The sequence below is a fragment of the Anser brachyrhynchus genome (genome assembly GCF_964034855.1).
Source record: "Anser brachyrhynchus genome assembly, chromosome: 8".
NCBI lineage: Eukaryota > Metazoa > Chordata > Aves > Anseriformes > Anatidae > Anser > Anser brachyrhynchus.
In genome coordinates, this window is record NC_137702.1 from 11,873,617 (window position 1) to 12,115,343 (window position 241,727).

General features: G+C 39.4%; 1 protein-coding gene across 10 annotated transcripts; it reads left to right on the forward strand.

Annotated features, from left to right (window-relative positions):
* The first annotated feature begins 2,659 nt into the window (after positions 1 to 2,659).
* Positions 2,660 to 240,943, forward strand: ST6GALNAC3 (ST6 N-acetylgalactosaminide alpha-2,6-sialyltransferase 3). 10 transcript variants are annotated; one of them, XM_080601525.1, is made up of 6 exons: positions 2,706 to 4,273; positions 42,009 to 42,150; positions 120,517 to 120,711; positions 164,323 to 164,732; positions 233,050 to 233,157; positions 234,742 to 240,943. In XM_080601525.1, exons 4-6 carry the CDS (start codon positions 164,374 to 164,376, stop codon positions 234,926 to 234,928), a joined length of 654 nt encoding a protein of 217 aa, XP_080457651.1. In that variant the 5' UTR covers positions 2,706 to 4,273; positions 42,009 to 42,150; positions 120,517 to 120,711; positions 164,323 to 164,373; the 3' UTR covers positions 234,929 to 240,943. The 10 variants fall into 10 exon arrangements, with proteins under 10 accessions (XP_080457646.1, XP_080457647.1, XP_080457648.1 ...); XM_080601524.1 differs by having other exon boundaries at positions 4,196 to 4,273; positions 42,006 to 42,150; XM_080601520.1 differs by lacking the exons at positions 42,009 to 42,150; positions 233,050 to 233,157; positions 234,742 to 240,943 and adding exons at positions 185,448 to 185,547; positions 187,155 to 197,011 and having other exon boundaries at positions 2,660 to 4,273.
* The last annotated feature ends 784 nt before the right edge of the window (positions 240,944 to 241,727 follow it).

A 241,727-nucleotide genomic window follows, 5' to 3' on the forward strand; every position in this document is an offset into this window, starting at 1 on the left:
TGGCTTGTAAGAGAAGAAGTATGTGTGTGACATGTTTTTAGTATTTAGTAGGTGTTTAGTATTTTAATACTGTATATGTTGCATAATGTCTATCACTTGGATCCTCTTCATGTAGCTGTCAGCGGAAGAGGCAATTACAAAGTGAGAGCATAGAAATCCACTTGAATCAAGGCTCTGCAATAAGATGACATATTTATAGGTACTAGAGAGAATATGTTTCATAGTAAAATGTAATTCATGATATTTATGCAGATTTGGAAATTGCTGAACAGCTGGGCATGCAAGCTACAGGGTTGTTTGTGTGGGTACCTGCTTGTGTTTTATCTTCTGCATTAGTAGAAGGATTTCTAACCATCCATTTGCAGAGATGGGTTTCATCAGTTGGAGAACATAATAGTCTTCCCTTAGGTACTCCCATCAAATATCTGTTCAGCAGTCACCCTGAAAACAGCTCTGAAACAGTACTGCACCACTTTTATCACTTTTTCCCTCTCCACAGACATTTCATCCCTGGATTCTTAAAGTACTCAGTTTTATACCTTTCTGAGGAGTCTGGCATAGAGGAGATTGTTTTTGCTGGCTTCCACTTGTTTTCCCAGAATGCTTGACTCTTACTGACAGTCATCTTCCTCCATTCTTTCATCCCACTAGTAGGCTTTCTGTGCCTCAGGATAGTCTTTAAACCAAGGAGCCTGATCTTCTGATGTGCTGATCTCCTACCATTCCACCTGGCTTCAGCTGGCATTGTGAGTGCTCAGCACTACTGAAAATTAGCTTCCAAATGTATATAGCTGGTAGCGTGTGTTCTTTGTTAGCACTGGCTCCGACCCACTTGTGCTGATTTGCTGTTTTAATAGCTTTGAACTTTCTTAGGTCACTGAGTCACAATTCATTTTCTATTGGAGTTTGTGATTGTATGGGAAAAGCTATGTCTGGTGGGAGACAAAGGGAAAGGTTATATTGGTTCTGAGTTCCAATTTGATTTACCCTTTCCTTCCCATCACTCTCTAAGTTAGTGATCTGAAAGAAAAAGGTAAACTACTATACATCAGAAGAAAAGTATTTTGCTTTAAACTCCATTTCCACAGTGTGGTGAGCTGATCACTGGGATTTGTACAGGTTTGTTACATTTGAATTCAGAGTACTAATTGGGGGTTGAAATTTTCATCCTGTGTTTCCCCTGACATAATTGTCTTAACATGTGTCCAGTCAGCCACATCACCACCGTGTATGACCTGTAATCTAAGGCTGACCAGGACACGTTCTGAATCATATTGGCTCGGCTGCGTAACTGCTTATGTGGCATTATTAATGCCATTCTGCAGTGGAGAGGCCTCGTGTATCAAGACCATCTCTGCAGTTCTCTGGTCACACAGTGAAGTTAAATAAGCTCAGAACTGTCTCTAGGTCTAAGCTGCCTGAGCCAGGTATGGAAGATTCAAAGGAAAGCTACCAGCTTGATTTGAGAAATCTCTTCTTGACCAGTTAGGACACTGAATGTCTGCCTCAAATCATACTGGTAACCAGAGGTAGCCGGCGGTGCTGGCTGCAGCTATCTGTGCTTGTTCGTGGAGGCCAGCTTACCTCAAAAAGTTGGAAATTTGATGCAGTGACAACTGCTGAGGGATAAAAAGAGATCCTACTGAACATCCAGAGATAATGCTGATGAGAGCAGAAGAGCACTCAGGTAGTATCATTTTATGAGGCTATTTGGAACACTGAATTCAGCACAAGGAGCAATTTTAATCCATATAGTTTACCACAGCAGCCTTCTGTGACACACAGGAGATGTCACTGAAGTCCTGAAATTGACCCAGGACAGATGAATTTTCTGGTCTCTGAACAGACCTTTTTAATAGAATACCAAATCTGTTGTCCAGCAGATTGTTTCCTTCAGAACAACCAGTACCCCCAGTCACAGAATTGGCATGGTAAAAATTGTCCCTCATCTGTGCTTTTAGATAATCATTAAGTTGACATTTAAGAGCACATATGACAAGAACATAGCAGCGCATTATTAGCCTTCCTAGGTTCTTGTCAGCAAAGGCTGCCCGTGAAGTATTCCTGCTCGCGTGTTTATCTGCCTGTCTCATCTATATTCCCTTGTAATCCAGCTCTACTGTTTCTGCAGGAGTTAGTTGTTTTACCGTGCTGTATAACTGCAGTATTTCAATCACGTAGCAGAGAGGAGATAAACTAATGGGATTTGATATTCTTTCAGTAAGGTGTTGCTGAAACTGGAAGAGTACAGCAAAATGGCAGTGGGCAACTGTTGGTAGCTATATAAATGAGAGGTCAGGATTACAGCACTGTAGCTGTAATGGTTGCCTCCTTAGTGTACATAAATATAATTAATTCTCACAACTTTGCCCTGTGATGAAGGCAGGTTAAATGATGGTGCAAACACTGCTGAGAAAGAGAGATGGCACTGTAGTCTTCTAGCTGTGAGTAGTGCCCGTAAGGACCAACTGTGTGTGTTGAAGATGGGGGGAAAAAACAACCTTTAATTACAATCTTTTCCTTTGTGTTTATCTATTTCAGCTGAGAGCAGTGCCTTCTAACTGAACCAAGATAATTTCAGAATGGAATGAAACCGGCATGGACTCAAGTGAATACCTAAAAGGTGGGTTGGGGTTCCTACACCATAGAAACATATTAGAAAAAAAATGCTCTGTTTCTGCCCACTGTTAATCTCCCCAAACATCCTTTATCTGCATCAGAAGAGCTTTCTGTTGTAGTATGGTGTGGACTGTGATTATCTATTGAAAGAAAAATCTACAGAACACTAAAGTTGGAATCTAAAATCAATGCATCAAGTGTATTGATCTGACTATTTCTTGTCCTCCATGATGGTTTGTGCTGGCAATTATAATAAAAATTTAGCTTTTCCAAACCAATTAATGTCATAATTGTGCTATAAAAACAATTAATTAAGCTTCCCCAGAAAAAACACATCCGTGTCTTTTGCCTCCTACATCTTTCCCTTTTGCAATCAAAGTATTCAGCCCTGCAGACCTGGGAAACAGTTTGCATGAAAGATGTGAGAAATTCTCTTACGTGAAAGGTTACAACAGGTTGGGAGGGCGAAAAAAATTCTTCGGTAATTTCCCACTCATATTTTCACTATCTAATGGACCAAAATAAGCTAAGCTGGGGGTTAGTTTGGTGTATGGCTCACTCCACAGCATTTTCCTCTGGTTGGCTTTGTGATTAAGAGCAGCATTCAGGACTATAAATGCAGACCCAGTTGTGCCAGCTCTGACCAGTACCTGTCCCTTCCTGCCTGTGGCAGGAACTGCTTAGGGTTGTTTTATCTGTCCTCACTGTCTCATTTATTAGGGACATTTCTTCCTTTGTGGATGAAGTCCCTCAGACATCCTGTTATCTTTCCAGAGTGGCATGTAAGGGAGTGAGTTGGCCTTGCTATGTACAACAAAGTTTTCTTTGTTAAACTGGGGCAATTTCTGGGCTTGAATTTGAATTTGGAGTTCCTCACAGTATCTGTAGGAAAGTGGTAAGCTAATGGCATTGTCAATAAAGTTTGGTTACCTAGATTAGATTCCAGTTGTCCATCTTGGTTTTCTACCATCTACTTTAAAATTAAATTCAAGGTGAAATGAGATACTGAGTAGAGTCCCAGCAGTCACTGCAGTAAATGGGGATGGATCTTTTTTATGCAAGTCTAACATGATGGAAAGAAGAAACCAAGTACCTAGAGCAAGAGCCAGGGAAGGAAAAGAGGTCCTTCATTTGAGGAAGTGACACAAATGAGCCCTTTGTGCCCCAATTCTCAGATTAACTCTAAGCAGAAGTGGGAAGATGATAGATTACACAGAATTAAGACACAGTGCCATAAAAATAGTTAGGTGTCTGAATCTGGTTGTAGTAACTGAGTTATATGCCTAAATACCTGTGAAAACCTGTTCCTTGAGAAGCTTAAATGTGTACAGGTGTTGTAGAATTGTAAACCTTCCATAGTTACTAAAGAAGTAAATGGGTAGAAGGTGCCAAACATTGGCTTTGGCAAGACAGCTGCAGAACAGAAGCTCTGGCCAAGCCAGTCACAGCTGCCTTCTGAGTATCTATCAAAGATGGGTAGAGTTTCTTTACCGCTTGATGAGCTCGTTGACCACCATGGCCAATATTGCTTTAGCCCAGGTGAAAGAACTGCTTTTTAAATGGGATAGCTTTTCATTCAGGGCTTGCATTAAGAAGAGAGTTGAGAGCTTGTAAATCAGGGGAAGCGTGGATGATGTACTATGTGCTTATCAAGGTTAGTTGATAAATGGAGCTGTATGGATGAGCTGTTATTAGTAGTGGTTCTGTTCTGAAAACATCGTGTGTGTAGTGCTGACTTTTTAATGCTGCCACATTTCAGAGTGTCCTTGCTTGAATGAACTTTGCTCTCTATGAAGCAGGTGTAACTCTTTATGATACCTCATTTCAGGGTAGTGAATGCATGATGTGTTTATTTCTTTTTTCAGAACTACTTTGTTCTTTGTTCCAGGTATAAATCATTCATTCATTTTAAATTAGTCAACTGATGTGGACTTTGAAGTGTTATGAGGATTAGTTTAAACATTTGTGTAGCGCATGCTTTAAAGATGAATATAAGATACTGTATAAGTGTCAAGATTCAAACATGGGCTGGGCAGAAAGTGCTGCTGACTGAATTTTCAGAGGCAATATGTTAGATAACCCTGAGTCTGTTATGTAAAGGTAACATGAAAGCCATGGAAAACTTTCGCAAAGCATGAACAATTGAGAAAACTTGTGAATGACTTTGCAGAAAATAATATGCCTTTGTTTGGTTGATGAATACTCAAAAACACTTAGGGCTTGATATAGACTAGTACACTTCGAGAATACTTAAGGTTTTGTGATATCATGGAAGCAGCATTTGAAGCACATCATTTAGCCTGGGACTGTTTCTTGTATTACTGTTGATGCCAGGAATAATTCACATTTAATCTTTATTATTGCTTTTAATTTTGAACAGTGTGTGCAAAACAATAGAAGAAACAAACAAAACCTTTGTTATGTGCGTTGCAACACAAAAGACAAGCAAATAGAGATGGGTAGGCCTTAAATGAAACGTTATATTTTTTTCTTTTAAACAAATACTGTTCTGTAGAACTCTATTGCTCAGTTATGAATGGGTTAAGGTGTTCTGCTAAACGCATTGCCAAGGATCCAAAAAAAAAATCACGGTTTAATTCAAGTATCCTTTGGAAAGGAATGCACGTATGTAGATTCTGGTGTTGGGTTCTATGCAGCAGATATAAAAGCTATGCTGCAAATTTTCCATCGCTAATAAATAATTCTAATAGAAACTTAGTATAGGTGCATAAGGCTTGAAGTGTTTCTAGTTTTTCTCTTTAAACAATGACTGTTTGCAAGCCTGCCTGGAGAGCAGTATTAATTACTCTTTTGCAAAAGGGGCAATAAACATTTAAAACTTTTTTCTTCTATTTGCTTCGTACACAGATGCATTTCAGAAGCTTAGAAACTTTGTGTGAAATTCTGTCTTCTAGATTGAAGGCTTTTTTTTTATCCCCAAGTACTAAGAATATTTCAGATTAAACTGAAATGAGGTTATTTGTGTTCACCAAGCAAACTGCAAAATCAATTATTTGTGTGGCTCTGGTGTTAATGTGTATCATCTGCTCTTGTATTCTCAGGAAGACAGTACTCCTCTCTGAGGTGCCAGCACTTTTTCAAATAGCTAAAGTGACAGCTTATATCAATTTGTTTCTGTGATTTACTATTTCAGCATAAAAACAGAAGCAAATCTATTTTTTTATCTGTTTCAGCAAAAAGCTTTGCTTCACATAGCTGTATTTTACTACACTTCATCTGACATAGAATAATCCTTGTAACACGTTCTGAGGAGGCTGCTGTAAAGATCTTTTAAAAGAAAGGAAAAATATGTCCTCAAAGGGACTGGCACTTCTGAAGAGAATGAAAGGCCAATGAATAGTTGGTTAGGATTTCTGCCTCCTTTTTGGTCTACCTTTCCTGAGAGATTTTACAAACTCATTTTGTTAGAATATAGTTATCAGCACTGTGAAACACAGAATACCCGTAGCTTGTTAAAAATGTGGTGGTGTAGTGCAAAAGCTGTCAATAACAAGGCATAGTTTCCATTTTGCAAGACTTCTTAAATCATGAAATGGAGTGAAAACTTAAATTTTTGATTCAATGGAGGCCTAGGCATGATTTAAACGCTAATTTGGCTGATTAGCCAGGGAAACAGATGTATCATGTGAGAGCATGCTGGATGCAGGGAACTTGTAACTGAGAAAAGAATATTGCTGCATGAAAACATCTAGAGATGGCCATTGCTGTGCAGAAAGCATTGTATTTGCCAACCAAGCCAGGTATCAAAATAAGAACTACATATAGCATGTATGTATTTGTAGGCTAATCTTTGATTTTTATGATATGATGGATATTTTTGGATCTGTAGAGATCAGGGGCTTGGACTCCCCCTTAGTTTCGCTGTTAAGGTTCCAGTTTGAAGTTGCCAGTAGAAACAAATGATCTCGCGTGCTGTGCTCTGTGTCTGGCAGGGAGGTGTACCCTTTATGAGGCTTTGGCAAGGGGCATCTGCAAAAGGTGGTCGGTGTTAGAAGTCCATTTTATGTACTGCCAAGCAACTCATTCAGAAACTGATTGAAACAGGCTGCTCCATGGCCTGAAGCAATGACAGCAGAGCACTGTTGTGGGGGAACACTGCAATTATTTGTTTTTCCAGGGTCTTGCCTGCATTGATAGCCTTAGTATTTGAGTGTTTCCCAAACATTAAGTGACTTGTATGCAGCACACATTGCTTTGCCAGCTGGAGCGAACAATAAAAGCTTCTACTGGAAGCGCTTGGAGGAGAAGAGCGCTGTCCAGGCTTTCCTGATGCACGTGGGTGACCTTTACACACATGTGAAATGTGAAGGGGAGCAGAGTGGGAGGCACTGATCTCTTGTCTCTGCTGACCAGTGACAGGACTAGAGGAAATGGCATAAAGCTTTGCTATGGCTTTTTTGTTTTGTTTTGTCAGGCTAGGTGTTAGGAAAAGGCTCTTCCACGGAAGGGTGGTCAGGCACTGGAACAGGCTCCCTGGGGAAGTGGTCATGGCACCGAGCCTGCCACAGTTCAAGAAGTGTTTGATCAGCACTCTCAGACATATGGTCTGGTTTTTGGGTGGTCCTGTGCAGAGCCAGGAGTTGGACTTGATCCTTGTGGGTCCCTTCCAACTCAGGATAGTACATGATTCTGTTTTATCTTAGCTTTTCCGTGTAAAGCATGTTATCTTTAAAGTTTTGTAGAAATATGTAACCACCTTAATATCTCACAAAGCAGCATAATAGATTTGAAGAGGGACTGAATTTTGATTTCTTCTGTTCATTTGCTTATTCCAATGCAATTCATTGCTGTTTACTTTCCAGCAGTGTTTTGCATGATGACCAGTGAACATCACTGCCACTAAACTGCTGCATGAGCTTTATCTATCTGTATTCCTATTAATGTTTAGGTGATGTTGAACTAGTTATCCCAGTATTTAGCCATATGAGTTTGTAGACTCACTTATGCAAATATTTATGCCCTGGTACATGTCAAACAAATAATGTGTTAAGATTTGTATAGTGAAGATCCTTGGAAGGTAAATATATGTTACAGAAGAGATGTTGTTTAATGGCAAGACTGAGAAAGTAGTTAGGATGATTTATTGTGAAATCCTAAGCTGCCTGGGGAAAAGGAAACTGATGAATAGTGACACCTAGGAGCCAGCATTGCTTTGGTTTGAAACTGAGAGACTTTAGTGTTAAAGAGAATGCTGCTAAGCTATGGGTGTACACCCATGTGGAATACAATGCAGCTGTTTGTAATCCTGGATATGAAGTACTCTATAAATTGCTTTAGTGATGAATGGCCTTAAGTCAAAAAAGAAAGTATGAAGGTAAATGTCAAATCAAGCTGGCAGTATCTTGTATAGACTAGCATTGGAACAGGCTGCCCAGGTCAGTGGTGGAATCCCCATCACTTGATTAGAGGAATACAAGTTCTATAAAGGTGGAGGCAGACGTCCTTCCTGTTGTGGTTTAACCCGGCTGGCAGCTAAACACCACACAGCCGTTCGCTCACCCTTCCCCCTCCCTCTCTGGGATGGGGGAGAGAAACGGGAAAGTGAAGCCGGTGAGTTGAGATAAAGACAGTTTATTAAGACAGGAATATAATAATAACAATAATAATAATAATAATAGTGATAATGATAACAGTATTAATAATAATAATGTGTAAGAAAACAAGTGATGCACAATGCAATTGCTCACCACCCGCTGACCGATGCCCAGCCTATCCCCGAGCAGCCGGCCCCCCACTCCGGCCAGCCACCCCTATATATTGTTTAGCATGACGTCAGATGGTATGGAATACTCCTTTGGCCAGTTTGGGTCAGCTGTCCTGGGTCTGTCCCCTCCCAGCTCCTGCTGCACCCCCAGCCTGCTCGCTGGCAGGACAGAGCGAGAAGCCGAAAAGTCCTTGGCCTGGTGTAAACACTGCTCTGCAACAATTAAAACATCAGCATGTTATCAGCGCTCTTCTCATCCTAATCCAAAACATAGCACCCTACCAGCTACTATGAGGAAAAATTAACTCTGTCCTAACTGGAACCCGGACACTTCCAAAGAAAAAACCTCTTAGGGAAGGGTGTGATAGAATGTGAGTGGTAAATTGAGGGGAGAAAGAATTCTGGAAGTAATTCAATAATTAAATATATAAGCATATGTTACTATTTATTCTTTTCCTGTAGGGAGTATGCTGTAAACGGTTATCCAGCATGGCTCACAAAGGTGTGTTTTCTTTTTTCTTGTTGGCTCTCTACTTCTTCCTCCCTAGATTGCAAGGGTCACTTGTGCTGGACGGGAACTGAGAGCTTCAGAGCAATTGCCTGGAGGTTGTCTTTGGCAAGTGATGATAAGACACAGCTCACAAATCCAAAAACACTCATCAAAAGTCTGTTTCCGATCTGTTCCTTGAAAGGGCAGGAATCACCAACTAATTTCAAGTTTCCCTCAGCAGAGTGTGTGAAGGAAGTCAGCGGGGGAAACAGACACAGAATTCCTCTCAAAGCTTTCTGGGGAAGATGACAAAAAGATAAATAATTTCTAAGAACAACAATTCCAGGGAAGTAATGAACTGTTTTCCAAGGGGTTATCTATGCGTACATTATGACTTGCTGTCACATCAGGAATGAGGGTGATAGTGGGGACAGGGCTCTGGGTCCATGTTCGGTGTGTTACTGATACTTGGTCTGTGACATCTGATAGCTGTCTGTGCTGTATTTTATCTCCTCTTGAGACTGATTTCTAAGTAAGACAAGACAAACCTGGGTGATCCTGCTCATCTTGGTGTGGCCCAGTTTTTCCTTTGTGGTCTAGCTATATACCATAACCCGGTCTGTACTGTTAAACTCTGTAATTCTTTTTAAATGGGTTGGGCCACAGGTAATGTAGGAATGCACATGCAATGTCTGACTTAATTATCGTCATTCTCTAGTTTTGTGTAATGGTTTCTAAATATGTTATATATAACGTTTGGATAAATCAGGTGGAGTTCACATGTGTGTTTTTGGAATGCTGCATTTGAGGCTAGGTTGGAAAGGAGAGCAGCGAGGTTACAAAGGGCAAGTTAGAAAGCTCTGACTCAGAAAAGTAATTCAATCTTCTCACCTGGGGAGCCTCGGTTAAGTACCAGCTATGAATTGGACTGTTGTCATTCTGAACGGTATTTAAATCTGCAGTGAGCTGTTATACCCAACCAAATACCATGAAGGGGAAGAGAGGTCAGTGTATTTGCATGGGTGCCTCTTAAATTTGTTCGCTTTAGAACTGTAGTTTCTCCAAATACTGCCACATGCATGCTCCTAAGAAAAAGTCTTTAGTGGGAATTGGAGGGTAGGATGCTAACAAGCTTATTCTCCAATGTCATTTTATGTTTCATTGCACTTTGCTGAATTTTTGACAAAATATACTTTTTCCATGGCAGTGGTTTGCCTTTGAATCCAAAGGAGGAATTTCTGTAGTTACTGGCTACATGAATTTGGGTTAGAGCACTCTGTCTAAAAGCACAGCACAACCCAGTCACAGTCTTCCTTGGAAATTATTAATTTGTTTCATTAACTGTTTAATTGCAAGTATTGTTTTCATGCTCTGCTATTGCTAGAGTGCTAGCTGACTACACATTCTGTGATACTTTTAGTGAGGTCTCTTCTCTCATGCTTTCCAATGCAAAATCTGTTTAGTATTTTACTTAATCAGCTACCTAAGCCATTAAAGTCTGTCAGACATACTGTAAAATGATTTTGAAAGCCAATGTGATGAAAAAGACATGCCAGAAAATAAGCTAGTAATGTACTAAGTGTTTTTAAACATATTGATGTACATGAATGCATGCACACATGTACCCACACTGGTGGTTAACTGTTATAAATCACTTATAAGTAAGCTCAACTCTTTTGGAATTTGCTCCAGTTTTGGATTTCACTGTCCGTAGAGCAATATCTGATGTGAAATTTGCCAATTCATGGTGGAGAAATGAACCCTTCCAGCTTGTCAATACATGCATATTTAGAATTACACAATCATAAATGGCAAATTTCAAGGCCTTTCTCATTAAGAAAAGGGAACAGAAGGTTTATATCTTTTTTTCCCCTTAGTTCTCTTATTGTCTGCAGAATAACACTGGTCGTGGTGTTGTGTAAATGCAGGTGTCGGGCTTACAGAGCAATGTTTAATGTACCTGCCACGTGCTGTGTTGCACCACGTAGCCATAGGAACCTGTTCAGTCGATGGTCAGGAGTCCCTGCACTGTGCCCCCAAGTAGTGCAAAAACCTATTACAGTGCCATTTTTTATTTTCCAGTTATTTTTCTGGTCCTTTTCAGCTGACAGAGAGTATTTTAACTGTGAGCATTATGGTTTGTTTCTTGTTTTCTTGAAATTTATACACCAGAACTTTCTTCTGTGTGATGTTGAGTCTTTGTGCAGATGAACATCTTGGTTGTATTGCTATGATCCTACTGTTAGCTTAATAGTAAAATGTGCTCTGCTTATTTTCAAAAGCAAACACGGAGATACCAATATTATCTGACAGTGTTGGCTGATATTCTCAGTTCTAGTAGATTTAAGTGAAATTTAGGCCAGCATAATTTTTCTTTGTAATTTGCATTGTCCCTGTGGTTTAACTATCATGCCAGCATTTATCTCGGATGGGTGACTGCTTCCTTCTCTTGCATAATGCTGATAAAGTCTTTGTAGTTATTATATCATATTCCCTGACATCTTCATGCCTATTTTCCATCCAATTTTCTGTCTGTCTATGAAGGTCATATCTTGGCCGTTATCTGTGCATTAAATGTATTTTGCTGGCTTGCACTGTGCATTTCTCTTACATACAGAACGCCATCTATTGAATTATTGTGAAACTCCTTTATACATCCTTCCTATCTGTCGCTCAGATGTCCCTGTACTCAGGACACTTTCCATTATTGTGGTTCTCTCCACAACTCCCATGAGTGCTACTTTGCATGTAGGTTTACCTCCTCTACTTTGTATTTGCTCTTCTTCATTGCATTTTGCCCTGTTGTATTTTTGTCTTCACTTTTTTTTACAGTTTGTCATATTTGATGAGTTCAATATCTGCTCTATTTATGCTATTTATTTGGAATGTGAGCTTTAAGCTTTGCATATTTCTTGATTAAACTTTTGTGGTCACTCTAAGGATTCATGACATCTTAAGCAAACCTAAATAGCCACTGCCCCTTCCTCACAGCCTTTACTCTGTGTTCCACCTTCCCCTTACACATGCACACGTGCACTTTTTCCCTCACTAGGCATATTGTTCATGCAACTAGGTGCAAGCTCCTAGGGTTGATTTAGTGAAAATTTAATCCAGCAGAACAAAGGATTTGAGATTAACTCAAGCTGTAGCAGAGTTGCGGTTTGACTGTCCCTATACAAAAAGGTAATGAAGTTGGTTCATCTTGTATGTACGGGTAGGCAGTTCTGTGCAGTTTGCCACTGTACTGTCTCTGTGAATGGAGAGAGCTATTTCCTGTAAATACAACTTCGGATTGAAAGCAAATTTTTCTTTTTTCCCTAAGATGGATTGTTCTGTCCTGTTCAAGTGTGCTGAACATGAAATGTGGTGCAACTGCTCTTTTTCGCACCTTCTCTGTCTGCAGTTCTGTGCCCTTTACATGGACCTCTAAGGGCTTTCTAGCATCTCTTTGGTGTTCACAGGCCTGGATCAGGACTCTAATCGATACCTACTGCTCTCTGTGTGAAGTGGCAGCTCTTCAGGGGTCATCTTATCCCAGGGTGTGCTTAGATCCCAGAGCAGGCCACGACTGCTTAATGATGTTGCAGATGAAAAGGATGAGCAGCGTGGTGTTTCTCTTTCACCATTTGTCTTTGCAGTTCTTGGTGTAATGACAAGTAGGGATGACTTGGATCAATAGGAGGCTTTCCCTGGTGCTCTTTACTTTTTTAAAATTTCCTTTGTGTTTTTTTTTTTTAAAGTAAATGGTTTGGTTTATAACTAATTGTTGGTAGCAGTATGTGCAAGAAACAGGAAAGAAGGATCCTGTTATGCCTGGGTATGAAGGATAATCCCAAAGAAGAACATTGCATGGAATGGAGTGTCTGAGGCTAAAGCAGAATAATCTCTTAATGAGGGTATTTGCTGTGGAAGGAAAGTGGCTCTCCTGGAGATAATCTAACTAAGAGGTTTTTGTAGTAACCAATACTGTCTACTTTAGACTTGGTAGAAGAACTGGTCCTTATACAAAGCATATTGCAGGACTGTGAAAGTACTTGCCACCTTTGCTTGAATTGCTTCAGGTGCTGTGCAGGTTTGCACCGTAAGCAGACTGCTTTTCAGCCATGCCGAGAATAATCTGTTTGGGATAGAAGAGGGATAAATAACTTCTTATTATGACAGAATTATGTTCTAGCAATACTAACAAAAAAATTCATTATTCCTATGTCACTTACCTCACTACAAATGGCATGCACTTGTGAAATGGATGACCACCTGATGCAGCTTATTTTTTCTTGCAGTTTGTAGATCTGAAACTTGTCTGTGCTTTTGGACTCTAATGTTCCAGTACAACCACAGTAGCCTTAAACAAGAGCTGAAAGAGCCGATATGAACCTGAGCTCCAGTAGGTCTTGTGTACTGGATGTGATGAAATCATAATTGGCTACTAATTATAATGTCCTGTGTTCCTAAATGCTTTGTGAACAAATCCTGACTTCTGTGAGAAGTCGCTTCACTTTACAGGGTGTGCTTAGCAGCTTGTTCTCCTGAGCCGTACTTGGTGTTTGCTCTGTTGGTGTATCAGATAGCATTTACGTGCTTTTCAGCCTCAGATAGGAAGCTTTCTGACTAATCCTGAAATGGATGAATTTACACGCTTCCTGTAAACAGCTTTATGTTTTGTTTGAGAATATTTTCCAGAGATTCTCACACATTATTGAAAATTCTTGCATGATTTTAGAAGCAAACTGCAAATATGTGCTAAACAGTTGAGCAAATACCTCCTGGAAAATGAAAATAATGAATGCAGGAAAGATTTCAAGCTTTAAATCTACGTCTGTGTTGTGATGAGATCTGGGTGTTAACAACCTTCCCTTTCATTCTGCTCTCTCTCAGGCTTGCAAAGTCCTGAGCTAGTTTTGTTTTGCCTCTTGAAAGTTGCTTCACTTTTTTGGTGAACTTTAGCATGCAGACAGTGAAGCAGAAATATTGTTTTGTAGATTATTTCAGCTGGAAAGCAAGTAATAATTCCTTTTGAGGCTCCATCTCCCCTTGCTTTAACAAAATTACTATTTTCATCACTTATTCACTTCACTATGTTAGTGCAATGCTACCTGGGCAATCTCCAATGCTATTCTAGCTTGCCTGAGGTCAGTTATCCTCGCTGCTGGTTTGGGGAGAAAAGCATGGGGGAAAGGGAGCAGAAGAGGCAGGAGGGGTCCTGCATCTCTGTGTCTCTGCAGCAGTTCTCAATGAGACACAAAATAGCATGATGCAATTCTAAAGGCTTTGTTCAAAGCAAAGGAGGGAGAACATCTGAAATGCATTCAAAGCTGAATTCTCGTGCCCCTTAAGTGAACTTGGTGTAACGGTATTTCTTTTTACTGTGTGTAAGGAAAGCTTCAAGCAATGCAAATGATGGCCACCTTCTGAAACCCAGCTAGAAAGAAACTGGGCACACAGTAGAAATGTAAACGTCACAGAAATCTCAAGTGGGTTTAAGATACTGCTTTGAAAATTCTTGGATAAGCTGTTTGGGCTTACTCTTTGAAGGCTATGTTAAAGAAAATGAATTTCACTGGAGAAAAACAGTTGCTACTTCTATTTGTAAAAACAGAATTAGACACAAATCTGTCAGCTCTTTATCTGCAGACCTAACCTAATGTCAATCTATTTAACTGGGATGTCAGTCAGTGGCCTGGTGCCTTTACCAAAGAGTACAAGGTAGACTAAATGTTAATTTTCAAAGCTAATTGTCCAAGAATGCAAATGATATGACAGAACTGACCAAAAAAGCTGTCCTTCTGAACCACTTGCCCTTCAGTTGTTCATGACCTCATCTTAAAGTCCTGCCTGTATTTTCCTTCTCATGGAAAAACCTCCAAGGGTTATGATTTTTGTCAAGGAGGACAAATACAGTCCTGGGCAAAGGCCGGTGGATCTGGCACTGTACTTGGCCAATTATCCTGTAACATTGACTTTCTGGAATGTCACTTCATTTGATAGGGTTAGCCTAATATAATCAAATCTCCATCTCTCTCTTCAGCTCCAAAGTTACATGCCTGTGCTTTAGGAGTTTTCTGTTTAAATCATGACTATTTATGCTCAACTTATTCCCTCCTTGCTGTACATACAATATCACTTTCACTTTTGTTGCAAGAGAATCGGGGTGTTATGTGATCTCCAAACATTAATGGAAAAACTATCAATAACAGGAACAGACAGAAAAATGATACGCTGATGATAATCTTGAAAAATACAAGGACGGGAAAGCTCTCTAATTGCTTTGCACATTAATGCTAAAAATCTGCGTTATGAACCCTTTAATATATCTCGCTTAGACGTTCTCAAATGGTTTTGGCTCCAAGTTCCAATTTCTTTGCTATTGAAAAGTAGGCTGTGATTACAGGGCAGTGTTAGTACGTATGTACTGAAATTGCTGAGCATATTTCTACAGGTGTCTTTAAATTGTAATGAGAGAGGTTAATATTCAGTGTAATATTAGGCATTTGAATAGTGGGAGGGATGAGAATTATCAAGGTTGTAGATGATTGTGATTGAAGATGTGGTAAATTTCTCATGGAGCCATACAATTTACTTCCAGTGAAAATTTTGCACGTTAAATTATCCTTGCTGAAACTGGTATTTTACACCAAAGACTGGTGAATCAATAAAGTCTCTCAGTGGCTTCAGAATGATGAATGGTAGGATTAAATTGCTTTCAAAATTAGCGTTTAAAAGTAGGCCACCCTATCTTTGTGTTTAATCACTATAATGGATGTGTGCATCTTCCATTTTCAGTCTGGAAAACTGTTAACAAAGGAGCTAATGCTCTCTTGAAAATTCTAAAATGACTTAAATCATCAGGATCATCAGAAGTCGTAAATCACCCAAATTAACAAAGATACCATTTTTACAATGGTACAGGGACCATTGTGTGGACTTTATATGGACCACTGAATGGGCTTACTCTAAAACTCCTTGTTCATTAAGATATTGGGATTCTTAAACACTTTAACACTTTCTTTTTAAAAGTTAGCATAAAAATGGAATACATTCTTTCTGTAGCTTTTCTTTTGAGAAAGTCATCTCAATATATCCTTAAGTCGCATCATAGTAAACGGTGGTGTTCATGGACCCAACAAGTGGTATTAATTGGGTTAGGGTTTGTCACAGGACAGCATCTTGCTATTTTTGCTGTTACCTGGAAGTAACCACTTCCACATGAGCTGCTCGTATGTGTCACATATAGCCTTGCAAGTCAGAAAACTTTATGGGCATCCCCACTGAATGTCACTGTAATGGCGGGAGATGGAATCTGTCTGATTTCTGGATATAATCATTTAAAAAAAACAACAAAAACACATTAAATAACAAACCTAAGCATTCAGAAGTTTAAAGTGCTGAGCTGATTATCTCTGCAGTCTTGACTTAGTCAAATTTTGTACTAAGCATCATACATACATTTAAGTCAAATGATCACAACCTGTTTTCAGTTCTAATGCTACCAACCTGCTTATGGGCATAGGTTGGCCAGATGCAGGTAGAGAGCAGCTATTTAATTGTTAGCTCCTCCTTGTCTAAATGTGGCCACCCTCTGCCATATGTTGCTTCATGACAATGAAAGGGTTGTCCTGTAGACAGGATGCCTAATTTCCTAATTAGATTCTCTAATTGGACACTCTTATTCAGTGTAATATCCACATTAGACAGCATATACATATTGCTGTTGTGTAGGAAAGAAGTTGAGTCAGGAAAAAAAATCAATGTCCATTTATGTTGGTGTCTGATACAGGGCGCCTGGGATTTTTTTCCCAAAATGTTAGCATTATGTGCTGATAAATCTGCTCAGAATAGAACTCCCATTACCTTCAATTGCAGCTGCAAGCACCCAGTGCATTTGTGAGTAAGACCTTAAGGTTTCAAACTGGGAACCCAGAAAAGGAGGGGCAAGCATACTAGTTCCTAGCTATTACTTCAGAAAGCACCGCAGAGGATTTGTTAGAGACAAGTACAGAATCCACCTCTTCACAGCTGCTTTCAATGATTTCTCATCAGAAAACTGATGCAGGCTTTCCTTATGACCTCTTTCTTATTCACTGTATAACTTTTAATTTTTCCAGTAAGTGAGGCAGTTATCTTGTAGGAAATAGTATTTCTGTGTGATGCTGATTCTCTCATCTTTTTCAAGTCCTTCTTTTGAACTATGAAAAGGAAGAAAAATGGGGGAAGAAAAAAACAGCTTCCTTTGGGGAAAGAATTGTGTGATCATATTAATTCTGGGGGACACACACACACAGGCTGAATTTAAGTTGCACATACGAACTGAATTCTTTTATTTCTTTATTCTTGCGTTTGATGGTACAGCTTTAATAGTGCTTTTAAAAGTATCATTTGTTTGTAATTGTTTTTGTTTGTAACCTTAAACCCTCAAAGTGAGGGTTGCTGATTATTCTAATAAAGGCAATATACAAAGATCTCTAACTCATTAGCCACCTTAAATCCCATTATAACTGCATCTTTTTATCTTTTAGCTCACTGTTACACAGCAGTGTAGAAAACTGTTAGAAGCAAGCTTGCTGGCAGTAATACACCGGTAACACTGTCTCTGTTAATTAAAAGGATTGTGTTAAATGTATTTTTATGAAAAGTCTGGTACAATAGCTACCGGATGTTACAGAAGACATAAAAGCTTTTGCCTTGAGAATGTATGTTTATAGTTTGAGATGGAATCTACAAGGTACAGCAGGGTTTTGCCACTGGCAGTTTTCATGGATGACAGTGGTTTTAATGAACAGGTAGACATTTTGTTCTCTTCCGATCCAGTAGAACAAACTCTGACCTTAGGATACAGCATGATGGCTAGTGCCTCTAAAGGCTTCAAGAATAGCATGAATTTAATAGGGGACTAGAGTATCATTTTGTTTGGATTCAGGGGAGGAAAGCTCATGATTGAATATCTGTAAGCAGCTTTTACTGCTTCTGTTTCTTGAGTTGTGGCTAAGAAAGATTTTGAATTTGTCAGGAATGAAATTTCATTGAGATAATCATGTTGGATTTCAGTATGATAATTTGATTGCTGTCATAACTCAGAAATCACTTATAGAATGAGGTTTAAAAATGGAAATATTTGGGTTCTAGTGAGTTTCTGACCTTCTCCGTAAATCTTTTCATATGACACCTATGTTAAGCAAGAAAATGTTGCTTAGTTTTCTTGTATATAAATCGTATTTCTGCACCCTATCTAAACATCGGAGCCGTAACTTCAAAACAAAACAAAAAAACCCACACAGAACTCCAAGCCAGACCACATATGCGAAATGCTTTTTTTTGTTCCTAAAATGACTGTCATTGTGTTACCGACCATTTATAGCATTCTGAAATAATCCTAATTCAACAAGGCCATGAGTTAAACACAGTGCTAGTTTACATCCTGCGCGTGCTTTGATAGAATTGGTGGAGGTGATAAACTGTTGCAGGGTTGGACCCATCCTTTATTACATCTGTCTATTTTCTGTTGAAAGTCTGTAACCATAGAGAGCTACAAAACCTAAGACTGAGATTAGAAAATATCCTCTTGATTGCTTTTGTCTTGCTGTTGTGCTGTTTTTAGAAATAGAAATTTCTTTCTATAGAGAGAAAATTCTGGCCTATGGCACAAATCTGGCTTCAGGATCTTATTTTTTTTTTTTTCTGGACCCAGGCCCTGAGCAGCCTCTGTCCTGCACTCTATTCTGGCTGTTATGCTGCCCTGTTTCTGAAGATGTGAGGCAGACGATCTGTTGTTCCTGGTGCCATGCAACTTTGCTCTGGCTTTCTGTGCATGGCGGAGCCTGTTGTGCAGTGGCTGCTGCTGTCTCCCCTTGGCCCCATTGCTGTCAGCCAGAGCGGGGGAAGACCTCCAGAAGTCCTCAGAGGATGCTGCTGCTGCTGGGCTTTCCACTGAACATACAATAATATTGTATGAGATGCTGGGTAGGCAAAGTGAGTGTCAGGGGCCCTTCCCCTGTTTTCCTACTATCCAGCCAGTGAAGTAGAGATGGGTTCCTGTTCTTCACAAGACCAACAACAAAAAAAAGGATTCTTAAGTTCCTGTCTCACCCCCAGAATTTATACATATGTGTATATATACATTTTTCAATTTTACTTTTCTTCCCTGGAGGATAGTTTCCCATTCAAACCCAAGATGGGGCTTTGGGATTCCCTGAGTTTTGTGATGCCATGATGCAAAGCAGGATGTCATTGAGCAAGGTGGCTCAGATCCGACTGTATTGGTGCCCTTCTTAGTATGTTACATTAGAGTGGTCAAAAGAAAACACTACTCTTCTTTGTCTTGAACCTAAATTCATTCATTCCTGCGTTTAAAAAAATAAATCTTTACTGATGTGTTTTCAAGTGCAGTGGAACATGAGATAAAGTGTCAGGAATGGATGGGGACAGAGTGTAGGGTTCCTTTTTTTTTTAAACATTTCTTCCTTTTCCCCTCAGCCCCCAAAAGAGAGGCAATTTGTCTAATAAAACTAGTATCTGCCTGGATCTTTGGAGGGAGCACGGCAGGGGAAGAGTCTTCATTTCTGCAGTTCAGGAGAAGGCATTCCCCTGAAATGCTGGATTTAAATTTTCTGTTCAAATTTTGGGCCTTCCGTACTGTAATTGAAGGAGTTGCTGGTTCTTCCCTAAGCTGCTTTTATGTGAACAGCTGTATTCTCAGAGATAAAATCTTCTTAGAGGGCAAATTCGCACGAGCCTATCTAAGTGTGAAATAGCTTTAATATTTTGTGATGTTAGAATTATATGTTATAAAAATACTGGGAGTGTAAGGCTTTGATAATATGAGCAAAGAATGTAAATCATTAACAGTGGAAAAACCAAATGTGTCCTTGGCTGAAGAACTTGCTAGAAAGGTCTATTAATCAACTGTATTCTGTAGTCAGCAACATTACCTTTAAATGACAGTACTTTTTTGAACAGATCATTTAGATTTTGAATGCCCTTTAGAATTTCATTGATGGCTTTTCTTCTTTGGGAGACTACAGTGAGTTATACATTTCGTTTATCCTTACTAATTTTTACACAGGCAAAACATCTGGTGGTATAGCTGAACACAGCACTCTTCACAGTTGGTTAGTCTGCTTTAGCTAGAGGTAAGCTACCTAGAAAGATGGGCAATTTCTTCTCTGAGCACATTTTTATCCATTTTAAATTCCATTTGTTCTGTTAAAACAAATCTTATTTATAAGATTACACAAGCTTTTCCATTTATTTTTTAAAAAAATCCCTAGTTCTGTGTAAACTGGTTGCTGCTAAATGAGCAACTTCAAAAACAGAAACCCAAAGCTCTCATCTGAGTTTGGATTGAAAATAAAAGAGCAATCACCTGAAAAGTTGCTACTGATTTGTAGGGTTTGCTTTTCCTTCTTCCAGTATTTCTATGGATGCTTGCATTTTGATCCCTGGAAGTTCATGCATTAAAATATATAAATTTTCTTTCTAAATAGTAAATATTTCCTGACAACACTGTGCTTTGTATGAAAGCCATATACTGTGTAAGATAGACTATAACATAGAATGGCTTGGGTTGGATAAAGGATATATATCCTTTATATCCTATAGATATAAAATACTGTAGCATTTACCTTATTCAAGGTTTATCTCATCTTGGAGAAGAAAGAAAAAGTTTTCCTAAAACTGTTAGGTCTGGACAACACTTGATTTTTTTTTTTTTAGAATTTCTTTGAAAGAAAGTTGGGAGGCGTGGATTTGAGTGTTTGTAAGTGTGCATTTGAAATAGAAGGGGAGAGACTCAAGAACATGTGAGGCTGTGTGGCCATGCTAAATTGTTACCATGACACTGAATAATAGCGAGGTGGTGAGCTGAATTTCTAACAGCGCTAATGGTGCCAAGCAATCATTGTCTCCTCCTGGTAAAATGTGCAGAAGTACTCCAAAACTCAACTTTTTTTTTTTAAATGCAGTATGGTTGTCTTGCAGCTGAGCAAGGTTTAGATGAATTGCACTGAGAAATAAGCTGGGTAGTGCAACATATACTTCCCATTGGGCTCTTTCACTTACAGCTTAAAACAAGCGTGCCATATGAGTAAGGTTTTCCTAAAAAGTAAAAGTAGAATTCAAACTGTGTCAAGCCTCATGTGTTCTCCTCAGTGGTGAGAGGGGCTGAGGAGCTTGCAGGACTTATGTTGAAGAAGAGAGGAGGAAAACAAAATAAACCTGTGGCAGTCTGGAGGGACAGTGCAAAGGCCAAACACAAATTGGCATTTTCTTTGGAAGTGCACAGGGATTGCAGCCAGGGAGCATGAGCTGCGGAAAGCCTCCACAGTCCCTTTCTGTTCTGCTCTTGGGGAGGACTTGCTTCTGTATGGAAATGAGGAGGGCTAATTCCTTTAGTTTCAATCTACCTGTTGTCTAAAGGGATTGTGCCTGGTTAGGAGCAGCTTGCCAGGTAGGAGCAGCATCAGTTACTAAATGGGTGGCACAGTACTAACCCCTTCTGGGTTCCACATACAGTGCAGAGAGGATGACTGCATCAATTTCAAGGAGTTTCGTGTGTATCAAAATTGCAGGAGTGAAGCAATATAACACACAAAGTATACAGAAATGTCAAGTGCAGAAAATGAGAAGAGTTACAAGATGTAGTACTGAGAAGTGCTGAGACAGCGTGAAAGTGGAAGAGACTGCAGGAGAAGCAACAAATAAAGAAGTAAGACCTTTATAATATACAGAGTGTGGTACAGAGAAGTTTGAGTATAGTGAGATGATGTAGAAAAATACAGGCAAAGACTTAACTGAAATTAGAATTCTTCAACAGCTGAATTAATTAATCTGCGTTAACCCTACTTCAGTGTAGTTAAATGCAGAGAAAGTTCAGAGCCTTTTTCAGACTTGCACCAAAAAGCTTTCCCTTCCATGTGACGTGTGGCAGCCCTTTGTAGGGCAAGGCACGCGCGGCACAACACAGGCACCTCTGGTGGGGTATTTGTGTCGCTTGCTGATAACGATGAGCTCACAAAAGGAAGCCGGCCGAACATAAAACAATACTTCATTCTCACAGGCGGTGTAAGGGTTTTTAGAGCCCAAATAACACAGAATGTGGACTTTTCTGACCAACTGGCAGCAACTGTCTCCTGAGAGCACTTAGAGAGTTGCACGGGGATTAATTATAAAGGTGCAGCTTGATTTTTGGAACATCACGGAACGCCTGCAAGCCGTAGATTGCCGTCTGTACGTACACTTGATGGTGAGCGCGTCCCGGGGCTCGCAAACACGCTGGAGCCATGAATCAAACGCGGTCATGTGATGGAGGGGAGGTACCGGGCTGGCGCCCAGCCAGTGGCAGGAGCTGATGGGTGGAACAAACGGGGCATAAAAAGACTAATATGACTAACGGATCCTGGCTGCGTGGTACCCTTATTTGGATCTACAGGAATGTGGGCTCTAGCAGTTCTGCGGCTCTACCAGCCTTTTGCCTGACACTGGAACTGCTGCTCACAAAGTAGAATCCTGCTGCTCTGTGGTAGGAAGGCTAGAGAAAGAACATGGCCTGCATTCTGAAGGTAAATCTCTATCTGTTGCTTGAATGCATTGTTAGAGAGCCCCTCGCTGCTCAGAGGCATGGATTCGGTATGGTCCTATTGCATCTTCGTTGTCTCTTTTGAATACTGGTTTTGTTTGCAAACGAATATGGAGAGATTCTGCAACGTACAGCTGTGCTCTGCTTCCCTCTGCCATTCTTTTCCTCTTTCCCTGCATTGTCAGAACGGCAAGCTATCAGCTAGTGGGAAGGGAACTGTGTGCCGAGTAATAGGAGGGGGGTGAGGGGCTCTGGTTTGTCTCAGTTGACTTTGTTGGAGCTGAATTCCTTCAGGAGCTATAGCATTTGGGCAACAGACTCCCAGTACAAAGGACAAAACAGGGAAGTTATTTTCTTTTCTGACTGTGCAGCATTCACTGCTTTTGAAGCAAAGGTTGCAGATGTACACAGCTGCCCCAGTTGCTCCTTAAGCACACACTCCCCTGCTGAATTTACCCAACACCCACATGCTCCACAAATTATATTTAGCATTTAATTGTGCTCCCTAATTAAGGGACATATTTGATGCAGGGTTTTTTTCCCCTTCATGCCAGCAAATACAAGTGCAAACTTACCGTGTGCTCATACGCTTTCTCCAGCCTGCTTTCCTCAGATAAAAGTACTTGCAAACAGCATGTCAGGGAGATGGAGGGAGCATCGCTAGCACCGAGTCCTGAATGAAAGGGGAGGAGGCGGAAGTGCAGTCAGTTGAGAACAAACAGCGTTTGTTCCCTTACGGCATTGTCACTTGCAGGCAGTCCCTCTCCTGTGCCTGGTTTGAAAGTGATTTGTTTGCGATTCATTGGTTATCTGCCTTGCTCCTTTCTGTGTATATTTTGAATAGGTTTGTGCTCTGTTCCTTTTAGTAAATAAAACCTATCTGGAAATACTTTATTTTCAGTCTGATCTCCTAATGAAGGGCTGATTATCCCAAACTTTGGGATGGCCTCTCACAGTAATTGCCTTCAGCGTATCAGCTGAACGGGTGAATTGCAAAGCTTCAAAACAGTCCCCAAATAATAAACATTTCTGTGTTTCCTTGAATCCACTTCTTATCACTTTCCTCGGTGTTCAACTCCAAAAACAACTGCTTATTTCACTGCACTGTTTTCCCCTTTCATTCTTTCCCTAATAGTAGGTCTGTGGTACATGGATTATTACTATTATTTTTTTTCTTTTGAGAGCATGGATCTTATGGCAGTTCTTATTAATAAATATGGTAAAGTCTACCTCAAGTGCGGAAACTTCCCTGAACTCAGAGGTTCTGCATGGAGATGGATGGTAACAGAATCCCTTAAGCAGACAGCACTGACGCAAATGAGAGTTAAGTTGCGACTTGGGATGAGGTGATAGGAGCTCTGTGAATGGAGCCTGGCTTCGCAAAGATAAGCATATGCAACCCTTTTTTAAACACTCTCTATTTAGACTTGGCTTGGATCTGCAGGTTCCGGAAGAAGGGAACCTTTTTTTGACCACGTTAAAAGATCGCATGCAAAATCTTCTTTCTGGCAGTTAAAAGAATATCCTTTTAGAAGAAAGCTGCAGTGTCTACCCCCAGCCTCCTTCAGCACAGTCTGGTGGCACAATGTCTCGCAGCCTGCCACCAGCATGACTTCTGCAGGGCCTGCCTTTAGAGTTTGAATTATAACACAATAAATGCCTTCCCTCTGCCCAGTCCTGAAGCTCCATTTGGTTGTAGTTCTGATGATTAAATCAATAGATAAATTGGAATTCCTTGACAGGGAACCCGCTGCCAGCCTGGTTCTTAATCTTGTTAACACAAGCAGGTGCAAGGATAAAAAGTGAAACAGATATGAGAAGATTAGCTTTGCCATAAGGCAGGCTGGACTTAGACAGACATCCCATAGGAGTAATCTAAATGTATAGAATAAGGTACATTAAAAACTCATACATAGTTAAGTAATACCTATACTTGTATTTAAATATGAGTAGCTGTGTAATTTCTGGATCTGACAGAAATGAAAGCAGCAGTTGCCCAAAGGGGATCACAAGTATTCCTCAAACTTACACCATAGCAAGGAAGTTCAGAATAATATGTATCTTTTAATATGACACTTAATTCCTCTCTGAAATTACAAACCTGTTACCCACATCCTCCTCCTTTCTCTTAGGTTTGTTCCAGCTCCCTAGTCTATTTGGTCAGTAGCCTGCGTGGAAACATACCTATAGCAAAGACTTTTATATAAAATATTTTAAATAGGTAGTGACACAGTGTATAGGGAGCCAGACAAACTGTGTTTCCCTGCCACTTTTGCTCTGAGTAGCTTTGTTGTGCTGCCTTGTGGCTCTACCTGCCTTAGTTCCTAGATTTAAATTTTTTTTCCTTCTCTCCCATTCCTTTCACAAAGATATTGAGTCTTGTTGAATATTGGAGTTCTGTATTTGTAAAAGCTTAATATAAATGATGTTTGGCGATGTATCTAACTATGAAGAACAGAGGTGAATGGCTATTAATTAACCAAAGTTAACTTGAAGTTTACTGAAATATATTGGAAAAAATGTATAACCTTTAGATAGCATGACACCCCCCTTTGCTATAATTACTGCAAGAAATCATCTGTGTGTGTAGCACTTGTAGGAGTGCTTGGGAAGGTGATTTTTTCCTAAAATGTGTGCTGTCTCTGGGGTGTTTCATTGTGTACTCTCTCTAGTTAAGATTGTCAGGACTGTTGCTTGTGATGGCACCAGAAAGTCGGTATCCCAATCACTGGTGGGACATCCTGAATTATAACTACTGAAACCCTCTTCTGAGGAATTCTCTCCTTTGTTGAGGAAATACAGAGAAAGAGGCAAGTTCTAATATGCAAGATTTTTTTTTTCTCACCATCATGTCTTTAAAAATCACAACAGAATAGCTGAGTGAAGTGTAGGCATTTCTTGGAAGAAAACAGTTGATCTTCTGCTTGTTACTATGGCAGCTACGTGCCACCTCGCTGATTACTAGATTAACATACTGATTACTACTTATGTAATCACGGTTAACTCTGCAGATGTTGAACTCCCTGATTTCTGCTGCATCAGCCACTGGCTTTTCAAAATATTATTAAATACATTATTTCAAAGGGACCCTGGTTTCTGATTAATTGAAAAATGACACTTCAGTGCACCTGTCTCCTTACAACAAACACATGAATGATGATGGTACTCTAAAATGTTAATATCCCCCACTGAGGATTGGGCAGTGATACTTTAAAACAAATAGACTGGGTAATGTTACTTCATAAATACTACACTTTGCAGTGAATTATGCCTTCTCATATTCACAGACTCTTCTTTTAAGTTGAGGTTTTGAAGGAGATGGAGGTGAATTATGCTGTCATCAAAGGACAGTTTACACTGTCTAGGTTTAGAGTGGTAGAGTTCAACAGAAAATATACATGATGAGCCTGTACAGAGAAGTGTGAAATCCAGAAGGAAGTTTATTTCTGTTTTGTATGTTGTGTATTTACTCTGAACAAAAGTGATTTCACGTGCCTATAGACTGGATGTAACCTATCTGCAGAGATCACAAATGAGAACTTCGGTGAAATTCTGTGTTGTAAGTAGTGTTATGCCCTATTCCTGGAAGTGTTCAAGGCCAGGTTGGATGGGGCCTTGGGCAGCCTGGTCTAGTGGGAGGTGTCCCTGCCATGGCAGGGGGTTGGAACTGGGTGGTCTTTGAGGTCCCTTCCAACCCAAACCATTGTAGAATTTGTACAACCTAAGGCAATACTGTTGCTACCCCAAATGACTTTGAGTTGTTCTTTCCAAGGTAAGCAGGTGGCTAGCTAAAATCCTTAGCTTCTTTAGTGTTTTCCTTATCTAATTATAAAACTGACAAAACAATTTCACAAACTGTAACTTGCAGGTTTTAACCAAACCCTTTAGCACTGCCAGTAGCAGTGTTTTGCAGGATGCTGTAAAAGACCTTGTGTCTCAGCATAAATCTATTTACTGCTAAGGGTTTGCAGAATGCAGGGCTGTCCGTGGAGATGATGTGTATATCCTGCTTGAATGAGGTCCAAGATAATTCACATACCCCTTGACTGCTAAATTGACTGCAGCAATTCTTATGCATGGGACCTATCCATTTTCCTGTGCAGAGAATTGTTCTTTGGTCTCATTTGATTCTCATGGTGTCCTCTTTCCTCTGACATGACAAGAAATAGAGATCCTAGGGAAAGGAACAAAGGCAACCCTCCTTGTGGGAGGATGCCCACCTGATGGGTCACTTCCTAGCAACTGCTGAACTTGCTGCAGGTTGACTGTAATCTGAGTGCCCAACTCAGCCTGTTGTGGTCTGCTGATCAACAGTTTTGTGGGCTGTGCTATTTTTATTGTGACTGGGATAATTTCCATGATCGTACCATTGTATCTTTAGGGATGGAAAGTGTTATGTAAATACCAGAGATCAGTCTTCTGAACTTCCGTTTCCTGCCATTTTTCACACTTTGTGGTTTCTGCAAGTTTTTTTATTATTTCTATTTTTAATTATAAAATGCTTGAGGGGGAGAAATTTTCTGAGGAAAATACAAGAGGAGTTGTACCCATTTCAAGAGTCCCGAAAATGTTTCATTGCAAATGCAGTTAATAGCAAAACGCACATAGTTTGCTGCAAGACTGCTTTGAAAAATCTCTTCCAAGAGTAGCAGGCTGCATAACATCAGTGCTCTGTTTTTGTATGGTACCTGTATACTGTGTTTTGGAAACTTTCATGCTTCTACAGTATGGGTCATGTGCCTTAAAGGCATTGTAATAGCAAGCAACCTTCAAGATCACAATTGCAGTGTAAGTGCATAAAGGTGCCCCTTATGAGGTATGCAAGTGAGCTGGAAAGTTAGCAGACAGATGCAATGAAGCGTTACAGAGTAGAATCAGCATTTTTGAGGCAGTAACCAGGTCTCTTGTTGAATCAGCCCATCCTTATTTGCTGTGGCTGATTTCCCCCACCCCTACTGCCTGCCAAAAAATAAAAATGCTTTTGTAGACAGTGAGAGACGTTCTAATGGATCCTTGCAAAACTCCACAGCTGATTTTCTGATTCTCCTTTTGTTGGTCATTTCTGTTTTAAATTCCTTACAGTTATTCTGTTACTAACTAGAAGACTTCATTTTTGTAGGTCTATATTGTTTGCCTCTAAATTGCTCCAAAGTGTATGAAGTTGCATTAATTAATCTGGCAATGTGTAGGGCTACGATTTGCTGTATCATGGTCCAGTGGTGTTAAATTACCATTTCAGATTTTTATGGAGTGTAGCACAAGAAATTTTGTAATGTGTTTTTTATGTTGGATTTTTGAAAAAATGAGGAAAATTAAATTATAATTATAAAACATTCTTGTTCTTATTTGCAATGACATTTAAGTAATTATACTTCAAAGATTATATATTAGTCCAATCCCAAGCACAGGGAGATAGAAGCGTAGTCGGGTTGTGTCCTACAGAAGGCTTTCCTTTGGTTGAATGCATTTGATTTTGATGCCCGTGTAGCTAAAAACAAGACAACCTCCAGTATAAGCATGCTTCAATTAGTTTAAAATTGGACTTTTGTTGTCCTAATTCAGCAGAGGTGTGAAAACCCAAACTGCAAAATCAGCACAAAATTAGGACCTGTCTCAGTTCTGCTTTTAAGTACTACATGATAAACTAGTAATGCGGCAAAAGGTTTTTGGTTTGCAGTTCATCTTTAAGCGATGAGGCATATGTCATCCAGATGTTCTGCCCCCTTCCCTCTCCCCCTTTAGGCTGTGTGTGTTTTATGCATAATGGTGGGTATGGACTATTAAATTCATATATCAAAGGTCAAGTAGTCTTCTCAAAATACAGCCTCTTTATAGACTTGTGCATGAGCTTCAGTGATTGTCTTATTGTTTTGTTTTTTAAATTCTCATTTTGGTATGTCGTGAATGCCAAATAATGGTATATTACAGTATTGCACACAATATCACAGGAAGCAGTAGGTTCTTATACTTAGTAATATATCAAAATGCTTGAAATAGAGGTCAGATGTGTTCTTCAATATTTGTAGTGAGATGGCAGGCAGAAGAAAGCAGATCATGTGAGAATAACTAAACATGCATGATCAATTAAAGGGGACCTGAAATGCAGCTTAAAAGATCGTTTAAAAAAATAATCTTAGGTTTTAGTCACAAATATCACAGCATCTGCGCATCTAATTTGAAAAGGCAGTTTTCAGCATTTTACGTTTCATTCCAGTAGTATCTGTGCACCTTCCAGAAGAGAACTACTGGACACCGATTTGTCCAGGGCTTGTTCTTCACTTTTTTCCAAAGAAGCAATATTTGTGCAGCACAGGTTGACTTCATTTAGAGGGATTTGTTTGTGTGAGGCTTTTATTTAAAAGAAAAAAAGAAAAATAAATAAATCCTTGTGTGTATTAGATGTGGAAAGGAAAGGTCAAATGCTCACATACCTAGAGCAGCTCTTACCATAAAATAGCTGTTTTGTGCAAGAGACTTGAAATTACTGGTTTTAAATTTATTTCAGAGTTTTAGTTTGATTTTTTCAGTTGTCATGGGCCTGGGTCATGCAGCCAATTGCAATTCAATGGCTGACACCTTGAACAGGATTGGGAATTTTGTGGGAAGGGTGGGAGGCCTTAGTCTGTGCGTTACTGTTTGATCCCTTAATTGCTGAAGATAGGTGCTGCTGTGGAAACTTAGTTGTACCCAAGAACAATTCCAGCCTATGAACTAAATAGATAATTTTTGTTGTTATTGTTGTCCATGACCTGTTCCCAATACTTTCTTGTGCCCAACAGCTGCTCTCCATCCATGGCCCGATTTGTAGCACAGAAGGTTGGAAGTGTGTGCAAATAGGACAGAGGTGGAGGTGTCTTAACTTGGTAGTGTTTGAATCTCAGACCTGTCCCAAGGAGTTAGGAAAAATTGATCTTTGTGGGGATCTGTGATCAAAGTGGGTAAAGGCAGTCCTATTTACAGGGTGCATTCCCAAGAAACAAGGCAAAATGCTGCCTTGAGCCCTATCATCTCTCAAAGCTAAGGGAGCAGTTGCCTCACGGTTGTGAGCAGCAAATACTAACATGGTTTGAGTTTGCTATTCCTGGTGGAGGAAGTCTGCATCTACTGCATTTTCTGTGGTTCTTCTTGCAAATAACACATGCATCACTTGAGCTGAGCTAAGTGAACCCGCACTTTTCCATTGGGTTCATGGGTTTCTGCATGCTGGCAGCTTAGAACAAAAAAGACAATGTGATTGTGTTGTGTATCATGTGTTCCTGAGTCTGAGGACAGAATAAGACGTGGCTAGGTGAGGTGTGAATTCCTGTATGTATGTCATCTCAGAAAATGTTTAATGTTAAGCTTAGGCTTCTCTGCATCCCCTGTACCACTTTGACAACACCCAACACTTATGTAAATAATTCCATTGCATTCCATTGTGCTCTTATAAATGCGATTCTGATAGTAGTGCCCCAAGTTTTATTGGGTAAAATACATCTATACTGGTACATTCACATGCTTTTTAGGAGCTGCATGGCTATATCATTTTTAACTTTTTAAATCAGTCAACCAACTGAAATTATCAGCACAAAATCTGTATAAGTGTGGTGTTGTATTTAAAATAATGACAGTTTCTTTGTTTCTGATCACTTTAGCAGAACCATCTGGAACATGATCATTCTTAGTTTTATATATTTGAAATTGGATAAAATACTATACAGGACATTCTATTTCTTCCTTACTATTGAGAAGAGCAAAGGTGAGGCAGGAACTGAAATGGAAGGGTTTAGGATATGAAATCTTGTAAGTGATGCTGTTCAGGAATAATGGATTATGTTGTCTAAAGGCAATCCTATTAAGTATTTCTTGTATACCTGTGCAGCGTGTGTGACGTTCTAAAATTGATGTGGGAGCACCACACTTGCTAGTAATTAAATGAAGTGTAGCTTCTCATGAAAGATGTATTTTGGAGCAATTTGCATTACCAATAGGCAGTGGAATACTAGCATAGGCTGGTAAGATCCAGGTGTGGAGCAGTTGGAAGTCGGCAGAAAAACATGTTTATTTCATGGGAATAGCAATCTGCGTAGAAGAAATGCAGAATGAATTATTTATAGATCCTGTTTCTCCTAATGAGGCATTGCTTGCATGCTGGCTTGCAGGATTAGGTATCTTCTCTCTTTCTAAAATTTTCTTCCTTAAAATACAAATAGTCTCACTTCTAGCAAAATTTTGCCAGGTCTTTAACAAAGGGAATGACCTCCTGAGCATGTAACAACATGAGACATCATTTCATGATACTTGGTGTTCTACTTGGTGTTCTAATTCTAGAAAAGCCAGAAACAAAATACCACATTAACCTCACTATCATTTTTTTTGCATGCTTCCCAACCTTTTGTTTATAATGAATTTTATTTTCTTCCAAATCTGTTGTTCACTCAGATTTAGACACTTCCTTCTGAAAATGATGGGATGATACGACATTTAACAAATAACAATGTATATTTACTAGCTGTTTAATATTCACATTAGTATTATTACAAACCCATTGAGGCCAGTATAGAGCACCACCTTGAGTATTTTGAGTAATCACTCTTCTATTGTTTTATACTAGACTGTGAAACTATGTGCCTGTAGTTTTTGTATGTGCTCCTCCAAATTCCTAAGATGTGTCCCCTTCTCATAGGTGGAACTTCATTTTTTTGGATTCATCCGTGGTAGAAGGTTTTGATGTTTTACTGTGTTGTGTTGTGCTGTGGGATGCAGATATTCTAGAATAAAGTTCCTTTACTATTATGTTTGTTCTGATTTGGCAGGTGAACAAAGGTTTCAAATCTCAGTTGATGTTTATTGGGGCTTATGAGACTATTGAAATTCACAATAGTTTTTTTTACTAAACTTTTCTACCTTAGTGCACTCAGCCCTGTGAGTGAGTTACTTACAAGTTACTTTGTCCGTTGATCTATGGTAGTTGTCCTGTGTTCGCATTTGTCTGTGGTAGTCTGGTCAGGTAATAAAGTATTAACAGAAGAGAAATTTTTCTTAGTGCTTTATATGTGGAGACAGAAAAAAGATCTTTGCATTTAAAAAAACAGAATGGAGAAGGAGACTGACTCACTGTCCTGTGGGATTGATCCTTGGAGCTCTGGAATGTGTAAGTAGGGGAAAAATGCTTGAAGATGTATCTTTTGGGGAATTTTTGTGGAAAGAGAAACTTTAGTAACTTTTTTCTGTATGGTTAATGAGGGAATTTCAGACAGCTGTCTCTGCAGGTCTCTTTATCTCTGTTTTGTCTCTTTTTATTTCCTTCCACAGGGCATAAAAATATTATCACAGAAAAAATAGATTTACCCTACTAAATGTTTTCCTTAAGCAGGGGAATGGGAAGAGAAGAGCCATTGAACTTTTCAGACAAGCTCCAAGAAATGGCAGTTTCAGGAATACTCTGTGAACAGACTCTGTACTACAGTGCATGTGTTCTCTCAGCTACCGCTAGCTGCTCTGCTGCATGCTCTTAAAGCCCGGCAGTCTGTCTCTGCAGCTTCTGCTACAAACTGCAGTTCATATGTATATATTTTTTTTCTTTGCATTCACCGCCACTTGTGCATTTGTATTTTTTTAAGGTATCTTAGTGGTTTTACCAGGTCACTTCAGATCAAGTAAAAGACCCGAAGACCTTAAGCGACATAGTTTCCCCCCATCTAACCACACTTCCTCCTGAGAATACTATATATAGTGTCCCAGGAACCCGCTGTCCTCTCGCCCTTTCCTTGGAGAAGTTCTGGCTTCCTAGGCTGCCCGTTGCTACTCACTTCCCTCCCCTCTCTTGTGGCAGCACAGCTGTATAACTGTGGTAACATAACCACAACTAGAATATTAGAATATCACCTTTTTTTTAAGCTTTCCGGGCTTGTGTTTAAGATTGTTTCTTGAATACTAGAGATTGCACTGTGCCCAGCTGAGGGCCAGCACACATGCAAAGGGGTGGCCTACATGGGGCCAGAAGATAGTTATGGAGGTGCTACTACCTAAAAAACTTCCAGCAGTGTTAATTGTTTGCACTTAAGTGAGGGGCTGGTTGCCAGTGTATAGACAATAACTGGATCTAGCCACCATTTAAATGGGGGAAGAATCTATATGGGAAGTTCCGTAGCAGAAATGTAGCTTCATCATGTGTGTGCCCCACTGCCCTGAGTTCGAGAGGCAGCAAATCCTCTTGTCCGCTGTGTTGAATTGGCGTCTCTGAGCACTGGAATCTGGTTTTAGTGTGCCTAGAATGGAGAAAAGGAGTGGTCCCGACTTCATCTAGTCATGACAGCAGTAAACATTTTTTCTGGATTTGTAGGTACCTCTGTGACCTTGTCCAGCTATGCTCAGCTGAGTAGGCTGTGTACTATCTAGCTTTGTTACCTTTGAACAATGCTCATAGATCACCTGTCTCCTTGTCTCTGTGCCACTACTCCTCCTCGTCTGTAATCCTGTGCAAACTCCAGGTACCACAAAATACCTGCATTGCTTAATTTCTACATTTTAACAGTGGATGAAAGGGGTAGGTAGCTGAATTATTTAGGTAGTACTGTATTCCAGTAGCACTAATGCTATAGTTTTATACAGTAAAGGTACATTGTGTGAAGCTCAGCTGTCATTTTAAGTTTTGTTTGTGTAGTTTTCTTTGCCTCTTCGTTTGTCTGGTATTTCATGTGGTGGTTGGAAAATAAATGTTTCTGAAAAGTCAGCTTTCAATATTTGCCAAAACCAATGTTAACCAGAAGTATTAGAAGAACCAGTTTGACTGTGCTTTTTTTACTACCGAGATCTTGCATGAGACCTTATTACTACTAGCCATTCATTGATTCCAGTGGGAGAGGCTGACTTTGGCGTGCTTGTTCTGAATGCTAATTGCAAGAGCTTTTAGAGCTACAGACTCTTATTTTACCTTTTACCTCTGATCATCAGTTTCAAATCTGCCGGAGGCCATTGCAATGAAGAACAATCACACAGTGAAAAGTGCATCTCCCAAAAGGTAGATATCACGCAGGTCACAGATATGTGGAAATGTATTGTAACTACCTTTCAGCTTCAAAGTCTGCAGCAAAACATTCAGTGACAGTGAAAAGAAAATGGAATTTAACAGATTTGCTGCTTTTTAGTTCTTCTGCCTGTTTGCCAAACCTTGCTCTCTAAGGGAAGTTCTCAGCCCCTTGTGAATAAGGCCTCAAGAACTGACTTGTGGGCCTCACAGCAAAGTACCATGTCTTGTCATGGTCTGCTAATGGCACCATTAAGTCAGTTGTTTTACTTGTAAAGTGTCTTGTGAAGCATTGCATGAAAGTGCTCTAAAGCAAATTATGGGAAAGAGTAATCCGTTTATGGAAATAAGCATCCTTGTAGGAAGGAAAATGGAAAACTCATCAGTAGTTTAGATAAAACTGCGGGAAGTCTACTTGGGGAGAAAAACAAAATAAAACCTGAACGTTGAATTGATAATAAAATTATTTACTGGGAGGAAACTTTTTGTACCAAATGAAAATGGGTTTTGAAATTGCTGTTGAGACCTTAAAAGGACTGTGGCTTTAACAGTCCTAGATATGTGACAGCTACTTGGCATGATTTTGGTTTTTTTCTCAGTAAAGACTTACATAAACAGCTGTACACTTTATTAATTGCTGGTTGTTTCTCACTGTTTTATTAGTAACAGAAAAATGGTTGTTTTGAAACAGGTTGTTTTGTTGCTTGGAACAGAAATGGTAGGATAACATTGTTCTACTCCTCTTTACTGGATGTAAGATTGTTTAAACCTTGGATCAAAATAGTCATTGCCAACTATATAAATGAACTATGCCTTTTTGAATAAAAATATCCTTGAGGCCTTCTCATCCAAAAGAAATAGGAAGAATTGTTATGCTTACATGCTAGTACTACCATTGCTTTACCTCATCTCATGCTCTGATTAAAACCCAGTTTCTTGTTTGCATGCTTCCTCGTACCTCTGAAGTTGGGGGGAAACCGAAGTGAGATTACAATATTCATATTGAATCGTGTGTGGTATTCCAGGTGACTGGAAAGGACAATTATTTTGCATGTTCCTGGGACTACTAGACAAACAGGATATAGAGGAATATAATTAGTAGCCAGCTTGCTGCCTAGATGCTATTTTTCAATATCCTATTATTGAGTAAAAAGTATAAAGTAACTGTTTTAATAGGCTTGTTTGCTTTCAGGAATTTAAAAACTCTATAAATTAGGTAAGAAAGGTATTAAAACTTCAAAGGATGAGCCTGGTTTTGCTGATCTTGTGTGAAAAGTTCCCTCTTACTGTTCCATTTGTGTGATTGCAGACTGACAATAACTTAATTAGTGTAATACATGTACACTATTGCTGTGTATATGTAATGTATTTGCTTAATAGTTTTTGTTTTTGTACTTCTATTAGTCATTTATTTGCCACGCAGTCTGTGAGAGAAATGAAATATAGTAAGAACTGTATCCAAAGCTATGGAAGGAAGTAATTAAGTTTAATTGAAGTCATTTCTTTGAAGTATAATAGCAGATGCAAAGGCCTAATTCAAAGCAGATTTAGGCAACACATGCTTTGAAATGCTAGTTTGCAAATAGATGAGTATTACCGTTTTTTAAATTTATGTGAAGCTGTCTCCTGAAACTTCAGTCTGGAGATCAGGTCTAATAATAGACACTTGGGTTAAGTTTTGATAAGGGTTGTTACTTCTGTTTCTTAATATATTACACTCTTAGGAAAAAAAAAAATCCCGGAAGTGCTGTCCACAACAAACTACTACGATAGAACTGGGAATTAGGTCAGGCTACTTCATCAGCTGTGTTAAGACATCCATTGGAAATTACAGGAAAAACTATATTAATAATTCTGAAATGTAACTACATTATATTTATCAAATGTTACTTGCAGGAAATTTTATATCTTCTCATCTTCGTATTCTAATGGACTTTAAAGGTTCAGTTATTTTTATATCAGGACCTTAAATTGAATGTTCTGCAATAAATAGGAAAATGTACAGGTTTTTGTTGTGTAAGGAACTTACTATGAAATCTGTATTTTAAAAAAAAAACAGGTAACTGTTAGTTTTTACAGCATACATCCTGTATTTCTTTGCAGAATTGATGCAAACAAGAGAACCTTAAACATAAAGATGAAACCTTTTCTTACTCTAGTGCTTCAGAATATCAAATGTTAACTTCCTTACACCTGCACAATGGTATTAAATAGCAAAGATTTCAAATATCTCAATTAACTGCTCTGTTAAACTCCAGAGAGGCTAGGTGTGAGTCCACCCTTTCCTTCCCAGACCCACAAAGGGGGAAAGACATAGGAGTAACAGCTGTGGAAGACAACTGGCCCTCTGAATTTGGCTGGTGGTGGAATTACTGATGGGCTGAGTCTGGTAGGAACGCAGAGGAAAGCAGGGTCTGTCTCTGGCCCCATGTGGACAGATTGGAAGATGCTGCATATTATTGCTTTTTTTCTGTCTACCATTAGGAAGAAGTAACAGATTAGTAGAGTAGGGTTTTCCTTATTTAGTACTTTAGTAGCAGCAATGAAATGTGGTAAGTAGAATAAGATTTACTGCAGAACTGTGAGAGGGACTGCATTTTAAATGTTTTCTTGGGTTTAATTTGCATCTTATACTGTTGGCAATTCATGCTGCGGGTGGGGATTTTATGGCAATGTATGCATAATACAGTAGGCTGCATCACCAGGTGTTCCTGATGTTTTCTTTGTGAGAGGATGGCAAAGCTTGTTTTTTTGTTATTGCACTAGATTTTTGTGTGTTGATAGACCCAAAAAAAAAAAAAAAAAGATCCAAACAATTGTTTGTTTCTTGTTCTGCTGAGAGAAACATTGTTCCTTGAAAGCCAGCTGCAGGAGAGCTGGATGGGTGACATAAAATGGCTGCCTCCCCAGCTAGGCGTGGTAGTGCTGGCTTCCTATGGGAGCGGGACCATGGGGGTACTGACATTTTTCTGAAAGCTAACAGTGGATCGCACCTGGCTTGACTGCAGAGGTGAGGTGCCTGAAGATGCTTCTTGTAATGACAGCCTGTCATCTGGGCTTAGTTGGGCCCTGTTCTCAAAAGAGACCTCTATGTGGATTTTTAAAGCTTTTCTCTGGTAAATATAGGCACCCAGTGGAGATTAGGCCTTGGTCCTATTTTTTCCCTGTTGCAGGCTAAGAGTTATTTTGAAGTGTGACAAATAAGACAGAAAAGGGTTGTTGGATGAACTCGTGAGCATGTTTACCCCTATGATCATTGCCTAGAACAAGAAGCAAATATGTCCGCATGTATGGGAAGCTGGTGTGCGTATGCATTCTCTCTACAGAAAGAATATAATTAAAGGCAAAAAATCCTGAAGTCTGGGGTTTCTCCTTTGCGAAGAACAGTGGAAGGCAGGTAACCATCCACTAATGCATGTGCTAGTTTTTAGAAAAGAAAAATGTTATGAGAAGAGTCTGAGGGAGCTGGATTTGCTAGGCCCAGAAAAGACTTGAGCAGTAGCTACTAGCGGTCTTCTGCTACCTCCAGTGTAGGGAAGATGGAGGTGGGCTCTTCTCAGAGGTGCACTGTGGAAAGAGTCAGCAGCCACAACTTGCAGCAAGGGCAGTTCCAAAGAAACATAAGGAGAAAAAAATCCCACTAAGACTGGAATAACACTGGTACAGAAGCCTGGCATATCCACCCTTGGAAACTTTCAAAACTGACCAGGCCGAGGCCTGAAGCAGTGTGAGGTAAGTGACTAAAGTTAGGCCTACTTTAGGCAGGAGTTGGACAAAGTTATCTCTAGAGGTCAGGTCTCCAAGTCTTAATTATTCTGTGATTTTAATGATTTCTACAATGCTGCTGCTATTCATAATGTTACATATAGTACACCATATGTATCAGGTTTATTGAAACATATCTAATAGCTGTGTCAACAGAATCATCCTCACCTATGTGCAGGTCAAACATTTTGCTTCTTTCTTTAATCTTGCTAAGTTGGCACACTGGAGGTGATACCTCGGGAAAGTGAAAAACATAGTTTGTTTCTGCACAGAGTACATTGAAGAGCTGGAAATGGCGGCCCTTCAGGTGAGGTGGAGGATTCCTTTACCAGTTGGCTGAGGGGATGAATAAATTGCTGTCTAGTAGTCCTAAATGTAGTGTTCGTGATCCTTTATTAAGGCCTCTGCAATTAAATGCAGGCTTTTATTGAAAGGAATTGCAGTTTGCAATACTTGTAAGAGAGCCTGAGGAATTGTATCTGGCAGCAAACTTTAATGTGGCAGATTTATTTAGTTGTCCTATAGCTTTTTTTTTTTTCCATGCAAAAGGCATTCAGTAAAAAATTTTCTGAAGTGGTAGAATGTAACAGCTTTTGCTGCATGTTTTCAACTAGACAGGAAAACCTGGATAAACCAATAAGGGGTTGGAACTAGATAATCTTTAAGGTCCCTTCTAACCCAAACTATTCAGATTCCTTAAGTCTGCTGTAATTTGATGGTATGTGAGAGTGCAAGTGCAAAATCAGTCCATCTTTCAGCTTTTTTCTGCGGTTTGCTGATTCATCTGGCCCTGGTTTTAAATAGGGCCTTTGGGAAAAACCATATTCAGGGTTATTATCTCTTTCACTAAGAGAATAAGCTTTATGTAATTATACAAGAGAGACTGATCTGGAATGAGGTTTATAGCTTGCTACTGGTATGAAAATTCTTTTTTACAAATTTATTTTTTTAATTAAAGATAAATGAAGGAATGTTTGATGCATACACCCTTATTACAGCTAAGTAAAGTGAACAGGAGTGATGTATTCCAGCTGTTTCTGCTGAAATCCTTTCTTGAGCGACAACCTTTTCTTGTTGCTCAAGGGCTGTAGTGTAGGCACAGAAAATGTTGAGTTGTGCCCAACCAAAGTGTGTATGGTTAGACTGCTACTTGAATTTCACACCATTATTTTTATTGGAATGTTAGAGCATACAATGTAGTTCATGGGCAGTATCTGCTAGATACACAAAAACCTAATCTTATAGGATTCAGAGGAGGTAAGGAAAATTGTTTTGCTTTGTTCTCACCTTATGTTTTTGTGAAGATAATGATGCTAATGTATTGTCAAACTATTCACAAGCTCCCTACTCCCCGGCCCGTTTTGCCACTTACTTGCCATAGCTTAAAATCAACTGCCTGCTAAAAGACTTGCTGGTAAGTGTTATTCAAGAATGCTTGTAGGGAACAAAGGTCAATCCACTGGTGCCAATACAGTGAATCCATTCTAACATTATGGTCACAGATCTTTACTTTAGTGTGACTTTGGTCCTCCTGCTAGCTGTGCTTGCTTGTCATCCAGGGAGATTCAAATGAGCTTATGTCTTAACACCCTGCCATGATCTTCACCTTGAATCTAAAAGCTGAAATAACTAAAAACAGTTGGGGTTCTCAGCCGAACTGTGTGTAAATGGTGGCTGTCACAAGCTTCGGATCTAGAAGACAGACTTCACCTAACAGTTTTATGATACTCTGACTCCTGAACTAAACTAGAGTTTTGTTCTGGTACAAAGATAGAAACAAAACATAGTTTACTGTAAGCATGCCACAGAGCAGATTTTGTATTACTAGGAATGTTATTGTAGGTCTGCGATCATTGGCAAATGTGCATAACTTTAAATAAATAGCTGCTTGCAAGACTGGATTGGAGTGTGTGTGTTTTTGTATGCGCATCCATGTTCAGGTGGACAGAGGATAAAGGCAAATATGACTGCTGATTTTGTATCTCATGTCCTCTGTCTTTCTGGATGTCTTTCTGGCTTTCAAGACTTCTTCCAGCTCCAAAATTTTCTTTCTTATACACTGTAAGATATGGATATAGTATTTCTAGTATATTGTGGGTTAGTTTGAGACAGACTGGAGGACATTAGTGGATTGTGCATGACTAGAGTAGTTTCATTTTCAGTTATTCAGACCTCCATATCCAATAGTAACAAAACATTGTGATGTTTCCAACTGAAATATATCTATTTCAGTTTAAGGAATCTGTAAATAAACAATCCTTTCTGTTAGCGTGTAGCTTTGGTTGATGTTACCAACCTTCGAAGATCAGAATTTTTCAGGTCAGGTTTAATGCAAAAATGTCTGTTGGTCTCTCTCTTCCAGACCTATAATCGGAGATTTTCATACTGGTTTTCCTCTCTCAAAAATCTTTTAATAGCTGCTTTTAATAAAGAATATAAACTAAGGCCAACTGTAACAACTCTGCATTTAATATACATCTGGATTGAACAATTACTGTTGTCTTTCAACACCCTCTGGTATTTTAAGGGAAAATAACTTAATAGAAGTCTGCCAAAATAATAAGAAGAGAATGAAAATAAGCCAGAATAATGTTCTGTCTTAAATCCAGTTTGTTTCTTGCTTGGTTTCATCTAAGCAAAACAGTGTGGTGTAATTTGCCAAGTGGTTGTATCAAGCGTATGTCTGCCTTGGCTATCTCAAAGGGGTCTTCCTGAATTATGTGCTGACTTCTCAGCCATCTAGTTAAATTTGGTATCTAAGAAAACAGGATGCTGCAGGTGTTTTATCTGTTTTTCTAATGAAACGAGGTATTTTTTTCATAGTAAATAGCTCAACAAGAATAAAGTTCTGAGCAGTTGCAAGAATTTGAATTTTTAGTTTCTTCTGTTAATTTGAATTTTTCTTGTTTAGGCTTTTGCATATTTCTATGAAACTTGTACAAGGTCAGCTCTGACTGTACTCAAATGGGATTAATTAGCCTGCTCTCTGTGAGGCTTGACCTGTAACTGCTGAAGAAAGGATCTCATTTCTTGCAGAATAAGCAATGTTTTTTACAGGAGTGTTGTAACAGAACAGTCGTTTTGTTTTTTGTTTCTTAATAAATATATTGTTATTCTGATTACTCTTACTCAAGAATTGCTGAGGCATTAGAATTGTCTTTTCCTGTAGCCACGGCTTTCCAGAACAAATATATGGATTGTATTAGTTTCAGTGGTGAGCCTGAAACTGTTCTGGTCCTGCTGTAGGGGACTGGTTTTGCTTTAACCATTTTACTAGCTGTACTGGAGTCTGAAGCCATTTTATGTTGTTGTGTTAGAAGTAAGCTGTGTTCTCCAGAAGACAGTTAAAAACTTTATTGAAATGGGAGGAAAAAAAGAGTGGTAGTGGGACAGAAGAGAACAGGGGAGGTATTCTAAGTAGTCACACATCACCCTGCAGAGGTGTTACAGTCTTGGGTGCTTCAGTAAACCAGAACACATTTTCCATATTATAAATGGTGCGGCACAAAATTCCTTAAAAATGTAGAAAAACTTGTGTTGCTTTACATATTTTATCTGCATACCTACCAATAATCAAATTCCTGGATGAAGTAGTACAACTTCATTAGTATCAGCAAGGGTTCACTGGAGTAAGAAAGAACAGAATCAAATCCCACAGAGCTCCTGTCATGTAAAGTAACAAGCTAATGCTTTGCAAGGTGTTGCAAAGAAAAAATGCATAGCGTAATTGAAATCAGATGTAGTGACAAAGCTATATCCCCAGGCCAAAGTGAGCAGTGGACAGTAGAATTCATGAATGTTCATGAAAAGAAGCAGGGATCTTGACCTTCTAACTGTAATGTAAGTGTCCTGTTTAAAGGAACTGCGCCAGCTGCCTTTCTCATACAGAGTCCAAAACTCCGTGCTCACTGCTAGGGCAGAAATACATGGTGTAAACAAGAAAGTAAGCTCTGAAAATTCTGTGATTCTGGAAGTCTTAGTGTTAGCTCAAAAATTCAAAGACATGTAATAACCAGCCCCTTTAGAGGATGTTTTAGAGGATCCTTCCAGGACCAAAGAAAGCAGGGATTTTTCTCTGCAAGTCCCCAGGGGCATGTTGCTCATGTATTGTTTCTGTGTTTCTCCTCTTCTATTCTGGTAGATAACAAATGCTTGTCCTCTAATGGTTTTCTGTCTTAACTCCAGATAGCCTATACACTATTAATATGTTCACCATAATCTATGAAGTAGTTACTGCATAGAAGATTAGTGCTATTTCAACAGCTGTGAAAATGTGTTCTGAGGGCTGTATAACTTGGAATAAATGTTTCACTAAACTTGTTATGAATGATGTATTTAACTACTAGAGCAAGTCAATAATATTTAGAATTAAATTTAGTGTTCTTTTTATTATTAAAGTTTGCTTGCTTCCATGGTGAATAGTTCAGTAAGCATGTGGTACTATAGAAATATGATGTGGTCTGAGTGCTTTATTAAATAGCTAGTCAATAACTGCATTTACCAAATGAACTTAATTTATTGCATTTATCTTTTTCTAAGGAGTTCACAGTTCATTACAAATGATTTATTGAACACACGTAAACCAGTTTAGTAAGCTATGTTTTGTCTTGAGTGAATGCATTGCTTGTAGTATTGCTAGCGTTTTATAAATTTTAAGCAGTGTTTATAAGTTTCTGAAACATCTGAAAATGGTTATGTATGCGTAGTTAGAAGTCGTCATAGATGATTTTTAAAACATTAGATTCCATCTGTAGCATATGGTGCTTCACACTTATTGGTAAAAGTAGTATGTGGGGATTTGTCCCATATCCTATGGTATTGTTTTCTTAAGCAGCAGCAGTGAATGCAACACTGCATGAGGAAGGGACACCTGTAAAGCCTACTTCAAAGGAGCCATCCACCTAGGAAGTCCTGACTTACGTTCTGTCCTAAGAGATGAATCATAGCATGGGGTGCTTGACTTACGGGATTTGGAGGTGGGTTGTTACCTCTCTCTGAGGATTGTTTCCTTTTTCATTTTTGTGAAGTTTGACTGTCAGCAAAGAAAAGTCTCTCTGCTTTAGTGGCTGGAGTGATCTGTAGTTAGAAAAAGAATAAGTAGGGCATATGCCTACATTAAAGCTGACTTTCATGGTTGTTGCAAATGTTTTTAGTATCTGCTCTGTGAATAACAGAGCTATTTTGTTTGGTAGAGTTTCAGTGGTGAAGAGAATGGGAACCTTTATCAGTGAAACTACCTCTAGACACTCAAACGTAGGGGGGAAAATGGGACTGGGAGCTGCCTGGGGACTGTTTTGAGCCAAAGTCCTTACTCATTTCTAGCACTCATGCTTTTTCACTTCCTTTTCCAACACTGTCATGAGCTCATGTTCAATTTTTACTTTTCTTGGCCACCCCTCAAACTATTTTGCTCTTCAGCCAGTTGTTCTCAGTACCGTGCCAGCGTGCCCTTATCTCTCTGTGGGTACTTAAATGGCTCTGATAAAGCTCCGTGAATAGGAATTTGTATGTGGGGCTGGCATCTCCAATAGAGCTTTTATGCATACCGTGGATGCAAAAACCATTTTTGTGGATGTCATAAAACCCAATGAAAGGCTTTGACTGATTCAAAGATAAGGGATTGCAGAGCTGAGAACGCTTTTTTAAGAAGCCTCTAAAAAACTGGGATATCTTTACCGTTTTGATTGTTTTTCTGCAAAATGGTGGTATATCATAAATATTAGTGTCAAAGTTTAGCTGAAAGTACCTTCAGAATGTGCAAGTGCATGTGTATTTGATTTTTAATCAAAGAATGATGAAAAATTCCTTCACGCTTGAAGTATGGAAACAAAAAATGATGTCAAAATATCTTCTCCAAGACTATATCTGGGGAGAGCACACAAAACAAGAAGTGTAACATTTCTTTTTTTAAAACTGCATTGAGAGAGGAGGGAGCCAGCAGGCAGTGATGGTTTTGGCAGCATCGTGTCATCGTGTTACTGAGAGAGCATGGAAGAGGTTGCTCCTCCTTTGCAGTCGGATAAAAGTGAAGATGAATGGAATAAAAGAGTTCAGCGTGAAGGCACTCTTTGAAGATCATGAAGTCCAACCGCCTGACCGCTTCAGGGCTAACCAAAAATTAAGCGTGTTAATGAGGGTACTATCCAAATGCCTCGATCGCTGACAGGCATGGGGCATCAACCACCTCACCAGGAAGCCTGTTCTGGTGTTTGACCACCCTCAGAGTATAGAAATTTTTCCTAACGTTCAGTCTGAACCTCCCCTGGTGTAGCTTTGTGCTGTTCCCGCCTGTTCTATGCTTGCCTTGGCAGTTTATGCTAGAACATGAAGTCCAGCTGGGCAGCAAGAGTCCATTTCTGAACAGTATTTGGTGTTCAAAAAGCAGTTTAAAATCCATAGGTTTAAGTTGAATAGTGAGGTATTTGAGACTTTTTGCCTTCATCCTACGGTTTCTAAAAAAAAGACTCAGAACTGTGTCAACTAAACGTTGTGTGTTTGTAGGAGCTTCTTCAGGAGCTTTTGCTTTCCTTTTTATTTTCTTCTGTTTTGCATTTCCCACTGCCCAGTTAGGCTATTGCTCTACAACACTGAGTTTTTTGCAGCCTTTGTTAAACTAATGATCTGGGCTGTGAAGCCCTGAAATCTAGGCACAGAAAACAAAAGGCTTGGGACTTGATTTTTTTTCCCCTCTAAGTTAATGAGTTAACACAAGCATGAAGGAGGAATACGTTACCTTGCGCACACCTCTGGATTGTGGTTTAGCTGCACTACAGCATGGCCTGCTCTCTTTGCAGCTTTTTAAGAACATGGGAAATTATTTGACCTGTTGCTGTCTTTATTAGTCATAATTTGAATTAATCTGTGACATCCTGTTCCACTCCTGGTACACTAAACAAATTGTACAGGCTTAAAGAGAATCTGATACCAAGTTTGGTTCTGTATATATATAAAGCTGGATTCTTCTGTCCTGAATCCTTTTCTCACGTCCCCCTCCCCACAACCTGGAGGCTGTGTGAGGTGACCTGGGTGCGTTCAGAGCCTTTAGGAACCCTTCCTAGATTCCAGCGTTTCAATTAGCAACTGAATAGCTCAGTAATTTGGCTTGTTAAGGTCCCAAATTAATTCTGCCTCTTCTCCTCCTAGCTATTTTCTACTGCTGTTAGCAAAATCTGCTTTCTCCCTGATTCAGCAAATGGATATGCAAAACACTGAAATAATTTTCTTTTTGGACAGTGACAAGACAAATACTGTGAAACATCCATTGGCCATGACAAGTATGGGCTTGAGCCAGAGCTCACAAAAATCAATGGAAAGAATCTCATTGACTGGACTGGATCTTAACTCAATCCTCCTGCTAGCAGAAAAGGGAATGAAATCAATGGGATAAGAAGTCATGCATGTCTGATATTGCATGAAAAAATATTTCTGCCTAATATATTAGGATATTTGTCAGTTTGTGTTATCAGCAGTGTCAATGCTACTGTGTGCGCACTATTCTTTCCAATGTGTTGATGTGATTTGTGATGCTTTAGGTTAGACTTAGCCGTGTGCATTAGATTAATTTTTTTGCATCCATCTCAGGAGCCTCTGATCCTTGTTTTATACTCCTGCCTTGCTTTCTCCCTCTGTTTATGACTGTGGTATTGACAAATGTAACAATAAGATTCCCATTTGCTACAGACCTATCTTTCTTGAAACTGTTCTCATTTTCCATTTGATTTTTCAGCCACCTTGCTCTTTTCACGGGATCTGGTTTGTGTATAGGTCAGCACACTTCTCCAAAAAAAAAAAAGGCAACAAAAGCCCCCCGCCCAAGAATTAAAAAAAAAAAAAAAAAAAAAAAAAAACAGAAAAAAACACAAACATAAACCTGTCAATCTTGCTTTTTACACCACGTGGGAATTAACCAGATTGGTGATGACTTGAAGAAAAGGCACCTTGATTCCTGATGACAGATGTGGTGACATCCAGCATGTGGAAGCTCCTGGGTCCCATTCCATATAGCGTAATGGTAAAATCTACGCTTTCCCCATCTGTCCAGTTTCTGGTAGACTTGTGCGCATGTCATGACAGCTTCCATTCTGCTATGGAATGGCCCAGAAGAAGGCTGGCAGTGGCATTGGTCTTTTGGGGCTATGTAGGACATGTCTCATAGCAACTACAGTCTCTAGTTCCTTTTTTTTTTTTTCCCTCATCCCAGTCATCTGTCAGCTGTTTTTGGCAGAGTGTCTTGGAGTCTTGATACCAGATAATGGATGGAAAGACTTGCAGGGACAGTGGGGGGAGCAGACTTATTTTTTTCCTTCTTTGTGAAACTGCTTCTGTCACTCATGCATCCATTGCTGTCAGTAGAACTGGAGTCCAGGTCCTGAATCTTACAAATGAAGAATATTGACCAAAAAGGCTAATCGGTTCCAGTGTCTGCTCTATGGATGTGTTTTTTGTGGCTTGCTGCTATCCTCCCCCTGGGCGTCGGGTTAGAGGCATAAGGAGGTGCCTGACTTAGTGGCGATCCCGACCCAGCGTGAGCTGTTAATCAGCAGCTGAAGAGGAGCCACATCCAGATTGCTGCCAGATGTTTGTCTCTGCACAGATTTTCAAGCTGTGAAGCCGGGCCCCTGCCAGCACTGATAATGCTAGGCATAAAATATTGGAGATGGCATCATGTGGCCCAAAGGGTAACATTTCAAAAGCTTGTCAGGCTCAGGATTTAAAGAATTCTTGCAGGATTGCTAGGGCTAAGTCTCTTTTTTGAAAAGGGATTTAAGCATTTGGGCACACAACAAGAAATATACTTGGTGCCTGGTTTCTGCTTCTTTGATATTAGTGAGAATTTAGGTCATAGGAGTGTTTGCATTATTTTATAAGGATCCCAAGGCTTCTGAGTTGCCTTTTAAGTATCTTACCTGATGTGGTGTTTATTTTGAATGAGATGGTTTAAACAGATACTCATAGATAAGACAGAACGTTTTACAGATGCTGTGTGGGGTGTTCTCTGCTGTGAGCCAGGAAAACATGAGCCCTCCCATTCCCACCTCTGTGCCGGTGCTTTAGGACTACCAGCACAGTATTAATCCTTTTCATTGTAAGCATTTCCAGTCCTGTGCTCCCTCAGCATGATGCTCTGATCCTAATGAGGACTTCTGAATATCATTGTAGTAATAAAGATGTAAATGATACTAATACAAACTGGAGACTGGCAGCGATAGGTGAGACCAAAGCCCACTTGGCAGAAGCAAAGGATCAGAGCAAGCATCGGATGATGCTCCCTTGTTGTCTTCCATCTCCTCTGCAGAGGAGAGAGAGGTCTACGGTTACGTGTAGTGAAGCTCTTTGACCAAAAAGACTGGGGAGCTCGGAAATGTGTATTCAGCTGGTTTTTGATTGTGGAAGGCACTGCTGCAGCATTCAGTATGAGTAAATACAGCATTCAAGTGGATATAATCTCTAAATGTTATATGGATCTCTTAGGTTTAAAGAGGTCATTGCTCTTTGAAGCTGCAAATATGACTATTAAAGACTTGAAGTTTGTTGCTGTCTTAATAAAACATGTTTTCATTATCAAGTATTACACTGGGAGGCAGAAATTCCTCCATTTCATCCTGTATTCAGGTTGTTTTCCCATATGTGAGTCGGTGTGCTTGTATTCACTTTCCTTGACTTTTAAAAAATGAAAATACCATTTAAAGAATATTATTCTTTGTGAGAATCAATCAGCCAGCCTTTTGTAAACATGGAAAAGCATGCCTTAAGTAATCTTGTTCTTACTATTTTTTTGTTTGCTTTTAAATGTTAGTGTTTTTAACAATGCTGTGTGTTTAAACTATGCACATGCATGCCCGCATTCAGGAGACCTTTTAGTAAATAGACCACTGCGAAGCTGCTGAGTTGCACTTCAGTACTGCCGAGCACTTTAGAAGTTATTTCTCAAAGTTACCCCTCTGTTGAACTCTTTAACAAGGAGTGCCCACAACCTTGAAGCGGTCTCTTAAAGTCCCTTTTTAGCTGGGAAGATGAAATTGTGATGTCTAACTGTTTAGATGCTTTAGTGCTGGACATAATAAATAGAGAAACATCAATATCTGTTGTCTGTTAGCAGTGGTTCATAGCCTCCTGTTGTCTAGAAAATATATTTATACTTTCTCATCCCTTAAAGTATGTCTTTGACCTCTTTCTAAGCATTCCAAAACTGTAAGGTTTATGGACAGCACATAGGCATTATTGGGTATATAAGGAAAATTAATCTGTTCTGCCATGAAATCAATCTATGGTACTATACCCACTAGTTTTGGGTCACGTCTATGGCAGAAAAGGTAGGTTTATTGATGCGAAATACAGTCCAGAAACAAGGATGGTGTGAGTGTCTGTGAAATAATGCAGAAGGGCTCTGGTTAACTGACCAGGTCAGTCTGTACATTTTTGAAGGTCCCTTGTCCATACCATGTGTTTTCTGTTCCATTTTCATTACCCTGTATAGCTGTGTATTTACTATAAAGCAATGGCAAATTTAGCTTAATTAAAACAGCTGGAGATGAAAGAGGTATCTTCCATTCCCATCTCTGTGGATGGGGTCAAGTGATTTCACCTTTCTTGGTCTCAAAATTTCTATTTTCCGTCCTTGCTAGAGGACAATGCTGAGCTGAAGAAAACAACCAAAAACCAAATGAACAAATATGCCCCCAAAAACTTTGAGAGAATAGGGCAAGATTAGTGCAAAGTAATAACTCTCCATCTTGCTTGTGAGGAGGCTGAAGATCCTTTTCACGGGAGTACATACAGACTGGGACGCTTCAAAAAAAAAAAGTATGAAACATATCAGAAACACATCACAGTCTTTCCTATCACTTATGTCTCTAAACATTGCATTGCAAGGCATGACCTAGATTTCTCCTTTCTTCCCTACTCCAAAGGGTTTCTCAGCTGAAAATAAAATAAGGATTCAAGAAAAGCTGCCCTCTAACCTGCCTGTGTGATGCTCCTCACTTTTGGAGTGGCTTTGAAGGTGTCACAGCTCTGATGAGGAACAGTTAGCATGACTCTGCTTCATACTATAAAGAAACACAAGGAGCACAACAAGAGTGTGCCCCCACCAAAAAAACCCAACCAACCAAAAAAACCCACCCACAAACAGTGAAGTATAACTTCTAGGTTTGGAGTGGGGGGGATGCCCATATGGTGCTTAAGAATTGTTAAAGGGCTGTGGGTCATAATTGGGATTTTCAGTTTCCTCATTCACCTCCTAGGACAGGGAACTTGTAGGTGCTCAGAGCATGAACAGAACTTGAGGAGTGATGCTCTGCCCGCAGTCCCAGGGGAAGCCCTGATTCACACAGCTGTGATCAGCGCAGGGCCTGTGCTGCCCATGGGGCAGCTGGAGCCTCGTGTGTAGAGAAGCTGAGCAGAGCCTGCTCGGAGTGGCTCCGCAGAGCGGCCTGCAATCCGTTCCGTGACACAGCTGGAAGGCTTTACATTCCTGCTGCAGCAGGAAGGAAAATGAAGTAATGCATATGCCTTTCACTTACGGTAGTGCGTCTTAACCAGGAGTACTGTTAGACTTGCAAGTTATTTTGTAAGGCTTGGGGAGACCTGTCTGTCACAGTAACCCTTTTCTGTTCTACTAGTAGAAATCTAACACTTGAAAATATTGGGTTCAATTGTATTAATCTTGAGATGATGTCAAAGAAGGCGTTGGTGAAGCCTGTGGTCACTGCAAAAAATACTTTTGGTTCCAAGACGGCTGCATTTGTTTATTTTCTTCTGCAAAGCCACATTTTTGTTGTTTCAAGACAAACTCTCCAAAATAGTTTGCTATGCTTAGGATTTGGAAGGGGGGGTTATTTTCCAGATAACTTGTTTTTCCACTTGACAGCTTTAATGTGACCTTTGTCCTAACCAGATCTGCAGCTTTTCCACAATTCCTTACAATTGAGTGTTTCATTCTTTGGAGCCCTCTGACTCCCATTCGGTTTTACTGACCTAGATTTTGCTGGGTGGGATTGATTGCTGGGATGATCTAAGCTGCTGTCTGCTAAAGCCTTAAATTCCCCGATTTGAATAAAGGGAAAATTATTATTTCTTAACTCCTTGTTTAAAGTGTTGTCAGGAGAGACAAATTCAGGTGACTTTTAACGTCAGTCTTCCTTTCTGGTGAAGTGATCCAGCTTGGATCTTGCTTAGAAAACAGACAAATAGAAGTGTAAATTGAATTTGCTGAGGCAGCAGACCTACAAGAGATGTGACAGCTCGGTGCCTTGTGCTGCGAGAGACCTGAGGCCAGGGAAATTGTTCTTCAGGCGACTGGGATGTTAACGGGTGACAGTGGCGCTGCAGGGCTTTAAAAATGTTAGAGGAAAACGCAGTGGGTGCTGGTTGCAGCGTGCTGTGTGTCAATCCCCTAAGTCCCGGAGGAATGTTTTGGGGGATTTGGAGATGTTCCAGAAGTGCTGTGTGTTGGAAAGTGATTCCCCCGCCCTCCTTTTGCTACAGCGGGAGCTGTGAGGGGAATGCAAACTCTCAGCAGCTGAAGCTAACAGCGACAAGCCGCTGTCTGCAGGAAACCATTGCTTTTCTTGCTTTGGGGGGGGATGTTGGTGGGTTTTGTTTTGTTTCCTGGTGTTTGTCCTTTGTCTCAAGCTGTAAGCAAAAGCGGGAAGCCATTTTCTGAGGCATGTTAAAATATTGCTATGACTCTCAGGTGACTAAATACCTCTGCAAATAAATGTGAAAGTTCTGGGGATGTGATTTACTGGTTTGTAAATGGATTGAATTTCTGCCTTGTGGAAGAAAGCAACAATAAACTATAAATTCACTAATAAAAAGTGAAGTTTCACTGTTTCTGTTAAAAATAATTTACATATACTATTGTCTCTGTGTTCACATAAGGAACACTAAATATAAATATTACCATGGTCTGGAGAAGAAGCATGTGGTAGAGGAGGAAGGATGTGTGTGTGAAGGAAATGTATTTAAGTCCATTGCCTGATCCCAGCCCACTTGTGGCCGACACACAGTGCTGAGGAAGGACCTGGGTAGGGAGAAAAGATCGTTCATGGGTTAAGTTAAACATGTGCTCATTAGGAACCATTCCTTTGCAGGATGAGGGGAATGTATTAGTGCCTCGGCTTATGGTCAGCATTGCCAGCACTTAGAAAACTTCATTAAATCTTTGTCTTATGAAAGAAGGACTCTGTTGGAAAGGCAATGAGTAAGCCTGGTATATGGAGACAGTTGTAAAATGGATAACACTTTTTGTTATAAATAGTTCTTAATGCATCTTGGTATTTACATGTAGCTTTATTCTCTGGGCACCCCACTGGTGAAAGACATGCCAGTATAACAACATATTCTGGGGAAGCTCTGCATTATTTTCATTAGATCCAGTCTGTGTGGTAATTCTGTTTCTTGGTCTGGCTTCGTTATCGTTTCACAAACACAAATGCCGACAATCACGGAATTTGCATTTTCTTTTAGCCTTTTGTAACCCTTTGCCAGTGTTCCACAGCATGAGAGCACGTTTTCCTCTGCCAAGGAGAATTAAAGTTAAAACTACTGATTTTCGTATTTAATTTTTTGTCTAGTTTTGCAATTTTTTAAAATTATCTCCTGTAGAAGCCACTTTATGCAGACAGCAAAAATAAAGCCAATTGCCATTCAGGAGGACAGGCTAGCTTTCTAGTTTCTATGTCTTAAGGTTCCTATGCCTTAAGAATTCTATTTAAGACACAAGGAATGATTGTCACAATGGACAGTAACGTTTCTCGTAACAGTAGATTCTCAATCGCATCAAGGTTTTTTAGTTGTTTTGTCAACATACATGCAGAACTAATCACATGAAGACTTGCTATATCTGAGAAAAGACAGAGACAAAAAGCCTAATTTTTTAAAATAAGTAAGTCTGCTGGAAAGATCCTAAGCTTACTTCGGGACCCCTTGACATGCGTCTATGTAGGGAAAGTGTTGTCAATGCCATGAAGTCTTTTCAATCAAACCTGGTCTCACGGTGCAATTTAGTCTGCTGTTAATAGCATCTGATGTAACAGCGTGGTGGCAGGTAAACTTTTGAATGACATCTGTTCCTAAGGATCCTGTGATTTTGAAGACTTAGACATTTGGATCCTAATTCTACTGTATTTTCAATTGTTTCTCCATTCATATGATAATCAGGCTGCTTAGTTGCTAATTATTATCACTGTTTAAAGAATGCAGAGAGCAAAAGCATGTGTATGGCCAGACGCTTTTAAAGATTTAAGTAGTAAGATGATAAAGCTAAAAATTCACAGCCCATCATGTGCTGCATAATGATTAGAATGCAGCTAAGCCCTTCTTGTCAACCTTTTAGCTAAAAGAAGAAAAAGTCTGTGTTTGTAAGCAACATGCTAGCATTTTAACCAAGAGATGAATGTCAGCATTTCCATAAATCTCCAATTTAGAAAATTAAAATACTATAGGGACCATAAAGCACTGAAGCTGATGTCTACTTTCAGTTCTGTGCTGCTGTAGAAGACAGACTGTCAAGGACCTTCAGTTTAATTGCTAGGGGAAGGCAAGCACGCAATTAAAAGAATGAATAATGTGAGTGGTAAGGGTTTCATGTTCTACGTGGAGTCGACTTGTAAACTCCTTCCCTCTCCCATTCCTCTTTCATCTTTCTACCTTTGCTTTAGGTGTTTCCATCTGTCTCTCTCCCTGCCTGCTCTTACCCACTCTTCCTCAGCAGCTCCGAGTCTGCTCTACTGCAGGTAATTATGGCAGCTGGGACAGGCAACGTGTGCATCTTCCCTGGTAAATCTGGCTTCACTCGGGCTGCTTGCATTTGTGCCTTTTAATGAGCACCTGTCGATTTGAAATCTGTGGCCTTAGTCAATATGTTACCTCAGGATGAGTGTCTGTGATGCCTTTCAGTTTTCATCTTCCCCTGTGCCAAACGATGCTTTCCTACTGACACCGCAGCGTAAATAGGCCATTATTTTCTGGAACTTTCCCATTACAAACTGTCTGATTTGAAGATGGACAATGACAAGCGAGCCGACTCCTCTGCCTGCTCACCTCTGTTCTAGTTATGTTTTTGCAGCTTTTTCCTATCAGCTTAAAAGTGTTGGTTCATACTTATTATTTTTGTTAGTCTGCTGTGTGCGAGTGTTTCAGCCTGGAGGAAGTATGATTCCCGCAGAGCTGAGCAAAGAAGCATTGGAGGAAACTGCATTTATGAGACAAGATAGGGAATAGATTATTCTGCCCCAATTTGACTTTGGCTTTCCCTGCTTGTGTGTCCATGAGAATAAAAATCCAGTGAAACAGGCTGGAAGAAAAAAATTAAATGTCAGAAACAGGCGAAGTTAAGAGGTGATAAGAAAGAATGTAATTATGTTGTTGCCGACTTCAAAACACGGTACGTGCCTCACCATCGCATAGAGTAGTAAGATCAGTTAGTTTTCACACAAGAGGGCGCTCTTGGAATTTTAAAAGATACTCGGCTCTGGTAGAGCTCTTTATTTTTTAAACATGCATGTATATTTTAATATGCCATTTTCAAAGCTCTCCTGATTTTCTAAGGCTCGGTCTGCTGCCTGGAGAAGTGCCCCTTTCCTTCTGTATTTACCTTCACAACGATTAGGACAGACACCTATTCGTGTTACACCTTCTACCCACTCAATCTGCTGGGTGGGAAAGGATGATTGGCAAGGAATCTGAGCAGCGCAACCAGGAAGATTTTGATAAGAGTTATGTAAATGGCAGGCGATCCCTTCTGTGTAAGATGTGGTATTTGCATGCTGTCAGTCAGTGGCGTGACCTAGTTGCAGGTTACTGACAAAGCAAATCCTCGTATTGGCAAAGTACTTATTACAATTTCAGTATCTGGAGAAAAGCATCTGCTTTTAGGGTAATGTAGAAAGGGGGAAAAACACAACTAAAAACCAGAATCTCTCCAGAAAATCGTAGAGCGTTGTTTTGTAAGGGATTTTTTATACAGAAAGCAGTGTCTTCAGTTGTGGTCACTATGTTGGGTACAGTCAAAACACAGCGTAGACGTGGCCGGTAGTTGAAGAACTTGCAATGCACTAATCGAGGATGGTGACAGCTGGGGAAGGTGGAAATGCCATTTCCTACTGAGTTCATCTCATCTGTCGTCACCTGGGTATGATGATTTTTGAATGCGCACTGGCCTGGTTACGATTCAGACTGGATGCCATAAAGCTCAGAGGCTGTGTAGGTCATTGGCACGGCCTGTTGATGCATTTCTTGCTACAGAAACTGGGTTTTACGTTGGTGAGAGAAGGCCCAGATTTCTGGGAAGATACATATATTAAATTTGGTTCTGGCTTTTTGGAGCTTATGGGATCAGGTTCTTCCACTGTCCTGAACTGCAACGCTTTTTTTCTGGAGTTTCTCATCTCCTACAGTTTGCAAAGGGAGAACACTTGCTATATGACATACAAACCAGATTAAACCATGTTAATGCATTTGTTTTGGCATGTAGTATTCTGGGCTCCTTGTGAGTGTTAGGCAGACAGTGATTTCTCCTAATGCCTCCACGTGCAGCTTGGTGCCCTCTCTTTCAGAACAGCAAACCGTGGAGGGCAGCCCTCTCCCATATCCCCACTTTACCTTCTGACTGAGTTATTCTTCCTGTTGCAGAATTACCACATAAATAGCCATAAATAATCACATTACTAGTGCTATAGCTGCATAGTTCTGGTAAGTTTGAGGATATTTTTCAGTGTCTATAAAAACGAATGATTGCTTTTAGTAAGGTATTTAACATTCAACCTCTATTTTTCCCTGGTAATGAATTCTGTGGCCCAGCAAGCTAATGTGTTAAAGAGTATTTGCTGTTAATTCGCTTGCTTTGCTTCTTATCTTCTGTCTTTCAGAATCAGTGACTACTCTTCTTCTATTCACACACTTACAGGTCTGGAAAGGACTTTTCATTGCCTCTGTGATCCTTGCCCTAGGGCAAGGTCAGCTGTATTGGTCATCTTGGACAGGTGATTGTCTAACTAGTTTTGGACACCTTCAATAAGGCAGGCTTTGCAGGCTAAACTATCGCACTTCATTACTCTTAGAAAATGCTGCCCTTGTCAGTCTTGCTGAAACTTAATCCCTTTACTGCTTGTGCTGTCCACCTGGCATGAAGAACAGTAGCCTTTTATGTATTTGAAGCATATCACCTTGTCATCTCTCCTTTGAATTAATTGACGTATTTACCCTAGCCTTCCTCATATTTCTTTAAGATTTCTGATCCGATCATTCTGATTGTTGTCTGGATTCCCTATTTAATTCCCATTTTTTTGATATGTGATGCTCAGAAGTGGGACTAATAGTTTAGCTGATACATTACAGTCTTGCAGTATAACAAAAGTATTTTGCAGCTGTTTCTTTATATAGATCCTATAAGATGTGTACTTTCCTTTAGAAGGCAAACAGAGGCATTTTTTTAATTCTAAAATAATCTTCAGATCTTTTCTAGACATGTATTTCAGTTTTGCTTTCTTGCTCTTCATCAAACAACCTATCTGATGAATCCAGTCTTAGCTTTCCTCAAACTCCTCATTTTTTTCTGTGCTTCAGCCATAAAAATCCAATTCTATTTGTTCTAAAATTGGAATATCATAACTGACTTTACCATTTGTCACTTTAATAGCATCTTAACACTTCCAATATTTGTCACTTTGCACAATGTAAATTGATCTCTTTATTTGATCATTAATCCACCTTGAATGTAAAATCTAGTGTTGTGTGGCTTTTTTTTTTTTCCCGATTTGATGCCCAGGCAAGAACAACAGATGAGAAGCAGTCAAAATGTTAATGTAATTTTAATTTACTTTGAGTTCAGCCCTAGTGAGATCTATTTCTAGAGAATGACCTTCGTTTTGGTCCCTGCTAGGAAGAAATCTTTTGTAGGCAACTATAGGCCATAATATACCAGTGTTTTTTAAGCAGAATTCCCCACTGATATCTTCAGGGAGTTTCTCTTAAAATGTGACATCACAGCAGAGCTCACTCTAGTTACGTATACCAAATGAGAGGATGCAGTTCACTTACATTTTTGAGTCTGTTGTCTAAGCTCCAGTGGCCACTAGAGGGAACGAGAGATCCCACGCTGTTTCCATTTCAAAAGAAACATTTTTTTTCCTCATTAGTTTCAGATTCATCTCTAAGAAATAACTGCTAATCTATATTAGCTCATCTTTTTTATGATAAGAACATTTAGCGTGTGCATAAATGTTTCAAAATCTCGGCTCCACTGTGTGTTTGCTAGCTCTTCAGCAGAAATCAGGTTGGTCCCACAAAAAACAACAACAATAAAAAACCTTACAGGAATTAAAAAAAAAAAAAAAAGAAAAAAGAGGGGTGTCTGATTAGAGAGGTGCATTTTTTTTTTTTCTCCCTCAGAGAACATCAGAGCTACTGGCAAAATATTGGATTAGTGTTGCAAACTGTCAGGGCCTTCATTTATAATACTGTCAGACTGTTTATGCCAGCCACTAATGACTACAGAAGAGTAGGCATTTTATGTTACTGAAAAATCTAAATTACATTCCAGACAGGTTGACACTGATGCTCCAAAGTGCAGGTTTGCAAGATGATAATTCCTAATCTCAATAGAAAAGAGGTGTCAAATTCAATTTTACTGAGGGACTGATTGTAATTTGCCTTTTAACTCTAGAATGCTACAGAAACAATCCCCTTGATTCAGCTCGTAGTGTTTTCTCTTCACTTTTTGTTCTGCCTGCACACAAGCAAGTGTACATAAGCTCATGTGTTCCTCTGAGTTACTAGTTACCCATTCTCTGTAAGCATGATTTAATCTTATTCAAGCTCAATATTTTATTACTTTTAGCTGTCGTTAATCCTGAAGATGCATCAGATGCATGGGGATATTTGAAATAAATCCATATTTCACGAAATGGAGGCTTCCCTTATAAAAAAAAAAAAAATGCGTAATCTAGGCTTGTAAAAGGGGTAACAGGACAGGAAACAAAAAATCCTCTTTGATTGACATAGGTCATAAGACTCAGTAAAGTCTCTGTTTGTTTGTTTGAAGAAAACTGGGGAAAAACTCAGTTTTGAAGACTGGAGTGACTTCAGATCCTATGTGTACTTCCCCAGAAGCCAACAGGCCCACTTGTGTGAATAGAAATTGACATGGGCTGTTCATCAGTGGTTTGTTTGTCCTTCGTGTGTCCAGAATGATATTGTGCTAAGTGGTTTAGGATCTTAAAATAAATAAATAAATGAAAATCTAGTGTTACGTACTGCAACATCTGTTGAAGCTCATACAAATTCTGATCTCAAAGTGCTTCAAAGAACAAACATCGTGAGTGTCTCATACAGCCTACACAATAAATCTAAAAGCTTGTTTTAATGCCAGTTTTGATGGGGGGGGAGGAGTAAAATCGGGGGGAAGTCCCAACAAGAAATCTGAATAATGCGAGATTTGGGGGTGTTTTGATAGCAGCTAGTGTAATCATGGGAAGTGGTTAGCGTGCTGTTACAGCCTTTTCAGGATGAATAATGTTACACTTAATAAGAGGCTTAGGATGAATTTACTGATAAAAACAAGCTTTTATAAGGTCTTCAGTGTACACAGTGCTTACTGGCGCTGGACCAAACAATCTAAAAGAAATATGTGCATGCCCCAAAATAAATAACTTTGAGCTGTCTTATGACTTTCAAAATACATACTAATTTAAGAAGAATAGATCTAGACATCTCTTGCCCTGAAATAACTCACCTAGCCTCAGTATTTGCACAGTGTATGTTTGGATCACTTCTGAATATTAGCATGATCCAAATTGTTACCCTGTGCAAACATTTACTAAGGCAGTGTGAGGTATATTCTGTAGTTTGACGGAACTTAAAATGCCAATTAAAAATGATGACTTATTTAATGTCAACAGGCCATACCCTGCAGTGCTTACTCAAGCAAAATTCTAATTGACTCCAGTGGGAGGTTTGCTGAAGTAGGAACAGCAGTGAGGAGAGGAAGAGGCATAAGGAGAGGCACGACCTCAAATATTACCCCAGGCATCATAAGGAGAAGCATTTTGTATTCCCTAGAACCGACGGGGAACCTGCCTCCCTTAGGGATGAGGATTGAGAGTGGGGATTTCTGTACATAACCAGAATCCCCTGCAATTGCAATTCCCTTTAGGAAATATTTTTGTTGAAAGCTGACTTTTCATCAAAACTATAGATTTAATGACAATGAAATAACTCATGAGCTTGTATTTGTTTTCCCAAATGGATATGAGATTATGAAATGGGGGGGAGGAAAGGAGATGAGGTAGCATTAAAATGTAAACACAAGAAATCCAAGTGTTTAATTCAGACACATTTTACAAGAATCTTCTTCTCTTTCAAGTGTCTTCATTTAGAAAATTTCTTCCAATTTTATAAAAACAAAAACCCTTAAATATTTGATCAAGAACCAAGGTATTCAAAAGAAAAAGGAAGTGGCAAATGAACAAAAACAACAACAAAGGTAATTTCCATCTCTATTAGGCTTAATTTAGGGGCCTTCTGGTTCTCATTGTCCTACTCCCACTAGCCAGAAAAAAATATTCTTTTTCCTTGTGACCCAAAAAGATATAAGAAACATCTTTTAAATGATTGTTCATCTCTATCCATTGTTCTTCTCTCTTCATTATTTGAATATTATTTTGTGCTTTTTGAACTCAAAGAAACTCTGTGCAAGTCTTTGGTTGTTACTACTAGAGACATATTCTCTAGACAGACAAGTTGGAAGGGTTCATCAGTGGCTTTATTCCTAAATGTTTTTGACAGTAACAAAAACCCTGGAGAGCAAACTGGATTGATTACTATTGACTGATAGGTTAGTCGGTTTGTTTTTTTGCAGGTAGCAAGTTACTCTGTATTCAGAGTGTAAGTAGAAATTACAGTGTTTTGGTTACCTTTATTTTTAAAAAACTGCTTTAATTTAGTAGACTTCTTGTATAATTTTTACTACTACTAAATATGAATTTGGCAGAAAAAAACACTACTGCAGGCTGATACGCAATGACTGATGCGGTAAGGAGCTAAACCAAGGGAAATGCATCTGGACGTCTTGAAAGATAACAATTTCATATGTTTGACCTTCTCTTTGTAGATGTACATATATAAACTTTACATTTACATAAGTGGCTAACTAATTTGTAATGGGTTATATATGTCTTTAGTAACTTCTGTTCTACCTTCCCTACCTTGTTCTCATGCAACAGAAATGTTTTAAGAACAAAGCAAATGAAAGCTGCATTGTCCTTTTGTAGAACTTTGCCATTTATTGCCAGAGGTCCTGGCTCTTCTGCTAATGTACTACATCATTGTCAGCAAGTGATGTCTTGCTTGGTTTTATCATTTCTATGACTCTACCTTTAAAAAAAAAAAAATCTCCTGGATTTTCCTGCTGCCTTTTGAATTTTCCTAGTTATCCTGAAGGATAATTAGGTGATCTACATATGGAACAACAAAAAAAATATTGTTTAAGTGCAGCTATTGTTTTGGTGGTAGAGGATTTAACCAGTGTGGAGATAGGCATGTCAAAGGAACAGGGCAGTTACAGATGTGTTCAGTGCAGGTTCCTCTCTATTCTTTCTGTTCTTCACATAGAGAATAGAAGTATTTCACTACCAAAGACTTTTCACTGGGTAACTTAAGAAAAGGAGGACTGGCAAGCTGCTCATTGCATAGAAGCTTGTAACTTGGTTTTAACTTGACCGCTGTGGTTCTGCTCTGTCTTGAGTGCATGTCTTTAGCGCGGAGTTGTCAGGAGAGCTGACATTTATTTAGGTGCCTGGTAGTCAGGGAACATTTCATATAACAGATATGTTTTTGGAGATCAATTTTTTATTGGATTTTTGCATCCTGTATCTGAAAATTTAATTTATTCTATCAAGAACTGATTTAAATAAACTTTCAGACTAGGGCCAACTTTGATCTGTCAATGACTTAAAACCTAAACAGGTTTCTCTTTCTATCATATTTTTTCACAGATGTACGGTAGTTTCAAGTGCTTAAAAAAACCCCACTGATTTAAATATTCTCTTACTCCTAATCTTTCTGTTGGTTCCCGTAATTCAGCAGTGCAAGGGAAATGATGAAAACTCTGCACTACTTTTCTCTCTTTTAATGGTTGACTTCAGCGTAAAGTCAGATTTTTTTTTTGCCTTTAGCCCTTAGTGACTTAGCTGACTTCCACTAGAGCTGTGTGTGGAGACTGAGTGAGTATTCAAAGACTTAATTGTGTGCATGGATGTCTGTAGGGCAACTTACTGCTGCAGTGCTTTTGCTGACATTTTTTTCCCCCTAGTACTTTTGTGATCACAAAATCAAGGGCGTTCATAAGTGCGTTCTAGATGGTTCTGGGGGGTTAAAATATTTCCAGTTAAAACATATGCCCACTATAGCTCTATCCTACAGAAGGTCTTATGGCCATTCAGTCAGGAAATTCTATGTTTAAAAGCCCCTTGAAGGCTGTGACCCACTGCCGAGCTGCTTGTTCAAGTGCAGAGGGCATTCTTGGTCTTCCAGGATACAGGTAAAGTATTAGCTCAACTAATAGCAAAGATGATTGGATAGTATTTTCTTAATTCCTTTTTTTTTGTTATGAAAATTTGCTTCTTGGTAACCATCTTGTGTGTGGACCCTGTAAAAGATACATATATATTAACAGAAATGCCTTTAAATGAGTTTTGCTCTCCTGAAGTGCAGCCTGTTTCTAAGACCTATGCTACGTGAAAAGCATCTTTCCAGTAACGACTGTAGGGAGAACAAACAAACAGAAGATTGAACTCTGCTTGTGACGGTCACTCCTCACAAAGGAGGACACACGTGGAATTTGTTCTCCCTGTTGTTTTTACAGCGTGGGCGCTGGTGGCTGTTCTCTTGTGCTCTGGTTGTGCGCTTCTGCTGTTTGCTTTCATCTTTTGATTGCGTATCCTTCTATGTTTCTCAGAGTGGAAATCTTTGTATTCTAGATTTGTTCAGTTTAAAGAATAATTATTATATTTGCTTCATAGTAACTGTGCCATCTAATCCATATTAAGCATTGCAACTAAACATGTGGACTAGTTTCCAAGGGAACAGCATTCCCTCCCCGCCCCTGAACCCCTCGTGGAAATCTTGCAAGTGAAGTGTCTCCCTTTAATTGCACTCTGTTGTTGCCATCCTAATCCCGAACTTGGATTCCCAACAAAATTATAGCTTTTTAAATGTTTGCAATGCTGTCGTGAAGTTTACCATGCATTCCAAATGATTTAAGATACTTAAATGGTATTGGAACAAATTACTGCCTTCATTATGACAAACAACAGATGAGTACATTATACAACTTAGTTTCAGCTTCTTTAACTAAAATACTGTGATTGTTTTCCATCCAGTAGTTCTGTAATTACTCTTTCTTTATGTTCACTGTAAGAATTAAGCTGGCCTTTTTTTTTTTTTCCCCTCCCCTTTAATGGCACAATATAATTCTTGGCCTCTTTCAGGAGGAGGATCGATTATTTAATTTCTGTATCAACATGAGTAGAATGTTGGTCTCAGCTGGCTAAAATTTGGCAAACATGATTTGCTACCTTCTAGTACTACCTTCTTAGCATCCACCTTTTTTTTTTTCCATTCTACTGAAAGTTTTCGTGTAGTACATTTAAAGAAGTTCAGCATATTTGCTAGATTGCTGATAGGATCTAAGCCTGTAACTCTGAGGAGTGTTAAACACCTAACACTTCCATCGCTAAACACCCACTTTGGCATACGGGTTAAGGAAAAGCAAACTTGATGCCTTTGAATAAAGGATCAGGCAGGGTTTTAATTAACGGGTGTTGGTACATGATTCTCCCTTTGAGGTAAACAAGGATCAGAAATGTTGTTGCAGTTTCCCACCATCCAGAAGGGTATCTGCACAAGTCCGTTCTGCATGTGTTGTTCAGCCTGCTCCCAGGTGGCAGTCGTTCCAGCTGTGCTACCTTGCTGGACGTGCCAGGTGGATGTTCAGCAGCTGGATCTGAAATGTGGGAAGTTGCACTCTCCTAGCAGCTCTATGTCAATAGGTACAATGACCAACATCACATTAATTTCAGATCAACTACCAATACACTAGCAAATTTTGTGTACGATACTCTTTTGTGAGAACCAGTGAAAGCAGTGTCTAGAGAGCTTCCATATTTTATTTTTTTTTAAAAAAAGAAGGCATAAAATTAGTGCACTGATAAAAGATGATGGTTACAAGAATTGTGATCTGTATTGGCTGCTGTGCAAGAAAAGATTTGTAAAGGAAATTTTTTTGGATACCTTCATGTTGCTGATGAAGCGTTTGGAGTAACCAATGGAGGAGAGCAGAGCATGCTTGTGCAAAGTTTCAGCATTTAGTCAGAGTTTTATATAAATGGGATCAGAAAACTTTACGAAGACAGATATCCAATGACGTACTGCTGGTATTTTATCAGTGTTTTGCTTTTGAAGGAGCTCTCAATGTAGTATGGCGCCGGCATACAGATGCAGACGCAGTGGCTGTTTGAAGCAGTTGAGTCCGGGACCCGCTGCTCCTCTCCCTCGATGCATGGGCTGGAGCCACCTTCTGAGGATGTAAGCTGGGGAGGACGTGGGGGAGATGGGGATGATATTCTGCTCAGATACTGAAGTGATCCCACATCGTCAAAAGAGGATTGTTTTTGTAGAATTGCCGAGAAAATACTTAATATAAGTATTACTTACATTAAAATACTTAATATAAGCCAGTGCTATATAGACTGTAGAATATGCTGATAAATATCAGAGCTTAGCTTACAAGTCTCCAGAAGTCTGATAAAGTTAAGCATACTTTTCCAAGGACTCTTTGCCATTGCTTTGAATTACTCCTAAGGAAATTACTTAAAGGGCTTGGAGAACGGAGGTGGTAAAGAATGTAACACAGAAATAATTGATCCTTCTGGTTTATTAGGTTGTGTCCCTGTTGTGGAAGTTTTGTCAATAACAATAACACTGTGGAGATGTCTGTCTGCAGTTAGTCTGTAGCTAGATCAAACATTTCATGGAGTTCTAGCAACATGATCTCTCCTTGAAGAAGGTGATGTATTATTTAATTTGTAACTAAGTCCTGGGACATCTGGAAGCACAGCACTGTTATTTATCTTTTCGATTCCAGGCAAAAGTCCACTGGTTATGTACAACAGTAACCTGAGTCTGTCAATATTTGGCTTGCATGCAGTTGACAATGATTTTGGAATATTTTCAGTACAGAATTAAAGACATCACTTTATAATTTGATTTGAAAGGATAGGGTGTTTGAAGGAACCCTTTCAATATAGTGTTTACTGAGTTCTTAAGCAGGCGTTTTTGTATTTTATAACATTTAAGATGTATTAATTTTCAAATACTGGTCTAGTGCATGGAAATACTTCCTCAGTAGGTACCAAAATTACACCACTGTCTTTTGTTTCTGCAGTCATAATAGAAGTCCATTTGCCTGGATATACTGTTAACTCACATACCAAGCCATCCTGCTCAGGATTGCTGTTGATAACTGTTTGGATGGTGAACAGTTAAATTGGTGTTGTGTTGGCACTCCAAATGTTGCAGCAAGCCTATGCAAAAATCTGTTGCTGCGGTGCTATGCAAGCTTTTCTGCATTAGTAACATCGTGCTAAGTAGTCTCTGATGGTTTCTTTTACTAACCTTCATACGGTGAGGTAAACCTTGAGTTTTAAGTATCTGATTGTGCTGACCTTCACTTCAAGGAGGCTTTTTATTTAAGCTTTTAGCCTTCCATCGGACAGAAACATTATCATCAATAAAAATAAAATAAACATCTAGTCTTGCATTCTCTGCTTACTTGAACAGAACTATTCATAAACATATAGCTCTTAGTTTGGCAACTATGGGCAGTCTGATGACTGCATTTACACCTAAAAATTTACTGCAGTGAGGGTCATTCCATTTCGAAAGAAACTACTTGGTAGATGAGTTGGCAAACAGAATGACTTTGTCGTGTTTAAAGCAGCTCTGCCAAGAATTGGATGGAAAATGCTTGTTGTCTGTTTGTACCTTTGGAAATGAGAGGCACAGAAGAGGTTTGACTTTAGTCGAATAAAATATATGAGACTGTCTTGGTCAATGAAGGAGCTGACATATTCTGGGATATTATTCTTTGTAGCTTCTGCCTTTAAAATGTGACTGAAAAGGGAAGAAATTTGATGACCAGTGGCAGTCAGTGCCAAATTGTCTGATGAGGGATGCAGCCATAAAATGAGGTTACTTTTATGAGTTACTTTTATGAAAGTTCAAAACATTTTTCTTGAAATGCCAATGTGGTGTAGCCCACGTAGCATATTCAAAATATACCGTGAATAGTCCAGGACAATATTAAGGAAAGTTATCCTGTGAATTAGGAGGTCCAAGTATGGTGATGGACCTGGAATTTTATTTCTCCATCTCTTAATCATGCGAAGTTTTTTTTATCAAAGTGTTCCTCACTTCAGTTTGGGCTCTTGCGAATGGGCTCCACTGAGCTGTGCTTAGTGCATCACATTTGCAATGTATTGATGCTTCAAGTGGGCCTCTGGCATAATGTTTGTATGGAACTTGTAAAAGTAAAGCAAAGAAACCCTTTGAACTGCATGCAATTTAGATCTTACTTGTTGGAACTGAAGACTGGAGGTAATTATTTACATTTGTTTCAGATTAACTGTTTGCTGTCCTTCCCAAAGGGAATAATCTTTCCTTGCCTCTTCCTTTGTACAGCAATTTATTTTACTTACTCCTGCACTTTCTAAAAGGAAAGAACAGTAGGAAGGAAAGGGAAACAACCTTTGCTTTCCAAATGCTTGGGGCATGACACCGTCTGTTTTACTGTGGCTGAGAAGCACTCCCTTGTTATAACTGCTCATGATCTACATCTAAAGTAATAGGAGGGACCCAGGGGGTAAGACTTCAGGGCTGTTCTGAACTGCAGAAGATGGAATGATCCAGAACTGAAAAACCTTCCTAGAAATTTCCCTGTGAAACTCCTCTGCCACTTGCAGTAAAGGAGATCTGGTTCTAGTCTTCCACTGTGTGAGGTTCTTTTTGGTTTTGTTGTTAATGGGAAGTTTAGACCCACATGGCCTCAAATTTGTGTTAGGTTCAGCGATATTTCTGTGGTCACATTGGCAAAATACTCAGGGTGAGATTAAGTTTTTAGTTGGTAGGGTTGATTTTTTTATGAATTAAAACAAGGGAGGAAGGACGTCTCTGAGAAGAGGGGTAAGAACAAACACAAAAATCTCCCCACGTTCTTAGCTGTATTGTCCAATCCTGATGATTTTTGTGCCTGGAATTGTTGCAAATTACTACCTGGCAGCACATGCTAAATCTGTGTGTGGTAGTTGATGGATTAAGCACTAGGGATTCCAGCAGGGATTAGGCCACACGTTCTGAAAGTGCAGATGTCACTCCTGTTTTACATCACAGAGCTGAGTTTAGCTGCCGTATGTTTCACATAAAAACAGGGGCTGTTATATCATCCCAGTCTTCCCTTTTTTTCCCACCCCATCCCACTTTCTCATTTTATTTGCTTCGCATTGGTGTTCTTGGCACTGTTCGTCCTCGTGGAGATTGAGTGCTAACTGCTGCAGTAGCAATGTGAAAGCAATGTCAGGCTGCGAGCCCACTGCACGAGCTGGGGAGGTCGCCTCTTGGTTGAGTCTGAGAGAGGGGGAGAAAGAGCTGAGAGGACTTGAGAGGGGGAGCTGAAGTGAGGCAATTCAGTGGCAGAATAAAAGTAGGAAAGCAGAAATGGAAAACTAAATGAGACATAAGTTTGGGAAAATTGTCCTGTCTCTGATACTTGTCAGAGCTGCCATCTTTCATTCAGCTTGCTTGTAGTTTGCTCGCACTCATGTAGCTTACTAGATAATGTGTTTGTATATTCATCTCAGATGCACTTTACAAGTATGCATATGAATTCATGTAGAACAATTAAAAGTCATAAAAGAAATATGTCCTGCCCTGAGGTCTTGAAATCAATGTGGGGAGAATTGAGCTACATGCGTAAACGCAGCAAAGGGAGAGAAAGAATTCACTTTCACCAACTGAAAGCAAGACTGCAGCCAAGTCTGAACAGAAGCAGCCGTATGTAACTGATTGCTGCTAGTCAGCAGTGCAGCAGGACCTACTGAACAGTAACAAATACTGCTAATAAGTCTAGTAATACCATCAGGAACAGGCCTACACTTTGTAGCAAATATGTCATTAGTGACTCTTGTTAGTTTTCACTGTGCTCGAGGGATGCAGCGTTGGAACAGTGCCCTAGGGAGAGAGTGGGCTTACATCACCATGAGTGTTTAAGGAGAAAGGGGCTACTTCTCTTGAAATACATGCTTTGCTCCAGTTTTGGGAGATGCTCTTTAAAGCGTAGGTACTGGCTGCGTGGAATTAAAGGCTCCTCGGGCTGTTTCTTTCCTTCAGGGAAAGCTTGAAAGAAAATAGGAGTAGTTTTTGTTACATGGAGCTCTGTGTTAATATGACAATGACGTTATATTTCTTGCATCAGGGTTTCCACTAATTGCCTGCCAGGAATGAATTCCTCTTCTGCACTCTGCCCTTTCCCCGTGCATATTTTAACTTTGGTGAGAGCAGGCTTCCTTGTGAGCATCAAACCCAGGATGTAACTGGCTTCTGGATAAGAAGTAGGTCAGGTCAGGGTAATCACCAGGAAGCTGGTACAGAGAATTCCCTTGTGTGTCTTGGCACAGATTTGCTTGCAGGCCTGTGATCATTCAGGTTTCTCCTCTGGCTTAGCCTGGCAGGGGCTCTGGGAGCGTTTCAACCTTGTGCTGCAGGTGTGGTGTGGAACTACTTGGGCTTTCCTCCGCTCCTTAGTTCCTGGCCATTGCAAAGGTGGTGTGTGCCACAGGTGCTTTGGCGGCTTCTTCTCTCTAGTTACAGCAGACCAAGTATTTCACTACTAAATGAAATTGTGTGCCTTGAGTCTTTCAGCTTGATGTAGCTTGTTTGGGTGCAATCTGGTTGTGTATCACGCAGAGGTCAGACTGGATCAGTGGCCAGAAGGATGGGTCTGCTTTGCCTTAGCCATCTGTGTGTCCTGCTATGCATGGAGGGCTTAACACTTTAAGTCTGACTCTGTTTGGGGAACTGAAATTAGCATTGTTTTCTCCCAAGTAGCCCCCTATGTCCAATCCTTATCATGATTCCAAGGACAAACTGGATGTTTTGCCAGTGTTTTCTCCAGACCGAGATATCTTTGAAGAATTAGTGTTTTCCACCTGGCTGTAACAGGTGGAAGCAGAACAACTCTTCCAGCAACTTACCCACAAATGTCTGCCAGGAGAGCTTAAATTACTAAGCAAAGAGTCTGAGAAAGATATTTAAATTTTTCAAATAGAAAAACATTTCTTACTCATATGAAAGTGTCCCTATTGCTTCTGAAGATGGTCTTTTCTTTCTTCAAGTACTGCAGAAGCAATTCTGAAGGAGAGATCCTCTAACATAATATTAAAGGGATAGGAAACGTGATATTTTCAGCTTCTACTCTGCTCAAACTCTAAAACCTAGTCCTGTCTTGCAGTTCTGAAGCATGCATAAGATGGAAGAATTATTAGAAACTACTTCTGCCTCAACTCATGCTTTTCCCTAACCTGTTTTATTTGGGTATAATTAGGAAGCACGGGTTGCTCTTTTGTTGTTGTCATTGTCTGGTTGTTTTTTCTTCTTTCTTGGCCTTTCACAGACTGTAGGTTCCTTGAATAACAAATGACATTCTGATGTTGTAAAATAGCTTTGGAAAAGACTTCAGAATTCCTCATTTGTGGACTGCAGTATTTATTTAATCTAGTACTTAGAAAATGAGATTTTAAACTAGGTAGCTCTAGTGCTGTAAGCACATTCTTGGGTCACAGCCAGACTTGATAGTTTCCCCACAACATTTACAAATGCACGGAGCAGATCTGTGTGTGATTAATACTGTTTTTATCCAAAGCAGCGAAGTCCAATTTCTTGTAAATCTTCCATATTAGTGTGCTTTAATAGTTAGTCAGGGATGCGAACAGAAGAACCCTGTAGCCAGATGAGTAATGAAGCATAGCTGCGTAAAGAAAAGACACGATGCGAATCAGCGGGGACTGAAGTGGGACCTCTGGCACCCAACCCCCATCTGTGTAATTTGAACAAAAGAGGAGCTCCTCTAGCAGAATTGAGCTGTTACCACAAACACCAGCCACCAGCAGAGGATGGAACTGCACACGTGAGACGTGTGTGCAGCACAGGGAGCTGTGATGGCACCCGGGATCCACACCCTGCAGTGGGGACACACGGATTGCTAAGACCATGTACTGTTCAGGTTTTATTCTCTCCCATCATTGAGCACTGTCTGGAGAAGGATCCCTGAATGCTACCATGAATGCAGCCATATTAAGCCCTCAGTTGGGAACCTGTCCTGCCCTTCTTTTTCATATGAATCAGCAGTGCTGAGAAAAATGCGTCATTCATCTTGTCTTTATTACGCATCTAAAATTTTTCTATGTGTGTATGTATATAAATGAACGCAAGTCAAGGGAAGGCAGAAAAAAATTGGTGTTATAAGGACTGGAAACCTATCTGACTTTGAGCATGTTAATTTTTCACAGTTTAATTCTTGTTGCTAGTGACCCAAACTCTTGATTTTTTTTTTTTTTTTGGAAGTAAGCCTGAGTCTTTCCTTTCAGAGAACAAGAAATTCTTGATAGAATAGACTTTAAGAGAACTTTGCCGTTTTCTGCTGTAGTCTGCTGATGCAGTCTCAAGAGCATGTTTTGCCATCTCTGCCGGTCCCAGTCATGACTTGGTTTGTTATGAACAAGCTCACTTGCTTTTTTGTGAACTATGTTCCAGATCTCTGCAGCTTGTTTATGAATAAATTTGTGTATGCTTAAACAGAGGTACCTTTGCTGCCCTGTAATTTGCCTTGAATGACTGACTCAGCCTTCAAAGACAGCTGAAGTAAGGCCTTCTCCTTTAAGGGCTGACATTCAACATGTCTTTAAACAAAGTAATGTGCAAAATGTGTGCTTTTGTTTGGTTTTGAGTTTTGATTCTCATTTTGGTTTTTCTGCTCACCCAGTATTGAATAATTTAGGAAGTCTGACCATTTAGCCAGCTCCCAGTAGCAATCTGTAGGTATCTTCCTACATTGCCCTAATTTCTGTAGTGAGCCATGGATGCTACCTTCCCACTCCTTAGGCTGGACACCATTATAGGAGTTACTGCTGTTCTCTGGGATCCCGTACCTATCTTCATGCTAGAGGTCTGCATAGCATCAGTTGGGTACATTTCTAAATGTGTGAGTTAATATTTAGAGACTTTTTCTCAGTGACTGGCTACTGAGATTCACTACTGCCATGTATTATGGCACTTTGTGCCCTTACCTCATACCTCTGGTGTGTGTGGAAGGTCTTTCTGTTCCTGGGAACTCAAATTTCTGGGAAGGAAAATCATCCTGAAAAGGTGCTGGGTGCAAGAGCGAGTAAACTTTTCTGTTCTGTGATTTCTTTGATTCTATCTAGCATCTCCTTTGATATGGATATAAAGCTGATTCAGTCTAGTTTGACAAACTGAAGACTTAATATTACTAAATATTACTGCAAGACTGCCATATTTTGATGCAGCAAGGTTGTTCTGGATGGGAAGTCAGTTAGGTGTACATCAGTCTTTTTTTATTGTCATTATTATTAAAAAAAAAAAAAACAACAAAAAAAGTCTCTGGTGATTTATGATCTCTTTCCACTAGAATAGATTCTTGTCCTTGAACCAAACTTTTCACACACGAACACTATTGCAAGGCGTTTCTTTTCAATCAGGTGCATATTTTTCCTCTGGCGATGGTGACCTTCACACACAAGGTACCAACTGTCCCTTTTATAGGAATGATGCTTCAAGCCCCATCTCACTGGCATCACCTTGTGCGATTGCCTTTTTGTTCACGTAGTGCTTCAAGGTGGGATGATTGGTAATAAGCTTCATGCTATCTCTGATGGCTGTATCAACCTGAAATAGACATATCCATGCTACATCTTTATTTCGCATCTGATGTGTGTGTCATAGGAACCCTTGGCTTGTTTTAGCACTGCAAGGAACACCCGTTCACTTGCTTTAACTGAACGCAGTGATTGTGTTGTCTGTGTGCTTTCTGAAATTTCAGAATTTATATTTATTCTTTGGTGTTCTTATAGAAAGCTATAAACCGTGTTTCAGTTTCACTAGTATTTAATTTGGTTTGTTGGACAGTAGCCTTGCATCATTTTCTTGCATAATCCTGAGGAAAACAGCATGGTGCAGTACATGGAGTAAGGTTCACGTTGCATTTAATTGTCTGGACTTTGTGCATGTCTCATTCATTCTCTTTACTGATTCCTGTACTGCTTTGTGAGCAGGGCACTGTATTAATGTCATACGTGCAGAATGCTACCTTCTGAGCCACTGATCCCTGCTGCTCCCTACTTCAGTGTGGTGCATTATTTTCTTGTCTGGAAGCTGTGACATAATTATTCTCCTTACCTGAGTTACTGCACGTGACTGATTATACAAAACATTGCCCTACTGTCTTGAGTATTCTTCTTTACTGTACTCAAAGAGCCTTGTATAAAGCTCGTCTGTATTTTGTACTTGTGCGTTTGCTTTTTGTTTGCTTTTGCACCTTCTGAGTGCTGGATGAACAGACACTGAGCCCATACTACTGGTCCCCTATTTGGATGGAGCCTTGCTCACTAGCTTTGCATGTATCTGTAGGTCTAACAGACTTCCTAAGCATTCTTACTTTTCCTATATTTTTATTTCCCCTTAATAATCTGTTGCACAATAGTTTATATTTTTAAGCTTTCATAATAGCTCGACTTGGCCATTTAATGCAGATTGGCAATCTACCAAGGTGCTCTTTCTCTAGATTTGTGGTTATGCTTTGCTGGCATATGACAGGCATTGTGGGGTGAAAAATGTTTCTAAAATTTTGTGTACGTCCTCCTAGTTTTTGCTGAAAAAATCCAAACACTGTTTGGAGCCTGTGGCAGCCATTGCCTGTTACAGGCGATAATGTGGCTGCTCTTGTTCTCGCCCTCTTTCTGTCTAGCTTTACCGCAATTTTTCATTGTGATCAGGATTCCCAATTTCTGACTAAATTCTTCTTGTGTCCATCTGCCCAGCGACAGGACTCTGGTACATTGCCACAGTCATTTTGTTCTCTGTGTGTGCAGGAGCAGGGAGATGTGATCCTTAGCTTCTGCTCTTAGGTACCTGAAGGAGCTAATTTCTCTCTAGCACCATGTTCACTGCAGAAGAATAAAGCTAGACAGAGCCAAGAAGTCTAACACTTGACCTTTTTTTCCTTTCTGTTCGTGTATTATCTCAGCTCATCAGGCAGTTTCTAAATGCAGAGCTTTCTAGATGTTGCCTTAGATGTGAATATGCCATAAAATCTCCTATTGGGTAGCAGTTTAATTGTAAAACAGCAAGCTTGGGAAACTAGCTTTTATCTTTTTTTTTTTTTAGTTAACTCATCTGAGTTGGAAAGAGATTGGTTACCTCATTAATGAACATTTGTATAATCCTTGGAGAGTTGTGAATGAAAAACTTGATTGAACTGCAAAATTGGTGGTGGTGATGGCTGTCTTTGTTCACACGCAGCTTTATTATTGCAGCTGCACACTGAACTCTTTCCCCTCCTCGCATGTACTTAGGCACTTTCTTCTATACACAACAGTGTGTTTTTTTCTCTTTTTTCTCATTTTAAGAACAATTACATTTCTGGGTTAGACTAATGATCTCTCTAAGCCCATCGCTCTGCTCCTATAGCAGCAGCAGTCTCCTGTAATCCCCAGCACCCACTGTCTCTGGTATGGGGACGTTAGAGGTACTTCCCTGCTTCTTTCCTTTATCATCTGCTTATGGACAGGTTCTGGCAAGAATTTCTTCTCCTTTCGCTGTAAGATATATTGGTTGAAGCTTATCAGTATTGAACTGCTTTACTATCTGTTAGCCTGCGCACCTGCACTTAAATGATCTGCTGCCTTCTGCATTTGATATCGTTTGCAGTGCTCACTTATTTATGACCACCGAGTATTTTAAAAGTCAAATCTTCTCCTGCACCTACTTGTTATCTGTCTAACGCTGGTATCCCACCTGACAGTATTGATCCTAATTCCTCGGAACTGCTGGATTGCGTTGTGCACGGTTTAGTCTCCAGAAAGCTCCAAGGTTCCCCAGCAATTCACCTGAAGAGCGTAAATTGGAGTCTGTTCCCACACCGGTGTCTGCTGCCCTTGGCAGGCCCCCAGGACCCCCTGCCTGGGGTTTGTCCCCTCCCCTGCCCTCAGCAGTTCCCAGGCACTGTGCCTTCGCTCTACTGCACCCACAGCTCTCACTGATTTCAGCTTCAGCTCTTGGCATGGAGGCTGAGGTGGCCCCATCGATGGCGAAAGCTGTTTTCCATGGGTCCTTGTGCCCTGATTTAGAGCAGGACATCCATAACAACTGCAGTGTGTGCTGGAAGATGCACAGCTGCTGATGGATATGGTCCTAAGTGTGTGCTCCACGGGTTGAGGTCCTGATCGTAGTGCGGCAGGTGGGGAGAGAACACTATGGCTCTGCCTTCCTATACTAAATCTTACTTGGCTGCTTCATTGCTCTCCACTGACTTAATTTCTGTCTCTGTGTCAGGGCTGATTCTGGGTAGGTCGTATTCTACTTGTGGTCACAGGCAGAAATGGGAAAGGAAGAGATGCTGCTTTTTCTAAAAGTTTAGTTAGTACATAACCTTTGACCCATTCTTCAAATTTTCGAGTTAGTTCTTCCAAAAGATAATTTCTCATCCCTGTAATTAAGCCCTCACCTTAGAGCTCACCTTAGCGATGTGCTTCCTTTACCATCTCTCTGTCTTCGTTGAAAACGAGGAGGCTGAATTATGCTGTGATTTTCATCTTGGCAGTATCCTCAAAGAATCTCAATTGATCAGAGGTGAGCTTTTTTTTCCCCTGCAAATAGATCAAATTTGTTTTAATCAAGCAAATTCAATTTCGTTGTTCCTCTTTTTGATCTTAAGAGAGCACTTATCCCTGATGCAAGTTTGTCTAAACTATGCAGTTCCCCAGGGCACATATGTAAGCTCCTGATGGAATTACACTCATCACTAACTCTAGGAATCTTCCTTGACCTAAGCCTGTTCATAAAAATTTCTTCTGGATTGTATGAGTGTTCTGGGGGTCCTGACTTAGTGACCTTCTAGGCAGGTATCCCCCGATTATAATGAATATCTTCGGTATTGTGTTAGAAAGAAACTGGGATGGTCTTTCTTCCTGAAGGCATTTGCGTAACCTAACCTTGTTGTGTAAGTACTTGTGTTTCGTGTAGATGTCTTAGTTAAAAAGCCTAATTCATTGTGGCTGCAAAGCTTGTGCATAATTGCGAGCATGTAAATGTTGTTAGTAATTTTCTGGATTTCTCTTACTGTCTACTACACAAAGGCTTATATTTTAATGATATTACCGTTAGATTCTAGACTGTAGGGTAAAGTTCTCTACTAATTTCATTATGCTAAGGCTTTATCCATCTAAGCTGAGGTGATGGTAAAAATTATTTTTTCTCAAGAGGCTTAAGAAGCTTAATTAAGGATGTGAATCTTGTTCTAGGTGGCCTTCAAATAAAAAGCAAGGAGTGCAGTGTTTGTTTCAGGGAGCCTAATGGCAAACTTCTTATTCCATTAGAAAATGGATTTTTTTTCTTCCCCCATAGATCTTGATGGAGAAAATAGTCACTTCATGCCCACTAAAGAATATTCCCTGGACTGGGTCACTTAGTTCCATGCAAACATTTAATATTTATTATTTCAGATTTGATTATAGCTAATTTATATTGTCGGAAAAGTTGCATGCTATCACTTTGGGGTTTGGCCCTATGACAGGTTGAGCAATCCAGTGCATGCAGGCAAAGACAGCCTTTGGTTTGTGTAGGTGACATTGTGCATAACCTTGAAAATTGCAGTTTGGTGTTGGTTTTTGTTAACATTTCTGTAAATTAAGATCATCTCAAACTCTGACAGAAAGCAGAAGCACGAAGGGAGGTGAAGTGGGGCTGAATGACTATTATAATTGAAACTGAAGGGCTGGACCAGCTTAATTATGCAGGGGGGCCAGAGGGTGCGTCTTCACCACTGGAACTCTGTGTGAAGGCAGAGCAGGGAGTGCCACGCTGGAAGTACCGGGAAGAGTAGGAAGATGTTGTACTTCATTTCTGTCAGACCAGGTTTGTGGCTCTCGCAGCTGCATGGAGTCCTGAGGAGAAGGAAGCAGTGGCCAGGTCGCTGTGTTGAGATGAGCTGTAAGCAGTAACAGGCCACGTTAGCTCCTGGGGGGGTTCTGAGAGAAAAGCTGGGGCGAGCACTGAAAGGAGAAGGTGAAGCTGAGTTCTGCAGTAAAAAATAGTAGAAAATAGTGGTTTTTTATTTTTTTAGTTGGATGGAAGGGGATCCAATGGAAATAATCAAAGGAAGAAAAGCTGTGGGGAAAACTAGAAGATAAATTTAGCAGCAGCTTTTTTTTGGATGTTTGAAATGAATAAATTCAGAGCAGCTGTGGGAAAGAAAATGTCAAAACTTAAATAATGGGGACCCAAATTAGTTGTGCTGATGTCCACACAACTCAAGATTGTGCTTTGGAAATGTTATATGGGAAGTAGCTTTGAGACACTAAAAAGGTTTTTTGAGAGGGAAGAATTGAAGGTGACGCCCTGACTATGGGCCCAACTATTACAACTGCAGCGATTATTTACAGAAATACTCTGCAGTATTATGCGACATCTATTGATCATTTCTCACACATGTACTGTTGGTTCAGAGAGCAAGATGAGCAAATCCTTGTTTTTCTTCTCAGCAGAAATGTCAGGGAACAAACATTGGCTACCTTTACCAGAATTTCTGCTAGCTTAAAAAAAAAAAAAAAAAGTGCTTTAGTGGAAGTGGAAATCTCTGTAAACTAACTAAAAGGAAATTGATTTTTTTTTCTTTGGGGGGGGAGGGGTAAGGCTTGTTTTATGTTATATATGCATCTAGCAGTACAATTTTTTTCCAAAACTACAAATAACAAAGTCTCAACGTTGAAAAATGTGTTTAAAACCATGTTATTCTGGTCATACATTATATTATCCTGCCATTTTCCTCCACTAGTACTCATGTTCCAAAGAAAGAGATTATATTAATTGGTTGATGGTATGTAGCAGAGGTATTCAGGGTGTGGAAGTTAAAAGTAATCCAGAACTTGACTGTAGATCATAACATTATTATTCCAAGTGACTTGTGTACAATAAAGGCCAATAATGCACTAAAATATGTTGTTTAATTTTTCTTTTAAAAAAAAGTATGTAGTGCTTTGTTATCAATTAACAGTGGGAAGGCAAATTATAGTTACAGTAAACTATGCTTGCTCTATAAATCACAAAGAATTAGCAAAGAATTAACATAACTGGTAATTTAAAAACTGCCTTTAGCTCTGAGTAGGGATTGGCTGTAGCCATATTTTAATGTAGTTGAAGAAGTAAAAATAGGTCTCTTAAAAAGCATTTCTGAAATTATCTGCTCTCTTATGAAGTGATGGTATCTTTCGTAGTCTTAGTTGTGGAAGGGTAATGTGCTATGGAAGAGACTGTTTATCTTTTCCTTGATTCATGGACCCACTTCTAGGTTGGTTTTGGAATGGCAAGGCTTGTTATCACCACCAAAAGGCAGAGGCAGCTACTTTGCCCACCTCCACTGGCTGTTAGGGTGCAAATGCATGAAAACTGTATGACTTCTCAGATACAGATTAATAAGAAGAAATTCAAGGAGAGACCTTGTTTTTGTTTGTTTTTTTTTTTTTTGTTTTTTTCCCCTGCATATCAAATACGTTTGGTATGTTTCTGAGACAACAGACAAATTGCTCAGTTGCACGCTCCAGGACTTTACTCCTGCTGGCTAATGAAGTAGAACAAGACCTAGAAGAAAAATACACCTTTCTCATTGGTTTGCAATATCACATTAATTTTCTTGTGGATTCTTTCAGTGTATTGACAACCTCAAAATGAAGCTTATGCAAATCGAAAAATGCCTTTTTTTTTTTTCTGGGGGAGGTGGGAGTGGCATTAAGCTTGTCATAAATGTAAATTAAAAGCAGTCCACTCATGCTGAAGATATCCCCCTCCTCCTGTATTCCCTCTGTGATTACATTCGGTCAATCTTCTCTTATGTCCTTCCCTCTCTCCTTCTCCTCACAAAAGGTTGGGAAATTCTATACAAAGACCATATTAATCTTCAGTAGTGGTTTATTTTAGTATGAGCCTGAGCTTGTTGCATCTTCTCTTACCCAGATACTTAAGTCAATTCATGCTCTTCACTGTGAGATCTTCAAAAACAGCTTCAGATTTCTTTCCTTAATACTGCTGGTAGTTTTGGTCTGCGAGAAATATGTTATGCAAATATTTTGGTCTTTCGTAATAATGCAGCTAATTACTGCTTAAAGACTCTTCCTAATTTGTTGCAGTTAGGCTTGATCAAAGACCGATATAAACAGATATTATAGCTGGACACTTGTGTTTATTTAAACTCTTATAGCTTAGAGGACTCAATTAGAACGGAAGAACACAAAATGATTGTGTGCAGTGCAAAAGAATAAAACAAATAATTTTCCACAACCTCTTTAATTTTTTAGATACTTTCCATTTGCTTAACAGATGTGTTGTTCTGTGGTTCTCAAAGCTATTTCAAATGCTGTTTATACATTTTTAATGCTTCTGTTAAGCCACAATGTGTAGGCATTAGATACAAAACTCATATTCTTGATGTTTTAAAGAAAAAAAAATATTTTTCATGTCTTGTTTTTTGTTTTGCTTTACCTGTTTGGCATCTCATTAGGCATGCATTTAATGCAGCCTTTCTAGGGATGAGAGGAGAGCTGTGAAGAAACCTTCCAGTGGCTTGGACCTGTATTCTTTGGAACAGTAAGGAGATCCATAACGCAGACTATTCCTGCTTGCATCTGTTGGGTTTAGTTTTAGGCAAGGAAAAAGAAATTTTGATCTTGATTGATTTTCTATCAATCCCAGACAGACATAGTGTGTTATGCTGGAGGTATGGTATTGCAGAGTTAAAACTATATTCCAAGTAGATCTTCTGAGAAGAATTTAGTTACTTAAAATACTTTGTTATATCTCACTTTTCTTGTCTGTGGCTGTGATGTATCAAGTCAGTTTTTTGGTATGATCTTGTGGGACATAAAATTGCTTTCCCAAAGCTGTATAGCAGAAAGAAGTGATAGCATTGAAAAAGACATTAATCCTTAAACTGCTAAAGTAAGTGGATATTGAATACTAAATTAGGTTGGAACAGGATTAGCCTAAGTGAACTTTGACATGTCATAGAACTGTTTCAAAATCTGTTTTCGCTTGTGGAAGATGTATTGAAACTTTAAATTTTTTTTTTATACTGAGTTCCCTAGACAGGGGCGGCTTCTATCTTGAAGTTAATGGGATCTTATCCCCACCAAAAGTTTAAAAAAGTGGCAAAATACTTTCTTGATATTCTACGGTGACACTTAAGTGCCATAGTGACATAATGGAGTGAATGTTAGAGAATATTATCATAGCATTGAATAAATTACAACATCTAACAACTTGTTGGCATTTAATGTTCGTAATGCAGATCTCTGATGCCTTTGTGCTCCTCCTCACTAGCCTACCGTAGGGTTTTTATTCTCTTTGCTGAAGCTCCCTGGGCTGGGCACCAAAACGAGGTGTACAGGACAGAGTTGCAACATCCTCTGCAAAATGATGGACTTTTTTTTTCTGTTTTCCACTACTAAATATACTGGCCTGTGTTGTGTACCTGTTTTGTATGAATTAGTTTTCACACCTGTTGTATAACACATGTGCAAGTATGTACACACACATTTGTCTACTACAAAATTGGAGATCCACAGCAACTAAGAAGCTTACAGCCACCACTGATCCTAGAATAAATTGGATGGTGTTTGCAATGCAGTTTAATGGAACAAAAGTTTGGAACCAAAATTTGAAGTTGTGTAAATGGCATGGATGTAAGTGGGACTTTGATACTTAAATATTTTTGTGGACCAGAGACCTTTTATTCACTGTAAACTTGTCCAATTTCTATTTATTATTTTTTTACTTTTAAATGTCAGAGCAAATGTTGATGAATGTTCCTCATTCAAACAGCAAATTATTCGCCCTGAAATTTTCAACTCTAGATCACTTCCAAAATGCTATTAGACTTGCAGTCTTTTGTGCGCCTCAACTTTTGGTCTTTATTTTCTGTTGGTGAACCAAGCGTAAAACTAAAGGTGTAGGACCTAATCCCCCAGGCCCTCCTCAGGGGCTTCTGCCAAGGGCTGGCACCCGGCTGCTGTTGCCACCTCGCGGGCTAACAAAACTCTTTGTGTGTGAGCAAGAGGGGGTGCCTGGGGTCCCTCCTGAAGGAACATGAGCTTCCATTGCTGTCGGTCAATTTTCAGTTGTGTAGCTCTCAGAACTGGTCAAGTTATATTTACTTATTTCTTTTCTAGGTTTCCTACCTTTCAGCACATGGCTCTTGATGGAACAGCTAATGATGCAGAGCGTGTTTGATGAGCCCTTGCTAGAGCCATATTCTTGTGACGTAGTTGATGAGGGTGGTTTTATTTTTTATTGCTTTGTAACTTTGTCTATCAGCTTATCACACAGAGCTACCCAGTTAGGCACACAATGACACTTTCCTTAGAAGTTGTCACAAAATTTAATGTAAGGCATTATATTTAGCAAAGGTTTTGACAGTATCGTAGGGATGTCAGAGCTAGACCTGCACAACATGTGTTGTTGTATTGAAATGTAGCCTTAAGCTGTGAGTTTGGCTGCCATTAAAATAAAGGAGTTATTTATGCATGCAAGCAGCATTTTGTCCTATGAATATAGGAAACCAATTAACAAACCTTAGCTATTTAGGAGTCCTCCTTAGCTATTAGGAGTCCTAATATGATACTATTTGACAGATGATATGATACTATTTGACAGATGATATGATACTATTTGACAGATGAACCAGCATGTTTTAAAGAGACCTGGTAGTACTTGGCACTCAAGATATTTCCCATTTGGGAGAATGTTCTTTTTAACTTTTTAAACTTTTTTTTCTTTGTTCTTCCAGAGACAGATAAACTTTCAGCAGAGACTTCTTTGGGTTATTTTTCGTATTATTTTTTGGTTTTAATTTTTTGGTTTTAACTCTAGTCAAACTAGCTAAATGTCATTGATCAAGTTGCAAAGTGATTTGGGAACAGCTAGAAAAAAGGTAGTGAGTGACTTATGCTGCTTTGTGGGTTGTCTGCTCTGCCAGGATGTGTATCTGTGCTTCACGCACATCATTCCTTTCTAGCTATTTTATTGCTAAATTTACTGACAGTGTTAGCCATAGGAATAAGCTGACCTCATAGATCTTCGACATCAACACTGTTATTTATGATCCCACATTTAACAAACTGGGGCAAGAAAGTTTAAATGATTCTGCCAAGGCCAGAAAAGGAACTGACCGTTTCTGGTTACTGCTCTGTAGCCTAAGCTTGTTGTTCCCTCTGTAGGATTCCTGGCTGGAAGTCATCCAGTAATCCTCTGTTTTAAAAATCCAGGTTTAATTCTATTGAAGGTTACTAAAGCCTTTTTCTATTTTCTGTTTAAGAAAAAAAAACAACAATGAAAAGACATAACAGATGACTTTATTGGTGCACATGTGTTATAGCTGCTTTGAGATTTATGTTTTCCATGCAGATAGATGAATGATTTCTGTGGAAGTAAATCAATTGCACTGAAACTAGTAGTACAAAGCACCAGGGTTCAATTCCTAGTCTAAGACAATAGAGGTTCTGAAATAATTTGAAATATGATTTACCACATTTCTCTTCTAGAAGAATTTACTAGCATTGTTTGGTCCTAAAACACACACATGACAAATTGTAACTTGGTGTAGTGTAAATGTGCATTAAAATTTTGAAGAGCTGCAGAGTGTTTCTCAGCAGGAGATTGAGGCTCCTCTGGCTTCTCCTTCCCAGACATTTTGTTTTCTCTTCTTTTCTAATTGACTCATCTTTGTTCTGCCAGGTACTACACCTAATTGTGAATATTGTCATCCAAACTTCATTTCAGCTGTCAATCAAACAGTTATGTTTTCCAGCCAGCAGAAAGTGGTCATTAGTTATTCTTATCAAACTTGTTTTCTAAGTAATGCATTTTTTTAATCTTTCTGTGCAATCACTTGCTTTTAAAACACAAAGGCAAATCTACTGTAAAAGAACGTACTAAGCACCTTAAAGATTTCTGAAAAATCATTAGGTAATTCAATGATTAATTTCATGTTTGGGAGTCAGGAGAAAACATTATTGTGTATTATGGCAAAGCTTATAGGAGAGGTATTTAAAGAGACTTTGAAAAATCTATACCACCACTCTTGATGAAAAATCCTGCTTTCACACTACAATTTGAATAGCAAAACATTTACTCGGTTTCACTAGCCCCCTGTGGATTCCTAGCTGATTCTCCTATCTTCCCTAACTGTGAAACAATACGAAATACTATTATTATAACCATTTACTGTTATGAAATAGCAGCGGCTAATATGTAAACCTAAGTGTATAGTAAATTTATAGGATACACCTCTCTTAAATCTATAAACTCAGTATGGTCCTAGGGGAATCTGTCCTTTAAAACACTTTAAAACAACTGCATATTTAAAGTAGTTGAAGCTCTGAGGTTCCTTTTCATCTGTCCTCAACCAGGTGTTGAGGAATTTGAAATAGATGTTACACGTGGGATTCAGTTGCATAAGCATAGGTGTCTAATGCCATTTCACATGCCCAGGGACAGCAAAAGCATGTGCCCTTTAGGGGGAAGGTGTGAGGCACACTTTCCTAGAAAGTCAGCTGGAGACGTCCAGCTCGTTTGTCTAGAGCGTTTGTCAGAATAAAATCATGGGCTCTTGATAGGAAAGCTTGCCAAAATATCAAAGCTAATCAGTCAGCTTTGGTACAGTTGTAGCATCAGGCAACGCTGTTCTGAGAAGCCAAAAAACAGATTTTGATTTCTTCTGTGGAAGGAGATAAAAAGGAGAATGAGAATAAAGAAGTGCCTTTAGTAATTATTTTCAGCAGAAGCACTTTTCTCCTAGAGGCAGTTTTTCATTCACCCTTCTTAAGGTCTCCCCTACAGAAACAGAGCTATGGGAAAAATAGTGTGGTCCCCATGGAGATTGATGGGAGTGCTGCAGATTTCAAGGAAGAATGCGTTCTTCACTACACATGTAAATGACCTACCTAGAATTAAGAAGTCTGTGCCTTGTTGTAATGTGTGCCCTCACGTTGCATGTTCATTGCATGCTTTAAGTACTGTTTTTCTCTTTATGAAATTGACATCACTATGACTTGCTGTTATGTTTTTCTCCCCTCCAGATAAAGTTTGCTCTGACAGCTTTTCCATCAGCTTTCTCCCAAAGTATTGCTGGGCTTGGGTGCTGGATGGGTAGTTCCTCTGTTACAGAAATGGTTGGGTTTCAATATGCTGTGAGAATGTAGACTTTGAAGCAGTTTGGTTAAAGATAAATTAAAAATTAATGTATAATAGTTGTTGTTCTCATGGAAGACTGCTCAATGATGCAATGTTCTACTAGTAAGATCAGTTTTGAGGGGTATGAAAATATCTGGCTATGTCTTATACATATAAATGTGTTTTTTGATAGCTATTTTTTCACCCTAGCTAAATGTTACCAGTCAAAGAAGTAACAAAAAGAATGATTCTTAGCAAATGCTCTCTGAAGTTTCTCTGTGTGTTCTGTCTCACATAGATTCCTTCAAAATAAGTGCTGCAGATTTCAGAGAATCTTGTTTACAACCACATTATTTTCAGAATTAACTTTCTGCAAAATCTATTGTCACCTTAAAAGCAATGCCACTGGAGCTTTCTTCTATAGGCCATTGTTACGAGTGTGGCCTCATTGGAAGCAATAAGGTCGTTTCTGAAGGGAGCTGACACCAAAAGCAATGAGCTGCCTTGTGTTGTTACTGTTATTCACAACCTTTAATTCAAAGGCTCTGCAGTAAGAATGTGATAGCATCAGCTCAAATAGCATTTTGCTTATTCCCTCCTTCGAACTATCATTGACCTGTGGGGAAGCTATGGGACAACTGGGCAGTTGCAATACAACATACTCAAAGGCCAAAGCAGTAAAAACATTACTAAATGTCAATGAATACATTTAGGCATTGGGATTCAGAAAAGGTACCTTGTTCTCAGGGGTTGGATTGAAGAGAACAGAAAACAGCACACAAATCTACAGCAGAGACATAGATCAATGGAGGACACTCTTTAAAAAATGTATAGGTCTAAAAATCTTTTAAAATGTCTTTTGGAGGAATGGGCAAGTTAGTAATTAATTTTGCATTGACTGGTTGTAAAATATACACAATTAAAGGAGTGTCTTCAGCCCCCAGGTGACTAGGATTCAGGAACTGGAAGAGGTACGAATACAGGTCTGTTTCCCATCGCCCATCGTGTGAGCGGAACAGCTGCTCCTCTGCACAGCGTCCTTGCGTCAGCACAGAGCTGTTGGAAGGCAATTGCTAGGTATGGAACTGGAGCACGGTTCCAGTTTTACTGAACCCTTCCAGGGGATTATATTCTGTCTCCTAGTGGGTCAGCCAGGGATTAAGGTCATGAGACGGTTTTATCTGCCAAACAATGGCAAAATTAGTCTTCCATTCTTCTTTTAGATTCAATAAAAGGGTTTATTTATGTATTATTTGATGCCGCAAACTTGCTAAGTGTTATGGTCAAAATAAATAGCAGTCCAAGAGTTTATACAATGATAGATTTTGGCTCAAGTAGAAGAAAAGAAAAGCTTTTCCACCTACTCATTTTTGGTGTAGAACTTTTTTCCAGGGTAGTGTGATGAATTACTTATTTGTTAGGCAGTGATCTAAGCCTTGGTATTTAAATAAGGTTCACTTACTCTCAAAGTTTGATAGAGGAAGAGCTGAAGTTCTGTTTTTGGTGTTGTTTCTGGATTATACTGGTAGTGTCACATCCTAATTAAAGGTGAGACTAACTTTCAACAGTGCTGTTTCTTCATTACCTTAAAAAAAAGTTGGCGTTTTCCCAAAAGTGAACGACAGCTAAATTTTGTTTTTCTAGGTTTTGAATGTTATTGTCTCAACTTCTAGCTCTAATTTTTTCTTACACTCGTAAATGTCATACCAGCTTCTTTCTAAAACTCAGAAATTTTCTTCCTGATTTTTTTTTCCGAGGAGCACACTTGAATAGGAACAGATGGCATCTAACGCTTTCAAACACGAGGGCCTTTCCTATAAGTGACTTTAGCTGTGTCTCTTTCTATGTTTTTGGCATGTAGCTTTGCCACTTCGATGCTATATGAATTCATCACTTCAGGACCCGCTGCATGCCCACACTGTCCAAGCCATTGTTTGAATACGTGCAGTGATACAGACACTGCTCTGAAGTTCTAAAGCTTCTTGCTATACATTGCTGTCTGGTTCAGCAGAATGGAAAATTATATGTCAAATAACACATAAGTGAATATTTAATTTGGCTTTTGATTTATGCTGTTTTCACAGCTCTTGTAATCTTTTCGCAATTTCTCTTTGCCTTCACTGTCTAAAGTCATGCTGCTCAGTAACAGTTGTGCCTGTACTAAATGGCTGAGTTAAAAGGCGGTATTAATGCTTGGGCAACTCACAGGGGTACATGCACATGTTCTTCTATTTGGATTGCATTAAATGAGGTTTCAGAACCATATGGCAACGTACCTTAACTATTCTTTCTAAAATAGTCTAACTGTTGCAGCCTTCTGTTCTAATTAGTTACATCTTCTGAGCTTCACCAATTCACTGGAAAAACTGCATGCTTAATATTGCTTAAATTTTACTCAAATGCCTTTTGTTCTTGTGGATGTATTTTAATACTGTGCGTGTGAAATGCAGATAGCTTCTTAGTTACTTGCCTTGCTTTTAATATCTCCCTGGACAATACATGACTATTTTGAAATGGTTTCCACTGTTTATTACAGTCAAAAATATTTCTGCTAAATTGTTGGGATTTGAGTGGTTGCAGAAGCCGTACAAATATGCTTCCTTTGAAACAGACAGATTTCCTCGCAGAATTACAGTGAGACATATTTGCTATGTTCTTTTCATTCTTTCGTTATTTTTTCCTTCAAGGTTGTTTTGGAGGCAGGGGGAAATGGAACGCGCTGTTTCAAATGGGAGTGTGCTAGTCCATCACTTCCAGATGTTTGAATGTTCACCTGGAATATGTACTTCTTAAAGGACTTGCTGTTGCATACTGGAATTGGCCATTTATTTAATTATAATCTAGTTGAATCACTCTTATGATGAGTAAGTCAACAAAGAGTTTTGCAAATTTTTATTTTGTCCTTACACCTTTTCTCGTTTTGTCTAAGATGACTTAGTTTTCCTGCTTTATTCAGTTTTCATCAGCAACTGTGGTAAGAATGTATGGTTTGTACTCCAGCCTACTAAATGTGTCTGCATCATGTGTAAATTTTAACTTTACTCTTACATTGGAGGGTCAAAATTACTATTTTTATGATCCAGAACAGTCCAGAAAATGGAAAAAGCACTAAAAGTTGTTTGGCATGAGCATTGTTTTTTTTTTTAGAAATTAGTAGTCTTTTTGTGAGTAGAAGAGAGGAAAATACCTACCATAGGACCTTTTCATCAGTAAAAAGAGAAACTCCATTCTCTTGTTCCCAAAGGCACTATGCAAGTAGAATAATATGAGCTGTAATATCAAATCAATCACATTTACATTTCAAAAGCATCCTTCATAAGACAGCCCCAGAGGGCTATATCCAGCTAATAAAAACACAAATAAAATAAAATATTTAACAAGCTAAATCAAGCAAAGGTAGGGTGTGCGTGTTTTGTAAGCCTGACCTTAAAAATGGACAGCAAATCAGAATTTTTCAAAGAAAATTAAAAAAAAAAATTCAATGTCTATAACTAGGGACCAAAGCATACAAGCACACAGAGCAAGGAATACATAATGGATCAGAGGCAAAAGCCACAGAGGCTAAGCAGAAATTGGCCTGAATAAGAGAGAAAATATGCGCATGAAACACCACAACACCGCACTGTGCCAGAACATCTTAACCTGTGGTTTTGCTGGGAAAAAAAATAGGGCCATCTTAATTGTTTGATATGGAACTAAGATTGTAGGATCAGAAACTCAAAATGGAAACACTTCCTCAAAATTTATTCACAGATTATTACAACTGAGTTGCACTTCTAGATATGTTTTAAAAAGAAATTAATGAAGAGTAGAGATCTAAGTTTAAAAAAATCAAATATGGTTGGTGTTGAGTGGCTTCTGAGCCAAGGCAATGTTATGTTGGCTTTTTACCATAAATGCTTTCATGCCATCACTTTTCTTTAGCATCAAAAAGGCTCCACTTAAAGGGCTTACAGTGGGGCAGACCCACATGCACTTGAGTCTAACCCTACTGTCTCTCCTTAGCTTCTTCAAAGTTGTCAGGTTGTTTGGGTTGCTCTCCAGGCTGCTTTATTCAAACAGTGTGGGTTTGGTAGTGGTGTGGTTTTTTTTATAGGTTATTGCTAATATTCTATTACCTATTTTTACCTGTTATTTTTACCTATTTTACTTATTATTTTTACCTATTATAGATATTATTACCTATTGCTACCAATGGGGAAACAGTAGTTGCCCTTCATCTGGGAAAACTGTGAAACAGAGATGCTCTTTTGTGGAACAGATGGCAGAGTGATAGCGGATTCCACTTTCAGTATGAGCAAGCACAGGGTGGGCAGAAGGTTTTGTTGTGTATGATTTTATGGAGGCTTGTATAGATGGGGAAGAGAAGGTAGAAGCAGGGAGGAGGGGGCTGGATTTCTGAAGTATTAAATGGGATCAATGTATTTCTGGCAGTCCAGAGAAAAAGATGAAAAATCATTCTGGATTGAATGTCAGCTAGAAAGAAATTTGGAGCTGTGTGAGCATTAAAAACAATCAAACAAACAAAAACTCCTTTTGCTTTAATTTCTATTGTGTTCAAGGTGGTGGTGGTTGTTGTTTTTGTTGTTGTTGTCTAGTATTACCAAACAGAATTGCACGAGATGCTTTGTTCTGTCATAAATTCCTCATCCTAATCAAACTGGGGGACTCCTGCATTGGCTAATGAATTCTGTCAAAAAGGATTCTCAGAAATATGAGTTCTGTGAATTTGCTCTCGTGTCTTAGGGTTGGTGTAAGCAAAATGTTAGATTTTCTCCATGGAAACATTCTGTTTCCTGACATTAGGTAAGAGTTAACGTCTTTATGTACGAGCCCTAGTAGTCTCCTCTGACTTGGGCTGGGCCACGATAAGCCCTGAACGCGGCTGCTACGTGCGCACGGTGTTGCTGGAGCTGGCTTTATGGTGGCCAACACAGAACAGCTATTGCACTGCTAATCGATGTCTGCACACTTTACTTGTGACCTCAAGCAGACAGTGAAACACCTCTACATTGACTCATTTGTCTTACAGACATCTATCGTTACCTAACCCTCCTAATGAATCCCTCTGTCCTGGAAACAATCAGAACAGACTCAGACAGACTATCTAAAGGGAGTCTCAAAATGAGTAAAAAGTCATTCCATCAGGAGTGGAATTAATGCAGCCTGGCTGCCTCGGGATGGGGATCTTATATGCTTCCACCTCACAATATCTCCTCCTTGTCGGTCTGCTTCCCCTCAGCCTTTATGAAATGGCATTTCCTTGTGGTATTACTGATTTTTCCCTAGTGTTGTCTAGCTCCTTTCCTTTGTCTAGCTCTCCAACTAATGCTGTGAACCTGAGCTGCCCAGATAGCTGGCTGGTAGAACCAGAAGAGCATGGGGAGCTTCTGAGAATACTGTCAAGCAGATCTTTACAAAACTTATAAGAAAATAATTTTTTTGAAGGTGGGGAATGGACAGGCAGAACACAGCTGTGTATGATTTCTTTTCTTAGAACAACAAGCTGAAAATAGCAAATGAGATGGAAGATGCTGGAAAAATAACAGGAGGCCATTCAGCATTCTTGGTGCCCCATCAGTGGAATCTCATGTACTAGCACAGAATCAATCAGTTCCTACTTGTTTCAGGGCAAGTATGAGGTGGCTTCTGTACTAGTCAAGGTTGTAGTGACACACTTTTTGAATTTTAACTGATGACTTCATATAAAGGGCAGAGGTAGGTATGAGTTTTTGTATTTAGGCAATCAGATCAAGTGTGAATATAATGACCTGTTTGTCAGTTGACAAAGTAATAGTTATCCTTGTTGCTGGGCATCCCTTCCTTCTTCCCCTGCACGCATATATGTTCCCTGTTTTCTGATGGTATCATAAATTCGTACCTTGGCTTCTTTAATCCTTAAAATAATTTTCAGCCAGTTTTGCTTTTGTGACCTTTGTATTTGTGTAGATATTACCTCTGAATCTGTGCCTCTCTCTTCTGAAGATGGTTTGTTTCCTTTGCTTTGCCCCAAGAAGTTCTCACCCTGGATGTGTACGTCACTGTTGTCAGCTCAAGTGCAGACCATTAGTGGTAGGATGTCAGGAAGCTTTATTTATTTATTTATTTTTTAAAATACCCTGGAGTGCTCTTTCAGTGTCCTACAGTATTTTAAATAACATCAAGCTGCAGTTTGTCTGTCCATGTTTGGCTTTGTGCTATGTGAAATGTTAAGCTCCATTAAGTTTTTTGCAGCAATTGAAATCTTTGCTGGAAGTGGTCTTGGGTATTTTAAGGAACATAAGGATGGATATAAATGGTGGCATTTTAAAGTTTTGTTTCACTTGGAGCCTCTTCTCAGCTGAATTACAGTAAAACTGTAGTAAAACGTTTTCATCGAATTGTTAAATAGTTTGGAGGCAGAGCTCAGTTTTGGATGAGATTTGCAGAATATTACGGCTCATAAAGCAGTCTTACCAGGAGTGAGGCACAGACTTCATTGGCAATCTTCCTTTGGTTTGTACAAAATTCAATCATTGCTTTTGAGACAATTGATTAGAACCAATTGATCAGAAATGATCTTCCACTAAGGACAGGTTTTTGTTTGAAAATAAAAATAAGAATATAGACAACAGTTGGAGCATAGTATTTTCTTCAATTTATTTTGCCTTACTAGTATTTTCAAACTAGGGAAATTGAGTGGTTTTTGGCCCAAGTTTTTGACAGGTTTAGTGCTGCAGGGAATCTGTAGCTCTCCCATGCAGCGTCTGGAGAAACCTGAAACTTTTAAAAGGATGACGATGAAAAATAATGTTGTGAAGTTAGAAGGGACACCTACCGAAGTCAACTCATTTAGGATAACATCTGCAGGAGTCAGATGAGGTGTTTCTGTGGTAGAAGCAGCCTTGCTATCAATTAACAAAGTATTTCTATCATGAGAATTCCTGGCTGGGAGTCACAAGGCTGCGATATGGCAACAAGGGAGACAATTTACTTAATGGCTGGATGCCTTTTTTCTGACCAAATCAGGCCTTTAGGAAGGAGAGCTTTCCTGAAATACGATCTGAAATCTGTAGACATTTTAATACTGTATTTTAGCCGTAAGTTTCTTTCCTTTTTGCTTGAAGTGTTCCGCTTATGTGCGTTAACTTGAAACTTAGGTCTAAATACTTCTGAGCTGTGGGGAAACTATGGTCAAGTGGGTGGTGAAGAACTGGGATATGTCGATTTGGCCAAAACCTTGACTTTGTTTGACACTCGTGTTGTGCATCCTGTAGGCGTCTTCTGTGGATGATGTACAGGAGGGAAAATATTGGCACTATGTACATCTTTGACAGAAGTTGTAGGGAAGAAATGTAAATAGAAATGTTTTAAGGGTATGGAAACATACCGCGTTTGTGGTTGGGAACATAACCTTGCTTTTTCGATAAGGGCTGCATTTGAGGTAATTTATTCTTATCCCAAGTAATGTAAAGTAAGTGAAAGGGAAATGAGAGGATATTCATTTCACAACTTAGCTTTTATCTGCTAACAATATCCAAGGGTTTCTCCGAACTGTTGAAGTGTTCAGTGTTTCAGAAGCCTTGCTTGCTCTCTGTTTGCTAGGTAGATATAATTTGAGTATTTATGAGGGGGATATTATCTTGTATGATCGATTTTTACCCTCCTTTTAACTTTTTATTTAAAAGTCAATAGTGTTGCTATAAAGCCAGCAGTTCCTTGCCTTGAAAAATAGAAAATGTATTTTAATTTTTTTTGTCTTGCTGCTGATAAACAACTAGGGGATAGTTCCCAGCAAGTTTATAACAAGATTCTGTTCGAGTTAATTTGGTCCATACTCTGAAATTACTTAACTTCCAGTGAAGTGTACAGAGTTTTTGGCAGGACCCTGCAGGATCTATGATGGTTCTGGCGTGTGTAGTTACTCTGAACACGGTAGAGATGGGCTCCAGACAGAAGCTTAAAAGCAGTTCCTGGCTCCAGATCAGCGTTCAGACTCAACACAATCACTGCTTTGGCCTCAATTCAGTCCACAGAGGTTGAGAAGCTGGGGATCCAGGATCCTTTATGCATCTTCTATTCAGGATCATTTGGATTCTGCTAGTAATTGCAGTGCAGAGGCAAATTTTGATGTTATTTGCCGGTCTCGGTTTGGGGTATGAGGCTGACTAGTACAAGATCTAAGAGCTGGCCGAAAGGGCTTAGGTGATGCATTTGAATGCAGACCGATCTCTGATTGCTATGGAGTTTGAGTTTAGAAAATGTATTATTTGTCTTTTGACTGGTTCAAAAATTATGCTAATGCAGATCAAAGTCCTAAGACCAATTTCATCATTTCAGATCACTTTTGTAGATGAATGCTCCGAGCTGCCCTTTCAGTGCCTTGGTTTAAATCCTGCCTTTGAGTTCCCCGGTAGCAGCCTGGTGGTGCCAGGTAGTGCTGATGCTGCAGGATGGAGCTCTTGAAGTCTTGTTGGTGGGTCTCTGTGTCAGGTTGAAGCCTGCATGCCTTCACATACTAGAAGACTGCCAAAAGGTTTTGTTTCAGCTGGGTGTGCCAAAGATGTCTTGTGGTCTCATTGCTTGTTTACTGAGAAGGGCGTTAAGATCTCTGTGGCCGGGGGGCTGCTTGGAAGGAAGGGGCAGGAGATGTGGTATCCTTAGATGCTGGAAAAAAAGGGAAGCTCTGCCATATGGTTTTAGTTTAAAAGCAGTGTGTGTGCACAAATATGTGATTCTGGCTGTCCTGGGAAAGGTTTGTGTGGTGCTTGTTGCGATAAATTCCAGCACAGACAGTGGAGGCTGCTGGAACAGGATGTACGGTAGCTACAGCTTTGCTGCAGGAGAGCCTGTGGGAATTGGAGGGCATCGCTAACACCACTGGTGTTTCCTGTGAGGACAGGTTACTCCCAAAGGCAAATTATACCTGTGCATCTTTAAAGCATCTTAAATGGCTTTGAAATTTCTAATCCCAGTCTGCTTGCTGCGCTTCAGTCCCATGTCAGGTTCAGCAGTGTTCAAAGACCACAAATACAAGCTTTTGCGCGTAGCGGTGAACAGTTATTAAAGTGTTAGCGTGATTCCTGTATCATGGGTCTGCAATCTAGTCCCAAGTCTATTTAAATCGCAAAACAGGAAAATGAAGTGACGTGGGGTAGGGCAGGGTCTGCAGGAGCTGAGATGGCCTTGTTAATCAACAGATCAGATGAATTGTCTTTGCTGTGGGACTTGCTGGGGTAATCTGATTAATGCTATTAAGTCTGAGGAATTGGTTCAGATGCTTCTATTTAAAAAAAAAAAACAAAAAAACAAAAAAACAAACAAAAAAACCCTGCCCCATCAACAGTGTGTTCCTGAGCATTTAATTTCCTTTCTTTCTTTTTCTCATCTTGGTCTCAGTTTGATGAATCTGATATTGGTCCAAGAATACAGAATTTGTGCGTAGCAAGGAGGGATTGGTATCTGGCTGACACAGCTGCAGCTTTGAGGATGTCTGCTGGATTTGAATATGGCAAGTGATGCTGCATGCCTTTACATTTTATGTTTCACTGCCCCATCATTATATACATTATACCCTTTTGACTTCTTAGCTTTCATTAGCAAACAGAACAGGGTGCTAGGGTACGATTAGCCCACAGTGTGTGACACACAATTTGCTTTTTCATTAATTTTCAGAAGTGCAAGCAGAAATCATTGTCTTCATACTTTGCACTGGTGTTTGTACAGAGTATTGCTTCTGATTTTTAAGTCCAGAGAACTGGAAACCGTGAGAAAGTCCTACGGTCTGTCAACAAAAAATGACCTGAAAATTTCACTGGAGACGATGGAGAGGCTTTGTTCTAAAAATACCTGAATGGAAGTACTCGCCTTGCAGTTGGGCTGCAATGACCTTTCAAGGAATGCTGAGTCACTTGATAGAGATCCTCTTTACAGGCTGTGAAAATGACACGGCACTTCATCCTCCTCTTCCTTCACCATATTTTACTTTACGGAAGACAATTTATTGCTTCATTTATCCCCAAAGTAAAGATGTTCCTGAGCATTGTCCCCTGTACAAGTTGCCCACCGAGAAGCAAATAGCTAGAGCAGGTAATGCTTATCCCTGAAATCCCACCCTTCTTTCAAAGGTAAGATGCTTCAGCTGTGTTTCCTCTAACATAAGTGCTGTGGCATTAAAAGAAACTCTGATGCTTGTAACTTGTCTTTCAGACAGCTGATGACAGCAAAAAAGGCCAAGTTTATTTAATGCGTCTCTTGACAAATAATAAATCAGTTTGAGCTCCCACCCAGAAATCAAGTAAAGCTCCTTCCTTCTGGAAGCAGGAATTCTCCATTCATAAGCGTGGAGGAGAAAATTTATGACTACAGTATTTCCCTTTTAATTTGAAAAGCACCGCAACAACAATATGAAGGGGGAGAGTGTGGCAGCGAGACAATATTCTGCTCCTTCTTGCAGTCAATGGCAGCAACTTCACCCAGCTGTGTTTTCCACTCCCATAAAAATAAATACCTCATTGTTAAGTGGTTGCCCAAGTATCAGTGTAGGCCAAGCATCTTCTTTCAGATCAGCTTCCTGTGCCAGCAGCACTTGCCTGGTCTTTTCTCGTGTTGTGGCACCTGATGCAGTTAGCGATGTAGGTGGCAAATAAGTGAGGTCCCCCTGGCTTCTTCTTAGGGCCCTGAGTTCTTGGAAATGTTCACTCTGCTTCAGTGGACACTTGCAAACCTGGTGGCATACTGTTTTTTTAAGGGATTAGGAGACCAGATGGATGACTCCCTCTAATATAAGCACTTTCACGTTTTTCCAAGTGAAGCCCACAGAAGCTCTTATTTTTCCCTCTAAAATATCTTAAAGCAAAACTTGCATGAAGTGCACATGTCACTGTTTCCCTGGGCAGGAGCTGAGACACAAGGAACTGCAAATAATGTTCAGTGTGCCTGTTAATGTGCTTAGGGATGCTATTGTAGTGATATTGAGTGTAGTGATAACGTTATGAGATTCTGCAAGGAGCAGAATGAAAGTGTGACGTGTGTGTCACCTTTTCTCCCTAACTGGAAGGCACCTAATGGCTTATGGACAATGCTGGGAGAAAGTAACGAATGTAAAAGCAGTGTCCTTGCTCTTAATCCAGTGAGTTTAGATGGAGGGCATGTTCTAGTAGCTGAGAAGCAGGACTGATGGCTATAAAAAAAGGTTCAGTCCTTGGATTAGTGATTGTGATCTTATACCAAACTGCTGAAGCAATGAAGACTCAAAAAGGGGTCCTTCCGCATGGCAATATCTAACAATAAACCAGCTCCACAACATGCAGAAATACGGTAACCTTAAACAAAAGCCGAGTATATACATTGTGAGAGAATAGGCAGGAAGAAAAGGAGGTCTTGACAGGAGAAAAATAAGTAAAAGAACAAAAATAAGACACAAGAGAATAAAACCAGAAAGCATGAAACAAAAGCAAAACCAAATCCACTAATAAGAGAATTGTCAGACAGGAAAAGAAAAAGAGAACAAACAGAGAGCAAGACAGAAGTAATGAGACAGGGGGGAAATCGGATTCAAAATGTAATCTGGTAATAAAAGAACTGTCAGACATAAAATGAGCCAATGTATGACAGAGAATAAAGAGCCAAGGAGACAGAGGAAGGCAATCTTTGAAGAATTAAACTAACCAGATGCGGCCTCCAAAGGTAATTTTGGAAAAAAAAAGTTGATACTACTCCTGATTTCTAATGAAAAGCAAACTCTAAGAAGCACATTTCTTGTATGCTCTAAGGAAAAAGGTACCTTTTTATTTATTTATTTTTATATATGGACGCAAGAGAGATCAGTGGAGTTTGCGTTAGTTTTACAAGGCAGTGTTGTAGCTAAGGCAGCACTGAAAGCAGGTAAACTACTGTAGCTAATGGATCTTGTGGTTTGAGCAATGACTCAGGTATGCTCAAATTTCCACCTTAATCTGGATTACTTATCCAATCTGCTTGAGTTTTCCTTGTTTCAAAATAGTGGTTCATTTTGCTCATGCAGAATAAAATCATTGATTTCAAGGGAGCTAGTATTTGAAAAAAATACTATTTTAACAGGTTAGCTCAAGAAACTCACAAGCCCACTTAAAATGCTTGTTATGTTGGGATTCTCAAACCTCATGTCTGAAGGGTATTTATTATACAATAAAAATTAAATATATGTATTGGCAGTGCAGTTTCTGGATATGTACTGCCTATTTCACAGCTCCTCCTTATTTACTAGCAGCAATTTTGTTGATACTTTGTCTATGGAGATGAATTTAATGCCCTGTAGGAACCCACCAAGTCTTTCGTCTCCTTACTGAGTTTTGGGTTAGATGGTAAATGGGTTCAGCTGAGATGGTATCAGTATTTTCATTCTCAAATCTTACAATACTTTCTCTCCTTCCACTTAAAGAGATCTAAAGATATTTTCAGAAGGTACTTACATGTTTTTGTTGCTTCCTTTCCTTGTTCAAAATACAACTGTTTTTCTTCCTGTTTTAGGCAAACAGTGAATTTGCCTGGTTCTTGCAGATTTATCAGTAGTATTTACCAGTAGTTTAGCCAAAAGGTCCTTTGCTCGATTCTACTTGCTCTTTATTTGAGCTTGTTCCTTTTTCTTATCTGGATGGCTAAAACTTCTCAAGTAGAAGAAAAAAATGTTAAAAAAGAATATTCCTATTTCCTCATGTAGAAGAATGTAGGTATTTGCACCAAGTCCTACCATTTGTCAGGTGTGAATTTTGGAGGGAAATATCAGAAGCAGCAATAGAGAAACAAGTACAGGCCAGCTGAGCAGCCAGTCATGGGCTGAATACATGGTCGGGACCGTTGCAGAAGGAAGTCAACATGCATCTTTCTGCATGTTTCAGCAACCCTCGGAGGAAGCTCTTCAGAGCCCTAATAATGTTAAAAATGACTTTATTCATTCCATCTACCTTTGGCTTTGAAGATGATATAGAGGGATGTACTGCCTCAGTGGATATAACTTGTTTTATTTTTCTCTTCTTTTTCCTACCATTTTCTTTAGAAGAAACTAATGCATTTTCTGTGTATCTGGAAACTGAACGTTTACACTGGGATATGCTTGAAACAGTATTTGTAGCCACATGTACATAGCAATGTGAAAGTTAGTGGGAAGGTGACATTTGGAGAGCTCTTCTGAGAACACTCAGGGTGACAGTGGGGAATGAATAATGGAAGTGGTGCTTGCAGAAGGTTTTGTCTTGTGAGATTTGTCACATTCTCAGCTGTGTGGTGCACTCAAAGTACCGAGTTACCTCAAGGCACCTTACAGTTAGACACTTGTAGGTTAATCTGCTTGGAGGTTTCAGGAAAAAAAAATTAGAATGTTTGGCTGGTCAGCTGGAGAGAAAAATCCTGAAGTGCAGGTTGGAAATGTTTCTATTAGATAAATTACTTGCATTTGGATTTTTTTTTCTTGGTCCTGCTTGCATTTTACGGAATGCCTCTGGTCTATGACATAGTCTTCAGTTGAAGACCACTTAACAGAGCTCTTGAAAGCAAGCTTGAATGTAGGAAATTTGGTCTCCATACTAACGCTTTGGATCTCAGACAATTCCTCAGATGAAATGCACATCGTCTTTGGAGATGAGATTAATAATTTATATAACTGTATTGGAATTAAGCTACCTTCATGTGCTTAGAAGGGAACTGCATGCATAATGATGCCTTAAGGATTAAACTTTTGATGATGGCAATAAATATTGTAGAAAATTCAAATGTTGAATGTAAAAGACACTTCAATCAGGCAGAGCCTTGCTGAGAGTTGTTTTCGTACCGCTACATTCATGTTCCTTCCACTGTTGTTTCTAAAAATGGTGGCCCCCCTCTTGAGAATTTTATTGTGAGCCATATGTAGACTTTGGTGTAGTTTATAAACAAATACTCAACTTGAAGGCAAAATGGAAACACAGGAGGGTGGAACCCTGCCGGGGTCAAGTCCCAGGGTGAACTTCAGCGCATTTCACTGAGCGACTTCTACCCTGAGTTATCATGTAAATGGTAATGCAATAGTGAAACTCCTGTTGGATTTGAAATCAATAGGGCAAGAGTGGAACTACATATTTGTTGCATTTATTTTTATTTGTTTTAGAGAGGGAGCACCTTATATTAGATTTTCATCCAGCAAACAACACAGCTGCTTTAGTAGGTAGTCCAGCTAGAATGTCCTGTAAAATGTTAAAAGGAAGATGCAAAGATAAGAATTCAAAAGCCAAATCCTCAAGCAGTGACAGAGTTGAAGTGAGCTGTGAAACCTTTAACTCTCTATTCTTTTGGGTTTGCTTTATAACGGAGCTGTTATAACCTCCCTCTACCAGTCAAGCTTTATTGTTAACAACAAGAACTGGACTCAAAGTCTGGAGCTTCTTCTGCAGAAATATGAAATAGAATTATTGTGTGCTCCTAACGAGTAACATGGGAAAAACTTCAGCTTGCACCATGGGCGTCATTCCCACACTCACAAACACATGGACTTCAGTATCACATTTTCTGATTTTTTAATAAGAGTATTTCTTAAGAACCCTTGTATATCTGCCGAGGTAGAACTGTTGGCTGGGATTTAGAAAGCATTGTCACAAACTGTTATTGCGTATGGAGTCTCAGGAGAGAGGAATTTAGAAGTCAGACGTCCCTTCCTTAGTGTCCAAGTCTGGTTATTGCCCTTCTTGGGGAATATGTTTGTTTCTTTTTCTCCCCACCATGTGGACAAACCTGTGGGAAAGCCTTGTACTTCTGTGTAGGACTTAACCAGGCGAGCTAGTGATGTACCTAAGGCACTTGGTTTGGGTTGGGCTTGTTTGAAAAGGGAGGCAGGTGCAGTCATGGTAGCTAACTCGTAGGAGACATGTTTTGTCTTGGAAACAAAAGCACTCGATCAAGCAAAAACATAGTTAACCAAACTGCAATTTCTGGGTGGTGCCTGTTGCCTTCCCAGGCTGATGTGGCACAACTTACACTGTGCAAGCAGGACGTGCAGTCCCGCTGCCTGCCGGTGCTCTTCTCTCTCAAAGGGCCCCAAGGCCCAGCGAAGACGCACCGGGTCTGCACTTGCAGAGGCTTGAGCAAGGGTCTGCCTGCTGCATGGAGGTGACAAAGCACTCCATACTTCACTCGTTTCAAGCCATGCTGCTGTCAAAGTACGTTCTTTCCTTTAATTGATGCTCCATAGGAAGGAGGCCGTTCTCCCATGCCAGGGCCATGAGACACATGGGATCACTCAGATCCTTCAGAAATGTGTTTCTACAGTCGGTTGATCAACAGTTTTCTGTCATTGAAATTTGCTGTAACTGAAACACCAGAAATGTTGGGAGCAGCCCCTTGCATGCTGCTCATTTCGATAACATTGACGTATCAGATTTGTTAAAGCACAAAGCCATTTGCCTCTGTGGATTCCTTTGCAAACAGTTATTAATGCTGTTTGGTTACTTTTGATATTACATTTAATAGGTTTCTTTCACGGCATGGGAATGCAACACTTGTAACTGTGTAACACAAAGCAAAAAAAAAAAAAAAAAAAAAACAAAACAAAACCACAGGAAGGAAAGGCTGAAAGTGAAGACCTGACCTTTCCAAAACCTGGCTACAGGCCATAGCTGGCTGTGGCTGCTGTGGAAGGTTCAGTTTTGTAATTGCTACAGCTAGGAAAGGACCAGCAGCTTTCATCTGTGAGAGAAAGACTTCTGTTTTGTCTGAAGGGTGATAATGGCAAAAAAGATAATGCGCTTCACAGCAAAACACTATTTGACTGAAATAAAAAATAGAATATTCTTTCTTAGTGGTGGAGGCTGAGGAGACTGGGGGCTGCTGGAGTTAAAAGTGTGTCTTCTGCGCAAGTGCTAAAGTGACAAGAGTAGAGTCACCTCTCACCTGTAAAAAATGGACAATTCAGAAACGGTGCTATGAGAAGTTAAAGGTGTCTGAAGTACAACTGTGGGAAAGCAGAATGGAAATTAAAAGCCAGACATATGAAGGATTTTATATCCCCACTCCTGGGAACCAAGTCTTTAAGGATTTTAAAATCATAATGTGATTGATTCTTTATCCAAAGAACAATTTTTTTTTAGATTTGGTTCATAAAATTGAAAGTGAGATTTGCATGGAGATAATTGAGAAAAACTAGTTGTGTTAGTTTGAATAGGACTGTGCAGGAGTTGGTTGTTGCAGAAGCCATTCTGAACTTGCCAAAATAGCACATCCCAAGGTTTTATTACAAGGAAAAGTATGTAATTGAAATGTTGTCAGCTGCAATCAAAAGGATCAAGGCCAAAAAAGAGACCTTGGTGGTTCAGTTAGTTCTGTATTTGAGCTGAAGCAGGCAGTATTTGTTTTTCAAGACCTAAAGCATGATCCAGACTTCCAACACGGATGCTGTTCCATTCAGTGCAGGTGGGGTTACTGAATGACAGCACTCGAAGAGTGCTGCAGCCTTTTAAACTGGTAATCATGTTGCTGATGAGACCATTCTGAGAGCCTTAAAGCTGTTGCAAAACAATGGGAATTATGCCATGGAGTTCAAGCAATGTAGCTCGCTGCAGTGAAATTGCTGCGCAGAGCACGGGCCGATCAATGGAGCCGTGGCCGTTCTTCCCGAGGGGGAGAACTCTCCAGGGGCGTGCTGCTGGGCACGGAACTAAATGCCAGTAAATGAAAGGGGCAAGAGATGAAATTAAAACAAGCTCTTCAGACAGGTCACTGAAAGCAGTGGCAAAGGAAGGTGGCTTGGAGACAGCCAGCCAGTTTTGTGCATACTCCGTGAGCGCAGCCGGCAGCAGTGCTTTAGGGGTTCTGTGTGGGGAGGGGACATGGGGCGGCCTGGCGAGGCAGTGGGGGGACAAACGTCAGTGACAAACACTGGCAGGCAAACCCACGCTCTGAAGTTTTGTGTCACCCAAGGGAAACCGTAATGGTCATAGGAACAAAGTTACTACAGCACTTGGGTTGTAAGGACAGAGTTACGCTTCTCGTTTACCTCAGTGAGATGTCAGGTTCCAGGTGTGCTGTTCCTTGAGTCAGTGGTCGGATGGTGATTTCTCCTGTTTACCTCATAGAAATGTGAACAGTCACTGGAAATAGAAGTTTGGCTTGATGCAACTAAAACCGCTTACCAAGAAGGCACTGCAGTCCACTTTCAGTTAAGCAAAGGCAGCAGCATCTTGGCTGTTCCTGGGCTGAACACTTCAGGCCAATATGTGAGCCCAGCTCAGGCCAGTATGTGAGCCCAGCTGAATCCTGCCTCTGTGTGGGCAGAGCCCTGCAGTGATATCCTGTGATGGAAGTTGGTACCTCACCTCATCAGCAAGAGCACTTCTACATGATGGAATGGCAAAAACGGAGGCTTCTATGAATTTCATTAGGTTAAGTTGCAAGAATAGCGTCTGAGCTTTTAAAATAGGGAGAATAAATGCAACTGGAGGGGAGCTGAGAAACCGTAAGCCCTGTCAGCAAGATTTTGTGATAAACACAGCTGTCACCTCAGTGGCTTCATTACTGCATAAATGGGTTGATGTGTGGATGGCCTGGGGTGCCAAGTTTAACAAAACCCATGCTGCCACTCAGCAGCAGGTGAGAGATGCCTCAGGTGAGAGGTTTCTTCCTGGACGTGGCACCGTGCTGTAGCTTGAATGCGTGGAGGAAGCAAGATCAGTGAAACAGCTGTAGAAAAATAGGATTAATCTAAACTGACTGCAGACACAGTTACCTCATCTTTCCTGAAGACTAGGTGTGTCTGAGATCTCAGCTATTTATGGTCTTGTAGAAAAAATAGTGAACATTCTTAAAGAATCTCCTGAAGCTACCAAGAATACTTGAAAGAATGCAGAAAAGCAATGACAAATGAGTTGGGGAGGGAGGAAGAGAAGGTCAAAAACTGGCTTTTGCGGGACAACTGTTACCTAGCCAGTGACCCTGACAGACAAATCCAAAAATGTGTTAAAGCTAGTTGTCTGCTGCTGTCCACCAATATTAGCCTATGCTGAGATATATATATATATATATATATATTTCTCCTCAGTGCTTATAGTTGAAGAAAGAATGAATTCTAATCATAGGTTTGGGAAGGTAAACCTGGAGTCTGGCTGTTGTGAAGAATGCTATTTTCAACGCAAGGAATTGTTACCTTTATTCAAGGAGGCAAAGTTCCTAGCTTTGAAATTACGTGTAATGCTTTGATTTTTGTAACTGTGACTGTTAAGCGCAGTAGTAATTCAGATACTCATTGTACCTACAAAGGAAAACGTTGCAACCTACCAGCCAAAACGAATAAGCCCTCTGAAGCTAGAATGAAATTTTGTTCTGGCAAATCAGGATGGCCAGGCATTGCCTCTTAAGGTGGACATCACATGAGAAATTGAACAGGAAAGATGAGTAAGTACATTGATTCTCTCCTACAGTCCTTGATCTTTTGGTTAATACTTTTTAGTATTTTTTTTTCCCCAGTAAAGATTTTTGGCGGTGCACCAAATCTAGCATCAAGTCTGTTCTTTGGAAAGACCTTATTGCAACCGAGAAAAATTTAGCCAATGCCAAAATTCTTGACCTTAAAATATGAATCCAGGAACTAAAACCTGAGAAAGATGATGCAGTGCATCTTTTTACCTTGTTTTCAAAACACTTGCAATATTGACAAATCTTTTATCAGAAAATGGTTCTAAAGTAAATGGTTATTTCCTTAAAATAGGAAAAGAAAGCAAGGTACATGAGGAGTTGGGACATGTAAAGGATAAAATTAGCTAGCCTCATAAAACATCTGCTACATTGGACACCAGAGGGACAACCTTTTGGGACATCACTGGAATTTTAAAATATTTGCACAGAACTGTTTGAGTTTTTATCAAGACTTGCAGCTAGAGAGAGTGTAGAAGTACATGAATATATTTGCGTTGTCTGAAGTAAGTCACCAAAGAAAGCAACTGTCATAAAAGCAGACAAACCTTGCCGTATGTTGGATATTATTGATGAAACAGGAAGGACTGCTTATTAGAGAGGTGAGAGTGAATTCTGCTGAAAGCAGAAGGCTTATTTTTTTTTCAGTTGGTAGAGTATTATCCCTGAAGTCCAGGGTGGTACATATCTTGAAGGCCCTTTAGTTGACAGTGCTTCTTGTTGGATGTTAACAGACCCTACTGCGTACCCTTACAGTTCACAGTGCACCTGCAGATTTATGGTCTTCTCTGTGCTTGTCCTTTCTGTGATCAGTGTATCTTTTTAAAACAAAAACAACCAAGAACAAAACAAACAAAAAAAACCACCACCAACTTTAAAACATTAAGGGATAGCTGCAGTTGAGTAGATTGGATGTTAAAAATGCTTTATGTGATTTTTTCAATTTATCAGTATTGTGAAATACATTTGATTTATTTTTAGACTTAGATGCCTCACCCCATGAATCCACTCTAAATGTAATTGTGTTCAGTTATTCTCGTTAGGCTGCGAGTAGCAGGACACAGTGACGCTGCATTACCAAGCCAGTGCAGTGTCATGCAAAGATGTTACCAAGTGATTGCTCAACTAGACCAGACCTCAAGTTCTGAAGTCTTCAGGGCATCTCAGTTAAGTCTCTTGTACTTTGCTGTTATTTATGCTTGTTTTTCCCCTCTTGCTTTCCCATTTTCCCATATTTTCACTTCTTCATCACTGTCAAAATGTGACATTAGCCTACATGTGCACTCAGAGTCACCAGGGCAGAAACATTCAACATGCTGAGTGCAGAATACATCCAGCATTGCAGCAGAGACATGGCTGTTGGGATAATCTGAAACTGAGAAGTACAAGGAGGGAAAAACAACAACCAACAACCCCTGAAAAAGCCTCCTTTAGTGAATTTTATTGGAAATATTGACTGCTATGTGGGCTGAAAGCCTGATTCTGTGTTCTTTGGTGAGAAAATTACAGTGAGTTATCTCACCATCTGGGATACTCATGTGGACTCTTCAGAGGAATGGCACAGTTGTTATCAATCAAATTGCTTTATCAAACAGACCTCTGCACTATCAGAAGAGTATGTTCACAGGATGAAACAGAGAAAAATATATAATGTGTTACTCTCACCTTTTCCTTCTAACGTGCTTGGGTCCTTGATTTGCTGCTGTCCAGGAAGGCAGGTTTGCTGAATTCATGTGTGTAAAACACTTGAATGCACATTCTGTGTGATACCCTCGCAAAATGCTTTCACTCAACGATGCCCTCCAGCAGTTGTACAAATCTGAAATGTAAGTCCGTAGGTTGTAATCCTTTAAGAGAGCTTTCTCAATCTTCTGGGCTGAGCTATAATCAGACAGCGTTTTCAGAACATACCAAACCAACTGGGAGCAGGCGATTTCCTACACGTTAAATGGGCTCTTTCAAGATGCTATTGTTAAAATCTTAAACTAAAATGTTAATTGGACAATATCAGGCTTCTGCACGTCTCTGTCTCTTTTCCTTTCTTTAAATTGAATTTAACAATGGAAATGTTTCTCAAGCCAGCTAGCCAAAGCCTGGGAAATGCAGAACAGTTTTCTCTAGTGAATCTTCTCTGTTTTTCTTCTGTTAATTAAATATTCAACATTGTAGCATCCTCATTTCTCACTTGTTTGAACTGGATCAGCTTCCATTCTCAGAACATTTCAATGCACCAATTCATTGTAATCACATTGCTGCCTTGAGGATGTATTTAAGCACATGCCTGGGAATAGAAACTCTGCAGTTCTATGCACATGCACTGTATATCTCCCAGATTCAGGATTTTTTTTTTCTTCTCCTCCACCCAATTCTTGGATTTTAGTACAAGCTTTTGATGCACCCAAACTTCACATAATGTATTTTTCTCCATAATGTATTTTTCTCCTCATCTCTAGAGAGATACCAGAATTGCATGGTTGTCTAACAGTGTTTGCTTGTCTATCAATCTGTAACTTTTACGATTAATAAAAAAAGTACCAGACTAACGAAAATCAGTGACTTACCAAAGCTCTAGTATATGCATCTTTCATTCAGTTCATGGGGATTTTAAATACTACTTAATTGTATCTTAATCTTGAACTGAATTCTTTTCACACAGATGAAAAATCAGGAATAGTTCAATTGACTCGACTTACAATGCACCCATTAGCTGGTGTGCACGAAGAGAAATCAGACTTAGCCAGTGCAGTGCGATTGTGGAGCTGTTTGTTTCACGTGATTTAACAAATATTTGTATTTTTCCTCTTTGTTGCATTAAAGCATCATCAAGTAAATCTGAGATACATAGATATAATTGCACATAGGGTTCTTCTAACTTCAGCTAGTCGTGTCTGTGGAGATTCTGTGAGGATTTGAGCTTCTTTACAAGATCAGCAACATTTGAGTAAACAGCTTTTTCTCCATGAGTGGTGATCTAATGTGTCCTTCATCCTTCTTGTACATTGTTGCTTACCTGCTCTCTTTACTGTTCTCTCAGCATGCAGGATGGCAAATGATCTGTCAAGTCAGGAGCTATGTGCATACACTGGTCAGCCAGAAAAATGTCAAGCAAAATGCTGAATAGCTGAGTTGTGCCTATCTGACCTCAATTTTGGTTGTTGATCTGATCAGCTGCTGGTTTCTCTGCTGGGAATTTAGTTACCTCTGAGATAAGAAACTAGCTTAGCACTTTTTTGATTTCATTGAAATTTGCAAATGAATATTTAACTTACTAGAGGTAGAAAGGATAGATAGCAGAGAGATGAGTTACAGCCAAGCTATAAACAACCAAAAAAAAACCCACACCCCAAACCTCACGTTAGCGTATTTTCAGCAGTGAGCTCTTGCATTTAAGGTGCTTGCTTCCTGTAGATCTCACTTTTCATGTAATAGTGAACTGGTTATATTCTATATACTGGTTATATATATAATATATATACATAACATTATATATTATATATTATATATTAGTTATAACTAATGCTTATATTTTTCCAATAAATGGAATTAAAATTGTGTAACATGCACTCTTTCTGGCAACAATTTGAGAAAAAAAACCTTTTTGGCTTGGCAGGATTCAATTCTATCTTAGTTCCCTTAAAGTGTTTTTCTGGCCATGCTGCTCAATGTCGTTACAACCATGAATTCCTGCATGGCCCTGGATTTGTTATACAATTTACTGAAGCCAGCATGCAGCCAGAATTAGAGTATTGTAGCCTACTGCACTAAATAAGTCTCTAAGGGCTTTTGCTGTTACAGTGTACTTAAGTACTACAAAAATTATTCAGTAGTCAGTAAGCTGGATCCTGTCTTACTGTTCCTAAGACCTGAAAGCTGCCAAGACATGCTTATAAATGCTTGTGAAGAATGGGTAGACTATGGACTTTCTTGTCCTCAAGCTTGTGTACAAATGAGGAAAAACAAATCTTTTAATTTGTCTTTATTTATGATTTGTGTTAAAATTATGATGTCCAAGAATCAGTAAGGAAATAAAGAAGAATTGTTACAGTCTTTTATTGGAAATAATGCTTACACAACCACGCCGTTATCTGCCTGTTCATCTATACAGTCTTCCTCTTCTCCAGATAACTTCTGCATCACTTGATCATCTCAGGGCTACTTACACTCCCAAAAGTTTTGTGAGCATGAGAAGAGGGAGTCCCACAGAAACATCCCAGCTAAAGGAAAGCCAGGCAACTCTGAGCTGTAACACATGCACTGTTTGGGAGCAGCTGCCAGCTAATCAAGCCATATATAATTCCTCAATAACTACAGTGTACGCTGTCTCTGGCCTGGGGAGAGTGTCTTCGAGGACGTAGTTTCATTATTTCCATTATTCATGGAACATCTTGTAATGCTAAATGATATACAAGCAGTAGGAGGAAGATGGAAAACTCATCCCTGGTTGATCATAAGCTGCAGAACCCTCCAGGGACTAATGAGAGTAATATTGCTTCGTGCTACAGTCTGGGCCCAATGGCAAATGGAAGTCCACAGCTAGATGCAGATGGGAAATCATCCATCTGCGCTCCGGCTGCCTTTGATCTGACACGACGATTAAGTGATTGCAAAGGGCGAGCGGTGTATGTGCGCCTGCACGTGCACATGCATATATGGATATCCTGGCTCTGGTACTTGTTTCTCTAATTTACAATCCACATGGAAATTGAGAGGATGTCTTACTTCCATTAGTAATGTTATCAGTGCTGTTATATTCTGAGGCAGTGCGCAGTTTGTAGCGGTACAGCATCTTTCCCATGAGATTCTTCTGTTTAAATACCCTCCTTTTGTTTGAAGTAAGACACTTGAAGTTTCATTTCTCTTTCACTCCTGTCTCCTTCAGATGTTAAAGAATAAGACATCCTATTAATTTTGCTTGTAGGAATTCATTCTCCTCTTGTAGGACCACAAGTGCGTTTGAAACCATGTGTGTGTTGGGTGGGCAGTGCTCCTTTGTTCTCTTTGTCACTGTGTGCCAAACTGCTCTAATACCAGCAAATGAAACATTACGTCTATAGTATTTTTATCACACTGTCTGAAAGACCAGCCAGGAAACCAATGCATCAGGAGCAAACAAGACCAGAATGAGGGCCCTTTGCTTGATGGCAGCGATGTGCTGCTATCCAACGCCCCGTAAGTGTGGTTCCCAGCTCTCCTACCACTCCTGCTTCTGCTGAAAGGGGACTTAGGGAACAAATCCATATGGCCAGCTTGGGATGATCAAAGCACGAAAAAGGAAAAAAAAAAAAAAAGAACAAAGAACAAAAACAAGAAATGAAGGCATGAGTTTAAAATAAAAGGATGGAAAGGAGAGGTGTGGGTAATGAGTTTCTTCACCTCATCTACAACCCCCTGATTTCAAATTTCTTTATAACTGAACAGTCCAAGTGAGCCATCAGCGGTGTGTCGCTTTTACTGAAGCAAGCCTCTAGTATGTTGGGTACGTTCTTCTGAGACATCCTGTTCTTTTGACAAGTTTAGCATCAGATTTCTGGAGGTGGCCGCTTACTGCACCTGCAGAGCTCTGCCTGTATGCAGGCTCCTGGGGTTGCTGTGGGTGTTGCTGCTGGAGTCTGGGCAGAGATTGATCTTCTGCACACTCAGGTATTTCTTCTCAAAAAGAAACTGTGCAGCAAATAAAAAGTGTTTTCAGATGCTTCTGTCTCTTCTCGTGGCTTGTTCTCCATTCATCTCTTGGTGCCTCATTCTTAATGGCTTCGCTAATAAAAAAAGAAAATCAATTTCACTTCACTAGATTTCCCAGAGAGATAGCAGGAGCACGGGTTGTGTTTTTGGTGGAGTTTATGCTTGAAGCTTTGTTATAAAAGAGCTCCAGGCCTTACTGAATGCCAAACCAAACACTTCTGCCTTGGGGTTGAGGGTTTTACTGCAAGACCCTTCTTCCACTGACCCACTGGGGTGCACATTTCGTTTGAAATCTGCTGAATTTAGCATCTGATAAGTAGACTGTCAGAAAAACGCAGTATTTCGCCCAAGCAAAAATATTCTTGCTTAATGCCATCAAGCTTAGTGCTTTCATAGAATTAAAGCCAAAGCAATTGTGTTTATCACATTCTGTTCTCAATATGTTCTACTACACAGAGGTTAAAACTAACTGGGGATTCAAGGGATGGGAAGAAGGTTCTTTCTGCCTTCCTCCCAACCTTTCCATATTTAGTCCAAGTTTTCTAAATACATGGTTTTTAAAGCCTGATCTTTATTGGAGTCTTGGGATATGTGGTTCTAAGGTTTTCAGGTCACTTCTGTCCTCTCTTCAGCTTCTGAAACCAAACGTTTTGGTAGTCTCTCAGTACAGCATAAAGACGTTTCATGGATAAGTGCTCCATCCATCACAACTGAAGACATTTTGCTATTTATTAGACAGATAGTGCAATGTGACATACAGCTCATCAGAAAACACAGGAACTAATTTCCGCTGAAAATTTACATGTGAATACAAGATTTTGGTCTTGATTACTTCCCATTCATTGTTCAGCAGATGTTATTGCTGCTGGGAAGATCTCACAATTAAATTTTAAATGTAGGACATAGGAATCAGATATGTGTTTGGGACAAGATCTAATCCAGAATCTGTAGAAATTGACTTCATGTGATGGAAAGGTGAGGAAAAATTGGAAACCCATGCTTACATATTTTATCCATCTTCCTTATGGCATGTATTTACTGCCAGATACTGCGTAGGGTTAAATACTTGCCTGAGGCCATACAGTTTGGCAACAGACTAGGTCCAAATGAAATGACTTGTAAGACATGTTTATTATATGGGGATCTGTTACTTGAGTGGCACAGTCCTTTTCACCTTGAAGATATAAAATTCAGAGATTTTTACTTATGACCACAAACTAAAAGTGGATAGGTCGAGCAATAATACAGACTATATGTAACAATAGCAGTACACGTAGTTTTCTTCTTCTCCTCCTTCCTGCAGCTCTCCAGGATGCTGGAGTTTGTCAGATGATGTATTCTTAGAATTTAAGTCTAGTGACTGGAAGTTCAAGGCTCGCATCTGCTCAGAATAATATTCCTGGACTATTGCCTATTAATTATTCTCTCACAATAGCTTTGCAAGCAAGTATCATGGGTCGGGATGATTTACGCTTCCTTGAAATTAATCTAATTAACAGATAATTTTACTATTGTACTTTCTAAAAAGATGATAAAGTTCAACAATAATGGACTCTACTATGGATTTTTCTGTCTATTAATATTGTTATAGATCAAATTTGGTGATCAAATTAAATCATAGATGGGAATTAAAAAGCCTTGATGAAATGGTAATTTTTTTAAAATCTCATTCCAGTACTGTTGTAATTGTGCTGCATAGGAGGGGAGAATAAAACGAATCAAACCTAATTTATTCATTACCAGACAATTGCATAATTAAAAAATCAAATTTTGCTTTTAGTGATATGCTTGCCTTACCTGGTTTGAATCTTGGATAGCGTGAGTAACTGGCAAGTTTTGAACTCGTTTGCATTTTGATCAGGCTGTTTTTGTACTATATTCAGCTATTATTGCAACATTTCTTTCCCTCTCATACATTTTTTAATGGGTTTTTAGTCCAGCTTAGTGGCCTTGTTGTTTCTTAACAAGAGCTTTGTTTGCACTCGATGTGTTTAAAACAAAAGCAAATCATTTACCCCTATATAATAGGGGCAATGCTTCGCCCTAGTCAGCAGCCAAAGTTGCTGGGGGATGCTTTTGGTGCTAGTGGCAAAGGGTGTCTTTCAGGTTCTTTATTTCTTGTGTGGTGCAGAAGAGTTTCTCTAACTGAGCTTGTGTGCCAGGACTGGCTATTTAATTGCTGTCGCTTTTTTTTTTTTTTTTGTGTATTGTTGATTTGTCAAAACCTTTTCGATTCTTCTTTCTCTAAGGTCTTTGTGCAGGAAAATAGCATGTTAATTTATCTCTTTATAACTATCTTGTGGGCAATCTATTCTGTGGCCAGGGAGGACAGAGAAAACTTTGAGATTTTTAACTGATAGAGGGCTTTCATATAGATTTCAGTAGTCTTTGGATCACCAAAGACTGAGACATAGGGTGTGAGAGAGGAAGCTCCATTACTTCTCTATTTCTTTGAGCATCTAATAACAATAACAGACCAAAGTGGAAGATGGGCAGCACAAGCCTTTCTGTACTTATTGTCATTTAAACTGATTTTATCATCCCCAGTTTTATTATGTCACAAAATCTCTTTCCCTTTCACTAAAGGGACATGTTAGCTGCTGTCTCTTTGAGGTGGCAGTCTGAGGCTTTTAGGAGATGACAGCTCTGGTGCTCAATGGAAAAAAAAAAAAAAGAAAAGAAGGAAGGATGGAATAAAATGTATGTAATCCTAATATACTTCATCCTCTAATGCTTTGTACACTTTTATCCTTCAGTGGACAACATATGACATTCAATGGTACAATCTTTGTCAAAATTCAAGAGGCTAAATTGTTTAGCATGAAGAGTGCACTTTGTTTAAAAAGGAAGTGAATATCTTTATATAACATGATGCAGCTGTGGTAGATTTTCCCTTACGGTACTGCCTGTGTACACCGTGTTTCCCTGAGATATTTCCTAGGTAATGTGAGTTAAGGCTGGCCATTGTAGACTGTCTTTGAACTAGTGTCTAAAGACTAAGAAATGGATTGAGACGCTGTTTTCAAGACCCATTTCTGTAACTTATCTGCCACTTAGTTTTTTTTCAAAAACCTGACCCCGAACCCAACAGCTGCTGTTATTCTGGCTGCTGCAGCCTCTTCTGTCCTGCCTGGCATTACCGAGACCTGAGCTGCTCTGAAAATCTTTTCATGAGAGCTTTCTAGAGGTCATTTGGTTCCTACAGTTATACCAAGGGTAAAGTTGCAGAAGACTCCAGGGATGCTGTACAGCATTGGCAGAAATGACATCGGACCGATTCTGGATATGCTGACCACGCACAAGGTGATCTGGAATCCGAATGAAATGGGATTATGAAGTATGTTAGCTCAGGGAAGTTGTCTGGCTGTACACAGTGGTGAGGGCCCATTTGAAAGACCAAGTGCAAGACCTGTAGTCAAGGAAGATGACTTGAAAGCAGAACATGGGCTAAGAAAGTAGGGTACCAGGAGACTGCAGGACCTGCATTACGGAAAACTCAAGTGTGGTTCTGTTAGCTTGCTGAAACTAGCTGAGGGGAGATGTGTCAAAGGTGTTTTTTCAGAAAGGATAAGACTAGTTAGATACATTAAATGCTGTCTGTTTAGAAAACTGCTTCTAACCTAGGGGCCTTTCACTTAGGTTAATATTTTCTAGGTAAATACATTGTAAGAAGGGGGTGTCCCCAGTAGTGCCCCAGAGCTCACTCCTAGGAAGCCTTTCCCAACAGCATTACACACTTCCAGGCTTAAACAACGGCTAAACATATTAACGGGGGTGAAGTACAGAAGTCCGTGAGCACTGTAGCCACCACAATAATGGTGTCATAACAGAAAAATAAAAGCCACACCTTCAATAAAAAAGGGCACACGTACTGGTCTGCAGAGGGAATGAAACTGTTTCCAAAAAAAGAGATGAGATTAATCCGTCTTTTCATCATGTTAAATGTGGGAGGAGAGATGATGCCCTGAGGGGGAATTTAGGATGGAATTAGTCAGAAGGACAGAGGAATATACGCAAATGGAGAGTAGTTAGGGAAAACAAGAGAAGAGTCTTGAAAGGAATTATGGAAAAAGAAACTGGCAGGAAGGCTTTAGAGTTAAACAGGAAGCTGGGGCAAAGCTGTGGAAAAACTGTGGGTTTAAAGAATTAGAGATGTAAATTCCATAAAATAAATGAAAGAGGAATATTCGAAAACAGTAGTGTTGGATAGCAAGAAGTCACTGACGCAGAGGCTCTCTCTAGCACAGCAAAATGGGGAGCGCTCTGTGGATTTCATAAGATTAGGGGCTCTGAGAATGGTCAGAGGGAATGATATTACATGTTGTGGCACTCAGTGAGGTAATAACTTTCAGGCAAGAGAAATGGAGTAAGAGCAGCTGAAACTTGACTTGTGGCATTTGTGGTGAGTGCTGAATGACACAACTGAATGCACAACTGAATGCTGAATGCACAACTGAAAATACCAGGATTTTGTGTCTTGGAACGTTAACATCTGAAGTTGTGTCTTAGAGTCAAAAAAGTTGCTGGAGTCCCAGCAGACCTAGGGTTTGAACTGATTAAATCTATTTTCTAGCACTGTGGGGTTGGTTATGGGTACAAAAGCAGGGAAATCACAAAGAAATATTGTTTGTTCCCATACTGTTTTTGATTTTGTGAAACAAAGTATATAAAAAAAAGATCTAATGAAAAAGGAAGTGCATCATTAATTTTGGCATCGAAAGCCAAATGAGAAATGATCAGCTGATTAGTGATGTGCATTTTGTTCCTTAACTTCTCCAGTAGTGTGTGAATGTCACATTATGTAACATTTGCAATGAATAAATCTGGAAATGAAATAAGTTAAGATGGATCTTTGTATTCCTCCCCTGACTAGTGGACAACTTGTCCCATTAATCTGTATAGCAGTCTTAAATTAAACAAACAGCATTATTTGTGGAGATTTATGGCTGAAAGACTTAGAGGCTCGCTGAGGAAATCTTGGGCTACTTTTTTCTGAGCACTGTGGGATAATTGTCACGACGTACAGTGATTGGAGCAGATCGTAAAATACTCCCATAACTTGTAACGACCGTACGAAGTGCTACAAACCCAAACATTCTGACCAAGGACACAAATGCAGCAGAAGGTGTTTGGGCACACGTGGCCACTGGGCTCTGTCCTGTCCTGATTAATTCTGCTGTCGGTAATCGCTGTTTAAGCAGCACTGGGGTAAAGCTGGAGGTACAAACTGATTGCTGTTACCTAAAATAAAAACATCGTACCCTGGTGGGTGCCAGGGCACTTTTGCAGACTGAAGCTAAGGAACAGAGCAGAGGTGACTTGCCCGAGGTCAGGCCGTGGAACCAGAGCCACCTGAGTCCGTCCCACGGTAGAGGCGCCTCCTTTGTGTCTTGAGCCCATCTCATCTGCTAGAGAGCAGCCCACAGATTGAATGGGGCACTGTTGCCACTGTCATTTTCATTTACAAGCATACAAAAATAAAGCTCAGTTTGAATGATTTTTTTTATTGCTTTTGTTTGTTTCTTGCATGCAAATAAGGAAAATGTGTGTGAAGGGAGCTGAAGAGTTTGGGATCATGTCTGACACCCCCTCCATATTTCATGAGCTAGAGGATGAAAAATCGTTAGGCGCATGTTTGTGTCACATTTCCATCAAAATGGACAGTGTGTGTCAGCAAAATGTTCAGGATCACCTCTGGTATGCTGGCTAGATGTGGTTTCTTTTAGGAAAGCCATGAATGGGATGTGTTTGCTTTTTCACATCTAGAAGTCCTGGTTTTTAATGTAGCTTTGTGTCCAAATGTATTTCTTATCTAAGCTTTATTAGAGATTGATATTCTTCTGTAAGAATTTTCCATAGGGTTTTCCTTGTGCATGTGCTAGTTCAAAGTTGCATTTTCATATGAAATACATAAGGCTTTTCAAAGCAAAAGTAAAAGCACCAAAAGCCTGGATCCGTTCAATGACACTTGCAGATTAAAATAAAAGGGTAATATATATCCGTTGTATCAAAATGCTAACTCAGTGAATTTCTTATCTGCTTTAAAAATGTAAATCTTAGATTTGATTAGATTATCTCTGGAGTAATCTATACCAAATAAATCTGTCTTCCTTTCATGTGATTTGTCAGTGTTTATAATAGGTCTGTACACACAGCTTTCACCATTATTTTCTAGGCAATAAATGCAGCCATGCAGAAAAGCCACCCATAAATGTCAGAAAACAGAGATATTTTGTTGCATTCCAAGGGCTTTGAAGGTCAAGTTCAATTCAGTTAGCTCACCCAGCATGAGAGGAGTAAGATATGATGATGGAATGTGTGTTTGGGTAGGATATATATGTTACTGTCCCTGTTCTATTCTATCAGGATAACAGATCAGAGAGAGATTAAACTTTACTGCTTGGAGGAATCTCTTTTGGAAAACTATCAATTTTTATGATTTCCTCTAGCTCCTATTGAGATGCTCTGCAGAAATAATGAATCCAAAGAATTTATAGCTTTTAGCACAATGGAGATTGGCTCCTGATTGTGGCTTTTGGGTGCTATTCCACTGCGAGTATACCATTAAACTGGGTGTATTCACAAAATATGTCTCAGATCGTGGATTTTATGGTAAATGTGAAATTGTGTTTTTCTTCTTTCTGATGAAAACAATTCACACAAATTATTTTCCTAACTCCTAGAAGGGAGAGGTCAACACAGAAGGCAAAGATTGTCCACTGTGGATTTGTTGCTGGGTTTCAGAACAGCCAAGGAGCCTGCTCTGCAGTGTCCCACCAGGTCTTGCCGTGAGCTTAGTGCTGCCTTCTTTTTTTCTTTTTAAAACGAAGTGAAGACACGATCAATAGGACTCATAATTAAGTTGAGGCCGCTACCTTGATCCGTGCTTTTATTGAGTTTCAGTGCCCTGATGTAAGCAGCTCCCTAGTCAGCTGAGGAATGTGTCGTCAACTTCTGAGCGGTACCGGAGCAGCCGTTCGGGTCTCTAACTATAAAGCTGCATATTCCTTGCTATTTGGAGAGTCTCTCTTGTGGCAGCTTCTGATATCCTCTTGTTCATGCTTTCCAAGGATGAATAATGAACAGACCCCTGCACGGAGAAGGAATGCAATTGTACCCAATGGGCAAGAAATTTTCTTTAAGTTCATGCTGATTTGGAGCATTTTCCTGTGACTGTATCAGGAGAAATGAGCTAAGCGAGGTCAGACCATGCCAGTACTTAAAAGGAAAATCTCTGCCAAAAATGTATAGGCCATTTGCCCATCTGGGTTAGTGCAGACACAGCATCGCTCCATGCAGCCCCTCCTACAAATGAATTTAAAATGGGGGCCTCCCTTCGATTTTTCACTTGGATCACAAACTTGTTGGGTCTGCCTGTGCACGCATGGTGTTTAACACAGTTGATCTGCATCTTATATGGAAAGGTTTGTGCTGTACTGCTGTGATAATAGTACTAATCTGCATTGCAGCAAGGTACACTGGCCGTCTGAGGGTGCCTAACAGAAGACTAAACTGAAAAATGACCACCTGCTACTGTTTTCCCTCCCATGCTTTTGAATAGCAGGTGCGCTGTGGCAGAGAGAGCATTCAGAGCAAGTTTCCAAAAGTATCGACCTCGGTGTAGGATGAAGCTGATGTGAAGGGCCAGAGCAAGAGTCCTGCCAAGCAACAGGCTGGGCAAGATCTCTTTTGTCTTGCAGCGTTAGCCGGCCTTTAGAGGGAAACTGAGGCATGAGGCCAAGTTTTGTTAGCTTCAAGTCCAGCATGGCAGCCGGGGATCTTTACATAGGATAATTAAATGGAGGAAGTTTCGGCTTGTCCAGATGGTGGTAGGCAATTACATTTCGCTTGTGTGAATTTCTGGTTATGCAATTTTTGCTCTGTAGCACAAACTTTCCCCTGCAGGTAGAAGTGAGCTGCAGGCAAGTGAAGGTTTCCAGCAAAAACCATTTTCCTCACAGATGTGCAGCCTGAGAATATGGAGTTGTTACAACATTTTATTTACTCTAATTTCTTCTGCCTCTGGGCTTCTGTCATATGTTTAATTTTATTTGTTCGTTTTTTTTTTTTTCTTATCTAGAATTTAGTACTTCCAGAGGTTCCATCATGGTAGCGTGTGCTAAGCATATATGTACGTGATTAACGTCTGCTCCTCCTGCTGTGTACCAAAGGCACTGAGCATTTTACTGCTAGGAACAGAAATTGAATTTATCTTACTTTGATTTCATAAGCTATCACATTCTCTTTCCTGTAATTTTTTGAAACAAGAAATTGAGTATTTCTGATATTTCATATAAAATAATAAATAAATGCAATAGGCTTTTAATAAGTATATCTTTTTCTATATAGAGAGATCTACATATCAGAGGTCTGCTGTGGTTTTTTTGCTAAGAATCTTTCCCGATGCATCTGTAGGGCTTTTTGTTGTTGCCTTTCTTCTAGTTTATATATTTTTGAGTCTATTTCTGGTTGAAAGAACCAACTTTCTGCAAGGTGTTATTCATGAAAATGTTGGCAGCTACAGGGTGTCTGGCAGGATGCTTGTGACACCACTCAATACTGGGTTCACTCTGAAGATGTTGCCTATCATGAATCTTCATCTATTTCTACAGAGGAGAGAGAGAGGTCACCTCGGTGAGGTATACCTGGCAGGGGGAGAGTTAATACTCAGACATGGGTGGTTTTTCTTTGAACTTTTTTCTCAGCAGGTGAAAAATAGCTACAATCAGGTGGTACTTCAATAAGTAGTAGCAACCAACTGCCAGGCTGAAAGATCACAAATTCTTATACCAGCAGTTCTATTATAGGGAAACACACATCAGCCTGCGTGTGTCTGAGAGCTTGCCAAGCTATTGATAAGAAGAGCTGGGCAATAATCCAGTTTGTTTATTTATTTTACAAAAAAAAAAAAAAGCAAAACCAAAACAACCACCATTTGAGAGTGTACTGCAGATGCTTCTTTTTCTTTTCCCTCTTTAATACTGCTCTATCATGCAGAGACTACATCAGTATTTGTATGTTATGCACCTACAGCTGCTGATGAAGTTCACCCTAGTTGTGAAGGACATTGATGAATCAGTAACAGCAGTATTAGATTAAATATTCTTAACAGATCTTAAGGAATGAAAAATCAACAACCTTATTTAAAGTGTGCTTCTCTGCCATGGGTGTTTTAATGGGCTAGATCTTTTAAGCTACTGGACAGCTTTCAGTTTTAATATAAAATGAAGTAGCAGGCTGGCACAAGACATCCTTTGCTCCAAAGTTCAGGTTGCCTTGGCGGTACAGTGACTTTCTGCTTGTGAAAATATGAGCTGTGGTAAGGATGCGTTTTTGCCTTGTTGGGAGCGGGAGCTGTTGGCATTGGGTATCCTAGGCCAGAATTGGGCTACGGAGGGAAGCACAAATCCACCTTCAGGTAAGCAAGAAAAGAGTGGGAGAAACAATGGTCAAAGGATAAGAAGTCAAAACACTGGAAAGCCTGAAATCACTTGGAGGGGTAAGAAGGTCTTCAGACAAAGAGAACTCCTCCTTGTCCAGCTTTCAGTTAAGGGGGCAGGGGAATAGTGATACCGATCAACACCTGGAATCTGGCAATGCTTTGCAATACCAACAATCCTCCTGTATGTAAGCGCAGAAAGCTTTTAATATAGACTGCTGCTGCTATGTCAATTGTTTGGGCAATAATTTGTCTGCTGATTCCTGTTTTTCTTTATTTAGTAGCTCAAGTCAAATGTGTTTTTACAGTGACATGGAAGCTCTCATTTGTTTTACCTCAGTAAGCCTGAGCACTATGTGCAGATTTTTGGCTTTTAATGAATGAGATGTTTGAATATGTTTTATTTTGCTGTGGAAAACACTGTTGAGCTGTTATAAATCTAGCTACATCACTATTCATTCATCTGTGACTGAATTGAAAATATCACGGTGAAAACTGAATTATGTAACAAGTTCTCAACAACTGACAACAATAAAAGATGGATGGTGAGCTGTGTTCTTGAAAGCTTTTCAGCAGCATTAGCTATATAAAAGGCCAGAGCCCCCCTATAGGGGAGGCATGTGGAAAGTAACGGGTCTTCTGTTCATGCCTGCTCAAACATCATAAGCCATGAACACAGTCCTAATTCAGGGTATGTGCTTAGAAGAAACACTTCCCAGGCTGTGCATACGAGCTGTATGTTTCTTTCATTGTACCTTTTCTATCTACTTTTATGTACGCAGCATTTGTTGTTTCTGTAACACTGATCTTCATTTCTGCTCTTATGCCTCTGCTTCCTGGCTGCTTACATTCCGGTTTCAGCAAAGGTGCCCTTTTCCAGAAAATATTAAAATTTTGCTTTAATCTTAATTTTACTGGTTTTTGAACTCAAACCAGATCTTACTTCTGATATAGCCCCCTACCTGCTTTGTTCTCTGCTCCTGAGAGAGAAAACATTGACAGCCCTCTCCTGTGGAGCCTTTGAACATATTCACATTAACTTTCACTTCTGGAGGAGAAAAAAGTAAATCTTCAGCTACCGATTTTATGCAAATGTTGTTAGATACATGTCTGTTTCTAAAAGGATGTTTGCTATCCAGTCTTGCTCCCTCTCTGAAAAGTTTCAGGACCCCTGCCTGAGTCTCCCTCCAGCAGCCCTGTTAAAGGGAGGTTCAGGCCAGAAGGAATAGCTGGAAGGCATATTTATTTCCAGCACTGGTAAAATCAGAAGGTATGCTGAAGTAGTGTGCTGAAAGAATTTCATTTTATGCTCTGATGTAACAGAAAGCAGTATTTCAAGAGGATGCTGAAGACAATAAAAGAGAAAATTAAATAAACTAGTTTTTCCATATAGTGGTCTACAAAATGAAACAAATTCAGTAAGTGTAACCATTATTGTTTTCAATTGGTATCATACTTGAATAAAAAGCCTGAAACCCTGCATCAGTCCCATAATAATAGTAGTTTAATGTGCAGAGATATTAAAAAAGTGATTGAGTTATTCACTATACCTGTAAATTTTACTGCATATTGTGTCATCTAAGATACTTAACACCCTCATGTAACTCTTTACCTTTCATTTGTCCTTCCAAGCACTGTGTCATCATGTATCCATGAAAATAATGGAGAAAATGAATACTGAAAATGTCAATTTCTCAAAAAAAAATATAGCTATTTTCAATTACTGTTTGTGGCATGGAACTTTACTAGTTCCAGTGATTCTTTACTAGAGTCTTCCATAATATTATGTTCAACTTTGGCACTTAAAAAATTCAGGCAGAATTAATGGAAATAATAATTCTGAGAGACAAAATTGTTCTAGAGTAAAAGTTTAGGAGTAGATTCTGTTGATTTTTTTGTGATCTTGAGGAAGTTGCTTTCAGCATCAGTTTATGCATCTGTGAAATGGGTCTTTACTATTAATCTCACTAGGATGGGGATTTATTATAGATTATAAAGTGTTTTGACAGTGTTTGCCACATAAAACATCAGAAGTGGCAGAGTATTGCTGTTGGACTAGAAATCATAATAAAGGTATTACTACGTACCTCAGTAAAATTTACAACTTATGAAATTCTCTGCTTATGCTGAAAATATTTCCTTTCTTCCTCCCTGCTAGACAACTGTATTCAACACAAAAAATGTTTGTGTGTTACTGTTCTATCAGGCCTTATTGAACTATAAAAAAGGGTCTCGTCTTCTGCACACTTCATAACAGATTATGAAAGAGAAATGACTTAAACTCACTCAGACTGGCAAGTTCTTGCCAAACTGAAGCTAATGAATCACCCTGGCACTGGTAAATAGCCAAAACCAGATGTTATGAAGGTTATAAATAGTGATAGGAACTATGGTACCAAAATACATATATATAGATATATACCCACAAAAATACAGTTAATGTTTTATTGCCACCAAGTTTTTCATGAAATCCTAACCAGCATACTATTATGACAGTTCTGGTTTTATCTCATTCCTTCTCCCAGCAATATAAATTTAAGCCTTAGAAGTGTGAGTCATGCCTACTGGTTTCTGGTTTTCGTATACACACTAGACAGAGTCAGACTGGTGTCAGAAGTAACCAAAACTGGGATTATGTTATTATGGATATTGAATAAAAAGAGTTGAGAAGAAATGGTTTAGTTCTAATGTGGGATTTTTGCCCGGGGGGAGTCTCACGTATGGCAGTACCTGTGTTCTGGTCTGAAATGTACCCACTTTAATGTTTTTTTTTTTTAAACAACATAAAATGACCATGTTAGAAACAGCAAAACATCTACATTAAATTCATGAGAAAAACATAAAGATTGGCTGAGATTTTTACAGAGGATGTTTTCATGTTAGAGAAAATTCCTTCTTTTAGGAGACAATTTGCATCCATGAGAAGTTAATTTTAAGAAGGAAAAAGTTTTTTTCTTTGCGGAGTGTCTAGTTAACATTTGTTTAGGTCTCCCAAATGGAATGATTTTGTAAGTGTTTAAAATGTTGCTGCAGAGAAGTTTGAGATGGTTTAGAGTCTGGTATTCATCCATGTACATAGCTCCACGCTTCTCTGTCATGTCTAGTAGAATTCCTGGAAGCTCTAATGCTAAAAATTATTATTTTTTTTTTCAGAGGAAATATGGCAAAATCTATTGGTCTGCAGGAAGGGAGATTTTACAGGAAGTGCTTGCTGACAAATAACACCTGGTTTTTTTTGTTTGTTTTGTTTTGTTTTTTGTTTTCTTGAGTAGGTAAAGGAGGGAGAAACAATTCTTTTTAGAAGTATCCTTTAGAGTACTCTTGGCCACAGAGCAGAGAGCAGACTGCCTTACTTGATCTTGAAGAAGGCCAAAATTATAAGTAGGTGCTTCATAGTGTAGTTTTAAAATATTTTTACAGTGAAATTTGTAAAGCTAGGAAAATTCCAGTTTGCAGTAGTGCTTCCTTCAGAGAATGCATACTGTTAGATCTCATGCCTTTAATAAAATTTGCAGTCAAACTGAATCCTGAACACACTTGACCCTTGTAGAAGTTGTTAGGCAGGTATTCTGCTTTTGCATATGCCAAGTTTTTTTTTTTTGTTTTGTTTTCCAAACAATTGTAACAGATGCCTCGGTTCCTTTCTGTTGTAAAAATTCCTTTCTCTCACTGTGCTGTTGTGGTTACTGCAGGTTCTTTCTAGCTAAGCAACGTACAGAAAAATCTTTGCTGTTTTCTTTTTCAAACAACATTTTCTTAAATACCAAAACAGAAGAAAGCCACACTTTTCTTTCCTCCTGTTGCAGTGCATTTAAAGAGACGGAATATAAAAAGTACATGGCATCCTAATGAAGGCCCAAAGATCTGGCTATGCAATCTGACTTCTTCTTGGGGCGGAGGTTCTTTTGAAAAGCTTCCTATGTGAAGCACACAGAGCTGATCACAACCTTTTCAAGTTCAGAACATCTCTGTGCAAAACAGAGGAGTAAAAAAAAAAAAAAAAAAAAAGAAAAAAAAAGGGCATTTGACAAGCCAGGAACATAGAATATGTGGAAATCAGATAGTGGCATCACATAGGGCAGGATCACTTTTTCCTGTCATGGACATTTTGATTGAAGCATGCCCATGTAGTGGAATGAGTATCTAGATTCCCCTTTAAATATTTGCAATCTTTTAATTCAGATCTGCCATAAATAATATGACTAATCTATGCTCTTTTTCACTGCTTTACGATTATCACTTGTGCTGCACATCTTGGCTGCTCTTAACACTTACAAGGCCCTGATATATAGCTAAACATTTCTATTTCCATCTGGCACAAAGAGAAGTGACACAGAAGTGCTCCCCAGCCAGTTTATTGCAATTTAATGTAAATCTGTTATAATGCAGCTGATGAAAAGTGCAGTGGCTTCCATGGATGCTGAGAGCTGTGATTGGGTTGTGGCTGTTACACTGTCCTCTGAAGATTTGCTGGGTTTAATTTTACATTACACAGCCATTAGTTGACTGAGATTCCTCGCTGAATCAAGTTGCCAGAATACCTCTCTTCATCATCCTCTCCCCTTTCTCCTCAGTGACCTCATTCACCCAGGTCTCCCATCTCAGTCTTTTGTTTCTTCTTTCTTATTAATTGCAGCCTCCGAATACCTCAATACGGCTAGAGCCATGCAATTGACACCCCGCCGCAAGGCACTATTTTCTCAGCTCTTTAAGTGCTGATACAGTAATATCCCTGCAAATTTTCTGTGTACTCTTTGTGATCCTCACAGTTTTTGGTGGCCAGACACTGACCCAAAGCACGGCAGCGGTGCCTGCACGCTCTGCGCAGGGGCACGTGAGCCTCCTGTGTCACGTTCAGTACAACTTGTGATTTACGTGTTTCACTGGGTGCTTGCTGCGTAAATATCATTGTGTTTTCTGCTTGGTGTTTTGAATTTTAGTATCTTCAAATGAACCTCCAAAGAAGAAGTTCATTTCTTTTATATGGTAGGAGTCAGAGCTCAGCTTTCAACCCTCCACCGCTATTGCAACACCCGTGATCTCATGGCCTTCATGTACGAAAGCAGTCTTAAACACGTAAGGTGCTGGTTCCCACTAGTTGGTGGTGGTTGAATTACCGGGATCAGAATCTGCCACCCAGGATTGAGGGTTACACTTAGGTAGACCCTTAGGTTTAAAATAAATAAATAAATAAATCTCTTTGTTATTGTTTAGAGCAATAGAATTAAATTCACTAGGATGACTGAACAGTAACAAATTTGGTAAAGCTAGAATGTTGTTGAAGTACTGTAGAAAACACCTGTAAATGACCATTACTCCATTCTGTCGGGGAGATTGTAAAAAATCACCTTCACAATTGAGTATTGTACCACGAACCATTACATATGCCAACTAACCCTTTTTTTTCTTAAGTAGTTTGTCCAGAAGTAGTTGACTGCAATATTTTAAAAAATAGATGTTCCCCTCACTTTTAGCTTATTCCTTTTAGTTTTTCTCCTGTAGACTGAGGAGTTACCCAGGGGAAAAGGTTGGTATCTTTTTGTGGTTGTATTAACCGGTCCAGCCAACTGGATAGGTTAGAGGTGGAAAGCAAAGGTTAATTAGATACAGGCTTCAGATCTGGTACATTATTAACAACGGAGGTCATCTTGTCCAAGATACTAATGCCTTTGTAAATTTGTGAACCTGGAATAAGGCAGCAGGTTGTGCTGGCTTCACCAACCATTCTAAAATGTTTAAGATTAGAGTGTAAATTCTATTGCACAGAGATGATTTAAAAATAACACACAATAAAGAAAATCAGCGGTGAACTTTCTCTTCACAGTAGACTTTGGTGTGGATGCAAATGGCATTTTCTCTGTGTATATTTATGTGTGTCTACAGCACTGATGATTGTGTATAGAGGCTTTGCTGTGGATGTTTACAGAAAAAAATCTTAATTCCAAATACAAATAAAATTTAAAACTGGTAGATGTTTTTTGAAACTTTGTAAGAAATAAAATGATGATAGTTTTTGAGCAAAGTCGATTTATTTCCTACCTGTTCTAAAAGAAACTCTGAATCTCTGAAATGCACATTTATTGAAGCAAAATGATCCAGTACACCTGTTGTCTTCTGTTCTTGCAGCAAGGTGACTACCATACAAAATAATCTTACAATAGTTTTCTAAACCATTTTTCCCTCATCCTACAATAGGAGATACATTTTTAAATTAAAATTAACTATTAATTTTAATACTTTATTTTCTTTCTTCTTTTTATCACAGAGAAAGTCTGTTGTTGCTGTGAGTTTCATTGCAGCATTCCTCTGTCTGATCATCGTTCGTCTCACCAATGAAGTAACTTTCCCTTTGATTCTAAACTGCTTTGGACAAACCAGTGTCAAGTGGATACCATTTTCTAACGGCCAACGGCAGCCTCTGAGGACTCACTATGGATATGTAAACGTGAAAACTCAAGAGGTAAGGCCTCATATCAAAAGTGCAGCAAAATAGACTGGTAAAACTCTCTCTGATCCCACATAACGTCTTTTCTACTGCCCAGTGTAAAAACTGAAGAAAGGAGTGTGTCTGAGCAAAATGTCTTTTAAAAGTGTGCTACCACTTAAACGACCACTTAATTATTTTAATTTTTGTACTGTCTGCAGTGGATAGAAAAGCGAGCTGACCTCAAAATCATTCTTGGTTACAGTGAAGACTGAGTTTTACACAAGCAAGAGAGTTTTCCAAATGAACTTCCAACCTTCAATCTATACACAAGAAGTTGTCTTGTGTATGTTTGTAATAGAAGTCTTAGGACTTAATTTTGCCTAGGATACTAAAGTAAGAAGTAGTTTATCTGTATTTCTGTGTACATAGAAGGAAAAGAGAATAATTTGTGATATGAATGTTTGTAAGTTTAGAAAAGGTATAGAGCTAGAGATTTAGAGGATTTTTCTGAAACTGGGTATTTTCAGTCTATACTTTCAAAATGCTTTTACCTCTAGCTGCCTTGCAAAATACTTTCGTTGGGGTTTGATAAAAGAATATTTTACAAGGACTTCAGCTTTAAACTATCCAGTTGGCAAAATGTCTAATGACAATGTTGATTTTCAGTGGCAGTGGTGCTTTTTCCACAAAATCTTCCCCTCTCTGTCTTTGTGTGTACTATTAATAACAGATGCAAACTTGGAAAATAAATTTGCTAACATGAAAAAAAAAAACAAACAACTTTCTAAAAGCTCTTTCTCATTAGTTATAGCACTGTCAATCATGATAAATACTACGGGTTCCATTTACTACTAATTTTTATTTATAAAATTGTGATTATTATATTCATGAATCAGACTTATTCAAGTAACAGCTTTTATAGAGAATGAAAATAGTTTACCACATCATAATATTCAGTCCGACAAGTTATTTATTATTTTACTGCTGGAGTGTTAAAAATGAAAATCAGAATGAGAAATGACTGTAGTCTTTAGGAGCTAGCTTCTTTTAAACCTCTTTATCTTTTAATTGTTGTTCATGTAAGATGCATCATTGATTATATTGGAGGCCAAAGTACTTCATCTACAGGGCAGAAAAAGGACAAGCACCAGAAAGGAAATCTGTTTGAGTCAGGGTGAATTCGAGTCCCAGAGAAATGAATGGGAGCTCTGCTGTTGAGTTCAAAGAGGCTAAGGCTTCGTCCAGCATATCTTAAATATAAAAGGTCTGGGAACCCGCTAAAAATGAGAGGGCAGTGTGTTCTGTGTGTCACTGGGTTACGTGATTGCCACAGCCACAGGCGTGGAATCTGAATGAGGCAGAGCTGCCACAGTCACTTGATCACTATCAGTCTGAACTGATAACTGAAGAGGAGAAGAGCATCTAATCCGTTTTTATTAACCATTGCCTTCATCAGAGGTTAGATGTAGCCTGTGGGAGCCTTAATTCATTCTTAAATTTGATAACACGCTTGGAAGTTCTAACAGTAAATGGAAATGAATGTCCTGAAAGTTGGTGTCCAGTACTGATTAGTAAGACATTTGTCTCAATTTAGCTTAGGTCATGAAGGACTCCTTAAACTTAGTAATTTTAGTTGTTTTCCCCCTTGTACTTGTAGATTACATTAATATTTGCTAATTAAAATGATAATGAAGAAACTGAACATGCCCTGCTAATTGTGAATGCACTATCTTCTGCCTTAATTATTCCCAGTGCGAGAGAAGTTTTATTGTGTTGCCCATGTGAAAAGCTTTTACGCAGCTCATGTTCCTAGCCTGCACTCAGATGTTCTCTGTGACTACAATCTATATAACAGATTGCTTTATAAAAGCATGTAAATAAGCACTGGTATACTATTTGTATTAAAATGGCCAGCATTTCTCAGTTGTTCAGAGATTAAAGCCACAGATCTATCATTTCGGTAAGTGTAAGTGCCAAACACATTAAATTTCTGCTCATTTCATAGGATTCGGATATCCTTGCCTAGTGTTTTTATGCTGCTATAGTATGTGAGATAAGCAGAAGGCCCAGGCTGTGAGGGCAGCTAATGCCCCAGACAAATGTAGCCAAGGTTTTTACAAAAAGGAACTGCTACCATCTCATCAGTGGGCAAGGACCAAAAGGTGGGGAAACTATACCATAATGAATTATTAGAAATGTATGTGGTAGAAGGGAAGATAGGAGAGAAGGCTTTTAAAGACATCAATTATGGTTTTCTCTTTTGTTGAGAGAATCTGTGCACGCCCACTGAATATGTTCATAGTCTTCTAGGGTGTCTTTTGAAGCCTGTCACCCCACTGGGCCCTACATGTCTCCTGCTGTCTGATAATGCTGCCTCCTGTTCCTCACCCACTTGCAGCATCCTTCTTCTTTCTTCACCACTCTCTGTTCTCCTTTACCTGTTCCTCTCAGGCTCCACTCCTGCAGCAGTATGCCTGGCTGCATGCCGTGTGCCAGCTTCTCTGTGTACTAAAATAACACATATGCAAGGTCAGCAAAACAGGGTAATGTATGTGCTTTAGCACCAGCCCAGTCAGTTGTCTAATATTCCTTTCCCATCCCTCCCTCACGTATTTGTTCTCTAAAGGAAAAGGCAAGAGGGAAGAAAAAGGTATCCACTTTTAATCCATGGGAAAAAAAAAAAAAGTTGGAGTTAGGAGTTAATTTCTTTTGGGTAAGGCTGAATAGGATAAGAGCTGGAAACCTTATGAGGTGACGGAAAATCAATTACTTTGGTGGTTAGGGCTAAAATGATCAATGATTTGTATTAAAGAAGGTCAGAAAATATGGTGATATGAACATTTGTACTTAAGTAAAAACCAGTGACATGTATATTATTAGGTATGATCGAAAAAATGCTTTAAAGGCACATTTTGAGTATGTTGTGTATTTGACTTGACAGTATAATTGTATGGAATTCTTATTATTAAAAAGTCTGAAAACATTTTAAGATTACTCTAACTAGATTATATGGGAGTATTTAATATAAACTGCGAAGAGAGACATAACTTAATCCCTAATTAGGGCTGTGCATAATACAGTGTTGTTGCTATGGTTTCCTTGATTTGTAGCTATAGCAACAGCTTTAGAAAAACTGACTTTATGTACAGTAAACATACTATATTTGAAGTATAAATAGATGTGAAGTGTTGTACTATACTGGCCCATTATGTCTAGACACATTTTAATTTGACCTTTGAGATATTTCGGAAAGAGATGACTCCTCACCTAGAAAGTTGCATCCCATCCCTTCCTTCCCTGCAAGACAAGAGGATCCCTTAGTCCTCCACAGGGAGATTTCTCCCTTTTCAATGCCAACATCTGGGAGGACTCTCTCAGATTTGAGAGAGATGATGGATGCCTGATTTGCAGTAGTGCTCTCTCACCTAAGTACATGAATTTCGACCTTACAGTGGAAAGGAGGTGTATGAACGAAATGACCTTTACCATCTTTTCTGTTTCTTAATTCCTCTCTTTTGAACCTCTGGATTTTGGTGATAGGTCCTGAAATGATGAAATCCATCTTTTAAGAAATGCCATGTCTATGGTGTTGGTTACTTTCATCTTATTCCTGGTATTTTTTCGTATAAAATTTAATTTTGATACAACTCCAGAGTGGATATCTAATTGAAGCCTATTATCCTTCGAGTAAACTTCATGCCCCCACCCCAAGCTGATATGATGATACTTCTTGTGTATCAAGAATGGGCAATCAGATAAAAAGAAGCAGGTATAGAAAATATAACCTTCCTCCCTCTTCCATACTACTCCTACTCTACAAAGAGTTCTAGCAAAATTAATGAACACCATGTATTTAAATTGCGGCATTATGACATCAATTTAAAACCCATTAGCAGTTTGAAACTTTATGCTGAGCAAGTCTAATAGTGTTCTTGGATATTTGATTGTGCTTCCTGAAAGGTGAATTTTGAATAGATTTTTATTCTACCGTCAGTATTAAAATAATATAGCATTTTCTTACATACGTAAAATCTGAAATATAGCTGCAATAACACTTGAAACATAATTATAAGAAGTATATTCAAGTACTATACAAAGATTAAAACTGTTCTTGGAAAAGGGTAAGTTCTGAGATGACCTAAAATCCTACATTAAACTGCAGCTGTGAGATCTAATGGCTTAATCTAAAATGAATTCTGAGGGAGAGAAAAGGCTTTGTTTCATGAACATTGAAGAATCTCATAATATAGCGATGAGCACTAGATAAAACGAACAGGCATTGTAGCTGTTATGATTTTTTAACTTCTTTTGTAACTAAAAAAAACGTAAATACTGTGTTGATATTGAAGAAGAAAAAATTGGAGCATATCGCATAGCATTCTGTCCTGGGATCTGGACAGACTACTATACAAGTGTTGTGGTTTAACCCGGCTGGCAGCTAAACACCACACAGCCGTTCGCTCACCCTCCCCCCTCCCTCTCTGGGATGGGGGAGAGAAACGGGAAAGTGAAGCCTGTGAGTTGAGATAAAGACAGTTTATTAAGACAGGAAAATAATAATAACAATAATAATAATAATAGTGATAATGGTAATAGTATTAACAATAATAATGTGTAAGAAAACAAGTGATGCACAATGCAATTGCTCACCACCCGCTGACCGATGCCCAGCCTATTCCCGAGCAGCCGGCCCCCCCACCCCGGCCAGCCACCCCTATATATTGTTTAGCATGACGTCAGATGGTATGGAATACCCCTTTGGCCAGTTTGGGTCAGCTGTCCTGGGTCTGTCCCCTCCCAGCTCCTGCTGCACCCCCAGCCTGCTCGCTGGCAGGACAGAGCAAGAAGCCGAAAAGTCCTTGGCCTGGTGTAAACACTGCTCTGCAACAATTAAAACATCAGCATGTTATCAGCGCTCTTCTCATCCTAATCCAAAACATAGCACCCTACCAGCTACTATGAGCTACTTAACTCTGTCCTAACTGGAACCAGGACAACAAGCAATAACTGCTTGCCAGCTGTGGCATGTAGAGCCACATACATATATGAACGTAGAGAACCTTTTTTTTTTTTTCTTTTTACCAGAAGTTCTGTGGTAGAGCTCAACTGAAACGAATGGGGGTTTCCATGAATTTCTATTTAGATGAAATGTCCCAGGTATGAATAAAAGCAAGAAGAGGCTGCAGACCTAATACATGCTTGTGTAGTAATGATAATAATTATTATCAATAAGGTCATTTCATTAAAAAACGTTAACAACAACAAAAACTAACATACAATGAAAAAACATCACTTGAAGTATAGAAGAAAATTAACATAACATGCAGAAATGCAGGCTATGGGATGTGCTCTCAGATCATGAGATAAGGCACACACCATTTCTGCAAGAGCAAAAGCGTAGTTGTCAAGCATGTTAGGAGTAATCATTGAAAGGAGCCATAGCAATCATGAGAGTCCATGTTCTTATAAAAGTTTAATAGCTAAATTTAAAAATGCACAAAGAAAGCAAAGAATGTGATGGATGTTTTAATATTAGTTTCTTTCCAGATATGGGAAGTCAGCAATAATTTAAAAAGGACTGAAATTGTACTATGAAATACTTGAAATAAGCAAAGCTAGCGATCCGCCTGGGAGGGTTTAGGTTTTGCCTTAGTGGTGGATGCAGAATCACACTTACTGTGAAAAGAAACTCATGGAATAGCACTGGGCTTCATTGCCAAAGCAGAAGGTACCAGGCAGTGAGCTTGGATTGGTGCATTCAGCTGCCTTCAGAGATGTTGGTTTTATGCTCTTGCAGGGGAGATTTGGGTCCTAGAGGGACTGAAAAAGCTACATCAAGCGGAACTCCCTGTGACAAAAAGTTGCTTTAGTCTTAATTTCTGACACATTCATGATTTCCATCCTGTCTTTTCCTTTGGGACTTTATTCATTGCTACAGCTTAAGAATTCATAGGGTATTTTGTTAAGAAAAGGTCATTTGCTTTGCTGCCATCTATCATTGATAGCCTTTCTAAGACACAATTTTATGTCAGTTGCTCATTTACATCATTTCAGCTTTAGTAATCTTGTAATCATCACCATCATAATAATAATGGAAGTAAAACTAAACACGCCACATTTTTCTGGATATTTTTCTGCTTCTGCCATATAAATTTTCAGGAACAATTTTTGCTGGAAATATTACAGAAGGATTGACTACATAACATTTTAATGACAACATACTGCTTGTTACACTTCTGAGAGAGATTTGTGTATACATATATTTTTTTTCTCTGTGTTTGCTAACTGTACTGGAGCTCACATTCCCAGCACTGGGAGCTATAGGCACACGCTTGAAAATAAAATTCCTGCCGACGACTTTGACCACTAGGAGCATATTTTATATTATGGATATGGACCTCACTAAACAAATTATTGCCAGAGTCCCCACTTGCTTCTTCCTCTTTCCAGCACCTTTTTGCCCAGGAGAAGAGCAAACCTTCAGAATAAGCTGCAAGGTCCACCCGGCACCACTCAGGCTGTTATGAACCTACAAGAGGGAAGGGAGCACAGATCATGTGTGTCCTCAGTAGAATAAATCCTGCCAGCTCAGACTTTTTTCTCTGTATATATGGAACTAGCTTAGGTTTTTAAAGCTGCCACAACTCGGATGGTGTCTCGTGAGGAAAAAGTCAAGTGCCAGGATAAATACATCAAGTATTCTGTACAAAGGAATTAAATCTGCTCCACAGAGCCTGAATGTGATGAGCCAAGCAGTGCTGCCTGCATGGCAGTTCTGCTTTTTCAAAAAACGGCAAAGGAACTTGAGATCGCTATCAGCCAGCAAGCTATCCCATCGAAAGTCAGTCCCTAAAGAGTCTGGTCTGGTAGGAATAAATGTGCACAATGCACAGAGCCCTGAGCTGGGTTGTTCTGTTGCACAGAGCTTACATGTTATACCAGACAAGGTGCCTGCTGTCACAGGTTTGCCATGTACCTTGGTTGTATGTTATTTCCAGAGATTTCTCCCACTTTCTTTGAGATTTTTTTACTGCTGCTGAGGGGAAGGTTTCTGTTAGATAACACTAGTCTCCCTCCAAGGAAGTTCCAGTTGAGCTTTCCATGTGAGGAGCGTGGAGGATGGATGCCTCTTCAAATGAGAGGCACTGTGAAAACTGACTTGAGGATATTTGGGAAACAGAGTTAAGTTTTGCAGTCAGCCAGCATGATAGAGCGATTTCTATCCGTATATTTTGTTTTTAGCCAAATAGCAGAAGGACCAGACGAGATGAATGAAGTATTCTGGGAAGGAAGAGAGCAGGGAGGTTTTATAACAGCTTCTTGAATGAGGCCAGACCACAGGGGAAGATGTGAAAGGTGGGCTGGCCTGAGTAATAAATGGACAAGAACAAAGCTTACTAACAATCGGGGGAAGGAGAAGCTCACTATAACCTGAACATGCTCTTGAACATGCTCATGAATTCTGTTACCATGATATCATCTCAGCTTTTGTCAATAATATTTGCTAAATGAAGGGCGGACTGGTTGGCATTATTAGCAAGCAAGCTGTCTTGTGTTTCATTTCATCAGCTGAGAGAGCAGTGCTCTGCCATTTACACAATTTCATCCCAATGCTGCTGTTTAAAAATTAAGATGCCTTCATCATAGCAAGTCCAGTGTCAGCCTCCTGTGTTATACCTGGAGTGTATTTCTCAGAGAGATTCAAGGTATGCTTTGCAGCAAAGTGTTCCTAGTTCTGGATGCACTGATAATGGCTAAAGTACGCTCTGTACTGGTGTATAAAATACACCATGGAGTAAAAGCAGCCAGTGAAAATGGAGTTTTGCTCGTATAATTGTTTCTACACAAGGGGCTTCTGCTGGCTATGGCAATCAGGAATTTTAGCTCTTTGAGCTCTTGCCCAGCATAGCTATTCTGGCAGGGATGTGCAGCACTGGGCTGACCTGAGGCTTTTAATACTTCCCTGCAGGGAAGCGGAGCGCCAGCCACAAGCACACAGTCACACATACGTGCATGGGTGTGCATGTAAACACAGCAGCTAGAACTTGCTCAGGAGACAGACTTCTAACAGTGACAATCATGCCAATTGCTGGCTAGTTTTAAAGCTACTGCCATCTTCCTTGAAAGCCTTTGCTTTCCAAGTTTGCTCCCTTGGCCATCTGTCATAGCCTGTGTTTGGCAGCTTCAGGTTCTGCTGCACAGCTCTGTGGATTGCATACATAGTTCTGTCTTTTTATTGTTCTCTGAGTTGGTGGGAAGTTTGTACTGTGAGCCTTTTCTCTTAGGCTTTTTGTTAGATTAAATTGTGAACCTTAAATGCATTTTCATCTGCTAATCTGTGCTATCTGCACTCAGCCTGGGCTGGAACAGGTGGAATGGTGTAGCTGCTGCATAGAAAGAAATGAGCTCAGAGACCCTCTTAGAGCAGATGCAGATTGTACCAGCAAAAAAAAAAAAAAAAAAAAAATTAAAAAATTGCTTTTCTTGGGATAGCCTCCTTTGTCTGGCTAAATACGTTAATTCATACTACCAAAAATGTGTTATTTGGTCTGTAAGAGATCCTGTACGACTGTTTATCTTAAACCTCATGTTCCTTACTGGCATAACTGTGCTGGCAGCGTGTGCGTTATAGAGCTTTACTTGATATAGTTATGCTGTATGTAACAAGGAACTAAGTTTTCTGTGAGCATAGCTATAGCTGTAATTTTTGCCTGTCTATTCATCATAAATCATTTTTGCACTATCTCTCTACCAATAAGTGATATCACTACTAACAATGAAAAGTTCGTGGTAAATCGTGTCCATGGGGCTGCACCCTAAAAGGAAAAGCAATTCAGTCTGGGGAGGGATGGGAAGAAAATGAAGTTTGGTGTTTATTTGCAGTATTTCTTTCTTCCATCTGTATCTTCACCCTCCCCATTTGATATATTTGTCATATTCAGCTAGTCAGAGATTACAGTAATCTGTTTCTTCCTGTCATGCAGGAAAACAGTTGAGTTGTCCATTAGATGAATAAATACAGTTTTAAATGAAGTTCCCCCAACCAGTGCAAAGAAATTACTAGAGTGATTTTGGGATTGTCCACTTAATAACAACAATTCATCCTCCATTTTTTTCACCCACCCCAGGGGTGCACATTACTGCCTTCACCTTGTTCATACCAGTTCAATCCCCTTTTCCACAAGTAATAGCATCATTTTTTCGAAGTACAGCTTCTTGAGCTTGTCTTTAAGAGTCTCTTGTAGCTAGGACCCAGAGTTTTGGATTTGAAAGTGATGAAAATGTCACGGGTCTTGGATCAATATTTCTCCAGGGGGTAGAACCAGCTTGCTCCATTTAGGGACTGCAAAGAATTCTCAAGGGCTTTTTATTAATATTACACCAGCTAAAGTACAAGTTGGTTTGGGTTGTTTTCCCTGGTTCTAGTTCAATGATGCTACCACTCTCCCTCCCTCCCGCCTTTTGAGTTCTTGTGCCTAGAATTCAAGTTTGTAAAGAAAAAATATCGTTTCTGGAGCACATCTCATTAAAAAAAAAAAAAAAAAGTATTTTTCTAAGCTTTTTTTTCAGATCTATTTAGACTCCTATGAAATGCCTGATTGCAGACACAAAAGTCACCCCAAAGTAGTGCCAAGGTTTGTACACTGAAAAGCTCAGGTCAGCACTGGCAAATATTCTATAACAGAAATTAACCATAAAGGTGAAGGACAAAGTTTGGCCTTTAGTTAAAAACAATAACCTGCTATTTGATGACATACAGTATATTATAGAATTGATCAATGACTGATGATTTTGTTCTCTGATGATTTTGTGTAATTAGTTTATTTCTTTGTTAACATTTTCTAGCTTAAAGTATGACTTCTCATGTCATCCTGTTTCTAGAATGTAATATCTATCCTATTTCCTGTTCGCTCTTCCCTTTTGGATCCAGTGCACATTGTCCAGAACTGCTGATTTCTTCCTTCAGCCTACGTCCTCTCCAATTTGGCTTGCCCTTCACTGCCCAAAATGTCTTTCATTAAGTCGTCAGAGTACCTCTTCTCAGAAAATGTATTACCATTTAGGACAGCTTCTAAGGCACAGCTCGGAGATTTGGGGAATGGGGTCTGTTCTTAACGAGCCAGCTACTGCTGCATTCTGTGTAAGGTTTGTTTCCTGAATGGATTCAAGGTGTAGCCCCAAGATGAATGCATTATATTGATCCAGTCTTCAGGTGACAGGCTTTTGAAAGGGAACCAGGAATAGATTTCAAACCAGAAGAACCCATGGCAAAATTGTGTCTCAGCTCAGGGCTCACATGCATTTTTAAGTTTTTTTTTCCAATGTCTTTACAAGTACAACTTCTTTCTCAAATGGGATGAATCTCTAAAAAGTTTATTTGCAGCCATGTAGGTGTCTCCCAAAGGCCTAGAATGGGCACTTTTCAGTGTTTTCAAGGCTAAATAGGCTCTCTGGTGAGAAGGCAGAGAAATGTAATTTTCTCAGACATGTATCAGATGGTGTTTCTTCATTGATCCTCTCTGTGGCAGAGCTCTAGGCAGTCCCACAGGAGAATGTCTTGGGGATAGAGGGAAAGTCCGATGGGATCCCCCATTCAGGTGAGTCCTGGAGCTGTTCTATTTGTTTCTGCTCCAGCTGGTCCTTGGTGTTGAATATGCCATGTCATCACCAGCATCTGTGACAGCTGGAGCTGCTGGTACCATTACTATAATGCAGATAACGATATTTAGCTTTGACCTGCTACTCAGAAGAGAACAGGCAGAGGAGCAGGCTGGAACATGTGAGAACTAGTCTCAATTTCTGTTCTGCTGCTGGCCTGGACCCAAGTACTTTCTCTCTTCACTGCTTCAGCTTCCTCATGTTTGTGAGAGCAGGGAGCGTTCCCAAATCAAGTCGCTTCTGGTAAAATGCAAGAAGCGAAGTGGTGGGTTCAGTCAGATTGAGTCTCCTTGCAAAATGCTGGGGGATCCACTACCCCGATATATTATCACTTATTGCCAGTGCATTACTGTCCGAACACTATTATAAGAACAAGAACAAAAATAATCTTTGCACTGTACTAATGCTTTATTCTGATCGACAAAGGACAAGGCAGTGCAGGTACTGTGACAGCAGTGTTGGCAGACATTGTATAATGATATATAGCAACTTGCCTAGGCTGCCATTAGTTTTTGCATGAATTCTGTCTGTCTTTGATAAGCATGTGTAACTCCTAATAAATTATTTTGGAGCTGAGCACAAGAATCAAGGAGAAATGGACTTCTGTAAATATGGAGACTGGTGATAGCTGAAAATGAGAAGGTAAAATTGACAGATAATTGTAGATGAGAAGTCATTTTCAAGCAATGGATGAGAGTGATATTGCTTCCTGTTTAAAATGACGAGTTGCCTCTGCTGGGCACAATGCCAGGTAAATTCTGTCATGAAATCTAAAACATTCGCTATGTTCAGGCTGCTGGCAATCATGTAGGAACCAACATTGTGGTGCTCCTTCCACTCGCTGTTAAATGGCTTTCTCCTATTCTGGTGGGTGTTAGCCAGTGCTCGTTTCCTGGGGAAGAAATGGCCTTCTGTGAGGTCATTTATCTGAATGCTGCAGAAATCTTCTTCTGCAAACCTGACTATTATCATAACAGAGTCCTTAAAAAACTAAAATTATAGTGACACTCTGAGGTTTCTGAGATTAGTGTCTTCCTTTAAGGCCTCTATTTCCTCTGGTATTACTTCCAGTCCCGTTCACTGAAACTGCAGTGCATGTCTACCATGAATAGCATGAATAATGCATATATTTTTCTGCTACTTTCAGTGTGCTAAATAGCAACATACACAAAAACTAAAATCTAGAGCTGACGAAAAATAATTGGCTGCTCATCTCCCTGCTAGTACGTGATTGAGCTGTATTCTACATTAACTCAGGTTGTAACCTGTTTGCTTTCATATTTACCATTTTTGGGCCTTTGCCCACATCCCTTGGAAGATCCCGCGCTGGACTAACAGTTCACCACTTCAGTTTGTCCTCACAGACTGAGATATGGAAAATACTACAGCTGTTTATACCTCTTTCTTTCCTGCTTCCTTAAAAATAAATGTTTCCACTTCTCATTCTCTTCTTTCTTCCAGTGTAAACAGATGCTTCCAGATTCACCTTTATCACCGTGTTATCAAGCAAATCTCTTCCTTATTTTTCCTAATTCATGCATAGCAGCGGTCTACCTGCTTCTCACATCTCAGCTATCTCAGCTTCCCAGAACTCTGCATGGGATTCAGCTGTAATGAGGGAGCAGACGACATATCATTACCTCTGCTTCTAGATACCAAATTACCCGGGATTTATTTTTCCTAAAACATCTTGGATATCTTATGCATGAGATGAATTACTTCACAGTTTCCCAGGATGATGCCCAGCTGGGTACTTCCCTCATGCTTTTCCACTCTCTGTAAATGCTGTTTATTTTCTACCGAAGAACATTTGTAAAGATAAGGCAGATTTAACAAGAAGATCGCAAAGATTTGTGTTGTATGAGGCCAATTAAAAAGGGTTTAGAACTTAAAGGCAAAGTGTTTTTTGTTTGTTTGTTTGTTTCAGTCCAGATGAGCAGTTTGAGTTGTTGTTGAAAATAAGATTTTGGGCCATTTTTCCCTTCAGTTTTCATTAGCATTCTTGCAGTTTAAATGTTTTTGTTCATTTGAGGAACAGTTTTCATAATGGAGTGTGCAAGATATGCTAAGAAATTAGCTGTTCATTTTATGTTCATAAACACTTGATTTCTATGTATATTTATAGTTCTTGTACTTTTGGATTACTTATGCAATTATCTACGAAGTTGTATTCTGGATTCCTGAAAATCAGTCTTTTTTATCAATCTTTACTAAATCTGAAAGTGCATCTAGTAATTCCCCTTCACTCACTAAATGTCATCTTTCTTTGAAAAATCTAGTTCGTCTGGCAACATCTTTATAAACATAAATATAATTTTAGCAACCACATATCACTAACAGGCATTTCTACATTAGATGTGACTGAGTAGATGATATAGTGTAATACTTCTTAAAATCTCTTTAAATGTTTAAATTACTAGAGGATTTAGGAATGCAGCGTTTTTGTTTCTTTCCAATATGAGTGTCTCGGTACATAACCCTTAGTTATTTCTGGATGCAATGAGGTATTTGTCTATGTAAGAATGTCCTGGATTTCTACTACTTTCTATGTATTTGAGATGGGAAAATCTTAAAAAATAATTAAAACCCCAACAATGTGTTCTGCACAGAGGTAGAACTATTATTTAATGACTTAGAGGATGTGGGAAGGGCAATGTGTTCTTGATTGCTTGTGTGTTCTGCTCCCAGTATCACTGGAAATGAAGCCCCAGGTTCTCATGCCTTGTGGAACACGCGTGTGTCTGTATGGCTCTCTTCCTGTTCACTAGATTTGGTATTTTGTCTGATTCATACCCAAATTCTGTTGCCCTTTGCAAAGCACTGCTCACAGCTTCCTGCAATAGTTTAAAAGCAGAGGTGACTCAAACGAGTTCAGGAAACATCCATATATCAACAGCTTTTATACTCAACCCTGCGCTCAGCGATATTTTAAAAATCCATATTTTGCACCATTGTAACTAAACTGTTTATGGGAGTCAGTGATATTTGTGGTTGTAATATAAATCCTACTATGAAAGGATGCCTGGTTTCATTTGCAGCAGAAAATGAGCTTGACATGAGCTTTGGTCTATAGGTAATAGGTTCTTGAAGGCTCTGAGAGGTACTTTCAGCAAAACGTTAATCTGGCAAATTGGTGGAAGTCCAATCCACAAATGCACCCTTTTTTGTAATATGCAGTTGATTGTAACAATTACAGATGCTATTTAATGGCACCATCCTTAAATTTTCCACTGTGATACTACCTAGAGAATTTGTTACTGATGAAATCATTATAAAGTTATAGGAGTGAAATAGGTTGCTACTGAAATTGCTCTCAAAATCTAATTGTAACTTCACTGGAATTTTTCCCATGCTGGATATTAAGTATATGCATATTTTTTTATTTTTACAGAAGTGGTGTTTTTATTTGTATGCCTAATTTTATTTCACTCTCAACTGTGTATATATTAGGTTTGGCTTCTTATTTTCAGTTGTGGTGAAAGATAACTTTAGTCCAGTTTGCCTTTCAGCTGATTTTCTTCCATTCTTATTTTACTTGTCACACGAACGAATAAAGCAGCATATTTCTTTCCTTGCAACCTGCCTAGGATTACTCAAATTAACACAAAGAAGAGCCGTATTTTATCAATACCTGAAAAGATGCAACTCCTCTCAATTTCCTTTTGAGAGCTTCTTTGGGAAGAAAATCATGCTGCATTATTTCTTGCCTACAAAGCAATTCAGATTTCTATTAATTATTTTAATCAAATCTCTTTTTGTACCCAGAAGTTTCTTGGCTTGCGATTGTCCCTCATCTTCGGTTCTGACAGTGTCTGAATAAAAAACAAGAGCAGAAATCCTCTAGCTTGGTCATAGCCCATGAAGAATGGTTGGAATCCTTGCTCCGAAGGGAGGGTTTCTGTGACTGCCCGTGTTCCCGGTGTGCAGTGCACCGTCCTTTCATGCCATCCTGTATTGTTCTAGCTCTTACTGAAGATATTATGTGATATCTCACCACTTTCAGAAAGACAGCCTGACATCCATCATTAGCTGAACCATTCTTTCTTTCTGCTCTTGATCTTACAATATAGATTTATCCTATGAAAGCTGAAAAAATGCTTGTGTCGGTTCATCAGATTCTCTCCCTGCGGTTGCAGTGCTGGGGCACAGAGGGAGTAGATGGCCACCAACTGCCACCTTTGACACCAGCCATAGACTGAATTTGTCTGCTGGGCTCAGAAGAAAATGGTGTAGAAATAGCTTTTCTTTAATTTCCCATACTCTTATGTTTCTTGCATTTTTGCTTCTCCCTGAAGCGGCAGACTGGATGAATGATTCTAACTTAATTTGATAATTATTGCTGCAAATTTCCCTTTAGGAAACTTGAAATTCACAAATCCATGTTTCTAAATACTTACAGTATATTCTGCATTTACACAAAATGTATTACTCTACATTTGTACTGATTCCTCTCATTGTGCCTAGAAGTATGCTACCCTGCCTCCTAAACACGGGAAGCTTTGCAAAGCAAGGAGGGCAATATCATCTCCATTGTTTGGAAAGCCCCGTGGATTTCTATTATTTTGCTTAACAATTGCTTCCAAAGAACCTGATAGCAGAAGCTATTTGTTAGGAGCAAATATTGTGAAGACCATTGTGCTTATGTCCTACTGTGGTGAAAATTACCATGGGATTGTTACCTTTCACCCAGGTGGTCCCCACTGATGGGCAGAAATGACCTTGATTTAATGGCTCATCTGAAGGCAGACAGCTCTAACTGTGCAACGCTGTCCCCCAAAAGCGCTGCTGCAGCATCAGCATTGGATGTGAGCCCATGTCTCAGTCAGAGCTGCGCATCTCTGACCTTCCAGCACAGAGGCAATGGTGCTGCCAGCTGTGTTATGCTGACAGGCAAAGGACTTTGTTTTGATATCCAGAAGTAAAGAAATTGAGCTAAACACACACACTGACTTCTACTGCTGGAAAAAAAAAAAAAAGTGGCAATAAACCTCAGCCAATCTTACCTTCAGTTTCTAAATTATTTTGTTTTCCAGGTTGCTTGGAGTAATTTTGCTTCATTAACGTGGCTCTGCAGCATGATCTATTTGGATTTTCTCACAAAATGAGTTCTTTTAGCTGAATAAAAGCCTTTTGAAAAACCTGATTTATGTCACAGTCACAGCATTAAATAGAGCAATTCTGGTTCGGTGGCGAAGTTCTGGGGTCAAGGTCCATGGTCTGCATTTTCTAAGTGCCGTGCATGGATTTGCATGCACACAGCTCACATTAGCACTACGTGTGGCCCCTGTGCAGCACTTTGGGAATGTAGCCCTCAATAGAAAAGATATTTACGGCAGTGAAGCTCGTGTTGGGATATATGAACAGCTGTGCTCCAAGCAGAAAACACACATCTGAAGTAAGACAAGCATACTGAAAATTATGTCCTGGCAGTTAACATTTTTATTTGTACACACTGCTATGCAAAACTGAAAGAAAATATCACTCTTTCAGGATTAATATGTTCTGCAGAGCTAATGGGAGAACAACCTGTCTTCAGAAACGATTTTGTCTGATTTTAAATTTTTTCCCTGCAGTTCCTGTAGTGTTCATATAAAAGAAATATAATCAATAAGAAAAACTTCTGTCACTTTGCTAGCTATGTTTTACTAGCAGTGAGATGACCTCTTTATACTTTTGAGTATATTTACACAGATTTTTAAATTTTACTGTCTTAAATTACCTTTTCTAATATCCCAGCACCTTCAGGGCATGGGAACAGAGCACGTGAGAAAATCTTTCTCCATCATTCCCCTGTAGGATCCCTGCGTTTGGATTTATTATGTCTAGAGTTGACTGGTAGCTAAACCCACATTAAATTAGAATTTGCAAAATGCAGCTTAGTTCATTTTAAGTTTCACGTGTTGGTGCCGCAGGTTCTCCCTCCATGGATGCTGGGAGCTGAGGAGCCCCTCTGCGCTCGCTCCCCGCAGGGCGATGCCGGGAAGGTTGGCGGTGCAGCTCCGCTCCTCTCCATGTACGGGGAGCAAACAGGGAATGACATTTCTCTAACGAAATGGACCACGCTAATACTTTGCCTTCTCACGCTGTTTTACTTGGGGAGACCTCTGAGGCTCTTTTCCAATAGCAGTAGTGTAACAAGTGCATGCAGTTCTTTCTGAGGTTAAGAATCGATCCCATTTTGCAGCCTGGGAAAACGAGACCTTGAGGTTGCTGTTTACCTGAGACCACAAAGGAAATCGGCAGCAGGCCAGGCCAAAATTTGGACTTCCTGAGTCCGAGGCCACCGTTCTGACCTCTAGGCCTTTATTTCGTGGTGCCCGTGGGGCTTGTATGTCCAGCAAACAACTTTTGTTCTCTAAAGGAGGCCTGGTGAGTGAAAGGCCCAAAAAGCAATTCAGAACATAGTCTTATTAAATATGTCTTATTTAGGTATTTATTAAGTACTTATTTATTCAGTAGGTATTTATTAGGTACTTATTTATTCAGCATATACTGAATTTTGGAAGATAGGTGCATGTTAGGCACAAAAATTTGGATGCTTCCTTAATATGAATATTTTATTTTTTAATGACATGTTTGTTGATTGGGGAAAATACATTATTTTTACTAGATCTAGTTGGAAAAATATTTTTCCTAAAACCAATCTTGAGGTTATAATGAAAGAAGAAAAATAGCATGCCTACTAAAGCTGAGGGTGGTATTCTGCTACTGCCATATTCCTGAAAATGCTGAAAATGCCTGAAATCTGTGTAGCGGACAGGAAGGTTGTGGCCCTGCCATGGGCAACAGAGGTGTCATTCTCGTGCTGTGAGCAGATTTCCTTCTTTTTTGGTATGATTATGTATCTTTGAAGCTGACATAATGCTAATAGGGCTTCAAAGTCAAGATTCAGGAATTGGGATATGCCATAACTAAAATCACCTGTCCACTTCTGATTCAGACTTCTGTGATGTATTCATGGCTGTGCATGGTGGAACAACTTCAGCCTCATTCACTGTCCGGATTTCACTGTTTCTGGTGTCAGCTGGAAATGTATAAAGAAAGTTTCTAGGACTGCTGCTTAATTTGCTGAATAAAGGCAATGTGTGAAGGAGACAGGACGTTACGGGAATGGAAGGCGAGGCTGCAAGAGTTCAGCATTAATGCTGACAGTCTCTGTTCCAGAATTTCTGTATGATTCCAAACTAATCAAGCCATGCCTTTTACTAATTGTGTGTTGTTTACTTTCTGAATGCTTAGTTTGAGACCCTTGGGTCTGATTTATGAAGCACTGATCTTTCACAGAGATAGCTCAAGTCAACGGAAATTATTTGAATATACAAATTAGCAAAGAATTTTAATTGCCTTGGATTCTGTCTGTCAGTGAATGTGCACTTCTAGATTTAATTTACAACTTTCACCTTAATTTGTCAGAACCCTTCTGCTGAAGAGGGTTAATACAATCTTCTCCTGTCTCTCCTTAGAAAGGTAGTTGAGGAGTGAGGAGCTACTAGAATTAAAGTGCTGTACACCAGCCCAGGCAGAAATTAATAAGTCTCAGAGCAGGGTGTGAATAGTGCTCAATAAATGAGGCATGGGGACACATTGAATAATAACAGGAAAACAAAGGCATTGAGTAGCAGCTCGTTATGCCAGTCACTGCAGGCAGGGGTCCAGTGGAAAAAATAGTAGGTGGTTGGGTAATTAAAGGCAGTATCATAACGTGTGCACACAAGGTTGCCCAATTAGGGCTGCACAGCAACCTTAATTCTGACACTTGCCTAAATTTTCAATGCTTGATTTTACACATTTAATGTTCTCTAGCATATTTTTGGTGTATTTACATATAGATGCTCCCCATAGCCTCGTTCATTGCCATGCTGTTAATTAGGTAGAACTACTGAGCAGTGCAGTTAGTTGGATAAGCAGGGCTTTGCAGTGAGCCTCGCGTGGCACGCTGCAGAGCAGAAAACTTCAGGCTGTCAGAGCTCTGAAGGCCTTACATCGGCGGTGATGAATTTGTTTTCTTTGCTTAATTATTTTTAAGTTAGTGATGTTTTTAGTGCATAATCATTTCCAGTCTCTATCCTTAAACTGTTCCATTATTTCTACTTCTGCTCCTACATTTATTCTTCACGGCTTATTGATGATGGTATGGTTGAAACATCTTTTTAATGAGAATTGTGTTCCTAACGCTCTTCTCCCTGGAGTCTGAGTAGTCTTTAGCTATGGCCCTTATTTTAGAAGATAATTTTATTTCATCCGTTTCTCCTGTTGCAAAAATATTATCTGGAACCAGACGATTTTGGTTCTGAAGTGCAGCTTTCTAATTGGCATCATCTGCTTGTACGATTTGGAACTTTTCAGAATACCAGTGAAGAGTGATAACCATGAAAATGGAAAAATGGAGAGACTGGAACAAGAGAAGGATGGACAGGAAAGTAAAAAGGTTTATCCAGACTTCTGTCTTATGTTTTCATTGTTTCAATGCTTCAGTGATGCTGCTCTCCTGTGCCCTGCCCATTGGGTAAGATGGGATTGCACGCGCGTATAGTAAGTGGGCTACATGAAGTAGGATGCTGTTTTTCTGAAAAATGCCCTCAGCTGATAAGGAGTATGTTCAGCGGTTGAGCACAGGCTTTGTTCCCTGTGCTCCTCTGTGAGGAGAGATGCCTGGATGTCTGTCGTCAGAGGCTGGGTCCCCCTTCCCAACCTGTCAGAGCAGTGGCTGAACGAGGGGGTGTTTGGATTGCAGGGTGCCGAACAGAGAGCCACCATTGGTAGTGTGTGTTCCTGAAGGCACACCCTTTGCTCCAGTATGTGGCCACCTTCACAGTCTTGTACCTAAGAGTGTGCAGTCAGGTTTATTAGTAAAACCACATTTTTATATTCTTACTCATGATAAATCTATCTTCATATCAAAGGGACAGCTGGTGATGGTAGGTGATCTTCAGCATCAGTAATAGTGTCAAAATACAAACCAAAGTGATATGTTTAAGATTAGAAAGCCCGAAAAACTCAGCCTTTTTTCATCTGCTCTCTCCACAAACTTGTAACTCAATTATTTTCCTCCCCTTTTCTAAGAATTTGCCTGAAATAAAAAGCTGTCATGATGGGGACAAGAAATCATGAATAGAGGTCTCTGCATTACATATCAAGCCTTGCAGATGTCATCTACAAAGCGCTATTTGTATTTTTTTTCCAGAACCAATATTTCTTGGACTTAGTCAGATGTGCTGTAATGAAACATTGATGCACAGGAATGAAGGGATCTTTTTTTTCTCCTATAAGGAAATGAGTTTTAGTACACTAATGGAAGAACAGAAGTGTAGTATAGTTTTTAAGTGACTGAAAATAAGCTGCAAGTGCCCTTTTACCTGCACTTAGTACTTAATATGTATTTTATTTTTCATTTGAAATTGTCTTTAGTTGCATCTTTTCCTTTTGGTTGTTTAGCATTCAGGAATGATACATTAAAAAGTCTCTAAGACCCTGAAAGCCTCTCACAAAATACCTAAAGTAGTAGTGAAAATAGATGGCTACCTCTGAAATTATATTGACTCCTTTATTGCAACTTTTATATCTGTTTTACCACATTTTTATAAAGCTTTCCATTCTTATAAAACTCTCTTATAGAAACTATATGGAAATCATTTGGCAATGAATTATGCTATAGCATAGCCTAAAATTATTATTTTATCTTACATTGTGAAGTCCTTTGGCATCTTTGTATAAGACTCAGGCTGGGAGATGTTCTGACAGTCTTGAAGTACACGTAAGTTACGGAAGCTTTGCAAATCCTTTGTTATTTTGATATACAGCAGTACTATTTTTGAGCATCATATCTGGATGTTGTGACACATTTTTCACTTTTATAGTTACTGATTTGTGGAGTCGCATATTCCTGTAACACCTTGTTCACGTGAATTAGAATTAGGAACGCAGAGAAGTGTATGTAGATGATCAGGTGATAGCAAATGCAGATGGAAAGTCAAGCCGAAGGACATGCAAAGTACTAAGTACTTATCCAAAAGTTATGACATCTGCTATGCTGCATTCAGGCTTCTTCAAAAAGCTATTCTTGAAGCATCTGAATGTTTTCACCCTCAGTTGTTTAAAACTTGGCACCTCAGGTAGCTTGGTACTATTTAGTGCTGGACAGAACGTACCTCTGTGAGATGTTTTTTCTCTCTGGTACTTGCTTAGCAAAGCACTTCAGCTCATGCTTGGCACCAGATGTATTTAACAGGGGCCTCATCCAAAACCAGATAAAGACATTGATTTTTCATGTGTTTTGGAACAGGTCCCAAAGCATTTAAGCACATGTTAAATTCTATATTCACTGAATTACCTCCAATTTGTAACAGATAAAATTTTAAAGGGAGATAGTCAGTGGGTGTACACTGAAGGCAGTGAAGCTGTATTCCCTCAGTTCTCTTCCCCCCACTCCTCCCTATTTTTTTAAAAACAACTTGCTTCTACCACAGTCACATGATTTTGGTTGATTTTCTGCTGTATTTTTCATCCACGGTAAACTTAATTGCAAATAACACGACTCCAGCTACTTAGTGAAGTATCTCTAATGTGGTCCTACTCTGACAGTTTCAGAAAGTAACATCTATTGAAAATATATTGCACAGATGGCTTAATGTATAATTTATCATCATCTCCAAACCTTTCCTTGTTCTAGATGTTGTGCTGTTCATTCCTTTCTTTTATGATTTAGTCTGTATGATTTTTACTACTACCCAGTCTCAGGAGTTCACATGTTAACATACCATTCATGATCCCCTTTGTAAAGCATGGGTTTCACCTGTGAGAATCAACCTGTGTGTGGCCTTAACATATTTTGATTTATGGGATTGTTCCCCAGAACATGGGCTGACATAACTGGAGTTGACGTAACTGCCAAATCTTGAAAAAAACAACAACCAACCAACGAACAAAAAACAAAACAACAACGAAAAAAAGCAAAATAGTAGAAATCAATCTGTATAAACTGTTACCCGTCATTCTTCATTGTTTGGATGTAATTATCTACGCTGTGGATACAGAGAAGGTGACACCATTTGGGTTTTGAAAGTGTAATACTTTATACGAGACATCACAGTTTGCAGACATTTTGTCCCCAGACTTTGATTTCAGCTCTTTGCAGTCTCGCATTTAGGAGCAGCCAGCTCCGATCTGCTCCTGTGGACCTGCTTCTTCCCCTCCAGCCTTCTGTAAAGACCCGGCTTATTGCTCATGCTATGCAAACAATAAAAAGCAATAAAAAGTGTTTAACACAGACTGTAATATGTAGTAAAGATATTTTGGTTTGTATCTATGTGCTGTTTGCATACCTAACATATATATTACAGATCATTGACGAAAACTACTTGTTAGACTGAAAATTACCCCACTACGTCTAAGAAAGGCCCACTGGCTAGCATAGCAGGTTGCAGTTCATTTGTTCCTCTTTAGCAGACTTTTTTATTATGCTTTTCTATTTTTACGTTTGACTTATGTTAGATGCTCTCTGATTCTTTTTCTTCCTAATGGCTACAAATGGTATAAAAACAGCTTAAGTGGTTCTCATAGGAACCCGTATGGCACCACGCATTCTCTACGCTAAAACCTTGAAATGTTCCTTTTATAGACATCCTTGTTTTCTTCTCACTGGAAAGATTTATAACCTGCTCTTTTTTTTCTGTCTTTCTCAATGCCACGCTTTCCCACTTTAGAAATCAATCTGTTGGATGAAGCAGTATCAAATCATTTTTCTGAGATCCAGAAAAGTTGTGCCCACCCTTCCACCTTTTTCTTTGCTGAACGGTGAGAGGATTTCAAACAGCTTGCTCATGGAGAACTTTCCTTTAAGAAAAGGAAAAAAAATAATAAAAAATACCATTGTCACTGATCTCTGCTGTAAACATGGCTCGGTTGGGGTTGTTCAAGGTATTTGTCTCTGGAGACTGTCTAGTCCAACCTCCCTCCTTGAAGGGAGTCGGCTGGAGCAGGATGCTCGGGGCTTTGTCCAGCTGGGTTTGAATACCTCCATGGATGGAGACTTAACAGACTCTCCGGGCAGCCTGTATCAGTGTTTGGTCACCCTCACAGTCTAAAAGGTCCCTCTGTGTTTGAAGGGAATTTCCTGTCTTTCTGCTGGTGCCCAATGCCTCTTCTCCTGTCACCACCCCCCTGAGAGCAGCCTGGTTCTGCCTCTCTGACTCCCACCCACCCTGACCAGACATCTATACCAGATCACTGAGCGGGCCCAGTTCTCGGTCTTGCCATTCTGAGATACCAGTTCAGATGAGCTCACTGAGCCAGGATCTTCAAGGTGAATATTGTTAACTGCCTTTCAGACGTGGGCTCTGCTGTCCCTGCCTTCCTTCTGCCTTGTTAAACTTCTGTTCTCATTTCTTCTTCCCAGCATCTGCCTGTGGTCTCCTCATAGGAGAGGGCAAGTGTAACACAGCACAGACCAAACTGCACGGGAATGAATGTTGTCTCAAACTGCAGCGCTCAGGGGGCTGCTGGACGTAAGCAATAGCTCAGTCCAGGAGTAAAGGTAGATAACTGTAGAAGGCCTGTTGAGTAGGAAGCGCTACTCAAGGTGACACACTCAGACATCGTGTGCAAGGGATTGAGAGCTATACGCCATTTGGTATGTGTTTGCTCCAACACTGGAAGGAAAGGTTTTTAATTCTTTACAAAGTAATTTGATATTAAAAGTAGCCCTGATGGCTGCTCCATCCATTTAGAAGTTCAGAAATGGATGTGGGTGCCAGAGTTCAGACTCCAAAATTTGGAAGTGCTTGCACAGTCAGTCTCAACCTTTACCACTTCTGCTGTTTTGTGCTTCTTCACAGGGGTTATTTCCTTTACCCTTCCTCTGTAGTCTCAAATACCCCTTGAACAATGCTACCTATATATACAGAAGATTTTAAAGCAATCGGTCTTGGTCTAAAAGATAACTGTATTCATTATTTTTTCTCGTATATCAGCTTTTGGGGAACAGAATTGGAATTTTCCATGCTCAGCTACAGTGACAAAAGTAAAAAGCACAATTATAAACCAGAAGCAATATCTTCCCTCAGCACAGCAGTTTCTCAGGAGAAACTTGTGCAGTCTCTTTACCTTCTTTGTTTAGATCTCTCTGTAGTGGTTTACAATTCACAGGGCAGGTTTCTTATTTCTGCCACTGGTATAGATGGCTTACCCAGGATTTCAGGCTTACATTAGTGTGAAAGGAGAATGAGGTCCTCTGTCCGTTTTCCTTGCAATGACATTGTGTGCATTAGCACACTCATACAAAACTGGGATTTTTATTTTATTTTTATTTTTATTTGATTTGATTTGATTTTAAAGTTACCGGTGGTATAAATCCAGCTCTTAGTCTATCATCCTGGTGGCAATAGTTAGAGCAGACCAGCTTTTGCAGCCCGGCTTTCCCAAGCTTGCAGCCTTTACCTTTGCCTTCTAACCTCATGTTCGTGTTGCAGCAGAGCCCCTCCGCTGCACAGCGCTGTGTCGGTGTTCAGCTTCCAGGGTGCTCCATGCAATATTTGCTTCCCATAAGGGAAATGGAGTAGATAGGCTCATCTCTGCCAGAGAGACTTGTTCAGTGCTGAAAGTGACTTGGATGTGTGGAGGCCAGTCTGGAGTTCAGTGGGCAAGTTCAGCCATAGCGAGGGATGTGGAAATACATTGCAGCAGAATCTCTAGATATGCATTTCCACTAGTGAGGGGTTTTCTTTGATAGCAAACTCAGCGTCACTGATTCACAATACCTCTCTGCTCCAGGGGGCATCAGAGGTTAAACACAATGCACTCGTGTTTTATCAAGGGTTATTGCCATTGAAACCCTTTTATCTGTTTTTTCAAGTGAAACACTGACACGGTTAGCATGCAAGTGTGCAAGGGCTTGGAACCAAGCAGTGCATGAAATGCAGTTTCAGTCTGTGTTTTGTAGGTCAGTAGGCTCAGTCGCTTAGCAATGTTTCTAAAGCATTCATAACTATATTTTTTTGTGAATAAATTATCAAATGCATTAGCCACAAGCTAGCATTTCTTCACCATAGGACATGCGTGCCACCTCTGCAGTAAACAAGCGTATGTTTGCCGTCACGGGAGAATCCCACCAAGGAAACTCAGAGCAACAGTGGCTCGGGCTCTGTGTTCAGAAACTTTTTGCAGAAGGGTCCTCCAAGGCTTCACTGCCCTTGAGCAATTTGTAGTGTCTGATCCATTTTCCACTCATAGCTATATGTGAAGATGACACTGACAATATGGCACTGATTTTGGAAAGCAGCAGTGAAAAGCTGATCAGAAACATGTGAAAATGCACACCCACAGATTGACTTTAAAAACAAATTTTTTTGCACAGACAGAAATTTCTATACTTGAAATATGCATTCAACACCACAGTCAGTGTAGACATCACTGTTTCAGACAGTGATATGTACATTAGGCAGCTTTTGAAAAATAACTCATACACCATATTATTTATTTAAGTGACCTTGAAAGCAGGGTCTAATTGCTTAGCATTTGACAGAGCTTACAATAGACCAGAATTTGATACGCTCACTCATGATGAGTGGTACTTTATTCCACAATTACTCCCATTCTTTTTACTGAAAAAAAAAATATAAAAAAAAGCAAGCCTAGAGCTATCATAATCTAAGAAGAAATACAGCTTTTGTTCAAAGACAGCTTTGTCTTCTGTTGTAGAGAAGCAGGAGTTTGTTAGGAATACTTAAGGTAACAACAACATAAAAAAGTTGACTGCAACGCTTCTGTTGCATTTAAGTAGCATTTCAGCAGGAACCTTAAAAGGTGATGGGCTAGTGTATTCCTCCATTTCAGTTTCATTTTGCTGTAACTTGAACTTGAAAGTGAGAAACACGTGACTATCTTAAAACAACCAGAAATATTGAACAAGATGTTCTTGAATCTCCAGCAGGTTCGAAGTTGTTGTCATTGCTGTTGCTACACTATGGAGAACTAGATTTGTTCTCGTTTTATTGGCTTCTCTGTGGATTAAGGTATGTCAAACTGCAGTTTGCTTGCTAGTAAATTAATTACGCCCCCTGCAAGGCACACACACACACATGCCCAGCTGCCTTTTTCACTCGAATACCTGGATGTCTACTGTTCCATGTGTTGCAGGGCACAGCGCTGAGCGGTTGCTGTACAGCACAGAAAGTCACCTGCTTTCTTTGGCGTTACCCAGGAAGGCTAAATTGTGAAGTGCTGTATGTATATCAGCCTATTAAACCCACTGAATCACTGACAACAGGGTAAGAAAGGACCTCAGGAGTTATCTAGTTAGTACTCGTGCCCCAGGCAAGATTGTTTATAACAGTGTTTTATTATATCGCTTGTTAGAAAGCAGCTTAAATTCTAACCCAAATCTCACTTGCTACCACCCTGCTCATGTAGAACAGACATGGAGAATCCTTTGCAGCATGTTTTACATATTTGGAGGCACTTATCGCATCTCCTCCATTTTCTCTTCTCTGCCCTAACCCAGTTTTTCCATTACTGGTCAAGTTTTCTAGGCCATGGATTTTTCTTTTTGCTTTTTCTGTCCTTTCAGCAGCTGATCCAAATCTGTGCTGAAGTCAAATGCCCAGACTGAATTTACTGTCATAGCTGCTGAATAGACTGAAAAGATCATTTCATAACCCTTTATGTATGTCTCAGGATTTTATATATATATAGTTATAGTTATTAAAAACTGTAGTGATGATTTTGTTGCCACTGAGCACACGTTTACTGGCATTGTCAGTGTCAGCTCCTCCACTTTAGAAAGCTAATAAATCAATTAAATTAATGAAATGTTTATATTGCTGTCATCTGGCCAGCACAACAGATATATCTTTTTCTGGAATAGAAATCCATAGAAATCAAAGGCCATGCTCGGAATAAGATTATAACGTCATAATCTCATTATTTCAATGGTGGTGGTGGTGGGGTGAGATTAAAAACAGAGAGAAATGAAATGAAGTATAGACCAAAACTGGTATTTGCTACAGAGCAAATGCAAAAGGAAGAAATTAGAGGAGACATGCCTGATTTGAACATCAAACCAGTGAAAATAGCATTTCATTTCTATTTTTATTTCAAAACACATCTAAGAAAAGAAAAAAAAATGTAGATGGAGACCAAAAGAGGCTTCTGAGTGCTTTTCTTTTCAAAATTTGTCCTAGTGAGAGATGAATGGCAGGGGATTTTATGCCCCAAACAGCACTTATAAGTGCTTTTGCTATTTCAATACCATCCTTAGGCTGAGAAGAGGAGACGAAGAAACAGACAAGGTGCCCTGACACATCACTTCTAAGTGATTTCTGTCCCAAAAGTATTCAAAAGACTGATAGAAGTTTTTTTTTTTTCTTGGATATTTATTTTGTTCTGTGACTTGGCAGAAATGAAGTGGGAAGATGAAGGGAAGCTCTAGCGAGTTTTTATTTCCCAAGGTCAGAAGAACAAAAAGCAGTTCCCACCCCTCACCCGATTTGGCACAGATGCAGTAAGGCTTATTTTGGGCAGCTAAGGTAACAGCAATGTGGATTTTTTTTTCCTCATATTTTGTAATATTAGTAGCAGTGAAAAAGAAACAGGGGTGCACTCTTATTTTCAGCATGGAGCAAAATACTGTAAGCTTGTGACTGAAGTACAAATAATCCAATAGCATAAGAAAAAGAAAAGCTGATGTATTTTGCAGCATCAGAACCTTACAGTGACCTGACTTGCTGTGGGCATCACCCAAAAAGCGTTGCGCAGAAACAGAGTATCCTCAGACAGAGCTGAGTTCCAACCTGAAAGGTAACTGCACGTAGAAAACCTCCAAGCCCTTAGAACATGTTTCTTCATCTACTTCTTTAAAAAGGGTCATTTTCTCTGTTCTGGAAGGTGACCTTACCTTCCACCTCCTCCAAAGTGCCGGAATTGTAATTACACAATGCAATTACACTGTAGCTGTGCCTTTTCAAAACCACAAATCATTACTTCATGTATCTGGAAAAAATTACATATTATTACCAGTCTTTTTGTTTCAAGCGGAGGCAATAAAATCTTGGCATCCCTATGGAATAAATGCATTGTGTGCATCTTCCTAGGCTAGCACACCACAAATCTTGAAAAATTAAGCTTCTGCTGGGCTGTTCTGATTCCTAGGTGAAGCTGGAGTATTCTTTAGCTGCAGCAAGGATTAAGAGAAGTCAATTTTCCCTTCAAGGCATTTGAAGATTTAGCTCTGTGTTCCTGACTATTTTGCAAGAATGCAAAGACCCAGCGTTTGGGCTCTGAATCCTTCTGTATTATGAATCATCACTGGAGAAACCATAGAATACTTCATGGTAAGAAAAACAATCAGTGTGTTTTAAGGTGAGAGTAGTAGTTTAAATAAGGAATTAAGAATCACATCCTAAAGGTGCAGGTGTACAGAAGAGTTTGTGTTGAGCAGTGAAGTTCTGCTGTCCACATTAAAAATGCAGGAAGACAAATTCAAGTTGACATATTTACATATATAAACATGTTTTCCTTTGACACAAGGTCAAACAAGATGTGTCATTCATCAGGTGATGCAGCAATGAATCCACTTTGCATCTTGAACACTTTTGTACATCTTGGAAGTGTCCATGGAACAGCGTTCTCGAGCTCCAGTATCAGCAGGTTGCCTGTCTCTGTATGTCAGCTGTTGCTCTTTGGACAGCGATCTAAATACAAATCAGTACACACGTCAGAGGCTCAGATATTTCTAATCTATCAAAATCACCACCAACAACAAAAACAAAATCAAGAACAACAATAACAAGAAAAAAATGCACAGCCCTCCAAGGAAAGTAATAACAGATGACATTTAAATTAAACTGATACATTAAATATTCATCACCGTGAGAAGATGTTCATTTAACAATTCTAAAGATTCTGAAGAAAATGGACTGTCTCAGCATCACAGGGAAGTTTTTCCTGTGAGTTAACTGGTAAGGTGACAGGAAGTAAAAGTTAACTATAAATGGCTAATTTTTATTTGGTAGCAAGAAGGGAAAAAGAAGATCTAAGAGGTTGTGTGACAGCGCTTCTTTGATCTCCTCTGCCAGATTCGGGGATTTTTTTACATCACAGTCTTGTTCTTAGATGCCAAAGAGATGGAGGTTGAAAATTAGGACCACAGGAAGCTTGTACTCTGGGCATCGTGTAGAATTTTAAATACCAAAGTTAATGATTTAATCTGAGACAGAAGACGCTTGCAAGTCTAAGGCTGAATGTGTGCTAAGTGGTGGGGATTGTAAGGGTTTGCAGTTTTGGATCAGTCACCTCCTCTGTATCTAAGGCCAATTCTGAAAAGAAATTTAAATGTTTGTGAAGTGATGAGGCAATGCTCATGAGATTGTGGAGGCATATACAAAGCTCATCTTGGTATTCAGTTGCAAACCAAAATATTACCCAGCTCTTGCCCCTGAGATCTATTTTCCTCATCCTTTGGAAAAAAAGGGAAGCAAACAAACCCCAAAACAAACATAAAGGAATTGTCTGCTAACAGAAACTTGTAGTTTTCAGCTACTGGTCTTCTGTTTGCATGCTGAATTCAAGCAAAGAGCTCTTGTTTGTGGAATGGTGTGAAATATCCAACTATACTTTAGTTGTGAAGATGATAGGAAGGGTGATAGGAACCATCTCTATTTGCAATGGCGTGCCACAGAAAGTTATTGTTATGTTTAATGTGCTTCTCATTGAGTGGTTCCTGTACCAAAGCATGTTGTTAATCCTAATGGGGTAGCAAATCCTAAATCAAATTCTCTCCTGCATAAAGGCGGACAGTTTAGAAGGCAGGAGTCATTAGAGGATAAGGATTTTTAACTGTAGTTTTTAAACTTAATTTTTTTTCACTGTCTTCCCTCCTTTGCCTCAGAAAAATATTGATATAGATATAATTCCTGACAGTGATGTTGATTGTAGCGTGTAAGTAGTATCCAACAGCAGAAACAGATGGTGTAATATTGTGATGGGGCCTATCACATAGTGACAAGGTTGAAAGGTGCAGCTGAAAGAGTGTATAATTTGGTATAAATGAGAATCTTGAGTCTGAACACTCCTAAAATTAAAAAGAGATCAGATCTGAATACAAACTTCCCAGCATCATCCCACTGCTGAATTTCTGCAATGATTGTTCAAGTGGGGGAGGCTGAGCAGTGGTGTGTGATCGCAGAGATGTGGGTAAGGAAAGCTTTCTGCAGCAAGAGCTGCAATACCGAGCAACCAAAGCAGATTTTAATCCTGCCAGAAGATGGTTGTGTCTCATGTTGTTTCATGGCAGCCCCTGCCTTCCCCGTTCTGGAGGGCTTTCCATCTCTGTTGTTAATGATGGCTACCATCAGACACCTGTGATTTTACTGTGACAGCTGACTGACTGATTGTCTGTGCGAGACAGAAACAGCCTTGCAAACCTTTGACCGTCGTCCTGAAGTAGATGTTTTAGACATTCGACGTTCTGTTTGACTCGTCAAGGTTTTTAGAATCAGGGACTGGGGGTTGCTCTTTCTTTAGCAGAAGTTTCAGAGCATTTGAGATCTGGGGAAACTTTTTGTGTGTCTATGTTTTGCTAGTTGTTTTTTTTTTTTTTCATAAACCTTTCTTCCCAAACAGTTTTTTTTTTGTTATTTTTTGTTTATTTTTCCCCTGAAGTTCTTCCAGCTACTGATGGTGCTCCAAACAGCTCTGTGCTACTTTGGACCAAATCATTTTGGCAGCAAAATAAAGCACAGGATTAACTATTTTGCTTCAACAACAAAATGGGAATTAAATTAATAATTCTAGAAAATAATTAAACTATTGGATGGGCAGAACCCTGGAATTAATTTATGAGGTGTATTGGTTATTTCCACAGTTAATTGCATTTTGATTTGAAATGCATGTAAGTGGAAGTAAACAGCCATGTGTTTAATAGGTACAGTGTCTGGGTAGCCCAAATAGCATTTAATCCCCTCCATGTCAAATGGTTTGTGGGTAAAAGGGTGTCCGGGGAATATCAAGGCCTAACAAGATAACGGCCATGCTCTTTACATTTAACTTATTAACCAACAGGTGAGAAGAAGAAATGGTTTGTGCATGGCTACCTACCCACGAGCTGCAGCCAGATGCTCTGCCCTTTCCAAATGTACTCTGAATAAGAATGAAACCATGCTACTTGTTTTGCCCATTAGATAGCATTATCTCTGCGGAATGCCAATTCATATCTCCTTGTGCTGCGTGTGGTTCTCACATATGGGATTTTAATAACCTTCATGCTGCGCTATGAATTCATAAACAGGGCTGATAGAGGAAAAGCACCACAGGACTTTATTTTTTCATTATTGCTCTTTTGAAAAACAGGGTCTGCAGGATTTTTGTGAGGATCTTGTGACAGAACAGGCAATGTTTTTGCTACTATAGTGGAGTTATTCCAAGGGGAGGGGATAAGTACAGCATTTACTTGTGATATACTTTTTCAGAATTGGTTTTCATCATCCTGCATTTCGTAGCCACTATAATTCTGGTGTATTGTAGTTGCAGCTTTGTGGATCTGATTGTATGGGAGTTTTCCCATTTCTCTAGAATGCAATTGGCATCTGATTTCTTGCAACATACCTCTTCCACTCCTTCCCCTCCATCTCAGCCTGTACGTTACAATCTCTGCAGCCCTCCAGCTGTGAAGATGCAGCTTGCTGATCAGTGATCACTGGCACATGACAGCGCTCTTGGCTTCTGTTTTGGAAAAGATTTGTCCAATCAGTTTTTTTTATTTTTAATTTTACCCCTCTCCTAACCTCAGACTCCACTGACTTACTGCTTCTACATCTCAGCCATGTTCCAGTGCTAGAGGGGGCACCACCGTTCGTAAGCTGGAAGCAGTAACAAGGACTCTCAGCCTCGGTCTCGAGGCATGAAGTGATCCATGTCACCTCATATATCCATTGCTAACACGACTTAGAGGGAACTTAGAGGGAAGGCTGAACTAAAATTTAGTCTCTACAAATATCCTATGAAGTAATGAACCTAAACTATTTGAACCACCCCATTTAGCAGTCCTGGGAGCTGGTTCATCTCTGCCACGAAGGAAACTGCACTGTGCTGCCTGCCCGTGCCCTGTGCTGCACTGGTGGGGTGTACTGGGAGTGCTTGGAGTGCTTGGGAGCTTTGCTCAGTCTGGGTTCCAGGGTTGTAACCATGCCTAATTATGTTTAATCAGGAATAAGATTTATTAGGTGTAGGTTCTGTGTAGGACTGTGATACGATATGCAGATCAAATCTTATCATCCTATTTTCATTTTAGGAATGTTTCTCTCTCTTGTATTTTATATTTGATTTTGTGTGTGATAGGTGATAGAAACAACCAAGAACAGACAAGGAAGAAGATAAATATTTTCTCTAATTATCTTCTGGTGTTTTTTTTTCTTCTCCCCAATGATGAATACTCCTTACTATTAAAAACATGTATCTTCATTTTCATAGAAATGTACTCAGCTTCAACTTGGCTGTTAAAGTGATAGAATTACAGAATTATTGAGAAAAATGGGTTGGAAGTGACTTCCAGAGTTCACTTTGTCCACCATCTTACTTAAATAGGACTAACGTCAAGGTTAGGTCAGGTTTTTGCCTCAACAAACTCTGGAAATCTCTAGGGGTGGAAACTCTACAGTCTTTCTAAGCACCTGTTCCAAAGTTTAATTGTTCTTTGCTATGAAAGTATATTCGCTAAAAAAGTGATCTTTCTGACATATGTAGCCAATCAGTATTCTTTCCTCAGTTCATCTCCCTTGGTCCTTTTTAGCAATAAGGAATACCGTTGCATAGCTGAGAACACATATGATGAGCTAGTTGAACACAAGCGCACAAATTTTTCTTCCTACTGCATCTATAACTCTACACTGATATGACTCATAGAGAAAAGATGCCAAAGCTTTCACATTTGCTTTGTAAATATTTTCTTGTAATGAAATTAATACATCATCTAAACCCTCCACATACACCTCTGTTACTGCTTTTAGTTTTGTTTATATATTTGTGGAAATATATATACACCTTATCTTCAAAGTCATTAAACAGACAAGAGAACATTTAACTAACATAATTAAAAAAGAAAATCAAAAAGAAGTTTTCTGATATATGCTGTTCACGGAAATGAAGAAATCTTATTTTTATGCCAGCCAAGGTTCATTGCTGTTTTTTTTTTTGCTCAACACCAGCTGTAATCTATAAGGGCATTTTTTTTTGGTTGATTATTTTATAATTTTATGATGACATCAGTGGAATGGATTTTTACACTTAGCTGTGTAGCATAGTCCCTCAGACTTTCTTTGAGGCAGATGGACCTTAGCACCTCCAGTTGCCGATGTGCAGTTGTGAGTCAAAGGTACGACAGTGCCTGTGGCATGGGGCAGCATCCTGCTGTAAGGAAGAGAGGAGGGGAGGCACGACCAGTTTGCTGTAGAAGGTAGTTGTCAGTCTTCTGTTCTCTCTCCTTGCTGTCTAAAACACAAGGCCATCAGCTGACATATATTCATGGTGCCAACAAACCAAAGTGGTCAGCAGGTGGATACCATCAGAGGGCACTGACTTTCCATCCTCATTTCTGTCCCCAAGAATCTGCTTTGTCGGAACCATCGTGCTCCGTGCTGTATCAGTTGGAGCTGCAGAGCAGCTGATGAGATTTGGTGTTCACCTTTATGATTGCTTTTCAAGTTATCAAACAGAAAAGATTCTACTGTCGTTACAGTCCTTGGAAGCACAAGGAGTCACAAGGTTCCTTAAAGTCAACAGATTTTTAAAAAAGCAAACCAACACACAGACCCTGTGCACTCAGAGGCAGGGTTGAAATGTAGAATTGTAGAATCATGGTCCAATGTATAAATTTGTAATAAAAATTCATATAATTTATAAAATATTAGAGGATGTCTTGCTGAGCCCAGTCCTGTATGGATTCTCACCCCACATGAGAAGTTTCCTTCCCGTTTCCTTGCTTGCTATACCTATGTAGTGGAGAAAAGATTGATAGGGTTTATTATTTTCATTTTTTAGTAATATTTTATTTTGCAATTGCTACTACCATGCTTCGCCTCATAACTTACCACCTGACCTGTGCGTGTGCATTGTGCAGCACCTCCTCAGGCCTTGCTCCTCTGAGCCCCACAGTGACGCTGCGGTGGCCGGCACATCCCTCGGACCCGGTGAGTTGGGGCAGGTCAGCGTGTCTGGGGCTTTTCTTCAGCATAGCCGTGTAAGTGAGGGGGTGGTGGGGAATATGCTGATGGCATAAGCTGCGCCATCGAGCTCCATGAGGAAGGAGAACCAACAAAGACTGATCTGTGAATTATTTGCAAATCATTTAACCCGGTAGTTCCCAGCTGAGAGTTCTTACAGAGTTGTGGTAGGTGATGTTAGTCCGTGGTACACACTAGTGCCTGCAATGGAATCTGCACAGATGAAATATGGTTGGTGGACATATGCACGGGGTCAGTTGTGTAAAAGCAATCGGAAGAGAATATGTTTGCAACAGATTTTTCATTTGAAACAGACCTTTAGCATCAAAGATTTTAAAATGCAGCTATGCTCCAACAGTTTCCATTAATGACTTAGAAGACCTTAAAATAAGTCTTCCTAATTATTTAAGCGGAACCCTCCAATGCAGTTTAAATTTCTGTCCTAGTGCCCAATGCTGCAGTGTTTGAAAGTTCAGATGTCTGAAAAATGGAAATGTAAGCTTGTATCTTTCTGCAATTAAAGTGATTTAAATAAATTAAAAAGATATTTAAAACAATTTATTTTTTGGACTAGGACCTTGTAAAAGAAGTTTTAGCCTGAAATGGCATTTCTACAGAAGTTTTTAAACATTTGTAAAGCTGACAGTCATAACGTGGTACAGCAAATGCTCCCAATATACCAATGAAGTGAAAAGAAATGAATGTGGCCAGAAGCAAGCATGTATTCTTTTTTAGATAAGGCATCCTGCAATTAAAAACACTGGACTCAGCTTCTTAAGGCTTATTTTGTCAAATGAAAAATGCTACTGGTTTTAATGCTATTGTAATAAACCTTATTGTTATTCCTGGCATGGATTTTTTTTTTTTTAATTTCAGAAAAATGGATAATTAGCATTTTAGCTTATCACTTTTCTTCCATGCATACAAATAATTTGATAGATAGACCACCAAGAGAGAGAAAATTAAATAATAGGTCTAGACAGCATGGAACTGGAGTAAATTAGAGGTTAGGCTTCCAGCCTGTTAGGCTGATATTCATGCAAAAATATATATATTTTTATTGGGAATACGGGAATACGAGCTAGTTTTTTTCTAACAGTTTTTACTGCTTACCTTGATATCATTTCCCCATACCAGATCCCAAATAAATTGACCTGAAATAGGATGCAAACTTAGATTTAGAAGTCCCATAATTTATCTGAGTACACATTTTTCAAATGTATTTAGACTGGGGGCCTAACAGCCATTCCTGCATCTTTAATTCAGCCAAGTAAGTTTCTAGATAATGGCCTATGATTAATGGTGAAAGCTGATAGTAGGAGGTTATTAGAGGAAGCAAACTTGGAACAAATCTACTGTATACATTATATACTTTACCGCCATCTGTGGGTATTTGTAATAAATACAAATGAAAGTCAGTGGTTACAGAGTAATCATGTCTCCCATTCTCACCAATATTTTGCATATGTGACAAAGAATTCCTTAGACATAGCATTATGGTGGGCAACGTCGGAGTGAAGAATTCTCACTGTTTTTTGCACAGCTACTTGCCATTATGTGCAGAAAACAAAACCAAAAACCAGCGTTTGTGGAGAGAGTCCTTTTGGCCGCAGTTGTTTTCAATGTCGTCGTTCTGAAGTCCCATCTGTATGGAAGGATTAGGCTATCTGTTATACGTCACCCGAGCTCTACTGCCATACGTGATGTTGGATGCAGAAGCTGGTTTTGTCCTTTACACTGTGATTCACTCACTGTTCAGTCCATTCAGCTAAGGGTATGTTCCCCCTTTTATGTCTCCTTGAGCTGTAAACGACATTTTACCTCCTTGTGTTTTGTATTGTTTGCTGAGCAAATATGCCTGTATAGAGAAGAAACAAATTTTATCTTCCGTATTGCTACATATAAAAAACAGAGAAGAAATACAATATAAATGGGGAATTGCCAAAAATAAAAGTAAACCTAAAAATTATGATCCTAATAACCTGCTGGTAACAAATACTCTTTGACCGTGCTTCTGAAAATACCGTTTTACAAGGCAGAGATAAAAGTGCTGTAGTCAAAACTATCTGGTTGTGTTTGGAGTTGTTTATGAAATTCTTTGGACAGTGTCTGGTTTAAATTGTACGTTTCCAGTAATGTTTTTGTGCACGAAATTCAAGAGTCATGAAGTGCTAATGAGAGCAAGTGAGCAACGTGGCAGATGTGAAGATAAATGTCTTATTGTACTCAGCATTCAGCAAGTGGCATTTGTTTGGAAGAATTCCCGGCTTTTGAACTATTACAAAGCCATGGTATTTCAAAGGCTGTATATTTGCAAATGAGTGATAGATGGAGTGTGACAAACATAATGGTTATTTATGGTCATCAGCTAGACCACTGGAATGAAATTAGGGGTACTCTAGAACCGATAGAGTTTGTTTTTCCTGGGTAATATTTGAGAAACTGGGAAATTATTTTTTTTCATAGGAAGTTTTTCAGAGTCAGTGTTACTTTAGTGCCTATTGTGTGAACTTGCTGCATAGAGTGGGCATAAAAGAGGATGCTTCCCCCCATAAAATGTAGGCATTTGATCCTCAAATGCTTGACACGAACATTTCCAATTATGTTCTTGTGCATGTTTTTATTTTTGTCGTGATATTTTATATACCAAAGACGATTTATTTTTTTCCCCCCTGATTCAGAGGTGTTAATTAGGTGGATCTGGAACTGTAGACATCTGTATGTCTACTGCTGTCAGGGTTTCTGGTTACCTCCAAGCTGTAGCACTGTACGCTGGGATGACTGTCTGTCCCCATCTGTTCTCTGCCTGAGCAGCTGCAGTTTAAAGGGAGACAGCTCTTCTCTGCCTAATGCTGAGGTGTTTGATTGACATGTCTGATAAAGCTTTCTTCACAAAAGTTAGTTTCTATGTTAACAAATATCTTTAGGTGGTTTCGGATCTTCTCTTGTGCTAGTTTTCATTCCCAAACACCATGGGTTATCTCACCAGCTATGGATCGGTATTTTACTTTTCCCCAAATCCTCTGTGCCCATACATCTCTCTCTTTCAAACACAAACTTATATTCGACCTTTCCATAGCCTGTTTCACTTCTCTGAGTTTTTTTTTTCTTTTTCTCTTGTGTCTTCTCTTTTGGTATCCTACTTCTATTTATTTCCTTTCCCTTTTGCAAAGTACTCAATTCTGTTAATAGGAGCACATCCTTCCTGCCATCATACATCAGGATAGGGGAGTCTACCAAGCACCTGAGCCATGAACTAAAATGGAGCTTCTGCTTTCCCCACAGGACCAGAAGGATGCTTCCCACATCCTTCAGGCAATGCCTTAGGGCAAAACTTTCTTCACTTGCCTCTCTGTACCGACAGTCCCCAGGCCTGCTGGCCATCGGTCCTCCAGGGCTTTGTCTTTGCTGGCTCTGTCCTTGTACTTGAAACACCGACTCTGGCAGCTTCCTACCTTCCTTAACCCTCCACATAGAGACAAAACAGTTTCTAATGTTCTTTAATTACTCTCTGCCCTGTCTCTATTTTTGAGACTTTTCTTGCCAATAGAGCTATCAGAAATATCTTGATAGTTGATTTTTTCCACGAGAAAATGCTAGTCTAAACTTATTTAAAAGGCTCCAGTTTCAATGAAGTTTTAGTTGGGAATCAGGAAGGAGGGAAAAAATGAATGGGAGCGCTCTGTTAGTATAAACTGCCGTGCTTTAACTTTTGCATAACATAGCAAAATTTTCAATTGAAGAAGAATTTAAATTCAATTTTAGAGACCTATTTAAATATGATTTTTTTTTTAGTAGAAAGTTAAAATATTTTGATCAGCCAGGACCTATATTTACCAGAAGTTTATTGTATGGGAATATCAAGAGGAGTGTTATCTTTGACTTTGCAGTTTTTGCTTTATTTTAGAATAGAGAAAAATACACAAGAAGATTGACTTTTCCGATTTCTTCTTTGTAGGTCATATGCTTGACCCTGTTGCTACTCAGAGTTTTCTCATATTTCCTTGAGGCGTTTATTTTTCAGTTCTCGGGTATTTGAGCTGTACTTGATTCTTGCCTTGTTTCAAAGCTGCCCGTATTGTTCCCAATAGCAGCAGCAAAATCAACGACATTCTGGCGAGCATTTGCTCTGCTATATCTTGAAAAAGGTACGAGCTGGCATGGAGTAACTGGAGCTGTCTTCAAAGTGAGAAAGATGACACTGCATCACTTTGCACTGTGGTTCATGTTCAGAAGTGTTTTTTTTTTTTTTTCCATGAGAAGGCAAGCTAAAACGTTTCAAGACTGCATTTGCTGAATGCAGGTTCAGATAGTGCTGGAAACTCTGGCATGCAAGTTTAAACCTCTGCACAACGTTCGAGCTTCCTTCCCTTTTCTGTCTCTTTACCACTGACATCCGGAATGCACAGGATACCTGTTCAAGAGAAGGACTGATACCAAATATTTTAGAGAGCTGCAACATGAGCTGCAAATCAAGGACTAGCAGTTCTCTAACAACTGGGTCAGTGTGTACAGAAAGAATTTCGGTGAAGTTTATTTATTCAGTCTCTTGCTGCAAGATTAGTCTCATTATGTGGCTCCTATGGGTTCCCTTCCAATTCATTCAATTTAAATAAAAACTTCCCACTAGCACTTATATATGTATCAGTGACAATCATCTAAATAAAATAGACCAGGCACCTGAGTCACAGGAACAGCCTTATGCAGAGGCAGATCATATTCTATTTATTTGGAAATGGAATGCACGTAGGCATAGGGCTTATTTCAAAATAATGTCAAAATGTTAAAATCTTTATGAAATCTTAGCATTAAATTTTATGAAGACAGAGATGTTTGCTGAGATGTGATGCCGGCGGCTGGGACCAAAAGCAACCATCTGAATATAAAAAAAAGCACTGCCACAGGTGGTGGGGATAACCACGAACTCAGGATAACCAGACCTGTGGAGTGAACACACAAGCAAACATGGCACTATCTTTCTTTTCTTTGAATGTGCTGAATTTTCACTTAGAGAAGCCTGGCAAGTCTTTCGTGTCAATCAAAGGTCTGAAAAAAGTGAGTAAGTGCGGATAAAACCAGCTTGGTTAATCGTTACTGAAACACAGGAAAAAAATACATTTTTTGCTTGTAAAGTAGAGAAAAGCAATAAAAACAGTGCTGGATGGTTAATGCCTCTCTTGTACCTTTCATTTGAAAGACCTCAAAAGAACATCAAGAAGAATAAACGCAAAATCTATTCCCTGTTGGCATCATTATAAATGTTGTATCCTCTGAAACTCTAAAGACGTCCAAGAAGAGTAGGAGAATAAATGGCATTGAAATAAAGAAAGTCTCTCTGGAGCTTTGTTCAGTCGGCTTTGTTAGAATTCACTCAAATAGGATGATTACAAGAAAAGATCTCATTTGTTTCAACATTAAAGGAGCAAATTAATATGTGGTGAGCTGCTAATAATTGCCTCATTATGTAGTGAATGGGCATTGCGTCCAATTTACAAAATTACAATCATATTGTTAAAGTAACAATTGGGAAAGTTTAATCTGAATTTCCTAACTATCGCTGTGATTAGTTGTGGGATTTGCAGAGCGAAGCGGGCTTGGTGGGTTGGGGTGAGCTCTGCAGTGCACCACGAGCCCACAGCACCAGGCACTCTCAGGAGGAATTAAGCTTTTCATTAGTGTGAATTACATCTGCTTAGGTCCGGAGCTAGATTTGGTCCAAGTGAAAAGAATCAGGCGACGTTGATGAAGATGGCAGCTTGGCACGGGAATGCTCTGTCAAGACATTGTGCTGTCGGGCTCCACCAGCCTCCAGAAATCGGATGGGTTGTGCTGAAGGCTTGGCCAGGACGTCTGAGAGACCTGGCCTGAGGTCACATCCCCTTTGGTCTTTGGCAGCCCCATGGGGCCGTGGCAGGGGAGCTTGGCAGTCCGGGGTCTGTGCTGTTGGGAAACTCACCCATACAAAAGGTCCTGTAGCTGGAATGTCATTCACTTGGTGGAGACTTTTGAAATGATTGGGGCCAGGGGGTGTTCAGATTGGAAAGTAACCAAATTTCCAAATATCAAAATCCTCTGTGGAACAGAACTGTGTTTTGTGACCTTTTCTAATTCTGGCTGTTTTTGTTATTTAATGGTTTGACCTTTGATTCTGTGAAGCCACTTCAGTGCTAAATGCAAAGATTTAATAACTAGAGCTGTTTGATAAGTGACCTTTATTACACAGCTATTTCTCTTTGCTAGAGATGCAGCACTGTTTTGCAAGTCCTAACTCACAGTTTTAATTATCTTTTCTATTGTCTGTAAGCTTGCACAGGAAATGGAAAGGTCAGACATTTCATTTTCTTTTCTGATTAAAATATAAGTGCTCCTCAAGAGTTACAATATATCACTCAGGAAAAAGATGGGACAATTTGTCAGAATCGTGCCCAGCTACTCTGCTGAGGAGTTCCGTGTCCCTCTGGGCAGCGACAACATGAATAATTTTTGAGGAGCAAAAAGCAGCTTATCAAAGATACTAGGTCAGAGCCCTTGGTGTCTAGAGGTGAAGTAGCTGTCTAAATACATAAAAGAAGAAGAAAAGTTCTTTATCTTTTTTTCTTTAGCTGATATATCTACCATGCAAGTGAGTGAAGATCTTGTGAAAGGTACAGGTAAACCTTTAACTGCTGTTCTTGGTCTAAAGAGCATAAGGAGTATCAGCGCAGGTTTCCATGTTCCTGCCAGTCTTTCTCAGCCCCATTGCTGCTGAACTGCTCTGCGGGCAAGAGGATAGCCTGCACTGCCTGCCAGACTCATCTTTTGGCTTCTCTGATAAGGCTGCTGCCGAGTTAGCATTTAATTGCTATCCTGGTGTTTGCAATATGGACACCTGTAATCAGTTTCCGGTAACCGTAAAACAGATCACCAGCAAGGCTCATTTTCTCTGATTCTCCAGTTTCCGTATCTCTGTATTCTGGTTTCTTTGTGCAAGAATTGGCTCTCTGCTTCTGTTCATCCTTAACACAAACAAAACAGCAATTTAAATAGAAATGTGGTAGTTTCTGATACAGGTTAGGGCTATCATGAGAAACCTTGCAACCAAAAATCCGTGTACAGGTAAAGGGTGCGAGGCACATAGGAAGCTCAGAGTATGGGGTGAAGAGGGACAACTGCAGATCTCTCTAGCTCCTCAAAGGTTGTCAGGAGCCACCAAATGTGTCCTAGTTTAGTAGCAGAAGTAGCAACCACAGCTACCCAGCTGCTTCCCAGTTCTGGCCCCTCTGGGCACCCAAATCCCTGTGCCTGGGATCCTATAGGAGCCCCGTGGCAGAGGAACTACATTTGAGCAGTTCGTGAGTCTCAAAGTGATGGGACAGCCATATCAGAGATGGGGTGTAATAACAAACAGGAATTTCATGTTAAATGACGAAAATGAGAAAGCTGAGGTGTGTGGATTATTGAAACTGCCCCTTTTATCTGTAGGAGTTATTAACCAAGACTGCAAGCTGCGAGGCTGTCTCCATATAGGGGTTAGCAAATTAATATTGCTGTGTGCTTTCCCATATACTGCAGAAAATATGATGCAAAAAGGTACTGAATTCAGTGAAAGGTGCTGCAATCAGTGCGATGTCTGTCATGGGTGTCAGTCAGTCTTTTAACTCCTTCTGGATTCTCTCTTGGGACATATGCATATTAGGGCATCTAAAATTTCTCTACATTGTAAAAATATTTGTTCTGAGATAGGGCTGGGAGGGGTTAAGCTTCCACCTCTATTGAAGAAGAGCAGATTATATGTTGACCTAGTGCAGGCATTCGATATTATGAAAGTGCTTCATAAATTGGAACAAGATAAATGAATCACAACAAAAGAGCTGGAAAAGTGGGGGACACAATTGCAGGAGTGAGTGTACTCAGTTTATTCCAGCAGAACAGTTTCACTCAGTGAATAGAAAATGTGCAGTGCATTTCTAGCTAAGGTCAGAAAATCAAACAATTCCAAATTTAAGAGAGCAGCTCTATTTTAATGGAGAAGAAAGAATATTGTGAAAAAACACCAAGGTTGAGACAGATTTAAATGGGACCAGATTCTTGACCAAATTGACTTTTCCTATCTAGCAGTTTCATATTCAGCATTTGTAACTTTGAAAGTTCACCCTGAAAGCTATAATTTAATCTATTGGGACTTTAACAATTTGCTTCATGTTAGGATGTGAGTTATGCTTATGGATTTGTTTAGGTCACCCAGCCATGTCCTCATAATGTATCTCAGAGAGGGTTTCTGTAACTAAGCAGTAAACAGAAAGACTGTTGTGTTCAGCTGTATCTCCCGGGATTTCAGCCCTGCTGTTAGGGAGCTAGGCAGGACAGCTCTCTAAAACTACAACAGCTATGAAAAATACATGGTGTTCTGTAAAGGAAACATTGCCAATGCTTTTGCATGCAGTCAGGCATCCTTAACTCCTGAAGAAATGAGGAAAGAACATTCTCAGGAACCACTCACCCAGAGAAATCAAGCCAATCACAACAGAGAAATCAAAATGTTGCAACTGTGAAATTTATTGTAGAAGTTTTGCAGGGCACACCTTTGTTAAGTATAATGATTGTCATCCAAATATTTGATATTTTCTCTATTATAATTTGGCCCTCTTGAGATGTTTATTTCTTGTCCTTACACAACACACCATTACCAAAGAAAACTGAGGTTTTGTCAGCCACCAGGTCCTAAGGTTATAGCGGTCAAATGTAGCTGGGATGTTATCCACATCAACTAAAAGAAGTGTGATTTTGAAGGAAAATAAGCACAAGTCTGGTCAGAAAAGCACCTAGTGTCTCATCAAACTAAATGTCAGAATTGCAGACAATATGTTGCCTGGACCATCTTCTGTAGCTTTTATGGATGGATCTAGCTTTTTTATTTTTGTTTATTTTTTTATTTTTTTAGATTTCTATCCAAAGTTTTCATACAATGCAACTTAAACATAAGACATCCTCTTTTAATCTTTTGGTGCAAAAGAACCAAAGGATACCATCTATTATTTCTGTTCTGGCAAAAGAAACATCAGATAGGTCCCTATATCTCTGTTAAACAGATAACTATTTTCAATTCACATGGGAGAAATAGTACCATGGAATGCACTCAGGAAATACTGTCTTTGACTTCACTTTGCCCACGATAAGTTCCTAGTTCCCATGTCACCACTCCATCTGCCTCTGATTTTTCATGGGTCATAACTGTTCTCTGGAGAGCACACCATATTCCTGTGTCTACATCCTCTTTCCAACTGTAGGGTTTCCATACTACAGATTGTTTGTTAGAGTTGTGGTTCATGTTTGACTTCTGTCAGAAACTTGGGAACTATTCATTCAGACACATAACCAGAGTCAGTGTATAGTTAAATTGCCAGCATTACTTTTTCTGTACATCTTTCCTATTACTGACAACTTGTTAAGAGAGAAAAAGGCCTTGATCTAAGTATTGTTCTCTGCTTCTGCTTTCTTTCATTGTATTCTAGGGGAAAAAGTAACATTTAGAGAGAAAAAGAAATTATTATTTTTCTAGTTGACTTTGCAAGGTGGAGACCAAAGGAGAAGATTACAGCTGCTACCTATTTCACCAAAAAGAATTGCATTTAGAACTTTGAGGCAGCAGGGTTTTCCACCAGCTCTAGCACAAGGGGATTGATAGAGAAGTATCATTATCAATTTGTTGGACTGTGCTCATGTTTCTATTAACTGAATTTTCAGTCTCCATGCTTTACAGAGAAGGACTTCCATATATTTTTGTTTTTTTCTCTTCCAGCCTCTACAACTAGATTGCGATCTCTGTGCCATTGTTTCAAACTCAGGACAGATGGCTGGCCAGAAGGTGGGAGCTGAGATAGACAAGTCCTCGTGCATATGGAGGATGAACAATGCTCCCACAAAGGGCTATGAGGAGGACGTTGGGAAGAGGACAACAGTAAGAGTGGTCTCTCACACAAGCGTGCCTCTCCTACTCAAGAATCCCGAGTACTTTTTCAGAGAAACCAACAGCACTGTTTATGTGATCTGGGGACCTTTTCGAAACATGAGGAAGGATGGAAATGGCATTGTATACAACATGCTGAAGAAAACTGTTGACAGCTACCCAGCTGCCAAAATCTATGTGACAACAGAAAAGCGCATGAGTTACTGTGATGCGGTGTTCAAGAAGGAGACAGGAAAAGACCGGTAAGTCCTACTTGTGAAGAGCAATTATAATGTTTGACAAAAGATACGTGAGAGAAGGCCGTGCTGGATGCCAGCTACTAAATGAGTCCCGAGATATGTTTTTAATGGATTGTTATATGGTTTTGACTGTTATAAGCACTTGATGAGGCAGCAGCTAGGCCCCATTTACCCCACCTACGCTACCTTCTGTTCTTTCCATTTTTGTTGGCTTGAGTCCCAAAAATATTGGATGTCTTCCTGAAATGTTTTCAAAGCTGTATGTTGTTTTCAGCTCAATTTACTATTGATTAAATTGACATTTTATTTGAAGAGGATAATCCTACACAAACAACATTTCCAAGTGCACAACCTCAGGATAACTCTGGATATTGTATTTTCATCTCTGTTGATATTCACTGTAGCTTTTCTTCAAACACAAACCTCAGGGTTGTGTATTATTTGTATTTCTTGCTGAAAATGGATTATCAGTGATACTATAATAGATGTAGGCTTTTACCAGAATGATGCTGAAATTGTATTCACCCTGTGTGAGAATATGTGTTTATGCTGCTCAAGTAAGGGCTATAACGAGATGAAAGTGTGACGGCCAATGTTTTGGCTAACATTTTCAGAGCTGAATTTGGATCTGTGGAATTAAGACCACAAATTGCACGATTTTGTAACTGACCTACAAAAATTCTGATGCTCCGTGTTTTGGCATGGAAGGGGACCTCTTCCTCATACCCTCTGGAGCTAGCTAGGAAGGAGTTTCCAGACCACTCTTGTGCCTCAGTATTTGTCTTTTAATTTGCACATCATGAATTTGCAGTTGTGCAGGACTGTAGCTATTTTGACCAAACTAACAATACAGATATTCTCAACTAGTTTAACTTAGTCTAACCTTTTGACTTAGCTGTTGCAGTAAAAGAGCTTGTTCTCTCAGACCTCCTAGATTCCCTTTGTTACCAAACTGTCCAAACTTGATTAGGCTTGATTTTGCCATTTTAAAAAGCATTGAAATGTGGGGAATAATTTCCCCCTCAGCATGTTCACCACATTTACATGTGGCTGCTGTGATTCAGGAGTTGGAGGGGGCTCCTACACACCATAAACGTGTCAAGGTTGTCATGGCTTCTTGGGTTTAGCTGAAAAAGCTTATGTATGAACAGAGGCTAATAGAGAAAATACACAATATCCACTCTTCAAACTCCTCTTTTATAATCCAAGCCATCTAGTTTACCTGTTAATTAAGCTAAATATGATCATGGGTACATTACTGCATAAACATAAATTTGTTTATATTTGTGACTCTTCCATATTAATAGTCTGTCAGGTGGCAGTGACTTTACAATACTTCATTAAAATCTTATTTTGAGACCAGCCCAGTGTAATGGGTACCTTAGTATGCCTATCGAAAATCTCATCATCCAATGTCAAAGTATCCTCAGCTCCAGCCTAATGCATTCCTCTTTAACAAATTAACACATCACAAGGTTTTATTATTACCCAATTAACACGATACAAATGCTTCTTTCCATGTCAAAGGCAGATTGAACTTCTCTTCTCCCAGTGCTTATGAACAAAGTTCTTGGGTAGCCTGATGTCAGTGCCCCGATTTCTTTCTGAAACTAAAAGTTTCACATTGTGAACAAGGGCAAACTGTAGATAGACTGCCTCATGATCCACCTGACATTGTGTATGTGAGGGCTTCCCTTTAACACTGTGAAAAAACCACGCTTCTCATAGTGGCAATCGGATACTATCCTTGTATCTACTGTTACTTTCATTTTTAGTCCTACTTTTCCACATCAAATGCTAAGTGGCATCATTTATGCACTTGTAAGCCCGAAACAAGAGGAACAATCAACGTGTCACCAGCCAACACCTTCTGTATCGCTAGAAAACATCCTGCAGTTCCCTGCTAATCAGGGGACCTCCGCTTGGAAGCTGTTTCATTTTCTGCAACATCTTCAATTCACAGGGCCCTTCTGCTGTTTCCAGGGAGGGTCATGATGCTCATAGAGGTATACGCCAGTTGTGGAAGCAGTAAAGGCACAGCACAAGAGATTTGGGGGTGGTGAAAATAGTTTCACACGTTGTGCCAGACTATTATGATACTGAGACAGAATCAAGTTCCTCAGCCAAATATTCCTTCTGTTCCTCAGAGAAACATCAACTCTTGCTCGCTGTATTAGTTTGAACAAAGGTCTGCTTCAACATGTTCCCAGCAAAAATTCTGGAAGGAAACCAAGTTCAACTCATATTCTAAAATGTACTGAGTGGATTGTAATCATGTCTATTTTAGTTTAATCCTAAAATACTGTCCTTATGTACAGTGTATGCTACTAAGGCATAGTAAAATTACAACAGATTTCTAGTCTGTCAAGCCTTTAATGAGTTTTCTATTTCTACTCTTTGGTGTACTATCTTTTCAGGTAATTAGTGGGACTTATAAGTAGTTTCAGTAGTGCTCAAGTTTTAAAGGATATTTTCGGAAGCAGCTAACAGGTGTGTGCTGCAGTCACTTCTCTACTGCAGAAAAAGCTCTGGTCCTACACTCCTACTGACATGGGAGCTTCATCCCTGACTTCCGCAAGTTCAAACCCTACAGCTTTGCTATTGACAGGCAGTTTATTACAGGTTCGTGGAAGAAACAAGAATTGTCCCTAAAGAAGTTCCAGCAGACAAGTTGATTTAACTCAGAATGAAGCATTTTTTATTCTACAACAGTACAAAATATGCTGAGATATGGGTTATCCATGCTGGTGAATTAACCTTGCATGCAGTGTCATGAATCTGGGGGACATATGTTCTTTCTGAGAGTCTTCATTAGTGAAGCAATGAGTTCAAGGCGGTGAATGCTTATCCACTTTGAATAATTGTTGTACATAAATAATATTCATTACCAGACATTGACAATTTTTCATTAATGCATTTTACTTGGTGCTTCCCTAGAGGGAGCATAAACCTGGCAGCTTCTCCCAGTATTTCACTGATGTTTGGGTATATGACATGCATTGAGTCAAGTGAAAGAATGTAAGGAAACATGAGGCAATCACTAAATGTGGTATCTTTGTATGTACCTCAATCCAGGTAAGTGGTTCTAAAGACATCTTTAACTTTGCCATGCATAAGGAATATAACACAAGATGATATAACATTTAAATGGTAATAACAGAGAAAACTGTAGTCTTCATTAAAGCAGCAGAGCTAATTCTGGTCTGATAAAGTGCACTGAACAGCCCTAAATAGGTTTTAATTAGCTGGCACCAAAGCTGCACCACCCTTAGGGAGGGTAAAATTAATGAAAACTAGCAGCAAATAGATCAGTGCTACTGGATGTTATTGCCTTAGGTGAAGGTGATGAGGAAGAAGGGAGTGTCTTTTAAGGTTCATTTAGAAAACAGACTGCATTAAAAGTCACTTTCAAAAAGCAATGATAAAATAAATCTGTGCTAATATTGGTGAGACACTCTAACGTCACCCAGATTTCAGACTCCATTTGTGTTTATTCTACAAACATCTCAGGCTGACCTCTCAGCACAGTGTGTCCAGGCAGTGCCTCTGATGGCACCGCTCCACGTCCCCTCTCAGGCTGATGGTGTGATCGGACGGACCGCTGTTCTGCCGCTGCCTGTGGAGGACGGTGAGCCTCAGCAAACAGCCACTAACGCGTGTGCTGATACCGCTCAGTGCACAGTTTCACCTGGCGTTTGTGGTAACACTTCTTATAAATAACTACCTGCAAAGAGCCTGATAAGGTTTGCCCAGGAGATGTATTCTGATCCCCAAAAAATCCCATTAAGAGACCTGAGATAATGTGCTGAAAGCCAGCCAGTTGGCTAGACCATTGCATGTGCTGTCTTACCTCTAACAACAGCCATCCCGTTCCCAAACAACTCAGTTCAATGCAACAACATTTTTCTGAGATTATCATCTATACAAGCATGTCTACAGGAGGTAGGTCCAGTGAGCCATGTTTGCAATCAGATTGCTCTTTCTGAAGGATTTTTGTTAATATCTTGGACAATTCTGAGGAAATGAAATTGCTGTTGTGCTTCTCCTCCAGAAGCTCTCAGTTTCCTCTGTGCCACTTGGTGCTATGTGTTGGGTTGTGAGAAAGCTGGTTTATCATCTGAGGCAGAAAGATGGATCATCCTGATCACTGACTTCTACATAAAGATTCAAAATTTGGAGGTGTGCTCAACCTGCTATTTTACGCAGTTCTGCACACTAATTATTTATTACTTTGGTGATATATGAGGTCTATATTATATCTCTGTCATTTAGAGCTAACAAATTATATTCATCTGAAATTCAAATTGACACTGTTAGACAACTGCAGTCATCACAGCTTCACCTCAGTTAATATGTGGTTTTTGATGTGTCTGACTAATCTATGCAAAACTGTAGTCTAGTAAAAATGTCACTGAAATGAATAAATGAAATTACATTCTCTGAGACTCAGGTAGCTGCAACTTCTACACTTTGGTGACGTTCTCTGTGAATTGAGATAGCAAAGCTGTCCGTGGCCAGATCACCAGAGTTTTATGCTGTATTTCTGGATGTTGGCTTGAATAAAATAATACAGTGATGCTATTTTCACTTTTGCACTTGCTTACATAAACATACTAGTTTTCCCATCGGCACCATTCAGAGAAAATATAAAATCTTAGCCAGTGTTAAATAACGTTTGCAGAAAGCAGTTTTTCATTGGGAAGTTGGGAACAGTGACACTGAACTTGGCTCAAAGTTAGATCTTGGGACTTGGGAAGTACTTCTCATCCATGCTTTATATTAACATGCTTTGTCTAAAAACTCTGAAAGATGAGAGAAAGTTCATTTTGCTTTGAAAGGAAAATGAACAGAGTTAGGGAACATTAGCTTGTTAAAGCATTTTAAGGACAAAATTGTAGTTTACATTTTTATGTAGTCTTTGTCATGATGTAGCCTCTGCAGTTACACTGATAAAGTCAGCGAAAGTTCTCCATTGCCTGAGAGCATCAGAGCAAACCCTCATATTTGTGTTTGATATAGTGACCATTTTTCAAGTGCTTGACTGTGGATCTTTCTCAAACTAGTGCTTGGCACTTCTACTCTTTCTTTTTATAAAGTAATCCCTTCAAAAAACGTTAATGGATTTGTCCATCTTAATTCAAAGAGGGCTTAAATAGTTTCATTGTCAGCTAAGACTGCTTTATTACTTGAAAAAACAAGGGTCTAAAGCATGAAACCTTAATGAAATAAATAGATTTTTCATTATAAAACACTTAAAACCTCAAACTCTATTGCTATTTGTGGTCAATCATTGGACTTGTAACAACTGTTTTGGGGTTTACACTCACTGCATTCACTCTTCCATTCCCTGGTAAAACACCAGTTGTTCCGGAGTGTCCTAGATTTATTCCCTGCAGCCCATTAGTATCTGCATTTATGTTTCTTTGTGAAGATTTTCCTAATTAAGATGAACATTTTTCTCTATTAGGCAGATAGAATTCAATAGAAGTCTGTTTTTTATTAACATGTCAGTAAATGCTGTACAAAGCACTGACACATTTGTTAAGAAACACAGCTCCCACTACATTATAGTAATTATGTAGTAAAATTAAGTTTTATTTAAGAAATTATCAGTATTAGCTATTATTTTGTGGAAGTGTATGGCTGCATTTCTGTGGGCTTAGAGACCTATTGATTCTGTGGTGATTGCTGACTTTAGCCATGGAGTAATTTCTTTTTACCTAATGATGTAAGTGAAAAAATACATAACCAAAATCAACTTTACCTTCATGTGTTTTCACATGTTCCTTGAATTAGTTCAACATTTCATTCTTTTAATTTATTGCATCTTCTTTAGATGCCACTGAATTTGCTCCTGACAAACTGGACGTTAAATCTTTGTACAGAGTTTGATACTGTCCTAATTACATGCACACCTTCTCCATCTTGTCCTTTAAATGTTCTACAGCTTTTATGGCCATGATTGCATTGTTTTATCTCTCGTGAGCAACATTGTGATTGCGCATATAGATGAGATTCTTCCTGGACTTTTCTCACATCCCATGAACGTTTACATTTGAAGGGTAAGGCAAGCCAATGACACACATGCTAGCAATCCTGGTAGCACTGTGGGTCCTAGTGGCTCTTGTTTTGCTGTTGGTGCTGCAGGTATTTTATGGATGTAAAGGCAGAAGACTTGGAGGAAAAAAGTAGAAGCACAGTTTTTCACTGAAGAGGCTTCACTAGATCATCTTCCATTGCAGCATTTTTGATTTTTCAGATCACAGTGTTTAAATTAGACCTTGATTTTTCTAAAAGAGTTTAAAATTTTAAAAGAACAAAACAATTTTTAAAAAATCAAGAATTTAATCTATTTTTTAACTCAACCTTGCTGCCAGTTGGAATAATTGTCTTTAAAAACAGGATGATTTCTGCTGAAATCTATGCTTATCACTGCTTGTCATATAGCAATGCTTTTCTAAGATATATTAAATAGATTAGGAAATAATGTAATGTTGCTATTACTTTAGTGTGATACATGTTGGTTACTGATAACTCTGGGTTTTCTAATGGAAGTTCCCTAAAGTATGCTGGGTCATATTTGCAGTGTTTAGCAATATAAAATCAAACTGCATGCGATGCACTGGGAGATTTTGTGTTACAGACTTGCTGCTCAAGGAGGATAGCAACTTTCAGAGGCAGGCAATAAAACACTACGGTAATTTGTTGCTTCAGATAGAGAAGGGTTTCTGTATGTCTGTCCACCTACTAGCTAATAACGTTTACAAGAACAGAATTTCATAAGAAAAGGTGTATGAGAATAAAAGTGACCCAATACTAATTTCAAATCTCTCAGTGAATGTGATATAGAAAATATTGTCTTCTCAAAGCTTTGAGCAGGTAGGCAACACAACAGAAGAAAAACTGGTTAAAAGTGGAAACAGGTTAGCTAGAACTGCTACTGGGATATTTTGCCTTAAAAATACAGAAGGATTAGGAAACAAACACTGCACTGAAAATTTAATCTGTAAGAACTCAGGTCTCAGATGTGAGATCTCATACACATAGGTGGGAGGAAAACTGTGAAAATTGTGAAATGTTGTCTCATTGAGTTCATTTGGAAGTTGGTGTAAACTAGCTCATGCAGAGCTTCAATATGTATTTTTACCCATATGTAAACAAAGCAGATGTTCTGCAATGTTTGTTTATGTGTCAGTGATCATGTATCCCATAGACAAAATCAGTCTGCGATTTCAGAACAGTGAAACCCTACAAATATGTACGTGCGCATGTGGCTTTATAGTGCACATCTTCGAGGGTGACTCGGGATTCACAGCCATGCTTCTCGGAGAGCTTGCTGTGCTGGTTGGTTATGCTGCAACCTGTGTTTAGAAAACAATTGCCGTCTACACCCCATACAGGTCCTGTAATGCTTGAGTTCTCTGAGCCTTTAACAGTGAGGCAGCTATGCATTTCAAGAGTAACATGCACAAGAGCAGCATGTACAATTTTACTCAGTTTGGAAAAGCATAGCTACAACTTGGGGATTTATTATGAATCTTGAGGAGTGCCCTCAAAGAGTTTGTCTGATGTCTTGAATGCTAATCGGCATGTAACTCAGTTTGGGTGTGAAAGGGAATACTTTTTGATTCAGGCATCAAAGATTCAGCCATTCTACTTGCAGCATTTTGTTGGCAGCTCTGGCTTATTGCAGCATTCGGTGCAGGGGGCACTGCATGCCCGGCACCGCTCCTCTCCCAGCCTGAGCTGCCCTACCCAGGGCGCAATAAACATGCAACTACAGTAGCAGAAAATGTTCTAAATGCCCGTATTTGTTCTTTGCAAGTTTGCTGTTCTTACACGAGCCTGATCTTTGGAGACCTCTTTTTCTTTTTTTCTTTTTAAAAGTCAGTCAGCCCAGCAAGCACATCTCTGCTCTGTTCGTGCTGCTACAGAGAAGAAACCTGAGCTGCGCAATGCAATCTCTGCATGACTCATTAAAACTTCCAAAGCCCAGCATCTGCTGCAAAACTTTAAAAATCGCTGCAGATGATGTCATTTGTGTAGAATAAGACACAGAGAATGGAAAGGAAGCAATAGCAGATGAAATCCTAAGAAACAAACAGCGTGCTTTTATCTTAACAATAAAAACAAAGTGTCAGAAATAAGCACTCTGAGTTCAGTTGTCTCTCCATATGTTGCTTCTGAGCTTTCCTTGAAGTACATTCATTAGAGACACTGGTGCTCCTGTCACTGAAGAACATCCCAAACATTTTCCATGACAGCATTTCCTAATATATTGCAGATATCACTTAAGCCTCAAAATATCTCTGTGAGGCAATGAATATTTATCCCCTTTGTACAACTGGATTTCCCTGAGAAAAGACACTGGGGGAAAGCAGGCACTATTGCTATGTGGAAATTCATGCCTATGGGGATCTTTGTATTTTGTATATTTACCATGATGGCTCTCCTGTCTCCTACACTGCTAATTGTGGGTTGGGATGGTATGGAACCGCAGAAGAGAACCAATTTCTGCTGCTGTATAACCTGTTTTCAGCCAAACAGGGTAATGTTCTGGCACTTCCTTCCACGTGAAATTAGCAGTAGTCTCTTGACATTTTACAATCAATCAAAATATTAAGGAAAGAAAATAATCTGAAGAGCATTTGCGAAGTGTGTTCCTCTAAAAGAAGAGTTTAGCTTCAATTTGTTCAAATATTATAAGTTTTCCTATCCTGTGTCCATGCTTCTCAGCATCATCTCCACATCTTCCTTCAGAGCCTTAACAAATGTGACTAGCATTTGTCATACGTGGCTTTTTGTTTCATCAAGGGAGAATTGTGGCTTTGTTGGAGCTCAGAGATTTTTTTTGCTCTCCGTGTGGGCTGCTACAATTTTATATTAGTGATGACACTGATGAAATATGGTTTGTATTTGGAGTAGAAGAAAGCAGTGGTCCTTAACTCCTCCGGGCTTATTTGATGGTCTTAAATTGCCTTTACCTGCTCTTCCAAGAAAGCACACTGTTCAAGGGAGCTGGAGTTCAGCCCCACTGTACGGATCCAGCCAGGCAATCTTAGCTGCAGTGGCATCCCAGAGCATTCTCACTCCTGGAGATATTTTGGGTCTCACTCATGGAGTGCCTTGCAGATATGGAACTTAATTTAGCTTTATATAGGATATCCTCAGGTGTTATGTACTGCCCTGACTTGTCTAAGCATCAGTGGCTTTCTGCCAAGCTACACTACTTTGCCTGGTTAGGAGAAAGGTGATGAATGAATGAATAACTATGGGCAGTTCATTGCTTACCAGTGGGAAACAGAGTATTTTAGGCAATATTTCTGGATGGGGTGTAGGATGGTACCTGGGGATGATATAGTTAGGATAAGGTTATTTCAGTTTCACTTTAAACTTTTAATTATGGATCACTTAAAGGTTTTCTTCAGTTTTTGAAATAATAACCACCAGTTTAATAAGTATTTGACCAGTTTTAGGGTAGCATTAGCAAGAGCAGTTCTACATGTTTCATTTAAAGTTTTCCTTTTGTCTGTGTACCAGGGCCAAGACTGGCATATGATATAAATATTTTCTTCATTATTGCTTTAAATTTTTCCCAAGGCTATCATATTGATTTCAAACCCATGGTCATCATTATACTAAAATGGTGGCATTAATACTCTGGTCTCTGTGGGTGGATTGTAATAGAAAGTTTCAAAATAATAGCCTACTAATGTGAAAGGTGGAAATATGTGTGGTATCATATTGCTCATAATGTAACCATTAAAATAACAATTATGTGATAATGAAAAGAGTCATTATGCTTTAGTTTATCTTTACATAATGTTAATAGCTAATGAAAACAGGGAAGATTATATCTAATTACGTTTAACAATACTATTGCATTTCCTGTAAAGAGAATATTTTGCATGGATTTGTAGATTTGGATGCTTCAGTAAGGTTTGTGTCCACGCTCTCTGTACTTGGAAATATGACTGTTTTTAAACCAATAGTTAACAAATTCTTTTTTATCTAATGGCAGACAATCTTCACAAAGGTTGAGATTTTCAATGTTTTTGAAATTTACTTACCAGAGGTAGTTATGTGCAATGTGGCTACACTGAACAGAAATAAAAAATCATTTTAGGTCATTTAGGTTCGACGTGTTACAAAAATGAAGGTAGCCTGACATTGAGGCAGGCAGTAGAATAACTTCTCTCTTTAGGTGAATGAGAAATGTTAAACGGGTGCATTATCGTCTGCGGTAATTTTGTTTTAATGTTGGCTCAGCCACTTGGGCAAGTTCCTTTTCTGTTGGATACAGAGACAGAACATGCAAGAACAAACAGAAAAACAATGCTTTGACATGGATAGAGAAGCTTCTTATTTTGTATGTTGGGATATTGGGCTCAAATTTAGAAGTGCTTAGCTCAGGATCACATGGCTAGAGCTCCCAAATGATCTTAGGGGCAGGAGCATTGATTAGAATTAAGACATTTTAGTGTTTGTACATCCAGAGCTGACTACACTGATTTTTCAAGATGCAGTAAGGTTGCTCCCCCATTTTTCAATACTTTCAAAGTTTTCTAAACATAATGACATGGTTGAACGTTACCTTTAAATACCAAACTCATGGAGATGGGAATTATATTATCTAATCCATTTCACTGCAAAGTATAATTAAGAGATATGAGTAAAACAGTTATGAATTAGGCATTGAAAAATAATTACATTGATTTTTCTAGGTATTATTCCTCATGACATCAATAGAAAATGTCTTTGGTCTAACAGTGTGATATTTAATTAGTTTGTTAATTGCCTGCATTTCAGCAACAAATGGTTTGATTTCTCTATTTATTCAATGAATGAATGAATTAACGTTTGGCCTTCTGCTGTTCCTCCACTGCCCAGTGCCCCCGTCCCCTGTATACTCAGCAAATGCTTTAGACTTGGCTGGGAAGTAAACGTGACAGAAGAGGGGAGAAGAGAGCCCCAGATACAGCTGGCAGCCCCACCGCTGCCAGGAGGTCATGGCAGCCTGGCCTCCCTGCCAAGGACTCTGAGGAGCCTTTCTGTCGAGGTGAAGGGACTGTGGGCTTCCATCTTCACCATCTTCACCACGTTCCCTGTGACTGTCACACATGAGCCATGGGAAGGCCAAGGTGACTCAGGGCCGATGGGGTGGGAGTGGTGCAGCAGAGTGAGTACAGAGGCCAGCTGAGTTATCTGGTGAGTCCACACACAGGATCACCTTCTTGGAGGTGCTGCTTCCAACAACCATGTATCTTTGCAGAAGCAGTGTTTAATTTTCTGTTTCAGTGAGCTAAGTGGTAGGTTAAACCTGGGAGCCGCAGTGTACCCGGTTGGGTGGTGGTGCTCAGCGCCTGGCTGTTGGCTGCGTCTTTGGGTGCTAGGAGAGCTCAGTACATACTCAGACACATATCATCCGTGAGGCCCGACCCCAAACAGTTTCTGAGGTGTTTCAGCTTCTGTGGCTCCTTCTCTTTTTGCCCATCTCAGACTCTTCCATTTGGATTAGCTAACTCAAATCATGGGCTGTCATGCTGTCACTGTACTTCGATCCAAACTCTTCCTTGTTCATATTTCTCTTTAATAGGATACTTGTTTCCATTCGGCATATTTCTTGCTTTCTTTGAAATATTCTTTTTTCCTTCCTTCACATACATATATTTTATCTATCATTACTTTACTGGTATTTTCCACATTTTTCCTCTTTGATTTTCTGCCTCATTGTTTGTAACTCTGTCATCTGTATAGCTTTTTTCTTTCTGCTTTTTGTCTTTTTATTGTGAAACATATTGCCTTGAACACACCTCCTGTTTTTCTGCACAATCTCTATTAAAACAGCCCACAGCCCTGCAAGGTACGTGATGAGGAACAGTTCTCCTCCATGTGCCCATGCCCTTGCCCTTGCTCTTTCATCTGAATCACGGATCAGAATTCCTGAAAGACTGGTCTGGAATTGCAGATCCCAACTCCGTACGTCCAGTACTTAGAACAAAAACAAAATTTCACAGTGGGATGTAGAAGCTGTGCATGATTATTTATTGATGACTGTTGGCTATGTGAATTAAAACAGCAGGGAGCTCAGATTCTGATCAGAAACCAAGTGATTTCCTGTACACTTTTTATTTTTAAAATGTGAACATAATATAAACCCATTGCACTCATGCTGTTAAATGCTAAGTTCTGGCATGACCTACTGTATGAACAGCACATGTTCCCTGTTACGCAAGTAAGTAGCTCTGTATGTGCGAGCGTTGCTGAAGGCTTGGAGCTATTATATGGCAATTTATATATATGCTTCTGTATATGTATGTATGGGCATATTCACTAGATGCACAAACATAGATTCAAAGTGGCATGCAGTAAGGAGAAATTCTGTTTCCAGTGTATCTAGTCTGGAGAAACAGACACAGAAAGATAAAAACTACCCAGGAAGTTTAATAAAAGCATTTGCAAGCATTTCTTTGACCCAGAGGATATAAAGGCCCTGCCAACTATAAATTGCAGCGCTGCAAAGCGTGCTAGGTGCGTCCCCCAATCCACTGTACTGTAAGATGAGCTCTCGCAAATGTTTCCTGTCTGTGCTCAGGTGTACCAAGCAGCACTATGATTTCGGAGTGGAAAGCAGATGGATCTGGTGTGCGGCTGCCTGAGCACATCCAACGCAGCCTTTCTGTGAGCTCCCTACACAGGAGGTATTCGTCCAGAGGCTCCCTTTGTATGTTCCATGGTGTTAGCATTGAGCAAGTTTCACTTGGTTTGTTTTGGATTTTGTAAGTGCTTTTCAGTTGTAACCGTCTGGGATAGCCAGACTGGCAGTGACTTCTGGGTCTTTATGTGCTAGATGTAATTTATTTGCTTTTAGTTTTTGTAACGTCACCAACTGCTAAGGGAATTGATGTTTAATATGCTTCTAAATAAGTAAAACAAAAGTATAAATAAATAATGCCTGGTTTATTAGCCCAGGTGTTTTCAGCATTGCTGAAAGTGATTTGATGACAGCCCCCAGCACAAGCAATGGAAAAAAAAAAAGTGATTTCTCTGTGATTATCATCATTATAATAAACCGTAATTGAAAGATTACAAAATTGATTCTTTTAAAAATTAATGTTGCATGAGTAAGCACGCTCTGTGACATTCCGATTTTTCCAGTGTTACTTGGAAGGAAAATGGCTTGTTTTATTTCCTGGCAGAAAACTGCTGATTTTCAAACAATCACATTAGAGAAAACAGTCCCAGAGGGTTACAGGAGACAACAGACCTATGTCATTATGCTTTACCCTTTCCTGATGGGTTCGGAGAAGAGCCAGAAACAAAAGAAAGTTACATTCATTATTGAGAGAGCCTTGGGAAAATCTGTTTGGCCAAGCAATTTTGCATGAAACTAGAGAGAAAATATTTGACTGCAAAGAACATAAACTCCTTCCATCAATATGCAATTTTCTGGATCCATTTGTCCAAATGATTATTAAGAACAGTTGCTAAATTTGTGGTGCTTTAAAACTTCAAAGAGCTGTGAAAGCATTAACTAGTTAAATGGATGGAAGTTTAAAAAAACACCAAACCACCGCATGACCAAAGTCAGTTGTAAGACAGTTTAAAGTGCAAAGTATTGAAAACAGCAGGAAACCTGAGGGCCTGGAACAGCAATCATACAGTACCATCCGCCCCAATCAGGAAAGTGGAAACCACAAATTTATCTTTGATGATTTCCTGTAAATATGCTCTTTAAGGACAGATTGCCCTGCCCACTGTTGTTGTAAAAAAGCTCTGAGTTATCTCTCTCCTCACCACAGCATATGGATCGCAGCAAGCCCTGCTTCTCCATTTCCGAAGTCATTCCTCAGGTGGAAATGTTTGAGCAAAAAACTAGTCAAATATTGTTGCAAAAATGCTGGTTAGCATCCTTCAAACCTGGTCAGTTTGAAAAATAACTTTCTGAAGGTTTTTTTTTCCTGGACATTTTCTTCAGTAGGATCTGGCCAGTTTTCCAGACCTTCCAGCATCCTCGTGGAAGTGGTTTCACTCACTTCAGAATACCATGCCTCGCTTTTCCTTAGGATGCAGCAGCCTAAACAGTTAATCATCCTGCAAGTTTATGGCAGAGCTATGAGGACATCCTTCAGTCAGGGTTCCCAAATGGCCCCTGATGCACTACCCCATCCTTTAGTAAGCACAGGAGTGTATTCGTGCCTGTGTAAGTTCACACTCAACTGGGAGGGAGTCCTGGGTGAACAAGTGATGATCAAATCTATATCAAAAACATTTTAATAAACAGACAAAAGTGGGACTCCCTAAGTGAATTCACTAGAAATCACACATTTCCTAAAATACTGTATGACTTTAAATACTGTATGACTTGGCTTTTGCCTTTCAGCCTCAGTGTAAGCTAAGCTTGTACTGCTCAGCTGTGCCTTGCTTAAGGATCCCACTTTGCAGAAGGGAGAGGTAATCATTAGGTTTGGGCAGGAATCTTATAAGACGTGCTGGAGCATTCTGTGTCTGAGCAGTTGCATTCCTGGCACTTTCCAGCAGTCAGCACTGCCCATCAAAGAAAATTGCAAAATAGCTCTGCTACCTCATTCTTCATTTGCATTAGAAATGGCTTTAAGCAATAACAGGATTATAGCCAAGAAGTGCCAGTGCTTTATCATTCATTTATTCGACTTAATATATAGAGGTACCTATTTGAAACAGCATTTACTTTTCTTGAGCTCATCATAAAAAACACTCTGAATGGGAGTGTTTAAGGTAATGATGGCTCCAATTAATTCCCTTAGAATAATATGACTGGAATCAGATACAGCATTTCTCTTTTCATTAGGCATTTCTGAGTTGCTCTGAGTGATCTTCTAGCATGAGATGAATGAAATTAGCTGAAGAAATCCTGATGAAAATAGTCCACAATATGCTGCTATTCTTCTTACTCAACACGGTAAAAACTGTGAGTTCAGATGCACTGTAGTGGCATCCAGATAGCATTAATAGAAATGGATCTAAACTTCCGTTTTGGGAAATGTGGAAAAGCCATGCTTGCTGTTTGCTGCAGCTTTCCTTTCACCTGCACTGTGAATTGAGCAGTGCTACAGCTTTCTCAGCCAGCCATGACCTTCTTCATCCCCTCTCCTCACTGCCACCAAATCCCTGTAAATCCTAGTCTGGTCTGAAAAGAGGATCTTTAGTCTGGTTTTCAACACACACATCCCCCTCTGAGGCCAGGAGGTCAGGCTTCATGTTGCTTTTTTGTTCACAGGTGGGATTGCTCTATGGGAAGCTACATCAGGAGCAGGTTGAACAAATAGCATGTTAGGCTTTTTTTTTTTTTTTTACTGGATTTTTTTTTCTGTAATTCCTCTTGAATATCTAGAAAGCAGAACTGGGAACACTACTGTGGGATGTTTTCATTAATTGATGAAGCAGGGACTTTATAGTAACATTTGTCTAAATCTCTTGTGCTGTTTTTCCTAAACATAATTATGAAGTTCTGCATGTTGCAGGCATTGCAGGTATCTTAGTACTATAAAATGATGGTAGTAGTAAATAAAAGATGGATATACTGCGAATATACTGAAGATTGAGGTTTTGCAGTGTATCCTGTCCATGTCTAAAAGTAATGTACTCCAATATCACAGCAAAAAGATACATCTAAATATCTAAATACTGTACCTTAAGTAGAAAGCATTGTTTCTAATGTCCTGGTCTCTCTGCCCATTCCTTCCTTTTTGGGCCGTCACAAAGTGTACTTCAAGAGAAATGACAATTTTGTGACATGAGCATTCTCTGCCTTCTGAAACTGGAGACAGCAACTCATCGTGCATGCAATTGGCCATCCAGCAGTAATGGCTTTCTGTTCCTGTAAACTGGGATTAGATTCCTGATCGGCTTTGACAAGTCATATCCTTCACTCTCCGAAACTCTTAGCTTACGTGTAAATAGCTTGAATAATTTGAGTGCCCTTAAAAGTGACAGACTAATGTCACACGCCAGAACCTCATAAAACCTTTCCAGTTCTGTGAGTTTGCATCAGTCCCAGATCACTGCAACTTTGCTGTTCCAGGCTTTGGCTTCCTCCCCAGACAAAGATCCCTGATCCACCTGATGTAAGCTGACCTCTCGTATGTACACTAACCACTGCCAGGCACTGGGAAGCTATTGGCTTCCACCAGCTTGTCTAATCTAGATTTGGCCTTAAATCTCTGGAGTAAAAGATGGATATCATAAACAATGGTAGAGGCTTATTATTTAGTAATATTTTAAAGCATTTTGAGTAAATCTGAGGTAGCAATGTCTAAAATTCAGTCAGTACCTTAACAGTGAAAGACTCCAAAGTGTACCTCAGTGTCTGATGTGCAAAAGGATTGAATTGAAAGGAGTGGGTAGGAAGACAATTGAATACAGAGAGTATCTCAGCTGAAAAACATCTGAGAAAATGCTGTTTAAAGTCAAAGTTACAAAGTGCATACTTTTCTATTGAGCGCTGAATGTATTGGTTTCAAATTAAAGGCTCACACAAAAGTTATCTCTGCTGTGTCTAATATGTAGTAATTGATTCTTCTAATTCCTAGGGGAGACATCTCTATTTAAAGTACAATTGAACTCCAAATTACCTTACAATGCTACCATGTAAGAAGTCATATCAGCCTCGCACCGAGTGTCACCGAGCGGTTTGCAGCCGCACACAGGAAGTTTGGACCCTTTTCATTGTGTCGCGCTCTTTGGATGCTAAGGAGTTTGGTCGGCAGCCTTCCCCACCTTGTAGTTAGCAGATGCTTTCATTTCTTGCTTTTCTGCTTCTGGCAGCAGAACAGAATTCGAAACAATATGGCTTGCTTTCAGTCACAGGCTGGCTTCGTGGGTTGGTTTTCCTTTTAAGCTTTGTCTGATTCCCTAAAAAGTACCTGTAACTACCCATGGAATATCAGGGGTAATACAGTAACCTGTTTTTATCATTGTTTGAATAAATTTGGGGGGAAAAATAGAATTCTGCTGGACCATTAGCTTATCTATCAGAGGAAAATGCATTTATAAGCCTCCATGTGGAAGAATATATAAAAATAAGTTGTACCTAGTCATCCGATCTGCACCATTATGGATTATAAAATTAGTGGCCTTACCAAATCAGTTTTTAGCATTATTAGTAGCCATAACTTCAGTCATCAGTGCTACAAAAGAGCCTGGCTATAACTAACAAACTGTATGCGCCTGTGTTTGTAATGCCTGTCTTGATAGTTTCACATATCAGTTCAATAAAACATCTTGTAGTCGCAGGGGAGACATTTGGGCAGGAACATCTCGGTGACATTCTTGCCATTCCCATTACCATCACCACGCACTCAGAGCAATATATGTTTTAAAAATTGATTGAGTGTGTATTTACAACACAGATCATGAGAAATGTTTTTTTAATAGTCAGAAACTCCCAATGATGCAGCCTGTGATCTGTAGCATTGATTTGGATTCTTTGATTTTAGTGCTACAGAATACAGTCATAAAACTTTTAGACCCCTAATGTCATAGGGTGCAGCTTCTTGACACAGAATGCTAATGCAAAAGGAGAGAGCTGCTGCAGGCAAGAACTCCAAACCCAATAAAAACCAAAGGCTTAAATTAAACATAGTTAACTGACTGAGGTTGGATTCTTATCATTTTAAATATAAAATATACAGAAATTGTTTGAAATGGCTAAAGGTTGAGCTGTGAAATTGCTCATGCAGGTAGACTTTCAGTGGGTTGCTGTGGCAGTGTGGAGGTAAGGCACTTGGGTTAGATTGTTCTCTCACCTCCCTTCAGGCAGTTTCCAGTAAGCATCTCTAAAAAGTATTTTATTCTGGAAGAGCTGTCTAAAGATAGGTGAAGTAAATTGTTTCTCCTTTCCCTGTTTACTAAAGGCAGTCTGGGTGCCTGACCTAGACACTTAACTCTTCATTAGCAAAGTATGGAGAGATAGGTTGTGGTTATGTCTTCTGGCTGCGCTTCGTGTCTTCTAATATGTGCAGAGCAGAAAGTTAGTCTGCTATAGCATACTCCTTTCTGTCTGGTTGCCATCCTGGTGTTCCTAACTGTTTATTTCTGTCAACATAAAACTGGATCAGACAATTAATTCCACCCTGGGACAGAGTCAAAAAATGAGAATGAAAAAGTGAGAGAAGTACAAAAAGAGTCTATTCACAGATGTTCGGCCAGATAGCTGGAGTGCCTTTTCCAAGTGTAGGAATTATAGTTTTAAATATTCTTCCAAGAAGTTAGTTGTAGGGAACAGTATGGGGAAGTTTTAGTTGTTATACAGAAGTTTCACAAATATGCTAGATGTGCTGGAGCTCACTTTGATAAAGGAATACCTTGCCATAGCTGACTGCAGTGAGATTACTGTCCAAAGCTGCCTGGAATCTCTCCAGTGCAAAAATTGAGTTTAGAAATGGCTGAAATTGCTTTGTTCCAGTTCTGCGATGACTAAACTCAGCTGGGACATTCAAGCTAACAGTACTGCGGACTTAAATCCGTGAATACAGTTGGCAGTTTTAGTTGACTGCCTTTTGTTCTGAGATTCATTCCTGCCGTAGATCAGCAAGGAGTGCGGACAGGTCCGTGCCTTCCCTGTAGCACGCTGTCCTGCCCTTGTAGCCTCACGCCGTGGGACCCACAGAGCTGTACCTGGGCCACACGTCTGTGAGCGCGGTGTGAATCTACCCAGCGCGTAACATCGTGGCTTGTTCCCTCTTGTGATTGTGGGGCTGCGGGCGGAGCGGTGAACCCACTGAGGGAATGAAATGGAAAAGAAACTCATCACAAAGGAGTCAGGTACCATAAGCTGATGCCCAACTGTATTTACAGTGCCTGTTCAGACCCGTGTCTCTGTGACTAACCTTTTGCAGTGCCTGCTCCAGGAGTGAATTAAGTTTCCCATCTGTCGTGGGCCGATTTCAGCACTGGATGTTACTATTCCAAAGGTTCCCTGCTGCTCCCAGGCGCTAAAGCTGTTAACAAGAGTGTGCCCCCTGGCCAGGCTGTGGCCTCAGGAAAGGCCTGCAGTAAATCCTCAAGACGCCGCTGCCTTCTCTGCACGTGAGCCCAGGGCCCCTTGCCACGCACCCCTCACAGCACAGAGCCCGCGCTGGCTTGTAGCAGCCCAGCAGGCGGGAGCTGCCCCACAGTGCTTGGGGATGCTGAATCCCTGTCACCTTCCCACATGTTTGGGAGCTTCCACAGTTGTGGGCAAGCTGAATGGAGGAGAGCCAGCTCAAAGAGGCTGTCTTTCATTGCTCCAGCTGTTCACAACTGCTCTACAGCTGACTGAAAAGGCATTTACTCCCCTTGTGTGAATAACTTTGAGGCACCAGAGTCTAAATTGCCAAAGCACATACAGCCAGTGCAAGATGTGTGTCCTGGAGCCATTGCAAGGACGCTGATGTTGAGAAGAGCTTGGTGATTTTTTTAGGGGCTGGCAGGTATCTGAAGCAACTCAGGGGAATGTAGAGCTGGTGGGAAGGATGCTGAGGATACCTGGCACACAACTACCAGGTTTTTAAAAGCTCTGTTCATATCTGCTTTCCAGAGAAATGCTGAGCCCCCGTCCGCCACAGTTTATATTTTGCCAGTTCATCTGTAAGTGGAGCAAGTACTGCTTTAATTGTAGTTCATCAGTTCCATCTGGTGCTCGGGTGGGAGTGGAGACCCTTTCTTACCTTACAAAGCAGTATATACCTTCCCTGCCAAGCCGCTCTGCTGAATAACAGTTACAGCCTGAGGCAAACTCTAAATGTAAAGATTCAGAACTGTTTCCCACTGGTCTTCCCACTTGGCTCTCCAGATCTGGCTGCTACCTAAAGAAATTAAGACCAACGATATTTTAGTTAAAGCAGTAGTGCACCGTACACAAAGGCAGAGATGTTGTGTGATACCAACAAAATTGGGTATGTCTGCTTTTTTTCTTTCTCTTTAATCAATAAAAATACGATTTCCCCCTAGTTCAAAGGAAATTGAATTTTCACATAGCAGGGGAAAACAAATGCCCTTCAGCATTGCTACCAGTGAATTGGGGCACCAGATGTCTTTTGAACAGGTCCAGCATATTGTCTCACCATTTCCAAGTTACTCTTTCATGATTCTATTTATTGTAGGCAATTATGCTTTGACCCAAAGACATAATCCTAGTGGAATTAAAAATCATGTGCCCTCTTTGTTAAAAAAAAAGCTGAGTCTGAGTTTATGGAAAAGAATTGTAGAGAATGAATCTAATGGGAAATTAGGCAGTAGTATTCGATGACTGTAAATGTATTTATTTATAACAGCTAATCTTAGTGGAAATGAAGAAATAAGATGAAATAATTAACTTTACTATTTATAAAAGAGTCTCTTTTATCCACTGTGAAATGCAGCCACCTCTGGGATGAAATGCAATGGCTGCTAAATGGCATAGAGACGTTTAAGAATGAAAGAAAAGAACAAATGTGCATTTGGCAGAGTAGGGAAAATGCAGCATGGGAGGAAAACATTTTCATGAAAATGTTGCCCCTATTTTTGTTGAAAACATATTTTTAACTGTCTCTTGTGATTATTCAAACTGGAATTTAGTTATAAAAGTAAAATGTCTCTGGCCTTGCAAGATGCACTTTGACATTTTTAATAGCTTCAATGCAGAAAAAGCATTTACTTTACAGTAAGAAAGAACACTTGCTTTCGAAAAGATAAAGGGCTTCGTTTTCCTCTCACAAGGACCAGTTTTACTGATGATTTCACTGGAGTTATTGCAGACTCAGAACAGTGCAAGTGCGGGAGGAATCAGAGCCATCACTCCAGCAGCTCTGGGACAGAGGTAAGAGTGCTGCCTACTGAATTAACAGCCCTTTTCATAAACCCAGGGAATGAAGGAGTAATAAAGAGGTTGGCTGGCTGTTGATGAATTCTCTAACCGTGTGCAGTGTATCCTAAAGCTCCAGTTAAACCTTTATATATCTCGAGAGAGAGAGTGAATGATATTGTAAAGAGCACTTTGCCAAATAAAATAGAAAGATCCGTGGGATTGTTGCACTATTACAAATGTCAGCACACAATTAGGCGTCAGTTTATATATATAAAATGTTTTACTGAGGTTGTTGAGTGAAGTTTACAGTTTATAACAGGAGACCTATTGAAAGATAAACTACCATGCTGTCTGTGATGCATGCACTCAAAAATTCCTCTGTTTAAATTAGATCACTATTTTTTTTTAAATGAAATTTATGCTATTTCACGGATAACTATTACCCCCAAATAAATCCACATTCAACCAGTATTATTTAACTTACATGCTAGCTGAAAGTTGCAGGGAGACCGAGTCTTGATAAATTGAAAAAAGGCAGCAAAGGGATTTTAGTATCTTAGCATCGTTGATTAAATGTGTGAAGCTAACTAAGAAAATAATCTGCAAGGAGAGATGTTGTGATAGCGGTCACGTCGTGTCATCGATTTGTATTAAATGCTCGGGAAGAGAGAGAGTGAAAGACAACTTTAAAGATTTGCTTTTCATTATGGCATGAATTGATGTTCAGCTACTAAAATGAAATAGGTTTGCATAAGAGTTACTACTGTCAAAACCCATTTGGAATTTCATTCTGTGCAGAGAAATTAAAATTTTCAGTGATTATAAGACAGACTTTCTTTTCTGAAGCAAGATTATAAAACCAGAGCTGTCCCTTGTTACTGGATCTTCAGATTAGGTGAAATTCTTACATACTGTTTGTTTTATCTCATCTCAAATTCTTTTTAAGTGACTTGCTGAATTCATATCATATTAAATTCAAGGAACTATGATGATGGAACAGAATGCTTGAGATTTTAACTGCATATAAAGATGTTCAAAGTTATAGGTCATACAGCTAATGTAAGTCAACCATCTGGGTGTATGCATACAAGAAATATTTATTTCAGTTAATAAAAGCATTCTAATTGAGTACACTGGGCAGATACACAATTAATTACGTGTTACAATTCAGTCTGATCTGATATCGGGAGCAGAACACTTGAAATTCAGAATCTCTTGACATTTTCCGTTCATTTCCATAACAATCATCCACTCAAGCCGTTCAGTTTTGGAGAAAAAGGGACACTGGTAAAGGACTTTGCTTTGCAGCATGCTTTCAGCATCCTGGGTTCAATTAAAATGGAAGAACATATTCTGAAATCGTGAGACTTGTCCTTTGAACCAGAATCTGCAGATGAACTTGTATGATCCCCATTGGCATAAATTTCCCAGATAATCTTAACTAAATCTTGGAAGGCAGAGGCAATTTTGAGGGGTCTCAAAGTTCTGACAAATTCCACAGCCCCTGTATTTTACAGCACATGACCGTGGCTAAGTGGTTGCTGTAGGAATTATGGGCCTATTATTGTAACCACGTTAATAGAAATAGAGAATTTGGCCATATTGTTTTATCCTCTTAGGAAAAACTGTTAGAACGATCAAACAGCAGAATTCACGGCAAGATCCTAATGGACGTTGTAACTGTGGATCCGAGAGACCCGATCAGCGAGGAGCTGTCAGGTTGTGAGGCACCACAGAAAACGCATGTGTAAGCTTTTGTGCATTTAAAGCTTTTAGCCTGTTATTGCAGTATTTGCAGCTATCATTTGTTTTAAAAGAAACAATGAAACAGCAAAATTACCAAGGTGATGACAGAATCAAATAGTTTTGCATATATATAATCAGATGTTCAGATAAAAGCACACGATGTGTGTACTCTTCTGAATGCGTGCCCACTGAAATAAATGCACTTGTATTTTCTCTTTAGGAAGGGTTTCTAGACTTGTAGTAACAAGCCTCAGAATTTTTCACTGCCATGCAAGGTCAGACCTTCAGACAGCTGGCTTACCTTCAAGTCCCAAAGTGTGTTGGTTTCTTGCTTTTTGAACTTTGGCTCTTCACTGCAGTGAAACAGTGCTGTTGGAAAAAGCCAGCAGATGCTTCAAGAAGGTGTCTCTTTGGAAGTGACACATGTGCTTGTCATCCCATCCCCACTGACATGTAGTGTGGAGCTTCTCCTCTGAGTCCCTGGGTGGATTCCGGATCAGGAACAGGAGCTTGTTTGAGGTGTCGGAAGGTGTCTTAATGTCATCATTTCCAGCTGTTAAAGGCTGGGGATGAGATGTCAGAAGGATGATCACGGAGTACTTTTAATTTGTGTTCTTGTTCTTGAGCCTCCAGAGTTTGTTTTCCAGCTGTTCTCTGAAATGATGATGGGTAGAAAATGCCTTCTGTCTCAGCAAAGGGGACGCCTCCCATCTAGTCAACTGATTCCAGAAAGTGGGGCTCAAAGAATACTAAATACCATAAAACTTGTAAGGAAATTGTGAAACCTCACAGCCCTAGGGGCTAGCCAGTGAAGCAAAAGACGTTTGGATCACATTTTCAGGCCAGAAGGGCTGCAAGGGTTCAACAAGACGAACAACTCTTGTATTTGCATGGATGATTTACTGCACTGTGGAGGATAGGACATCCTAGAAAATGGCCTTGCCACATTTTTAACATAACAGCCCATAATTGATTAGCTTTCCTTTTTTCACCGTGGAGATGTTTGAGTTAAGGCTACTGCGGCTTTTCCCCTGCACTCTCAGCAGAGGCAAGGAGTGAAACAGGCACAGGCCTATCGAGAGATCCTCGAGCTGTGCCAAAGGTTCAACTCCCCATGCTCTTCAGGCATGACTGTGCTAATAAATTTGCATTTCCTCCCCCAAGCTCACATCGCTTTCATCTCAACTGTAGGATTCGCTTTACTGGCTTGCAGCCAATGTCATGTCCTGTGAGGCTGAGGAAGGTGTTCACGCAAAGACAATACAGCAACACTGAGCTCTTCAATCTGAACAGTGCAAACCTCCTCGGGAAAAAATGGGCTTTTAATAGCTCCAGAAACACAGTGCCGTCTCTACTCTGCCACACCAGTTACTAGCGATAATACATTACAGAAAAGACTGATAAATTTGTTACAGAGCTCAGCTATCAATACATTTCACCAGTAGTAGCCTCTTTCTTTTTATCAGCTCAGCTCTGTTTAATAGCTTTGTACCCGGATGACAATTTAAGTGATGCTAGACCATTACTTTTGGATTATGATCCAGAGTCCTGATGGAAGAGAAGCTAAAGTGTTAAACCTTAGGAAGGGCAAATGCATAGGTTTTAGACTGCATTGACATCCTGATGACAAAAGTAACCATAAACAAACATGAAACAGACCGTGTTATTTTTCTCAGACTTTGCCAAGCTAAACGTAGAGGCTTGTATAAGAGGCTTTTAAAAAAAATCCTATTATTTTCTGGAAATCTTCAGATACTCACTCTGGGACTGTATTGCTGAGATACTGAATTGGCAGTGTCACTTTGGCATTACTGGGGAAGCTTAGGGTAATTTTCCTTTCATACCTACCTTCTAGTGTGAATTGGTTCTTTCTGATGATGATGGAGTCCAACAGAAGCTGAAAACTGACCTCAAGGACTTTGAAAGCAGAGCCTTTGATGGACCGCATCTCAGTGTCCTACAGTGCCCTTTTTGTCATTCTGACAACATTTTGAATTTCTGCTAGGACAACCTGCTGTAATTTCTATGTGTTTATTTACAGCAAGACACCTAAAGAAAGGCTCTCCGAAGTTAGCATCTTAACTCTGCATGTGGAAACCTAAAATATACACAGTTTTTCAAAGTACGCATACAGCAGTTGCTATATTTTATGACTTTTTTTTTCCCTTGTAGTGCCATTCAAAAATAAGATGATAATTAGGAGGATAATTATACAGTAGATTGCATTGATTACTAGTGCCTGGTGGTGGGCGCTGAGCAGACATACACTTTTAAACATCTAAGCAATTAATTTGGAGATAACGTTTATTGATTGTGTAAAAAGTTCCCACAAGTCGATCTCAGATGTGACACCCAAAGATGCATTGTTATGAACACAATAGTGAGCTTTGCACTGCGTGTGCAGTGAATCTAATGCTTTTTGAGTGATGTGTTATTTATGTATCAAGTCACCTTAGACACATTCTTCCTGGAGGACTGAGGTGGCAAATAAAAGCCTGGCAAACTTCGCCTTTGATAAGGAGCCATGATGGGGAGCTCACAGGAGCTTTCTCTCCTCTCCTGTGCAGCTCTTTCATCTCCACCTACAGCTTACCTGGGCCCTCTCCCTATGCAGGCTGGCACTGTTCTACCCCAGCTGCCCCCCTCTGGAGTCATTTTCACTTCCAAGCCCATCTGACATGGTTTAGAGAGGAGTGACTGCAACTGTGGCACAATGAGATGGTGCGCAAATGCCAATTAAAGTCTTGAGGCATTGACGGACAGTGTTGGAGAGCTGCCACTCTAAGCACAAGCAGACACCTAGGACTGGGATCGTCTGCTGTCACCCCTGCAGTGAGGACTGTTCTGCAGCGGGCATCACCACAACAGAAGTGTGCTTCAGGAGTTCTCCAAGAAAGGCAGGTTTAGATTTCAGCCTTTACCTTCTTTCCTCCCAAAAGCATTTCTGAGGGTTTGAACCTGGATGTTCATTTCCCTCATCCCTAATTTTTGCAGCTAACTTCATTACTATGCTGAAGAATTTCTAATTTGGGGAACATCCATGTGTAGTCCAGTCTTACTTGTTAGAATCTAGATACGCAGCTGAGAACAAAGTGACGGCATTAATCTCCACAATGAAAATGTATTTTGGGACATTAGCACACATATGGTGAGGATTTTTAACCTACATTACTGTATGTAACTTTGCGGCTTAATTAATCAATTAGGATTAGTGCAGTTTGTAATCAAGTCCAAGAGTGATTGATGCATGCTGCATTAATTGCAACATTCCCATGAAGCATGTCATATACGCAGTCATTTTACAGCTGGATTTCACATTGGGTTGCTCATAAGCACTTAATGGAAGGAATGTTTTAGGCTTGCTATCAGGGAAATTGTATCACACAATATGCTATATATGTTGTACACCCTGCTTAGAAAATAACTCTTCCATCACTGATATATCCTCTTGCTCCTCCCTCCTGGTTCGATAGTTGGCAAAGTAGTCCATTTTCAAAGGTTTTCTGTTGCTGTGGAACAAGAGGTATAATTAAATTGTATCCCAGTAGTGAAGGTTTCTAATGATGATGAGCCAAAACTAATTGTATTGATTTGTTTATTACTGGCTTAGGAAGCTCATCAAACAAATGGACTGAAACTATTTCCATATTCTTATCTGTTTGGCAAATGAGAAACAAATAACACTTCCATATGTCTGTTTCATGGTGTCATGGCATTAATACTAATTCTGAAGTTAGACTCGAGCACGGGAAGGGAGATTATCCCCAGTACAGTGTATTTACAGCTAAGAAATGCCACATTTCTTTCCACATATGTGTCTTGGGATGAGCAAAATGAAATGATTTTCTTTCTTTTTTGATATAAATGTTAATACTAATGAAGGTTTTCTGACTGCCAGCACTGGAGAGTAGCAGGCTATGCCCAGAACGCGTAAAAGATTGGAGCAGCAAAGGAGACTGGAATTAAGTTCTTGCCTCCATGCACGTTTGTTCCTTGGCCTCTGTATTAAACAAAGCTGGATGAGTAATATGGACTAAAAACTTCTATGAATATTCATTTTAATTTTTAAATTAATTTACTTTCGATTCTCACATTAGCTCTGCAAACATGCAAGCAATCACATCTGGTATAAACGTTTGCAGAAAGTAAATTTTGACATTTCATATATGAGTTTTTGTAGGAACAGAGTTTTAATTTTGACTGTGCAGAAATACCTGTTAATGCTCCTCCTCCAGCTGTGGGCCGGGCACAAGTCTCTCTAACCTATGTGAAAAATCACCGTTGTTACTAGAACACTTAAAAATGCAGCAGAGCCAAATGTTTTATCAGTAAGTATCTGTGATTAATTCCTAGAGCAAAAGGCCATCTAGATTCATTTAAATGGGTGCCGATCAAAAACTATTGAAACCCAGCGTGGTCACTCACTGGCTTGGGAGTGTGCTATATCGGTATTATCATGGATACAGTTGAGAAAATCCAGATCCAGGGAAAAAGACCACATTAATTGAATAGATTGTTATTTTAGTTGGACTTTGGGGACTGATTGTGTTGATGCTGTGAGAACATGGATCCCTTCTCAGTGACATGTTGGGTTAGGCCTTGGTTTGCTCTTAGAGCGATCCAAGCAAAGTGGCTAGCATAATCAGTTTAAAGCCTGAATCTGCTTTCAGTGGAAGCAAAAGCAAACCTTTTATTCTTTATTCTGGATAACATTAGTGAAAACTGCTATTTCGACATGTGGAACCATCCCCTTCAGTTTCCGAAATGCAGCTGGCTTCCTCTTGCACTCAGCTGTGTGTTTTCAATTACAAATGTTCCCCACATCTCACATCTCTTCTGTTCTGTAGCATATGACACATCGTGGCAACTTTTGTTCAACTAGCAGGTTTTGGTCCAAAGAGGATTCAGTAAAGTTGGAGGCTGAATTACCCTTAGGTCCCTCGAGAAGCTGATCCTGTCAACTTGGCAGAGCATTGCTCCGACTGCTGCACTGCATATTACATCGAGACTGGGGATAAGTTAATAACACTGGAAGTAGTGCTAAAGGTAGAGGGAATTATTTGCCACAGTTATTAAACTTTGACCTTTTTGATGCTTTAAAATCGTAAAACATTTTAAAATAGCTATGCTACATCCAGGATAGCATTACTGTAGGGAAAACCGCCTCTCCATACAACGCACAGCGTTCATGGCAGCACCTCACTCCATATCCTAATTTCTGTCCGTGGCAGCTAAGGGTGACACCTGTTTTGCATTCTCATTGCACAGCTGCAGGGCTTTACAGGCTTCAACATCAGCCTCACAGCCCTGGAGCCCATGGATGGAAGGGGAGCAGCTATCCCATTTTGCAGGTGAGGAAACTGAGGCACCTGCCTTGTGTCAGGCACATGGTCTTCCGGAATAAGCAGAAACAACTGAGGAGATTTAAACTCGTAATTAGAGACCTACATTAGAAGATTTGGCTTTCTTGCTCCTTCTGTATTCGTTGGAGAGAAAGCCTCTTTTCACAGCTGTTGGAGTCCTTTTGAGAGTCATTGGAGAGAGAGGTGTTTAAAAATAGAGGCCTACTTAGGGGCCCTGGGTTGCCTTCTGAAGTTCTCTGTCTTCAATGGCTGTAGAAAGCCTGGGGAAAAGTGTCTCAATTAAGCTGTGTGAATATCCTCTCTCCCCTTGCTGTGCCTTGTGCTCTAATTATAAGGCAGCCTTTCTTCCTTGTTTGTGGCATTGCTGTGCATAGGGAAGAAACAGGTATCAGGGAACAAAAAATTAAAACTCTAGACCTCTGATCTGAGCCTACCTGGTAGCAAAACACCTCAAAGACAAGTGTTTTGCAGAGGTGAGATTTAGATTTGTCTCATTTTAAAGACACAAGACCCTTTGCAAAATTTAGATGCCTCCTGGTTTAGATCTTCTATGGAGCTGTCTTCCCTCATCCACGCAGGGCTGAATGAGCAGACAGTGGTCTCTGGGAATTAGAATTCACTACCACCCATACCGTGTTGACATTCGCAGAAGAAAATAAGTGTGGTTGTTTTTTTTTATTATTATTTTTTGTGGCAACAAACACAGAGTGCTTTTTTCCAAGCTGTCTGAAAACCTGCCCATACATTTGTGCACACACAATTATTTTGTTTAATATTTACAAAAGTTGTGGAAGCTTTTGCATTTAAAACGGTAGGTGAATCAGAGGTCTTAAGAGCTCTAATGAGCCGGTCCTGAAGCAGCCATTTCCATATGTCATGTCATTTGACTGAAGTTTGAGTTCAAGGAAAAATGAGCTCTCAGCCACTTAGTATGCAGACATTTGCATGTGCCCTCCAGTTGCTAAGCTTTGCTCCAGGAGTCAGCTCTGTGGCCACTCCATGTATTAACAATACAAACTCTGAGAGTTCAGTTTTTTCTTTCACCTTGCGATAATAAAAATATAAATGATGAGATTGGTCCCGCAGGTACCAAGCAAATGCATTGAGCACTGGAGCTCTAAATCAATGGGAGCAGCTCTCAGCACCGGGAGGGAAGCAGCCAGCATTTGCAAGATCAGATTTTCTGCGTGCAGTTAAAAAGATCTAGTGTCATTTCATTTCAGAGACATTAGAGGAGCATAAAGAAGAAAACTTCAAGCCTTTGAATAACACATTTGGATTTCTGCTTTCACGGTTTTTCTGCCTTTGCATTGCCTTCATGTTGCGCAGATGTGAATGTTAGAGTGCAAAGCAGTTCTCAGAAGTGAGGATCTGAGGATATTCGCTCTGCCCACTGTACCTCAGAACAGAAGAAAGCTACTGGCACCGTCTCCTTGTAATAATGAGGAGCAAGCGAGAGAGAAGTTTGTCACCCGGCAAGGCTGTGTAGCAGAAACAGCCCCTGCCTGTAGCTCACCTGACAGCAGCAGATATTCCAGGGAGAATTTACCCCATGCAGCAGACATCCCCTGGGCTAAGTTATCAGCTTCTTGTGGTGCTCACTGTGCAAACATTCTTGGGAGGAACAACCCGGGAGATGGGATTTACTAAAAGCAAAGGCTTATCAGGACTCCCATTAGGTAAGGGACACTTTTACCTCCTATTGCACTAGCAGCAAAGCAAACAAACACCTGAATGCTTTTGAAAATCCTATCTTTCAGTGCTGGGATGTTTGTAAATATGCAAACAAAGAGGGATATGAGTAGGAGCAGAAGTGTCAAGGGATTTTATTTATGAAGCTATTGACAAATACATTTTGCTCTGTTTACTTACCTCTTCCCTTAAGGAGAAAGTAGACAGTCCCAAGGATCCTTATGAAACCAAGCAAAATTCTAATGTAGCACCAAAGCCCTGAATTTTGTGTCTTAAATATCACCAAGATTGCTATGCTGAGCATGGGATAGTGGGGAAGACAATAGGCAACAAGAGGAAAAAAGAACTCAAGGGCAATTAGGGAGAGCAGATTGTTGTAAAGGTTAGATTGGTCTGAAAAGTGAAACTTCATGGCAAGCCTGTGAAATGCAAATATCAACCCAAAAGATTTCAGTTCTTAATATCATAAAAATGAATCTGCAATCTCTAATGTCAGTGGGAACAGTTCGAATTCCTGTACCACCCAGACAATTTGCCTCTTCCTAAAAATATCCTCATGAACAGCTCAGAAGCTGGAGAACCTCTGCAGGGCTCGGGGCTGCAGCTGGCACATCACGGCCGCTGCTCCAGGACCGGCGCTGTTTCAGCATGCTTGAGCACCCATTCCCAGGGGGGTCACGGAGACGGTGAGCCTCGACACAGGCTGGGTGGGAAGGTGCACGAGCACCAGCCTGGTTTGGAGGTGACCCTGTCCTCTTCCAAACCCAGGAGGATTCGCTCGCTTTCAGGGCAGCCTGTGCAAAGCTGAAAACTCACTTTGCAAGTGAATCAGCCAGTGTAATTCTTTCACCATCTACCTTTCACTGCCTTTTCCACAGAAGAGCAAACGCTAATGCTTTCTTTACTTTCCTGTCGTAGAGGAGAAATCAGCTGCTTGGTTCTTTTCCTCTGTTTTTGTTCTTACCCAGATGATTATCCAGCTTTGCTGTTGTAGGTTGAATAATTCAGGTGGAATGAACTGTGAGTTGAAACAAGCAGACAGTGTTCCACCACTTGTCCACTTAAGTTATTCCCAAATTGTCTTGAAATAGGACCTTTGCTCTGAATCTTCAATGATTACAGTGTTTCAGGTAGAGCTATGACTGTATAGTAAGCAGCTGTGTTCAATTTCAAATACTCAGGCATAAAATACATTAGCATTTTTTCTTTACCATATAACTGAAGATGTATTCTTTAATTTGAAGTGCTATTCTGGCCTAACACTAATGAGTCATGTCATTACACTAGGATCTCTTAAGCTTTTATTTTTTTAATGTTTCTTCAGTGCAGTTCATGTTATTAGCTGCTCCCATTAGTTCCACCTGCAGTTCCAGTACCAAGTTCATGTTCAGCCAAGTTATGTATTTGAGTGTCATAGAGTCAATATCTTATTTTCTTAAAATCTCAATTTCCCCCAAACTTCCATCAATAACATCTTTAAAATTCATTTGAAATGTAAATTTCTCAAAGTATAATCCATCCTGCTGTGTTCCAGAACACTTCCTTCTTATTTAATTGCTATAGACACTTTAGTTACTAATTAAACTTTATTGTTTATGATGCATTTCATTAATAGTTGTGATAAAAATTGCACGTTCTAGCAGATGTTTTTGTATGCTAATGCCAGTAGTGGGGTAGAATTCAGAACTGATGGGAGAGAGCTCACCACAAAGGTTCACCCTTGCAGTATTGTAAGTACAAACTGAAGTTATAACTGTAGCGAAACTGCCCTAGAAGCAGTTGACCTTGAAAAAAAGGGTACATATCTGGAGTCTTTCCCTTCTTGTGGGATGGAATGAATTAAAGGTTCTTTAATTGTAATGAAGAGACTGGAAATATCACAGTCATTTGCAGAAGAATGTTTCAGATTACAAGGTTTTATGCATTTGAATGACAGAGCAAATGTTTAGGAAAGTTGGGGACATAGTTTGAACTAAGAATTTTTTAGGCTCAGAAGTTTCTAAGCCTATTCTCCAAAACCCTGTAATTTACAGATATTAAGGCAAACACAAGTCTGAAGCTTTAGTACTAGGCACAGGAAGGGAGCAGGAATTATCTTTGATGGAAGGCAGTCAAGAAGACTGATAATTTATAACGGAGCTCTGTGACGAGAAAATGGCCTTAATTTCTGAATAGATAAGTTTGGTACCTCCCAGTCCCATGGATTCAGGGAAAGGTTCATTTATGTCCAGAAGCTCTGAAACTACCCATTATGGGAACTCCCCATCACCACTGTTTCACCGCCCTGCAAAACCCCAGTGTAGAACATCAGCCTTAGTTCTGCTGCTGGTGGTACTGAAATAGCATCTGGCCTATGCTGGATCTCCCAGAGAAAGTGGCGCAATGCAGTACTCCTAGTATTTGACAGTACAAAAAGCCACATTGATCCAGGTTACTTTTTAGAGTGGAGGATATTTATACCAGGATTTTGTCCTAGGGAAGCTATTGTTGCTTCTCTGTGCAGAAGAAAGACCCTCTCCCTTCTCAGACTCCTGCACAAAAATCCTCAGGGATGAGAGCAATGAGAATTGCTGGCTGTAATCTGCCACCCTGGCAGGAGGACCACAGGCAGATTTTTCCCTGGAAGACCCTCCCTTAGTGTCAGGCACAATTATAACCTGTCCTCTCATTTCCAAATTTCAGCTGGACCTGCCCTTGAGTAAGCAGGCTTGGTGATTTCAGAGACTATTTCTTAATGGAAACAGATTCCTTCTTGCAGATGCAACTGGTAGAACCTGCCTCTAACCTGCCTGGACCAAGTAAAGGTAAAGAACACAGCCAAGTGAGCCAGCTGATTTTGTGCCCTCACCCATACATGGTTGCTCCAGACCTCAAGAACTCAGTAGTGGCACATTCAGCACCATTGGAAAGATGCTAAACAATGGGCACAGTCTTAGCAAGAAGTTTCTTTTGCCGGATAAAGAATAATTCTCTCAGGTTGGAGCTGTGCTGAACTGATAGTGTGAGCAGAGCAGCCCAGTGCTGGGCACTCTGCCAGTCTGCAGTGTGTAGAGTACAGGATTTGTCCTGCAGCTAAACAATAGCTCTCCTTCACCTCCGCATCTCTTGTGGCGCAGCCCTTTCAACACAGAAGGAAACTTTGGTCTCCTGATGGCTTGAGAGTCTAAGTTGGCTGTGTGATTAAGAATTATTTCTTTTGTGCCTTAGCAGAGAAAGAATTCAGATAGATGTGATAATGGTATTGCAGTCAGCATGTAAAGATCATTGAATGTAAACGTGGAACAGAATGTACTTCTGTCTCACAGAAAATTGCATTTAGAACTTGTTGCTACTTTGCTGCTTTTGTAATAATGCATCAACCTCAGACCCTGGATCTCAACATAAATATGTTGGCATTTCAAACAAAGGAGTCAGAGAACATCTATTATCTCCCAAAAGCTGAGAAATTCAGGAAGGTGCATTAAGACTTGATGGGATTCTTCCCCTTGTGACTCCCCACAAAGTCACAAAAGAGGTTGTTTTGGAAGAACTGATTTTTAAAAAGAACATTTATGCAACGGAATTATGTCACGATTTTTCTTGCACATACTGATAGGGCTACAGATCTCCTACGAAAGGAAAAGAGAGGAGAGAATAAATGCTGAATTAGGAATTCTGACTTTTGGAGTGCCAAAAGATCTAGTGCCAACATTAATTAAAAATTACTTTTCATTTGTCTGCATTTGTGTATAAAACACAGGGACAATGCATATAACTAAGGCACACATGCTTAGGTACCAAAAGGTGAATGTTCTTTGCAGAGTTTGACAGGGAGGAGATTTCCCAAGGTATGCCTGGCATTTCTGTTCCCATAACTGCATGTTTTCCTTGTGAAAATCTTCCCCTTAATAAATGGCTTTAGTTCAAATGAATTCTGAGGTACAGCAACTTCAGCAGTAGCTGCTGGGTATTCATTACTTGAGAAGGTCAGGCCGCTTGGAGAGGCGTTTCTTGCACTGTTTTATTACCATGCAGACAGGAGGCATGGGACTTGTTTGCACTTCAGTCTTTAGCTGAAGTCGGAGCTCCCTATTTGGCGTTACACACATTTGTGCTACACACAGGTATCCTTCATTCAGAAAAACAGAGGAAGATGTCAGCTTTTACTGGCAATTAATCAGCCGTATCCACTTTCTGAAGGTAGCATGATACTTTTAGCTCGTATTTGCAGTACATGCAAAATAGTGCATAATGGATTACTGATGTTTTATTGGAAAAACAATAAAAGAAAATTCAAAAATCATTTTGAAAGGGAAATTTAAAGATAAAAAATGTCTGATGGCACACCTTGTAAAATGTTACTTTGGCAATCATCATTTTCAGTTTGCAGTGAAAGTGAATTTTGGATTGTCAAAAATTCCCATAAAATGGAAATCAATTTTGGTTCCTGTCTGTTTGCTTCCAGCACATCCTCATAACTCCCAGAAAGAGATCTCATGAGATATAAGCTAGCCTGACCACAGCCCTTCTCTTTCTGCTGCGATCTAAATGGTGATATTCCACAAAATTAAGGTGCTGAGCAGTTTGCCCTGTCCAGGTTGGATTGTTGCTCTAAAATAATTTTAGAAACTTCGCTTGGGTTTATAGATTTCAGCAGATTTTTAATGAACATTTGGGGGGGGGGGGTCTTAATCCATTTAATAGATTTAGTTTGTTGTTTTTACTTTTTGTAATAGCTAGAGATTTATTTTAAAGACACCAGGACCATACACTGTACACACATTTTATAAAGCTATTATTTTAGTTACAGAAAGATTCAACCAAACAGTGAGTTGAAACAGATGGAATTTAAGCGGAGGTACCAGCACATGGGTGTCTTTATCCATGCATGCAGCAGGTAGGGTCTTTTGTCCTTGAAGATGCATTCTCAATCAGCTTGACCTAAGGCAGTTTCCCAATCTGAAATCCTGCTCCCATCAATCCCTTTCCTGTGCTTCCAGCTTCCCACGGCAGCCATCCTCTGCCATCTCTCCTTGCTTGTAGTCCCACTTCCAGCCTATTCTGATAACTTCCAAAAGAAGATCCTGTGGGATATGCACTGACCTGACAGCAGCTTTTCTCTTTCTTTAGGGAACAAAGTGCTTCGTCTTCTTCATGCCTCGAGCTACCAGTATCCAGAGTCCCTTGATGCCTCCCAAAGGCAGTTCAGATAGGGTTAGCAGCTGAGCCATTAGACTGACAGCAGAAAGCAGACTTTTGTTTAGACAGCATAAGAAGTGTGCAGTGATAGATAGTAACCTCCTGAATGCAAATATGTGTGACATTTTCATTTTTGCAGTTTTCTAAGGAAGTAGCAAGCCAGGTCATTGTAATGAATTGGTAAACATCACACTGTATTATATATGAAATTCATCTCCTAGAGCTCAGAAGCGGGGTGTTAATGCAATACTCCCCACTATGATGTTTGCTTTTGTGATATTGGTATGATGCTGTGTTCTAAAATATTTGTGTCCCGGGCATACCATACCACTAGGTTATTAGCCTAAATCTATGAAGACAAAAAAGACCAGGAAGAAAGTTAATTTCACTTTTGGCTTTCAATTCTTATGCACTGTAACAGAATGTGAATAACCTCATTATTATACAATTTTTTGTCTGTCACATAATGACCTCTATACTGAAGACCAAAGTTTGCATAATTGAGGAGAGACTCACCTACAACAGTGTTGGAATTCATTTGCATAAGGCTGAAATAATGCTAAGAAAATAGCATTTGGTGTCACCTATTTAAAGTGAAGCACTAGGTGTTTTCTTTCCTTTGGATGTCTTAAAGGTACATGCCCGTGATGGGGAACAGAACTGTGCTGCAGCAGCTGGCACACAGGGGGGTGGCCCGGTGACTCATCAGCAGTTTACATAAACGGAGAAGGGCTATTCTTCTGTAGCTTTGCAGTTCCTTGCAAATATCAGCGAAGTACATGTTACTTAATGGATTTATTTTTATAGAGGAAGTATTCTTATATTTATCTTGACTTTTAAGTATTCGTCCTTCATGCTAGGCTCTCTATGGTAATTAAAATATACCATAAATCATATCCACTGTAATTACCAAAATACACTGTAATTATCTGTTGATCTTTTGCGCCTATTAAATAACTACTGTGATGTTTCAAAGCTAAGTTATTTTTGTATTCCTCGAGACAAACCTACTGCAAAATGTTGGTAATTCACTTAATACTGCAGCGTAGATCAGCTTGGGAGTGTTTCATATTTTCTCCCTCTCCCCACATGTAATGATACGGCAATTCTATTGATTATCATTTTGGTAAAAATCGTGTTTACAAATACCACCTGAATCCGGAATGCTATCCCAGCTGGTGACAATATCATGAGGTATGAAGTTTTCGAGGCTCACTCTGCAGACAGCTATTCCTTTCATCTTGCACTTTGTCTTTACCATGACTGGAGACAGAAATTTTACATGAATTGAGGGAATGTGAACCTGAGGTTGGAAAAGGAACGACTGTTACCTGAAACCTGCAGGAAGTTAAACCTACTTCAGTGCATCTGCTCAGAAGGAGAGAGAGCTGGGAGCCCAATGGTGATAAGTACAAAATATACAAAACCAATCTGAAAAATGGCAAAATAGTTCTGCTTACCTTCACTGAAGTTGCAAGTATCCGTATAGGAATGAGTGTGATGTAGTTTTCATGAGCCTTGGGACAAAGTCACCCGCCATTGCTTACTGCCACATTTCCCTGGTTTTTGCCTTTTTATGAGTATAAATTCTAGCTAAAACACAGGCACCTTCCCAGATTTTTGAATATTACCAATGTCATAGCTGTGTAAGAAGTGTGAGGATGCAATTTCCTGTAGCATTATATCAGAAATGGGGGTGAGCCCAAGTAGAATTCTATAGGTGTCTGGGTTAATTTTCTTGCTCTTTGTGGAAAAAACTTTACATCAGTTTCCCACAAACTTGAATTTCCACTGGTGGTAATAACTTGCAGCCACAGTTGTGTGTAACGTAGCAGTGGTAGATTCTTGTCGTTAGAGATTTATGCAAGTCATTATTTAAAAATAGAGATCTAGGAGTCACAGCTGGCTAATTAATCTGTACTAAAGCAAGTTAAATGCCTGGCCTTTCAGGCATCCCAGTGATGGCTGGGTAAGTTTGCCATCCCATCAAATTGTCACTTCTGTGGTGCTTCTTTTTCTTTCCGCCCCAACCTTTTTTTTTTTCTTTTCTTATTTTTTGTCCCTTTTCTGTATAAGAAACAGGTGCTGAAACAATCAGCTTATTTCAGACACAGTTTTCAAATAATTGCATGGATCTATTTCAGAATTAGAAAAGAGTTAGAAATAACCAGTGAACCTCTCTCCACTGTGGACTGAAGATAATTTGTTATGCATATGCCTGTCAGGAATGTAACTAGCCAGGTATGTGCTAAAATGCCTCACTTTAAGATTGTATGTGATGCAAATTTACCATTATAATAATTCAGCCTTATTACCTGATGTTACTGTTGTGCTTTAGGTCTTTTCATCCCATCCATGACATCTATTGTCATATTGCAATTAATTTTGACAGCCCTATGGCCAAGCCTGAAAGCTGCCTAATTGTTAAAATAAGGCAAAAAAAGAAAGATTCTATTTATGCCAATATTACAGTAATTCATATTATTAGGATAATAGAAAAGGCAAAAACGTGTAACCATAACAGCTTGATTGGAAAAAGGAAAATGTCCTATATTTTCAGTGTTTTTCAGTAGGTGTTCTTAATGACTGCTGCGGTGGGTAGTGATAGTCCCCAATTCCCTGTAAACAGAAGTAGTAAGTAATCAAATGGGACAAGCCCAACTAGCAGAATCTTATTGTCAGTTAATAAGCCAATTAATTATTTTTAGTCCTAACAACATACATGGGAATACTCCAGTCTTCATTTGGTTGTAGCCTGATACTGCCATGCCAAACCAGGAACAGTTCACAGGAGTGGCTGGATGTCCTGGTAGCCCTTGCAGCCTGGAATATGGCCTCTTTACTCCAAACCCACTATCACCCAATATTTGTTTAGTTACCAGTAAGTCTAGTGAAGAATTAACTGAGGTATTTTCTTTAAAATGTACGGATCCATAAATTAAGGCCATTTGTCTGTTTTGGCTGGGATAGAGTTAATTTTCTTCACAGAGGCTTGTGTGATGCTGTGGTCGGGGTTTTTTATGAAAATAGCAGTGATAACACGCTGATGTTTCAGTTGTTGCAGAGCTGTGCTCACACAGAGCCACAGGCTTTCCTGCTACTCGTGCTGCCCTGCCAGCACCTGGAGGTGCACGAGGAGCTGGAGGGGACACAGCCAGGACAGGGAACCCAAGCTGACCAGAGGGATGTCCCATAGCATGTGGCATCACACTCAGCAATGACAGCTGGGGCAAAGAAGGAGGAAGGGGGGGACGTTCGGAGCGATGGCGTTTATGTTCCAAGAAACGGTTAGGTGTGATGAGCCCTGCTCTCCTGGAGACGGCTGAACACCGGTCTGCTGATGGAAGCAGCAAATGAATTCCTTGGTTTGCTTTGCTTGCACACATGGCATTTGCTTTACTTACTGAACTGTCTTTATCTAAGCCCGTGAGTTCTCGTACATTTACCTTTCCCATTCTCTCCCCCATCCCACCCGGGGACAGCAAGCGAGCGGCCATGCGGTGCAGAGCTGCCCGACGGGGCTCAGCCTCAACAAGGAGTTACAGTCTACAGCAGAAGATTATGTATAAGGTTTGAACATTTATGCTAAAGATAGAATTTCTAAAATACCTGCAGGGAGGTTTAGATCCGATTGCAATCACATAAAGAAAATAGGTATGAAAAGGAGGCCCATGTCAGATCACAATTCCCTTCAGTGGAAAGAAGTGCCAGAGCCATAACCTTGCTGAGCCCCACACAGGGCTGTGGAGCTTGCTAGCTGGATGATAAAGAGCTGAACTGAAACAGAGGTATCAAAGCAGGTGGGTTTTGTCTGTTTCTATATATCCGTGTCCAAATATTGCAAATATGTTGCTTTGGGGCCTCTTACTTCTCTGCTTTAGACAAAGTCCGCTCTTTCCTGTAACCTCTTCTGTGCCCCCCCCCCGCCAACAGAACTGATGTAACCCCTGTAACAGCTTTAGCTGCTTAACACATTTCAGTGTGTGCACCTTCCAGAAGAAGGCAAATGTATTTGTATTTACCTGTTATCTTCCCATAACTCTTTGGAAATACAACATCTTACCCTGGTCATCTTCCACGAGGCAGAAAGGAAAGTTGGTGATGTTCTTAATCAGTTTTATGTCTAGCAAACTCAAACAACAGACCTTCAATAATTGCTATTTTTTATTCTTTATCTGAGCAGCCTGTCTTGTTTATCTCACACATTGACAGTTTTTCCAGAGTAAGACTGAGACATTGTCATGTTGGTCAATCCAAACGATACGAATGGCTTGTTCTGACCCAGAACTGACCAAAGGCTGCTGTCTTGGACCCGTGCTGTGTCACTGAGCAGTGTCAAGTACAAACCATAACCGACTACCCCAATTAAAAATAATTTTGGTCATGTCATTACATGCAATTATTCATACTTTTTTCTCAATTAATGCAATCTTAACAGTTGTTGAAGTGAAGAGTAGCACATAGGGCTTTCACCATATTTGAAATTAAAATTCTTGAGGTCTTTCTGCAGTTCTGTCAGCAAAAGTGGTCATTTGATCCAGAGCAGGCTTTTTAACTTACTATTCCTTAGTGTCAGATGAAGGGAAAAAAAGACTTCTGTAAAGGTATTTATGGCACTGTAACGTAGGAGAGAGACTAATACTTGCTCTTACAAAGTCCTTTCAGGGGTATTGGTAGACACTTGGTCAATTACAGAGTGACCATAACTATCTGTAAGGAGGAAAGAACTGGTGGGTAACAGGCATGAATAGTTTCCTTGTCTGTTTATGGTGGATTTTGTCCTACATGCCAAAGCTAGTGGAAAAAGGCTCCTTTCCTCATGTGGCAGTTGGGTTAGACCATTCTTGCAATCCAAGTCAAACTTAGAACTGTGCCTCTAGTGTCCCACGTCTGTATTTGTGAGGATTTCATTCCCTCAGCTATCAGGGTACCTTAACGACATTTTTGCAGCATTCTTTTCATCTAGTCTCCTGTGGGAAATTCTGTGTAGATATTGGCTAATGTTGATATCTAGGCTTATTTAATGAATAATAACTGTAATAACACTTTTTCTAAAACTGTGGAGCAAACAGGGATGATTGTCATTTTTGAAGTGCTAGAGTGAAATTGGTATGTTACTGGCTGCCCAACATAAGTTGATATATTATGTGTTTGTTTGTTTGTTTTTTAATAGCAACCCATATTTCTACCTTTTAATGAAATTCAGCCTTTATCTGCTATAACTGATCCTTTTGGTAGAAACCCAGTACAGCATGGCCTCAGAGGGAGGAAGGCTTAGCTCAGTAACTACAATTAAGATAGACCTACAGTATATCTGTTTCTTCTTCTTTTTGGTAGCTCTCTTTGCTCTGTACCCTCTATGACAAGTCTTATGGAGCCCAATGTAAAGGATTCTGAGCCCAAAAGAGCAAGAAATACCTACTAATAGTAGCCAGAAATTCTTTTACCAGAAGTAAATGTGTGCATAAATATTATTCAAATTCATGAAATAAATTATGCCATGGCTTGATCTGTTAGTTTTAAATCATCTTTTGAAACTGATTAAAACACTTAAATCCGTGTTCATGGAGAGATCTGCTGTGACTCCCAGAACTTTATCCTGCCAGTGGATGAAGAGAGCTTCGAATGACCTCTGGTTATGTTTGCTTGCTTTCTATTTGTGAAAAATGCAGGGAAGAAAGATACAAAACTCTCAGGAGTTCATTTCATGATTAACCATGACGTAATTGACAGAGGAAAACAGCAACAATTCATACAGCCAGTAATTAATCTCTACCTTTATGGCCTACATTTGCCAACTGTCTCCATATTTGACAGCGAGAGTGACTTGCTGAATGTTTAATTTCCTTAGTGACAGCTAAGGCATGAAATCAGATTTGAAGATGAACATCTTTTGTAGCTTCTGCTTACAAAAAGAGTAGCCAATTAAGTATGCTTGCTTAGTCCTTGCAAATATTTGCCATGGAATTGACATAGGAGACAGAAGTGGTTTTCCCTTTCTAGTAGGAACTCTGTTTCTCCGGCTGCTCACCCTCTGCAGTGTATTCAAAAGGATTCCTTGCTTCGTGCACACAAACCATGCAAATATTTTATTTTAGTTTAGTTTAATTCTTCGTTTTCTTCCTCTGTGTGTTAAGAGCCAAATCTCGTGGGATGTTGAATGTCTCCCATGAGGAGCTGTGTGCTGTAGTGGGTCATGTCCCAGGAGATGATTTGCATCTCTTGGGATTGGTAAAACCAGTAACTCAGAGACCTGACAGTGAGTGGGTACAACAAATTCTTTCCTGAATAAATAAATAAATAAATAAATGTATATATATATATATATATATAGTTTGAGGGAAAGGATTTTTATTTACATGGTTTTCATGAACAGGCAAGCTTGCCTATCTGACCCACACCACATATTGGAGATGTGCAGGAGAAAGCTTGTCCTCTCCGCTCTGAAAATCTGAGATTCTGTCCACATTCTCCTTCCTCTGGACAAGCCAAACTATCTGCAAACAAATCAACAGCAGTGGTCCAGAAATGAGAGGAGAATTTTACTAAAAAAAAACCATGAAACTGTGTCCTGCTCCCCTGCATTTGACCTTTAAAGTCAATATACTTGCAATGTTTCCCATTTAGCACTATTGAAAGGGTAGTTTCTTGACACAGTTTCATATAAAGTGATCGGGAATGGGGATTCAAACAGCTGTATATATGACAGGACCGTGCTTGTCAGAATCTTCTTTATTAACTTGGAATTGGTAAAGGAAATAGATCTTTTTTTTTTTTTTTTTTTAAGCTTTAATGTGCTTTTATTTTGAACTTGTCATTTTGATTTGCCTGTGAGCTTTGTTTTGATTTTCCTTGAAGATTTCTGGTAACAGTAATTGTTTGCAACAGGAAGATTCATGTGAACTGACTTCCATTTTAGACTTCAATTCCTATAAAATGAAAAGGGACTGTAATGTGGATGTGAGCAGAGAGAACTGATGCTTCTGTACAATGCACTTCGGCTCCAACTGTAAATACATTTTCATGATTAATAAAACGAGTAGAAGCCATTGTACTCTGTTAGGGTTTTATTGATGGCTGCTCCCCAGAATACTGAAAAGATGCTATCAATACTCTTGACACTCTGCTTAATCAAGATGTGACCCTCCAATGCAACCAGACAGTGTGCTTGCTTCAGAGACAGAACAATGCTATGGTTAGGGATGAGGTGCTTGATGTTATTTTTGGTTGTTTTTTTCTTTCTTTTTCTTTCTTTTTTTTTTTTTTGGCAGTTTCATTAAAATGTAATCAGAGCCACTAAATAATGTTTAATGCTACTAAAATGCTGTTGGACACAAATAGGAAATCAATCAACTTGTTCTCTAGTTCAGTGGCCTTCAGACTACAGCCAACCATGTGAACTGCATGGGTACCTCAGGGGGAAAAGCCTGCACCTTGCACAGAAGACAAAATCAGATCAATAATAGTATGTTCATTTTGTTTTTTTAAATTGCTCTGGCTTGCAGTGTGCCAACGGGCGCGTTCAATATCAGATATCTGGGCTTGGAACAAGTTTTCAAATGCACCGTTAGTGTTTGCAGCTTGCTAAGTATTTTTATTTCATAGGTGCTGCACATCAAAAGCCAAACGATAAGAGTGCCCAGTTCCTCTGGGCAAGCTGGAAAGATTGTGCTTACTGTCAGATATACAGCATGATCTTAGCCCAGTGGTGGAATTAGTTAGGCATGCTCCTTGATGTGCTTTACAGTTTGAACAGGAGGTAATCTTCATTGGTTCAGTGCATTCGGCCTCATTTGTGTGCAAAGATGCATTGGTAAATGGTGCCCTAAGATATATTGTGGCAATTGAGGCAGGTTAGGAATTGAACCACACTCTGGCTTCTGTTGCAATCGACCAGTCCCCAGTGGGTTAATGGAGTAGTATAGTTGCCTCTGAAGGATTTAAGATGATCCCATTAACTGCAGTGGATATTTGTTCGGGTTCCCTACCTGTGGGGGCAGGGGAAGGGATTACAATCAGTAGCCATGAGCAAAGGAGAGCTGCTGACTGTTAGTAATGTCTTCATAGGGCTGGGGAAAATTGAACAATTCTTTAAAATATCAAAAAAATCCCAACCAAATACTTGTATGTTCCTTCAAAAAGTCCATGTGAGGAGAGTTTTTGCATGAAATCAAACTATTTCAAACTCTCCCACTGGGTCAGGCCAAAATGCATTTGGTGATTCCTTGCAGCTGTTTAATTCCAACTTAATTGCCTTTGACATTTCCTTCCTGATTTTTTTCTGAGTAAGATGCACTAAGCTATGTAGATAAGAAGTGATCTATACATTCCTTTTATAGGAGTAAATCGAAGAATATAACACAGATGGACAACAGCAAGCAAAATACTTGGTTCTTCGTAATTTAAAATACATTGCGGTGTGAATCCCACTGAGTTGAAGAATCTAATTTCCAAGAATTTCCTGGGGCAGGAAGCATGAGGTCACTTTATTCTGCACCAGTCACACCAGTCTACGAATTAAAATCTAATGAAACCTTTGAAACAATTACACACACCTTTTCTGAGTACTTCATAGAAGAAATTTATACAAGCTACCCAATGACTAGCAATTGTTGCTGACAAACATGAAAATAGTTAATCGTGATGCTACATAATTGTGCTGAAAATGTGTTTTTCCCCTCTGATAGCACAAAGATGGATTAATCAACTTTCTGTCACCTATAGGTGACAGATGGAATAAATTACCAAGTCTTTCCCTTTTGCATGATGTTTCCTTGATACTGAATCCTCCCCTACTGTATGTGCACTTTAAAACTTTGCCTTACTTACCAGCAGTACCTATTCCAATTGTCTTTTTCAAATAGATCCTAAATCTTAACTGACACGTTGAAATGTGATTGCCAGGGCATTTGAGCATTCACCCTGTTGGAACACAGCCATGGGCTATGCAAACTGTTGCATTAGACTTTTGGTCCCTGACAGGTGGATGTGGGAACTGTTGAGTGTGATTTTAAAAAGGAGGGAGGGAAGGAAGGAATGGTGGAAGCTCAGACCAGAGAGAGAAGGATCTCTTTTGTGAAAGGGAAAAACGGAATACCTCACATCCCCAGCGCAGCCATATCTAATCTCCACACTCAAAGAGAAGCAGGATGCGCACTGTGTGCAGTTGGAAGAGCTATTCAAACCATGCAGTATGAGCATGGTGTTCTGTTTTGCGATTTTACTTCCTCACACCATCTCCATCCCAGCATGAGAGAAGTCTGTAAGCTCAGCGCAATCGTATCATAATTTGGATCTCTACAGGAGCCTGAACTCGCATCACCAGAATGCATCAAGCCAATGCATGTGTCAATGCACAGTTACATACACACACAACAGTTCCAGACCCACGGTGGTGACATTTTTCAAACTAATATATTGACAGGAGTGCCGGGATATTTTTAAGCATATCCAGGAGGAAAAAGAGCATTACAATGAGGTAGAAAACCCAGCACAACACTGACACCCAAGTACATTACTTAGTGTGCAGTTGCATTAATGAACCATTACTTCAAATCCCAGGTTTGCCAATAGTGTCACTGTTCGTTTATCAAGGCAGAATGATCCTGGATGTGAGCAGAATGCCTGTATAATGGATAACTTCTCAATCCTCCCATACCATATATTTTCTTGAGCCCATTACAAAAGATTTATTTTTAAATTGGAATTTTTTTTTTATAGCTGGACAGAATGAGACTGTTTGTTGAACAAATGGTGTTAAAATCCCCAAGGGTCTGACTTTCTTCAGTAACAACCAAGGCTACTGCTTGAGCCAGCTGATGCTCTTTTAATGAGCGCTGCTTGTCAGAGGATCATATCTGCAAGTTGCTGTATAAAATAACTGTTTTCCATGAGTTCATAAAGCAGTCTCTCTTTTGAAATGGATGAGGTGTTGTACCAATCTCTGCAGCACAAAACAGGCACTTGTTTGAACTGAAATTGGCGGTGGTGGGGAACAACTCAAAGCATATGACAGGGAGTCCCCCCCCTCCCCCAATTTTTTTTTTTTGAGTTGTTTTTCCGTTGTATGACAGACAGGTTTGTGTTTGTACACAACGAGCTCAATACATTCAAAAGGAAAGATGCTGAATTATGAGCTTCAAAATTAATTTTAGTCTTGGCCTGAGTGAATTAATACAAACACGACAGGTCACTTATTTAGCAAACTGGGTGGCCAGAAAGGTCTGACAAGACATCCCAAAAAGGTCTTTGTCACGCCTAAGGTTTTTTGAGGCAATTCAAGAAGAGGCTTCCAGATAAATCAAAATGACAAGTTCAAAACAAAACACACAAATCCTTTTTTTAAAAGAAGATCATACCCATACCAAGCCCAAGCTTATTAATGTTGCTTTCTGACAAGCACCGCCACTGTTTTTTCTGAGTCTGTGGACCCGATTGCTTTTAAATAAAACTATACCATGTAACTACTGTACTGCTGCTACTACTGATGGATTCAAAGCTAAGATCACACAGTAACAGAACAGCATGTAGATGCCCTGCAATCAACCTGTTCTTTTTAATATACCTGTTATTTGTGGCTGCAGGTTAGGTTATACCTTTGAATATTGCATTCTTCACAAAAAAAAAACAGAAATGAGTAATTGGGTACTGCAGGGTTTAATGTTCAATATTGAGTCATTTTGATTAGACCCATATTTTACCACTTGTGCTGTTAACATCATAGATTTTTTAAAACTACAATACACAATGCATTTGGTTGTAATGTGAGTTAAGGAAATAAGGTTCTAACATCCTCAAGTATCATCTTCTCTTTGTCCCATGCATATCAAGCCACCCTAAGTCACTGATAAAGTTCCAACTGAATTTGTGTACAAACTGTCTGTCCTATGAAAATGAGCCACCAAAGTTGATTCAGAGTTGTTGAGAGCCTTGAACTAAGTAAGTAATGAATCTTTCAGACAGTTAATTCAAGCAGAGCAAAAACAGAAACCACCTAAATGTTACTACTGACTGGATTGAGTCATACCAGTATGGATAGTTCTGAAGATCCAGGTCTTGGTGGGTGCAAACTGTGAATCCTAAACCTAACGTAGCAAAGAGAGAAGTGCTAATTTGGTCTTTGTTTATTCGATGAAATGGCTGCCCTAACTTTCAATTTCCGACCAGAATCATAAACATATAATTCTGTTTTGCTCTAAAAGTCATCTTCACTTTTGTAAATCTTTCTTCATTTTGCAGATCTTACATCCAGGCTGATAAAATCATGAAGCAGGAGTAATAATGATTTCTAGCACAGATAAATGTGTATGTTAGAGATGTTGGTTGAATGTTTCACCTCTATTAACCTCTCTTCCAAACCAGCAGAGAAGTGGGAATATTTACTTATCATACAAATTCAAACTAAGACGCTTTTCCTGTGAGCAAAAATGCTTTCAAACTTTGTTTGCAAGGGTAAAGTCTGGTGTGATTTGCTGTATATGTTACGCTCACTGTAGTTTTTCAAATTATTTAGTGTTCTTAATATTGGGCAGATAGTAAGAAACATTCCCTCTGGTATTTAACTTTTTACTTCAAAACTTGTTAAACTTTTACCCCTGCCAATCCATCTTAAGTTGTCACAGATTTTCCTGCAGTATCTAGGCTGCTGTGTTATGATGCAGGCTGTATATATGATATTTAACATACTACTTCTCTTTAGTGTTCTGGGCTACACGGAAAACAGCCTCTAGCATATTAACTGCCTGTTTCACCTGAAATAAAACAGGAAAGCATTTTAAAAGATAAGTTTTCCCTTGACACCTTCCCTGCTTGTACTGTAGATTATCAGAGCCTTTTTCCCCTCACATGTAAGCAGAGGCAGATACAGAGAAAAATGTGTTCTTTAAACCATGAGAACATTTTTCTTTGCTGTTCTATTAATATCTGACTGAAAGAAAAAGGAAAAACTCTGAATAAATGACTGTGGGCTTCTTAAAACCTGTAAAATGATTTTTTAAACAGGGGTTTGGCTAACAAAAATGGGATCTGAATATGTGTGTAATGGAGCCAGACTCACAGAGGAAAATGATAATTTCTTATGTCTGGCACCTGTCAGGCTTCTGTAAGAGTCTAAATACATGTGTTATCACTGATAACCAGCCTTTCTCCCAAACAGACCGATCAAAGCCTAATTTTCAGGGGTAAACCTTACAGTCCTTTCGAAGTCCAATTTCAAAACATGATCCCGTGTTATCCAACAGAAGCCATTATCGCCAGATTTGTTTGCACCAAACGTAGCTTTGAAGGATAGTAGTGGTAAGAAATCAGAGAGAATCTCTCTTCTAACACTGAACAAGGAGTGATGATAGTACAAGAAGTAGTGCTAGTCCTAAAACTTGCCTCTTTGCTCCAGTGGTTTTACGCCACAGGTTTAGAGACGGTATGCACAGCCTCACGGTTGTGAGTCTGCTGAAAGCTACGGTAAGATACCAGGAGCAGTGTGCAGAGCAGTTAGCAATCATATCACCCTATATATCATGATTAGTCTGGGACGAAGAACAGATGGCATGAGAAAGAGATGGATTCCATGAATATGGAGTGGGTGGCAATTGTAGCTGGTCCAAGCTCTGAGACCTGAGTGGTACTGGTAAACAGTGATAAATGCGGAGGGGTGGTTTCCTAGGTATTACAAGCTACAGGAAGACAGAATGGAGTCATCAGCTATCTGACAACTAATTTTTATACATGAGGGTTTTTTTATGTCTGCTTTTATTCTGTGATGTGTTGTTTCATTTGTTTGTTTGCTGCCAGGCATTCACTGTGAGATTTTACAATTCCCAATTTATGAAGAGATGGTTTTGCATTAGGTCTGAGAACAGCCTGTGAGACCAACCGGAGAAGCTGTGGTTCTGCAATGAGAGAAGGTGAATTCACAGCTAGTGGTGAATGCTTAAACCCTGTGTTCAGATAAATGAATATAAGAAAAAACATTTGACTTTCCTCTGAGCTGTGTCCCACAAAGTTAGTTGTCTGATACTGAATTTCAGTTGATTCTTTTTCCATTCTGTAGTTACTACACTGGAAAAGGAGTGCTCTGAAAGCCAGAGGAGAGGAAGGTACTCCAAAGGAAGTTGAACTACTCGTCTCCTGAGACACCCAGTGTATAGATTTCTTTGGCTTATAAAAGACTCATCAGTCAGAGCTCCATTCAGGATCAAGCCTAGCCTGTTTCGGAGACTTAGTGTCATAGGCAGCATGTAATAACTGCTCCACTCCCTGCAGTGGAGAGCTGACGTGTTTCAGTGGCGATGCCAAGGTGTAAGCACTGATTAGTTCAGCTGACCTCTTCCTGGCAGATGTCTTAGGTGTCAAATAGCAAACCCCATGGGAATACATCTGCAATTTTAAGGATTTTATTCCTCTATCCTTAGTAATTAATTATATAATTATTGCTTTTCCTCCTTTTAATCACTGTGATACTCATTTCTATTCCAGAAGAAACCAGTAGGGTGATACTGTACAAGTTTCATGATTAGAAATTTTTGACTGTTTTTTTTTTTCCTAACTGTTGTGTATTTTATTTCTGTACCTAATACTTATTTAGAGTGTAATAGTTATAGACTTTCACAAGTTCTTTACTTCTTTGCAAGAAAAAAAATGTTTCACAATTTCTCAAAGGAAACTATTGAATCATTCCTGCTTCATACTCAAGAAATATTTGCAATATTATATCATTGGCACTGTTTTCCTCTTGAATACTCAATGTCTTCTGTTGGAACTTGGTAAAAGGCTGTGTTCACATTTTTTTTCTTTCAGCAAGATTTTGCGTATTTCAGGTGAGGCTGAAGCTCATTTGTGGATGCCATATGGGTTAAAATTAAGATATTGCTTCTGAATGATATATAAATTCTGTAATGAAAAATGGTCATTTTCCTTTGGCTTTGAAGTTGATTGCTTGCCCTTTCCAGAGCAGTTCATTTAAACTGTTGAAGATTTATTCAAACTTTATTGAACAGGACATGTTGGAAAAGAAATGCAAAACTACCAGGAACATCAGGTCAATTCACTGAAGGAAATTCTGCATCATTTGGGGAAATAGGATTGGGCAATATGTCTCTTTTCTATTCTGTTGAGGAAACCTGAATTCTGTGGTGTGGCAGTCATTTTGATGTCTGTTTTGTGGTAGAAGTGCACTCGTTAGTGAGAGGAATGTGTGGAGTTGGCTGAGAAAAACAAAAAAAAAGCTAAGAACTTGAGGCAGTGAAGGATGGCACTCTCAGAAACCAGCTCCCCCATATTCGAAGCCTGCATTCAGTGAAGGATAGTCTGTACAGTGAGGCACAATGAAAGAGGATTTACCATCATTTAATCTTATGTGAAATTCTTTACTTCAAGAATTTCTGCCTGCATTCAAGCCAGGATGAAGATTTTCTTTGCATACCCAACCTAAGCATACATCCCCCTTAGTTATTCATGATGATTTATTGAATATATTTTTCCTCATAGGGCGTCATTAGGTTTATCAGCTCTGCTTGAGGTTCAGAGGCAGATGCAGACAGGGATTTTCACTTTTTCAACAGGCCTCTCCATCCCAATTGGATGATTGCGTGCACATTGCCCACCTGTAAGGGAGATGTTTGAGAACTGCCAGGGCAAATTTTACACAGGTGCTCGTGTTGCAAAGGCTCGCCTACACCTTGTGGAGAGTGCTGTATTTAGCTGTTGTTTTGTGCAACTTGTGTTTGCCAAATACATTGCCTTTCTGTTGTTCTGTAGACTACTATGTATTCTTAATGCAATTGATTGAGAGTTAGATTTGTCTTTAGTTGATTTGCTGCTGATCCTATGGGATTGATTATATGACTCTGGAGACAATGAGAGTCCTGCTGGTGATTTCAGTGGGAGCAAGAGTGAGCCATTTGGGTACCTCAGATAGCATCTGTGTGCTGCAGTTAATAAGTCTGAATGCCTGCTTAATTTACAGGTGTGCTAATATCTTAATAGCTTTTCTGTTTTTTCCCCAAGGAAGCACTTTGAACAGAAACAGAAAGGCTACTATTAATTTTGGAGTGCTTAAGTGAAGGCAACTTAATAATTCAGTACAACTTTGTGCAAACACTCATTCTAAGTATGTGATAGTTGGGGCCCTCTATCCACACAGTCATTTAGGTATGAGCACAGTATGGTGCATTGCCAGACCAAAACCAGAAGAGATCTTAAAGAACATAAATAATCTTACACCTTCGTTTTTATGGCATTTTGGGAAAAAAAAAAAAAGAAAAAGAAAAAAAAAGAATTTTAATTGAAATTTTTTTTTAAACAAATAGGAGAAAATAGGAGAAAAGGACAGATTATTTTCTAGAATGTACATTTATCTTCTACCTTCTGCTACTGAAAGCAAATCCATAATGTTAGCTTCCACCTAACAGCTCTGTCAAATATCTTTTCCGCCTCCCCTTGTGATTATTTTTGAACAACGTTAAGCACCTAAGGCAAAGCACCAAAAAGCTCTCACCATTATTTGCTTAGGGAGGAGTGGTTTACTAGTGGTCTTCTCTGAAGTTGGCAATATTCTGTCACATTGCATAATGTTTGAATTGGGTGGGGGGTTATAACTACTGCTCAGGTAAATAACAATGTGGTGCCAGGTAAAAGAGACAATGAGGTGAGCTGAATGATCTTTAGTCAGCTCTGCAGGCTCCTGGAGTGGACTCCTGGAGCGGCGAAGCAATTACGATTACAATGATAATCTTTGTATGTGGATACTAGGCATACTTCGATGTAGTCTTGAAAAAGATGTGGTTCCAATAATTGTGTTTATAAAGTATTTTTGAAATTGGTTACTTGTCCATAATCAAAATATCAGATACTTTGCTTTCCCTCCTCTGACTCATTTACTTTCCCAGTTTCCTATTAATAGAAAATTCTTGGAAGCTGCTCTGTCAAGGCTCATGAATACACATCCGCAGAGGGTTTACGCACATACCCCTGCTGGCTGCACTGCTTTAAGACACAGCCACTTCCTAACTGCTTCTGTCTGCCCAGCCACTGGGGGTTGCTGTCCCAGTGCAAATTCAGCTGTCTGCCAGCTGAAAAAACAAATTCAGCTGTGCTTCCAGTGGACGTGACATAGCCTAGTCTGGTTATTTTGCTGGGAGCTGCTTAGGACCTGCATGGGGTGGACATATTTTGCTGCTGGAACTGTGGGATCAGTAACCTGCAGTTGGTGGTGGTGATAAATAGTTGGAGCGGTAGCGTTGTCTGCCACATAGTTACGTTCGGGCGCTGGCTGACAAGCTGCTGAGCATGAGTGAAGATGGTATATAAACTCAGCACAGATTTAGCTGTGAGCCATATAGACCTAGCTTTGTTCACCTGAGTCTCAGCTTTTCAGCTTGTTAAATGTTAGTATTCATCCTTGAATACCTTGCATAATGCTGAGGTCTCATTTATGTGCATTATTAAACTGCTTAGGAAGGAGCATTTCAGCAACGTGTGTTTCAGTTCCAGACTGCAGTGTAAAATGTGTTTTTTCCCATGGCTAATTTTCATGCATTCATGCAATACAGAATTGCATTTCATGCAATTTATGCAATAGTGAAGTAAGTTATCAGGAGGAGATAATTTTGTATTTGTTATGCCTTCATTCCAGACTCTTCTTAAAGGTAAACTCCTGAAATCTCTAGGAAGGTAAGTAAAAACACCCTTCCTAGGAAAAATGGCATAATATCTTATGTGTTCGTTTTCTGGGGTTGTTGAGGACTGAGTGAGATCGTATCTAACATCTTTTCAAACACTGTGCTGTACAAAACACTTCCAGTCCAGCTGCTTCTTACAGCATCTATAAACTCTGTTTAAATGTTATGGAGCCTGTCTAGTCTACATTGCAGTTTGCAGGGTAGAAATGGGCAGTATTTGAAAATAAGCATTGTTTCAAACTAGTTCTTTACATGCACTTGAAGAAGCCAAATAAAAACACAAAGGTAAAACAAGAGCAAAGCATCATTCAAGGCCCATAAGGGAAGTGACAGTTCCCTGTTTGAAGAGCAGCTCTCTGATTATGCTTGCACAATGAAATAGCAAACTTGCGTCATCTCAGCTGAAGATGTTGTCTCTTCTTTCTCCACCTGTATTGTTATTCGCAGGTGCTTACAGAAGCTGCAGCATGTGAACAATTGTTGAAATTTATTGTCTGAGTCATTTTAAGGAATGGCTTTCATAAAATAGTTTAATTTATATTCCTTCCCCCTACCAGTAAATTTTTATTTCTTACATCCTCTTAGGAACAAATTGAAGGAAAACAAAATCATAATGTCCCCACTAAAATCATTCAACATTTACAAAAAGTGATCCTCAAGTGTATAAATATAACTCATTTGCTGTTTCTTGTAAGCATAAGGAATACCTGTGACAGATCTCAGTGCAACGTATGTCTATGGTATCAGTAAATCAGTTTAGCTTAATCTCTGTGTATTATATATCTGCAGAGGCTGTGCATAACAAAGTGTCTAATAATGAATAGTGCACAATGGAGGACAATACTACACAGCATAAAGGATAATGACATTACTCTAAAATAGCAAAGCCCTGAGCAATGCTAGTAAACCTATGAGATGCACGATGCCTGCATTGTTTCATATGGTAATAGTTTGTGAATCCATGTAGTTTTTATTGATGATAGATGGTTATAGACAATTATGTGAGCAGTTCAAAAAGAAATTAGCTGTTTATATCGAATAATTTCCATATGAATACTTTAGGCTTGTACGGTTTCTTTCTTTGCTTTTCTGAGATCTTCAGTTTCTTTCTAACACTGACTTCTTATCACAAACTTGCAGCCATACCACCTGATCTCATCAGATCTAACAAGTTAAACGTAGTCAGATCCGGTCAATACTTAGATGAGTGATTTCCGAGGTAATTCAAGAATGCATTAGGAAACTGCTCCATATCAGTATTCCTCTCCTGCCAGCATTGAACAAGCGTCTCCCATGCTGTTGGGGAGTTCACTTGATACATGGCTCTTCATCCCCATCCTAAATTGCCCTTAATCACTGCTGCACCGTTAAACAGTTTCCACATTCCCCCACAACTGGCTGAATTTGTCAGTGGGTGTGTGTGTGGAAGGTGCTACATAAGCAACGGTGCCAGCTCAGACACTGTATTTATATTAGCCTTCAGCAACCCCAATTTTAGTGTATGCCAACAGAATGTCAGTTTTGAAGTACCGTTCTGAAGCCTTTGACTGGAATATTCAGGGCATTTTCCTTGTCAAAAGTTCTCATGCGGAATCAGGAGAAACACTGGCATTATACCTTTCAAAAGGGCAAGATAAACCAGCATGTCCACTATCATCTTTTGTAAGACAAAAAAAATAACCATAGCTTTATTTTTAGTTCTTTTGTAAGCTGTGATGTAACTGGCATAGCGGACATAGCGGGAGCTGGACTTGGCCATTGTGTCTTGAGGTTTCTGTTTGCTTTTGTTCTAAGACAGATGAGGTAACGTTTCTTGACCTGACTGACCACATAGGGTGAAATCGTCTTACACGGTGTGGATTTCTGTTTCTTCTCAGCTCTGTGTAACAGTGACAATTCTACCTCTCTTGGGGAAAATGTTGAGAGAGTTATGGTGGAGGATCCATACATGAGGACTGAATATTGTAATAGCTATGAGCTATGGTAAGGAATACCAACTGACTCGTAATCATCAAGCTGTAAGATAGCATCAGTGCAAAATGAAACAAGAGGCTATCAAACCTATTGCCAAAGGAAAACACAGATGAAATGCAAATAAACACAAAATACAAATGAAAGATGTGAGTAGGCTTCTATAATGAGAAAGAAGAGGCCCAAGAATTCGAATAACTTTACTGTTTAATGCCATACTCCAATGACAAACATTACATTTAATTTTTCAAAGTAGAAAAAGTCATGCTTTTCTTAAGTATTTTTCCTGAATAAATAGTGAAATCATGGAGCAATTTCTTTAACTGAATGTGCAGAATGAGAAATACAGAATACAAACAAACAAACCAACAACAACAAAAATCAAACACTATTAGTGTGATCATAATTGTGATTAGGTAATCACAATTGATTTTCTTTTGCTAAGACAATCATCATCAACTCTTTTGGAGGAAAACAGTGTTTGGCATAATTATATAGGAACTGTGTAAATAATAAGAAATCTCTGAGCCACAAAGCTAGAATGTAGATATATTCTTTTCACAGGTGTATGGCGGGTTCCATATTAGGGAGCCTTATCTCCAAAAAGTACTTCTATGTACAATGTACCAGTCTCACAGAAAAAATTCAGCTCTGGCAGAGGTGGTTCCAGTGACTTCCGTGAAGTTCTGCCAGCCCACACCAGAAGCGAGTTATACTCACGGATATAAATTTTTGTCTGTATAGTGTGTCAAAGTGCTGGCACCTGTGCTCTGAGTTCACTTCCAGTGAACTTATCTCTTTAGAGCAAATGGTAAAATGGAGTCAGGTGCCAACCATGCACAAACCCCTTGTAGTTTTATATATAAAGCTGAGTAGGCAATCTGATTGCATATCAAAAGTATGTACACTTATTGAAGGAACAAAAGAATGAAATCTCTTTACTGCTGGTTATTCTTTCAGTTTGAATATATATATAGTTCATAAACATTATGGACACTGTAATATGCAGTTTTGTGCTATTTCCTTAGTCTGGTGCTAAATGAGGTTGCTTATTTCCAAAATCTCTAAAGCATAGAGAAGTTTGCCTATGACTTGGAAATCCAGGTTTAGGTAAGGAGGTCCTATTTTTACAAGCTCAGAGAGGTTTTGTTAATACCAAACATATCTGAATATGCCTACCTTTGTGCCTTTGCAGGATTTCACATTGCCTACTATAACGTTCGTCATGGTTTTAATTTTTCCTCAGAATGGATCTCTTTTATGTCTGCTATTTACCATCCTTGCCAGAGTCATTGAGCACAGTATCTACAAGATGCAGAAACTGCTTTCTTCCTCACACTCATGTAATAGGTAATGGATGGCTTTAAGAAAGGATCTTTACTCTGTGCTTTACCTATTCATGTGTAGGATTTTGATTTCATTTGAAATGAAAGGCGTAAACCTCAGGTCTGAAAACTAATAGAATTTCTGCATTTACCTGCTGATCCATAGCCTTTAGGTTAGATTGTGTGTCAGCCAGCAGTCAGCTTGTTGAATGAAGCAATACTTTAAAACTAAAATGAAAAGATTTCTGTTATATGTAGCCTGATACCAGATATGAAGGCAGATTTCTGGTGGCTTATTATTGGAAATATTTTCCAGCATGTCTGATAAGCGAGACTGAACAAGCCGGAGGAAGTAGACCTAACCAGATAATGCTGACTTGCAGACCAGAAAAAAGAGAGAAGAAATGTGTTTTGCCTAAGTGCTATACCTTCTGTCAAGATTGAGGACAAAATGGCTGGTGTAGTAACAAAAGGCACTGCAGAGAACAGGGAATAAACCTGCTTGTTTGTGAGTGTGGCTGTTGCATCTAAGCCACATTTACTTGTATATATTCATCATCTGCATTACGGAAGGTTTGTATCTACAGGCTTGATTGAGTTGGAGCCCTGGAGATAGGGGAAATAAAAGAGCTGGGAGAACATCAAACTGGATCAGCTATTCATTTTTCAGTAAGTCTAGGTTTTTTTGTTTGTTTGCTTGTTTTTTGAACTTCAAAGGAATTTAACATACAGAGTTATGAGGAGGGTCCCCATGAAGGAAGAAATTCTGCTCAGACATAGACCATGCACGTCCTTGATGGAAATACATTTGAACACTGGTGATATTCACAGAATCAGTGAACTCTCAGTATGCTTTGAGGATCATTCATGATGTTGCAGGGTGGAGGACAAAGGAACATTTGTAGAACATTCTTGTAGAAATGGTTAGAATGAGTTCCCAAAGAACCGAAGCAGAGATTCCTACATTATTTCCAGGCCTAGATATGAGTGATTGTTAACACAGATAGGTATTTAAGCCCAGAAAGATATTTAACACAGCATTGTGGTTTAACCCAGCAGAAAGCTCTGCATCACACAGCTGTTGGCTCAGTCCCCCCTACCCCATGGGAAGGGGAAGAGGATCAAAACAAAAAGGTAAAACTCTTAGCTTGAGATGAAGACAGTTTAATAGGACAGGAAAGGAAGGGAAAATAAAGATGATGATGATAAAGGAATATGCAAACAAGTGATGCACAATGCAGTTGCTCACCACCTGCTGACCAATGCCCAGCCCATCCCCCAGCAGCCCCCCAGTAAGCCCCCCAGTTCTGTTGTTCAGCATGACGCCCTGTGGCATGGGACGTCCCTTTGGCCACTTGCGGCCAGCTGTCCTGGCTGTGCCCCCTCCAGCTCCGGGGGCACCCCCAGCCCCTTGCTGGCAGGCAGCATGAGCTGCAGGGAAGTGCTTGGCTCTGTGTGAGCCCTGCTCTGCAACAACTGAAACATCAGTGCGTTACCAGCATTACTCTCATCCTAAATCCAAAACACAACACCACATTGGCTACTGAGAAGAAAATTAACTCTATTCCAGCCAAAACTAGGACACACAGTTTCATATTCTTTGCATCTCTTCAGATTTCACATAGATAACAGATCATATCAAATGCAAGTGCAGTCAGTGCTGTCTTAATACTGCATAACAAATGTTCATATTGTTGGCCTGGACACTGTCTTTTTTTTTAAAAAAAAAAAAACACGACTATTGCTGAAAGAGCCTCTTAGTTCTACGTTTTTTTTAGAAAGCAGCTCAGTTCTTGGCTTTGTACCTCAAATGTCTCTTCTCAGAGGAAAGGGAATTTAATTGCATAAAACCTACTCTGCACTGATGTTTTCCAGACAACTATTTTAAGATTAAAGTTTTAAATGGATTGAGTGTCTCTGTAAGTGTATTCACATTCATACATGTCTGGAGTAAACATGCCATCTGGGGCTGCTACTTTATTTTCCTTATTGTATACTTAGAATTCATAATAAGGTTTATTTTGTGAGGAAAAATCAATAAATCATTTCAGTTGTCCCACACTTTGTATAACTAATTGTAATTAGTATAATGTCTTTGTTGGCAAGGGCTTATCAGGCAAATAGCATGAAGAGGCAAAGAAAAAGCCTCATAAAGAATGATGTTGTTTTGTAAAGCTAATTGTGATGCTATCTCTGGTATTGTGTGTGATCGAAATGTTAATTTTTAATCTGGTATTCCTTTCGGCAATGTAGCTATTAGTGTTACCTTAGGTTCTTTGCAATGTAACTATATAATCAATTTTAGCACTTTTGAATTTTACAATTTGGTACCAAAAAGATGTAGTCTGGAGTCATCTGCAAGTGGGCTGTGGTTTATAGTTGTAACAAATTAGCTTGTTTTAATGTTCGTAATGCAAATCCTTCATGAATTCGGTAAATTTTGATGTCCTGAACTTTGATGCCCAGAGAGCAGCAACAACCTCTGATGTACGCTGCCAGGTGTGTGGTGTGGGCTGCTGAAGGGCTGCTTGTCTGCAGAGCTTCACTGGCCATGTATCCAAACCTTAACTTGCTGTTACCAGGAATTACTGAAGATGTGATGTCACTTAGAGCAATATAATATGTGGAGGAGGAATCAGAGCATTTATTTGTAAAGTGGAGGACCACTGTCCTGCTTCATGACTGTTCTAATAACTTTGGTTCGCTGGAAATTTCAAATAACTGAAGCTAATTGAATTCTTCACCATATTTGATAATTAGGCATTAGCATTGTCTGACAATGAGCTGGCTAGATGATTAGTCCTATAATTCTTGAGTTTACTATTCTCAAAAAGCTGGATTTTGTAAGACTCAGAAAATTAACTAATTTGCTACTTCAGTTGATGGCAGGGAAGCTATAAAAATTCTCCTCTAGAGCATTTCACTGCTGTTGTAATAAGTATGGAGATTTTTCTCCCAGCTTCCATTCGCACAGTTACCCTCCTGCAGTCTGTTCAATGAATATGGGGAAAAACAATCCAACATCGTCGAATGCTGAAGGAACTGCAAAGTGGACTAGAAGGGAATCTACTCTGATCCGTAGTTCCTCTTCCTATGCACTTCTCCGTGGCATTTGTTCTGCTTCCAAATCGTTTGCTGCTTTTTTCCAAAGGATGCTGTATGACTGTTTGAGGGGAAAAAATGCATCATTCTTTGTCTGTTCTGCCTAATCTGTCTTGCCTGCAATTAAGGTGCTGCCTTCAACGTAAATACTTGTGTCAATGGCTGCAGACATCTGGCCTTCAGAAGACCCTGCTGCATAAATGTTCTTGTTCTGCTCTTGCAGAACAGAGGGAGAGACAAAAGCTAATTTTGCATGTTGTGAGGATATTATATTTCAAGTGGACCTTTAATTCCTTGAAACTGTATTTCAAGAGACGTCAACGTCTTCAGTCCACTATGTGTGTCAGGGAGAGGTGCCCATCAGAAAGCCAGCTGCTCTGTAGACAGAGCTGTGGAGAAGGAAGGGGATGCTTCAGTAGCTCAGAGGCTAGTGATGCTAGTGATTGTTTGCTTCTTTTTAGGGTGCTGAACATAGGTGAGTTAATTAGGAAAGCAGTGAAAGACTAGACCTATTGCTAGCTAAAGAGTAACATGATATCTATACATGTATGTGTGTGTTTTATTAGATAGTACATCAAAAAAAAAAAGGCAAGAGAAATATTTTTTTCCTTTTCTACATTAAGGAAAAAGTTAATCTGGAAAAAGTTACAGTAGTAAAAGGGAAGGCAACATCTGTGTTAATTAGCAGTTCATCTTCAAAGCTTGACTGATGGGTTACATTATGGCCTCTTGCATTTGAATTAAAATTCAGACCCACGCAAGATCTATTTTTAACTCCTTTTTTCCATATCAGAATAATTTGTCTGGATTTAAGATTTCATTTTGCTAAAAATATTGATGTTCCATAATCTAAAATGAACTTTTGGCTTGTACAAATAGGTAGTGGAGAGAACACTACTCGCTCTCTGTAGCTCCGGATTCAATTTCACAGAATGTGGCTTTGTAACACAATACAGTATTGTAGGGAGTTTCTATGGAACAGGACTAGAAGGTCGTGCATTTTTTTATTTCATTCTACCTACTATACTTGATGGAGAGATTTTAGCATGCATGTTAAATTACTACTTATGTACGTACCTTAAATGTAAGGGAGCAAATTGCAGTATGTAGCAGTTCCCTGTAAGAGCTAGAAATAAGGAGATGTACTTTCTCCTAAGAAACTGTTTCTCTTGATTATTTGACAGGTAAACTCTTTGTGTCAGAGGCTGTCACCTGTGGGTGTATAGTGCCTTGCACAGTGAGGATTCGCAGTGCTACCATAATGTAAATAATTTAGCAATGAGCTAGGAATTAATTTTAGAATATCTGGAAACACTCTTACGAATACTACAGGTGGGGAGAGATATGTTGTTAATAGTGGGATATGCACCAATGAAGGCCTCATCTGTGGGTTTTGAGTTTTCTTTTTTTCAGAGAATATTTTCCTTTCAGAAATGAAACTTCTGATTTGTAGCCTAGTTGGTCTTCCATAAGTTCTTTGTTGGTGAGACTCCATCCTGATGAAAAACAAAACTCTCAGATAGATGTGAAATATAGGGAGAAAAATGCCACACTGCCCTCCCCTCCATGTTAACATCAAAGAGGTAGCAATTGAATTAACACAATGACTGCAGACTATAGAAAATTCAGAAGTATATCAGCTGGTGTCCATCAGTGTTGTTTCTGTCAGCCAGTATCTGGTGCAGTGTTCTCCCCACTCGAAAGAAGCGTTAAAGGTACAGTCTTGTGCTAGCTGTTCTTTCATTTTCACCATAGTAGTAAGACAAAATACCTATAGAATAGCCTCTGTTTCCATCCCAACATCACAGACATACAATGAGCATCTTTAGAAAGTTGTCTCTTACTTTTTGCTTTAAAAATACCAAAAACTAGTAACGTGTTTTTATGAAAAATACAAGCTGCTTTCAGCCAAGGTTAGAGGAGCGCCCTTCAGTGTCTTGTCTTGACAAGGTAAGAGCTAATTGAGAAATTTCTTCTATGTTCACCTACAATAGATTTCACTAAAATATGCAGCTAGGAGTAGTAAGTGCCCTTTGATACCAAAAGAAAAGGGTGGGAAAGCCTGCCTAATTAATTCTCTTTGGGGATCCTGGATTAACTGCAGCTCTGTTTAGTTTACATCCTCCCCGGAGAAAAATGTGGAGGCCCAAGACAGCAAGTGTTGATTTAAATGTAGATGCAGGAAAAAGTCATGTTATTTTTGTTTTTTTCTTCCCTTTGGCACACTTTTGAGTTTTGGTTCATTTTTAGTTACAGAAGATGAACATGTAAATCCTTCTCTGCTCCCTTTCATTCAGTGGGAAAATGCTGAACCAGCATTCACCAAATTGGCTGCAGGCTACTGGTGAAGAGAAGAGTGCATAAAGCTGCCCTCCAGAAGCCCCTGGCGCAAGTCATGAAACTGGTGTCGAGGTTTCAGCCATCAGTCCCTGTGTCACCAGCCATCAGGGATGTGCTCTTTTGCAGTAAGGTTTTGACCAAGCCAACAGAAAGTGAAAATTAGTGGGATGGGAGTACAGTGTGGTGCTGCAACTAGCTTGCAGGTTCAAGTTATTACCCAGGGAAAGCAAATTTGGTATTACCTCCCATTTGCTTCAATCCCTGGAAACATAATTAATTGTACTGCGAAGAAAGCCCTAAACTGGCATAAGCCACAAGAGTTGCATTTCCTGATGATCTCAGTCTTTCTTAGGGTGGAGTGACTTTTACTCGGGTAATTTCCAAGGAGAAAAATGACTGTAAAGATGCCAACAGCTTAGCCCTTAAATCTGCTGATGGGAATCTAGCTTCCTGTCTTTCCAAACATAATTGCATAGTTGTGATGGTTATTAGTATGACAAAAAAATGTAGAAAAGAAAAAAAATCTGACCAATTTGTCAGTGACACCTAACACTTCTGTGGATCCTCTTCTGATTTAACCATCCATTTGCTTGTCAACTAAATCTAAGTGCTAATGGAGATTTGCAGAGCCATGCCCATCAATTTCTCTTTCTGCACCATACACCTCCACTGGGTCCAGGTTACCGGTTATCATGCAGGAGCTGCTTAAATTCCCATCCCAGGTGGCAGCTGCAACCAGGGCATTTACAGAAGACATCTTTTCCTAATAGCTCAAGCACATGCAATGGCATCAACAATGCCTCAGACCACGGTTTGTAGTTATAAAAGGGAAACAAAGAAAAGGATTTGAAAGAAATTAAGAGAATATGTATTTCTGGAAACAGGGAGAGTATGGAAGAGAGTAGGGGAGAAAAGAAGATTGGGACTGTTTCTACCAAAAAAGGATAGTATTTTGTTGGATCTAAGAGTGTGGTTTGCTGCTCTGTAAGTGGTTTGCACCAAGATCACAATTTTATCTGAAGAGTCAGTATGAGCTGCAGAAACCCAACAACTGTAAGAAATTTAGTTAGCAGCTCTTGTTCTCTACAGGGGATGTCATTCAACATGAAAAGTGTAGCACAGGTTTTCCTCTATGAGAATCAGCTTGAAAATAGTGCATATATATTGGATGGAAGGCAGGGTTTACAATGATAATTCATTAGTCTTGTTTCTTTTCCGTGTGCTTTGCAGCAAGCTAGACCTCCATGATTACTATTGATAAACAGGAATTCTTTTCTCCTCTGAGCTCAGCAGCACAGGAGTCTGAAGGAGCTCTCTCTGCATGGATGAAATAACTTCCTTCTTTTGCTGCTTGAGTTCACAACTGAGCTGAGATGCATCAAAGTCAGGTCAAGGAATTGGAAATAAGGAAACTATAGAAGCCTGGGCAGCAGAAGTCAATTTCTTTAAGTTGCTTTTTTTTCCCCTTTGTTCCCATTTCCACATAGAATAGAGCAGAGATAGAGAGAAAAGAAAAAAAAATTACACATAACACAAAGATTGGAATTATATGCATAAATTACTTACCCAAGCAGAGGCCGTATGCATTTCAGTCATTGCAGAACACAGTCTTCCTTAATTCTAATATTGTTTTTACCTTTCTTGCCAAAAATTGTAAATACTAAGACAAATAGTTGAATTTCTCTATTTCCTTCTGAGATCATTCAGCAGTGTCCTTTCTATCCTTTTCTCAAGGCCATTTTTACATAGGAATTATTAATTTTTACATCTCTTTTTAAATTAAATTGTAAGGGGAGATTCTCATGGGCTAGTTTGTGACCCAGGAGTAGCCTTTTGCTGCGTGTTTGTAGCAAATTCAACTGAAATGTGTAACTGACTCTTGTCCTCCGAGTTCCATTAGCGCACTATTAATGTAGCTAGAAGATCTATATTTTCTAGACATCAGTTGGACACTATGCCACCTGACTTCAGTTTATTTTCAGGATTCACTGTAAGGATGATCTGCCAAGAGTTTTTTAGCTGGCAGGAGGGCATCACTTGTCTACTCCCAGGTACATCTTGATGGGCACAGTCACTGTCTGAACCTGGAATGTGGCCTGTGCTGTTCGTAATGCATTCCACTTGTTTAAGCTTTGCATGAAACCATACACGATGGATAATAAAACATCTGTCCATACATAAATGTTTCACTTTTCGCAATGACCTGAAGCACCATGTGGGCCTTTGAATGTGTGAGACAGCCTGCTCACTGCTTGAGGGGCATGGGTGTTTATTATTAGATGTCCTGCATTGTTATGAATGCAAAGCAAACGCATGCGTGCACGCACACACGTACAAAAGAATGAATAATTATGATAAACAACTGCCTAACAGGTATCTTTATAATGCAGAAATAGCAACCATTTTTACCAGGTGAAATCAATTCTCTGTGCTTGCATCTTGTTCATTGCTCTTCCTGTGTAATTATTTCTGCAGAATGTATATAATGAAATTATTAGCAACAAAGCACTGAGTCTTACAGAAAACAGAATTAAATCCAGGCAATTGCTAATGCTTTTCAGCATTTAGACTCTTACCCTCTCCTGTACCAAATTTATTTCCTTTTTTCCTCTCAAGAAAACAGCTTTTTGGGATGAGAAGTATATACGCTTCTCAGAGGTGCACAGAAAATGCGCCTTGCTGTTCTCTCCGAGGTACGGGCATTTTTCTGTCAGCTCATTCTGATCTGTCATGTGCGAATCTATGCTTGCTACAAAGAGGAAGGCATAGACCAAACGTGTGACTTGGGGAATGTGGGTGTCTAATTTGGCAAAGAAGACCTGTTCAGCAGCTACATTCATATCTGCTTTTTTAGGAAAAAAAAAAAAAAGGAGAAATCTCAGTCAACATAAGTACAATAACAGAATTAATTTGGTTAGCAGGGAATTTTGTAATGGATCACCAGTCTGTGCTAGTAGATAAATTTTTCATATCATCTTCAGTTGTAAGGCAACATACTATCATTCACAAACCTACTGTAACCCCAGGAGGAAAAGAGCTGGTAGTTTTCAACAAGAGAGCACAGAGGGGACATGCCCCTCATTGCTGAGGGTCACTCACCCGGAGTGGCAGAGCCAGGCAAAACCAGAGCAAGCTGACCCCTCGCAGATTGACGGGATCTTGATGCCCCGCAGCAACAAGACCAGGGACATGTTTACCTGAACAGTCTAAACTAATCTTAACACTGTTCTTGAAAATATTTCTGTTTGTTTTGAACCATTTTCTACAAATGTTTTAGCATGCTGAAGCACCTCTCACATTGTTAAGCCTCCTCTCATTGAATTACAGGACTCTTTGTTTAGACCAATACCTTTATTTATTTATTAATCAAGGGGCCTGACAAAGCTGCTGCAAATAAAACTGCTGCTGATTCAATAGTTTTGGTAGGCAGGTCAACTGAGGATTTAAGTCTATAAACAGCCTTTATGAAAGGATACATTTTTGTCAACTAATTGGCCTGGACAATCTTGTCATTTCAATCAGTCATTGTTGAATTCCATTTTACAGCAATATTTTGAAATGAAGCAAAAAATTGTCTTGTTAATGCTTTTGGCAAGCTCTCTGTTACTTAATAGCTTCTTGAAGTCCTAAATTTCTGAGTTTTTCCCCTTAATTAGCACTCTCAATTGACCTTCTGTGCTCTCTGATTTCTCCAAGGAAAGAATTAAAAAATAGACTTCTAAATAATTTTCTGAAATCAGATTGACATGAAATTGCTTGTCTACAGATTGCCTCCACCTTAACAATTTTTTTTTTCCATTTTTAATTTTTTACCACTGAACTCGTCACTGGAAATTACAATCCATTGAACCAGAGAGCTAGAATTGATTGTGCACATAAAAAAATCCTGGAACAACTGAATAAAGAAAAGAGCTTTCTGGAATCTTAAGGTAAAATCTGAACTCAAGTGACAACAAAACTTTTACCCAATTTGAACTCATATTCCCTTGATCATTAAAAAAATATAATATACCTCCATTTTCCCCTGATGAGAGAAGGAACTGTTTTTTCCTTTGTTTAGCCTACCCCAAAGGATGGTTATAGATGTCAAAGAAGGTGAATTTCAGTCTACAATATTTTTATGAGGCATTCTCTACTCCAGCTTCTTTACATCAGTTTCCTATGCTTTTTGTAGAATATTGGAAAGCTAAGGCAAAAGAACCCTAATTGCTTACATTTTAAATTAATTTTTAATTAAAGTTTTATATATCACACATTACAATTCTAGCAATCCTAGATAGTTTGTTTTTTTTTTTTACCACTTTCTTCTAAAATATAGAAGGTAAGTCTACTTAAGGGGTTGTGAGGAACTATACTTAGTTCTTTCTACTGGAGTTTACAGAAGCATGCCTCAAATTGCAAATTTTATGTTTGGCAACTTGCAAATAACTAGTAATCTTGGCACCAGCTTTTCTATTCTGAGATAAAATAACAACATTTTAAATAGTTAAGCCTTCACTAAGAGCAAAATAGGCTAGCATATACTTAGTTTTAAGCATCTTAAATTGATTTCATTGGTCTTTTCAATTGTTTAATGTTGAGCATAGGCCTATGTACTTCCCAGGCATGCTGAATGGTATTTAGCAGAATGAATTTCATCCTGATAACTCACATTTAAGAATCCTTATAAAGTAGGAAGTATGCAAAATAAACTTTCATTTTCAAGGTAAACAGAGAAAATAACTTTTTGTGAGCATTGCCTTTTTATTGCTGCATCCAGCTGTAAATCATGTCTTGAAAGCAAAATCATCTTCTTTTTAAATGCATTTTTTGAAAAATAGTGCATTATTTTCTCTTGAGCTGTTGAGACAATTTCCTGCCTAGATCTGGTGCCCCATTAATTTTAGAGTATAAGAAAAAGTCACTCAGAGCCATAGGGAACAATTTTGGATTTGCTGCACACACATATATCACAACAGATTTGCCTATAGTACTTCTGCAGATGATGCTTAACAAACTCCTATTTTCACTATTTTGGGATTAATGTTCATATTCCTTCAGATTTGTGCAGTAACATAGACTCATGCTATGCATAACTGTAGGATTCTTTTACTGTCAGTGTGCAAAATTTGAAATTTGAATGCAATTACAGTAACAAGAGAAACCCTTTCAAATGAGTCTCAAAAAAACTCTGGCCAAAAAACATGCAAAACTCTCCTGTAGAGAAAGAAATTGCATGCACAGTGTTAGCATAATAGCAAGGGCTGAGACACTGCTTTGCACTACAGTTTTATGGGATGATATTTTAAAAAGTATTCGGAGATTTATGACTTTTTAGGGACAACTAAAATTGTTTTCACACTTTTAATATTGCTTTCATTAGAATGTTGAAAGTCTCTTTATGGTATCAGATTGAATTCTAGGGTGTTACCAAATCATCCAGAGTCCCCACTGCTTAAGTGTATTCCCTCATATTCCTATGTATCTTCAGAGGAAAGGGAAAAATGGGAGGAATATAAGTGCTTTGTTTTAAAGTACATAATCTATATTCTGTCATGTACTTCATCTCCCAGGGAAGGTATCTGGGAACTCACTCTGCTGTTTTTATTTATCTTGCCAATGTAGTATATAGATGAGAGTACTAAGGTCCAATGGTGTTAAAACAGGACATGAAATATTGATTAACTCTTTTTTAAAATTCCGTTTTCCTCCTGAGTATAGCAAATTTCAGATCCTACTGCCAATATAGTACTCTCCAATGAACCTCCAATATTGGAAGGGTCCTGATCTTCAGAGTGTTTTTATAAATGGTTATTATGATTCTAAATGGCTTTAAAAGTTCAAGGATAGTGTTCCTCTGGTGCAAAAGCAGAAAGCAAGTTAGAAGCAGTGCAGCTTTTTATCATGGCAGAATGTTGCTCTGAAGTAACATGAACCGGGCTGGGAATTCTCTTTGCTAGACAACAGGAGAACATTCTGTTCAGAGCAATGGAGACCCTAAACGGACACCTAAACAGATGTACGGTTCTGTGGCTATAAGGTGTCAAGCAAAGAAGCACAATTACAACTGGTCTCCACCTAATGTAAGATGGGTATTTAACACCCAGCCTTTGTTCCCACTTGCCATTCTTCAGCACTAAGTTAACCCTCTATTCCTTGCTTCCAGAATGCTCCTCTACTCTACAAAGACAGCCCAACAGATGCTGAGGAGTTTCCCCAAGAATAAAGACTTTTCAGGAAAAAGTAGGGATAGAAGTTCACGCTGTCTAACCTGTGGGGAATGCTAGACATGGACAAGGAAGAGAAGATGTAACCCAAGGTCCTTTGAGTGTTCTTGAGTACAAGAAACTCTCCAGGAGTTGAGATAGTTGTTTTTCACTTTTTTTTTTTTAAAAAAAAAAAAAAGAAAAAAAAATAAAGATTTGTTTGAACTTCTGGAATTTCTTTAGGAATGTAAAGCCCTTGAAGTTTATCTAATTTCCACAATAGTAAGCATTCATTAGAGCAGGAATTTGAATCTCAGTCTTGTATGTGTCAGGTCAATGTCATAAAGGTTGTGCAACTAATTTTTTACCAATCTTCTTAATTAGTACTTTGTCAAACTTCAACAAGAAAGAGCAAGGAAGTAACACCAAATCTGAGCCAAATGCCACTGATTGACAGATTAACCTGGGAGGTTACCATGGTATGTCCTTGCTCTGAATCAGGAAGAAGCACCTGAAGTTGGTTCTTCTGTCTCACAGGAAAGTTGGGTTTTATAGGCTGGATGACTTGCTGTATGATAGATATATATGTGTGTGTGTGTGTGTGTGTATATATATGGTTTGTTTGTTTTGTGTTTTTTTTTTTTTCTTCCCCCACAAGAAAGCTTTATTCCTACCCCAGGATGAAAATGTTTTCAGACTATTTAGTTAATGGGGAAAACTGATTTGCACATAAGCCTACCTGGGAGTTCTTTTGCTGCCAAACTTAATTGAGTGCAAACCTTAGGTTACTTTAACTTATGGTGGAGAACAGACAGCTCCCTGCTGTACCCGAAAGCCAAAAGCTAAAAGATGTGGCATAAAGCTATGTTATCACCTCCTCTCACTCACACACAGCTGAAAGTTAGGGCTCTATTAAGATGGTTTCATGACTTCTGTGGTATCTTTCTTTGGAAACTGGATATGTTATTTATAATTTCAAGATAATGATTTTCATTGATTTCAGTCAAACTGAAAGCAGTACATGCACAAAGCTGGACTTCAGCCAGTTTGTAAGCATTGAGTACTAAATGTATTCTTATTGCTTATGAGGTTTTAAAGTAGTAAGTGTTGCTTGCCTAGATTATATGGGTCATTTTTTTGACTCCCAGTCTGCCATTGGTAATGCTTGTGTGAGTAGAGTGAACAAGATTTGGTCTGTAATTAACAATGCGTACATTTGCATACATAGCCAGTATGTGACCAAATCCTTGCACATCATTCGTTCTTACTCATGCAGATAATACTTTTGGACTGATTTAATGGGACTAGTTATTTGAGCAAAGGTCATCAATTTGGACAGTGATGTCTTGTGCTTTTCTCTCTGTTTTCTTATATTAAAGAGCTTAAAGAGCTTAAAGTACAAGTTTGTGTAAAGGGATGCACACAAAGTTTTATTTTTCAGTTCCTTGTGTTCAATGGTTTTCCACCAAAATGGCCTTGAAAGTTTCATCTCTCTGTGAATTTTCACGCAGAGGATAGCCCACTGCAAATTCAGATTTTGCTTGGGGAAGAGGATAGTGCATATCCACGAGTGCAGCACAAACCCTGCCTGTAGTTTGCTTTCTGCTGAACTTTATCTCATTTTACACACTCTAGTAATTGTTATCTTTTGGATGTACAAATAAATAAATTATTTTACATCTCATGGGAGATGCATTGCTTGACTTCATATATTTAACATGGTATTTTTTTCTGTGGACAATAGCTTGAGGCCCCATGCTGGCAAGAATGAGAGCATATCTATAAATAATTCAATATAATTCAAAATAATTGTATGGTTTTGACAGATTGTCAAGTTGCTTAATGCCTTTTGTCCCAGGTAATAGATTATATTTCTTTGATAAAGTGTGGGTAATTTCTCATTGCAATTTGTTTTGTGTATGTTGTATTTTTACAGAGTCCAGTCAGGTTCATATCTCAGTACGGGTTGGTTTACCTTAATTTTGGCTATGGATGCCTGCTATGGAATTCACGTCTATGGGATGATAAATGACACCTACTGCAAGTAAGATCACAGGAAATTATTTTCATGCATCTACAATTCTGATGTCTTGTCAAAATTTAACAATTGATTTTAATATCATAAATCCAAAAAATGGATCAGGCAGCCATTTCCCAGTGTTTTGCATTGATGTGACACTATATTGTCAGCATACTTAGTACTGATATGGCATTTGTTGTTGATAAAATAAAAACATTTACAAAGTCTAACATCAGATGTCATAAGGAACTATTTTTAATCAAAGATCTTTTGCAGTTTCTGAATTAGCTGGAAACCAAGTATGTTCCTATTCTTTTGACAAAATGTACTTACTTTACTGCTATAGAGGAAATACTAATATATTAGTTCTCTGAATGCCAAATACACCTGGAAGTGAAAGAAACTGATTAGTCCTGGATAGTTACCTGAAATTGCATTTCACAACCACTGAGCAACCTACTTGAACTTTCTAGGTTATATATGGCTTGTTTTGAGTAGTAGGGGGTTTCTAATTAGATAATAAAACAAGTCCTGCAAGCTTTATCACAGTAAACTGACATAAATTCCAACCAACTACTATTAGTGACCTTACAGTGACAATGGATTAATCCTATTGTCAGAAGTATAACTCCAAACACAATTTTTAAAAGTCCAGGTTAAGTGCTTTAATCTACAGGATAAGGTAGCAAAACATAAAATGAAACTATTCTTCATTCACAAAAGCAGGAAATGTCATAAACAATATATGATGCTAAGTCCAAGTCTATTTTTCTGTACCAATGCTGGTTCAAGTCCTGCATGTAACCAGTTCAAAGGGTCCTCAGCTCCTAGAGTAATGTCTTCATGCAGATGCTCACTGCATATTCTGTGTCACTCCAGCGTGGGAGTCATTCCTGGCAGACCACCCCCCCCAAAAGAGGCATTTGAGTCACAGCTGTTTAATTAGGATATCATAAGAGTAGAGAGACTTTTCAGAACTTGCAGATCCCACTGATTGAGTCATCCAGATGGAACGAACATATGTTGTTCTTTGTTTATGAAAACACAGTAGGTGCCCTGAGATGAGGAGTGACAGGACTAAAGTTGTCCTCACAGAGTTCAGCCGAGCTGTCATTGCATAGCCTTGATGTAAAACCAGCTAATGGCATGATAGCACTTCAGTCTGTTGACAGCAGATAAGGATGGGTTTCCTTAAAGCTGCAGTTCTGCCTGCATCACCTCCTTGTAATTTATATTATTCTAATAACTATCTTAATCAGCCAGTCCAAGAACCGGTTTCAAGACTTGGGACTATTCAATGAGAAGACTTTGCTTAGGGATGGAGCCTTCTGGACTGATTGTTCCTCAGAGTCAAACAAAACATGTAGTACCCATAAGAGCTGGCCCCTCAGCTCCTTGCTGACTGATAAGATCAGTATATGTCAAGAGATACACTTAGCTTCATTTTCTACAGCAAAATTCATACAAGTCATGCTGTAATGAAAGCCCTTGTGCAATTTAGCAAAGGAGCTGAGGTGCCAACACATGGAAGGGATTTCAGTGAATTCAGCTGCAGTATATATTGTTTCTCTTGAAAATAATACTTAAGTCTGTCTTTTCTTTCCCTAGGTCAGAAGGCTTTCGTAAAGTTCCCTACCACTATTACGAGCCAGGAAGAGATGAGTGTGAGGAATACTTCCTGCATGAAAATGCTCCCTATGGAGGCCATAGGTTTATCACGGAAAAGAAAGTATTTGCTAAATGGGCCAAGAAACACACAATAGTATTTACACACCCAAACTGGACAGTGTCTTGATACTGGTTTTCTTAACTCTCTCTTAATAGCATAATATTACAAAAATGTCTCAGTTTACAATAATTTTGCTTACATCTGGCAGGCCTTTCTCAGCCTAGGTAACACTAAACTAAAAAGTAGAAGACAAAGAGGGTGATGGTTCAGCTGTTAAGCAAAATTGATCAAACTGTGGAAGGCAGACACATTGCTTGTTATTTCTTAGGGTTTTACTCCACACAATGCACTTTATACTTTAACTGGATTTTACTTCAGTAGTTAAAGGCGGATGAGATTTCCTGTATATACAGGTGCACACAGGGAACATGGTGGTCCTTTAAAACTTGTTCAGTATCTTAGTTAATTAAAATTTGTATTTGTAACTCGCTTGCAGTATTGATAGTATTGCAGCACTAGTTCCATTTGCAGCATGGAGAATTTTCCACAAAGGAAATATGAAGAAATATACAGACTCCAGGGTCTGCTTGTCTTATCTATGAGTAAGCAAATGTTAAGAAACCACCTAAATACATTGATACATGTGAGCACTTGCATATATGGTAAAATTAGAGATGAGCTAAACATGGTTCTTGAACTGCATACAACTCTCACATGAGAAGATATTACTTACTCAAAGCTCCTGATTAATTCCTACCTTCTAAAATGCAGCTTCATTCCACCCTGATCAGGTCAAACCATATTGCATGGTTTTTGAAGGTGTTGTTCCACAGTTTTTTTTCCAGCAACACTGGACTTAGCAAAGACCGTGTGCTGCAGCCCACACCAAACCTTTGTCTGTCATAACTATCCTGCTGTCAGGATCCACGTGTTAGCATAAGGTTGGCACATGAACATCTCCAGCTGTGCCTTGAGTTGCTCCAACATCCAAATACTAGTATTTTGACAGTATTGCCTTTGCAGCCATAATAATAATTCCTCTCTCTACTTCTCCATCTTTAAAAATGGGGACAGTATCTATCTACCTCACAAGGGAATTGTGAGGATTAATTTAAGTCCATAAAGCACATTGCTTATAAAGAATGCTACGGAGTATTTATTCTTAACACAAAAGCAATGGTACCTGTCGTTTATTCTTGTCTGTTGGGTATTTGAAGAAAGCGATGGCATGTCTGGATACGATGGCAGATTACTCTGTGTGTCCTCATTCCTACTGAGGATAATTTGTAATACTGAGTTCCCTCAGCTTGCATTGCTTCAAATGGAGTTGAAAGAACTCACCACCTCACAGTATTATCTACACATCAAGAAGCAGTTCAAGAATTTTAAAATATACTCATCTCTAGTTGAGATATGTATTTCCAAGCTTATTCTTATGGAAAGTTTTCAACTGCAGCAGACTCATTCTTAATATGACCATAATTCAACTAAACATGTAAGTTTTATTTAAACTGTATTTAAATTAATGCTTTAAGTTTAGAATGTGTCCTAAGAATATTTTAACATCTGGAATGTCAGATTCTACACTGTAATAGCCAATACTGTGAACACTTGAAAGAGTTATGTGTGGAACATGACACACAGGGTTTACTCATGCTACTTTAACATTAAACAATAGGAAACTTTGTATGCTTTTGTAAATCATAAAAAGGGGAAGTAAAAAAAGATATTTTTACATGTAAGTATTTGTATACTATTTCCTATTGTATATTTGTACATGTAAATCTATATTTTATATGCTCATAGCATATATATATATATTCTCATCATCAGCTGCAACTCTTTTAGGATGGGGACAAAAACTCTTTACCGGTGTTACTCCTCCTGAACATTGGTTTCCTGTTCCTGTTGGTAGGTGATACTAGGGTATAATCTCTCTTGCCCTTTGTATTTTCTACTGTAAATGCAGCTCTCTGATTTTATTTTTAATATAGCTCAGCTTTCACTGCTTACTTTAGCGCTGTAAGTGTTCATGCTGGTTGTTAGACAAAGGCTGGGGCCATTTCTATGATCATGGATGAATACCTATATTGAAATACAGGCTCTGTTCCACATTCGTGTGACTTGATATCTCACCTTCTTGCTTGGAAAAAAGAGAACAATAACACTCCCTACACTTTCCTACTCCCTGTCTTGACTGACTTTCTTTTAAGCTCTCGAGACAGATATTCTCATTTGCAATGTGTTTGTATAGTGTCTTGCAGAAGAAGTGCCCAACATATCCGAAGGCTACAGGCAATGCTGTAATATACAAACAATATTTTTAAAGTGGCTGTTTCTTGTCACTGGAGTTAACAATCAATCGTAGGCTAATACAGCATGGGATGAAATCCAGAGGGGAAAGGGTCATGGATGCATGAAGGGTTGTAGTAGCAAAAGACAGTGAGCTAGATTTATTGCTATATGCATATTCATCTTTTCAGTTCAGATGGATGGCTGGATAGACAGAAAGCTAATAAAGAAATTGTAATGAAGGATTTGAAGAATGCAGGGCACACAGAACAAGGGACAATGTTCCACATATTTTGTACAGGGAAACTTAGGAGAACCTATAGCTCCCCTGTGAGAAGAGGAGGTGAAAAAGAGAATATCAGTTGAATTGATCTTGTGTTTAGAAGGTATTTGGGTTAAGAGAAAGTTACGATGAAAGTGCTGCACATGGGAGTGTAGTTGGGCTTGGACCCATGAGAAGTGTTCTCACAAAGCATAGACTTTATCCCAGCAAGCACAGCGTAAGGATTCTGCCTGAGTTGTGTTTGCATGCAAGACCATTTTTAAGCCTGAGAATTTTTTTTAAGATAATTAAGGCTTGCCAAACTACCATGAATGTGTTGTAAAATATGTGCTTCATCCTGCAGCTCTTTGTAGAGTGCTTGCATGCTGTATGAAACAATATCTCATGCTATGGCTAGCTAAGAAATATATATCTCTAAGAACAGCTAAATGTACAGCAAAAATGAGAATGTCACTAAGAGTGCAGTTGTCACAGAGCAAAAGTAAAAGTGTTGCTTTCTGTTTGTAGAGGGGCTTGGATTTGCAGTGAGAGGAGATCCACTTTTAGAAACATTGCAGCAGACTTCATTCACAGTAGAGTAAATGAACATCAGTTCCCTTATTTAAATGAGACTGTCTTTAGCATAAACTAAACATATTTGCATGATTTTTATTATATGAGTAAGGAACTGTGACCGCTGTGTTAAAGATGATTCTACAAAGAAATGACTTTGTAGGAATTTGTTAAAAATCAGCATTGTGGTACTGAAGAAAAAAAATTCAGCGCTTGGCTGTGCGGTAAGAAACCTTGATGATTCACCTTCTGAGAGCAGTTAAGACTTCAGCTGAGAATCATTTATTAATTCTTTGAAATAAAGCCTACTACAGTTTACCTGAATGTAATCAGATCCTAATTGCTTATTCATTCAGGCAGCCCTATTTTAATCAACTAGTTATGTGTATAAAACAAGCAGGGAGTTTACCTTGGATTTTCAAAATAGATCTTCCCATTGCTGCTAATAGAGGGATACTTACAAATAATTTGACTTTTTTTTCCCCCATCAGTCAGCTAAGTAGTCATCAAATATTTCTTTTGTAATTTAGTTGGTTGCTGAAAGGACACTTTTAAAAATATACATTTTTGGCTTGTCATAGCCTTAGTTTTATTAAAAGTTTAAATTTTAATATGCTTTCTGTTGCAGTACCTTCTGATTTATTTTTTTCCAGAAAAAAAGAGGTCTTAAATAAGAGCAGAATTTTTCTAAATCTTTTTGACTAGCTAATTACCAATTCACAGTTAATTAACTGAATAATGAAAAAAATGATTTTTGTTTTCCAAACAGATACAGCAGACACGATCCCAGCCTTCTCATCCCCCCAGATGTCCAGATCACTTCTCTCTTATAGCATGGCCTCTTCACAGAAAGAAAACAGTAGTCTATGTATCCAGCCAAATTCCCTTCCCATCTGGGCTGGGAGGCTCCATCTGCAGACTGCTTGTATCAGTTACAGCAGTAAGCAGGAAGGACTGAGGAAGAGTTCTACTGAGGAGCAGATGGTGTTCCAACTTCTAAAAAATGTCCCTAAAATGTTTCAGGAGTGGAGTACCCATTGATCTCTCCTGCAATACTCTGTTTTGCAGAGTGTCTTTAGCTCCTATCTAGATAAGTTGTTCCACTCCCCACTGCTGATTACCAGTGAAGAGAAAATGTGAAAATGTCCTTTGCAGGGAAAGGCAGAGGCAAATTCCGTGTTGTCAAAGATGTCTATATAAGCAACACCAGGGAGGAAGAAGTAAGCCTGGCATGGCTTGAATCATGTGTAGAAGACCCACTTCTACAGATCTAGGAATCTCTCAATTCAAAAGTTATGGAAATCAGTTTGGCAAGTTCAGACCGTGAGTAGAGCAACCATCCCAGTAAAATTTTTGCACTCCAGGGTACTGAGGTAAGCAGTGTTTTGTTTGAGAAGCACCACATGCACATAATGTGTTGCATAGTTGATGATGTTAAAGAGGAGCCCATCCAACACAAGGAGGGCTGATGCAGGCAGTGCTCAGTCACCTGATAACAGGCCAGACAAAAGTAGGGCCCCACACAAAGAAAGCTGACAGCAGAATACAAATGCTCAACCAGAGGACATGTCCAGGTAAGTAAAAATTAAATAAGTAATCACTCATGAATTATAACTGGATAGTGTCCTTAGCAAGTAGAAAATCAGAAGCACTTCAGAAATTAATGCTTAAATGTTGCTGACAATATTTTTCTGCATGTATCATAGAGCGCATGTTGTTAGTGGTGCTGGAGCAAGTCTGAGGCTTGTTTACCTTAGGGGTAGCCTTAGGAGGGAAACTTGGTGTCAGTGCCAAAGGATCACACAGGAGCTGTCTGGGGCATTGCTATGTACCACATACATCGGAGAATCATGTATTTACTAAAAAGGCCTGTTTCTCCTGACTAGGCATAGTTAGCTCTTTTGAGCAAAAAGTGTTTCATTTTCAGCAGATGTGTCTCATTCTGTTCCTTCTTTCCTGGGAGGATGCAGAGGAATGTGGCTTAACCATGGGGGAGTGAAGAATGATATGGTGAATAAATAGCCAACTACCAGGCTCATATATATTTCTCTGTCTATTGTTGTGACATATAGCTAATGACACAGAAAAAAAAAAAAAAAGCTTTTTGTAAACTTTGTATTGCATAACCCACAAAAGTCTCATGTGTGTGGTCTGCACTGCACTGGAGTCTCAGGCAAACCCTTCAGAAAGAGGCTGAAGGAGAAAGTGGCAGTCTCTCCCCAGTGAAAGACAAGGCTTCTGTGTAATGTGTGGCATCCCGGGACCCACTCCCCCAGCTTTTGTAGGCTCATGCAGCCTCCGCTTTGGGTCCTTTCCAGCCCCCTTGAATGACGTGCATTCTCCAGCTGACTTACACGGCCCCTGAGCTGCACAAAGTCTGCCCCGTTCCCCCCTTTCTGTGGGGCCACGGGAATGCTGATGCTGCACCAGGGCTGAGGAGTAACAGGCAGGGACACTGTCAAGTCAGCAGAGTGATCTCACTTGGGGCACAGTCTCACCTCAGGTGCTGAACAGTTTCTTTGAATGAGGTGGGAAAGAGATCACTGGGGTTTGGTTATTTATTTATTTTTTTTAAGGTTAACTCACAAAGAATCACCATTTTATGGGTGTCTAAAACAGCTGATTTTGCATCTTTTTTTTGCATTGCTTGCTGCTATTTCTGGGAATTCATGAAGATATGTAGCTGTCAGCATCTGCCACTGCTGTCCTGATTTACTGGCCATAAAGAGATTGTAAACTTGAACTAATGCATGTTCTAACCATGTATTATGCATGATAGCATGTTATATATTTTATTCTAACACTGTAATAAATAATGTAAGTTGTGTGTAGACATAGCTTAAGTAGCAGACGTAGTGCTTTTTCTTTCTCTCATATCATGTTTTGTTCAGAGCACTTTGCTGGAGCTCTGTGAGTGCCATTAGCAGCTGGCAGCATATAAATTGTTGAAACCAGTCAGAAAATATTTACTAAACTTGACATTTTTCATTAGAATATCAGAAAGAGTTAAACTTGCTTTTGCGAACCTACTGTAGTGCTCACAGTCACAATTTTGTGTCCCGTTATAAGGAAAACTTCACATCTAAGTGTAAGGGAATGACTTCATTGACACAGCTAGTGTCGAGATGCTGGCAGGGCAGCAAGCACAAGTTTTGATATCTGTGGCATCTCTTTAATGGGAATTGCACATGTAGAAGAGTAGCTAAGATGCCAGCAGCTTTTTCATATTGTTGCTGCTGAAAATAGTATTTCTGAGGATGGCTGGAGCAAAAAATTGGGTGCTCACTGCTCTTTTGGCTGTTAATCTGTCCCCTCCTCACACACAGGCTCTCACACACATCTGCAAACATGATGAGTGCCTACAGGGAAAGCCTTTTTTTCCAGATAGTGGCAAGTCAGAACAAAGAAGACTAATCTCTTATGTGGCAAACATAGGCTGTAGTACTTGTTGATTCATGTTTGTTCTGTATGTTTTTGAAGCCTGTGTCTACATTAGTGAGAAATGAGCTCAGCTGGATCAGCTCTGTAGCCTGAAACTGTTAGTGCTAAGTACTTGATAACCACACCATACACAGCCTCTACTTTGGTCCCATGGGCTGAATGCCACATCTTTTAGTTTTATCAGAAAGGAATCAAGTCTGTGTCCTGAGGAACGCTCCATAATGCAAAACAAACCTTGTTAAATGGGGCTACTATAAAGGTCTGCCCCATAGGAAAGTGAAATTTCTATTAGCCCATCTTTTGGATAAATAGAAGCCCTTTGGGTTTTATTTATTTATTTATTTTTCCCCAGTCTTC

Excerpts from the sequence above, each read along its gene's own strand:
- ST6GALNAC3 (XM_080601517.1), top strand. The coding sequence starts at position 4,250 with ATGATGTACTATGTGCTTATCAAG. Across the intron at positions 4,274-120,516 it reads TGTACTATGTGCTTATCAAG|AGAAAGTCTGTTGTTGCTGT; the intron begins GTTAGTTGATAA and ends TTTTTATCACAG. Across the intron at positions 233,158-234,741 it reads ATAAATGACACCTACTGCAA|GTCAGAAGGCTTTCGTAAAG; the intron begins GTAAGATCACAG and ends TTCTTTCCCTAG.